The sequence below is a fragment of the Salvelinus namaycush genome, chromosome 18 (assembly GCF_016432855.1).
Source record: "Salvelinus namaycush isolate Seneca chromosome 18, SaNama_1.0, whole genome shotgun sequence".
Lineage (NCBI taxonomy): Eukaryota > Metazoa > Chordata > Actinopteri > Salmoniformes > Salmonidae > Salvelinus > Salvelinus namaycush.
The window spans coordinates 31,194,099-31,447,549 of NC_052324.1; the positions used below are offsets into that span (position 1 = coordinate 31,194,099).

At 42.8% G+C, this 253,451-nt stretch overlaps 6 protein-coding genes and 1 pseudogene across 9 annotated transcripts in view; 5 read left to right on the top strand and 2 right to left on the bottom strand.

Annotated features, from left to right (window-relative positions):
* LOC120062912 (electrogenic sodium bicarbonate cotransporter 4-like) overlaps positions 1-8,233 on the top strand; it is a 41,255-nt gene extending 33,022 nt beyond the window's left edge. The window contains exons 16-26 of the mRNA XM_039012972.1: positions 98-162; positions 668-859; positions 1,947-2,060; positions 2,562-2,723; positions 3,105-3,283; positions 3,931-4,003; positions 4,293-4,361; positions 4,808-4,981; positions 6,149-6,334; positions 6,472-6,596; positions 8,062-8,233. Of these exons, the coding sequence (XP_038868900.1) occupies positions 98-162; positions 668-859; positions 1,947-2,060; positions 2,562-2,723; positions 3,105-3,283; positions 3,931-4,003; positions 4,293-4,361; positions 4,808-4,981; positions 6,149-6,334; positions 6,472-6,596; positions 8,062-8,233 (1,511 nt within the window). The remainder of the gene's footprint in view (positions 1-97; positions 163-667; positions 860-1,946; positions 2,061-2,561; positions 2,724-3,104; positions 3,284-3,930; positions 4,004-4,292; positions 4,362-4,807; positions 4,982-6,148; positions 6,335-6,471; positions 6,597-8,061) is intronic.
* A 3,794-nt stretch (positions 8,234-12,027) lies between these two features.
* On the bottom strand, positions 12,028-13,993 carry LOC120062913 (annotated as a pseudogene).
* Positions 13,994-44,237: 30,244 nt separating this feature from the next.
* LOC120062784 (ATP-binding cassette sub-family B member 9-like) lies at positions 44,238-65,784 on the top strand. Its single transcript, XM_039012854.1, is given in 11 exon segments — positions 44,238-44,937; positions 49,304-49,418; positions 49,608-49,738; positions 50,871-51,076; positions 51,255-51,452; positions 51,728-51,856; positions 52,224-52,412; positions 63,010-63,183; positions 63,434-63,593; positions 63,817-63,953; positions 64,471-65,784. Coding segments are annotated over 11 exon segments (2,460 nt in total). The 3' UTR covers positions 64,792-65,784.
* Positions 65,785-66,664: 880 nt separating this feature from the next.
* On the top strand, positions 66,665-87,562 carry LOC120063357 (vacuolar protein sorting-associated protein 37B-like). The gene is made up of 4 exons (XM_039013695.1): positions 66,665-66,885; positions 78,859-79,030; positions 84,026-84,108; positions 84,440-87,562. Exons 1-4 carry the CDS (start codon positions 66,781-66,783, stop codon positions 84,920-84,922), a joined length of 843 nt encoding a protein of 280 aa, XP_038869623.1. The 5' UTR covers positions 66,665-66,780; the 3' UTR covers positions 84,923-87,562.
* A 2,202-nt stretch (positions 87,563-89,764) lies between these two features.
* LOC120063358 (serine/threonine-protein phosphatase 2B catalytic subunit gamma isoform-like) lies at positions 89,765-136,700 on the top strand. 4 transcript variants are annotated; one of them, XM_039013696.1, is made up of 14 exons: positions 89,765-90,432; positions 101,986-102,183; positions 105,234-105,358; positions 110,531-110,642; positions 117,272-117,417; positions 117,574-117,713; positions 119,884-119,961; positions 120,067-120,161; positions 120,365-120,490; positions 120,672-120,749; positions 123,954-124,044; positions 124,651-124,748; positions 127,394-127,420; positions 133,666-136,700. In XM_039013696.1, the coding sequence occupies exons 1-14, from the start codon at positions 90,363-90,365 to the stop codon at positions 133,806-133,808; spliced, it is 1,527 nt and encodes a 508-aa protein (XP_038869624.1). In that variant the 5' UTR covers positions 89,765-90,362; the 3' UTR covers positions 133,809-136,700. The 4 variants fall into 4 exon arrangements, with proteins under 4 accessions (XP_038869624.1, XP_038869625.1, XP_038869626.1 ...); XM_039013697.1 differs by having other exon boundaries at positions 123,957-124,044; XM_039013698.1 differs by lacking the exon at positions 127,394-127,420.
* Positions 136,701-138,985: 2,285 nt separating this feature from the next.
* LOC120062785 (zinc metalloproteinase-disintegrin-like brevilysin H2a) lies at positions 138,986-160,576 on the bottom strand. Its single transcript, XM_039012855.1, has 22 exons — positions 160,472-160,576; positions 157,740-157,825; positions 157,264-157,340; positions 156,889-156,967; positions 156,713-156,789; positions 154,867-155,050; positions 154,481-154,543; positions 152,728-152,799; positions 148,932-149,101; positions 147,890-147,971; positions 146,530-146,663; positions 146,073-146,250; positions 145,027-145,116; positions 143,609-143,804; positions 143,283-143,388; positions 143,006-143,162; positions 142,774-142,860; positions 141,892-141,985; positions 141,542-141,650; positions 141,279-141,363; positions 141,061-141,150; positions 138,986-139,226 (listed from the first exon to the last, which is right to left on the bottom strand). The coding sequence occupies exons 1-22, from the start codon at positions 160,527-160,529 to the stop codon at positions 139,197-139,199; spliced, it is 2,304 nt and encodes a 767-aa protein (XP_038868783.1). The 5' UTR covers positions 160,530-160,576; the 3' UTR covers positions 138,986-139,196.
* A 34,688-nt stretch (positions 160,577-195,264) lies between these two features.
* Positions 195,265-196,244, top strand: LOC120062786 (transcriptional and immune response regulator-like). The gene has a single exon (XM_039012856.1). The coding sequence runs from the start codon at positions 195,350-195,352 to the stop codon at positions 195,653-195,655; it is 306 nt and encodes a 101-aa protein (XP_038868784.1). The 5' UTR covers positions 195,265-195,349; the 3' UTR covers positions 195,656-196,244.
* The last annotated feature ends 57,207 nt before the right edge of the window (positions 196,245-253,451 follow it).

The following is a 253,451-nucleotide window of genomic DNA, read 5'->3' on the forward strand; positions in this document are numbered from 1 at the left end:
CCTGACTCTGCCGTCATCTTGTTTTCCCTCTCTGCATCTCAATTTCTCCTTCATTACCCTCCTCTCTCTGTCTCTTTTTCCCTTCTATCTTAAACAGTGGCTTCAATGATATTCAATGGTTTAGTGCCAGTGCCAACTGATAACACCTCTAGTCTCTTTGGAGTAAGTTGTTGTTTTTATTCTATGTGTATTTTGTCATGTCTTTTTAAGTAGATGTTAGAGCTGGTGTTATGTTGGAAACACAACACACCCTGCTGAATACCCATTAGGCCTCAAGGGCTTTTCAATATTTCATTTTTTGACTCAACAGACTTCCTAGTTGTTGTTTGTTTGAACTCAAACTTTAATGATACTACTTAAAAAACAGGAGTATGACACTAAGCCAAGTGGGAACTAATTGTTTAAAGAGTCTGTTCATTTTCTTTTTGAGTCTGTTCATTTTCTTTTTTTGTCTCCCTTTTGTTCTCCTGCACTCTCTTCCCTGTTATTCTCTTTCTTTCTTTCTTTCTTTCTTTCTTTCTTTTTTCTTCTTTCTTTCTCTCTCTCTCCCGACAAACCCTCACATCCATGCCTATCGTTTTCTCTACACGTCACCTTTTTCTTCCACCTGTAAAACTGTGTCCCCCTCCCTGCCCCCCTCCACCCCTCTCTCCCTCTCTCCTACCAGTTAAACATCACAGGCCTGGACTGGAGCCAGCTCAGTAAGAAGGAGTGTGTGAAGTACGGAGGCTCTCTGGTGGGCAACACCTGTAAGTACGTCCCTGACCTGGCCCTCATGTCCTTCATTCTGTTCTTCGGGACCTACTCCATGACCGTCTCCCTCAAGAAGTTCAAGTTCAGTCGCTACTTCCCCACCAAGGTGAGACCAGAACGAACTGAAGAGGGGCTGGATCTTTATACAGTGACATACAGGCTGCATCACAATTGGCAGCCTAATGCAGCCACAGTTTCATATTTTTCAAGACAGATAGTCTGTTCCAGGGGTCGGTAACAAGCGGCCGACGGGCCAAAACCCTCCGGCAAGTGATTTTAAAAAAGACTTTAAAAAGATCAGGAATTCAGCAAAAAATGTATTTCATTTAACAAATCTGTTCAAAAGAAAGACACGTGATTGTATTTGAAAACTACATTGAGACACAATCAATTTTTTTGTCTTAGTTGTGGTCAATTTGCAGTATACCAATTATTATAATTATGTTCCGCCCCCACGACCATCCGCTCCGACAAAAATCTGATATGTTCAAAACTCTCCAGCCAGTGGAAAATACACATTGCTGTGGTGATTTAGTATAAATGCCCATAGAGATTGGGTGTAAATAAGAGCAATGACCAAAACATGTTTATATCCAAACTTTTGTATACCATTGTCTCTCCCAACTCCCCCCTCCATGTTTTTGCTCCTGCTCTCTCTCTCTCTCTCTCTCTCTCTCTCTCTCTCTCTCTCTCTCTCTCTCTCTCTCCTCTCTCCTCTCTCCTCTCTCCTCTCTCCTCTCTTCTCTCTCTCTCTGTGTGTGTGTGTGTGTCTCCATTGTCAAATCCCAAACAGTGAACAATGTTCCCTCCCTTTTCCTCAATGTACGTACTGGATCCCCTGGTGTCCCTGGTGACCTGAAACTGCATGTTCCTCACAATATTCTATTCCACCTATGTTACAGCTGAATAGAGCTTATGATTTTCAATGCATTTGAGATGTTTTTAATGTGTTTGTGTCTCTGCATTTGTTGTTCTTTGAGAGATGATTTGTTTCACACTAGACTTGTTTTATATTTTTTGCTTTGCTTTGTTCTCTGTGTCTGTCTGTGTCTCTGTCTCTGTCACTGTGTCTGTCTCTGTCTCTGTGTCTGTCTCTGTGTCTCCGTCTGTCCTTCTCTCCGTCTGTCTGTGTCGGCGGCTGTTGCTCTGTCTGTTGCTCTGTCTGTTGCTCTGTCTTTGGCTTCTGTAAACAGCTGCGGAAGCTCATCAGTGACTTCTCCATCTTCATGGCCATTATGACCTTTGTGGGTCTGGACAGGTTAATTGGGCTCAAAACCCCCAAGCTCATCGTTCCCACAGAATTTAAGGTAAAGAAACAGGTTTAAAATATTAGTAATGTTCCTGAACATACCCTAGGCATAAACCTATAGTGAATGTAGAAAAACATTATGAACACCTGCTCATTCCATGACATAGACTGACCAGATAAATCCAGGTGAAAGCTATGATCCCTTATTGATGTCACTTGTTAAATCCACTTCAATCAGTGTAGATGAAGGGTGGGAGACAATGCCTTTGAACAGGGTATGGTAGTACGTAGGCGCCAGGCGCACCGGTTTCTATCAAGAATTGCAATGCTGCTGTGGTTTTCACGCTCAACAGTTTACCCTGTGTATCAAGAATGGTCCACCACCCAAAGGACATCCAGCTGACTTGGGAAGCACTGGAGTCAACATGAGCCAACATCACAGTGGATGCCTCGACGAATTGAGGCTGTTTTGGGGACAAAAGGGGTGTGTACATGTTTGTGTTTGTCCTTTAATCAAGGAATGGTCACTCTGACACTGCCCCTTACTGACTCCCTTTAGCCCACACGTCCCGACCGGGGTTGGATAGTGCTGCCGTTTGGGAAGAACCCATGGTGGGTGTATTTGGCCAGCTTCGTCCCTGCTCTCCTGGTCACCATCCTCATCTTCATGGACCAGCAGATCAGTGCTGTCATTGTCAACCGGAAGGAGAACAAGCTGAGGGTAGTTGGATGTTTTTATTGATTTATTTAAACTTTTATTGTCCAGAAACTCCCATTGAGGTCAGGAGACCTCTTTCACAAGGGAGACCTTGATGTGCTGTGTTAAATACACAGCCAGCCTGTTATAGTGAAGACATTGATAACTAGTTTAGCCTCAGCTTTTGGAGGACACAATGGGCATCAGACAGGTTGTTTGCAATGATGAGTCATTTATATTGGAGATAAGACATACTTGTAGTAGTAAAATCTAGTTCCTAGACCCTTAATTGGGCTCTGGTGTCACGTTAGGGCCTACAGTACATACTTAATAGGACAGTTACCTCAATGACATCCTGCAGTGTGAATTCATGTCCTACTCTACTCTGTGTGTCCCTCCCTGCAGAAAGGGTGTGGCTACCACCTGGACCTGTTCTGGGTGGGGGTGTTGATGGCTGCCTGCTCCTTCTTGGGCCTGCCCTGGTACGTGGCAGCCACTGTCATCTCCATCGCCCACATTGATTCACTAAAGATGGAGAGTGAGTCCAGCGCCCCTGGGGAGCAGCCTCAGTTCCTGGGTGTCAGGTGAGGGAGCACAGCGAAGAGAAAATAGAGTGTGACTATAGACCAGTAGTATTCAAACTTTTTCAGCTGGGACCCCATTTTTTCCGGCAGAATTTCTGGGGACCCCATTTTTTTTAAGCAATAGTTTCTCGCGACCCCAACCCACGCCAAATCTAATGGCACAACCTTAACATCGGTACATTTCAATTTTTACATCAACAAATAACCTTCAATTCATTAAATGTTTATCTCTTATCAAAATTAAAAGAAACCAATAAATACATTTACGCAAAAACATTTTATTTTTCAAGATATCTTTCTCAAAAACGTTTGTGCCCTTTGTCGCGACCCTGATTTGTAATACCACTTCTATAGAGGATATACAGTACAGTCCAGGCAGAGCTTGTCTCTTGTCTGCTGTCTGTTACAGATGGAAAGGTTTGCTTGTAGTCATTCTCTCTCTCTCTCTCTCTCTCTCTCTCTCTCTCTCTCTCTCTCTCTCTCTCTCTCTCTCTCTCTCTCTCTCTCTCTCTCTCTCTCTTTCTCTCTCTTTCTCTATATATATATATATCTCTATCTCCCTAACTCTCTCTCTCTCCCTCTCTCGATCTCTCTCTGCATCTCTCTCTCTCTGTATCTCTCTCCCTCTCTCTCGCTCTAATGTACAGGGAGCAGAGACTGACAGGGATTCTGGTGTTTGTTCTGACTGGAGTCTCCATCTTCTTGGCTCCCATTCTACAGGTCAGTAAAATATGATCATTTCCTCCAACCTAAACTAGGCTTATTGATGAACGATAACAGTGGTAGTGGCCCAAATGGCACCCTATTCCCTATACGGTGCACTACCTTTGAGCAGAGACTTATGGAACCTGGTCAAAAGTAGTGCACTGAATAAGGAATATGGTGCAATTTTGGGTGCAATCAGTGTGTTTTCTATACCAACACATGCCATTACAAGGGATCAACAGGATGATGTGTTTATATTGTCTATGTAGTTTAACTGTGTGTTCTCCCTCTGGTCCACTCACAGTTCATACCCATGCCAGTGCTCTATGGTGTGTTTCTCTATATGGGCGTGGCATCTCTCAGTGGCATTCAGGTATGTAGAGACCAGAAAACACAGTCGACAACCGGTGGTTATGTGTCAAATCAAAGTCTCATGGTATGGGCTTCTTAGTACGGCATGCATTTCAAATGTCATCACATTCTCTGTGGCACGGTTATTTTCCTTCTGAGAATGTGTGTCTGGAGGGAAGGTAACTATGTATTCTAGCAGCATCTAAGCAGCAATTGGAGATGCATTTTGATCAGGGTGTTAGCTAGGCTGCTCAGAGCACGTCTAGGGTCTCACTGAGTCTGTCTGGACCTGTGTGTGTGTGTGTGTGTGTGTGTGTGTGTGTGTGTGTGTGTGTGTGTGTGTGTGTGTGTGTGTGTGTGTGTGTGTGTGTGTGTGTGTGTGTGTGTGTGTGTGTGTGTGTGTGTGTGTGTGTGTGTGTGTGTGTGTGTGTGTGTTCTCATTATGTCTCCCCTGTCACTCCTCTGTAGTTCTGGGAGAGGATCAAGTTGTACATGATGCCTTCCAAGTACCAGCCAGACTTCCCTTTCCTGCGTCACGTGCCTCTGAGGAGGGTCCACCTCTTCACCCTGGTCCAGATCATCTGCCTGGCTGTCCTCTGGGTGCTCAAGTCCACCGTCCTGGCCATCCTCTTCCCTGTCATGGTATTATTCATGATTTGCTTTTGAATGGAATAAGTATTAATGCAGGGGTGTCAGACTCGTTCCATGGAGGGCAGAGTATCTGCTGTTTTTTTAGTATTTTTCTTTCAATTTGTGTGTAATTAAGACCTAGAAAAGCAGGTGAGGGAAGTTCTTACTAAATAAATTACCTTAACTGATCAATCAGGTACATGGGAGGAGTGAAGACTTGCATACACTTGGCCCTCCATCAAATTAGTTTGACCAATGCATTAATGCATAAAAAAGTATTACTTAGATGTATTACCAACAGTCCCAATGGTCGTGTTTCTGGATACATTCAAGCACCCATCAACATACAAATGACCTGATAGGATGTAAATGTTGGTTACTTATGAAGTAAATGTTGGTTACTTATGATGTAAATGTTGGTTACTTATGATGTAAATGTTGGTTACTTATGATGTAAATGTTGGTTACTTATGAAGTAAATGTTGGTTACTTATGATGTAAATGTTGGTTACTTATGAAGTAAATGTTGGTTACTTATGATGTAAATGTTGGTTACTTATGAAGTAAATGTTGGTTACTTATGAAGTAAATGTTGGTTACTTATGAAGTAAATGTTGGTTACTTATGATGTAAATGCTGGTTACTTATGATGTAAATGTTGGTTACTTATGAAGTAAATGTTGGTTACTTATGAAGTAAATGTTGGTTACTTATGAAGTAAATGTTGGTTACTTATGAAGTAAATGTTGGTTACTTATGATGTAAATGCTGGTTACTTATGAAGTAAATGTTGGTTACTTATGAAGTAAATGTTGGTTACTTATGAAGTAAATGTTGGTTACTTATGATGTAAATGCTGGTTACTTATGAAGTAAATGTTGGTTACTTATGAAGTAAATGTTGGTTACTTATGATGTAAATGCTGGTTACTTATGATGTAAATGTTGGTTACTTATGATGTAAATGTTGGTTACTTATGAAGTAAATGTTGGTTACTTATGAAGTAAATGTTGGTTACTTATGAAGTAAATGTTGGTTACTTATGAAGTAAATGTTGGTTACTTATGAAGTAAATGTTGGTTACTTATGAAGAGTTTTACATGCATCTTCTTTCCTGTTGATGTTATTTTCTTGTCACAGAAGTTGAGGATAGTGATAATTTGCTTGTGCGGCCATCAGATCCTGGGGTTGCTGGTGGTGCGTAAGATGCTGGACATGGTGTTCTCTCAACACGACCTGGCCTGGATAGATGATATCCTGCCTGGGAAAGACAAGAAAAAGGAGAAGAAGAAGAAGAAGGGTGATAAAGATGACACGAAGAAGAAAGACATGAAGAAAGGGAGATCAGACGACAGCGAAGACGAGGTGAGAAATGTTAGGTTTTACTCCCACCAACTGGCTGGTTTAGAGAAAAACAATTCTCGCTAAATAATTAATTTCTGATGGCTGTGTTTTGTGTGTGTCTGTTCTCTGTGTGTGTGTGTGCATGTGTTTGTATGCAGGAGAAGTACCACGCGTACTCCAACTGCTCGCCCAGCTCTGAGTCTGACGTGGACCGCAGGTACTGTGTGCTCAAACTACACGTCCCCTACAGTGACCTCCTTCAGCCCGTTGATGCCCAGTCACAGTGGGCTGCTCACTGCCAGCCAAGCAAATACTTCCCCTGATTCATAGATTACATAAACATGAAACATCAGCCTGGCAGATATAAGCAGACATACAGAAACACGCACGAACACGCACGCACGCACGCACACACACACACACACACACACACACACACACACACACAGCATCCATAATTCCACACATAACTTCTCACAGACACAGTATTCCATAGTGTTCTGCCAAGGCTGGGCTGAAGTATAAGCTATATCTCAGAGAATATGCCTTCATACCCTTCTCTCCATGCACTTTAATGCAATGCAGATGTTATTTTGGGTTTTGCTAAGCAGCCCTTGCTGCTATTTTCCCTGCACTCCTATGCGTTATGAAAACTAGTTGTGTAATTTTGTGTCAATGTGTCTCTATGTGTAGACACATCACATGCATGTGCATAATTCCAACACACTATTTCCTACATTTCAGGCACTGGCTTGGTTTATATTCTGTAGAAATGTGTGGCATATTTGAATAGATGAATAAAAGTTTGACATTCTATCTGTATGTAGCAGATAGCAGTATTTGAGAGTGAACAGTGTTTGGTGCACTGTGACCTCATACCACATGCATCAGGCCTTTCTCAGAGTTTTGGTTGTTTCTTTTTCCTCCATGTGTTGTTGTATGTACCCAATAGTCTAGTAGTCTATCGATGGGTCCCATTCACGAACACTACTGTTTTGTTCTTAGTTGTGTCTTCATCCCATATAGTTGAACATTCCTCTCCCCTCTATCCTTTTAGTCATGTTATCTGCGTGTTGTCTTTGACTCCTTATGTCAAATAGAAACTATGATCAAATTCATGTCTGCATTGCTTTTAAGGAAGCATGGTTCAGCAGTATTCAGTAGGCCTACATATTTGCTAAAAAAAATCCTGAAGACTGTGAAATTAGGAGAGGGGAAACTGCAACATAAGGATACATTTTGTTTCTTTTACTGTTAGTTTTGCATCACAAACTGTGCATTGCATTCCTCCCCACATCTCACATTCCCCATAGGCTGCGAACTACACCGCAGAAAGGCTTGGAATACTACGGCATAAAGAACAGACATCAATCACAGTTGACAGCTAGTCTAACTCTCTGTCATGTTGTTTCACATTAATTTGCCCAACCTGTCCTCTAGTCTAATTCACTCTCTGGTACTCTCTGGCACCAGCTCCAGATGACATCTCACTACTGACCCCCCCCTGTCTAGCCCAAGGTTACCTTCCCCCTCGCCTGTCTCCAGTCCGCCCTCCCTTCTGTGTTTCTTTCACTGTGTATGTCATATATGTAATTTAGCAGACTCTTTTATCCAAAGCGACTTACAATAGTGCATGTATACATTTTTGTATGGGTGGCCCCAGCGAGAATCGAACCCATCTGAACCACACAGGACATACATACAGGTATGTATGATATGTATGATAACTGGGACTTGCCGTTCCTCAGCATCACCCTGCATCTGAAGATCTCCTGCCCCTCGTCCCCGGCGGTGCCTATGGCCCACGGCCGTGGCATGGCCTTCCCCGTGCCCCAGGTGAAGATCGAGATGGAGTCGGACTACGACACAGACACTGACCACCCCCGCCACAGGGACATGAGCAGCGAAACAACGCTGTAGGCACTGACTACTGTGTGACAGAGCAGTGGCATACGTGGGTCGAACGCGGACGCTCTACAGTACATAGCTTTAGAGCGCTGACCCACTCACACACTAAGACTCTTCTAGAATGCCTGCAGAGGACAGTGCAAGGTGTCATGGACTAACAGCTGACAGCATATGACACCTAATGTAAAGAAATTAGATGCTGGGAATACATGTACATGGAATAACTTAGCGTGAATGTACAGTACATTTATACTTGATCTGATTCCTCATATAGCTGTCCATTTTGATGTGTCCAAAGTCCAAGCAACAGCTTCTGCTTTTAACCTAGGAGGCTCTTTGCTGTTGTAAACTGTCATGGATATCTCTGTTGAGAACATGTTGACTGTATAATCTTCAGGACACGCGTAGCTTTAGAAACAACGTAGAGGGATATAGGAGAAAAGCGGAGTGAAGGATCTCCTCTGTATGTGCTGTATATAAGAATATATTTTATGTCAAGATATTTATATTTATATAAATATATACAGTACCAGTCAAAAGTTTGAACACACCTACTCATTCAAGGGTTTTTCTTTATTTGTACTATTTTCTACATTGTAGAATAATACTAAAGACATCAACACTATGAAATAACACATGTGAAATCATGTAGTAACCAAAAAAGTGTTAAACAAATCTAATTTTATTTTATATTTTATATTATTCAAAGTAGCCACCCTTTGCCTTGATTACATCTTTGCATACTATTGGCATTCTCTCAACCAGCTTCATGAGGTAGTCACCTGGAATGCATTTCAATTAACAGGTGCGCCTTGTTAAATGTTAATTAGTGGAATTTAATTCCTTCTTAATGTGTTTGAGCCAATCAGTTGTGTTGTGACAAGGTAGGGGTGGTATACAGAAAATAGCCCTGTTTGATAAAACAGCTCAAACAAGCAAGGAGAAATGATAGTCCATCATTAATTTAAGACATGAAGGTCAGTCAGTCCTAAAAATGTCAAGAAATGTTAAAGATCTTCAAGTGCAGTCGCAAAAACCATCTAGCGCTATGGTGAAACTGGCTCTCATGAGAACCGCCACAGGAAAGGAAGACCCAGAGTTACCTCTGCTGCGTAGGATAAGTTCATTAGAGTTACCTGCACCTCTGATTGCAGCCCAAATAAATGCTTCACAGAGCTCAAGTAACAGACACATCTCAACATTAACTGTTCAGAGGAGACTGCGTTAAATCAGGCCTTCATGGTCGAATTGTTGCATAGAAACCACTATTAAAGGACACCAATAAGAAGAAGAGACTTGATTGGGCCAAGAAACACAATCAATGAACTTTAGACCGGTGGAAATCTGTCCTTTGGTCTGATGAGTCCAAATTTGTGTCTTTGTGAGACGCAGAGTAGGTGAACAGATGATCTCTGCATGTGTGGTTCCCACCGTGAAGCATGGAGGAGGAGATGTGATGATGTGGGGTGCTTTGCTGGTGACACTGTCTGTGATGTATTTAGAATTCAAGGCAGACTTAACCAGCATGGTTACCACAGCAATCTGCAGCGGTACGCCATCCCATCTGGTTTGTGCTTAGTGGGACTATCATTTGTTTTTCAACAGGACAATCAATGTTTAACACTTTTTTGGTTACTGCATGATTCCATATGTATTTTTTCATAGTTTTGATGTCTTCACTATTATTCTACAATGTATAAAATGAGTACGTGTTTCCAAACTTTGACTGGTACTGTATATATAGTATTTTCTTCACAGTTTGTTCATACAGAAAGTTACACTGAGTGTACAAAACATTAGGAACACTTTCCTGATATTGAGTTGCACCCCCTTTTGCCCTCAGAATAGCCTCAATACGTCAGGGCATGGACTCAATGTTCCCCCAAATTGTTTGGGGCACTGAGTAAATTTCAGGTCTGCTGAGCGCAAAGTTGAATGTTGTGAAAATTCTGTGCAACTTCCAGCGTGCATTTACTATGACCATTGAAGTTGTACCTGCTTTAACTTACAGTTGCAGACAGTGGTCAAGTAGGCTCCTGTGGCTATTTGATCATAATTTAGGCCTACCAGTGTCCTACCATCAAAAACAATGGATAAAATGCATCCCATAACATTTTAACATGGAAATAGCTGTTCTATCATTCAGCTTACAGTAGCAACCAATGTGTGGTGTTCAATGTAGGCCAACATTCCATGACTTTTGAAAAAACATGCAGGGCTTGACATTAACCTCTTTATCGACTTGTCCTTCAGACAAGGAGGTGACTGAAAATGTTGTTGTGTTGTTTGATGCAAGAAACCACTATGCTACCCTATGCCTATTGGCTACTTAGCTTATTCAAGCCTGTCTCAAAATAGGACATTGGCCCCTTTAAGACAAAAAAAAGTCCTTTACCTGACTCGCTTTTGAAAGATGTCTGGAAATGTACACATGTTGTGCTCTTGTTGGAAGCAATCACTCCCCCATTGCTGACTACAAATTAGCTTTAACTGGGCTTATAGCTCACTAACTAGCAAAGGATATAGAAAAGGATATGAACAAATGTGCCCAGGTTGCTATATGAAACTCTGGCTTTGATCTCAAAACAAGCGCATCTACTCACTACCACTCATGCTGTAAACACAGTCCTGTGTTTGTGTAGAGTACGGGCTGAGTGGTGAGAGTCAATTTAATAGAAAGCCTACAACAAAATCTCTTGCATACTTAGCTTTGCATACTTGCATAGTTCTTGCATAGTTTGTTTTGTTTTCAGTATGCTGCATTGAAAGTGACTAATATTGGGTGGATTCGATCACAATTCCCACAGTAAAGGGAAACTTGGATAATGTTAACTAAGGGGGAAAACTCTAGAAAGTTGAGTGAAGTTCAATCTCCTGCTTCTCTGCATGGGCCAATATTTCTTCTGCACACACGCGCAGCTTAGAGGGAACATTGTCTACAAGGTGTCGAAAGCGTTCCACAGGGATGCTGGCCCATGTTGACTCCGATGCTTCCCACAGTTGTGTCATGTTGGCTGGATGTCCTTTTGGTGGTGGACCATTCTTGATACACACTGGAAACTGTTGAGCATGAAAAAAACTGCATGGTTACAGTTCTTGATACAAACCGGTGCACCTGGCACCTACTACTATACTTCGTTCAAAGGCACTTAATACATATTTTCTGTTGCCAATTCACCCTCTGAATGGCACATACACACAATCCATGTCTCAAGGCTTAAAAATGGTTCTTTAACCTGTCTCCCCCCCTTCATCTACACTGGTTGAAGTGGATTTAACAAGTGACATCAATAAGGGATCATAGCTTTCACCTGTATTCACCTGGTCAGTCTGTCTTGGAAAGAGCAGGTGTTCCTAATGTTTTATACACACAGTGTATAGTAAGTATAAAGTATAAGGTCCAGGATAACTTTAAGTGCAATCCAGAATTTCAATGTACTGTAGGTGATTGTAAAACATGGCCTGCCTTTTCATGTGACAAATGAGTTTTTGAATATCCTTCTTTTGCAAAAGAAAATAAGTGTTTTGGTGTGTGTGTGTGTATGTGTGTTGAGAGGTTATATGGTGCATCTCTTCTGCTAGAAAACTAGCTTTCCTATTCCCTGTTCCCTCTTGTGTTTTCAAGCCATTGGAAAAAAGAAACAACCAAAAAAATGGAATAGCCCACTGGACTGAATATTGATTTTAGTGCTGAAAAGGATTGATTTGATAATAACATGGTTGAATACAGTGTTTTGCAATCACGTTATTATTCCCTACTGTGTGTAAATGACTGTGTGCATTTACTGTGCAGACACTGAACAACAGGGTGTAAAGGAGGACAATTAGGGAGGAGGGGTTACCATACTTGACAACAAAAGAGGCATGCACAGAGGGGCAATAAATTAATTAACAATTATGGTTTATTAAATTCAATATTATTAATATTATTAATACTATGTACAAACTGTATTCTTGAGATATTTGGTGTATAAATGTGTTGTTGATCCTTTCAATATTATTGATTTTACCAATACAAAGAAATGCCTGTGCATTATTGTTTTCTAAAAATATATTACTGATGTACTAAGATAACTACAGCTATGAATTTATTTATATTACTTTATTATTATTATCATTATGTATAAAGTTTACAGCATTTCAAATATTTCCCCATTTCTGTGAGCAAGAAGCAAGCCCACTAAAAGTAAGGTACAAAGGTGAACGCTCAGGTTTTCTTCACTAGTGTCTAATGACTTTTGGATATGTAATACCCCTACCTGGACAAAAGACCATTCAATTCACAGGCTACACATATTTTTTATGGACATGATATTTTAGAAAAGATTGGAATAAATGTGACACTGCGTAATGAAGTTTGTAGTGCAGTGTTATGTAGAAATAGTGATGAGCCTCCCTATGTTCCTAATGTCTACCACATTTCCTCTCTATAACTCTTTTTTTGGCACATGCGATAAACTCCACGATAAGCAGACATCCAGACACAAGTCATACTAACATACACAAATACATATGGACCAGCAGCATTAAGTTAACGCGGAACGCATGATACATTCTGTAGAAGAGACATCCCTGAGTCACTGGTGAAGCCATCTGTGAAGCCCTGTCCCTCGACCAAGGTAGGCTTCTTTTTGCACACGGGGCACAGTTTTTCCTCTCCTGTGAGGCCCTCATCCAGACAATGAGGTTGCAGCACTGGCCAGAGGAGATGGGCAGGGCACCGTGCATGTGTTGTCCTCTGTAGAGGAGACCCTCTGTTATTCCCTGCTCTACCTATGTAGACACTCTCACTCAGAGGCACCTGCAGGGTCAGGAAAACACTATCAACCAATGAGCCACACTAGACTAACAATGAGAATGTTTACTCATAGGGCTGTGGCGACTTCTGTTTGTGCAACTAATAGTTCTGGGAGATTTCTCAACCTGAAATATAACAGTGTGTAACCTGTATGAACTGGCATAGTTTTAAAACCACAGTGTGTGGAATCAATGATAGATAGTATGAATCTAAATCAATATCACAGCTTTATTTGTTCTTTCAATCTACATAAGGTCAATTCAAATATTTCAATATCTATAATATATTGGGTTATTACACTTCCCAATCTGGCTCTGATTAGGCACCTGTCTCATGTCACCAAAGTAGAGGTTCCCTTCAGTGAACTTTTCCCCCAGAGACACGTTGAGAGTGACCTCTGCGTTGTCGTAATGGTAGCTGAGGTCCAGGTCTTCATGAATGTCGTATTTCACCATGAAGGCCTTGTGGCTGTCTAGGCAGCGTCCGCAACAGTTAGGGTAGAGCAGAGATGTGAGAGGCTACAGATACTGCACACGGAGAGGGGTGGTAAAGCCATCGTCAAACCCTAGCTCGTTCAGGAGGATCTGTGTGGACAAAAGAACATTGCAAACAAAAGGAACATGAGTTACCACAGGTAACACTTGATACATTGAATATTTTTGCCTGAGGTCTCCATATCTAATAGCCTACAGATGTATTTTATATGAAAGAGGAAGCATACCCTGTAGTTGTTCATTCTGTTGGGTCTGTAGACTGTTCAAAGTGTTCCATCTCTTCTATCAGCTCATCACAGAAGCTTTTTTCTTTTAAACACAGGCAAGCGCAAGATCCTGGGGCTTCAATTTTTTTCTTCAAATAATGACATGCACCACCTATTTCAAATAGGAACTCTTTATGGAAAACTCACCTGCTTCTGTCTGCATTAAACTCAACAGTCCCTCTTCGCTGGTCTCATCACTTCGACAATAATCCATCATCTGCTTAAACTCTGGAGCCAGATAGGATTCCTAAAGAGATAGTGTAAGTCAAATATTACACTTTACAATCTTAGTGTGTATGGAGACTACCGTATTGTAGGCTTCCTTCCTACCTGTAGATGGTAGACATGGTCATGGAGGGGTTTATAAATCTCCCTTATGGCAGCAGCTCTCTCAGCTGACTTCACACCAAGGCTCTGACGCCATTAAACTTCTTTGGCAATCTAGAAAGTAAACATTTAACCACACATCAAAATGGAAAGATCATTCAGTAGTGTCTAGACATCCGCGTTGCCTCCCACAATTTTCAAACGCTCCGGTTTTCGAGACTAATCATTCGGTACAATTTTTATAAATACTCAAAATGCGTGGGCCTACTTGCCTTTGTCAGGATATCCTCGAACTGTGTGTCAGTGGAGCAGCCAAGCTTTCTTAACACCTGTTGGGCAAACATAAGTTTTGGTTTCCAGTTAACTAGCTAACGTTAGCTCGCAAACTAGTACATTTATCCAACAAGATGTTTTAACATGACAATTATTTGTGGATCTACTGTAATGGCTAGCTAGTAGATACCCACCGCTTGATAATACGTTCTAACTGCTGCTGATCTGACGTTTGAACTCAAGGAAAATATTCAGCGCTAAAACAACTCGTGTAAACATTTGCGTTACGATCCTTACAGGTTTGCATGATTATCCTATGAAGATAATACACATAAACGTATTAACGTTATAGTAAAATCCATAATAAAAAAGCTATTGTTAGTAGTTAAATGAGAGTGAACGAGGAGCTGTCAAAAGCAGTTATGGTATTGCTTCCGGATTTTGAGTTGTTTGTTGTGATCCAACGTTGTTATGTGTCCGATGTGAACCGATACTCTTAGCATTTAGTTTCCAAGGTATGTAATCAACAAAACGGCTTTAATAGAGTCACATTGCTAGATATAACATTTCACAATATTAAACATTACTTAATTATTTAAATGTGTTGCAATTTTTCTTGGTGTAAAATGGATTCAAGCGGAACGGTAAAAATAAAAATGTTCGAGTTGTGTTTCCGCGTGCGTCAACATAAATCGTCCGTTCTCTGAGTACCAGGGCAACATGCGAATATTTCCTCCGTTGATTCATTCTTTAGCTAGTTGTTCTTTTGTCATATTTGTTTGCACGTAAGTCGGTTTCTCCTTCCATTATATAATTTGGCTTGCATATTTTACGTAGTTTGAGGTCCATTTCGCTGCAGAGATGTTGAGTGTGGACTCGTTGCAAGTGGTGGCTGAAGAGGAGGTGGTGGAGTCGAGCTCAAACCGCTTGGGTGACATCTACACGTTTGTGGCCGAGGGCTGCTACCCCCAGACAATGAATCCCATACGAAAGAAGAATCTCAAAAGATATGCTCAGAAATTCATCATTGATGGTAAAAAAAGAAAGCGAAAATGCTTGAGACGTAGGCGATCTGAAATGTGTGCCGTTGAATGTAGCCTAGTGTCTCTTTCTAATGGCATGTTTCATTGATTGTTGTCTGTGTGGTTGTGTCGTCCTAGAGGGTCGACTGTACTATGTGGGGCCCAAGAAGGAGGAGAAGCGAGAGGTTGTGATTGAAGCTGAACGTAAGAGGCAGATATTCCTAGAGTGCCACTTTAATGACATTGGTCATCACCTGGGACAGAAGAAGACTGTTCATAGGATCCAGAGCAAGTATTACTGGCTGGGTATTGTAAAAGATGTCGTGGACTGGGTATGTTTGTCTATTTGGAGTTCAGTGTAATACAGCTTGGAGGCACACATTCATTCTTCTTACAAATTGTGCACTTGTCTGTCTCAGATAAAGGTATGTGAAACCTGTCAACACACAGAGAGGAACAAAAACATGACAAGGACTGTTCGGCCAATCAAAGTGGATGCTCCCTGGGAAATTCTAGGGATTGATATATTTGGTAATTAAACTCATATCTTATCAGAAAATGAAACTACTTGGCTAGTCTCACAACAATAGATGAACTCAGAGTACAATTGTTTGTCTGACTTTGTTGAATTTGTTCATGTTTTCACCAGGGCCTTTCCAAAAAACACAGCAAGGTAATTCCAGCGTGGTAATTGTCACAGATTACTTCAGCAAGTGGGTGGAGGCGTTTCCCATTCAAAAAAGAGATGCCCTCTCTGTTGCCAGATGTATATCTACATCCATTTACAGGTAATTCAACACACACACAATTTCATCTTGATTTGACAGTTATTTGCAAGATACAACCATCATCACCAACATGAGTGGCAATGAGATGGAGCACCATATTTCTTTTCCTACCAGGTTTGGAGCAGCAAAAACAGTTATCTCCACACAAAGCGTTGACTTTTGTGACGAGGTAAGACATTATTAGCCTGTTTCTATTTACAAGCTCTTAAAGTAACTGTCCAGTGGAATTCTCACTTTTAAAAGTTCATATTCTATTAACTCGTACCTAAATAATGTTGACTCGTCATTCTATACTCGTATCTGAGGCCAAAGCATGAATTTGAGAGAAACAAATCCAGCTCAAACTTGTATCTCAAACAGACTGTTTAAATAATGCTTGCTATTTTCTCATAGAACATGCCGTCATGTTGGCTCATTGACTGAGCTGACCAGTCAGTGGTCTACCTGCATGAATATTTTTAATGACCTGTTTACGCCCACACCATTCTGCTGTTGGGGATCGCCCACACTATTCAAACACAGAAAAGCTGCTAGAATTGTTTTAATAAAAAATGTATTATAACCACAAATAGGTGCTAAGTTTGCATGAAAAAATCCAAGTCCAGGCACTCGTGTGGGTTTGCAAGTTAAAAAGCCTTTAATGTGTGGGCTAAGTCATTATAAATACATTAATGCCTTCATCAGGGTGTCAGATACAATGTGTGACACACTTGTGTAAAGGTGATCACAGGTACAGAAAATATTGCAGGTACAGAAAACATTGCCTTTGTATAATGTGTTGCTTCTAGGTGACAAAGCACCTCTGTAACAGGTGGAACGTAGTGCAGAGAGTGTCTGCTGTAGAGTTGAACCCGCTACACGACCACAGCAGTGGACTACTGAAGGAAGCCATCACACAGGTGGTGGCAGAGAAGCAGGCAGAGTGGGACGATTTCCTGGACCCTGTCTTATGTTTGTTTAGGACGACCATCAACCCCACAACAAAGTTCACACCCTATTCACTCATGTTTAATAGGAAAACAATTTTACCTAGTGAGGTGAGATATTGTTTTGTTTTTTAAAGACATTTAATTGCGTTAATACTATGTCTTATTTGTTGTTCATATTGAATTATTCATTTAAAATGTATTTTGTCAAGACCGACCAAGAGACGGATTTGTATCACTCTAAGGAAGAGGCCTCTGTGTGTATGACAGTGATGCAGGAGCAGCAGAACTCTGTGAAGCAACTGGTGAGTTTGAATTGGAAATGGAATATCTTGCCGTTTGGGAGACGCTGTGCTACACTGCCAAAGAGAGCCTGATGAGCTTGTTTCATGGTTGCCACTTTTCATTTCTACTTCAATGCTAACTTACTTGACCTACAACCCTATTGCGCTCTGCGGAGCATAGGTGAGACCTATGACATAGGTCATGTGTGTAATTTCCATTTGAGCTTTCTCTGGATTCCACTGGAAATGGTCAATAATTGTTTGTGTTTACAGGTGATTGCCAACATGAATGCGGCGTACAAACAGGAGAAGAAGAATGCCAAGAGAAGAGCTCGGAACATGCCCTCCATTACCTTCAAAGTCACAGACCCATTGTTTGGCTCGGGTGAGTCGTCCTCCCAGAAGAAACTGAAACGGAGCATTTACCTGTCTTTCCCAGTGGAAACGGTCCTTGCCACTGAGCAATGCAGCTCTGATGACAAAAAGAATGACTTGGAATACCCCCTGCCGATTTCTGATGCGCATTGAGGCCTGCTATGCTGGGGGTTATAGTATACAAGGAACATAATTAAGAAGCATACAGTGGCTGTATTAATGGATCAACAATTCCTCTTGCTTCAGTGGTATGATGGAGACATGATGTCCTCATAAGATGCTTCATCTCAGAGAGAAGATTGGTGAACATGGAGGCACCGGAATCAAGAAGCTTGACCAAAAATATTGATAAGAAATTATATTGGGTTGGACATATGTCCAAATACATAGGTTTTCCCAGTCAATGCCTGGTGGATTTGTGGTCTAGTCATTGATATTGTGAGGCATGTAGGTGCTAAAGGCCAATTTTTTTTGCGAAGAGGTGAATGAAATGAGTACGTTGTCACTATCCTATCATGTAGGATACACCTTTCTCCAACTCTGTTAAAAATGTGATATGAAGTTGTATTGACATCATGGAGCAGGGTATGTGCACTTGGGGTCTGCATCAGTTTTTTTGTGGCCACACTTAGAATACTTTGTCTTCACAATCAGTCATTCATTCATAGTTCTTTGAATTTCGGCTCTGCTACATGCTTTAGGGAAGGACTTTAAATAACTGGTTAGGGTCCATATCAAATGATGGCATTTGGTTTATTGCTGTGCATGGATTCAATATTCCCGATAGCCCCAACATTCTATTGACCAGTGCAACCTTGAAGAAATGTGGATGGAAAAGCACAATAAAGTTCTAAAGTAAAAACAATGTATTTTAAAATAAGCTAACACAAAACAAATCAACCTTTTCATTTATAAAGGTGCAATATCCAGAAATCGCTCCACCAATTCCTGGTTGCAAAAATTCTAATAGTTCACCTAATTTTAGTTTTAGACAAAACAAGCAATGTATTGTTTAGAGCAGCATTCCCCCATTGACGGCCCCGGGGCCAAATCTGGCCACCCAAATTAATTATGAATATTTTTTTCCATAAAAAATACTTAATCTTGGACCCGAGATGCAAAAACTCTCAAATTTAATGTCCCAAGAAGGAAGTTACCCTACCTCAGTAATGCAAAAGTTACGTTTTACCTTCATTCATGAGGATAGAGAATGCAGGAGACAGTCAACTAATAAAGCAGGCAGCGGACCATTTTGTCGTGCTTAAACGTAAGCTGCAAGCGCAGCGCAATCAATAGGACGTGAACAGCGCCTGGTGCTGAAAATATAGCTAACTTGTTATGCAAGGGGTGCACAGCAACCGATGAAGAACCTACACCAGTCGATTAATTAATTTCAACAATAATCTTAATTGTAATTTGACTTTACAAACAACAAGAGGGCTTAATTGGAGTCTTTCTTCGAGACTATATAAAATACTTTAACTGGCTGAGGTAGGCTATGAGGCTTTACAGCATCGTTCTCAATTAAAAAACATATAGCCTTATAGAAGTGGGACATTTTTTTATTTGGCCTACTTAAAATTACAACTGGACAAAAATGTGTCATCCTACATAAAACAATACTTAAAAGAGAAAATGGCGATGTTTGTATCGGGATAGCCTGCTGCTTTAACGACAGAACAAACAGAAAATACTGTCAACTTGAGACCTAAATATCCCAGGATAAGCACTCACAATAATGTTAGTATTTACTAAATACAGTCATATAGGCCACTAAGTAACTTACTCAATGGAAAAAGTTGCATTTCCACTCAGACACGATCTTGGATATCGCGCGAGATGGGTGTGATTTTGATGCGCAGTCAGTCCTTGATTGACTTGTGTGAATGCTGTCGTGAGTCTATATTGCGTTCATAGAGGAAAATTAGGACTTCCAGAAGTTGTCCCTCAGCTGCTTGATGAAATATTCCATCCTCTGTGACAATGCTGCGGCCTGGTCCCTCTCTACCTGTCGTTTCTTCAGTATTCTGAAGTGCAGTAGCCTTCCAGATGTCAAGTCCAAATCGAACAACTCAAGCTTTCTAGTAAAGGCCTCAAGTTTTTCCACCATTTCCACGACTGTTTTCCCTCTTCGTTGTAACTGGATATTTAACCCGTTTCAGTGACAGAATATGTCAGCCAAAAAAGCCGGTTGTGTATCTTGCAGTTAACTCTTCAATGTATCTGCGTCGGGCATCTGTCTGGGGCGGGAAGGCCACTGAAAGTTCAATGCTTAGATTCATAATGACGTCTGAGACTGAATTATTTGTAAACAACGACATTTTCATTGCAAATAAGATACTGGCTTGGCATTGGGAATATATGGTAAGATGAACGCATATCTCTCTGTACATTCTTCCCGGAAACTTCGATTTTCATTATTCATCTTTTGATACTTTTTGATAGCGACTTTTTCTCTTGTTATCAAGCTAATTATTCTGAACGAATGATTAAGTAAAAAAAATAGTGTATGTTACAGTAGGCTACGTAGACCTGTTTTTCCCACCAATCAACAGAGAAATAGACAAAATAATATTTGAATAGAGACATGGTGATTTTATGAGCGTAATCATATCTAAATGATTATGTTATTGTCACTGAATTTGTTATGTACTAATCGGATGTGTTTAACAAATTGTACAATTTCTAGTGTAGGCCAGTTAAGTGTGATAATATGATATACTAATTATGTTATGAACCGCCGACTATTAGGTCAGATTTTTTTTAGGCCAAACCTAGTTGACGAACCCTGATGTTGAGAAACATTGTACCATCTAAATCTCTGTGAAAATATTTTCAATAACCAAAAATATTGTATTTTCAGCTGTTTGTACCTGGTGTACAAAAACCGATAGTAAAAAAACAAAAATGACACTAAAGCATAGAAATAGCTCACATAGAACATATCTACCGCTTCTTAGCATAGACTGTAAAAGATATTGGCAAAGCCAATATTTTGTATGGGAACGCTCAGTGGCACATTTTGAAGACCAGAAAGCGTCGTTGATGCGCGCGCTATCTTGTCTCATGGAAGAGTTTTTTGGAACATCGCATGCGCTGTTTGAGCTAGTCCCAGAAGTGACGTCACAGGCTCCGACAGTCTGAAAGGACAACATTCCATCAGGTGGAGTTTAGGCAAACTGCCGGTAGTTCAGATGTATGGTCATAGGCCACTGCATGCAAGAGCTGTCTATGTGCCAGAGGCAGCTTTTGTTGTTTTTTGTCAGTGAGAGCTACAGTACTCTTCGATCTGCTTCGGTCTATGGCTCAAGCCAGCTCTATGTGCACGAGTAAAAAACGTATAAATTGGGGAGAGGATATCATGCACCACCACTTCTAGCGGTACAAAAGGCGGTTGTTTAAATAAAATAAAATGTTATTGGTCACATACCCATGTTTAGCAGATGTTATTGCGGATGTAGCGAAATGTTTGTGTTTCTAGCTCCATCAGTGCAGTAATATCTAACAATACACACAAATCTAAGGAATGGAATTAAGAATATATAAATATTTGGATGAGCAATGTCAGAGCGGCACAGACAGTAGAATAGGACAGAATACAGCATATGGGTCATTCTTGGGCTTGGGTAATATTTCAGTCCCTCTGACTTTTATATTATATTTCAAGTATTGGGTCACCAAAATGAAATGTTAAGATTTTGTATATACATTTAAATGTCCAGTATTAATGCATTTAAATAAATAAAGCATTAATTTAAACTTTTTATTTAATAAATCTTATTTTTTTAACTGACACTAATATTTGTGTCATGTCCCCCTGTCACACCCTGATCTGTTTCACCTGTCCTTGTGATTGTCTCCACCCCCACCAGGTGTCACCCATCTTCCCTATAACCCTCAGTGTATTTATACCTGTATTCTGTTTGTCTGTTGCCAGTTTGTCTTGCCAAGTCAACCAGCCTTTTTCCAAGCTCCTGTTTTTTCTAGTCTCTCTTTTCTAGTTCTGACCTTTTGCCTGCCCTGATACTGAGCCCGCCTGCCTTACCATTCTGCCTGCCCCTGACCTCGAGCCTGCCTGCCGCCCTGTACCGTTTGGACTCTGACCTGGTTATGAACTCTTGCCTGCCCCTCGTTGTTCAATAAATAAACCATCTGCCTCCTGTGTTTGCATCTGGGTCTCGCCTTGTGTCGTTATACCCCCAGGCATTTCACTTCATTTTTACTTGGGAAATTAATACTACAATGTGCACATAATAACTTTTGCCATTAATGCAAACATATATTTGTGTTATTTTGTTGAGAAAGTATTTTTATCAAATAAATGCATGATTATTGATTAAAATCACACAATTTAGCTAAAATCACACAATTTAGCTCTGTCCCTCAGTCTACAGTCAACCCTGTCACGCCAACCAAACTCTGCCAATAAAAATGGTCAGCCTTATGTGCCATCATTAACAGGAAGTGACATTATGCAACAATTTTCAACTGCATGGTATAGAAACAATCACGTTCTTTTATAATTGTATTTTGTTGTTTTTTAAAGTCAGGTGGGGATTGTCGAGCTGACCAACTCAACTCTGTTACATGAAATAAAGATGGAAAACTAGTACTTATCAAAATTATACTTCAACCCATGAAAATATACAATCTATTAATTTCATGCACACCATGTAGTCTGATGATTCCACCCCTACATTGTGTGACATCCTGCCACGTAGAGGTTGAGAGAGATGTGTGGGCCAGACTCTCAGGAAGAAAAGCATGAATGAATATGGTGCTCCTGAGAAGGATAGTCATGGTGACACTAGTGCTGTAGTTACAGCTGTTCTAGCATTCTAAATGCCCTCGGAAAATGTTCCTACAGTTTAATGACACATTGAAGTTTTCTGATGAAACCTGTTGAATGTTATTAATTACCCTAATGCCTGATGTGTTTTTATTTGTTTTTAATATTTACTGCAGTTTGGTTAATAAAACCCAGATTATTCTAAATATATCTAATGTCCTTATTACATGGTTGCATACAATGAAATGATGTTTTCGGGTAAATCTTAGAGGGATTTTGATAGTAAACTAAAGTAGTTTATATGGAAACCGATGTGTCTCTTCAACCCCGTTACAGTATTCAACCCTGTCACCCTAGTCTCAACCCCGTCACATGACAATATTTGTTAAATAAAATAGCAAAGATTAATAAATATGAATTTTATGTTTTCTGAGCTCAGTCTGAAATGTTAAGGACAATCCCAGGAAGATTAGATTTATGTTAAAATTCTGAATTGAAAGCATTTTTTTTATTTAAATGATGAGCCCACTGACATATAATATGTATATTTCAGGGTTTAATGTAGCATATTTCTGAGATTTTACATACATTTTAAATGTATAATAATTTAATTGGTTTGGGGGACACATGAGCATTAGGTAAATGTTGATTTTATAACAAGTATATTTTATAATCATATTCAGACACCTGTCTATGTGGGTGGACCATTTCAGTTTGTCATTTCAGTTTTCCTACACCGAGGAACTTGAAGCTTTCCATCTTCTCCACTGCGGTCCCATCGATGTGGATAGGGGGGTGCTCCCTCTGCTGTTTCCTGTAGTCTTCGATCAGCTCCTTTGTTTTGTTGACGTTGAGTGAGAGGTTATTGTCCATGCACCACACTCCCAGGGCCTTCACCTCCTCCCTGTAGGCAGGATTACTACTGTTGTGTCGTCTGCAAACTTGATGATTGAGTTGGAGGCGTGCGTGGCCACGCAGTCATGGGTGAACAGGGAGTACAGGAGGGGCTGAGCACGCACCTTTGTGGGGCCCCAGTGTGGAGGACCAGTGAAGTGGAGGTGCTGTTTCCTACCTTCACCACCTGGGGGCGGCCCATCAGGAAGTCCAGGATCCAGTTGCAAAGGGCGGAGTTCAGACCCAGGGCCTCGAGCTTAATGATGAGCTTGGAGGGTACTATGGTGTTGAATGCTAAGGTATAGTCAATGAACAGCATTCTTACATAGGTATTCCTCTTGTCCAGATGGGATAGGGCGGTGTGCAGTGCGATGGCGATTGCATCGTTTGTGGATCTATTGGGGCAGGAAGCAAATCGAAGTGGGTCTAGGGTGTCAGGTAAGGTAGAGGTGATATGATCCTTGACTAGTCTCTCAAAGCACTTCATGATGACAGAAGTGAGTGCTACGGGGTGATAGTAATTTAATTAATTTACCTTTGCTTTCTTGGGTACAGGATCAATGGTAGCCATCTTGAAGCATGTGGGGACAGCAGACTGGGATAAGGAGAGATTGAATATGTCGATAAACACTTTTTTGATTTTGTCTGTCAACGCAATCACAACAATACATACAAAAATTAAAGTTAGTGCATGCAGCCATATATCAAAGTAAGCTATTCATGGCTTGTGTTGGACATATCTTCTGAAACCCAAAACAAATTAATAATAAGATGTCTATTAATAATTCAAGCCTTGTCCCAATAAATCAGTCAATTGCCTTGTATAACCAGACTGGTTGTTATTGTAATTATCATATACAACTTAAAATCGAAAGGCTATCATCGTGCAGAAATAAGTCAGGGCTATCATGTTTTATGTGAGGATGCATAACCCAGTGCCACGTAGTACCAACTCCATGATTTTGTAAGAAGCTCAAAACAATATGTAGCTAGCTATTTATAGAGCCACTGACATTGTGAGTGTTGTCAAACCAATATAGGATGTTAGATATACTGTTTGTTGCTATGGTTTGCTGTGACTGTAAGGTGGGGTGCGTTTCAGTATCTAACAATTAACAACAATACACACAAATCTAAAAGTAAAAGAATGGAATTAAGAAATATATAAATATTAGGACGAGCAATGTCGGAGTGGCAGTGACTAAGTAGAGTGACTAAGTAGTACTGAAGTAGAATAGAATACAGTATATACATATGAAATGAGTGACGCAGTATGTCAACATAATTAAAGTATAATAACTGTTTAAGGCTATGGTGGATGGCATCTAAAAAATAGAATTTCCCGATGGGGTGTAATGAACTCTTTCATGCAGAAATAGACCAGGGCTATCATGTTTTATGTAAGGATGGCTTACCCAGTACCCACCCAAACCCTGAACAAATGTAAATTCCCCAATAGCCATGCTTTATTCATCTTGCTCCCATTGGCAGCCCTCCACTGGTGCCTCTAGGTGATGGAAGAGAAGACAAGCTTCATTCTTGGGAACAGCCGGTGGAGGTGCAGCAGGTCCTCCTTCATCTTCCTCACAATGTCCACACTTTACCTGCCCCAGATCATTCCCCCCCACATGGACCAAGAGGATATGGGCCAGACTGGGAATCCATTTGTTTGTAGAATATGGTGAGAAGACCAGACCACCCCAAACCATGACACCCTTGCCTCTAACCCCAGACCCTACCTAACATTTCTCTGGCCCTTTTCCCCCCGCGCCACACACAGTGCATTCAGAAAGTATTCAGACCCCTTGACTTTTTCCACATGTTGTTACGTTACAGCCTTATTCTAAAATGGATTGAGAAAAAAAAACTGAATCAATCTACACACAATACCCCATAATGACAAAGCAAAATCTGGTTTATAGATTTTTTTGTAACGGTATGTGTTCATTGTACTGTACGTCCACTATATTTCGTTACTACACTTTGAGAGAAGGGTGGGAAAAGGTGGCCATAGCTTAGCTATGTAGCCTGAATCTTTAAGTTATGTTTTGGCACAACATATTTGTTTGTGCCTGTTGCATTTGAAAGTTATACACGTTTTATGGCCTTTCTGGTGTGCATTGTATTACAGGAGGATCTCTCACCAAAACACTATGTTACTTAAGCTACACTGCTAGCTCTCCTAATTGTTTTTGTCTATGCCTCAGGTGTGCATGTAGAGCTAGAGCACATGTGATTTAGTCCTCAATAACTCATTTGCATGATTTAAAACACCATCTAATTATAGCTCAGAAATCAGCAGCACCAGTCTTAAAATGCATAGTCTGTATTGAATTGTGTGTTTTGTAAGAGGTGACCTGTTAGACACTGATCTTTGATCGAGCTGTGCGCTGTTTTCTGTCTCCAGCAGTGCCATCAACTGACTGCTTCTGTAGGAGGTAGATGTTACAAGCGTTGCAATGAAGGCTTACATGCGTCTTTTTATTTAAACTACCATCAATAAATAAGAACTCAGACCAACAGGAGGCAGAACTATTCCGCAATGATACTTTATTAGAGTATATCACAAAAGCACATTTTACAACATTTGTGAATTACAAATCAACTTGGCTTACAACCGGAAGTTGCAATATGATGATGTAACAGTGTAATTTGTCCTTCGAAAGACCTCTATTATTTCCTGTTTTTATTTCATCTCATTTCAGAAATCAGTGAAATGGTACGGTGTCACCCACAGCCGCCCAAAGTGATGCAGGAGAAGGCTGTGGGCCATCCTGACATGTTTCTTCCTGGATAAGATCCGTGAGAAGCTCATTAGCCAGGCCCCTAGTCACACCATGGAGGTAGACTTGGCAGAGCAGGACCAAACCCAGTACCTCAGCACCATCGTGAATGACTGCTTAAAGTTCAGACCTTAACCCAACTTGGCCCACTTGCACAATGGCTAGGGACATGATTACAATTATGCTGGTGAGCCTAAATGACGATGTGAAAGTGAAGGTCCCTGTCGCTTACTTCCCTCTCAAGCCCTGATAGAGGCAGAGAGTGGCAACCTTCCCGGACCCGGCTAGCCCAGAGGATACAGGCCCTGCTAAATATGAGTGAGATGGTCCAGCCTGCTGCAGATCTTTCTGGTGTCCTCCAAGGTCATCATTGATAAAGGGCTGAACACAGCAATCATTGCCCAGAAATAGGAAGGGCAATTGTCTTTTATGTGAGGATGCCTAACCCAGTGGCAGTTAGTTTAATATACCAACTCCAGGATACACTAAGATGCTCACAATAACAGTATTGTAGTTACCCGTTGTGTTATATTATCTGTAAATAGTTTAAACTTTTCTGCATCGCACTGGCCACCTACTTGTTTTCTTTCTTGTTCAACACAAATCTTATCAAGACCTCCAGTGGTGTCAGGTTATATACTGATTGCTGGCCCAGTTGATGGAGTTTGACATTTACGATCAGTCTTGAGGGACTGAGAAGCTGAACGTTAACAGGCACAGATGGTAGTCTAGACTGCAAAGCGGTCACACTCAAGAATTGCTCTAATTTTCACTGTAAACATTAGATATCAATATAATTTCACACGCGAAATAAAAATGTCACATTTCACACGACTGAAAATAATTATGTTTGATGAGCTGAGCTTGGGATCCCTCTTTGCGGCAGCGCGGGCAAAGTGGGATAGAGAGCGTGAGTTTGTCAGTCTTGGATCAGCTGAGGTTTGGGAAAGTCACGTGGTGACGTCAGCTCCACTGTAGTCAGCCAGGTAGCTCTCTGCTAGAGGCAAGAAATCAGCAGCAGCAGTGTCTTTGGAGCTCTGGTGTCGGGTGGCCTGGAACACACAAGTGAAATTGGATAAATGGCATGCAATTAACAATGTTAGCTGTCACACTCAAGCTAATGAAGGAATTAGAAACGTCCATCGCTGTTTGCATGAGTAATAATAAAATAAAAATGAATTGTCACATACACCGGATAGGTGCAGTAACGTGTTTTTTTACAGGGTCAGACATACCCACTGGGCAGACACTGGTTGAATCAACATAGTTTCCACGTCACTTCAATGAAATAGAAGAAAAGTGGAATACACGTTGAATGCAAAGTGAAATAGACGTTGATTTGACGTCTGTGCCCAGTGGGTAGTAAGTAGTATGGCGCCCCTGGAGCAAATTAGGGTTAAGGGTACATCGACAGATGTTCAGCTCGGATATTGGCCCAACGCTCTAACCTTTAGCTGAGCTAAAAATGGTGCCGGAGAAGAAGGCAGACGTTTTACTTGTCCCCAACTCATTGTGTTTTTTGTTCGTTTATTTGCATTTTATTGTAACTTATTTTTTTACATAATGTTGCCTCTACTGTCTCTTATGACTGAAAATAACTTCTGGACATCAGGACTGCGATTACTCACCACGGACTGGCAGAATCCTTTTTTTCCTTTAACGAGTCTGAAGAGCCCGACACGAACGATATACTGCTTTCTTTGGGAACAGGCCCAGATCCCGGTGATTTGCGTGAAGAGGAGGCGGAGAAAAAGGGGCCAAAGGGCGGGCTGCCTTCTGAGAATTCGTAGGTGATCGAATAAACTCTCACTTCCTTCCATTCTGCTAGCAAACGTGCAATCTTTGTAGAATAAAATAGATAACCTACGCGCAAGATTAAACTACCAACTGGACATTCAAAACTGTAATATCTTATGCTTCACGGAGTCGTGGCTGAACGACGACACTATCAACATACAGCTGGCTGGTTATACGTTGTAGCGGCAGGATAGAACAGCGGCATCTGGTAAGACAAGGGGTGGCGGGCTATGTATTTTTGTAAAAAAACAGCTGGTGCACGATATCTAAGAAAGTCTCAAGCTATTACTCGCTTGGGGGTAGAGTATCTCATGATAAGCTGTATCTACCTAGAGAGTTTATCTGTATTTTTCGTAGCTGTTTACGTACCACCACAGACTGAAGCTGGCACTAAGACAGCATTGAATGAGCTGTATTCCACCTTAAGAAAACAAGAAAACGCTCACCCAGAGGCGGCGCTCCTAGTAGCCTGGGGACTTTAATGCAGGGAAACTTAAATCCGTTTTACCAAATTTCTATCAGCATGTTAAAATGTGCAACCAGAGGGGAAAAAAACTCTGGACCAACTATACTCCACACACAGAGACGCATACAAAGCTCTCCCTCGCCCTCCATTTGGCAAATTTGACCATAATTCTATCCTGATTCCTGCTTACAAGCAAAAATTAAACTAGGAAGCACCAGTGACTAGATCAATAAAAAAAGTGGTCAGATGAAGCAGATGCTAAGCTACAGGACTGTTTTGCTAGCACAGACTGGCATATGTCCCGGGATTCCGCCGATGGCATTTAGGAGTACACCAAATCAGTCATTGGCTTCATCAATAAGTGCATCGATGATGTCGTCCCCACAGTGACCGTACGTACATACCCCAACCAGAATCCAGGGATTACAGGCAACATGCGCACTGAGCTAAAGGCTAGAACTGACACTTTCAAGGAGCGAGACTAACCTGGAAGCTTATATGAAATTCCGCTATGCCCTCTGACGAACCATCAAACAGGCAAAGCATCAATACAGGACTAAGATTGAACTGTACTACCCCGGCCCTGACGCTCGTCGGATGTGGCAGGGTTTGCAAACCATTACAGACTACAAAGGGAAGCACAGCCGAGAGCTGCCCAGTGACACGAGCATAACAGACGAGCTATACTACTTCTATGCTCGCTTCGAGGCAAATGGCACTGAAACATGCATGAGAGCACCAGCTGTTCCGGAAGGCTGTGTGACTGCACTCCACACTGCCCTTTCCCATCTGGACGGAACACCTATGTGAGAATCCTATTCATTGACTACAGCTCAGCATTCAACACCATAGTGCCCTCAAAGCTCATCAATAAGCTAAGGACCCTGGGACTAAACACCTCCCTCTACAAATGGATCCTGGACTTCCTGACAGGCCGCACCCGGTGGTAAGGGTAGGTAACAACACATCCGCCACACTGATCCTCAACACAGGTGCCCCTCAGGGGTGCGTGCTCAGCCCCATCCTGTATTCCCTGTTCACTCATGACTGCACGGCCAGGCACGACTCCAACACCATCATTAAGTTTGCCGATGACACAAAAGTGGTAGGCCTGATCACCGACAACAACGAGACAGCCTCAGAGACCTGGCCGTGTGGTGACAGGACAACAACCTCTCCCTCAACGTGATCAAAACAAAGGAGATGACTGTGGACAACAGGAAAAGGAGGACCGTGCATGCCCCCATTCTCATCGACTGGGCTGCAGTGGAGCAGTTTGAGAGCCTCAAGTTCCTTGGTGTACACATCACCAAAAAACGAACACGGTCCAAGCACACCAAGACAGTCGTGAAGAGGGCACGACAAAACCTATTCCCCCTCAGGAGACTGAAAAGATGTGGCATAGGTCCTCAGATCCTCAAAAGGTTCTACAGCTGTATCATCGAGAGCATCCTGACGGGTTGCATCACTGCCAGGTACGGCAACTGCTCGGCCTCCAACCGCAAGGCACTACAGAGGGTAGTGCGTACAGCCCAGTACATCACTGGGGTCAAGCTTCCTGCCATCCAGGACCTGTATACCAGGTGGTGTCAGAGGAAGGCTATAAAAATTGTCAAAGACTCCAGCCACCCTAGTCATAGACTGTTCTCTCTGCTCCGCATGGCAAATGGTACCGGAGCGCCAAGTCTAGGTCCAAGAGGCTTCTAAACAGCTTCTACCCCCAAGCCATAAGACTCCTGAACACCTAATCAAATGGCTACCCAGACTATTTGCATTGCCCCCCTCTTTTACACCGCTGCTACTCTCTGTTATCATCTATGCATCATCTTTAATAACTCTACCTACATGTACATATTACCTCAACTAACCGGTGCCCCTACACATTGATCCTGTACCGGTACCCCCCTGTATATAGTCTTGCTATTGTTATTTTACTGCTGCTGTTTAATTACTTGTTACTTTTATTTATTATTCTTATCCATATTATTTTAAACTGCATTATTGGTTAGGGGCTCTTAAGTAAGCATTTCACTGTAAGGTGGTACCTGTTGTATTCTGCGCATGTGACTAATAAAATGTCATTTGATTTAATTTGAGTGTGACACGTTCTTTTTTGGAGGTGAAGGTGCAGCAGCGGCGGCAGGTTTGCTTCGGGCGTCAGAACACACAGGAGGACCTCAGTTAAGTTTCAGCTGAACACAAAACGGTAAATGACACGCCAATGAAGAATAAAGTATGGAAAAAATTGTCCCTCTCTGAAGGGCTTCCTCCTCGGCGGCGTTCTGCCAATGCTGCATGCTACGTTGATAGACAGAGTGTGTGTGTTTTGTGTGTGAGTGAAAAAGACAACTTAATAATAGTAGCGTGAGACAATGGATGGTGCTTTAAGAGTTTGGGGAGGATGGAACCACATTCACAACAAAAACTTTGAACACCCTGAAACACAAGATAAAACACATTCAACTATAGAGTAGCAGAGACAACAACCAGGCCTGTTTTGGTTTAAAGCCCACTCATCACTGCAAGCTACAGGCCAAAAGTGAGGTGTTAGTATGACTGAGTAAGTTAACATAGAAAATAACACAGAAAGTGCACACTTAAAGAATACAAAACGGACAATAGGTACAGTTGAAGTCGGAAGTTTACATACACCTTAGCCAAATACATTTAAACTCAGTTTTTCAAAAATTCCTGACATTTAAACCTAGTAAAATTCCCTGTTTTAGGCCAGTTAGGATCACCACTTTATTTTAAGAATGTGAAATGTCAGAATAATAGAGAGAATTATTTATTTCAAATTTTATTTCTTTCATCACATTCCCAGTGGGTCAGAAGTTTACATACACTCAATTAGTATTTGGTAGCATTGCCTTTAAATTGTTTAACTTGGGTCAAACGTTTCAGGTAGCCTTCCACAAGCTTCCCACAATAAGTTGGGTGAATTTTGGCCCATTCCTCCTGACAGAACTGGTGTAACTGAGTCAGGTTTGTAGGCCTCCTTGCTCGCACGCCTTTTCAGTTCTGCCCACAAATTTTCTATAGGATTGAGGTCAGGGATTTGTGATGGCCACTCCAATACCTTGGATTTGTTATCCTTAAGCCATTTTGCCACAACTTTGGAAGTATGCTTGGGATCATTGTCCATTTGGAAGACCCGTTTGCGACCAAGCTTTAACTTCCTGACTGATGTCTTGAGATGTTGCTTCAATATATCCACATCATTTTCCTATCTCATGATACCATCTATTTTGTGAAGTGCACCAGTCCCTCCTGCAGCAAAGCACCCCCCATGTGCAGTTGCAAACCGTAGTCTGGCTTTTTTATGGCGGTTTTGGAGCAGTGGCTTCTTCCTTGCTGAGCGGCCTTTCAGGTTATGTCGATATAGGACTCGTTTTACTCTGGATATAGATACTTTTGTACCTGTTTCCTCCAGCATCTTCACAAGGTTCTTTGCTGTTGTTCTGGGATTGATTTGCACTTTTCACACCAAAGTAAGTTAATCTCTAGGAGACAGAACATGTCTCCTTCCTGAGCGGAATGACGGCTGCGTGGTCCCATGGTGTTTATACTTGCGTACTATTGTTTGTACAGATGAACGTGGTACCTTCAGGCGTTTGGAAATTGCTCCCAATGATGAACCAGACTTGTAGAAGTCCCACATTTTTTTTTTAGGTCTTGGCTGATTTCTTTTGATTTTCCCATGATGTCAAGCAAAGAGGCACTGGGTTTGAAGGTAGGCCTTGAAATACATCCACAGGTACACCTCCAATTATGTCAATTAGCATATCAGAAGCTTCTAAAGCCATGACATCATTTCCCAGACTTTTCCAAGCTGTTTAAAAGGCACAGTCAACTTAATGCATGTAAACTTCTGACCCACTGAAATTGTGATACAGTGAATTAATTATAAGTGAAATAATCTGTCTGTAAACAATTGTTGGAAAAATTACTTGTCACGCACAAAGTAGATGTCCTAAACAACTTGCCAAAACTATAGTTTGTTCACAAGAAATTTGTGGAGTGGTTGAAAAACGAGTTTTAATGACTCCTACCTAAGTGTATGTAAACTTCCGACTTCAACTGTATTTTGCCTCCTGAAAACTCCAGTTGTTTGCGTTTAGCTTTCTCATCCACCATGAGAGCACAGAGAGTCACCTTGCATTCTTTCCTTATTATCTCCAATAAATGAAGCTTCAGTAAATCCAGGATCAGCTGAGACACTACTGTACCAGGTACGGATCATCTGGAGGTGTGATAATGCAAGATTAAAACTTTCCTGCACATACTCATACGCTTTCGCGGAGTAAACGTGGAATCAATGCAAATTCTTCTGAGAATTTTGCAGACTCTCTCTGTTGTAACCTGGACAGGACTTCCCTTGGTACATTGTTTAAGGTTCATCAGTTTTGCAATGTCTGTTGAGATCAGTAGTTTTTCTTTCAGTTGCTGTGTGACAGAGGACAAAGAGGAAACCTTTCTCTTCAATCGGCTGGTCTTCTGCCACGGCATCTTTAACTTTTATGGCATGCTTTCAGCTGACCCTGTTTTGAATCCATTTTCCGGTTCACTGTTCTTGGAGATGACACATCATTTGCCAAAATTTTGGCGATATCAGTTTCAACATAACCTTTAGAAAATGCAGCTGTGTAACTATGGTCAAGTATATCCTGCGACGCAGCAGCGGTCTAAGGCACTGCATCTCAGTGCTAGAGGTGTCACTACAGACCCTGGTTCGATCCCGGGCTGTATCACAACCGGCCGTGATCGGGAGTCCCATAGGGCGGCGCACAATTGGCCCAGCGTCATCCGGTTTAGGGGAAGGTTTGGCCGGGGTAGGCCGTCATTGTAAGATAAGAATTTGTTCTTAACTGACTTGCCTAGTTAAATAAAGGTTAAATAAAAAATATCAATTCTCATTTGGTTTGACCCCACTAACGTTGCTGTCAACTGTCACTTCGATGACAACAAAGGTCTGCTCATTGATGTTCTCAATCATGACATCATCGTTGTGATTGGCAGCAACCCCACATACTCTAACCTAGAGTATCCATGTTCTGTAAGTGTGGTGCCACTTACCTCTGCAGTTGAATTTACCCACTTCTCACAGACTGTTACCCCACTTCTCACAGACTGTTACCCCACTTCTCACAGACTGTTCCCCCACTTCTCACAGACTGTTACCACACCTCCTACCCCACTTCTCACAGACTGTTTCTGCAAACGATTGGGGGAAGGAGAAAATGGTAGGCTTAGCTGTTTTGTTAAGGCGGCGCTTTCTCTTTGGATCTCAGGAGAAACAGTCATCCTCGAAGTGGAGGGAGCACAGACGAGAAGTTGCGTTGGGTTTCCAATTCTGTCTCCTGACATTGACCATCCACTGCTGCAGCCTGGCTTCGTTACCCAAAGGGAAACTGTAAGGTAAAGATAAAGGTTTAGAAATGTAACCTATGTTCATTACTAAACAAATAACAGGGAGTAATTCCTCAATTTTTACACGTTGACCCTTTATCACTAATACATTGATTGTAGTTTGTGCATTTACCATTTTACTATATTTATTTCCATTGTTTAGAAGCTTATTTTGTTTCCATAGTCTGTAATGTATTTTAGAAAATACACCTTAAAGACTCCAAACCAAATAATATGACATAATGGGTTCAGATACAGTAAAAGTTGTTTTGGAGTGTTTGCAAGGTGTTTTAGACATATTTTTAGAATGCATGAAGATCAATACCAATATCGAAATCAAAACTTGGATGACAATTATGTCAATAACGGCAAATAATCTATTTTTAAAAATTACCTTGGAGGATCAACTAAGCGGACAGACAAGTGAAAATTGTGGTCAGTAAAGAAAACTTTAAGCTCCTCTCTCAATTAAAAGAACGTGTCAATACTTTGCCCCTTGTTAACTAGCGCACTTCTGTATGTTGTAAAATCGTTACATGGTTGCTGCCCATATCATTGCATAGTGCAGAAAATACACGAGAGTTCAGGGGTCTTGCTTTAACAAAGTTAACAATTTTCACTGTAGTGTCCAAAATGTCTTTCAAGCTGTCAGGTATTCCCTTGGCAGCAAGAGCCTCTCGGTGGATGCTGCAGTGTACCCAAGTGGCGTCGGGGGCAACTGCTTGCACGCGCGTTACCACTCCAATATGTCTCCCTGTCATGGCTTTTGCGCCATCAGTACAGACACCAACATGAGCAGCAGCTACGTTTGGCAACATACGGACCGCTAGTGGAATTCCCGCGAGAGTAACGGTTAATGTGATTGGATGTTAATTATTTGACTAGGCTACCTGTATTTGACATTGTGTTGTTATTTCTCTGAACACTAGATGGTTTAATTTTATTCTTGGCAGTGAAATGAGACTACTCAGAGGCGAGAAAAAAAACTCACCCAAATGTATAGCCCCGTTGGAGTAACCCCAGTTCAGAATACCTGTTCTAGTCCAACCATCTATCAAGTCCAATTCGCTCATTTTTCATGCCTTTGACATGCTGTAATCATAAATACTGGTGTAATAGCCTAGTTTTCTTGAAATATTGTTTTAATTATTGTGATAGGTTCATGTTTTACCAGTACAGTGTAAGTTACCCCCAACTATTTATTTTGCCTACCGCCTTACTTTCACCCCTGATTTTGATAATGAGTTTTGTTTTCACATAGTTACATATGAAATTACATCATGCATGACACAGCCTATGTATGACACACTGTACAAAACATGTATTCATGTTGAATAGGTGTAATCTTTTTTCAATGCTTAGGCATTCGCATTCACAAGTTATAAATAACAAGGCTGATTGTGCTATCTTTATGCAATAGCAACCAGAGCTCTATGAAACCGAATATATTTTCATAATTAATCAAAATATATTAGCTAGCGTTAGCTAGTTGACGTTTGCTAATTGTCATGATCCTGTTTGTGTCAGATAGAATGCCCAGTTCGTGGAATACTAAATTAGTGCCATGATGAAATAGCTAGCAGTTTCTGGGGCAAGAGAAGGCTAGTAGCTAAGTGTCTTGTCTGAGTGACACGTGTCAATCATTAACGTCAGCTAGCTAGCTAACGTCAGTTACAGTTCACAGGAACCAACATTTATCACATAAATGTAGACTATAAATTGTGGGGTTTTATAAGGTTTTTTACATGCTTAACTAACTATAAGCTAGTAGGGCTTCTTATGCATTAAAGTTTGAATTACTGACTCATGTGAACCTGCATTTTCCATTGTTCTCACTCTTACCAGTGCTCTGTCTAACCATGAGGCCACAGCCTGAAATATGTGTGTGTATGAAATATGTGTGCGTATGCAACAAATGTATCAGTAGTGTGAAATGTGTGTGTGTTAAAAAGGGCGCTGTGGGCGCTGTACTGTGTGACCGAGACTGTGCTAATCTTAGAGAGACACAGGAGGGGGGTGAATCAGGAGACTGCTGACTGTGGTGTACAATGGACAATAACAGATAAAGTATACACACGAAGAACATATGTGAGGTTCTGAGTTATGCACTATAACCCAATACTATAACACACGTGATTGAATATTAGCAAACTGTATTATATGTGATTGAATACTATAACAAACGTGATTGAATATTAGCTAACTGTTGGCCTGGGTGCCTGGGTGTCTGTGTGAGTGTGCTGGAAGTAACAGTTAGCGCCAGATAAGAGTGCTGGGGAACTGTAGTTAGCCTTGAGCGAGAACAGTGGACATTGTATACAGGTGCAAATATCTCAGACAATGTTATAAAACTGTCTGACCCCAGTCTCTGGGGTGAGGGAGCGTAATCTACACAGCAACAGCGACAGGACACCAGAGAGCGCAAAGAGGCTGGGACCAGCTTATGTGCCAACACCAACGATAGGCTGGGTGAGTCTAAACCACGCCCAGTCTCTACTCTGACAGGCCGGCTCGGAAGTGGGAACTCTCTCTGTCATGAGTATAATATACTATCTTTGTCAGGAACAAATCAGTTCTCTGTCTTATCCTGCGTGATGAAACATTGAACCCGTATATACGGAAATTGTATTTGCTATTTATTAACTTTTGAATTAAACAATTATTTTAACCAAGTTCAGGTGTGCTACTGTTCCTATCTCAGTTGAACTTTCGCAGCCTTAACAAAATGAAGTTGGGTCATGAAATGCAGGTCCATGCGGAGTTGATATTACACCCATACAAGACCCCACAAGCTGAGATTCACTGTACATTGAATGTGACAGACAATGACGTGAACACATACATTGATGACTGGGATGAGAACATGATGCACCTAACGCCATCCATCAGGTGTTGCACCATTGTGTGTGGACAAGAGGGGGTGGCAGCACCAGTCATCCTACCACCTCATTTGAAATCCTGGTACTTACTAGGGGAGGAGTCAGCTCCCCATGTTACACTAGCGGTGGGAAACGGTTTTGAAGCAAGGAGCCTGGGCCCTATGATCAGACGAGCATCCAAACTTCAGTGGGAACCCACCCAAACACCGGGAATACACAAGGCCACCACTGAAAACATGTGGAGGTTCATGACTGTTGACACTGAAGAACATTGTCTTCCAGAACGACTGACCCTGCCAAGACACCATGGTAAGCCATACACTGACCACCCGTCTACCAAAGCATTGATCTCCACCATAGATGAAAGGTTATGGACTCACACCCCTTTTGATGTGGGCCAATTACAGGTGACACCGGTCACCATCACCCTACTGAACCCAGATCAAATACCTATCTACCGAACTCAATACCGTTTGAAACCCGAACAGATCATGGGGATCGAACCGACCATTGATGGGTTACTGAAAGCACAGGTTATCTATCGAACTGTATCTCCATGGAACACGCCGATCCTACCAGTGCTGAAAGCCGGAGGAGAAACATACCGGATGGTTCAAGACTTCCGAGCAGTAAATGACGTTACTGCACCTATAGACCTACCTGTTCCTGACCCTCACATCACTCTGAGCAATCTGTCTCCAAAACACCAATACTTCACGGTGGTGGATCTGGCTAATGCTTTCTTCAGCATCCCACTTGATGAAGCCTCTCAGCCACTCTTTACTTTCACGTATGAACATCAACAGTACACTTATTTTGTTCTTCCACAGGGTTACAGGTGTTCTCCCGGAATTTTCAATCACATCCTTAAAACACACCTGGCAGAGTTGGAAATCCCAGAAGGTGTGATACTGATCCAATATGTAGATGACCTTTTGTTGGGGGCTCCCACTTCTGATCTCTGTCTACAGATGACAAAAACATTACTGGACTTCCTGGCCGTCAAAGGATACAAAGTCAAAATGAGCAAAGTCCAGTCCTGTCGCAGAACTGTCCTTTTCCTTGGCAGAGAAATCTCGGGAGAAGGAGCAGGACTCTCCAAAACCCACAGAGACTCTATACTTCATCATCCACGCCCCATCACGGTGTCGGGAATGTTGTCTTTCCTTGGTTTGACAGGGTACAGCCGAACACACATCCCAGACTACACTGCCAGAACTGAGCCACTGAGAGAAATAGTGCGAGAGGCGGGACCAAGGAACCTACACTCGTCATTGACATGGACCACTGAAGCATCAAAGGCTTTTGCACTCTTGAAAACAGATCTCTCAGTGGCAGCAGCATTGACATCACCTGACTACAAAAACAAATTCCATCTGGATGTTTCTGAAAAGGAAGGATTCACATCATCCATCCTTTTTCAGAAACAAGAGGGGGAGAGAAGAGTGTTGATGTATCACTCCTCCAAATTGGACCACATCGAAGTAGGACAAACCACATGTTCCAGGTATGTAGCTGCAGTGGCAAAAGCTATTGAAAAAACAGCCCATTTGGTAATGTGCCATCCATTGGAAATACACACCCACCATGGGGTTGCAGCATATCTGATGAGCAAAGAATTCACGTTCAGCGTTGAAAGAAAAACGAAAATCCAGAATAAATGCACACAATCACACATCATATTTGTCAACACTGACAAAAACATGGCAGACGCACTCAATGCTGAAGAAGGACTACCCCACTCCTGTGCAGAAAGAGCTGCACAAGAACTGAAACTGAGACCTGACCTGGGGAACGAACCACTCACCAACCCGGACCTATGGTTATACACAGATGGATGCTGCTATAGAGGAGAGGAAGGGAACATAGCAGCATACGCAGTGGTGCAGCAGCTCCCGGATAGATCACATGTGACTTTGGAATCTGCCATCATCACACAACCTGCATCAGCCCAGTTAGCTGAAATCATAGGGTTGACACAAGCTCTGGAAAGAGCTGAAGGAAAGACTGTAAACATCTACACCGACTCAGCGTATGCTCATGGAGCAGTCCATACTGATGGACCACAATGGGTTAGACGCAACTTCACCACCACAGGAAACATGCCAATCAAACACAAGACACAGATGGAAAAACTGATTAAATCAGTCTCACTACCTAAGAAGGTGGCCATCATGAAGTGTAAAGGACATCAACAACTGAAAAACAGAGTCAGCGAGGGAAATGATGCAGCTGACAAAGCAGCCAAGAAAGCTGGTGGATACACCCCGAGACAAATGATACTTCAGATTCAACCAGCTCGGACTGAGCTCACAGGGCAACACATAAAAGAACTCCAGTTTTCAGCAGGACCCTATGAACACTCAGTATGGGGACAGAAAGGGGCCACCAAAGGACCTGATGAACTGTGGAGATGCCATGATGGCAGACTAGTGGCCCCTGCAAACCTCTGTCCAGAACTATTACGAGAAGCTCATGGGCCCACACACGAAGGCAAACTGAAAACTTTACAGAAGGTGTCCCACATCTGGTGGCACCCCCACATGAAAGACATGACAGATTTGTTTTGTGACGAGTGTAGCATTTGTGGTAGCCACAATCCAAAGAAACCATATCAAACGCCCATGGGTTCATACCCAGTCCCAAATGCTTGTTTTCAGGACATCAGCATAGATTACACAGATATGGGGCAAGACAATGTGACAAATGGGAAAAGGTACCTGTTAGTTATGGTAGACAGGTTCTCTAAATGGGTTGAGGCAATACCAACAGCAAGGGAGGATGCAAAATCGGTCATTAAGTGGCTGCAAACCGAACTCATACCAAGGTATGGAGTTCCCAGGCAAATCAGATCCGACAATGGATCCCACTTCAGTAACAAACACCTGAGACAGGTGGAGGAAAGATTCGGCATTGTACACAAATTTGGGTCAGTGTATAAGCCCCAATCGCAGGGCCTCGTGGAACGCTCAAATCAGACCCTTAAGGCTAAGATAGCTAAGGTATGTGCAGGTTCGAAGTTGACATGGGTTGAAGCCCTGCCCCTGGCATTGATGGCCATGAGAGCCTCGCCAGGTGCAGGCACCCATCTCTCTCCTCATGAGATAATGACTGGGAGGGTCATGCCTGGTCCACCGAGGGAGGGAGGTCATATGCCCCCCCTTGATGTACAACAAATTGTAATGTCTGAATATGTGAGAAAACTGACGGAACTTTCTGCAGCTCTCTCCAAACAGATTCACAAGGTCCAGCAGGGGGAGCTGACGGGAGATCCGGCATCACTGAAGGTAAAAGTTGGTGACTGGGTAAGGGTGAAAGTCCACAAGAGAAAGTGGCTAGAACCCAGGTGGACTGGACCGTACGAAGTGAAGGAGGTTACTTCACACTCAGTCCAGGTCAAAGGTAAATCGGGCGCACCTTGGCATCACCTTACACATTGTACACCAGCCCCAACTCCTTCCAGAACTCTGACTGAAGTCAGGGCCGATTTGGCCAATCTCAATTCGACTCCAAACAAACAAACCTTAGTTGGTGAAAATGGGACGTCAGCCCCAGTTTCCACGAACTAAGGCTATTCACTTAGGACCGGGATATCTCACTCCCTGGGAAAGAATGGGAATTTCAGGTCCCTTGTTTGTTATTTTCATAATCATTACTGGAGTGTCCCTAGGAACTCTCACATGGCTCATACAACAGCTCACACATCCACCCCTCTCACATCTTACAACCACTAATTACACGTCTAACATTACCCTCGATCTCACCAGTCCTGCCATACACAAACGAAGCACTACAACCACAGACCAACCCTGCACTCCAACAGAGGTTAGAAGCACCACCTTATGTGTACCCGTTAATGTGACCACCACCATTACACTGTCTTGGGGGTTATTGGGAAAAGCTAGGAATGGCCTGGGAGGGCATGCATTGGAGTACACCAGATTTAACTGGTATATGACAAGAGGGGGGTTTCAGGAGTGGTCATGGAAGAGCCTGGTCGCTGAGACTGGTCCTGACTGGTCCAGTTATTCATCAGGGCAAGCAGTTCTTATCTGGCGGAAAAGATTGTTACTGACTAGGACTAAATTGCGTAATTGGGGTTTATCACTAATTATCCGACCAGGTACTGGGACGGGTTGTCAGGATTTTATACTAGCACCTCAGGTAGAGTCTAGCAAGGATCTACTCTATTGGCCATTAAAAATCTGCATTACACAGCAGACTCAGCCCTCTGCTATTTCTGACCGGTTTACTGTTTTAACATCTAGGGGGAAAGGTGATTGGGGTCCTATTAATATGGTCACCACTCCTACCACCCCTGATGATATCATTCTCACTGCCACCGGGATCTCAGGGTTCTCTAACAATTGGCTCCTATTGACTGAACAAGCAGCTAATATGACCCTGCAAAGCTGCGTCGTTTGTATGGGAGCTAGGCCATTGCTCCGCATAGTCCCAGCCGCAATTAGCGGAGACTGTCTAATGCCCCTTATGGGCAAAGACAACCCACCTGAAGAGTGTTCACAGTGGGACGCTGTTTATCCGGTAGTCACTACGGTGGTCAAGAAACCGTTATTCTCCTCCAGTGTGGTTAGAGCTAACTTCACATGCATAACCATGACAGGTGGAGGGACATTATTGGGTAAGCTCCCTGTTAGTTGGTGCTCGTACACTCACATGCTCACGGCAATCTTTAAACCAGTGTCTAGAGCTGATGTGTGGTGGTGGTGTGGGGGAACTAGTCTGTTGGACAGACTTCCCCACAATGCCACTGGTACCTGTGCACTTGTAACTCTTCTGTTGCCCATCTCTGTTTACCCCATAGGCGTCCAAGATCTTCTCACCCGTATACAAGCCCTGGGTCCTGAAATTTGGCCTATCAGGACCAAGCGCACGGTGGGCCCCTCCGCTGGGGACCCAACTTACCTTGATGCAATTGGTGTCCCCAGGGGGGTACCAGATGAGTATAAATTGGTTGACCAAGTAGCCGCGGGTTTTGAATCATCATTTTGTTGGTGGTGTACAGTTAATAAAAATGTGGACAGAATTAACTACATTCATTTTAATGTCCAGAAACTGGGCAATTGGACTCAACAAGGCTTCGAGGCGGTCCATGGACAATTGGCAGCCACATCCCTGATGGCATTTCAAAATAGAATCGCGGTTGATATGTTATTGGCTGAACGGGGGGGGGTCTGTGCAATGTTTGGTGAACAGTGTTGTACTTTCATTCCCAATAACACAGCTACGGATGGGAGTCTGACTGTAGCATTGGAGGGACTTCGTACCCTTAATGGTAAGATGAAACAGCATTCTGGAGTGGACACTTCTATGTGGGACTCATGGATGGATGCTTTTGGTAAATATAAGACGCTGGTTTCCTCTATCCTAGTATCTATTTCCGTATTTGCAGGCATTCTTGTACTTTGTGGATGCTGTTGCATTCCATGTGCGCGGACGCTTGCTAGCCGTGTTATCACTGCCGCCATAGACCCTATTCAGGAAAGGGCCCAAATGTTCCCATTGCTTGATGATGGGGAAGCTGGACCTGTTTATCTATTCGAGGACTAAGATACTTTTATGTCACGTCTCTTGTGAGACGTGAAGAGAGGGAATTAAAAATTTGTCTTCTGACAAATTTTATCCTTTAGTTTTGTCTTTTTATACTTTTATGTCACGTCTCTTGTGAGACGTGAAGAGAGGGAATTAAAAATTTGTCTTCTGACAAATTTTATCCTTTAGTTTTGTCTTTTTATATACTTTTATGTCACGTCTCTTGTGAGACGTGAAGAGGGGGATTTGTAAGAAATTGTATTAGATATTGGTAACTTGTTTTAACAACTTCTCAACATTAGCTATAGTTGACACAATATGCCCACACCCCCTCTTTCTCTTGGACATATGCTGGACTCATTAGACATATACACGACACCCACAACTCCCCTCCCCCATGACAACCACACAGACACACACAACTCAGGGTTGGAGCTCAAGACAAAGAACTATCTCAGGAACCAATGGAACGTGGACACCAGGCCTGTTCAGGACTACCCAAGACCCAGATCGACCAATCGGAAGGCCAGACTTCCAGATCAACCTACTTTGCTTGTTGTCTATATAAAACTGTACAACTGTTGAAACTACTCTCTTTTCCGGACGATTTCATACAAATCAGACAGAAAGAGCCGTGCCGCACGCTTTGCCTAATATTTTTACACTTGAATAAATCTGCCTTATTATACAATTATACACCTTGTCATATGTCTCCTCTTGTTCTCCTGTCTCAAGTAAAACGAATTATCAACAGTTAGCAAAAAAACTATCCTCATAACTTCGTCTGTGTGTGATTTTAAAGTAATCGGTTCAAGGACATACATCTGGTGAAATAGAAGCAAGTATTGGTACATTATTGTGTTCGGAAAATGTTTTTAAATCAAATCAAATGTATTTATATAGCCCTTCTTACGTCAGCTGATATCTCAACGTGCTGTACAGAAACCCAGCCTAAAACCCCAAACAGCAAGCAATGCGGGTGTAGAAGCACGAATAATCCACGAATATTGACTACGAAGATCGCCATACTCCCATTGACTATAATCGAAGGGTCTTGTTTTCTGGAATCAATTACCTGCAATACCGGGGTCGGCCTTGAACTTCAAATCCTCAATGCGAGGGGGGCAGTCGTTCTCCCCTGCTTCTTAGACTTGCTGTCAATGGGAATTAGAAATATCTAACTCAGATTTCTATGTGCATTTGGTCGGGTCACTCAAGAAGTTAGATATTGCAGCTTTAAGACTGTAATGATAAATATTGCTTTCACTTAATGCATATTTTAATGTTGATATTAATATTAAAATAAATATTGACTTGTCAGTTCTGTTTTTCAAAAATGCTCTCTCCTCATTCACGCGCGCGGGGGCACACACACACGCACACACACTCTCTCTATTTTGAATAAACCAAATATAAATAACAATGTACAGGTCTGGTTGTCCATTTGCCCCGCCAAACCCGTCCTTGTATTATCTTGAGGGAGGAGCCTCTCACACCACAACTATTACCGGCTTCCGTATACACTAAACAATAAGGCATGAAACAAGAACGAGAGACGGGTCTGTCGCCTAAAATATAATAAATTGCTGTAGCAAGGAAAGCTGTTAAGTAATCGAATATCAGAGAGAAGACGAGCAACGGTAGGGAAATGTGATAAATTAACGCAAGCCCTTGAAACCTGATGTCACGGGCGCATTAGTGATCACGGTCGGCATACAATTTGAGTTGAATTCAAAACTAGTCTGACAAAAAACTTTCTAATTGTAATACCCTATTCATTTCTTCTAATAGCAGCTCTATTAAAACAAATATAAAAAGCCATAGTTTGAGTTTCACTGAAACTTGTTTCTCCCAAGACTTTTTGACATTACACCACTGATAGACTGAAACAGAATGGGGGTCATAGTAGTGGTGAGCTGCATCTTGGTATTCATCCTGATGGATGTTATTGTCACCACTGTCATCTACTTACACGGATCCCAGACTGCAATATTCACAGAGGATGGGCAGAACTTTGACATTCTCCACTCCGTCCTGGACCTCTGGGGTACTGTGCTGGTCAGAGTCTGCCTTCTGCTGGGGGCCTCCATAGGCGTGTTATGGAACAGAGTGGACGGTCCACACAGGGTCTCTGCCCTGGGGACCCTGACTCTCCTCATCTGCCTGACCATCAGTACCTATGCCTCAGCCAAGCTGCTGATCCTGTCGGAGCAGGGCGATCTGGCTCACCAACCCTGGTTTCTTAGCCTGTTCTCCTGGACCTGTGTGTCAGCGCTGGGGACCGTGCTCCTCTGGAGGCTCCTGGGAAGGACTCCCAACACTGTTACTGAAGGAGAGGGAGGTGGTGGTGGAGGAGGACATGGGGGCTCTGAAGAGATTGAGAGGCTGGTGGAGACAGCTGGAGAGAATGGCACTGAAGAGGTGGAGGAGCACGGACAGGAGCATGGGGGGAAGAAGAGGAGGAGGGCTAGCAGGAAAGGAACACAGGACCAGACGGACTCAGGGGCCACAATGGGGCGTCTGCTGTCCTACTGCAGTAAAGACGCTGGGCTGCTCTCTGTTGCCATCCTCTTCCTCCTCATCTCTGCTGTGTGTGAGTAACTCTAACCTCTTATTTAAGGTCATGGCTAGAAGGGATGCCAGGGTCACCAACCAGGGTTGGTGAGCCAGATCGCCCTGCTCCGACAGCTAATGTCTTGGTGATGTCAAAAGCAGTGGCATGTATTCATGGATGCCAAGGGAAGCCAGGCTTCCCCCCAAAAATGACAAAGAAAATAACAAAAAAACATAAAAAATAATTTATCTTATTTGTATAATTGACAGAAAAAAACTTGAATTGTTGCATCTCCATTGTGTCGTTTTCCTCCGGTGACTAACTAGCTAGCTAAAATTGTCCCTTTCCTAAATTAGCCATCGATGGAGATAGGGATTTGGAGTTGATTATAACGGCCATCGATTATAACGCCAAATCTGATCCAACCAAAAATTCATACATTGATGTACCCCTGGTCTGAGAGGATAGGAGTTAGATGTATTATGCTTAACAAGCTGGCCTGGCATATCGTTGCCCATGAAAGGAAGTTAGGGTAGGAAGCATGTACAGTGCCTTCGGAAAGTATTCACACCCCTCGACTTTTTCCACATTGTGTTACATTACAGCCTTATTCTAAAATCTTTTTTTTTTTAATCCTCAGCAATCTACACACAATACTCCATAATGACGTAGCAAGAAAATGTTGGGGGAAATTTTAGCAAATGTATTAAAAATAAAAAACAGAAATACCATATTTACATAAGTATTCAGACCCTTAGCTATGAGACTCGAAATTGAGCTCAGATGCATCCTGTTTCCATTGATCATCCTTGAGATGTTTCTACAACTTAATTGGAGTCCACCTGTGGTAAATTAAATTGATTGGACATGATTTGGAAAGGCACACACCTGTCTATTTATGGTCCCACAGTTGAAAGTGCATGTCAGAGCAAAATCCAAGCCATGAGGTTGAATGAATTGTCCATAGAGCTCTGAGACAGAATTGTGTTGAGGAATAGATCTGGAGAAGGGTATGAAAAAAGGTCCCCAAGAACACAGTGGCCTCCATCATTCTTAAATGGAAGAAGTTTGGAACCACCAACACTCTTCCTAGAGCTGACTGACCGGCCAAACTGAGCAATTGGGGGAGAAAGGCCTTGGTCAGGGAGGTGACCAAGAACCCGATGGTCACTCTGACACAGCTCTAGAGTTCCTCTGAGGAGATGGGAGAAACTTCCAGAAGAACACCCATCTCTGCAGCACTCCACCAATCAGGCCTTTATGGTAGATTGGCCAGATGGAAGCCCCTCAGTAAAAGGCACATAACAGCCCACTTGGAGTTTGCCAAAAGGTACCTTAAGACTCTCAGACCATGAGAAACATGATTATCTTTGACCTGAATACCAAGCGTCATGTCTGGAGGAAACCTGGCACCATCCCTACGATGAAGCATGGTGGTGGCAGCATCAAGCTGTGGGGATGTTTTTCAGTGGCAGGGGCTGGGAGACTAGTGAGGATCGAGGCAAAGGTGAATGGGGCAAAGTACAGAGATCCTTGATGAAAATCTGCTCCAGAGCGCTCAGGACCTCAGACTGGGGCGAAGGTTCACCTTCCAACAGGACAACGACCTTAAGCACACAGCCAAGACAACGCAGGAGTGGCTTCGGGACAAGTCGCTGAATGTCCTTGAGTGGCCCAGCAAGAGCCCGGGCTTGAACCCGATTGAACATCTCTGGAGAGACCTGAAAATAGCTGTGCAGCAACACTCTCCATCCAACCTGACAGAGCTTGAGAGGATCTGCAGACAAGAATGGGAGAAACTCCCCAAATACAGGTGTGCCAAGCTTGTAGCGTCATACCCAAGAAAACTCGAGGCTGTAATCACTGCCAAAGGTGCTTCAACAAAGTACTAAGTAAAGGGTCTGAATACTTATGTAAATGTAATGTTTCAGTTTTTTATTTGTGAAAATTTATAAAAACCTATTATCGCTTTGTCATTATGGGGTATTGTGTGTAGATTGATGAGGGGGAAAAAACAGTTTAATCCATTTTAGAATAAGGCTGTAACATAACAAAATGTGGAAAAAGTCAAGGGGTCAGAATACTTTCCGAAGGCACTGTATTTTAGCCAGGTAGCCTAGGATAACAAAAACTAAATGCGTGGAGTGTATGATAGAGTCATAGATCGTTTAGGCAACATGAAAGAAGAGGATGGCATTGGCATTTCGCTACAAGTAGGGTGAGTCAACATATTTTTTCTACTTGCATGCATGCATGCACGCACGCACACACACCATGCACATGTAACAGTATAACTTTAAACCGTCCCCTCGCCCCGACACGGGCGCGAACCAGGGACCCTCTGCACACATCAACAACTGACACCCACGAAGCGTCGTTACCCATCGCTCCACAAAAGCCGCGGCCCTTGCAGAGCAAGGGGCAACACTACATCTAGGTTTCAGAGCAAGTGACGTAACTGATTGAAACGCTACTAGCGCGTACCCGCTAACTAGCTAGCCATTTCACATCCGTTACACTCACCCCCCTTTCAACCTCCTCCTTTTCCACAGCAACCAGTGATCCGGGTCAACAGCATCAATGTAACAGTATAACTTTAAACCGTCCCCTCGCCCCGACCTGGGCGCGAACCAGGGACCCTCTGCACACATCAACAACTGACACCCACGAAGCATCGTTACCCATCGCTCCACAAAGGCCACGGCCCTTGCAGAGCAAGGTGCAACACTACTTCTAGGTTTCAGAGCAAGTGACGTAACTGATTGAAACGCTACTAGCGCGTACCCGCTAACTAGCTAGCCATTTCACATCCGTTACACACACACACACACACACACACACTCAGTAATCAGTACCATGGACAGCTACATCATATTTAGCTTATGTTGTTTGGACTAAATCGTTTTTGGTGTCTTTTAGTTGTCACTGTATTAGGTGATTAGATGATGTTGAAGTTGAAATGGTGCTGGAAAAGTGGAGGCAGCTCCTGATTTCTTTGAGACTTGCGGTATCTCTCCATGGTTCTAAATCAATAGTTGTTTAGTGGTCCGAAAATAACTTGCTTAAGTATGCTGTAGGTCATGTAACTGTTTGTTACATGCAATAGGTTTTGTGGAATTCACAGAACAGATGTTGCTCTCCGGTTTTGTTGTGGTTGAATTCATTTATCCACTGTCTTCTTATTGTCTCGTCTTTAGGCCTCTATATCACGTTGTCAAGGCATATGAACTAAAAGGTTATAGAGCAAACAACGCATTTATCACAACACATGTTGTAATATGTAATTTTTTAATGGATTGGCTTCCCCAGTGATTTTACCCAAGCACCGCTACTGGTCAAAAGTTGCATGTTTGAGTTGCATCGGGGATAATTTTTTCATTTTAGCTAACCCTAACCCTTTTCCTATCTTTAACCTAATTCTCCTAACCTGCCACGCTAATTCAGTTAACCTGCTGTGTAAGTTCTCCTAACCTGCTACGAAAAGTCACTTCTGACAGCTGCAATCATCCCGTCTAGTCAAAACCCTTATTTAAACACAATCCTCAGATGACTAGGGCTTGACCCAATGTCTCACGTTACGCTCGTCCCTCAAACTAGACGGCCTTCGCGCTATCTGACGTGAGACAATGGGGCCTGACCAGGAACAACTCATGGCTCCTATAGCTTATTACTAGGGCCACAGAGTTCTTCTTGGTCAGTAACATGTCAAAAGGGGACCATCGCGCTCTCCCAGAAGCTTGGCCTGTGCGTAAAACCCGCAAATTCATACATTACAAAGATGTAATGGGTCCACACTCAAAAAGATGTCACATAAAGCTTACTTAATTTAAAAAATATTTTTATTATTTTCACTGCATCAGGAATAGCATACACGTGCAGTGAAAACCATAACAAATGAAGTAAGCTTTATGTGAATTTTTTTTGAGTGCGGACCCATCACACCTCTTGTTGGTTAGTAACATGGTCAGGAAAAACTCTGGGCCCTATAGATGACAAATCAAGTTGCTTAATGATCACCATTGTGAGGCATACACTTTACACAGTGCTGTGTGAGATAGTATTCTATCTACAGTTGGTCAAAGGTGAACATGGGTAATAAAGCAGCAATACTATCTTTGAAGTTCTGTTTTGATCCCATGCGTTTGTGTTTTACGACGGTGTTACTCATACCAGCATTGTATTGCATTTACATTTGCAATATGTTTCTCTACTACTTATTAGCCAAACTTACTGTCCAATTACAGTAGATGACTCGTGCAACATGAGTAAATAACCTAAGCATGTTGTATAACTATTGCGCTATTCTTACTAATTTCCCTTCCCTTATCATATTTCTATTTTACACTGTTGTGCTTATTGTTAGCATTTCATAACAGTTAATGATACAATGATATCCCATTCATAGGTGAGGCCTTCATCCCCTACTAAATTGGGCAGGCTATAGATGGCGTTGTTATTCACAAAAGTATGAAGTACTTTACCAAGCCCCTAATCACCCTTACGGTGTTGGCCTTAGCCAGGTAAGACACTATGAATGGTTGAAGTTGTGTGTGTGTTGTGTTAACTTTTTAGACTATGTTGTGTGCTATATCCTCTCTGATGGACTGTACCTGTGCTTGATTCTACATTTGAATAGATTATGACGTACATTCTTGTGTGTTTGTTGCGTTTATCCTTGGCAGTGTTTAATTTCTTGCATCTCTTCTCAGCTCTATTGCTGTTGGAGTACGAGGTGGTCTCTTTAGTCTAACATTTGCCAGACTGAATGTTCGCCTGCGGAACCTTCTCTTCAGATCTCTGATGCGTCAGGAGATAGGCTTCTTTGATGCTAACCACACAGGTGACATCTCAGTTGTGTACCAAATTGCATCCTATTCCTTTATAGTGCACTATGGGCCCTGGTCAAAAGTAGTAGACTAAATAGGGAATAGGGTATTATTTAGGAGGTATTGTAGACCTCAACACTTATTTCCATTCATTCCCTTTTCCTTTGTTCCTCTGATCAGAAGATACATAAAACACTTGCTAACGCTTTACGTTAAGTCTGCAGGTATAATCTTTTCTTAGATCCCCATCAGCTGACACCATGAGAAGAGCTAGTCTAGCTGTTATAGCAATTTGTAATGCTTTCTAACTTGTTGTTCATGCTTTCTAACTTGTTGTTCATTCTTTCTAACTTGTTGTTCATGCTTTCTAACTTGTTGTTCATTCTTTCTAACTTGTTGTTCATTCTTTCTAACTTGTTGTTCATGCTTTCTAACTTGTTGTTCACACTTTCTAACTTGTTGTTCATTCTTTCTAACTTGTTGTTCATGCTTTATAACTTGTTATTAATGGGTTATAACTAGTTATTAATGCTTTATAACTTGTTATAAGGATGTATAATACGTCTAAAGTGATAATGTCTTATAACAAGGCTTATTATACTATGTTACGTCTCTCTACGTCTCTCTATTAAGTAAAGCGTTAAAGTTGTGGAGGAAAAAACCCACTCTGAAGGGAATCCGATCTCAAAATACAGTAAAGCTTTATTTGAGCATGCATGAGAAAACAAATTCAACTCGCTCTTTGTTCTCACAGACATTTTATACAGACCCAGGATGGGTGTGGTGTTTCACATGCCATTTGTATGAGTCTGGTAATTCTGCTTATCAGTAGATAGCAGCCCCACAGACAGACGACAAATCATACCAAGGACACTGATTAAGAGCAGTCTTACAGAAACTAAGAGGAATCAGATGACCTGTCCCTTCTTCAGGGCATATAAGATAACAAATGAAATGTTCCTCTTCCACAAAGTGTAAAAGCTTTTCTCCTGGGCCCAGAGTTTGGTCCTTGTGACGGTGATCCCGGTTCGATCCCTGCATGAGCCCTTTTGCATTGTTTCCCTGCTTCTGTTCCTATCCTGTCATAAAGTAATGAGAATACGAAAGTTTAGAAAAAGTACAAGAAAAAAACTGTTTGTCCTCCAGGTGACATCACCTCTCGCCTGTCCTCTGACACTACACAAGTGAGTGACTTGATCTCTCTGAACATCAACATGTTCCTAAAGAGTTTGGTGAAGGGCATAGGGTTCTTCATCTTCATGTTCGGGATGTCCTGGAAGCTGACTCTGGTCACCATCATGGGATTCCCCTTCATCGCAGTCATCTCCAAAGTCTATGGGGAGTACTACAAGGTACACACACACACGCACAAGCAAGCACACACTCAAACGCACAAACACACACACACTTCACTTGTCTTTCCAAACCAATGTCCCCAGCCCATTTATTAAGTTGAAATACTTGTGTGTATTAACAGATTCATTCACACCGTATTTAGTTCGTACATTTTCTTATTAACCATCCTCTCAGAGACTGACCAAAGAGGTCCAGACTGCCCTGGCTCTGGCTAACCAGGTGGCCGAGGAGACAATTTCAGCCATGAAGACGGTACGCAGCTTTGCCAATGAGGAACAGGAGGCTGATTCCTACTACGGCAGGCTACAGGTCATGTTTCAGCTGAACAAGAAGCAAGCGTTGGCCTATGCCCTCTACATGTGGTCCAGTTGTGTAGGTATTACCCAGATGTGAGACCGTCACTGTAAATAAGAATCAAGAATTTTGTTCTTAACTGACTCGACAGGTTAAATAAGTGAAATAAATAAAGATAGACGGGGACTGAACGTTGCTCTGACATACAACAGATGGAGATTTAATGAGCTGCCTCATGTTTTATATCTGTTTTGTGTTTTTTTTATTGTATGCACTGTGTCGGTGCTATACCCTTGTCGTTGGGTACATTCACAAATTCACAAGAGTTTCAAATGTGTTTGTCATTGCTTCAGATCTCAGAGCTTGTTCTTGAAGTGGCTATCCTCTTCTACGGCGGTCACCTGGTCGTTACTGAGCAGATGAGTGGAGGGGGCCTGATATCATTCATCTTATATGAGCTGGAGCTAGGAGAGTGCCTGGAGGCAAGTCTGACTCATTCAAATCAAAGTTTATTTGTCACATGACAGAATACAACAGGTGTAAACCATACAGTGAACTGCTTACTTACAAGCTCCTTCTCAACCATGCAGAGCTCAAAATCAGAGGTCCGAAATAGAAAATAGGATCTTAAAAAAAGCAGGGAAACAACACTAGGTCTGATAAAAATAAAAGCACATATAGTGTACATCTGTAACTGTACACATGACAATCACAACCTATCCCTTTAGAAACCTTACATTACCATAGGCAAGATGATGAAGACTTTCACTATGAAAATCCAGAGGAACTGAAAAAGACCATAATAATTGTATTATCATTATCCCCTGTCTTGATTGAATTGTGTTACAGAGCATAGCATCGGTCTACACGGGTCTCATGCAGGGAGTGGGAGCAGCTGAGAAGGTATTTGAGTACATAGACAGGGAGTCCAAACACCCACATGATGGGAAAGAGGTCCCTGATACCTGCAAAGGACTGGTCGAGTTTAAAGATGTCACGTTTTCCTACCCAACACGGCCCGAAACAGAAATTCTAAAGGTATGTGTCAGCTGACCATTAAAATTGGGCTCAAAGCTAGACTGCTGAGTGGAGCTATATACAGAAAAACTTGTCAGGCAATTCTGTATCATTTCATGCCAGTAGAAAGTTTATACACCATTACCATAGAGTAAAGTTACCCGCTACACGTCTCTTGTCTATCGTCATAAAATAAAGCTATTAATCAATGTCAGTACATTTCGTCATGTCTAAACGTATATTTGTGATATACTGTATGTATGCCATGATGGCTGGGTGTGAATGAAGGGATGGTTTGTGTCAGAGCCATCTATTTAGAACACAGGTGTCAAACTCATTCCAGGGAGGGCCGAGTGTCTGCGGGTTTTCACTCCTCCCTTGTACTTGATTGATGAATTAAGGTCACTAATTAGTAAGGAATTCCCCCCACTTGGTTGTCTAGGTCTTAATTGAAAGGAAAAAACAAAAACCAGCAGACACTAGGCACTCCATGGAATGAGTTTGATACCCCTGATTTAGTAATTTGGCAATATGATTTGGCAATATGACTGTAATGAATACTGTAATGAATATAAACTATGTAGAACTGATAGCTCTGTCTGGTGCCACAGGCTTCCATCGAAATATAAATCAAATCCAAATGTATTGGTCACGTATACAGTTTTGTAGATGTTATCACAGGTGCAGCGAAATGCTTATGTTTCTAGCTCCAACAATGCAGCAATATCTAGCAGTACAATAACAATACACAGATAATCTAAAAGTAAAAAGAAAAATGAAGACATGTCAGAACGAGAAATGTCAGAACGAGCAATGTCACAGTCTGGAATATAAATAAATATATATGTATGTGAATGGTGTGCATAGAGAGCACATACAGTGCCTTCAGAAAGTATTCATACCCCTTGACTTATTCCACTTTTTGTTGCGTTACAGCCTGAATTCAAAAGTGATTCAATAATTGTTTTCTCATCCATCTACACATAATACCCCATAATGACAGAGTGAAAACATGTTTTAAGAAATTTTGCAAATGTATTAAATTAAATACAGAAATATATAATTTTCACAAGTATTCACTCCTCTGAGTCAATACATCTTAGAGTTGCCTTTGGCAACGAATACAGCTGTGAGTCTTCATGGGAAAGTCTCTAAGAGTTTGCACAACTTATTCTTTTAAAGATTCTTCAAGCTCTGATAAATTGGTTGTTGATCATTGCTAGACAACCATTTTCAAGTCTTTCCATAGATATTCAAGCAGATCCAGGTGTGCAAAGCTCTTAGAGACTTACTCAGAAAGACTCACAGCTGTAATTGCTGCCAAAGGTGGTTATTAACTCAGGGGTGTGAATACTTATGTAAATGAAATATTTCTTTATTTCATTTTCAATAACTTTGCTGTAACGGCTTTCCTCCTCCTCTTCATCCGAAGAGGAGGAGCAGGGATTGAACCAAAATGCTGTCACGTTCCTGACCTGTTTTCTGTTGTTTTGTATGTGTTTAGTTGGTCAGGACGTGAGCTGGGTGGGAATTCTATGTTGTGTGTCTAGTTTTGTCTGTTTCTATGTCCAGCCTAATATGGTTCTCAATCAGAGGCAGATGGTAATCGTTGTCCCTGATTGAGAATCATATATAGGAGGCTTGTTTTGTGTTGGGATTTTGTGGGTGTTTGTTTCCTGTCTCTGTGATTGTCTGCACCAGATAGGTCTGTGTCGGTTTTTGCACATTTGTTATTTTGTATTGTTGTTTGTAGTGTTTCACTTGTTCTTTATTAAACATGTTTAACACTAGCCGCGCTGCACTTTGGTCCTCTCCTTCACCCCTGGAAGAAAACCGTTACAGAAACACCCACCAAACCCGGTCCAAGCAGCGTGGCAACGGGCAGCAGCAGCGGTACCAGGAGGAATGGTCATGGGAGCAAATTATGAACGGAGAAGGACCCTGGGCTAAGGTTGGAAAGGATCACCTCCCATGGGAACAGCTGGAGGCAACCGGAGAGAGGAACTGGTGTTATGAAGGTACACGGCTAGCATGCAAACCCGAGAAGAAATCCCAAACATTTCTTGGGGGGGGGCTAAAGGGTAGTGTGGCAAAGGCAGGTAGGAAACCTGCGCCCACTTCCCATGCTTACCGTGGAGAGCGGGAGTACGGGCAGACACCGTGTTATGCGGAAGAGCGCACGGTGTCTCCTGTACGTGTGCATAGCCCGGTGCGGGTTATTCCACCTCCCCGCACTGGGCGGGCTAGATTGAGCATTGAGCCAAGTGCCATGAAGCCGGCTCAACATATCTGGCCTCCAGTACGTCTCCTCGGGCCGGTGTACATGGCACCAGCCTTACGAATGGTGTCCCCGGTTCGCCTACACAGCCCAGTGCGGGTTATTCCACCTCCCCGCACTGGACGGGCTACGGGGAGCATTCAACCAGGTAAGGTTGGGCAGGCTCAGTGCTCAAGGGAGCCAGTACGCCTGCACGGTCCGGTATATCCGGCGTCACCTTCCTGCCCCAGCCCAGTACCTCCAGTTCCAGCACCACGCACTCTCCCTATGGTGCGTGTCTCCAGCCCAGTACCTCCAGTTCCGGCACCACGCACCAGGCCTACTGTGCGCCTCAGCAGGTCAGAGTCGGCCGTCTGCTCAACGCCGCCTGCACTGCCTGCCTGCCCAACACCGTCTGCACTGCCTGCCTGCTCAACGCTGCCTGCACTGCTCGTCTGCCCATCGCCGTCTGAGCTGCCTGCCTGCCCAGCACCGTCTGAGCCATCCGTCTGCCCAGCGCCGTCTGAGCCATCTGTCTGCCCAGCGCCGTCTGAGCCATCCGTCTGCCCAGCGCCGTCTGAGCCATCCGTCTGCCCAGCGCCATCTGAGCCATCCGTCTGCCCAGCGCCATCTGAGCCATCCGTCTGCCCAGCGCCATCTGAGTCATCCGTCTGCCACGAGCCATTAGAGCCGCCCGTCTGTCCCGAGCCATTAGAGCCGTCCGTCAGTCAGGAGCCGCTAGAGCCGTCCGTCAGTCAGGAGCCGCCAGAGACGCCAGCCAGTCAGGAGCTGCCAGAGACGCCAGCCAGTCAGGAGCTGCCAGAGACGCCAGCCAGTCAGGAGCTGCCAGAGACGCCAGCCAGTCAGGAGCTGCCAGAGCTGCCCTACAGTCATGAGCTGCCCTACAGTCATGAGCTGCCCTACAGTCATGAGCTGCCCTACAGTCATGAGCTGCCCTATAGTCATGAGCTGCCCTATAGTCATGAGCTGCCCTATAGTCATGAGCTGCCCTCCAGTCATGAGCTGCCCTACAGTCATGAGCTGCCCTCCAGTCATGAGCTGCCCTCCAGTCCGGAGCTGCCACTCAGTCCGGAGCTGCCACTCAGTCCGGAGCTGCCACTCAGTCCGGAGCTGCCATTAGTCCGGAGTTGCCCCTCTGTCCTGAGCTACCTCTCTGTCCTGAGCTACCTCTCTGTCCTGAGCTACCTCTCTGTCCTGAGCTACCTCTCTGTCCTGAGCTACCTCCTAAATCATGTGGGGGCCTTGGGGAGGATTCTTAGGCCAAGGTCGTGGGCGAGGGTCGCCACTCAAAGGACACTGAGGGGGACAAAGACAGTGGTGGAGTGGTGTTCTCGTCCTGCGCCGGAGCTGCCACCGCGGACAGATGCCCACCCAGACCCTCCCCTTGAGTTTTAGGGGTGCGCCCGGAGTTCGCACCTTGAGGGGGGGTTCTGTCACGTTCCTGACCTGTTTTCTGTTGTTTTGTATGTGTTTAGTTGGTCAGGACGTGAGCTGGGTGGGAATTCTATGTTGTGTGTCTAGTTTGTCTGTTTCTATGTCCAGCCTAATATGGTTCTCAATCAGAGGCAGATGGTAATCGTTGTCCCTGATTGAGAATCATATATAGGAGGCTTGTTTTGTGTTGGGATTTTGTGGGTGTTTGTTTCCTGTCTCTGTGATTGTCTGCACCAGATAGGTCTGTGTCGGTTTTTGCACATTTGTTATTTTGTATTGTTGTTTGTAGTGTTTCACTTGTTCTTTATTAAACATGTTTAACACTAGCCGCGCTGCACTTTGGTCCTCTCCTTCACCCCTGGAAGAAAACCGTTACAAATGCAGCGGGTTGTGAATACATAATGATTTATTAAAGCAAACGACGAAACACGAAAACAAACACTTGGAAGGATTACAAAATAACAAAACAACGTAGACTGACCTGAACGTAAGAACTTACATGTAACACGAAGAACGCACGAACCGGGAAAACAGACTACACAAAAACCGAACGAACAAACATACCGAAACAGTCCCGTGTGGCGCAACATACACAGACACGGAAGACAACCACCCACCGACAAACAGTGTGAAAACACCTACCTTAATATGACTCTCAATCAGAGGAAATGAAAACCACCTGCCTCTAATTGAGAGCCATATCAGGTCACCCTTTAAACCAACATAGAAACAGAAAACCTAGACTGCCCACCCAAACTCACGTCCTGACCAACTAACACATACAAAACTAACAGAAAACAGGTCAGGAACGTGACATTTGCGCACATACAATGCCTATAGAAAGTCTACACCCCCTTGAACTTTATTCACATTTTGTTGTGTTACAAAGTGTGATTTAAATAGATTGAATTAAAACATTTTGTCATAGATCTACACAAAATTAACCATAATGTCAAAGTGAAAAGAAAATCCTACACATTTTTACAAATGAATAACAATTAAATAACAAAAAAATTGTTGTTGAGTAAGTATTCACCCCTTTAGTATTTATTAGGATCTCTTCCTGGGGTCCAAACAGGAAACAACACAAATCAAATCAAATCCAAATCAAATGTTATTTGTCACATACACATAGTTTAGCAGATGTTATTGCGGGTGTAGCGAAATGCTTGTTTCTAGCTCCAACAGTGCAGTAATATTTAACAAGTAATATCTAACAATACACACAGTCTAAAGTAAAAGAATGGAATTAAGAATATATAAATATTTGGACGAGCAATGTCAGAGCGGCATAGACTAATATGCAGTAAAATAGGACAGAATACAGTATATACATATGAGATGAGTAGTGCAAAATATGTAAACATTATTAAAGTGACTAGTGTTCTAATTATTAAAGTGGCCAGTGATTTCAAGTCTATGTATAGGGCAGCAGCATCTAATGTGCCAGTGATGGCAACATCACAACCAATTAAAAATATAATATACATAAATCGACATACATAGCACAACATTTACATTACAATTTAGCCATTCAGCAGACGCTAGCATCCACAGCGACCCACAGCTAGTACATTCATCTTAAGATAGCCAGGCGAGCATAGGCGAGACAACCATATCGCTGTCGTATCCCAACCACTTATCACATAACGTTATAATACAAAACAAAATGCATGAAAATGTCTGTTGCTTCACAGTCCCCGTCGTGCTGTAAGGTGTTCTTTTATCTGTTTTTTTTTGGATTTGGTGTTATTGCTAGCTTGAGTTCCCTGGGATTCAGTGGTGTCGTGCTATTTTTTTTTTAGGCGAGGGAGGCAAAAAAAAATGTAAATTACGTCATCGTTTCCTCTATCAACGTTTGTACGGACAGATGTATCCTTATAGCCTGTCATTATAGAATATGCATAATATGCATCCTCCAATTGCAACTTCTGTCTATGCCCACATATATTGTCCCAAGAACATGTTCTATTTTTAAAACCCTCAAACACCAAGTTAGGCATACATCATTTCAAAATAGGCCGTTATCACTGTCAACACTGTCATGTTTTACCCGTGAAACTGCATCTGCATGCCAATCATTTCAATGATCTCAATAAGTTTCATGGTAATAGCCAATGCATTTTGATCTTCTTGAGTTACTGTTTCGTGAGCGAATTAGAGCAGATGGTGGTAACAAACTTATTACACTTTCTTATATTTTGTTTAAATCAAAGCATGTATAATGCATATAAACTCTGTTGAGTTTTTGCGCATGATAAAACATGTTGACTATTCAGCTTCAGCTAACCATTCTAAAATCTCATTAGAAATGAGGTGCTGTTTGTGTAACAGTAACGTTATAGGCCTACTATGCTATTCTATTACAGTATATTCGGTTCTGTTATGTAAAATACTAATGATCTTGCGAGACATTGTTTCAACTTTAATCTAACTTTACTAAACAAGCACCCTTGTTGGAAGTGATAATCTTCTATTTGTAATAATAATCAGAATAATAAGTGATGAGTATAGGACTATTAGATATTGAAAGCACAGCGCCAGGATCGCGCAATGATGTTAAAGAACTTGAACCAACTTGTGGTGCCGAATGATAACTCTGCCATTCGGCCAGTTCAGGAAAAAACAATCATTTCAGTATAACCTCATAGGCTTACGGTTACGTGGTATAGTTATATGTATTTATTAGGCTATAACCTACACATATCTTAATTTCATTGCACTGTTTGCAGGAGAGCTTAAGTTGCGCGTAGGCATTTCTTTGTATTGTGTAGTTTACACTACGCTGTATTGATTGATTGATTGATTTGTTATTTTATATTTTTATTTAACCTTTATTTAACTAGTCAAGTAAGTTAAGAACGCATTCTTATTTACAATGACGGCCTATCCCGGGCAAACCTGGACAACGCTGGGCCAATTGTGCGCCGCATTATTTAATTTATTAGACAATAGTTAAAATACATAGATAAGGACCAGCCGGTGACTCCTCCATATACAATTTTCAAAAATCATCAAGGATAACACAATAAAGCTTAAAAGCGTATTTCCATTGTGGTCCCTTTGGAAGGGGGGATGCAGCAAGGTTAGGCGGCAATAGTAGTGGCAACAGACAATGACAGACAAAATTGTTGTTTGTTTCATCAAATGAGCTAATTATTACAGTTTCATTTCCTAATAAACAACTATGGACAGGTACGTCTCCCTTGTCTCACATACACTTAATATATAAAACAATCAATCCCTAATATATACAAGACAATCACAATATGATACACAACAGACACCAAAAGACAGACCATATGCTATCCCGGGCGTTTCCTTCTCAGCCACGTACTATCATTTTACGACTCACTTTTGGAACATGCTAATATTTAGCAATTTTTTCAGTGAGAACTTCAAACTACCCATTGAAGGTATACGTTTCAAATTCAATGGAAGACAATTTCAAAGAATGTCAACTGAATAGAAAAAATGTGTATTTCCCCATACCACTATTACATCTAAAAGGAACAACGTCAGTTTCACTCCTAGTGGAATAATGATGGTTATCCCGGACCAAGTTAATGTTGTTACATAGGTGCCTTTGGATCATACGGTAGACAATTGTGTACAAGACACAATGTAATCTGAGAGACTCTCTTCTCCACTTTGAGACATTTAAGGCTTTCAAAGCGGGAATGGTTAAGATGAGTACGTGCTAGAAGTTTAAGAATAATACTGACTAATTTGTTCTGCGATATCTGCAATTTATTTTTAATTATCATGGGGGCACTATTGCACCAGGAAATTCGTTTTAAAACAGCGAAAAAATCAAGCTTTTGGTGTGGTGTATTCATGCATCTCAATAAACTATAACCTAAATACATTTATTATTACCTCCAATTTGGCCCAATTCACATTTCCAATTTCCCACACTAACATACCAAGCTAGATCGGGCCACGAGTCTCAACCAATAGTCAATCAGCTACATATCCCAAGCACCGCTACAGCAACTTCTAGAGAAGGTCAGACTCCTTCGGCATTGCGGTGACTACTTTGGTTTGGGTGTGCTCGGCAGAACGGTGTTGCCGAAACCTAGTGGTCAAACATTGTTCTGGGTTCCACTGCGCAAGAGAGGGTCCGTCGAGTTTTATGAATAATCAAGGGGAACACACGGTGATTGTGATTGTTTTTTTCAACGTTCTGATTGGCCAAAGTGGTCAAGCCTCCATCGGACTTTCACAGTGCGCATACACAGCATACAGTTTTTCATCATTCTCGCCATCGCCAGAGAGAAGACAGGGAAGAAACCACCATTTACTTACCTCTAGGCTGCTATACATATTTATTTGGTTTGCCATTCTATCGTTTTTCATGGAATTTATGGTAAATAAATATAATATATTTAGAATTTAGGAGAATACATTTTCCAGAAATAGTGTTACCAACTCTTTTACCAATTCTCAAATTGAAAAAGATGATGGAGCACCGCTCCCCTGCGCTCCAGCAGCACTAACCCTGCTGGGGTGGCAGAGAGTTCCATTTAGTCATGGCTGTATTTAATACTGTGTGTTTCCCAGGCTTTTTTCTGGACCTGGGAACTGTCAAGAGACCTCTGGTTGTTTAGGCAAGCCTAAATAAGTTCAGAAGGAAAATGTGGCTTAACAAATCACATCATAATTTATATGGACTCACACTGTGTGAACTAATAGGGGTTGGCAGGATTTTTGAATGACAACCCTTTCCTCTGTCACCCATATTTACAACATGAATGTCAAGCACAGATTTAACTACAAAGACCAGGGAGCTTTTCGAAAGCCTCATAAAGACGGGCAATGATTGGTAGATGTGTAACAATAACAAATCAGACATTGAATATACACTACACTGCCAAAAATATGTGGACACCCCTTCAAATTAGTGGATTTGGCTATTTCAGCCACACTTGTTGCTGACAGATATATAAAATCAAGCACACCGCCATGCAATCTCCATAGACAAACATCAACAGTAGAATGGCTCAGTGTCTTTCAACTTGGCACCGTCATAGGATGCCACCTTTCCAAGTCATTTCGTCAAATTTCTGCCCAGCTAGAGCTACCCTGGTCAACTGTAAGTGCTGTTATTGTGAATTGGAAACATATAGGAGCAACAACGGCTCAGCCGCAATGTGGTAGGCCACACAAGCTCACCGAACGGGACCGCTGAGTACTGATGCCTGTAGCACGTAAAAATTGTCTGTCCTCGGTTGCAATGCTGTCTATTAAGTTTCAAACTGGCTCTGGAAGCAACGTCAGCACAATAACTGTTCGTCAGGAGCTTCATGAAATGGGTTTCCATGGCCGAGCAGCCGCACACAAGCCTAAGATCACCATGCGCAATGCCAAACGTCGGCTGGAGGGGTATAAAGCTCGCCGTCATTGGACTCTGGAGCATTGGAAACACGTTCTCTGGAGTGATGAATCACGCTTCACCATCTGGCAGTATCGACGGGCGAATCTGGGTTTGGCGGATGGTAGGACAACGCTACCTGCCCCAATGCATAGTCCCAACTGTAAGGTTTGGTGGAGGAGGAATAATGGTCTGGGGCTGTTTCCCTTCACTAGCCCCTTAGTTCCAGTGAAGGGAAATCTTAACGCTGCAGCATACAATGACATTGTAGACGATTCTGTGTTTCCAACTTAGTGGCAACAGTTTGGGGAAGGCCCTAACCTGTTTCAGCATGACAATGCCCCTGTGCACAAAGCGAGGTCAATACAGAAATGGTTTGTTGAGATCAGTGTGAAAGATCTTGACTGGCCTACCCCAATTCCTGACCCCATCGAACACCTTTGGGATGAATTAGAACGCCTAATCGCCCAACATCAGTGCCCGACCTCACTAATGCTTTTGTGGCTGAATGGAAGCAAGTCCCTGGAGCAATGTTCCAACATCTAGTGGAAAGCCTTCCCAAAAGAGTGGAGGCTGCTATAGCCGCAAAGGGGAACCATGATTTTGTAATGAGATGTTCGACGAGCTGCTGTCCACATACTTTTGGAATGTAGTGTATCTTTACATGTCAAGTTAATAATTATGCTGTGGATAATGTATTAAACCACCCACATATCAAAGATGCAGTCGTCCTTCTGAACTGAGCTGCAGGACAGGAAGGTAACTGCTTAGGGATGGCACCATGAGGCCATTGGTAATTTTAAAACAGCTACAGAGTGCAATGGCTGTGATGGGAGAAAACTGAGGATGGATCAACAACATTGTAGTGACTCCACAATAATGACCTAAATGACACAGTGAAAAGAAGAATACAAATATTCCAAAACATGCAACAAGGCACTAAAGTAATACTGCAAAAAACAAGGCAAAGGAATATACTTTTTGACTTAAAAGCAAAGCCTTAGGTTTGGGGCAAAGACAATACATCATTGAGTAGCTGCCTCTTTATTTTCAATCATGGTGGTGGCTGCATCATGGTATGGGTATGCTTAACATCAGCAAAGACTGGGGAGTTTTTCAGGATGAAAAGAAACGGGTTGGAGCTAAGCACATGGAAAACCTGCTTCAGTCTGCTTTACACCAGACACTGGAATTCACAATCTGCTTGATAATCTATGGCAGACTTGAAAATTGCTGTCTAGCCATGATACCCAACACCTTGACAGAACTTGAAGAATTTTGAAAAGAATAATGGGCAAATATTGCGCAATACAGGTCTGCAAAGCTCTTATGAGACTGCCAAATGGGTTTTTAACATGTATTGACTCTGAAATTTCTTCCACTTTTACATTACAGTGTTTTGTGTAAATCGTTGACAAAAAAAATACAATTAAATCTATTTTAATCCCACTTTGTAACGCAACAAAATGTGAAAAAAGTTCAAAGGGTTGTAGACTTTCTACACTGTATATGACTCTGGTTTGTGTCTCCAGAGTGTGTCCTTCACGTTGCGGCCTGGGGAGGTGACAGCCTTGGTGGGACCATCAGGCAGTGGGAAGAGCTCCTGTGTGGGGCTCCTAGAGAACTTCTACCTCCCACAACAAGGCCAGGTGCTGCTGGACGGCCGGCAGGTGCACACCTACCAGCATGACCTCCTCCACTCACAGGTCAGCACTCCACACTTGTCCTCTGGCATTTTAACTCCTTGTTTACAATGGCGTCTTTGAGAATCTGTTTTAAATCGCCATTACTACCTGAGAAGTTTGCCATGAAATCCCCATATTCTGTCTCGTGCTAGATATAGCTTATACTTTTTAAACACCAGAGGGAAGCAGTGTTCCTTTTTAGTTGAAGACTGGTAAAGAATCCTATCAGGATCCCTATCCCTATGCCTCTGTATCTGTGTTGTTTTTGCAGGTAGCACTTGTGGGCCAGGAGCCTGTCCTGTTTGCCCGTTCTGTAGAGCAGAACATAACTTATGGCCTGACTGATATCCCTATGGAGGCTGTGGTGCAGGCAGCCACCAAGGCAAATGCACACGACTTCATCACCGGTCTAACCAATGGCTATGATACAGGTGATATTAATGCTATTGCCTAAGCTGTTGGAGTGAAATATAAAAACTAACATCTTAGGAGGTAACTAAAATCTACTGAATCTTATGATGTTTACAGCAACATATGAAAATTGGTCGATCAGTATGTTGAGAAACACAGCATATCCTCACAATGTTCATATGATCTTGCATTTCTATTTTAAGATCTCTAACGCAGTGGAACTGTTCCTCATTCCTTTCTTAGGAGTGGGTGAGAAGGGGACCCAGTTGTCAGGGGGACAGAAGCAACGGGTGGCCATCGCAAGGGCACTCATCCGCAACCCACATGTTCTGATCCTGGACGAGGCCACCAGTGCACTGGACGCAGAGAGCGAACATGCTGTAGGTTAAGAGGCAGGCCAAATCAGTGTTCTGTGATCGTGTTCTGTAATTTGTGTTTAATTAGATCATGTTGTGAATTATAGATCAAGATACAGTATATCCTGAAAAATGAAAACCCCTCCCTGCCTTGGTGGCTCAAGTTTCATGACAATAACCTACTTCTTGTTTTAGTTCAATAACCTAGTTCTCTAAATGCAGTCTAATGTTATTATAAGGACTCTCAGCTGCTGGTGTCCTCTCCCTGCTCTCTGTCTTCATGCAAATCAAGTATTGAACTATACTAGATACTATTAACCCTGGAGAATCCGCTTTAGTATAAATAAACTGTCTGCAATGTAACTATGCTGCTTTCAAAAAGTAAGTATTATTGCAGAAGAATGTTTGCCAGCATTTAAACATATTCTCTTTATCTGTTGTCTCAAATTTGATGCCACTTTATCTAGTTTTCTGAATTCTATGTATTGTGTTATTTAGACTTAGTGTAGCTTAGGATCCTCTCCCTGTTCTCTCTCCTCAGGTCCAGCAGGCCCTGAACAACAAAATGCGTCAGCACACAGTGCTGGTGATCGCCCACCGCCTCAGCACAGTGGAAAAGGCAAACAACATCATAGTTATCAACCACGGCTGTGTGGTGGAGCAGGGGCCACACAACCAACTCATTGCCAAGGGGGGCCTGTACTGCAAGCTGGTGCAGAGGCAGGTCCTGGGCATCGAGATGGGGGCAGAGGTTCTCAACACCCCAGAGAAGCACTCCTGGAAGTCCGAGGGTGGTAGTCAGCAGAGTGGACCTGATAGCAGCAGTCCCAGTAAGTCTGAATGTGAAGCACCATGCTACTGAGAGAGCTTGGGCTCCATCGGTAGCTAACACTGACTGACTGGCAATCATGGACTAAGGAGTGCCCAATATCCAAGGAATTACATTACAGTACCCTAGATTCATTAAAGGCCAATAATCATTTTTAAAAATCTTGTGTTTTATATATATTTCCACACTATGCGGTTGGAATAGTACTGTGAAATTGTGAAAATTATGATAATGCCCTTTTAGTGTAAGAGCTGTTTGGAAAGACCTGTTTTGGTGGGATGGAGTTTTGGCCTGATTGGTGAAATCACCAGGCAGTAAATTAGTTACAGGTCTAACTCCACCCCTTTCTCAATTTTCTATCAAAACAGCTGCATTGGACCTTTTAAGGGATTTAACGGTGTACAAAACCTTGAATAATGCATAATTATTGATTAATCAAAAAGAGTAATGAGATTTGGTAGCCATTTGACCAGCTTTGATGGACTTGAATGAGCAACACTTTAATTAGTTTATCAATGTTATTTTTCATAGAGTCTATTATACAGTCTATGGTTATCGCAGTGGTCTTCGTGTTGAACATACATGTATTTTGAGGTGGAGACAGCTCAAGCCAAAGTTAACATTGTTGATTGTATGACGTACTGTGAGGATCTGTGTTTATTGCGCTATAACCCAATACTACATCACGTGATTGAATATTAGCAACTGTTGGCCTAGACGCCTGGGTGTCTGTGTGTGTGTGTGTGTGCTGGAAGTAACATTTTGCCCCAGATAGTGTGCTGAGAAGCTGTGGTTAACCTTGCGCGAGAACAGTATGCTTTCTATGGAGGTGCAAATAGCTCAAACAATGTTACAGAACTGTCTGACCTCAGTCTCTAGGGTGTGAGAGCGTAATCTACACAGCAACAGCGCCGGACACCAAGGAGCGCCAAGAGCGCCGGCGAAAGGCTGAGCAAGTTTAAACCACGCTCAGCCTCTACTGTGATAGGCCAACAGACGGGTTGGAACTACGTCTATCACAGTATAAGAACAGCTGTTTACTTACCTCCTGCCAGTTCCCTGTTCTACCCTGCGATGTGTTACAGTGAACCCGTATATACGAAAATTGCATTTACCATTTATCGCTTGAGTTTAATAAAAATACTTAAAGTATATTCGGTGACTCTGAATCACATTTTATCCTGATACCAGATTTGAATTGACGCAAATCCCTTATAGTACAAAACAGTAATAGTATTGTGATACTTTATTCTTATGGCAATACTAGGTGGAAATGGTAAAGGCATCTCCGCTTACATGTCAACAACTAAGCTTCTCTCTCTGTTAATGTGTAAATGTGTACTGTGTTCAGGACAGAGGTGCCTTCGCTGGAGACTATTTTTGAATTCTTTGCAAATCAATGGGAAGTGCATTATCTTCAAACTATGACACTATCATTGCTGATTTTCAATAGATTACATTTTATGTTGATGCTGTCTGATTCTTGATTTTGCACAATTAAATGTGAATTTACTGATTGAACTAAGATATGACTGTCATTCTGAACTAGGCTACTGAAAACATATTGGTTGTTGTTGCCTATTGGTTTTACTGTAGCAGAGATGGCTCTGACTGTAGTATATTTAGATCATAGCATTTCTAAACCTAACACTAATACTGTACTTTTTCTCTTATTATTTTTACAATTTCAAATTACAACACAATAACAAAAAGAAACAAGATGTCACTACACTTATATTTTCTCTGAAGAAACTTAAAATAACTATACTTTTATTTTCATATATAAAAAAAACCCAACAACTATACTTTCTGTAATGTATTGTCTTTGGTATGATGTCAAATCCCCACCAATCCTGTCCTAGAGACCCACAGCTTCCGGTGATACTCTAGCTTTTTTTTTTTGTATCTTCAGCCAGTCACCTAGCTTGATGCTGTTGTTTATTCTCCGGATCGCGTGAACTCGGTGAAGTGAAGGCCCGAAAGGATCCGCGAGGCAAAGAGAGGAACACAGCTGTGACAGAAATGTCTGGTTTTGGGAACAAGTTTAGTTCGTACTCGATGACACAGCTCAACGAATTGCTTGAAGATGATGACAAACTCAACAGCATTGTCCAAGAAATGGAAGAGGTAAGCCACTATAACACTATGACTATATCACTTGGGTTTTCTGCTGCATTGTTTCAATGTCAAGCCCTTTGTTTAGCTTTCGCCAGCTTGTAGGGTAGGCAACGAAGCCTCCAGGGAAAGTTAAGAATTTGCGGAACAATGACATACTTCCCAATATATATATATTTACCTCAGTTATGTTCGGGGAGGTAGAGTAGCCTATTTCGATGTCATGTGTGTTACGCTCTTTTACGACCTTTTTAGAACGTTGCTTTCTTACTCGAAGTAACCTTCCTGGAACTCGAGACGTTTCGTAGAATCGAAGCACTGGTGCAGTTTGCATTTTTTACAGCGTAATAAGCAAAAACACTCGCAGTGATTGACAGTACAAGAAACATGACAACAATGTTGTAGTTAAAATGGGCAGAATCCTTCCCATGTTTGTCTTGGTATTAGATTCATCATGATCAACATGTAATGAAAATAGTAAAAATACGTACTTCCTCTCTGGGGAGGGAGTCCAGTATTGTGGTTGGTGAGTGACAAAGCAAAATACTGTACCCTATGTTGCCAAGCTGCAGCAATGACATGACATGACATACAGTTCAGTTCAGCTGGTCAGAAAGGATCTGTGGGAAACGTCCATTGCAAGACCCAATAGGGCAGGCATTCACACTTATTTTTGTTTAAATTGGTGCAATGCCTCGGAAGTCATGGTCATGCGCCCGATCTAAAAATATTAAATTTTCACTTGTATAACCAGCATCCTTTTTAGCCCAGGGGAACCCTGCCCCGAACACAGTTTGTTAGTAAATAAATGCATATGACCACAACTGGCCATTTTTAAGGACACTGATGACAACAAGGATGACGTCGTCAGCTGCTAAATAACTTAGTTGCAAACTGTGCCATGGCATTCTGCTCAACAAAACATAATAACTTTCAGTACTTTGTTAGATTATATTGAATGTAGACTACTCCACTGCTTAATACTGATGATTGCTTAAGTTTTCAGTCCTCCTTGGTCAGGACTTCTAGTATCACACAAAAAACAAGAACCTAGCTGTCCCACTGTATGTGAGGGTGAACTTACTTGGTTCCTAGACATGAATTCCATAGAATCCTCCTTTCCTACAGATGGATCTAGGCCTTTATAATCTGTAAGGTCTTTAACTGACATTGTAAAATAATCAATGAAACCAGCAAGCATTGATTTGCTTGTCTCAATGTGCTATCATCAGAGATCAGCTTTTTATAGTCCCAAGTTTCTTTTTTATTACTCCCTCTATCTGATTCTAGCTGACCATGGTTTCGTTTTACTCTGTATGATGCAGCAACAGTTTGTGGCATTGGAGTTGAATGCCGATAGGGCTATATATCACAGAGCTAATGCTGTAGGTTACCAACCATGGACCTTCAGCTATGTCATTACAGGTTACAGAGGGTGGTGTATTGACCTGGCAGTGGAGGGAATTAGTCATAGTCTGTGTACCAAATGGCACCCTATTCCCTATACCCCTTTTGACCAGGGCCCTGGTCAAAAGTAGTGCTGCTCTATGTAGGGAATAGAGTGCCATTTGGTACACAGTGAGATAAGTGAGAAGTGCTCCTAATGACTGGAAAAGGCAGTTCTGACTAACTCAGGACACACCTCATTGAGTAAGTTGGGAAGTTCTGCACCTTTATCATATGATGTCTGTGTGTATATTGTAAGGGGACAAAGGCGAAGCTGCTGGCTGTCACAGCTCTGAACATGTGAATGTAATCTGAGCAGGTACAGTACAGTAAGTAAGTACACTGTGTACTGCTCCAGGATTGAGAATTCATTGAATGCATACCTGTAAGTATAGACACGTGTACACTTCCGGCTAGCTAACACATTTGGAAACGCCCTCGCTGGCGCAGTTATTGTGTGCAAATGGGGTTACATTTAAATGTGGTCTGTTCTTATTATTTGAGATGAAGAATAATCTCAGTCTGAATCTACACGAGTCTCTTCTGTTTGGTTTACCTTGGTTTCGTATCATAGGCTACATACTGACTGTTTTATGTTTGTCTGGCAGCCAGACATCAATCAACATTTACATTTTAATAATTTAGCAAACACTCTTATCCAGAGAGACTTACAGTAGTGAGTGCATACATTTTCATACGTATTGATATCAAATTATATTTGTCACATGCTTCGTAAACAACCGGTGTAGACTAAGTTGTGCCCTACCAGTAGATATAAACCTACTGTTCTAAGTTAACTCTGTGTATTATTATTTTACTGCGCTCTCTAATGGCATGTGTGGAGTGTGTGTGTGTGGTGCATGTTAGTCAGGGACAGACGGTGACTATAGCTGCCAGACTGGCCTTGGTTTGATCAGGCAGCAGAAACTGCACACTATTTTCAACTCAACACATCCAGCTAAGAATAGCATATCAAGCAAGGAAAGTTCCCTTTGAACAAATGTTACAGGGAGGATCTGGATGCCAGAGTGCTGGGTGACCTAGTTGTCTTATCACCACATGGTGTATCTTATGATTAACTTAACATGTGAAATGTACAAATTCTAAGTTAATTTGAGTTTAAGCTGATTGTCTACAGTCATTCAGCCTCTCTATGTGAATTCCTTCCATGATCAGTGTCTCAGCAGGCAAAGCCTCTTTCTCAGTGGAGCTGTAGAGAAGAGAAACATTGTCACCATTTTGATGTGATTGTAGTTAGAGACCGGAGGAAGTAAAATAACGTAACCACAGGTGTAAGCCAGTATCAGTCAGTGAATAAGAGACTGTGATATGTAACTAGACCTATACCAGGCCTGACATTGAGACATGTCCTCTTTATCTCACTCCCTGTTTGGGTTCTCTTGGACTGACAGGGCTCCAGACTAACCTTTTCCCCTACTAACTTTTTCAGTTGGTGATGACCAGGCCATGATTAGGTGGAACCCCCCCCCTCAAAAAATGTGTGCAGCGTCACACAATACATTTGAGTCATCATCTTATAAGTTATTATAAAGTCATTCACAATGTTTTATTAAGAAGTGACAGACTACTGAGATGGTATTCAATAAATAAGTTCCAACATGTCCAAACAGGAATTCATGATTCAAAATATTTAGATATGCAACCTAATCCAGTGATTTGTCATGAATTTTGGGTTAACAATTGGGCCAAAATAGGACTACAGAATTTTCAGTTTTTTTGGTTCAATAGAGATGAATTTGCCTTCATCTGTGTGTATTATTAATATTACAATATTATATATAGGCCTAATTCAATTTGTGGTTATTCACCATATGAGGAAGTGGAAACTCAAAACACATTAGCTAGATCGTAACTCTAATGATACAATTAATACCCTTGTCAAACCAAAGGCCTTTGAAAATGAATTTCCTATCAATTTTAATCTCTTTCTAGAAAAATGTGATTTGCTGGTGAAACTTTGATAATTTCACAGGTAATTTTGGTGGGTCAAAATCACATTTCAAGTTTTTTTTTTACAGGCTTTTAGGGATATGATACCACAGAGGTAGGATTAGACAGACCAATTTCAACCATTTAATCCTAAAAGTACCCACGAACGACTCAAAATCAATAATAAGTAAACATCCATGATCATAGTCTTTCACAAATTTTGATTTCCAAATATGTGTTTTATTCCTACAAATAAATCTAACAGAATTTACTTTTTTATGTTGTTAGAAAAAGGAATTGACTTGGGTAAATTATTCTAGATAAACCATCAGTCTTGCACAAAAGAACGCAACTCAATTTTGAGTCATCACGTTGCAGCCACTGATTTAAATAATCTCTCATGGAATTAATTATACTATCAATTTTGAAAGATTCTCTGAAACATTTTGTTGTGATAACAATTCTTCAATATTTAACTTTGTTTTTAACAGGTAGGGAGGCAATGTTGACTTCAGTCACAGCAATGAATTGGCATGATATCACATTTGTTAAGGTTGAGTCAACCCAGAGGCCATAGAACATTTCTTGATTCTGTCAATAGCCAAGGGAGGAAAAGGGCAATATCATCTGCAAATTGACTGATATTTATATCTTTACCAAAAATATGGATCCCTTTTAAATTCTCAGATTTGTTAGATACGGATCCCTTTTCGATTCTCAGTAAATTGTTGGCTACAATAAATAAAAGAGTGGAGATTGGACAACCCTGTCTAATTCCTCTAGCAATAGAGAAACGAGGGGATGTGCCATTACTCATAGCCACCAAACTGCTAGTATCATGTCTATCCACATTTTTGGCCTGATATTAGAAGGTTCTTGCTTTCGGTCTACAAAGAGGGTATTGCTAATCCTATTTTACCTCCATCTTTGAGACAGGGACTAATAGTTTTTATGCCCAAACCAAAGAAGAACTCTCTTTACTTGAACAATTGGAGACCTATCACATTGTTGGCAACTGACTAAGTTACTAGCCCATGTCTATGCTAATAGGCTGAAAAAGGGCCTTGATGATATCAGTGAAACTCAACCTTCATTAAAGGAAGGGGTATTCATAACCATATACTATTGATATTTTAGATTACAGTGAGTTAATAGATGGCTTTATATTGTGTTTAGATTATAATTTTTTTGACACTTTAGAGCATAACATTTTTATTTAGAACTATCTCTACTTTTGGGTTCGAGGAGAATTGTAGGATGATGTAACAACAGCCCTTATCTGTGGTATATTGGCCATATACCACACCTCCTCTGGCCTTAAATATAACACCTACTGCTAGTTGCGATGTATTAATCTAACAGTAAATGTCCTAAAAAAACAACTTTACAATGGCTTAGTGCACTTGCAATGTGACTAGATGGTCACAGTCTGGAGCCCTGACTGAGCTCCAGAGGAGGCTCCAAATGAAAGCCTCTGTTTGGGTGTGATGCTGCCTCTGGTCTTCTGAGCTCTGTGGCTGTATGTGTGTTTATCAAGCATCAGAGTAGGAGTGCTGATCTAGGATTAGGTGTTCCCTGTCCATAAAATCATATTAATTATGATCTAAAAGGCTGAACTGATCCTAGATCAGCACCCCTACCAACTCTGAGCCGCTTGATACAGATATGGCCGCTGTACTCAATCCCCACACAGCTAAAAGCCTCTGCCTTCAGCATAATAACGTCATTATGTTATATGGCATCTTAAATAGGAAGAAAAAGAATATGTTGAGCAGCACACTCAGTCTGGTGTGACAGTTTTGGTGTTCCCCTGTTAAATGTGTTCCTCATCTTCTGTCACTGTACAGAGAAAGTGGAGAGCCAGTCATTAACTATTTCCTTCCCCTGCAAAACATAGTGTTTTTTTGGGGGGGTTTGACAGAACAAGCCTGCAGTCATGGACACTATTTAAGGAAGTTATTTTTTTTCTCCAGTGCACTGCGTTGGAGTGGCTTATTGAGACACGGTTCTGAGAAGTTAGTTAGTTGGTTGTATGGTTTGGTCAGCTCAGGTCACGGCAGTACAGTGTGGGAAGCAGTGAAGCACAGTGGTTATGAAGTCACTTAGCCTCTGGCCTTGTCTGAAATGTTGTTTTCTCTCTGTCACCATTCATACCCATCCACTCGCAGCCCAAGTCCACACTGCTGGCTGGCTTCTGTCATTCCATGACAAGATCATTTGTTTTGGAAGAAGTGTTCTACTGCCTATTAGGCTAGTTAATTCATTTTCAGAGCTGGGCCACATGATGCTGTTCACGCCCAAGCTACTCGCTTTTTCTGTCCATGTAGCTTGATGAGACTGACCCGAGTCATGTGGTAAAATGACTCGAGTCATTGCAATTAGTTATGTTTGTTTTCGCTTAGCATTTAGCTAACAGCGTCTGAAATTTCGCTATCAGTTTGTGCAAATTTAGTTAGAATTATAGTAGAAGCCCCAGAGGGCGTTATTTTTTTTGAGCTACATACAGTACCAGTCAAAAGTTGGGACATACTTTCTCATTCAAGGGTTTTTCTTAATTTGTATTATTTTCTACATTGTAGAATTATAGTGAAGACCACAAAACTAGGAAATAACAAATATGGAATTGTGTAGTAGCCAAAAAAGTGTTAAACAAATCAAAATATATTTCAGATTCTTCAAAGTAGCCACGCTTTGCCTTGATGCCAGCTTTGCACACTCTTGGCATTCTCTCAACCATCTTCATGAGAAATGCTTTTCCAACAGTCTTGAAGGAGGTCCCACATATGCTGAGCACTTGTTGGCTGCGTTTCCTTCACTCCGCGGTCCAACTCATCCCAAACCATCTCAATTGGGTTGAGGTTGGGTGATTGTGGAGGCCAGGTCATCTGATGCAGCACTCCATCACTCTCCTTTGTCAAATAGCTCTTACACAGGCTGTAGGTGTGTTTTGGGTCATTGTCCTGTTGAAAAACAAATGATAGTCCCACTAAGCGCAAACCAGATGGAATGGCGTATCGCTGCAGAATGCTGTGATAGCCATGCTGCTTAAGTGTAGCTTGAATTCTAAATACCGACAGTGTCACAAGCAAAGCACCATCACACATCCTCCTCCATGCTTCATGGTGGGAACCACAGATGCGGCGATCATCCGTTCACCTATTCTGTATCTCACAAAGACACGGCGGTTGGAACCAGAAATCTCACATTTGGACTCATCAGACCAAAGGACAGATTTCCACCAGTCTAATGTCCATTGCTCGTGTTTCTTGGCCCAAGCAAGTCTCTTCTTCTTATTGGTGTCCTTTAGTAGTGGTTTCTTTGCAACAATTTGACCAAGAATGCCTGATTCACGCATTCTCCTTTCAACAGTTGATGTTGATGTCTGTTACTTGAAATCTGAAGCATTTATTTGGACTGCAATCTAAGGTGCAGTTAACTCTTATCCCCTGCAGCAGAGGTAGCTCTGGGTCTTCCTTTCCTGTGGCAGTCCTCATGAGAGCCAGTTTCCTCATAGCGCTTAATGGTTTTTGCGACTGCCCTTGAAGAAACTTTCAACGTTCTTGAAATTTTCCATGTTGACTGACCTTCATGTCTTGAAGTAATGGTGGACTGTCGTTTATCTTAGCTATTTTGAGCATTTTCTAGCAATAATATGAACTCGGTCTTTTACCAAATAGGGCTATCTTCTGTATACCACCCCTACCTTGTCACAACACAACTGATTGGCTCAAACATATTAAGAAGGTAAGCAATTCCACAAATTAACTTATAACAAGGCACACCTGTTAATTGAAATGCATTCCAGGTGACTACCTCATGAATCTGGTTGAGCGAATGCCAGGAGTGTGCAAAGCTGTCATCAAGGCAAAGGGTGGCTACTTTGAAGAATCTCAAATATAGAATATATTTTGGTTTGTTTAGCACTATTTTTACTACATGATTCCATATGTTATTTCATAGTTATGATGTGTTCACTATTATTTTACAATGTAAAAAAGATAAGTAGGTGTGTCCAAACTTTTGACTGGTACTGTACATAGACACACTGGCTTTACTCAAACCAGTGGCATGTTGTTAGTAAAGATTGAAAAAAGTAAGGGGCCTAAATAGCTGCCCTGGGGAATTCCTGATTCAACCTGGATTAGTTTGGAGAGGCTTCTATTAAAGAACACCCCCTGTTCTATTAGACAGGTAACTATTTATCCACAGTATAGCAGGAGGTGTAAAGTTTTTCCAGCAGCAAACTATGATCGATAATGTCAAAAGCTGCACTGAAGTCTAACAAAACAGCCCCACAATCTTTTTATCATCAATTTCTCTCAGCCAATCATCAGTCATTTGTTTAAGTGCTGTGCTTCTTGAATGTCCTGAAAGTCTGTTGTCAGTTATTTTACTGTAAAATAGCATTGTATTTGGACAAACACAATTTTTTTCCAAAAGTTTACTAAGGGTTGGCAACCAGGCTAATTGGTTGGCTATTTGAGCCAGTAAAGGGGGATTTATTATTCTTAGGTAGCGGAATTACTTTTGCTTCCCTCTAGGCCTGAGTGCACACACTTTCTAATAGGCTTAAATTGAAGATATGGCAAATAGGTGTGGCAATATCGTCCTCTATTATCCTCAGTAATTTTTCATCCAAGTTGTCAGACCCCGGTGGCTTGTCATTGTTTATAGACAACAACAAAAAATGTCACCCTCACTTTACGGGATTCTAAATTACAATGCTTGTCTTTCATCATTTGATCAGTTAGACTTGGATGTGTAGTGTCTGCGTTTGTTGCTGGCATGTCATGCCTATGTTTGTTAATCTTGCCAATGAAAAAAATTCATTAAAGTAATTAGCGATATCAGTGGGTTTTGTGATGAAGGAGCTGAGTTTGCCTTTTTGGCCAAAGTTTTATTTAGGTGCTCCAGATCTTTTTACTCTGATTCTTTTATATAAGTTATCGTTGTTTCATAGTATAGTTTCTTCTTCATTTTATTCAGTTTAGTCACATGATTTCTCTATTTGCATTACATTTGACAATCTGTTGGGCTGCCAGACTTATTTGCCATTCCTTTTGCCTCATCCCTTTCAACCATACAATTTTTAAATTCCTCATCAATCCGCTGTGATTTAACCATTTTTAGTCATTTTCAGAATGGATGCATGCTTATTAGTAACTGGAATTAGCAATTTCATAAATGTGTCAAGTGCTGCGTCTGGTTGCTCCTCATTACACACCACAGACCAACAAATTATTTACATCAACAATAGAGGTCGACCGATTATGATTTTTCAACGCCGATACCAATTATTGGAGGACCAAAAAAAGCCGATCCGATTAATCGGCCGAATTGTATTTATTTGTAATAATGACAATTACAACAATACTGAATGAACACTTATTTTAAGTTAATATAATACATCAATAAAATCAATTTAGCCTCAAATAAATAATGAAACATGTTCAATTTGGTTTAAATAATGCAAAAACAAAGTGTTGGAGAAGAAAGTAAAAGTGCAATATGTGCCATGTAAGAAAGCTAACGTTTAAGTTCCTTGCTCAGAACATGAGAACATATGAAAGCTGGTGGTTCCTTTTAACATGAGTCTTCAATATTCCCAGGTAGGAAGTTTTAGGTTGTAGTTATTATAGGAATTATAGGACTATTTCTCTCTATCCGATTTGTATTTCATATACCTTTGACTATTGGATGTTCTTATAGGCACTTTAATATTGCCAGTGTAACAGTATAGCTTCCAACCCTCTCCCCGCCGCTACCTGGGCTCGAACCAGGAACACATCGACAACAGCCACCCTCGAAGCAGCGTTACCCATGCAGAGCAAGGGGAACAACTACTCCAAGTCTCAGAGCGAGTGACGTTTGAAACGCTATTAGCGCGCACCCCGCTAACTAGCTAGCCATTTCACATCGGTTACACCAGCCTAATCTCGGGAGTTGATAGGCTTGAAGTCATAAACAGCGCAATGCTTGAAGCATTGCGAAGAGCTGCTGGCAAAACGCAAGAAAGTGCTGTTTGAATGAATGCTTACGAGCCTGCTGGTGCCTACCATCACTCAGTCAGACTGATCTATCAAATCATAGACTTAATTATAACATAATAACACACAGAAATACGAGCCTTAGGTCATTAATATGGTCGAATCCGGAAACTATCATCTCGAAAACAAAACGTTTATTCTTTCAGTGAAATACGGAAACGTTCTGTATTTAATCTAACGGGTGGCATCCATAAGTCTAAATATTCCTGTTACATTGCACAACCTTCAATGTTATGTCATACTTACGTAGAATTCTGGCAAATTAGTTCGCGATTAGCCAGGCGGCCCAAACTGTTGCATATACCCTGACTCTGCGTGCAATGAACGCAAGAGAATTGACACAATTTCACCTGGTTAATATTGCCTGCTAACCTGGATTTCTTTTAGCTAAATATGCAGGTTTAAAAATATATACTTCTGTGTATTGATTTTAAGAAAGGCATTGATGTTTATGGGTAGGTACACGTTGGAGCAACGACAGTCCTTTTTCGTGAATGCGCACTGCATTGATTATATGCAACGCAGGACACGCTAGATAAACTAGTAATATCATCAACCATGTGTAGTTATAACTAGTGATTATGATTGATTGTTTTTTATAAGATAAGTTTAATGCTAGCTAGCAACTTACCTTGGCTTCTTACTGCATTCGCGTAACAGGCGGGCTCCTCGTGAGGCAGGTGGTTAGAGCGTTAGACTAGTTAACTGTAAGGTTGCAAGATTGAATCCCTGAGATGACAAGGTAAAAATCTGTCGTTCTGCCCCTGAACAAGGCAGTTAACCCACTGTTCCTAGGCCGTCATTGAAAATAAGAATGTGTTCTTAACTGACTTGCCTAGTTAAATAAAGGTGTAAAAAAAAAAAAGATCGGCGTCCAAAATTACCGATTTCCGATTGTTATGAAAACTTGAAATCGGCCCTAATTAATCGGCCATTCCGATTAATCGGTCAACCTCTAATCAACAACATGGGAATAACTACAAATAGTATTTTATGACCCCTTATACACTATATTAGGCCCAGCCTTTGGAATGTTGGTTTTCCTAGATATGGCTACTATATTGTGATCACAGCATCTGATGGATCTGGATACTGCTTTCAAGCAAATTTCTGCAGCAGTCGTAAAGATGTGATCAATACACGTTAGATTTAAATCCTGTGCTGTTTGTTACTATCCTGGTAGCTTGACTGATATCCTGAACCATGTTACAGGCACTAATTACAGTTTGAAGCTTTTTCTTGAGTGGAAAGCTTGATGAAAGCCAGTCAATATTTAATTCACCCAGAAAATATACCTCTGTTGATATCGCGCATTTCACACACGTTATCCAGATACTGACTAGCTATTGGTGGTCTATAGCAGCTTCCCACAAGAATGGGCTTTAGGTGAGGCAGATGAACCTGTAGCCATATTACTTGAACAGTATTTAAAATTACATCCGCTCTAAGCTTTACAGGAATGTGGTTCTGAATATAAACATCAACACCTCCATTGGCATTTGTCTTTTCTGTAGGTTTTATAACCATGTATTGCTACCATTGTATCGTTGAAGGTATTATCTTAGTTTCAGATAGTCAGAATTTGAATGTTATCGGTTACTACCAAGTTAGTCATTTCATGAATCTTGTTTCTTAAGCTAAATATGTTAATGTGGGCTATTTTTAGCTCTTTACTGGGATGCTTGATTGTTTGCATTGCTTTACTGGGAAGCTTAGCAGAAGTTTACATGCTCATGTTATTTTTGTTATTGCAAGGTGGGCTGCACACAGTGAGCTTCCTACTAGAATACACTGCCTCAGTGCTAACAATATAACTCTGGTTCATAGGCACCTGATTACTGCAAACAATAGCTGTAGGATCAGCAGAGGCATTCAGGGCAGTTAGAGGAACATAAAATAGGTTACTTATATTGTGTCTACCAACGCCCCTGGTATAATGTACTTTTGTAGTAGGATTATGACAACTCATCGATACAATGGTAGGGACTAACTGAGCTGGGCTTGGGTCACTGATAAGTCATTGTCTCAATGCAGCCTTATAATGCTGTGAAAGGATCTAGCAACCCAAATTATGCTATTGGATCCCATCCTCCTTATAAAATGTGTTTTGTTTCCAAAAGGTATCGAAATTGTCAACAAAAGTTACACCCATTGCGCTGCAATAACATGTAAACATCTTAATCGGCGTTCCAGTGGTGTATTTGATCAGCGCATGTGCTAGCACTCCTTATGTGAGTGTAGTTCAGAAAAACAGAATATGATTACTTGCAAACTTTATACTGTATATCCGAACTCAGAATCAAGTATGCTTCCCAAAAATAACATGGTCACTGTGGTAGAATGTTTATTTTGATTGCCGATTTTCTGATTGCCATCAGGTAGCCTGATTTTCCAGATGTGTCCATGTAAACAGGATTATTAGGGAAATCTTTCTTCTTGCAAACATTTTAATCTATTGTATTTATCTGACTATCTACAATAATCGCATTATTGTATTCATATAATCATACTCAATGTCTGTGTGATCCTTTGTATGTTGTAGATGCATGAGGTGCAACAGACCAAGGAGATGATCCTGGCCAGTAACCGGAGCCTGGCAGAGCAGAACCTTCAACTGCAGCCCAGACTGAATCACCAGAAGAGCCAGCTCACCAAGTGCTACAGCTCCCTACAGGAGAGCTTCGAGGCCTACCAGGTTCACAAATCCAAACTAGGTAATATATGTTAAACTAGGTAATACACGCTACAGAAACAAGACTAAGGTTCCTGCCCTATTGTCCATTCTGGCTCAGATGAGGCTTTCTTACGGTTTGAATTTATATATTTGAATTTGAAATGCATGACTGTTGACATGAATAGGTTGATATGATAAGCTTTTATTTTGGTTGACATGGTTTGTGTGATGGCTTGACGGTTTGAAGAAGTTCAATGCTATTACCCGGATTGCCAAATTGACAACTCACTTTGAGCTTTTGAACATTGTAATTTACTGTCATGGCGCGTAGTTTGTGAGTTTGCATAATATTTTCCTCTTGTTTGTTCTTCCATTGGATTATGACACACAGACCTGACCAGTTTCTCCAGCTTTTCCCATCAGAAGGCCCATATAGTGGCCCTAACCCAGTTTAATTTCCCCTCCCGCAGTAGCTCATCTCTGCCAGTATTGAGCAGGATCCAGCATTGAATTGAAGGAGGGGGGGGGGGGGGGGGGGGGGGGGGGGGGGGGGGGGGGGGGGGGGGGGCACAATACCCTATAATGACAAAGTCAAAACATGTTTTTAGAATGTTTTGCAATTGTATTAAAAATGAAATACAGGAATATCTCATTGACATAAGTATTCACACCCCTGAGTCAGTACTTTGTAGAAGCACCTTTGGCGGCGATTACAGCTTTGAGTCGTCTGTGTATGACTGTATCAGCTTTGCACATCTGGATTTGGGGATTTTCTCCCATTCTTCCTTGTTAGATGAAGAGCAGCAGTGAACAGCAATCTTCAAGTCTTTCCTCAGATTTTCAATGGGATTCAAGTCTGGGCTTTGGCTGGGCCACATTGTTGTTCTGAAGCCATTCCAGCGTTGCTTTGACTGTATGCTTGGGGTCATTGTCCTGTTGGAATGTATATCTTCGCACCTGTCTAAGGTCATTTGCACTCTGAAACAGGTTCTCTTCAAGGATTTGCCTGTATTTGGCTCCATTCAATGTTCCCTTGATCCTTACCAGTCCCTGCCACAGAAAAGCATCCGCACAGCATGATGCTGCCACCACCATGCTTCACAGTAGGGATGGTGTTAGACCGGTGATGAGCTGTGCCTGGTTTTCTCCAAACATAGTGCGTTGCATTCAGGCCAAATAGTAACATGTTTGTCTCGTCGACTACAGATTCTTTTGCCTTATGCTCTGTCTTTCATGTGCATTTTTGCAAACCCCCATCATGCTTCCGTCTGGCTATTCTTCCATGAAGCCCAGATTGGTGACGTGCTATAGAGACTGTTGTCCTTCTGGGGGATGTGAGTACGTAGACCCATGAGCCACTGTGGCTCCCATGAGGAGTTCTGTTTTTTTGTGGCCCCCACCACCATCAAAGTTGCCCATCCCTGATCTAGGAGGTCGATGAACACTTCCTTGGACTTCATGGTATAGTTTCTGCTCTGACATGCAGTTTCAACTGTGGAACCTTTATCTAGACAGGTGTTTCTTTCTAAATCATGTCCAAACAGTTGAATTGGCCACAGGTGGACTCCAAGTTGTAGGGACATCTCAAGGATGATCAAAGGAAATTGGATGCACCTGATCTCAATTTGAAGTGTCATAGTAAAGGGGTGTGAATACTTATGCAAATGAGATATTTCTGTATTTCATTTTTAAGGTCCAGGCAAGTTTTGTAGGAATATTGTTAACTTATTGCAATTCTACACATTTTTAAATGGGTCAGAGAGAAAAATGTACAGTTCTAATAGCTAATCTCATGCTATTTGACATATTTTGCAATGAGGCTGAGAGAAAATGTTGCAGTTTTAAAGTTAATTTCCTGTAATTCTAAACATTTTGTGTTACATTTGACGTGCTCATCTGCTATCTGGGATCCCCCCTGCCTTGCGGGGCCTGTGGGGGTGCATCCTACGCCACTGAATAAATTGACTGCTGATACTTATGACCTGGTATGATGCGAAGGTTGCCAGGCAGCCCCCTCCAAACAGCATGCCAACATTTCACTTCAGTGTTTGTTGTGGATGTAGCACTCACTGATAAAGTTAGTTTGTCTTTGTATTCTCCTCTAGTCACAAGAGCAGTGATTTGGCCCTCCTCAATGCATAGGCTGCCATTTACCCTCCTGTAGCTGAACAGGCTTTCTGTCTCTCTCTGCCTCCTTTTGTACACAGTAGATGGTATTGTGCTTTTACATTGACATTTTAGTAATTTAACAGACGCTCATATCCAGAGCGACGTAGTGCATTCATCTTAAGATGGCTAGGTGGGACAACCAAATATCACAGTTCTAATATGTACATTTTTCCTCAAAGTAGCTATCAGTAAAGTCAGAGCTAGAAATTAAAGTGTGAGTGTTAGTTCACAAAATACATGTTCTTTTTTGGTGTGAGAGGGGATGCTGCGGGATTATTTAAGATACTCTTTGAAGAGGTAGGGTTTCAGATGTTTTCAGAAGATGGGCAGGGACTCTGCTGTTCTAGCTTCAGGGGGAAGCTGCTTCCACCATTGGGGTGCCAGGACAGAGAAGAGCTTGGACTGGGCTGAGTGGAAGCTGCCCCCCCCCCCATAGGGGTGGGAGGGCCAAGAGACCAGAGGTGGCAGAACGGAGTACTCAGGTTGGAGTGTAGGGTTTGAGCATAGCCTGAAAGTAGGGAGGGGCAGTTCCTCTTGCTGGTCCGTAGGCAAGTACCATGGTCTTGTAGTGGATACGAGCTTCGACTGGAAGCCAGGGGAGTGTACGGAGGAACGGGGTGACATGAGAGAACTTGGGATGGTTGCAGGGGTTTGATGGCACAAGCAGGGAGCCCAGCCAGCAGCAAGTTGCAGTAGTCCAGACGGGAGATGACAATGCCTGGACTTCTATTCCCATGCTCTACTTGTGTGACTGTTGTATCACGGAAGACCTCGCCACCTGCCATTTGTTTGTTGATGGCAAGTGTGCTTTTGTCAAATGTAGGATACCGGTTTCCCTGTGTGCTGGCTGGCGCTGGCTGTCCTAGTTGTGGATTTGCTGTAAGCAGCAGCCGTAGTGCATCTGCATGGGAAGGACAGAGCAGGGTTGTGTCCCAAATGGCACCCTATTTTTGCGCAATATAGTGGATAGGGTGCCATTTGGGAGACAGCCCACAGCGCTGGGAGCAACTGAACTCAGCCATGTGACCCAGATGAAAAGCATGGTCTTACGGCAGAATCAACCCAGTATTGTTTGGTCTGTGTGTTTCCTTTGCATACAGTGACTCCCTCCATCCTCCACCATAGCAACTGCAACAGGGGTGCTTCAGAAGATTCTCTAAGGTGGCAGTGAGTGGGGACCAGGATGGCAGGACAGACTGTGCCCCCCTGCCCCTTAGTACAACAGCGGGCTGTTGTGCTGCTGGCGTGTGAGGGCAAAAAAGCATGGGAGGGAGGGAGGGAAAGAGCGAGAGGAAGAGAGGCCAAAAACTCCCCCCTCACTGTCAGTGGAGGCTGGTCTGTATCCATTACTAAATGGCAGTCTCATGATCCCTGGGTCCAAACTGTGTGTGTGTTCCACTCTGGTCTTTCAGAGGTGGAGAATCATTCCATTGTGTGGAGGAGTGCTGATGCTCGTGTGAGTCTGTCTCATTAGAGTGGAGAGGGGATGAGAGAGTCATTTGGCTGGGCCAGAGGAAGAGCTTCTATCCTCCTAACACTTCACTCTGCAACTCACACCTAAAGTACGCTTGGATTTGGTTCTAATACACTACTTGGAACATGTCTAGTTCACAAACATATCAAACGATCTCAGTCATGTCAATTGGACCGATGACCACTTCCCCTCCCTGTCCTCTCTGTTTTAAAAGTTGTTTTCCTGTGATATTATACAGACAGTAGTTCTCTCTCTGTCAGTGTGGTCATTCACTGTGAGTGGGTGCACTCCGCTGGCTGGGGCAGCTGTGAAACGCCTTGCATCATGCCCGGGGAAGCTGGTTAAATTAAGCCAGTTTTATCTGACACTGCGCAGGGAGGTGGAGGGGGCCAGGCCTTTGTCTATGCTTTACCGTGTTTTCTCGATCGGTCTTTCTTTTTCTATCTGTCTCTCTGTCGTTCTTGCTGGAGCTCCCTGATGTATAGCTCAGATCTGTCTTATTCTGACAAGTCAAATGGGTTTACACATACATACTTATTTTGTTATTACACAAACATTGTAATAACAGATATGATTTAAAAAAATAATGCATACACATTTTTCCAACCACTCATGTTCTCGTCTTCTAGGCTACATGAGTTCTGTCTTTCTGTAAGGTATGATTTGTCCAGTGTTGGTGAGTTGGCATTGGCACCACACTAGTGGTTAGGGATCATAAACCTAGAGTTTTGCTGTGTGATCTGGTTGCTTTGGTGTCCGGTCCTGCATGTAATTCCAGCAGCTCCAGCTGGTATTGTCTTTCAGTCAGCAGACTGACTCAACACAGAAACCAGGCTGGCCTATCGTTCAGATTCCTTGGAGACTCCCTGACTGGGCCAAATAGCACCCCATACTCACAAAGGGCTCTGGTCAAAAGCAGTGCACTATTTTTGGAGTAGGGTGCATTTACAGACACAGGCCCCAATATATTTCAGTTCACCACTCATTATGAAAGACAGTCAGTCTCTTTGCTCAGAGTGGTTCTATCCTGGCAACTCGTAATGAGGCCTTGGTTTTGGTGTCAGAGGTTGTTGTAGAGAATGAGTGACGGCTGGATATGGAGCTGTGTGTGTGTTCCCTGCTCACTGGTTGAATACTCCCTCATACTTCTGTAGCAGTCATCATGTGAGTCAGTGTCTCATGTTATTGAGGCCTACTCATTATTTTCAGCAGTACAGTTTCAACAGTCGTGTGACTATGAGAGGCGACTGTTTGAGATTAATTCTAGTTGCGGTCGTAAAACAAAATGTCAACTTTTGTCTTGTCCTTTCCGTTCTCCTCTGTTCAGACCACATATTTCCAAGTGTTGTCACTGACATGATTGTTTATTTATTTTTTCTCTTCTGCTCACAGACCACAGCTCTGGGAACAGTTCATTGGACACATTTCTTGCTCTATTGCAGGCAGAGGGAGCCAAGATTGAAGAGGAGACAGAGGTAAGCAGCATTACAACACCTCTCTCTGTCAAAGGATGGCCCAATGTGTCTTGCGACATCAGTTTAAACACTGTGTGCTGCCGTTCCTGTTTTTATTTCCGCTGTGGCCATGAGGGCCTATCCATTTATGGTTTATTAATCTGGTCCCGTTAGTTACAAGTTGGGGGAACACCTCACATTTGTTCTTTAGTTTTGTTACTGTCGAATCCTCACATCTATTCATCACGTTGTTTATACTTTATTATTTATTTATTTTTCTATAAAAGGTGTGCATGGAATCTCCAGACTGCTTTCTTGGAATGTTTTTAAACCGTCCCTCTTTTCTAAACAGAACATGGCGGACTCCTTCTTGGACGGGGACGTCACCCTGGATGCCTTCATGGACTCGTACCAGAGCAACAGGAAGCTGGCCCACCTGAGGAGGGTGAAGATTGACAAGCTGCAGGAGATGGTGCTGAAGGGTGGACAGCTGCCTCGGGTCCCAGTCTCCTGCTCCCATCCTCAGGAGGTCTCAGCCAGGCCAGCCCCCCTCTACACAGAGGCCAACAACCACAACCCCTTTCCAGTGCCTCAGCCCAGGAGAGCCCCCCCTCCACCTCCAGCCCAACAACCCCCAGCTGTAGCCCCCCAGCCCCAGCCTGCTGTCTTTTCCTACCCTGCCACCCCATACCCCCCTATCCCCCCCAGGGCGGGCCACCCTTTGCTCAGTGTCAACCCTGGGTACCAGCACCCTTTTGTGTCTCAGTACCCCCCTGCCCTGCCTCAGAGGCCTCCCCCTCGCATGGCTCCGCAGTCTGGCTTCATGATTCAGTAGTGAAGGGGCCACAGTAAAGGTGCATTACAGTACACGCAGTGGACTTGCACTGCAGCCTCGCTGGAACTATCTTCTGTGTTGTCAGGCTGTGAGCCTCTATGAATATGGTGCAACGTATCGCAAAGGGGGTTGATTGACTTGCTAAGGCTGGTCTGGGCATGTCCAACTGAAGAAGAAAAAAACAATCTATACAACATCGAGATTGAATTTGCACTCTTCTCACCAGAATCAGAACTCCATTGCTACAACACTCCAGAAAGGACTTGACCTACCAGTCTGTCTATGTCTGGAAAGCTAAATCCCTCAGCGACAGGGCTTTAGATGTAGTCTAAAGTCAAATAAATGTCCATATATGGTTCACTGGCCTCAGTAGCCTGGACTGGCCATCACCCCAGTTAAATGAGCCCTAGGTTTTCGCCACTTTGTCCCAGTCAAAGTCCATGCCCCTCAGTTATGTCCTCAGTCCTCCCTTTTCTCTTGATGGTGCCTCGTCTGAGGTATCTAAAGGGAAGGGGGACTATAGCCGTTCATCGCTGTTTCTCATCTGATCTACTGTGTCATTTGAATTGGTTGTTTTTATGTTGCGTTACCAGAGACTGTTCACGGAAGATAATGGCGAACCATATGCAAAACGAACCGAGACCTTACTGTGCTGTTTTTAAAACTTATTTCCCAGGTATATCTGCACAAACCTGTATACATTATATTCTGACTTACTGACTTATTTCCATAGGGTACTTAGAAATGTTGAGACTTCTTCTTAAATTAATTAATATATATTTAGAGTACTAATGTCTTACAGGATGCTGGATGCTTATTTTTGCCAGAAAGGAGTGGACAGACATTTTACAGAAAATGTGAGGTGGGTGCATCTCTTCTCCAGCACAGGGATTTGTCAAAGGATTGTATGGATTGCATGCTCAATCCAATACGGAGGACAGTTGGTCTCTGTCGCTCAGGGCAGATATGTGCAAACATGCACTGATAAGGGTGGGTGGGGCTCTTGTCACAAACACACTGAACCCTGGGTCTCTTGCTCTGGCCTAATGAAGGATCTGTCCATGGCCATATAATACATTTTCCTTAACTATATTTTAGTCCTTTATCTAATAAGCATATTTTATGCTCGACAGTTGAGACATTTGTTTTCCTTTTACCTTTTTTTTGTCTTATCCTTCATCACTCCTTTCATCATTGAATTACCTTTTTATCTTGATTTTACTTGGGTACATGTTCTAAAGCTTATCATTCTTGATGTTTTAAGTCATTGCTGTTGAAACAAGATTTAGTCTATATATCTTAAACTGTGATATAACCATATACTCCATGTAAAATCAAGCATATAACTGAGCCAGTCATCCACAGTTGTGAGCAGTAGCACCCTCTGTATGTAGACAATGTTTGTGTTGGGCTCTAAAGATTTCATTCGGATCATATTGACTGAACACCAAAGATTCCATGTCATCTTAATGTCTCTGAAGTTGTTTATAAAGTAACCGTTGTGTAAAAGTACTATTTTCATACCTTCCTGCATATCCATTTGTTAGGTTTATACCCAAATGGCAGTAGTTTGAGGTGTGCACATTTTAACGCATGTAACCTATTGTTTCTTCACACCAGACACCATATTCAGGAAATGGAGTCTGGATCAAACATAATTCTGTACCCATCTAAAATGTCTCTTGCACCATTTTTATTACAAATACTTATCCTGAAGGAGTCACATATCCTAAAACGGTGGTTGGTTACCTTGTCCTACATGCTGCAGTTGTGCGCTGTTAAAGAGCCACTTAGTGCCTACACTGGACTGATTATGGAGAATCATACTGTTCTAGACTTGATCTGTGAACACTGACCATGCTTGACTGCTCTGCTGCTCTGGATCCCCCTAGCCTAAGAACATACATGTATAGTATGTTCCTAGCCCTTTGCTAACCATACCATCAATGTTTTACTTCCCCTTGGCTGTGGCCCAGTTCAGTTCCCCAGTTCAGTTATCCAACTAATGTGATGGTTATGCATGCCTGGGGGCAGGAAAGGCTTGAGTCTGTCTGCCTGTCAGGATTCAACTCTCCTAACTGGTGCTATGGGGCTGGTGCCACCGCTTCAGTTTGCTTCTGAATTTGTGCTTGAGAGGTATGTCTTCAGGGACTGTGCCTAATGCTTGTGTGGTACTTGTACCGCTTCTTTATACCATCAATAGAAGGTGGTTTGCCTGCCCTGAGGTGGGTGACCACTAGTTCTGTTATGCATATCTATGTTTCACCAACACAATAGGACTCCTAGAGTTTTTAAATGTGTCTGATATCGAACAAATGCATATTTTTGATAAATGGGCCACAATCGGAGCAATACGTTTGCTTGGGATTTATTATATACCCATTTTGTTTGACGAACTTGCATTTCTAACAAACTGTTAATCAATGATTAATTTCAGAGTTTTTCTCTGCTGTAGTTAGCTGTTTGTCTATAACTGGCATAGTTCAGCTGTTTGGGCTGCTTTAAAATAGACATTTGTAGTACTCATTTTCATACATTGTTTGCTATGTTATTCAATGTAATGTTGTAGGTCTTTTAGCTTTTAAGATTGTAGAGGTGGTTGGTGGAATTATAAAACTATTTTTAAGGATGGTGAATCAATCAAGTGTGTTTTTTTGTTGTTGTATTTGTTGTCTCTTGAGTTGCATCACACCAAATCACAAAGCTTGATCTGTAAGTTTAATGTAGGTTGTTCGGGAGTAGAGCTGGTACAGTTGCCCATTTCAACTTAATTTAGAATACTTAGAAAGGTTATATTCTAAAATGTGAGATTAACAATGACATCTGAGCTTGGAATGAACTTTCAATGGAGTTGATCTCCCTCTACGGCCTAGGCCTCACAGTCCTATTCCTTTTATAGGGCTCTAAATTTGACCAGGGCCCATAAGGCTCTGGTCAAAAGTAGTGCACTATGTAGGAAATAGGGTACCATTAGGAACACAACCACGCTTACCTACTGTCTCACTGTTAATATATTTTGCTGTGAAGATGTATACATTGTCACATCTTATGTTAAATGTTATAATGAACATTAGAGTTAGAGGAAGGTTTTTTTTATTTTTTTTATGAATCCTAATTACAACACAAGAGCCAGCCTTGATGGTAAAATCAAGCTGCAGGGTATATTGAAACAAGACTGCCATCTAGTGTTAATGTACTGACATTGCCATGAAGTATAATTACTGTATGATGTTCCTTGGACCACAGGGGAGAGTCTCAATTGAATCCTCTCACGTCCTCTCTCGATTCGTTCTCAAAACCCATTGGAGGAGGTCAGAGAGGCGGGACCTCTGGATGAGAAAGCCAATGGGTTTTGAGAATGAGACAAGGAAGCACAGGGTATGTAATTAAGATTCTCCCCGTGTGTGTATATGATGTCTCTGGGACAATATTTAGCTATGGTCTAAAAATGAACATATTCAGACTTTTCCTAATCTAAACAGAAATCTGAAGTGTATGGATAATGATATGACAGATTGGCTGCCTGGTAGGTGTGTCCAATAGGTGTGCATTCAATACAAAAAAATGTTATTAACAACAATCAATGTCAATGAAACCGGACACTCGACTTAGGAACTACCTACACTGCTTTGAATTCATTGTAGACTTCTCATTTATGATTAAACTAATTTAGCTTTGGCAAATTCTCTCCAGTGTTAAACCCTTTCTGATACAGCCAAAACATTGTGTATTTTGAATGCACCCCAAGTGACGTGCAGATGTATGCATTGTGTTATCATAGCTACATCATGACCGGGTCAGGGTACAGAACAGAAAACCACATTTTTGGAGGAATGGCAACAGAACCAGCAACGAAAGTCATCTCTAGTGTTCTGGAACAGAACTGTTATTTTAAAATCTTGAGAACCGGTTAATAATGTTATTTTTCGTAATGAAAATATACTCGTTTACAGTGGTGTAAAGTACTTAAGTCAAAATACTTTGAAGTACTACTTAAGTTCTCTTTTTGGGGTATCTGTATTTGACTATATTTTTGACAACTTTTACTTCACTACATTCCTAAAGAAAATGTACTTTTTACTCCATACATTTTCCCTGACACCCAAAAGTACTCGTTACATTTTGAATGCTTAGCAAGACATGAAAATGGTCCAATTCACACACTTATTAAGAGAACATCCCTGGTCTGGCGGACTCACTAAACACAAATGCTTAATTTGTAAATTATGTCTGAGCGTTGGAGTGTGCCCCTGGCTATCTGTTAATTTTACAAAAACATGAACATTTTGCCATCTGGTTTGCTTAATATAAGGAATGTGAAATGCTTCATACTTTTGATACTCAAGTATATTTTAGCAATTACATTTACTTTTGATATTTAAGTATATTTAAAGCCAAATACTTTTAGACTTAAGTAGACTTTTACTGTGTGATGTTTACTTGAATAATTTTCTATTAAGGTATCTGATACTCATGTATGACAATTTGGTACTTTTTACACCACTGCTCCCAGGATGCCAGCCTGGTTTAGGATCAGATAGGGCCAAGTAGTGGCATAGTGGTGAGGTTTTAATGGGTGTAGGGTTAGTTGGTAGGGCAATTTTCTCCCCTGTTGTCCGTCCTTTTCCCCTTCCCTTTTTGTGTCACAAAGTGTAATGAATTCATACTCCCGAACAGTAGGTAGAAACACAGCTAGACAAATTCAATTAAATAATAGGGAGGTCGTGACCGGCTTCACACGCCAGTACATTAGGTGGCGATGTATGCACTTCTCGATTGCGATCAGCCAACACAAATTTAAAGAAGAAGGCGCACCGATTTGACAAAACTGGTCTGCTCGAACGCGCCCTGTCTGTGTGGGCTGTCAGATTAGCTAGAGTTGAATCCTTTAGGTTATGGTCAGAACGCTAGTTATACCTGGAACAGGGCTCGATAACCACGAGGAAACTCAGGTTTGAAAGCGATAGATTTTATGAATGAGTAGCTAATCTAAGTAATCCAAGCCATTTGATGAGATGTCTGAATAACGTTAGCATTCAAATGGCTTGATAGCTAGTCATTTGTCAATTTGATAGACATCTAACGTAAACGTTAGTTAGCCAGCTAACAGTTAGTTAGCTAGTTTGCTCTTAAACTCTTAAAGTGGAAAATCGTATTTTCCACAAAATATTAAAGACTTTTGATACGCGGAACAAGCAGTCCCGGTGTTGATGGTCCACTTCAGTTTGTGAAATTTTGACACGGACTAGCTAGCTCGTTAGCAATCGAGCATAGCTAGCTAACTACTGTAGCTAATCAAATCAGTCTTGTCGGAAATAAAGCCAGTCTCTCTTCAGTCTCAACATAACGTCAAAACAGTGTAAGCAGCTAGCTAGTGCTAGAAGCTAGCTAGCTTGGTCATCGAGCTTGGTCCTGAGTTTTGAGGCAAGGCGAAACAATCATGTCTGGAAAAGACAAAGACAAGGAGAAAGCCGGAGAAAAACAATCTACAACTGAGCGGCTCGTAAAAGGTGAGTTGACTTTGCAGGAGCTAGCCAGTTAGACTTCAATTTAACAGTCCATGGGTTAGACAGTTGGCTAGCTAACCTTAGGTAGCTAACGTTACACCACAAGAAACTGCAAGAACAGCATGCTCGCAAGCTAGTAAACTATATTGAACGAACAAATTGTATCTGCTTGGCTGCAGTAGTTGGGTAGCTTAACTAGCTAGTTCTGTCATACATACATTTCGTTAGGACACACAGTTTGTAACTAGCTATATATATTTAGCATGGCTCACTCAACACCTATAGCTAGGTAGTCAACAGGCACGACATATACAGAATGGACAGAGAGACAATTAATGTTACTCGCAATCAAAAAAGTGAGTTTGTTATAAATTGTTGTCTAGCTAACTAGCTACTCAAATGTGTTTTCTAGTGTGTATAACCAGGGGTGTAGACGGCCTAATCCCAAAAACAAAATGCTTGTTTTTGTGACAGTCACCAATTTCTCTGTGATGGGTTTACACTTGTGGTGGTATTTTTTAGGACCGGGTTTATAGCAGCCCTGCCATGAAGCTTGGCTGTGAACAGGACTCAGGGGGCCCCTTTGACATTGGCTCTAAATCAGGGTTATTTAAACTTTTTCAGATCGAGACCCAAAATGTGAAATTGACTGTCGTCCTATGACCTAAATTGTCTTCCAACGACCCAAATTAATAATAAATGGTGTGTGATTATAAATGTATTCTCATAACTCGTGACCCACCTCTCACATTCAGGGCCCACTTTGGGTCGCAGACAGACACCTTCTCCCATGTCTGCTGACTCAGTCTGTGGTCAAGGAACGTGATGCAGGGTGACATCATTAGGCAGGTTTCAGTGGGGCACTCTAGGTCTAGATAGGCCTGTAATTTCTCATCATGAGGAATTGAGTGACTGTGTGCAGTGTGTCACACAAGCGCGACTGAGGGAGAGCGTGCCGTGAGAGGTTTGCTATTGCTGTGATTAGGCTGGCAAGGGGGATTCCTGCACTCTGCTGTTGTGGCTCCCTGGGCAGGCAGAACCTCGTTAGCACAGCGCAGCCTGGCCTGAACCGGTCTCTTCAGCCGAACCCGAGCCAGCTCCCGGGGAGACCCCCTCTATCAACCCAGCGCTACCAACCCTTTCGGGGAGAGTGCTGGGCCTGCAGCAAGAGAATGCCCTGGCAGGGGATTGCAATTTGTATGCATGTCTGCCAGTAATGAGAGGGTGAGTTAATTGCGGAAAGAATCTCCCCAGTGACGTGTACAACATGGTCTAGCTACCACAGGGTGTGAGAGAGTAGCGGGAGGGAGGAAGAGTGGAAGAAAAATTGGTTTGTTGTTTGTACAGCCAGCCAGAAGCAGTGGGGGTCCCAACCTGGCAGTTTAACTGTACCATGGCTCAGGAGAGACTTGGTGAGTAGGATGATACTGCTACTCCTCTGTTAGTGGTACTATCCACACGATTGATCTCACTCACTGCTAGATATGACTAAAAAGTTACTGAAACTGACACTTTGGATAGCCTACATTATTGAAGAGATGGAATGTTGTGCAAGTGCTCTACTTGTACCACAATTGTAGCCCAGATGGGAAAGAGGAGGTATTCATAATTCTTTCTTTATTGGTGAGTTCATATTTCGCACTCCACTTCATTTGTGTGATTTATGGGGAGCCTCAAATCAATAATTTGGTATGGGTAATTAAAAACTGTGTAGCCTTGGCAGGTGTTCCTGTCTGAACGGGAGCTGCCCAGTTGGGTGCAGTGCAGAGTATGTGATGTCACTGACCACAACTCTGTGTAATTAATTAATTGGGTAAAGTAAAGTCATTCAGTGATTAGGGCAATTTGGATGGGAGGGACCTTTCCACAGCACCCTGGGCCACATCCACTGCCCAGATTCTGTAGCCTAATCAGTCAGTGTGCCATTACCCCCTTTTGTGAGTATTTGATTATATAATAGACAGACCGACTATAATAGACAGACCAAATCTGAAACAAGTTTATCAGAATTCAGTGTTTTCACTATATGCATTTAGCAGCGCTGCCACAATAATTTTTTGTTGCTCTTGTAGATGTATTGATATTCCACAGGAAGATCCCCCACCCCCCCCCCCCCAACTGCCGCTGCGGCTGAAAAAAAATAATAGGAAAAAATCCTAGGGGAAACACTGAGAATTAAATACATATTGTTTGTTTGGGTAAGATGTAGGCCTACTTCATTAGATTCAAGACTCATTTGTTATGAAGCAGAGGCTATTGAACAACCATGCTAATTAGTAAATTAATCTGAAGGAAAGATGAATTTACGGTGTAATGTTAGGGTTTGGTGGTGTCCAGATTTTCGTACTGTCATACAGTTTCTGTACCATACCGGGGTATATGGTTTTACCGGAAGTGCACAGTAGGGCGCTATACCCCCCTTCCCCCCAAATACAAAATATGTATTTATTTTTTTACTCGCATAACAATTTGGGCAACAGGGATCTTGATCCAGGAGGAGATTGATTGTCTCTGCTGTAACCAAGAAGCTTGTTCTTGACATCTAACCACTTAGTTAGCAAACCAAATGCATAGCTGGAACCCTGACCTGGATATCATTTGACATCTTAGAATTCTTATAGTTATAAGCAGTGGCGTACCACGCAGCTCCTGCAATGTGTAATTTAACGGTATTGACAATTATATCCTGGTATAAACTGTATATTGCCCAAGCCTAGTGTATGCCTATCCTAACCTATAATTTTGTTCCCAAACTCCTGGTCCTCCTGACCAGTAGCAGTTTGACTCTCACCACTACTGCAGACTGAGATCATGCGCAGGTGACCCTAGAATACATGACTGTGTGATCCAACTGCCTTGCTCCAGTTAGTGTCACTGAGATGGTGGCGTTGATCCCTATACCTGGCCAATAGGCCTAGCCCTTGACATATGGTCGCCACTGCCTGCCTTTGCCCCTCACTGAGTCTCCATCCATATTTTCTTGGATCCTTGGGGCCAGGATCTTGCCTCCAGTGGGGCTAGCTTGCTAGGCTACCAAATACACAGACTCTGACCCTGTAATAATAGGCTAATAGAGGCTTTTCCCTAATCTCTTCTTAACGCTCGTACCCGGCTTACAGTTCCTTTCGCGGCCTGCCTCGTAGGCCCAGGAGCGCTTACGTTTATTTATACCACACTTGTGAGCATGACAGCTTGTACTGATCATAGGGTGAGTTTTTGAGTTCACTGTGTGTGCTGCTGTAGCAATCCTACTGCAGACTGGCTGTCCGATCCTATGCCAGCCCATCACATATTCAGCCTGTGCCACACCTGTTCTGTGCTGCACACCAAAACAAGGCTGCATAGTATCATAAGGTTCTGGTCAAAAGTAGTGCGTGAATAGGTTGGACTTGCGTTTGACTGATGGTTGCTCCAAAATAAGGATGCACATTTCGGTCAATTTTGCTGCCGACTAACCAACTCTCATTAACCGGTTAGCAAACTGTAAAATTAGTTCCAAACAGTAAAATGATGTGACCAACAGAGCATCATACACTGAACACAAGTTTTTCATTAAGAGCTTAATTGAAACATGCAACAATAGCAAGCCTTTTGTCTCACAGCCATGAATATGCAACTCCTGTAATGAAGCAGCCAATGTAAAACATTCTTAAAAGGGCACCTGATGCAAGCGGTTCCTTGTGTGACTGATGAAAATCTCAGGTTGAAACTTATAATGCGGGGGGGATCTAAAGATGGAGCAACTACAATGCGTTGTTATTATGACTATGATTGTGCCTTTGGCTTCTGGACAAATAATGTTGATATGAAAGCAGGGATTGACACCAAAAATGTTTTGGTCCTTTGGACAAGTAGGACATATTTTTTTGTTGTTCCAAAAGCCGAAGTCACTTGTACAAAATAAAAAAGTTTAACACAATTTTTATATTTTACGTAGGGTTGCACATTTTGGGGAATATTCCGAGGTGGAAACTTTCTGTGTGGAATATATGGGAATTAACAGAAATATATGCAAATTAATATTAATACCATTTAAATGTAGATGTTTTTTGCATTGGATATACACTGCTCAAAAAAATAAAGGGAACACTTAAACAACACAATGTAACTCCAAGTCAATCACACTTCTGTGAAATCCAACTGTCCACTTAGGAAGAGGCCGTAGGAGGGCAACAACCCAGCAGCAGGACCGCTACCTCCGCCTTTGTGCAAGGAGGAGCAGGAGGAGCACTGCCAGAGCCCTGCAAAATGACCTCCAGCAGGCCACAAATGTGCATGTGTCTGCTCAAACGGTCAGAAACAGACTCCATGAGGGTGGTATGAGGATCCGACGTCCACAGGTGGGGGTTGTGCTTACAGCCCAACACCGTGCAGGACGTTTGGCATTTGCCAGAGAACACCAAGATTGGCAAATTCGCCACTGGCGCCCTGTGCTCTTCACAGATGAAAGCAGGTTCACACTGAGCACATGTGACAGACGTGACAGAGTCTGGAGACGCCGTGGAGAACGTTCTGCTGCCTGCAACATCCTCCAGCATGACCGGTTTGGCGGTGGGTCAGTCATGGTGTGGGGTGGCATTTCTTTGGGGGGCCGCACAGCCCTCCATGTGCTCGCCAGAGGTAGCCTGACTGCCATTAGGTACCGAGATGAGATCCTCGGACCCCTTGTGAGACCATATGCTGGTGCGGTTGGCCCTGGGTTCCTCCTAATGCAAGACAATGCTAGACCTCATGTGGCTGGAGTGTGTCAGCAGTTCCTGCAAGAGGAAGGCATTGATGCTATGGACTGGCCCGCCCGTTCCCCAGACCTGAATCCATTTGAGCACATCTGGGACATCATGTCTCGCTCCATCCACCAACGCCACGTTGCACCACAGACTGTCCAGGAGTTGGCGGATGCTTTAGTCCAGGTCTGGGAGGAGATCCCTCAGGAGACCATCCGCCACCTCATCAGGAGCATGCCCAGGCGTTGTAGGGAGGTCATACAGGCACGTGGAGGCCACACACACTACTGAGCCTCATTTTGACTTGTTTTAAGGACATTACATCAAAGTTGGATCAGCCTGTAGTGTGGTTTTCCACTTTAATTTTGAGTGTGACTCCAAATCCAGACCTCCATGGGTTGATAAATTTGATTTCCATTGATAATTTTTGTGTGATTTTGTTGTCAGCACATTCAACTATGTAAAGAAAAAAGTATTTAATAAGAATATTTAATTCATTCAGATCTAGGATGTGTAATTTTAGTGTGCCCTTTATTTTTTTGAGCAGTGTATTTACCATATCATATGGAGACAGAAAAATTTATGTTTTACCTTATCATAAGTAGACATAATTGCAAATGATTAAATCCTTCCAATGGAAGAAAACAAATACAATTTAGTTATGAATTGAACTTTAATTAAATGAGTTGACTCTTCACATGGGATGATTGACTGAACAACAAAAGGGAATATTGAATGATCCATCACATCTCCCAAAAACGTTTTCAACATACATCTGTAAAATGATAGTGTAGAAACTAAAGCTTTGGTTGTCTTCCTCTCAGGCTTCCATGTCTTCTCCCTGGACCTCCTCGATGTCCACCTCTTGATCATCAGACTCTGAGGCTTCATCTTCACTGTCACTTTCCAACCTTGTTGAGGATGGCTCGTTGTCAGGCTCAAATTTGCCCGGATGGCAACCAATTTCTCAACCCTTGTATTGGTCAGGCTGTTGCGTGCTTTGGTGTGTGTGTCTGTGTTCCCAAACAAGGACCAGTTGCGCTCTGAGGTGGCTGATGTTGGTGGGATTTGGAGGATGTTGGAGGCAACAGGGGAAAGAGCCTCAGATCCACAAAGTCCCTTCCACCAGGTGGCTGATGATCTCATGTTGGCCCGACTGCCATATTGCATCTCCATCCCAAAGCCCTTGCTTGGAAGTGTACTTCGCCAGACTGCCAAGAACCTTTCCCTCATCCAGACCAAGGTGGCGAGACACGGTAGTGATGACACCATATTCCTTGTTGATCTCTGCACCAGACAGGATGCTTTTGCCAGCATACTTGGGGTCCAACAGGTACGCTGCGGTGTGTATGGGCTTCAGGCAGAAGTCTTCACACCTTTTGCAGTATTTCAGAACTGCAGTTTCCTCTGCTTGGAGCAACAGTGACGTGGGCAGGGCAGTACAGATTTCTTCTCTTACATCTGCAAGCAGAGTCTGAACATCAGACAGTATGGTATTGTCTCCCTCAATCTGTGCAATGGCTGCTACAATAGGTTTTAGGAGTTTCAGGCTGCTTACCACTCTCTCCCAAAATACATCATCCAGGAGGACCCTCTTGATGGGGCTGTCCATATCGGCAGACTGTGATATGGCCATGTCTTGGAGAGACTCCTTCCCCTCCAGGAGACTGTCAAACATGATGACAACACCACCCCAACGTGTGTTGCTGGGTGGTGCTCTTAATGTGGTGCTCTTATTCTTCTCACTTTGCTTGGTGAGGTAGATTGCTGCTATAACTTGATGACCCTTCACATACCTAACCATTTCCTTGGCTCTCTTGTAAGTGTATCCATTGTTTTCAGTGCCTTGATGTCCTTGAGCAGATTCAATGCATGAGCAGCACAGCCAATGGGTGTGATGTGAGGGTAGGACTCCTCCACTTTAGACCAAGCAGCCTTCATGTTCGCAGCTTTGTCTTTCACCAGTGCAAATACCTTCTGTGGTCCAAGGTCATTGATGACTGCCTTCAGCTCATCTGCAATGTAGAGACCGGTGTGTCTGTTGTCCCTTGTGTCTGTGCTCTTGTAGAATACTGGTTGAGGGGTGGAGATGATGTAGTTAATTATTCCACGATCATTCAACCACCCATCAGAGATGATTGCAATACAGTCTGCTTTCTCTATGATTTCCTTGACCTTCACTTGAACTCTGCATCCAGAAAATGAGTAGATAAAGCATGTCTGGTTGGAGGGGTGTATTTTGGGCGAAGAACATTCAGAAATCTCTTCCAATACACATTGCCTGTAAGCATCAGAGGTGAACCAGTTGCATACACAGCTCGAGCAAGACATTCATCAGCATTTCTCTGACTACGTTCCTCCATTGACTCAAAAAAACTTCTGATTCCAGGAGGACCATAGGCTGTTGCTGTTGATAAGGTGTCTGATTCATCATTTTCACCTCGAATAGAAGTAGAGGGACTTTTGTCAGGTTGCTTGTTGTGAGCACTGAGGGAACTTTATGCACTTGGCCAGATGATTCTGCATCTTTGTTGCATTCTTCACATATGATTTGGCACAGTATTTGCAAATGTAAACCGCTTTTCCTTCTACATTAGCTGCAGTAAAATGTCTCCACACATCAGATAGTACCCGTGGCATTTTCCTGTAAAGATTAGTAAAAAAAATTCCAAATACAATTCCATGTATAGATAAATTGTTAAGCAGTTAGATCAAATCAAATTTTATTTGTCACATACACATGGTTAGCAGATGTTAATGCGAGTGTAGAGAAATGCTTGTGCTTCTAGTTCTGACAATGCAGTAATAACCAACGAGTAATCTAACCTAACAATTCCACAACTACTACCTTATACACACAAGTGTAAAGGGATAAAGAATATGTACATAAAGATATATGAATAAGTGATGGTACAGAACGGCATAGGCAAGATGCAGTAGATGGTATCGAGTACAGTATATACATATGAGATGAGTAATGTAGGGTATGTAAACATAAAAGTGGCATAGTTTTAAAGTGGCTAGTGATACGTGTATTACATAAAGATGGCAAGATGCAGTAGATGATATAGAGTACAGTATATACATTATATTAAGTGGCATTGTTTCAAGTGACTAGATTGAACAACTCCTTTGTAAGATGCATGTTTTAAAATGAAACATGTATGGAAACAGGTGAATTAACACTCAGTTAGCAGGCTCAAGCAAGTTTAAATCCGTATGGTAGCAAACACTAACTAGCAGAAATGGTTAACAAGTTAGAATTGATTTAAACACACTTTGCTGTAGGCTACTGTTTACTAGTTAACAAAAAATCGTGTATGTCATAAAATATTTTCATCCCACCCAGTATTGTAATCAAAACTTACCAGAAAGCATGTAGTCCTTGGCTCAGACTGTAGTAGTATGGGCTCAATAGCAGCTCATTAGTGTACAAGGTCTTGAGAATCATCTGCACATGTGAAGTAAGTGCACTGTGCATGCAGAGGGTTGCAATTCCATTGAATTGGGGATATTTTAACCAAAATATGCCACAAGACCTAGAATTGCCTTATGTGTATCCGATAAAAAATGGTTCACTTTTGCGGTGGCAGGTAGCCTTGTGATTAGAGCGTTGGGCCAGTAACCAAAAGCTTGCTAGATCGAATCCCCGAGCTGACAAGGTAAAAATCTGTCGTTCTGCCCCTGAACAAGGCAGTTAACCCACAGTTCTTAGGCCGTCGTTGTAAATAAGAATTTGTTCTTAACTGACTTGCCTAGTTAAATAAAAAATAAGCTAACTTTTTTGGTGATTTTAAGTAAAATATCCCAAATTCAGACCTTTAGCAATTCTGATTGTACGATGCAAGGAACATTTGTTTTATTTATTGTATTTTTTTTAGCCTTTATTTATTTAACCTTTTTTTTAACTAGTTAAAGGTAAGAAAAAAAGGGGGGAACCACTTTACAAAATAGTTTTTTTACCATAGAGAATCAGAAAAGAATGTAGACTACACTCTGCCTATTGTCTTTCATATTCAAACCTGTCCCGAATTACAACATTTACATTTACATTTTAGTCATTTAGCAGACGCTCTTATCCAGAGCGACTTACAGTAGAGTGCATACATTTTATTACATACATTTTATTACATTTTACATACTGAGACAAGGATATCCCTACCGGCCAAACCCTCCCTAACCCGGACGACGCTATGCCAATTGTGCGTCGCCCCACGGACCTCCCGGTTGCGGCCGGCTGCGACAGAGCCTGGGCGCGAACCCAGAGACTCTGGTGGCGCAGCTAGCACTGCGATGCAGTGCCCTAGACCACTGCGCCACCCGGGAGGTCAACAATGTCCCTTTATGGCTCTCCTGGAGGATGGTTGGCCACCCTTGGTAGCCTATACAATATTACAATTGCAACCGAATACTTTGTCTTTAAAATAATTCCCTCCAGGGCTTGATATTAAGGTTGTTTTTTATGGTTGGATTTTGGCTAGGCTACTTTGAAGCAAGGTAAGACATGCCTCATAATATGAACTAAGACATTCAGGTTTCAAACAATTAAGGAGGCTATGTGTTTTCAAATTGCATACTGCCTCCAGTTTAGATTACAAGGTGCTGACACACTTATAGTCCTATCGTTTTGCCTATGCACTCTAATGGATGACACCTTTCAATTAGTTGTTGAGAAATAAAAATGTTGTCATAGAAAGCTGGAATCCTCTTTTTAATCGTGGCCATAAACTCTCGATTACATTTAGAATTGTTGCACAATGATTTGGCTTATAAGAACACTTCACTCCAGGAGCTGAAGCTTTTGCGCTGTCCGACAGGTAATATTCTGCTCCTCACACACTTTATATGCTGTGCGCATGTGATTTAAATAAGATACATAGCGGCTACCTAAAAATGCATGTGTCAATTTAATTCCTCTAAATTATGCAAATGAACCTTTAGACTGATAAGCATGACCTGTCAAATGTATTTCCGGCAGCTAACCGATTTAACTGTTAACGTTAACATCCCTACTCAATGATGCTAGTGAAGAAAAGAAGCATGGACATTTGTTTCAGCATGACAAAGTGTTTGTCTCAGACAGATAATGTTATCAATTGATTCTGCTGCTGACACATTACACAAGTCAACCTCCCCTCTCATCTCTCCAGACCAGCGTCAACCTCCTGGTAACCTGAGATGAATGGTAGTAGGTTATAATGCATTAGGCTACCTCTGTTCCTCTGCAGAGTCAGGTGCCATCGCGCTGATTAAACACACCCACACAAAAGCTAATTAGAGCTCACTCATATTCCAGCCTTTGGTTTATGTCGCTTTCATGATCGTCCTTGATGATCTATACAGTGTTATAAGCAGAGCCATGGTGGAGACTGAGTACCTTCTTCTCAGGCATCGAACTCTTTCCATTGAGGTCCTATTGTCTGGGGGTTTTGGGTTCTTCCTTTCAATTAAGCTCTAGACAACCAGATGAGGGATGTTCTTTACTAAGTAGTGCCTTATATTCATCAATCAAGTACAAGAGAGGAGCGAAAGCCCGCAGACTCTTGGCCCACCGTGGAATGAGTTTGACACCTGTGATCTGAAGTGACCATGATATGGATGTTTTTTTAATGACAGTTTGATTAGTTTGTCATTGCTGGGCTTCTTTAGAAAACAAAGACAAGTGTTCTTGTAGTAGAAGACACTTACTGTGTGGCTCTGTGAAAGGTTATAGGTCAATTTACCTAATCTTTCAAACCAGGACAGAGGGAATGCTAGGCCCTACCTGCCAAACTGGATATGGCCTGCTTCATTATTCCGATAGTAAATGCCTCATCCTATCGGTCTGTCTGCTGATTTGCATTGGAACAGTCCTTTCCTGTTTAACGATTGGAGGTTGTTGCCCCATGTAATCCAACTGCCAACACATCCATTCCACACCAAGTCTATATTATAACCTACAACTAAAAACAACAATTGTCATATTTTCTAATTGCTTGCCTGCATAGCTACTTGCTACACAATTTAGCCTAGTTTCTGAACAAAAAGAGGAACATTTATTTTTCATTTGACAACAGAGTCCAGTAGCTAAAACATTATCAAGTTTCTTATGCCATGGAAACCTTTTGCACTCTGTAAGGGATTGTGAGACTGTAGAACAGATTAGTGACCAGGCTAGGCGGTTCATGTGAGGTGAGCCGGGATGGATTGGTGCTCGGCGTCTGAGACCTTGCATGGCTGCATTATTATAGCGTAGCCTCTACATCAATAAGAGTCCTCTTGTGACCATAACTTCATCACTCTCTCTCTAAATGTCTACCTCTCCTGATAACACCTCAGTGGGATTGACATTTCATACAGTGATTGACTAGCCTACCAGGGATGCTGCCGTCTGCTTCACTAGTATATTAATGACTGGGTGGACACTGTAGGCAGATGGGGAAACACTTCCCATCAGTTTGTTTCAAATTATTACTGGATGGCTTAATATTGTTTCATTGCCTAAGATCTGGGTTCTCATTCTATTTCTCTAGGCTAACTTAAAGCCTAGATTGTATGTGGTTTGCCAGCACAAATGAACAATCTGTAGTACACTAATGGTGGACATAATGCATTGTAGATTGCTGCACTCATTTAGGTATTGAATATAAATGTAACCCCTTGCATCTAGGTTTGCATCCCAAATGGCACACTATTCCCTATAGTGCACTACTTTTGACCAGGTTCGCATCCCAAATAGCATTCTTTAGCCTATTTAGTACACTACTTATGACCAAAGCCCTGGTCAAAAGTAGTGTACTAAAGTAGTGTACTCATCCATAATACCTGTTTGGCCCTCTGTTCCCCTGTCTAGCTGTGCCATACCCTCCACAGCAGCGTCTGTCTATGAAGGAGCTGTTTGAGGATGGCAAGCCCAACCCAGAGACCCTCCGAACCCACCTGGTGAAGGAGGGCCGGCTGGAGGAGGAAGTGGCCCTCCGGATCATCAATGACGGAGCCAACATTCTGCGACAGGAAAAATGCATGCTGGAGGTAGAGGCACCCATCACAGGTAAGAGAAGTAGAGTACTTTATTGATCTGTTTGAGACAGAAATGTTTCTACTGCACAACACCTTCGACATAAACAGACGCACATTAGGTTGGAGAGAAGGAACTTGGTCACCTTTTTTGTTACTGTACACTGAGTGTATAAAACATTAGGAACACCTTCCTAATATTGAGTTTAACCCCCTTTTGCCCTCAGAACAGCCTCAATTCATTGGGGCATGGGCTACAAGGTGTCAAGAGTTCAACAAGGATGCTGGCCCATGTTGACTCCAATGCTTCCCACAGTTGTCAAGTTGGCTGGATGTCCTTTAGGGGGTGGACCGTTCTTGATACACATGGGGAAACTGTTGCGTGTGAAAAACCCAGCAGCTTTGCAGTTCTTGACACACTCAAACCTTTGCGTCTGGCACCTACTACCATACCCAGTTCAAAGGCACTTAAATCTTTTGTCTTGCCCATTCATCCTCTGAGGCGTGTCTAGACTTTACTGTTCATGAAGCCTTAAGATTCTGATCATATAGTTCTGAACATGGAATTCCAAACTCGTAATGCATCTACAACTACATTTAAATGTGTCCACATTGTATCCGGATTCCCTTTTCCCGTGCAATAGGCATTCTACAAACAGTGGAATAGGCAAAATATGAAAACACCACAACTGATGGCAGTAGCTAACCTCTGTAGCTACCTAGCAATCAATGCTAAAGGGATTGAAAACGGGTTAGCATAACTTTATTTTTAAAATTTTATTTTAGCTACCTGGCTAGCATTTGAGGCCAGCAAACACATTCCTCACACACTTAGAACGTATTTCCGCCAACGTTATAATGCCTCTCGGTCCCAAAACACAAGTCTTCTGGAGTCTTGTGGGAGGAGTGCTGATGCGCTTTCGGTAGCCTTATTGCATCCAGACTGAGGAGAAATCCGCACACAATGCCTCCCTTTTTATTTTTTTGTACTTTTACCACTTTTTCGTGCTATCCAATTGGTAGTTATTCTTGTCTCATCGCTGCAACTCCCGTACGGAATCAGGAGAGGCAACGGTTTAGAGCCGTGTGTCCTCCAAAACACAACCCAGCCAAGCCGCAATGCTTCTTGACACGATGCCCGCTTAACCCAGAAGCCAGCCCCACCAATGTGTCGGAGGAAACACCGTACACCTGGCAACCGTGTCAGCGTGCATTTCGCCAGGCCCGCCACAGGAGTCGCAAGAGTGCAAATGGGACAAGCACATCCCTGCCGGCCAAACCTTCCCCTAACCCGGACGACGCTGGGCCAATTGTGCGCCGCCCCATGCCTCTCTCGGTTGCGGCCGGATGCGACAGAGCCTGGATTTGAACCAGAATCTCTAGTGGCACAGCTAGCACTGCCTTAGACCACTGCGCCACTCGGGAGGCCCCTACACAATGCCTCCCTGACCACCTGAAATGGTCAGCCAGATCTGAACACAATCAGACCACGAAGTGACTTTTGTGCGTCTAGACCTGTCTTTTCAATGCAATCTTCGTATTCTGATAACAGAAGTCGGATGCTAGTGTCAAGTGTAGACGCGACCTGAATTGCACACATACACAATCCATGTCTCAAGGCTTAAAAATATTTTTTTAACCCGTCTCCTCCCCTTCATCTACACTGAGTGAAGTCGATTTAACAGGTGACATCAATAAGGGATCATAGATTTCATCTGGATTCACCTGGTCAGTCTATGTCATGGAAAGAGCATGGAAAGTTCCTAATGTTTTGTACACTGTGTATGTGCCTGGCTGTTGACTTGAAGCACCCTTTCAATGTTTTACGCAAAAAGATAGTTGAGTACATTCCCTCCCTTTATCTGAGGAGGAACTTACCTGCTGCTTCTATGGCTGTCAGTCACCCGGCCTCCACTAACTTTACTTCAAACGGATCTTATGCAAATAGTCACGTTTAGCCTGTCATTAGGTCTAGTTGTGTTTAGCTTGTGAAGCCTGACCTTTTGGAATTTGTCTAAAACAACATCCGGGTTTAGCAAGTTAGTTTTAAACCCCAGGTCTTATGGATTTAGATTACATCATATACGTGCTATGGATTTGAATAGTACACATATTAGTGCCTTCTCGTAGCCTGGTGGAACCAGTCTGATTCCTCCATTTACCATTCTGTTTTACTGCACGTATCAAGTGAAGTAGAATGGTGAGAACACAGGGATCAGGTTGGTTCCACCAGGCTAGACTACTTCCTCTGGCCTAGACATGCTGAGTGAGGATGATGCATGCACCTCTCTCTTTTAGACAGACAGACAGACAGACAGACAGACAGTTAGTGCCATGGAATAGTGCCCAACCAGGCCCAGAGTAAACACAGCACTGGGCTGGGCAGTATGCCATGGTGCCACACCACTGTTTAATGCATCTGTTAGCAAAAGGTGTATTGGAGTGGAGTAGACCCATTTTATTGGCCAGAGTTCTGAACTCCGTTTCACACAGCTGTCCTTACCGTCCTGATCCAGCTTCAGCCCATATCAGAGTCCAAAACGTGTACGTGTACACTCAGCAGTGTTCTAGGTTAGAGTATTGGACCGTTAACTTTCATACCTTTCAAATTCTCAGCACGGCTCAGGCAATTTTCCAAATGTTAACACATCCAGATGAATAGAGGAAGAGTATGTGGAGCAGCGTTGGTTGGGAATTGTGGAGAGGTGCGCGTTTGACCTGTGCTTCCCCCTCGGATGGTGGTCTCAGAACCATGTACCTATGTCACAATGGGACACCGGACTCTGAATTACACTTTAATCTTTCTATTAGAGGCTTTTTCTTCTGACTCCCTTCAGGGTTATTCAATATGTTTTTGTATTACAGAGAAATAATGGAGGAAAACATATTGATTTAATATAGACCTACATTTATTCCCTGTAATTCACATTTTTACATCAATAGATTACTTCTTCATAGACTGAATGAGGCTACTCTCTCAAATTACTGTCAAACTATTGTCATATAGCACCGTGCCTCTCCTGTATTAGAGGATAATAACCTATTCTGTTTCCTTCCATAACAGTGTTGTTTGTTTGTCCTCAGTGTGTGGAGATGTCCACGGACAGTTCTTTGACCTAATGAAGCTGTTTGAAGTTGGTGGCTTGCCCAGCAACACACGTTATCTCTTCCTCGGAGACTACGTAGACCGAGGCTACTTCAGTATCGAAGTGAGTTTACCCTACTGCCCCAATTCCCTCTATCCTTAAGTCTACCAATGAAAAAGGAGAATCTAAATTTGGTTGGAGGGGGAAGAGTGAATAAATACTGGGAGTCATTGGGGGATCAGGGTTGGAGACTGCCTGGTGAGTATTAGAGACCACTCAAAATGAGGGCAAAAGCGATTGGCCCTATTTTAAATTCTGCAGCAGGAGGAAATTCCCTGTCTTGAGTTTGAAGGCGAGCAGTGTGGCGGAGGCATTTAACATTGTAATGGTTGTCTGGCCCTGCTGGACTGGTGTGCCATGTTTAATTAAAAGGTTGACTCAGTGAAATGTTGCCACGAGCAGTATTGCAGATATTGAGATGAGCGTAATGCACGAGATGCTCTCTCTCAGGCCCAGGGAGGGACGGACAACCGCTCTGCTCTCACTAAGCATTATGTCATGTCTGAAGTTGCTTAGAGCCAAGTTGGCTAAGTCTTTTGTTACATCACATAGTCAAAACCTTAATTTTAGCTGCCATCTCGGTTTATGGTCATAAGTCTGTGGCTTCCCACAAGGCAGAGCATGTGAATTGGGGTCAGTGTCCCCTACTTCAGCTCGATTAATCTGGGTGAACGTGTGTAGACCACAGAAACAGCCTGGGTTCTATTTCTATGGTGTAGCCTAAGTTGTTTTCTTCCAAGTAGGGATGATTATGTGTCTGTCTTTCTGTGCGAGGAGACTGGCTGTCTCATGCTAACTAAGTCTAAGGCCCTTTGCTGCCTTCATGCCAGCCTCTCACTCAGCCATCTGTCTCTGTATAATGTCTGCTAGACACACAGAGATGGCCCTGCCAAGCCCTCTTCAGACCATACTGCCTTAAACACAGCCGAGAGAGATTTCTTTAACAGTCATTGTTGTCATCATGCACATCTCAAATGGGTTCTCTGTCTGCTGCTTTCCTGTGCTTTCTGAATGGTCATCATGGTTACTGCATGATTTAGTTTGAAATGTGAGTGAGAAGTGAACATTTCAGTCTAGGAGCCAGTGTCATGTAAAGTGGATGGAAGCATTTTCACTTTTGCGTAGATGGAGAGCATTTAAATAATGAATTTTACAGCCAGTAATGAGAAGAGCAGCGTGTGGATGATTTTAGCCCTAAATTGGTACCAGACAGAGTGGAAACCTGGATCCACTCAGCAGAGTGGATTGGTCCACTGGCTACAGAGCTGGGCTGGCTGGGTTTTGAACTAGGGCTGTAAGTGGGTTAAATGGAATAGCCAACAGGGCCATAGGGCCTGGTCGGCTAACTGGGCCAAGCATTGATCAGCTCCGTCTGTGGCTGTGGAGGTCTTTTGATGGGAGGCGGTGGGTGAAATGTCATAGATGAAAAGGTGTCGGTGAAAGAGAATAGGGAATGACAGGTAGAGTCAAACACTGAGGGAGCTTTCCGGACAGGTGACTCCTGGGGCATTGAACTATTCTGGCTGAAATGTTGTCCTCCCCCTCATAACCCAGGCAGGTGACACCTCTGGAAGCACAATGGAGGGATGTGCTTGTACAAATCAAGGTTCATTCCACTTCCAAAATGTCAGAAACACTTAGCTAGTGTGTAGTCAAGCATACAGTGTTTATTGTTCACTTGATTCTCACTTTACAACCTGGAAACCAGTGGCAAGGGTTACTCAATGGACTATCCTGGTTAATAAATACTAATGAAATGACTCCATGTGCTCTCTGTTACACATCATATATAGGTTAGTAATGATGATCTACTGTGCCTTAGTGTAGGGGTAAGGAGGAGGGTACTGTCAGTGCCTTGCTCTCCTAGAAGGACTGGTAGAGAGAAGCTGTGTTTGCTGTGCTGCATAGATGAAACCAGTGTGTTAACTAGGCCAGTAATGAGATCTACCATTGGTCGAAGGCCAAGGGTGGACGAAAGGGGACTAACGCACAGCTCAATTAATGTATAGGTGGTACCGTCCAAAATGTCACGCTATTTCCTAATGTAGTACGCTACTTTTGACCAGGGCTCATAGGGCTCTGGTCAATATTTGTGCACTACATGGGGAAAGTGGCGCAGTGGTCTAAGACTGCATCTCAGTGCTAGAGGCGTCACTACAGACAACCTGGTTCGAATCCAGGCTGTATCACAACCGGCCGTGATTGGGAGTCCCATAGGGCGGCGCACAATTGGCCCAGGGTCGTCCGAGTTTGGCCGGTGTAGGCCGTCATTGTAAATAAGAATTTGTTCTTAACGGACTTGCCTAGTTAAATAAAAGTACATTTTTTTCAATTGGGTGCCATTTGGGATGTACAATGTGAGATCTATCTACCCCACTGAATTCATCTCCATCCACCTCAGTATAATCCTCCCAATGGAACTCTGAATGGAAGCTGCCAGGAACTTAGGCCCTATCCCCCACATCCCCCAGCCAATGCCTCCTCTGTACACCTAGATTGATTTGATTCAACGGAGCTGGGCTCAGAAACCTGTGTATTCCAGTTCCTTATGATGGCCAAGCACACAGAGCCACTCTGGAATCACACATAAAGGAGGATAGGCTATACAAGGAAAGGGGATCTCAATGGAGTTACCTTGGTAACGGAAAGATTGACTTTATCCTCTCACAGAAAGTAGGTAGCATTACCATTTCAGGCTGGCGATTTGCTCGGGGGTCTAAATTGAGCGTGTGTGAGCAATCCATTTTATTCTTGCCTCTAGGTCTCCTTTCTTCCTCTTTGATACAGGAAAGTGCTCTCACCTATGGACCTCCCCTCCCCTCAGGCAGCACACGTCTAGCTGAGGTGAAGTGTGTGTCGACTGTTGAGGCGAGGGAGGTAGCAGCCACTCATGTCTGACACACAATGTGCTGTTCTGCTGCCTTTGTCTGCCTCCCCCGCTCAGCTCAAGGCTCCAACAGACAGTCTGGCTGAAAGAGGGAGCAAGAGAGTGAGAACACAGGAGGAGCGCTGTCCTCATTTAAACGCCTGGTCCCTTCAGCCTCCACCATCCACCCCCTCACTCACACTAGAGGTCCTTTCACCGACTACTGCCCCCCTCTTCACCCTGGCTCCCTCCCTGGCCTGAACATCTCCCCATGGTCAGCCAGTCCCCTAGCCTGGTCCCAGATTGGTTTGTGCTCTTGCCAACTCTTTGCTTTCATTGTCAAGCCATGTTTGGCATGATGGCACAAAGACTGACACTCAGGTTACCATCTCAGCTCTGTAACACTTTGTCCGTCCTAGAAATTAGGATTCAAGGGTAGCGTAATGCTCCCTCCCCACACCTCTCGCTTCCATTGTTTGTTATTGGTGTATCATATGAATGCACACCTGCTGGCCTTGGTTACCTCGGCACCCTGTTCTCAGGACTTAATGTAGGGCTCTGGTTGTGTTCCTGGCTGTATGTTTATTCTGAAGAGGAGGACTGGGGGCTGAGAGAGAGACTGAAAGTGGCAAGCCAAGTGGAGACAGTGCTGCTACCTTGTCTGTCTGTCTGGGGGTGGAAGGGGAAGCAGTCTCATTTGGATTGTAAATGCTGCCAGCTTTTCATATTGTCGTTGCACATTAAATGCGTACTAGACTCTATTTGGGTCCAGCATCAAAGAGTGTCTGGGGATAAATTAATTTTGATTGAATCTGGAGGGCGGTGTTTCTCCCCCAATGAGTGCCCTAAATGGGGAGAGAAAAAATGGTCTATTGTTGCTTTTCGGAGGAGGTCAGTTTCAATGCGCTGTTTTTTTTCTTCTCTGTGTACTGTAGACACAGGCCATCTGGTTAGTTGAAGAGGTGGCTTTGGCTGCATCTTATTTGGCTGGATCATATGTTTTAACTAGGGTTGCAAAGGGAAGTTACTTTCAAGGTTTACCAGTAAACTACCAGAGTTTGGTAACTTTCAAGGAATTTATGGAATTTATCAAATGCCATCTAGTGGCCTTTTGGGGTACTTCGGATTATCACAGGTGTCTATCTCTGGCCCTTTGTGTGGCCTTATCACATGTTAAATATATAAAACAAGATTTTACAATATAATAAAAGCTGTAAAACATTATTCTGAATATAACCCATCAACTTAGTGAATATCATTGGTGTTTAATAGGAGTGTTTCAACATGAAATACCCTTTATATTTTACACCAGGGGTTGCGTTAATGCAGAATTCTGTTTTTCACACAGGAAAAAAAAGAACCCATAAGAAATATCTTGCTGCGTTTTGGAAATGCGGATCTAAAATGCTCCTTTTTGTAATTTCTGTTCGGTATCACTCATTTTGAGCTTCCATTACATGTGTAACTGTTTGAAATGTAGCTGGCTACATTCTTTCTTTGATCAACTTTAGAAATATCATTTTTGCAAAAAAATACCTTGCTTTTTCATTGTAAGCTCATTTACTTGTGTAGCTGCCAGCCAAATAGCATTCCACTTCTGTTGTCATCTGATGAAAATGAATAGATTTTCAGCCATATATGTTGCACTAATGTATTTTCTGTGAAGGAAAACTATAGTTGCACGCCCCTGATCACTCTATTGAAGCAAGTAAACACTTGATTTTCAATGTAAAACGCAGGTGAGGTCTGCTTTTTGAAAATTGAGATTTCTGAAGTGTAACGCGACCCCTTACGTACTTGTGTATTTTACTAGCTATGTCAATATGTCTTGTAATTGTTTTGGTGTCAAACTGGTGGCAGTTGTGAAAAAAGTCCAAAGTTGGAAGCGTTGCAGAGTAAATAAAAAATAATGCCATTGTTTATTAATGCTTTTTTCATTAAGGCTATTTTCTCTTTAACCATATGATTTATCCACTAAACTCAATAACATTGCTATGGGGGCTGTGTTAAGTTAATTATAGCTATATAGAAATTTAAGATGTGTCAAATAAATGATATCTAGCTCAGGGCTCCAGCTATGTATTTGGTTTGCTAACTTCTTGGTTACATCAGAGACATTCAATCCCCTCCTGGATCAAGATCCCTGTTGCCTAAATTGTTTTGTGCTTCAAAGAAATAGCGCCCCGTTTGGTAATACCGTATACCCCCGGTATGGTACAGAAATGGTATGACTGCATGGATACCACCCAACCCCACTGTATAGTGATTTGTAATTAATTTAGGGCATTCAGGATCTATGCGGGCTTTGTGTTATTGAATTACATGCCTTGTCCCTCTCTCTCGCTGTCTTTCCTTCCTTCCCTCTGCAGTGTGTGCTGTACCTCTGGTCACTCAAGATCAATCACCCGACCACACTCTTCCTCCTGCGAGGGAACCACGAGTGCCGGCACCTCACAGAGTACTTCACCTTCAAACAGGAATGTAAGTACTGTCACTGCAGCATGGCAGGTCACACCAATGAGGACAAGCCTAATGTGATGCAACACTGTAGGGTACTACTTAGGGATCAAAGGACCTATCCAACCTAGAGTAGCAGACCTGGCTCTGCTCTGCAAACAGATGGAGCCTAAAGTACATGCTTAAAGTGGACCTTCTTCCCCCTAGCTTTGATGCCTATTGCTGCTCTTAGTGCAGTTGTATTTGTGGCTGATGATCTTGGCAACCATTCAGTGATAGACAGACACCAGGATCAGGAAGCCTGTCACTCAGTCACCAGATGTAACGTCTGATTATTCAGATGTCTTTATCCATGCATAGAGAACATTTCTCCTATTCAATGTACAGACAGAAAGTGAGCTACAGAGGCATGAAGAGCAGCCAGCCATGTTCTTATTCAGACAGTTAAACACAGAGCTGACACACCCACAATGTGTTTATAGAGGAGGTAGGTAGGTAGGTAGGTAGGTGTGTGTGTGGGTGACGTTGCATTCAAGTGGCAGCACAGGTGTGAGGCAATAGTATGCAAATATCGGCAAAGAAACAAACCCCATTTTGGCAAACAGGACAGGAAAGACAGCCACAACATTGGAAAATAGCATTTAATTGGCAAACACCCATTGGAAAGAAAGATGCTTGTCTAATTTGTTTATAATGAAGCACTCCTAAGCATGCATTTAAACTAGCTGAGCAGCGCCAGGCAGGCGGAGGCAGTTTGCATGACTGATCCGTGTTGCCCTTCTCTTCAGGATGAAAGTAAAACAAGCGGTCTGAAAATGTCTAGTAATATGGTTCCTGGGTCGTTAAAACATTTCTCCAGGTGTTGTGAGATCTTATCCTCTGAAAAAGATGACCTGGAATGCCACGTGAGTGTGTACCTGTATGTTTCTCAGGCATTTTGAGAAGCGATGGGTGACCGGTCTAAGACAGTGTGCGTCCCAAATTGCATCATATTACCTATAGTGGAATAGGGCAGGGTTTCCCAAACTCAGTCCCAGTGTTTTTGTTTCTGAAGCCCGGTCTGGTTGCTACGGCAACACTGATCCACCCTGGACCATCACACTGGGAACACAACATGATTTCAACGTGGATAATTGGGTAATATTTGGTTGAAGTTGATCAATGAGAGAACCTATGTTCACACACTCAAAAAGACAGCCAAAAGTGTGTTGAATTTCTGATGTGTTATCAATTTTTTTTGTTGCAACCATCTAAAAGCACAACCAAATTCCAATGTCTGATTTTTGGTTTAGTTGTCACCCCTATGTGTATACCATTGCACTTTCAACTATTTAAAAGCACAGGAAAATAGAATACAATGTCAGATATTTTGTTTATTTATACTACAGATTAATGTTATCACTGTGATTCATCGAATAGCAGAACCAAATTACCTTGATTGCAGTTAACATTACATTAAAAGTACATGGTGCAAGTGTACTTAATAGGCAATTTATTGTACTTCAAAAATGATATTGAATTGTTTGGTTATCAATGCAACTAGGGTTGGGCTGTATCCAGATTTTCATATCGTCATACCGTCCTTCTCACGTTAGATTTACGGTATTACTAGTTTATTACAGAAGGTGGCACCAAGAAAAGCAATAAAAGCCCATTTGGTGTCTACCAGAATGCTAACAAAATTAGCGAATTTCCATGGAGGCTGCTGGCTAAATATGCTAAACAAGTGCAAACGAAGATAATGTAATTGCAAAGACCAGCAATCCAGCTCATAAAGAAAGAGTACCAGTCAAACATTTGGACACATCTACTCATTCAAGGGTTTTTCTTTATTTTTACTATTTTCTACGTAGTAGAATAATAGTGAAGATATCAAAAGTATGAAATAACACACATGGAATCATAACACACCAAAAAAGTGTTAAACAAATCTAAATGTTTTTAATATTTCAGATTCTTCAAATAGCCACCCTTTGCCTTGATGACAGCTTTGCACATGCTTGGCAGTCTCTTAACCAGCTTCACCTGGAATGCTTTTCCAATATTGAAGGAGTTCCCACATATGCTGAGCACTTTTTGGTTGCTTTTCCTTCACTCTGTGGTCCAACTCATCCCAAACCATCTCAATTGGGTTGAGGTTGGGTGATTGTGGAGGCCAGGTCATCTGATGCAGCACTCCATCACTCTCTTCCTTGGTCAAATAGCCCTTACACAGCCTGGAGGTCCTGTTGAAAAATAAATTATAGTCCCATTAAGCTCAAACCAGATGCTGGTTAAGTGTGCCTTGAATTCTAAATAAATCACAGACAGTGTCACCAGAAAAGCACCATCACACCACATCCTCCATGCTTCACGGTGGGAACTACACTTACAGAGATCATCCGTTCACCTACTCTGCATCTCACAAAGACACGCCGATTGGAACCAAAAATCTCCCATTTGGACTCCAGACCAAAGGACAAATTTCCACCGGTCTAATGACCATTGCTCGTGTTTCTTGGCCCAAGCAAGTCTCTTCTTATTGGTGTCCTTTAGTGGTTTCTTTGCAGCAATTTGACCATGAAGGCCTGATTCACGCAGTCTCCTCTGAACAGTTTATGTTGAGATGTCTGTTACTTGAAGTCTGAAGCATTTATTTGGGCTGCAATTTCTGAGGCTGTCAACTTTAATGAACCTATCCTCTGCAGCAGAGGTAACTCTGGATCTTCCTTTCCTGTGGCAGTCCTCATGAGAGCCAGTTTCATCATAGAGCTTGATGGTTTTTGTGACTGCATTTGAAAAAACGTTCAAGTTCTTGACATTTTCCGTATTGACTAACCTTCATGTCTTAAAGTAATGATGGACTGTCGTTTTTCTTTGCTTATTTGAGCTGGTCTTGCCATAATATGGACTTGGTCTTTTACCAAATAGGGCTATCTTCTGTATACCACCCTTATCACAACACAATTGATTGGCTCAAACGCATTAAGAAGGAATTAAATTCCACAAATGAACTTAACAAAGCACACCTGTTAATTGAAATGTATTCCAGGTGACTACCTCATGAAGCTGGTTGAGAGAATGCCTAGTGTGCAAAGCTGTCATCAAGGCAAAGGGTGGATACTTTGAAGAATCTCAAATGTAAAATATATTTTGATTTACCACTGTTTTTGGTTACTAAATGATTCCATGTGTTATTTCGTAGTTTTGATATCTTCACTATTATTCTACAATGTAAAACAATTAAGAAAAATCCTTGAATGTGTAGGTGTGAGTGTGAGAGCCACCCATGCCTAAACACAACCAAATATCAGCATTTTGAAGGAGATTTATCTTCTACTTGAATAGTTCCGTCTGTGCCGCTGACTTAGTCTGGCTTTAATTAAAGTTTGTCTACAAATTAACAATTGATATGTTGGATTCATCTTAACCAAAAATAAAAATAAAAAAATAGGACTAAATCAAACTTTAAATGCACTTTAAATAAAACATGTAATATGATTTAGTCCTATTATTGAACATAGATTTTTGGTTGAGATGGAGATGTGACTCCAACACATCCATTATTAATTTATAGACCAACTGAAATTTAAGCCAGACTTAAGTCAGTGGCACAGATGGAACTATCCAAGCAGAAGATGCATCTCCTTCAAATGTTTTTATTTGGTTGACAACCAAACACAATTCAATATCATTACATTTTAAATCATCCAGTGCGTAATACCCAAGTCCTATTGTATTGTCTATTTTTAGTTGAATTCTGAGTTAATTTAAATAATGGCTGTTGATGACTTTGCAAATGCTATATAGTCCTAAATATGATCATTTATGCTATGTGAGTGAAAATTATGGTCACGTTTTAATTTGCTCTGTTAAATTTACCCATTGGAATGACATTGGTAGCAACCATGAATCTATTTTGGTTTTTAAGTGGTAATCTCTCAACATTCTCATTCTCACGATAGCACATTGGTAATAGTTGGTAATAGACAAATACTATAGCTAAGCAGGGCTTGGTTAAAACCCTGGATGGTAGACCAAAGGGTAGCTATAGATAGATCAATTCTCCAGTAGGAGGTGCTGCCCATCCTATAGTTATTTTTTTCTGATTGGAGATATAATGTTGAAGGTCTTGTTTTTAAAGGTACAAATTCAACATTTTATACAACGTATGTCAACGTTGAAATTTGGTTACCATGATATAATCTTGTGGTTGAAATTTCAACAAGTTTGACTTTTTTCAAATGTAATGTTTTTTTCGATGTAGATTCCACGTCACAATACGTGGACAAATTACATTGAAGCAACGTTGCGTCAACCAGTTTTTGACCAGTTGGTTATTAGCTCTCCTCTCTGGAAGTCAGCCAGAAGCTCATGTGACTGACAACAGTTTAGCTATGGGATCCTTCGGCATAGAGCTAGGCAAAATGGCCTGAAAATTATATCTAGATTTGTTTTCAAACTTATGGCCGATTTTCACAATTTAAGTGTTGTACAATTTAAAGGTCAATTACACTGCATTTCAAACAGTCAGCAATCATCAAGTTAATTCAGGGCTTGAAGTTTTACCTAGGCTAAATAAGCCTTCCACAACCATACGACCCACTAATAATTGAATTTTATCAAAGTAGTTGAACCTGTTTTTTTTTTTCTGCAATCACTCATCTAGCTTTCAAGTATCTCTGTGAAAAATGCAAATTTAAGTAGAACCATGCATAATGCACATTCACTAATAATGACTCACTTCTTGAAGCAGGAATTAGGCTGTAGAAAATGAACTCAGGCCTCATCAACAATCTCGCAAGCCCAAGTGCTAGTGATTAGCCAGCTAATCTTTGTATTTCAAGTGTAGCCAACTTGGATCTATTTGCTAGCTAACAAGGTTGAATTGTTACGAACACACCCTTCTGTCTCCAACTGGTTGAAAAGCATGTTAGACTGTCCACTTTGTTCAGATGTTGAAATCAAGTGGCTTAACTTATTTCTCAGAATGAACAAGTTGCTAATTTCTTATATAATTGTTTTATGCTTATTGCACATTTATAAAACACAAACTAGACAGGTAGCATGACAGTCTTTGCCTAAAATGCTGCTAGCGGGACGTGGTACCCCAGTAGCGCACACGACAAACTGAGCATTAATTTTCCAGAGTCAATATGCATTGATACTCTTGTTTTAGTAGTGTCTGCTCTACACACAATTTGAGTAGTTGAGACAACTTTTCTAACGATAGCCTTTTTTAATATCTCTCTTACAGTAAAATAATGTCTCAATGTGTTTTGGTGTCCATATGACCGACTCTGTTGGACCAAACCTCAGATGCAAATAGCAAGTTGAAACCGCTTGTCAAAGAGGAAGATGGAACCTCAACTTTGTTGCTGTGAGAGGCAGGGGGAGGGGGCTCTTGATGTGTGTGTAAACTGTAGAGTAAGTGGTGAAGCGAGAGGTTTCACTCTTGCTAAAACTGAGACTTGCATCTTGTCATTCTATACAAAACTCTGGTGTAAATGAGAAGACTCTCAGAAGAGCGAAGGAGACGAGACCAAAAATACAACATGAGAACAAGCGGACAAACGCTCATAAAAATAACAAACCTCGATTCTTGCGATAGGCGTTTTGGCGTTTTGAAATATCGCATAAAAACATACGTTCTAATTAATTCAATATTTCGCCCAGCCCTACTTGGGCAGCCCTACTTGGCCCTACTTGGGCAGATGAATGGCTTTCACTTGATCGCCAAAATCTTTAACAGTAGATTCAATTAGATGGGCTATAGCCAAAGGCCTTAGTATTTCAAAGACTTGTTCTGGTTTGTCATTCAGCCTTTGGGTTAGTGTAAGGCTAGTGCAAGACTGATGAATTCCCTTATGTGCGCCTGTACAGGCCTCTGAACATTTTAACCATATCAGGAAACATGAGTTCCATATAAACTGATTTCAAACACTGAAGGTCAAATGGAGTGCGGTGTGGTTCTCTCTCCCTTCGCTACTTTAGAATAGTTTGAATGCTTCTCTCTCTCAATCATGGTACTCACTGATTATCTTGCTTTCCTTGGACTCTCAATGATAGTGGCCCCTGTCCAGTACTAAGCATTTTCATTTAGGGTATTTTTTGGACTAGTTAATGAGAGAGGAAGGGACGTTTGTTGTTAGGCCGAACTAACTGCTCCTAATTTACTGGCCTAATAAGAAACACTGCCGTTCTCTCGCCTTATATGGACTTCACTTCCTCAACAGTCAGTCAGTTAATCTGACCTGTGGTAAGTGTTGTGCAAGACAAGTTACACTGATGAAAGTTCACCAGCATCTGAAGTAAAGAAGCTTAAGCAATTATCCAGGAAGACACAACATCCGCTGCGGTGTAGCCAGTAACTGTTAAGATAGTGGTTGAACATATGTAGGTTACTCGTCCCAAATGGCCAGTGTGAAGTATGTGCCGCCACTACATGTATGCTGTTGCTACTAAAGGCTGACAAACAAAACAATGAAACCCTCTGAAATACTAGGCTGTAGCTAATTGATTCTACTTCCTACTAAGTTATTTTGGCATGTAAACACGGTTAGTTTGACCTCAGTGACAATTGAATGTGGTACTGTCTTATCAAGTGTTTAACTAGCGCTAGTAGTTTCTCTCTGAAAGCAATTGTGAAGTTGTCTCACCTGTTCCATATTTAGGTAAGATTAAGTACTCTGAGCGCGTGTATGATGCCTGCATGGAGGCCTTTGACTGCCTGCCCCTAGCTGCTCTTCTCAACCAACAGTTCCTGTGTGTACACGGCGGTCTCTCCCCAGAAATCAACTGCCTAGACGACATTAGGAAAGTAAGTTCACCTGGCACCTGATGAGAAAGTGGTGTTTGAGTCCACGTTTGACTACAAAACCAAGTGTGGATACATTTGGTTGATTTTAATCTGTGATCGATCAACTTTCTGTGACTCACGGTGCTGTGTGTGTGTGTGCGCGCACGCGCTCCACAGTTAGACAGGTTTAAGGAGCCTCCAGCTTTCGGCCCTATGTGTGACCTGATCTGGGCTGACCCAGGAGAGGACTACGGCAGTGAAAAGACAGCAGAACACTTCAACCACAACTCAGTGCGAGGCTGCTCCTACTTTTTCAGGTACGGTACTAGTAGAGCACAATATGTGTCCAGTTTCAGATGGATAAAATAAATATTATATTCAATAATACTGGCCAATGAAATCAAATAATACTGTTTGCCACTTGAATAGTTTCCATATCCTCTGAGTATCCAGGGATAGGTCTACATGATACAACAAATGCTGACACTACACATCCAAGTATAACTGATTTGAAATGGTTAAATTCCAGGCTGTATCACAACCGGCCATGATTGGGAGTCCCATAGGGCGGTGCACAATTGGCCCAGTGTCGTCTGGGTTTGGCCCGTGTAGGCTGTCATTGTAAATAAGAATTTGTTCTTAACTGACTTGCCTAGTTAAATAAAGGTTTAATTTAAAAATATATATATATTTTTTTGAATTCTGTAAAGTGTGGAAGAGGTGAGAAAATTGTCTATCAACAATGACAACCCACCGACGTCTAACAACAGATTAAAAATTACTGAGGATAATAGCGGACAATATTGCCACTCCTATTTGCCATATCTTCAATTTAAGCCTACTAGAAAGTGTTCCCTTAGGCCTGGAGGGAAGCAAAAGTAATTATACTACCCAATAGTAAAGCCCCCTTTACTGGTTCGAATAGCCGACCAATCAGCCTGTTACCAACCCTTAGTAAACTTTAGGAAAAAATGATTTGACCAGATACAATGCTATTTTATTGTAAAAATAATTCAGACTTTCAGCATGCTTATAGGGAAGGACATTCAACAAGCATGGCACTTACACAAATGACTGATTGGCTGTCAGAAATTGATAAAAATATTGTGGGAGCTGTTTTGCCTGACTTCAGTACGGCTTTTGACATTATCGATCATAATCTCCTTCTGTAAATGCATATGTGTTATGGCTTTACACCCCCTGCTATATTGTGGATAAAGAGTTACCTGTCTAACAGAACACAGAGGGTGTTCTTTAATGGACGCCTCTCAAGCATAATCCAGGTAGAATCAGGAATTCCCCAGGGCAGCTCTCTAGGCCCCTTACTTTTTTCAATCTTTATTAATGACATGCTTGAGTAAAGCCAGTGTTGTCTGTATGCGGAGGCCTCAACACTATACACATCAGCTACTACAGCGAGCGAAATCACTGCAACACTTAACAAAGAGCTGCAATTAGTTTCAGAATGGGTGGCAAGGAATAAGTTAGTCCTAAATATAACCCAAAAAAACTAAGCATTGTATTTTGGACAAATCATTCACTAATCCCTAAACCTCAACAAAATGTTATATTAAATAATGTGGAAATTGAGCAGGTTGAGGTGACCTAAACTGCTTGGAGTAACCCTGGATTGTAAACTGTCATGGTCAAAAACATGATAATACAACAGTAGCTAAGATGGGGAGAAGTCTGTCCATAATAAAGCGCTGCTCTGACTTTTTAACAACACTATCAACAAGGCAGGTCCTACAGGCCCTAGTTTTGTCGCACCTGGACTACTGTTCAGTTGTGGTCAGGTGCCACAAAGAGGGACTTCTGAAAATTACAATTGGCTCAGAACAGGGCAGCACTGCTGACCCTTAAATGTTCAGAGAGCTAACATGAATAATATGCATGTCAATCTCTCATGGCTCAAAGTGGAGGAGATTGACTTCATCGCTACTTGTTTTTGTAAGAAATGTTGACCAACTGAATGTACTGAGCTGTCTGTTTAAACTACTAGCACACAGCTCGGACACCATGCATACCCCACAATAATATATTGTGTGTAAAAGCCAGTCCAGCAGCCACATCGAGATCTGTCTCTAATGGCACCCTATTCCCTATAGGGCCCTGGTCAAAAGTAGTGCACTATATAAGGAATAGGGTGCCATTTAAGACTCACACCAAGTCTCCTTGCTGGCCGTAGCTGTGAACTCCTGTTCTCTTGACTGCATTTGGATCAGCTATCAGAGCTCATAAATACCACTGCCTTGCCTCTGCTCTACTTTGGCCTCACTAGTTAATTAAACCCTGCCTACCTCCCAGGCCAGAGGGCAATACACAAAATGTATTTCCAAAAGTAAAGAACCGCTAGAGAATGCTTCGAATGGTTTTACTCAAAGAATCTGTCACGTTGCATGGTTGTCAGACTGACTCTGTGAGGTCCAGATTTAATTCCACTCGCTGTTCTAATAGTTTTTTTTTTCTCTCTGTCTTGCCTTGCAGTTACCCGGCTGTATGTGACTTTTTGATAAATAATAACTTGTTGTCGGTAATAAGAGCACACGAAGCACAGGATGCAGGGTAAGTTTCACTGTTTTTGATCACTTAATGTTACCAAAAATAGCAATATTTATTTTTGGCTCTTCACTATTGTGCTGTCAAACTAAAATAATTGTCTCATCCCAGGTATCGGATGTACAGAAAAAGCCAGACTACAGGCTTTCCTTCATTAATTACAATCTTCTCAGCACCAAATTACCTAGATGTGTACAACAACAAAGGTTTGTGTACTCCTTATATCAAGACAGTGTGTGGGTGTTTTATGCATAGTCTTTATATGGCTGTTATGTTTACTAGCTGGGATTGGCATTTCCCTCTTCTGTCTCCAAAATATGACAATTTGCCAATGTGTTACAAGTGCTACATTTTCTGTATGTCAGAATGGCTAAGTGTATCATTATTTTGTTCTTGCTCCGACTTCCAGCTGCTGTATTAAAGTATGAGAACAATGTGATGAACATTCGGCAGTTCAACTGCTCCCCCCACCCCTACTGGCTGCCCAACTTTATGGACGTCTTCACGTGGTCTCTGCCCTTTGTTGGAGAGAAAGGTATGCATGTGGTCCCCGTCCAAACTGTGTTTCAGAGTTAAGAATGCGGAGTAGAATGCCCAAAAAGGAGCATTGGCACATTCTAGTGTAATAGGTCTGCACCCAAAAAGATGCAGCAAAGAGTGTTTTGGTGGTGGTGCTAACCTGAGCTGTGGTGCTGCCGTCTCTCCCCTCCCAACAGTGACAGAGATGCTGGTGAACGTGCTGAACATCTGCTCTGATGATGAACTCATGTCGGAAGGAGACGACCTGTGTGAAGGTAAGAGGCACAGCCAGGATTTCACCCTCGCTGGTCCACAGGTTGCAAAACGCACACCTTGGATATCACATTTTATTAGTCACATGTGCTGAATACAACAGATGTAGACCTTAGAGTGAAATGCTTACTTAAGAGCCCCGAACCAACAATGCAGTTTTAAAAAATAGATAAGAATAAGAAATAAAAGTAACAAGTAATTAAGGAGCAGCAGTAAAATAACAATAGCGAGACTAAATACAGATACAGGGGGGTACCGGTACAATGTGTGGGGGCACCGGTTAGTTGAGGTAATATGTACAGTTGAAGTCAGAAGTTTACATACACTTAGGTGGGAGTCATAAACTCGTTTTTCAACCACTCCACAAATTTCTTGTTAACAAACTATAGTTTTGGCAAGTCGGTTAGGACAATTCCAGTGGGTCAGAAGTTTACATGCACTAAGTTGACTGTGCCTTTAAACAGCTTGGGAAATTCCAGATAATTATGTCACGGCTTTAGAAGCTTCTGATATGCTAATTGACATCATTTGAGTCATTTGGAGGTGTACCTGTAGATGTATTTCAAGGCATACCTTCAACCTCAGTGCCTCTTTGCTTGACATCATGGGAAAATCAAAAGAAATCAGCCAAGACTTCAGAAAAAAAATTGTAGACCTCCACAAGTCTGATTCATCCTTGGGAGCAATTGCCAAACGCCTGAAGGTACCACGTTCATCTGTACAAACAATAGTACGCAAGTATAAACACCATGGGACCACGCAGCCGTCATACCGCTCAGGAAGGAGACGCGTTCTGTCTCCTAGAGATATACGTACTTTGGTGCGAAGAGTGCAAATCAATCCCAGAACAACAGCAAAGGACCCTGTGAAGATGCTGGAGGAAACGGGTACAAAAGTATCTATATCCACAGTAAAACGAGTTCTTTATTGACATAACCTGAAAGGCCGCTCAGCAAGGAAGAAGCCACTGCTCCAAAACCGCCATAGAAAAGCCAGACTACGGTTTGCAACTGCACATGGGGACAAAGATTGTACTTTTTGGAGAAATGTCCTCTAGTCTGATGAAACAAAAATAGAACTGTTTGGCCATAATGATCATCTTTATGTTTGGAGGAAAAAGGGGGAGGCTTGCAAGCCGAAGAACACCATCCCAACCGTGAAGCACGGTGGTGGCAGCATCATGTTGTGGGGCTGCTTTCCTGCAGGAGGGACTGGTGCACTTCACAAAATAGATTGCATCATAAGGATGGAAAATTATGTGGATATATTGAAGCAACATCTCAAGACATCAGTCAGGAAGTTAAAGCTTGGTCGCAAATGGACAATGACCCCAGCATACTTCCAAAGTTGTGGCAAAATGGCATAAGGACAACAAGGTCATGGTATTGGAGTGGCCATCACAAAGCCCTGACCTCAATCCTATAGAAAATGTGTGGGCAGAACTGAAAAAGCGCGTGTGAGCAAGGAGGCCTACAAACCTGACTCAGTTACACCAGCTCTGTCAGGAGAAATGGGCCAAAATTCACCCAACTCATTGTGGGAAGCTTGTGGAAGGCTGCCTGAAACGTTTGACCCAAGTTAAACAATTTAAAGGCAATGCTACCAAATACTTATTGAGTGTATGTAAACTTCCTACCCACTGGGAATGTGATGAAAGAAATAAAAGCTGAACTAAATCATTCTCTCTACTATTATTCTGACATTTCACATTCTTAAAATAAGGTGGTGATCCTAACTGACCTAGACGGAATTTTTACTAGGTTTAAATGACAGGAATTGTGAAACTGAGTTTAATGTATTTGGCTAAGGTGTATGTAAACTTCTGACTTCAGCTGTAGGTAGCGTTATTAAAGTAACTATGCATAGATGATCACAACAGAGAGTAGCAGTGGTGTAAAGGGGGAGGGGGGGGCAGGCAATGCAAATAGTTTGGGTAGCCATTTGATTCGGTGTTCAGGAGTCCTATGGCTTGGGGGTAGAAGCTGTTTAGAAGCCTCTTGGACCTAGACTTGGCACTCTGGTACAGCTTGCCGTTCGGTAGCAGAGAGAACAGTCTGACTAGGGTGGCTGGAGTCTTTTTCAATTTAGGGCCTTCCTCTGACACCATCTGGTACAGAGGTCCTGGATGGCAGGAAGCTTGGCCCCTACCCTCTGTAGTGCCTTGCAGTCTGAGCAGTTGCCATACCAGGCAGTGATGCAACCAGTCAGGATGTCCTCGATGGTGCAGCTGTAGAACCTTTTTGAGGATCTGAGGACCCATGCCAAATCTCTTCAGTCTCCTGAAGGGGAATAGGTTTTGTCATGCCCTCTTCATGACTTTTGGTGTGCTTTGACCATGTTGGTGATGTGGACACCAAGGAACTTGAAGTTCTCAACCTGCTCCACTGCATCCCCTTCGATGAGAATGGGGGCGTGCTTGGTCCTCTTATTACTGTAGTCCACAATCGTCTCCTTTATCTTGATCACGTTGAGGGAGAGGTTGTTGTTGTCCTGGCACCACACGGCCAGGTCTCTGACCTCCTCCCTATAGGCTGTCTCGTCGTTGTCGGTGATCAGACCTATCATACAATTAAAAGCAAAGCTGCCCTTCTGTTTTTAAAGAGGCACTTCAACGCCAACTCTATGACAGAGGCACATACACACACACACACACCTCCACGTTATCGCTGGAGTGCTAAGTAAAGCTGGTAGCTGGTTTTATCAATCAAATGTATTCATAAAGCCCTTTTTACATCAGTCAATGTCAAAGTGCTATACAGAAACCAAGCCTAAAACAGCAAGCAATGCAGATGTAGAAGCACATCATCATAGCTCAGTCAGAAACAGTCTCTCATGCGTGGAGTTCAGCTCGGAGATCTCAGGACTCGCTGGAGATCTGACAGAGCTCTACTTCTCTCCCCTCCCCATTTTGTCCTCTCCACTCTGCTTCTTCCTTTGGCTCCCTTAATTTTCCCCACTGTCCTTTCCTCTTCCCTATGATAATGTCAGACTACACTGAGTGTACAGAACATTAGGAACACCTTCCTAATATTTAGTTGCACCCCCTTTTGCCCTCAGAACAGCCTCAATTCGTTGGGGCATGGACTAATGTGTTGTTTTGTAGACTCGGCGTATGTCAAATGGTAGAAACCATTACAATGCAATATGAAATCTCCAAAATCTCCTATCTCCAGTTTAGGATTTTTTTTTTTCTTGTATTTTATGAGAAGACGGTGGAATCCCAGCGGTACGCAAAGAGGTGATCCGGAATAAGATCCGAGCCATTGGGAAGATGGCCAGAGTCTTCTCTGTTCTCAGGTGAGAAGTTCTCTCTCTTTCTCAGAATCACACCAGACAGCATATATTGTGTCCCAAATTGCACCTTCTTCCCTGTATAGTGCACTAGTTTTGACCAGGGCCCTAGGGCTTTGGCTATAAGTAGTACACTTTAGGGAATAGGTTGCCATTTCAGACGCACCCAAAGTCTCAAGACCTTGAGGTTGGGAGTAGACTGAAGTCTATTTTTAGTTTAGACTTGAGTGTAGTTCATGACATGACTGAAGTCAGTTAAGTGCCTAATGAAGTAATGTTTGAAAACACAGTGCTGCTTCTCAGAGGTTTAATGAGCAGGCAATAGTGAGTCACGACACAGCACCGTGGTGAGGCTGTGTAATGACATTAGCCTGCCACACAAATGCAATGGGGAAAGGGAGATGCAGATCAGCACAGAGATCCTAGAATTCACACATGTTCTATATGGAGGTCTATTACTGTTTCTGTATGTAGGACCATTAGTGGCCCATATACAGGGATGTCATTGGATGCTACAGAGGAGTGTTTTAACATATGTAGTTATTGAAAACTTTGTTAGATATCTAAGGTGTCTCTTCTCCTTTCTCTCCCCTTTTGTCTCTCGCTCTTCAGGGAGGAGAGTGAGAGTGTGCTGACACTCAAAGGACTCACCCCGACTGGGTCGCTGCCTCTAGGAGTGTTATCAGGCGGCAAACAGACCTTGCAGACTGGTAAGTGTTCCTTTCACCCTCCCCTGTCTACCCTCACCTTGCTGTCTCTGTCCTCCTCTCTCTCTTGTACCCCCAGCTCCACCCGTTCCCCATGCCCTACCCTCAGAGGGCCCTGGGGTGCCATGTTGTTTTTAACCTGCACTAACGACACAGCCTTGCCACAGTAAACCGAAGGATGTACGCTTCACTCAATGTTTTGCATTTTGACATAAATAAGTTCACTTTGGGAAAAAACCATAATAGACCCGGCTCTTCTGCTTTCCTTTTTCCATGATGCAGTGGAGATGTGGAAACCATCACTGTCGCTGAAGCCTACACCTGGCCTTTGTTAATGTACATTAGATGAACATCATGTTAGATTGCTGCCCTCACTCCCCTAGCTCACTGGGCTACTATGGGCCACACTGGTCACTATAAAGGGAAGATGTTGTGATTTGGGACACAACCTTCGTCTGTCTGGGGCTCTGTATCAAGCCAGCCGTCCCCGTGGGGTAGAGGGGGGACTGTGGGCGGGTGTCCGGGGGGTCGGCTCAGAGCCGCCTGTCACTGAAGTGGCCGTAGCCCTGATCTAAAGGTCAACCAGCCCAGCCAGCGGGGGAAATACACACACCAGGCCTGTCAGCAGGAAGGAGAGAAGGGCATGTTGGGAGCTGGTCTCCCAAGCGAGGCGGAGGTGTACTGAACGTCGCCACAAAGCTGTGAGCACTCAGAGAGAAACCACATGACGTGACCTTTACCAGAATGCCATTGTCTGTCTCAGGCTGCGCCCCAAAAAGCCATCCTATTCACAATCGAGTGCACTATTTATGACCAGACCCCTATTAGTAATTGGGACACACCCTGTGTCTTTCGCCCCTCCAGCCTGACCAAGGCTTTAACATCGAGGAGGCTAGGCTGACTGGCCAAGTTAAAACCCTGGATTGGTTGTGTGTCCTGGGTCATTACATCCCTGTTTGTCTTCACTGCTACCTGACAGTGCTCTGGTGACGTTTAGGGAAATGCTGAGCCGTTTTGACTGCAGTGCCAGTGCTCTTTGAAAACTAAAGGGGGAAATGCCTTACTTTAGCTACTGTATTCAGCGCTCTGTTATGGTCTCAGAGCTAGATTCACCATGTGTTATTCAGAGTGACACCAGTAACAGAGCACCTCATTAAGAACAAGTTGAATAGAAAGATTAAAGCTGTCATCTCGCCACAGTTGTCATCTGTCATCACACGTGTTCCTTTGAGAACTGAGCCATAACACACTTCATTAAGAGAGATGTAGCAAGGAGATCTGTTCCCTTCTCCTCCCAGCAGACTTCGTCATTGGATTGTTCCCATAACAAGATCCAGAAAAGCCCAATAAAAGACGCTTGTGTGTGCGTGCTCACTGCTCAGAACCCCCCCCCCCCCCCCCCCCCCCCATCTCTGTCCATCCACATTTTAAGCCCTCATGACCCTTTAACAGCAGCTAGCATCCTAGATCTCCTGCAGGCCGCTCTCACTCTGGTACTGTCCTAAATGACACTGTTCCCTATAGTGGCCCGCTGTTGACCAGAGCCTAAATGACACTGTTCCCTATAGTGGCCTACTGTTGACCAGAGCCTAAATGACACTGTTCCCTATAGTGGCCTGCTGTTGACCAGAGCCTAAATGACACTGTTCCCTATAGTGGCCTACTGTTGACCAGATCCTAAATGACACTGTTCCCTATAGTGGCCTACTGTTGACCAGAGCCTAAATGACACTTCCCTATAGTGGCCTGCTGTTGACCAGAGCCTAAATGACACTGTTCCCTATAGTGGCCTGCTGTTGACCAGAGCCTAAATGACACTGTTCCCTATAGTGGCCTGCTGTTGACCAGAGCCTAAATGACACTGTTCCCTATAGTGGCCTGCTGTTGACCAGAGCCTAAATGACACTGTTCCCTATAGTGGCCTACTGTTGACCAGATCCTAAATGACACTGTTCCCTATAGTGGCCTGCTGTTGACCAGATCCTAAATGACACTGTTCCCTATAGTGGCCTGCTGTTGACCAGAGCCTAAATGACACTGTTCCCTATAGTGGCCTGCTGTTGACCAGAGCCTAAATGACACTGTTCCCTATAGTGGCCTGCTGTTGACCAGAGCCTAAATGACACTGTTCCCTATAGTGGGCTGCTGTTGACCAGAGCCTAAATGACACTGTTCCCTATAGTGGCCTGCTGTTGACCAGAGCCTAAATGACACTGTTCCCTATAGTGGCCTGCTGTTGACCAGAGCCTAAATGACACTGTTCCCTATAGTGGCCTGCTGTTGACTAGATCCTAAATGACACTGTTCCCTATAGTGGCCTGCTGTTGACCAGAGCCTAAATGACACTGTTCCCTATAGTGGCCTGCTGTTGACCAGAGCCTAAATGACACTGTTCCCTATAGTGGCCTACTGTTGACCAGAGCCTTGTGGGTGCTCCTAATCCTAATATAATACATTGTCATTAGGGAGGCAGACTCTCTCTCATCACACTAAAAACGGTTTGAGGTGTATTTGAATGGTGCTGTTGCTCTGGAAGTATAACCTGTTTTCCTGGTTGGTTCTCTCTGTCTGTTCTGTTATTGATGTTATTTGGTCTCTGCATTGATGACTCACTTTTCTCCTTCTCACCACTACTCACATTGACATAGCTGCCGCTGAGGCCGCGGAGGCCAAAGGTACGCAAGTGGTCCCCGGATCCCTCCCTCAGTGTCTTGTCCTTGTGTAACTTTTAACCTTTTCAAATGCCTTAAATGTTCTATGCACTCCTGTTTTTGTGTCACTTTTGAAATGTTTGTTTTGTTATTCTTGTTGTACGTTCACTGTGTGTGGTTCATGAAATGCTTTGTCATGGATTGATGTTCTTCACTTTGCAAAATGGCTGCTCTTGCATTACCAGTGCCTGCAACTACTCTGTGTGTGTCTGTGTGTGTACAGTTGAAAGTTTACATACGTCTTAGCCAAATACATTTAAACTAAGTTTTTCACAATTCCTGACATTTAATCCTAGTAAACATTCCCTGTCTTAGGTCAGTTAGGATCACCACTTTATTTTAAGAATGCAATGTCAGAATAATAGTAGAGTTATTTTTCAGCTTTTATTTCTTTCACCACATTCCCATTGGGTCAGAAGTTTACATACACTCAATTAGTATTTGGCAGCATTGCCTTTAAATTGTTTAACTTGGGTCAAACGTTTCAGGTAGCCTTCCACAAGCTTCCCACAATAAGTTGGGTGAATTTGGCCCAGTCCTCCTGAAAGAGCTGGTGTAACTGAGTCAGGTTTGTAGGCCTCCTTGCTCGCACATACTTTTTCAGTTCTGCCCACACATTTTCTATAGGATTGAGGTCAGGGCTTTGTGATGGCCACTCCAATACCTTGACATTGTTGTCCTTATGCCATTTTGCCACAACTTTGGAAGTATGCTTGGGGTCATTGTCCATTTGGAAGATCCATTTGCGACCAAGCTTTAACTTCCTGACTGATGTCTTGAGATGTTGCTTCAATATATCCACACAATTTTCCTCCCTCATGATGCCATCTATTTTGTGAAGTGCACCAGTCCCTCCTGCAGCAAAGCACCCCGACAACATGATGCTGCCACCCTCGTGCTTCACGGTTGGGATGGTGTTCTTCGGCTTGCAAGCCTCCCCCTTTTTCCTCCAAACACAACGATGGTCATTATGGCCAAACAGTTCTATTTTTGTTTCATCAGACCAGAGGACTTTTCTCCAAAAAGTATGATTTTTGTCCCCATGTGCAGTTGCAAACCGTAGTCTGGCTTATGGCGGTTTTGGAGCAGTGGCTTCTTCCTTGCTGAGCGGCTTTTCAGGTTATGTCAATATAGAACTCGTTTTACTGTGGATATAGATACTTTTGTACCTGTTTCCTCCAGCATCTTCACAAGGTCCTTTGCTGTTGTTCTGGAATTGATTTGCACTCTTCGCACCAAAATACGTTCATCTCTAGGAGACAGAACCCATGGTGTTTATACTTGTGTACTATTGTTTGTACAGATGAACGTGGTACCTTCAGGTGTTTGGAAATTGCTCCCAAGGATGAACCAGACTTGTGGAGGTCTCCAAAAAAAAAAAAACTGAGGTCTTGGCTGATTTCTTTTGATTTTCCCATGATGTCAAGCAAAGAGGCACTGAGTTTGAAGGTAGGCCTTGAAGTACATCCACAGGTACACCTCCAATTGACTCAAATGATGTCAATTAGCCTATCAGAAGCTTCTAAAGCCATGACATAATTTTCTGGAATTTTCCAAGCTGTTTAAAGGCACAGTCAACTTAGTGTATGTAAACTTCTGACCCACTGGAATTGTGATACAGTGAAGTATAAATGTAATCTGTCTGTAAACAGTTGTTGGAAAAATTACTTCTCATGCATGAAGTAGATTTCCGAACCGACTTGCCAAAACTATAGTTTGTTAACAAGAAATGTGTGGAGTGGTTTAAAAATGAGTTTTAATGACTCCAACCTAAGTGTATGTATGTATATTTTTATATTTTAGTGGCAAGAAAAAGTATGTGAACCCTTTGGAAATACCTGAATTGCTGGATAAATTGTTCATAAAATTTGATCTGATCTTCATCTAGGTCACAACAATAGACAAACACATTTTGCTTAAACTAATAACAAACAATTATAAGTTTTCATGTCTTTATTGAACACACGTGTAAACATTCACAGTGCAGGGTGGAAAAAGTATGTGAACCATTGGATTTAATAACTGGTTGACCCTCCTTTGGCAGCAATAACCTCAACATTTTCTGTAGTTGTGGATCACTGCACAAGTGATCTGACTGCACAACAGTCAGAAGGAATTTTGGACCATTCCTCTTTACGAAACTGTTTGTTCAATATATGGGATGTCTGGTGTGAACTGCTCTCTTGAGGTCATGCCACAGCATCTCAATTGGGTTGAGGTCAGGACTATGACTGGGCCACTCCAGAAGGCTTATTTTCTTCTGTTGAAGCTATTCTGTTGATTTACTTCTGTGTTTTGGGTCGTTGTCCTGTTGCATCACCTCTGTTGAGCTTCAATTGGTGGACAGATACCCTTACATTCTCCTGCAAAATGTCTTGATAAACTTGGGAATTCATTTTTCTGTCGATGATAGCAAGCTGGCCATGATGCTCCCTCCAATTTACTTTACAGTTGGGATGAAGTTTTGATGTTGGTGTTCTGTGCCTTTTTTTTCTCCACACATAGTGTTGTGTGTTCTTTCCAAACAACTCAACTGTAATTTAATCTGTCCACAGAATACTGGAACATCCAGGTGCACTTTGCAAACTTCAGACTTGCAGCAATGTTTTTTGGGACAGCAGTGGCTTCTTCCGTGGCCACTCCTAGGGAAAGTAGCAACAATGCTCAACTTTCTCAATTTATAGACAATTTGTCTTACCGTGGACTGATGAACATCAAGGCTTTTAGAGATACTGTTTTGTAACCCTTTCCAGCTTTATGCAAGTCAACAATTCTTAATCTTAGGTCTTCTGAGATCTCTTTTGTTCGAGGCATGGTTCACGTCAGGCAATGCTTCTTGTGAATAGCAAACTCAAATTTTGTGAGTTTCTTTTTTTTTTATAGGGCAAGACGGCTCTAACCAACATCTCCAATCTTGTCTCATTGATTGGACTCTTGAATCCAATTAGCTTTCGGAGAAGTCATTAGCCGAGGGGTTCACATACTTTTTCCAACCTACACTGAATGTTTAAATGATGTATTCAATATAGACGACAAGAAAAATACAATAATTTCAGTGTTCTTAGTTTAAGGACACTATGTTTGTCTATTGTTGTGACTTAGATGAAGATCAGATCAAATTTGATGACCAATTTATGCAGAAATCCAGGTAATTCCAAAGGGTTCACATACATACATGCATGCATACATAGGCAAGACAAAGTATGTGGACACCCCTTCAAACTGGTGGATTCGGCTATTTCAGCCACACCCGTTGCTGACGGGTGTATAAAATCACGGACACAGCCATGTAATCTCCAAAGACAAACATTGGCAGTAGAATGGCACGTACTGAAGAGCTCAGTGACTTGCAACGTCATTGGATGCCGCCTTTCCAACAAGTCAGTTTGTAAAATTTCTGCCCTGCTAGAGCTGCCCGGTCAACTGTATGTGCTGTTATTGTGAAGTGGAAAAGTCTAGGCGCAACAACGGCTCAGCCGTGAAGTGGTAGGCGACACATGCTCACAGAACGAGACCACAGAGTGCTGAAGCGCATAGCATGTACAAATCACCTGTCTTCTGTTGCTACACTCACTACAGAGTTCAAAACTGCCTCTGGAAGCAACATCAGCACAATAAATGTACGTTGAGAGCTTCCTGAAATGGGTTTCCGTAGCTGAGCAGCTGCACACAAGCTTAAGATCCCCATGCGTAATGCCAAGCTTCGGCTGGAGTGGTGTAAAGCTCGCCACCATTGGACTCTGGAGCAGTGGAAACTCGTTCTCTGGCGTGATGAATCACGCTTCACCATCTGGCAGTCCGACGGAAGAATCCTGTGCCAATGCATAGTGCTAACTGTAAAGTTTGGCGAAGGAGGAATAATGGTCTGGGGTTGTTTTTCATGGTTCGGGCTAGGCCTCTTAGTTCCAGTGAAGGGAAATATTAAAGCTACAGCATATGACTATCTAGACGATTCTGTGCTTCCAACTTTGTGGCAACAGTTTGGGGAAGCCTCTTTCCTGTTTCAGCATAATGCCCCCATGCACAAAGCAATTTCCATACAGAAATAGTTTGTCGATAAGTGTGGAATAACTTGTTCGACGAGCAGGTGTCCACATACTCATGGTAATGTAGTGTACATAATAGGACTCAAATGCCCAAGCAGTGGGCTCTTCATTTGGCAGGAGAGACTTTAGCTTGAACCTCAACATGCACCAGACAGTTACATTATTCCTAAGTCCTAGGGGCATTGCAAGATCTGGACCATGATAACTTAAAGGCAAAGCCTAAACCGTCTTCACAGATAGATATACTGGAGTCACAGATACAGAGAGTCAGACATTAGGCCTAGCAGTGATTTGTAGACAAACTGTAGGCAGAGGCCACATGGGTGAAAGCCGAGGTTGCTGGTTTCCTTTCCATTGGTCCAGGCAGCTGTTCCCTGAGCAAAGCCAGCGAAGACTTCTAGCCTCCCCATCATCACTAATGGAGATAGAACATACCTCCTCCTGGCTATCCAGGGATATTTTCAGTCTAATCCTGTTATGCTGCTTGGCTGTTGCTACTCTGTCACTGTCTGCTCCTGTTGACATGTTACTATCTTAGCACTCATACTCTCCTTGACCGCATGCACATTTTGAAGTAGTATAGGTAGTTTGGTTTCTGTCCAATGATATTGATATGTTTATCAGAGCATGTTTTATAGGGTTTTATGTACCACTCACCTATTAAGTACCACTGTTTGCCTTTCCTTGCAATGATTCATTTCTCACTGATGTTAAGAGGTATTAAGGTGTTTGTGGCACTTCAGCTGTTATAACTGCAGATCTCTGGTTGTGCAAGAGTGCCCATTTCTGAGTGCAGTTTTGTAGATAACATTATCATAAAATCAACTCAAACTACCATTTTAGGGTGTTATTTTCCTGTTATTCTAAATGTTCACATTCTTTGAAACGTTATGGAAAAAAGTGGAATAGTTACTTACTGTATATCTCTGGTTTGCCCATGTTTTCTGTGTGGTTTCTCCTTGGCACTTGGAATGTTACAGTAAGTCCCACATTCACTGTGAGGTGTTGTAGCTTGTTCAGTGGTTTTGCCAATCGTACAGTTTTTCTGTCCATACGACTTGCTGTGTTTCTGTGTATTCAATGTATGTCTGCACTGTTTTCAGTCTGTCAGCTATTACCTGCATTTGGTAACAAAAAGTTCACGAAGGGCATACAATTTGACCGAATCAAGGCAAAACTGAGAATCTGCACAAAAAAGCTGTAAATGGCTTCATTTTGCAGGTTTTGCCTACAATTTATTATAGCAGATCCTTCAAGTACACTGAACAAAAATATAAACGCAACATGTAAAGTGTTGGTCCCATGTTTCATGAGCTGAATAAAAGATCCCCAAAAATGTTCCATACGCACAAAAAGCTTATTTCTCATGTTATGCACACATTAGTTTACATCCCTGTTAGTGAGCATTTCTCCTTTACTAAGATAATCCAGCCACCTGACAGGTGTGGCATATCAAGAAGCTGATTAAACAGTGTGATCATTACATAGGTTCACCTTGTGCTGGGAACAAAAGTTCACACAACACAATGCCAGAGATGTCAAGTTTTGAGGGCGTGTGCAATTGGCATGCTAACTGTAGGAATGTCCACCAGAGCTGTTGCCAGAGAACTGGATGCTAATTTCTCTACCATAAGCCACCTCAAATGTCATTTTGGAGAATTTGGCAGTATGTCCAACCGGCCTCACAACCCCAGACCACATGTATGGCGTCGAGTGTGTGAACGGTTTGCTGATGTCAACGTTGTGAACAGAGTGCTGTGTATGTGGTGAGGTTATGGTATGGGCAGGTGTAAGCTATGGACAACGGGCACAATTGCATTTTATCGATGGCAATTTGAATGCACAAAAATACCATGACAAGTTCCTTAGGCCTATTTTTTTTATATATATTAATAAAATAATTATAATTAAAAGGTATCTGTGACCAACAGATGAATATCTGTATTCCCAGTCATGTGAAATCCATAGATTAGGGCCTAATGTATTTATTTAAATTGACTGGTTTGCTCATATGAACTGTGACTCAGTAAAATCAATTGTTGCGTTTTTATATTTTTGTTCAGTATAATGGCTAACTATTTTTCACTAACTAAATGTTTAAGTATTCAAAGCATTATTTCCTTTGATTTCTAATTGTCCCTCTCTTTCATTTCTTCCTTCCAGCCATTCAAGGCTTCTCTCCCACAAGGAAGATCAAGGACTTTGCAGAGGCACAGAGCCTGGACAAAGTCAACGAGAGAATGCCCCCACGCAAGGATGGCCAGCAGCCAGTCAACCCAAATGCCCCCAAGAATGGCACAGACTAAACCTGGAGAGAGACCCCCTCTCATCCCCACCAGCCCCAGGCCATGGCAATGTCTCATACACCCAAACTATCTTTGTCTCTTTAACTCTGTCTTCTATCTCGCTCGCTCCCTCCTTCTCACGTTCTCTCATCTTTCTTTCTCTCTCTGTCTCATTGAGAATTTGCCCCCAGCTGGCCTATAACAGTTGAACAGGCACAGAACGTGGGTAGAGAAGACGGCACAGAACGTGGGTAGAGAAGACGGCACAGAACGTGGGTAGAGAAGACGGCACAGAACGTGGGTAGAGAAGACGTCACAGCACTGGGAGAATGGTTTCAGCCACCACGCAGTAAAACCATATGAATAAATCAAACACTTATTTTATTTATTCAATTAGTTATATTAGGTATATGTCATAGCTACAGTTTCATAAAATCATACATTTCTAAGATGTTTAAATGTATAAGCATACTGACATTCTTATAACAATGGTAAATGTCAGAGTGAAAACCATGAAGACTATTTTGTAAATTTGAGTTGAATGAGGTAGCTATTGAAGGAGACCTTATTATCCGTTCTTAGTCAATTCAAGTTTTTCTATTTTATGTGTTTCACAAGGGAAAAGTTGAGTGTGTCTGCTCTTATACGTTTATTTAAATGATATTATGATGTGTATTAACTGGAGAGAAAATAATTATGGGAACTAGATTTGAGACGCCATTGCAGAAGATTATTTTATACCTCCAGCAGAAGTTCAGTAAAAACACCAACAGTTTTTTGTCCAATTTCTTTGAAACCACTGAATGCTGTTTAATGTGGGTCAATGTGTTCCTCCTGTATTTTAAAGTTAGGGTAAACAGGGTTTAATCTTACAACCTTTAGTCAACCTTGAGAAACTGCCCTGGGGCAGCAGGTAGCCTAGAGATTTAAGATCATTGGCCCAGTCACTGGAAGGTCGCTGGTTCAAATCCCCAAGCCGACTAGGTGAAAAATCTGTCTGTGCCATTGAGCAAGGCACTTAACCCTAGTTGCTCCTGTAAGTTGCTCAGGATAAGAGCATCTGCTAAATGACAAATGTGAATGTACATTTTCCAAATGATATGGAAAAAATTGTATATGGAAGAATTGATTCTAGTTTGCTACGATTATTGATGTGACGTGTCAATGGATGGTGGTTAGTTTCTCTGGTTTTATGTGTTCTGTATAGTGTTTTGACAGTTGGTGTTGCTTGCAGGCTGTCACCAACCAACATTTTTACCAGTGTGCTTAACTGTAAGCAGCTTGGGGATTATATATATTTAGATCATCTTCTGCAAAACCAAAGTCTGATTGAAAGGGGTTATAGGCATACAGTATGTATTGGTACATCTCCAAGTGGACTTGGTGGTGGTGGTCAGCTATTTGGTTAGCTTTCCTGGGACATTGAGCTGAGAGTGGCCAACTGTTCTGCAGAGTGATTTTCTGGATGGGGAAAGAAGTCTTCATGGTAACGAAACATACATACCAACCTAATATCAAGGAAGAACAACCAGTGTCCTCTTCTCAAGATGGAGGGGTAATATTTCCCATGGAGCAGATGGTGAAAAACGCTCATATATTGTCCCAAAATGAACTGAAACTCCATGTTCATTTTATGTTTTAGATAAGATTTCTGTGTTATAATACTACTAATAATAATGACACTTCGTTTGATTTCATATTGCTCTCTACAATACAGAAAGGATGTTTTTGGGGTTTCTTGACTCCATCTACTGTTGATTTGATGCATATGTGTTAGATGAACGGAAGGGAAAGCTTGTCTCCAATCAAATGCTTTAGTTGCTAGCAGTTTGAGGAATGCTGTAGCCCGAAGAGTAGTAGATTGAGTCATTCTCAGTGATGCTGTGAGGATTGTTTTGGGTATTTCCTTCTCTTTATCAGCTCTCTTTATCATGTATCCCACGGACTGACACAATTCTCAGTATCGGTGGTAGTGCAAAGTTGGGGACCAACTACAGACTCTACATTGATCATGCAGTAAAAAAGATAAGTAATTCCTGATGTTTCTTCTATGTTCATTTGATTGAGTGTCTTGAGTTATGGTCTTGACACCTTTTTGTCTTTATCACCTCCATGGCAGGAATGAGGACTGGACACTTTTGTAACACCTGCTCTGAACCCTTTAATGATTGACTTCTTTAGGACTTGTGACTCGATGAACCGGTGCTTAGAGTTTTAGCCCTAGATTTTTTGGGGGGCTAGAACTGCTTCTCTGACACTCCTCCTGTCACATGTAGTTATTCTATTGTCTTCAATCATTCAAGAAAAGCATTGAGATTTTGTTATCCTTATGTGAATTTTCCCTTTTATAATATATTATACAGCTTTAAACAAGTTGCTTTTAATGTGCCATGCCACTTCCTAAACAAACACCAACACCTGTGTGTGACTGGTGGGGGAGAATGGCCATCAGAATGTCCTGTTCTTATGTTCAGTGGTCATGGAGAGATCCTGGAGCCTGTTTCCACTCAACGTGGGTCAGGTTCATTGAGTTGTCACTGCCTAGATGCTTATTTACAGCCCCTTTTTGTTAGTAAAATAAAAAATCATCTCTACTGTATTGTGGGTTCAGAAAATGGTCAAAAGATGCTCTTTAAAAATGTTTTTTCCCACATTCAAGACCGCTTAAAATGTTGGTTTGGTGTGAAGTTAGCTAGGACTTAGAGGCCCCAGAGTAGGCCTGTATTCCTGACCTCTTGTCAGTTTCTAAATATTTCTCAGAATGTACAGAAATATTTGTCATTCAAAAGTCTTTAGCTGTAAAAAGGATGAAAATAATCCTTTCGTCAAGTACAGTACTTGTCATGCGAGGCCATGAAATCTTAATCTATGTAGATGAATCGCTTGAAAAATAAAATGTAAATACTAAGCGTTTCCCTGTCCTGGCTGTCTGAGTTTTTAGCTCTGCAGATTTTACGATGGTATGCCAGATGCTTTCTCACTTCAATGCTCTTGTTAAATTCTAGTCTCCCTTGATCTAAGTTATTCTACATGTTGCTAATACTTTCTCTACATGTCAGGTTGAATGGGTGGATGAATGTCATTGGGTTCTTCAGTGTTTAAATGTTGAGCCCTAAAAGTTGTTTTATAAATATCACAATTCTACATAAGCAGGACTGTCATGTCCAAAAAAATAACATTTATTTTTTTCCCGCTTGAAATGTTAATCAGGTCGTACTTCTTGTACAATCAGAGAGAAGAAAATAGTGGCAACAGAATTGTTAAAGAAAATGCTGTTCCTCAAGTAATGGTATATGGTCATTTCTCAGTCAGTTGGTTATGCAAAATTTAGAATGTTCTATGCTGTGAAAAGATACATAAGATAAAAGGTCTAGCTCACTGAATTGAATATTTGTTTACTTTAGTCAGCAATGTCTGTCTCCCTCAGTAATATTTACTATTGATAAAAACTATTTACTGTTGGCTTACAGTATTCATCCAAAGTCAGGCATATACAGTCACCCTAGAGCAAATGTAGTATTATAAAATAAATTGCATATCACATACTGTGCACTCACCCCCTCAAATGGCAATGACAAATCACAGGTATAAAATTATATGGCTAATAAATAGTAAAAAGTGCAATTTTTAAGACGTCTGTTCCTTGTAAAGAGGACTCCTCAGTCCATGGCTCATTTGTAGCTACAGCTAAAGTCTGAAGTTTACATACACTTAGGTTGGAGTCATTAAAACTCATTTTTCAACCACTCCACAAATTTCTTGTTAACAAACTATAGTTTTGTGAAGTCTGTTAGGACATCTACTTTGTGCATGACACGTAATTTTTCCAACAATTGTTTACAGACAGATTATTGAACTTATAATTCACTGCATCACAATTCCAGTGGGTCAGAAGTTTACATGCACTAAGTTGACTGTACCTTTAAACAGCTTGTAAAAATTCTGGGAAATGATGTCATGGCTTTAGAAGCTTCATTTGAGTCAATTGAAGGTGTACCTGTGGATGTACTTCAAGGCCTACCTTCAAACTCAGTGCCTCTTTGCTTGACATCATGGGAAATTAAAAGGAAATCAGCCATGACCTCAGAAATTTTTTTGTAGACCGCTCAAGTCTGGTTCATCCTTGGGAGCAATTTCCAAACGCCTGAAGGTACCACGTTCATCTGTACAAAATAGTACACAAGTATAAACACCATGGGACCACGCAGCCGTCATACCGCTGAGGAAGGAGACGCGTTCTGTCTCCTAGAGATGAACGTACTTTGGTGCTAAGAGTGCAAATCAATCCCAGAACAACAGCAAAGGACCCTGTGAAGATGCTGGAGGAAACAGGTACAACAGTATCTATATCCACAGTAAAACAAGTCCTATATCGACATAACCTGAAAGGCCGCTCAGCAAGGAAGAAGCCACTGCTCCAAAACCGCTATAAAAAAGCCAGACTACGGTTTGCAACTGCACATTGACACAAAGATCAAACTTTTTGGAGAAATGTCCTCTGTTCTGATGAAACAAAAATGGAACTGTTTGGCCATAATGACCATCGTTATATTTGGAGGTAAAAGGGGGAGGTTTGCAAGCCGAAGAACACCATCCCAACCGTGAAGCATGGGGGTTGCAGCATCATGTTGTGGGGGTGCTTTGCTGCAGGAGGGACTAGTACACTTCACAAAATAGATGGCATCGTGAAGTAGGAAAATTGTGGATATATTGAAGCAACATTCAAGAAATCAGTCAGGAAGTCAAATCTTGGTCGCAAATGGATCTTCCAAATGGACAATGACCCCAAACATACTTCCAAAGTTGTGGCAAAATGGCTTAAGGACAACAAAGTAAAGGTATTGGAGTGGCTATCACAAAGCCCTGACCTCAATCCTGTAGAAAATGTGTGGGCAGAACTGAAAAAGCGTGTGTGAGCAAGGAGGCCTACAAACCTGACCCAGTTACACCATCTCTGTCAGGAGGAATGGGCTAAAATTCACCCAACTTATTGTGGGAAGCTTGTGGAAGGCTACCTGAAACGTTTGACCCAAGTTGAACAATTTAAAGCAAATACTAATTGAGTGTATGTAAACTTCTGACCCACTGGGAATGTGATGAAAGAAATAAAAGCTGAAATAAATCATTCTCTACTATTATTCTGACTTTTCACACTCTTAAAATATAGTGGTGATCCTAACTGACCTAAGACAGGGATTTTTTACTAGGATTAAAGGTCAGGAATTGTGAAAAACGGAGTTTAAATGTATTTGGCTAAGGTGTATGTAAACTTCCGACTTCAACTGTATCTGTAAAATTATCCCAAAGACGTGAGGTCTCAGTGCATTGACTGCACTCAGCTCTGGCGGCCCTGCATTTGAGGTCTTGGTAAGGTCTGTGTGATCCTCCTGTTTCCTCTCGATGGCGACATCAGACCCGTGGGGGTGGGGGCCTCAAAGCCTGGAAGATAAATTACATTGTTTAACTTAAGCCAGAAATTTTGTCTGAACATTAACATTTAATTAACCATCCCTTTAACTATTGTTGTCTATATATTAGTCTTGGAAATCCCAGACCTAGGGAAACAGCACTATGTGGGAGGTAACCCATTTGTCTAGGGAGACTACAGTGCCTTCAGAAAGTATTCAGATCCCTTCACTTTTTCCACATTTATTTATGTTACAGCCTTGTTCTAAAATTGATTAAATAGTTTTCCCCCCTCATCAATCTACACACAATACCCCATAATGACAAAACAATAAAATGCTTTTTTAGACATTTTTTACATAAAAAATGGAAATATCACATTTACATAACTATTTTGACCGTTTACGCTGTACTTTGTTGAAGCAGCTTTGGTGGCGATTACAGCCTTGAGTCTTCTTGGGTATGACACTACAAGCTTGGCACACCTGCATTTGGGGAGTTTCTCCTATTCTTATCTAAAGACCCTCTCAAGCTCTGTCAGGTTGGATGGGGAATGTTGCTGCACAGCTATTTTCAGGTCTCTTCAAAGATGTTTGATCGGGTTCAGGTCCGGGCTCTTGCTGGGCCAATCAAGGACATTCAGAGACTTGTCCTGAAACCATTCCTGCATTGTCTTGGCTGTGTGCTTGGGGTCGTTGTCCTGTTGGAAGGTGAACATTTGCCCCAGTCTGAGGTCCTGAGCGCGCTGGAGCACGTTTCCATCAAGGATCTATCTGTACTTTGCTCCGTTCATCTTTGCCTCTCCTCGCTGCTCTCCAACTTCCTGCCCCTGAAAAACATACCCACAGCACGATGCTGCCACCACCATGCTTCACTGTAGGGATGGTCCCAGGTTTCCTCCAGACATGACGCTTGGCATTCAGGCCAAAGAGTTCAATCTTGGTTTCATCAGAACAGAGAATATTGTTCCTCATGGTCTGAGAGTCTTTAGGTGCCTTTTGGCAAACTCCAAGTGGGCTGTCATGTGCCTTTTACTGAGGAGTGGCTTCCATCTGGCCACTCTACCTTAAATGCCTGATTGGTGGAGTGCTGCAGAGATGGTTGTCCTTCTGGAAGGTTCTCCCATCTCCACAGAGGAACTCTAGAGCTATCTCAGTGACCATCGGGTTCTTGGTCACCTCCCTGCCCAAGGCCCTCCCTGTCCCCTGACTGCTCAGTTTGGCCGGGCGGCCAGCTCTAGGACGAGTCTTGGTGGTTCCAAACTTCTTCCATTTAAGAATGATGGAGGCCACTGAGTTCTTGGGGACCTTCAATGCTGCAGACTTTTTTTTGGTACCCTTCCCCAGATCTGTGCCTCGACACAATCCTGTCTCGGAGCTCTACAGACAATTCCTTCGACCTCATGGCTTGGTTTTTGCGCTGACATGCACTGGCAACTGAGGGACTTTATATCGACAGGTGTGGGCCTTTCCAAATCATGTCTAATCAATTTAATTTACCACAGATGGACTCCAATCAAGTTGTAGAAACATCAAGGATGATCAATGGAAACAGGATGCATATGAGCTCAATTTCGAGTCTCATAGAAAAGGGTCTGAATACTTATGTAAATAAGCTATTTCTGTTTATTTTTAATACATTTGTCATTATGGGGTATTGTGTATAGATTGCTGAGTAAATGTTTGTATTCAATCCATTTTAGAATAAGGCTGTAACATAACAAAATGTGGAAAAAGTCAAGTGGTCTGAATACTGAAGGGACTATATATTGAAATCTAATGGATTTCTTTTTTTAAGCCCATTGCATTTGTTTAGGATGTATCCATCATAATAACTAGATGCTGATATTCTCAACCATCACCATTACCTGTCGTATGGCCCTGAAGTCATGGGCTGGGGCTCGTGATAGGTTAGCAGCAGGAGGGGGTGGGGGCGGAGCACCCTTTGGTCGCTTGGGCTGGAAATTGTAAAGAGATGCATTAGCTAATAGGCACAAGTCCAGTTCATGAACACAATAATGATATCAACCAAACCCTACATTAAGATGATACTCTATAAATTAAAAAGGTATTTCACTGTTATTACCTGTGGTGGCAGAGCGTTACTGGGGATTGGCAGTTTGTTATTGTGGTCGTTGTACACTTTATTGGTTTTCTGCTGGGTATGGTAGCTGGTGGATGAGTAGACAGTGACATTTTGTATTAATTTAACCTTTATTTATTCTGGAAGTCCCATTAAGTTCAGAAGACCTCAATTGCCAGGTCTCCCTTGTAAGAGAGTATATTTACATTCATCAAAAGGGTCATCTTGTTGCAAGTCTTTATATATGGTCCACCTAGTGTACTCACCTAGGGAGAGTGGGGGACTGTTGTCTCTTCTTAAGGAACACAGCCACTACCCCAGCAATAGCAGCCAGGAGCAGCAGAGTGACTGTCACTGCAATGGCAATCAGTCCTTCTACAATCACACAGAGAGGGAGACCGTTATGGCAAGGTCTATGAGCTGAATACATGAAAGCACAGACCAAATCTTTTGGCAACACTTTACATGAAGATGTTCAAATACCTGTGTAGTAAAACACTAACACTCTAGTAACATTGTATTGACATGGAAAGTATTATCCCTTTCAACCACTGAAACCATGTTATAAAAAAACAAAGATTTTATGGATGTCTTTAGCAAGGTCTGAAGGGCCTACCTCTGGAGAGACCTGTGAAGCTTTCATCCTTTGTATCGCAGCCGGGAAGTAACCATCCTGGCTCACACTGGCACTCCATTTTGTGATTACACACCTGTAGTGGCACAACACAAACACACACATTATTATAATGGGTTTTCTACATTTCTATTTTATTGTTTGTGGTGTGACCTGGAAAGATCTGCCCCAAACCGAGTGAAACGGAGGACATTTGTCAATGGCCTATGTTCCTTATGTAACAGTTTAACTTTAGTACGTCCCCTCGCCCCGACCCGGGCGCGAACCAGGGACCCTCTGCACACATCAACAACAGTCACCCACGAAGCATCGTTACCCATCGCTCCACAAAAGCCGCGGCCCTTGCAGAGGGGAACCACTACTTCAAGGTCTCAAAGCGAGTGACGTCACCGATTGAAACGCTATTAGCGCGCACCACCGCTAACTAGCTAGCCATTTCACATTGGTTACATTCACCCCCCTTTCGACCTCCTCCTTTTCCGCAGCAACCCCGGTTCGAATCCGGGTCACAGCACCAATGTAAGTGATCCGGGTCAACAGCATCAATGTAACAGTTTAACTTTAGACCGTCCCCTCGCCCCGACACGGGCGCGAACCAGGCACCCTCTGCACACATCAACAACAGTCACCCACGAAGCATCGTTACCCATCGCTCCACAAAAGCCGCGGCCCTTGCAGAGCAAGGGGAACCACTACTACAAGGTCTCAAAGCGAGTGACGTCACCGATTGAAACGCTATTAGCGCGCACCACCACTAACTAGCTAGCCATTTCACATCGGTTACACTTATAAGAGCCAAGGACCAAGTAAGTCCCCAAGCTCAAAAATACCAGAGACAGGGGCCGCTTGAAGCACTGTACTCACAGCATGTCCTTTACATAGTGCTGAGCAGTTGGTGACTCTAGGTCCGTAGGCTGTCTCAAAATCCACACATTCATTCTGGCTGCACACCTTGGAATAGAAGACGGGGAAATGGGAACAAGGGTTAAGAGTAAATAACACTCACCACATTAAATCTGACGTCTCATTTAATTTCCCCAAAACACAGCTAGAGGTACAGAAGCCTCATTGGGAAAAGCCCAAAAAATCACTACACCTTTCCATCATTACACTTGGTCCCAGTGTCCACCTGTCCAAAATCACTGGTGTGATCATCGTAGAATGAGGCTTTGCAGTCAGAGAATTTCACCATGCGACCGTAGTTGGGGTTGTCGTTACCGTTCTTGCAGAAGAGTTTCCCACACTGCACATCTCTACAGAGGAGAACAACAGGGAAATCATATCAGTGATACACTGCTTCAGTAACGAACACTATAATCTGAGTAGGAAAAACGGTCTATTAAAATAGCATGGTATTGCTTGTCGGGACTCACTGTCTCTGGCAGGGGATGTACTGGTCCTTTGAAGGCCGTCTACAGTAGGCGTAGTACAGTCCTCTGGTGTTCTGCTCATAGCAGTATGTTCTGGCGTTTTCAGCAGCTAAGGAGGGGATAACGCCCAATGTTACACAATGCGTTAGAGTAGTAGTGAAGCTACCATGTGTGTCCTCTGTCTCCACACTAATACACTACAGATGGAAGATGACAGGTATCAGTAAGGTTGCTGTGTGAGAATAGGATCCAGAAGAGCTACCTACATCACCTAAACAGATGAAAGGTGCATCGGTGTTGTTGAGACGGAAGGAAATGCTTTCACTTACATGGTCCATACATTTTCACACACTGGTCGTGGTGCTGTGGACACTGGCCGTTGTTGCAGTACCCACGTCCTCCATCACAGGGAATCCCGTTGACAGTGAAGACGTCCTCGGGACAGTCGGCTGATTTCCCAGTGCAGTATTCTGGCAAGTCACAGTCATCATGCATCATTCTGCACTCTCTGGACGAGGACAATATCTGTGGAGAGAGTTGTTGTTGCCATGTTTCGTATCACTAGCGTGATAGTCTTCCCGCAGCCGACTGCCATGACTATGGCAAGATAGTCTATAAGCTTGGTGAAAGACGTGTCAGGCTGCAACTGCACTCTGAATCTACTCTGTTTGCTGAAATAGAAGTTCAAAACTAGCCTGGCTGACCCGCAGACCCACTTGGGACACAGCAAGCTGCTTTTGCCAGACAAGTTCTAAACAATACGTATCCAAGACTACGGCATTTTTTTTTTTGTGATGCTATGGAAAATATTCTCCTTACAGTAATTCCTTTACTTTTTAAGTTTCATAAAATGAGAGAGTGAAAGTCAAATGTCTTTAATTTACTTATACATTTGAGTCAAACAATCTTTGACATAGTTATGCGTGTCTGCTGCTGTCCACAAGAGGGCTTTTGTATCAAAGGAACACAGAAGGAAGTAAAGAGTGGACAGAGGGAAGATCTCAAATGCAAACTCCTTGTCTCTTTCTCTAAACCCATTGGAGGAGAAGGTCAGAGGGGAGGGACCTCTGGCTTACTCATCCAATGGGTTTAAGAAGGAGATGAGGAGAGAGGAGTATGTAATTGAGATTTTCCCAGAGCAGAGGCATGGTTGAATTGTGGTCTGCTCTCACCCAGTGGTGGAAAAAGTACTCAATTGTCCTATTTGTGTAAAAGTAAAGATACCTTAACAGAAAATGACTCAAGTGAAAGTCACCCAGTAAAATTCTTCTTGAGCAAAAGTCTAAACGTATTTAGTTTTAAATATACTTAAGTATCAAAAGTATATGTAATTGCTAAAATATACTTAAGTATCAAACTACAAGTACAAATCATTTAAAATTCCTTATATTAAGCAATCCAGACCAGATAGACAAACTTAAACATAATTTACAAACGAAGCATGTGTTTAGTGAGTCCGTCAGATCTGAGGAAGTATGGATGACCAGGGATGTTCTCTTGATAAGTGGGAATTATACAATTTTCCTGAGCTGGTAAGCATACAAAATGTAACGAGTACTTTTGGGTGTCAGGGAAAATGTATTGAGTAAAAAGTACATCATTTTCTTTAGTAATATAGTGAAGTAAAAGTAAAAGTTGTAAAAAAATATATATATAAATAGTCAATTAAAGTACGGATAGCCCAAAAAACGACTTAGGTAATACTTTTAAGTATTTTTACTTAAATACTTTACACTATTGCTCTCACCTTACAGTTGTCACAGCACGCTCCTGCAGCACACTCTGAGCCCTTAGTCAGTGTGCAGCTGGTGGCATTACAGCATGGGTTTGTACACGCCTATAACAACATCAAACCATACAGTACATGTCATTTTGATAACGATTTAAATATTGTATCTCAAAATAGGCAAGCCTCTGTGTATGTGTATACTTGGACTAGATACTAAGCGGTTTCCCACTACATATTTACCCCTTAGTGTATTACACCACACTAAGACATACACTAACTAAGTAAAACAAACATTGTACTGTAGTAGGCTATCAAGAGAAACTGGAATTACAGGCCTCTGAAGCAAACAAGACTTGGCAAGAGAGGAGTGGTTCAGCAAGACAGGGACATAATAAGATAGTGTCTTATCAGCCTGACTAACAGGTCTGGACAGATTGACTTGACTAAACCACTCTGTGGATAAATATAATCAAAGTTTCTTATGCCTGCTTACCATATAGGTATGGCTATCATACTGTGCATGGACATGTACAGAATAGCCTGCTGTACTATGCACAAACATGTGAAGCTTGTTGAATTTTATCAATTTGAATCACATCATTGCATTACTGCCATGTCAGTACACTCATTCGAAAGGAAATGTCCCAAACTTAGTAAACACAGGTTTTTCTGAGGTGGGCGGTGGAGGAGATACATCAGTTATCGGGAAAGGTCTGTGCTTGTCATATACATTCCTTTTGTTTACCCCTAGCCAAGGAAAACAGGTAAGATCAGACAAAGCGTAAATCTTATTCCCAGAAGTGTTTGTCTTTATCTGTCTTGTTGAAAAATAAATGTACTCTACATTTGATCAGATACGGTCAAAGATTAAAGTTAACATTTTAGTAAAAGATAGCTTTGAATAATATATATATATATATTTTGTAATCACTTGAAAACCTTGTATTAACTTCATGAGAACCAAAATACTTTTGTATGATTTGAATGGTGCATTGCTGATCTAGGATAATGAGAGAAAATATACAAAAGGTGGTGTAAGGAATGTAAATGAAAGGTTCATTCACCTCCAGGGAGCCACAATCACACTGCTCTCCTATCTCCAGGAAGCCATTGCCACACACTGGGGTTGATTCCACATTCCGGTAGTCTGGCTTGTCCAGCAGACACTCAGGGTTACGATTATTCAGAAACCGGTCGTAGTTTACACTACTGCAGCTACTGAATGACTTTGGGATATCCCAGCTGAAAGAAACACTTTAGTTACCCAAATAGGCTATGTTTTCATTTAATAAAACCACTGACACACACCACTGTGCTATTGCTACACAGTCTCATGAGCTATGTTCCATGTAAATGTTTTTGCAATATGGCTGCTCTGTGTGTGTTATGGGCGGAGAACAATGCCTGTAAGTGTTCTTTAATAGAGGTTCCCTCTTCCTTGTACAACACAATCAATCAGATGGTTAATCATTGACACCATTCCAATCTAGTCACAAAATCATATCTCAAAACAGTCCTTACCTGAGGGCCCCAGCCATTATACAACTATTCCCAGAACAAGCACAGGCACTGGAGTCATCGTGGTTCATGCCCAGGTTGTGGCCCATCTCGTGGGCCAATGTGGCCCCTACAGCAATGGCCCTGGGGTTGTGATCCTGTAGTAAAACACATAGTTAACATTCACTAAACCTGAATGTATTGGACCATATTTCTCTTGTAAAATAGATTTTATATCAGTGAAACTGATATGGATGCATTGGTTAGTATTTACATTGCTATAGAGTATGAGTTACTGTTCCACTGTATTAAAGTGCACTACAATTGATCTTCCTTTTTGAGATTATCTACATGTTGGTTCATTGGCTAATTTACCATTTGAAATAATTACTTCCTCCATTCACATTATTTTTTTTGCATTTCTCGTGCGCATTTATAAAACGAGTTAATCTTGCAATTCAACACACAATTTCTTCTTTGGAAACGTCACTTCTTGGAAACTTGGTAAAATCTCTCCGTTGTCCCCTTATTGCAATACCACATGAAGCAACATATAGTTGAAATACCTCAAGCAAATACAGTACTATTACCACATTCAAATAATGGCAGCTCATCGTGTATGCAAATGTAGGGAGACGGTCCAAACACTTAAAAGACACACCCTATACCCTCAGCCCTCAAATGAAATGGACACTTCTGATGACGTATCATGATGTCTGACGAGTATACACTTGCAGGCCAAGGGGCGAGGGAGAAAGGAATTATTTTTAAATGGACCACCCTTGGCCTGAAATTTGTCACTTGTGTTTTCAGCCACCGGTAGCTTGTGGATGCTTTATATGCGGTACAGTCAATTATGATTGCATGTCTACTTATATTAAATATATAATTACTAATATACGCATACTGTATGATAGCTAGCAAATTAATTAACTAACTAATGTTAGCCTGCCTAGCTGGAACTTCAAAAGGAAAATGTTTTATTTCTACAATTTCTAAAAGAGACGTGTTTGTGCCATCATGTGCATTAGTAGCACAATTTCTAACTTATTTGCATTCGTTTTTACTTATACTTGTATGTTGACTTCTCCATTGATGTTTTTAAGTTTTCGTGGACTTTTCTTAGCGGATGTACAATCGTCGCAAATTGAATTATGGGGAGTTTCAGGCCCCGGAGTGAACATAATTGTACACTTGTAAACTTGACTAAAAACAAGGGCTGAGAGGCTTACGTTGCAAACATCCCTTGCTTGGCTAATCATTTGGACCGTCCTCCAAGATGGCGATGGGAATTCCCCTAAGGGCATAAGGCGAGGGTAAGTGGATGAGGGTGTGACTTTTCTGAGTTTGAACCACAGCCTAGATCTAATGAAATGTACTTTACCTGCACAATCCCAACTGAATGATCTGAACATAGAGTCCCAATGAAGGCCAGACCCACCGTCGATCCCTCAAAGTCAATGCCACTGAAACACAGGGAACAAGAAACATATGAACCCCACATATGTATATTTATATCAAGTACCCATACATGTCACATACTCTTGTTATGAATTCTTAAATGTGGGTCTATCAATAATAACAACGTTCCAAACCAAGATGACCTCCTTATCAGGTGACCCATCAGCTGATTGTCCCCCGACCCTATTTAGCTGTCTGACAAGCACACCAATAGAGAATGATAGAGGCCTCTAGTGTCCAAAAGCCTTCCACCATTTTAATGTAGTCAACTGGGTGGGACATCCAACTTCAATGGCTAATCTCTCCCGGTGATCTTGTTGGAGTCATGTCATTGGAGGACGTCTGGTATGCGCTCTTGTGTTATCTGCCTCTTTGATGTGTTATATTTAAGCAATAAGGCACGAGGGGGTGTGGTATATGGCCAATATACCACGGCTAAGGGCTGTTCTTAAGCACGACGCAACGCAGAGTGCCTGGATACAGCCCTTAGCCGTGGTATATCGGCCTTATACTACAAACCCCCAAGGTGCGTTATAGCTATTATAAACTGGTTACCAATGTAATTAGAGCAGTAAAAATACAGGTTTTGTAATACCCGTGGTATACGGTCTGATATACCATGGCTGTCAGCCAATCAGCATTCAGGGCTCGAACCACCCAGTTTATAATCCTGTTTATCTTGTACTCAACTCAAACCTTGAGAGCCTCACAGATATGTGTTTAATCAGAGAGTCAGAGATAGAGGTGAGGCACTTTAGATGAACAATTCCATTTATTTGAGTTAGCTGATTAAGTGTGCGTTGTGGGGTATCTGATGAAGTGTGCATTGTAGCCTCCTTGAAGGTGTGTCCAGGCCTACCTGATGAAGTGTGCATTGTGGCCCACTTGAAGGTGTGTTTGTCCAGGCCTACCTGATGAAGTGTGCGCTGGGGCCTTCCTAATAAGTTGTGTACATCGTGACCTACCTGATGAGGTGTGCGTTGTCATGACGCTTGGTGTTGACCAGGTCGCTGTTCCTCCACTTGGTAAAGGCGTCCAGGGTGGCACCAGCAGGGGCGGTCACTGATATCTTATCATTGTCTGTCCACACCTCCAGACCAACCAAGGCAATGAAGGTGTTGAGGGGCTTGTATACCTGCAGGCAGATTAATTGCATGGTGAGGTGAGACTCTCCCCATTAAAACAAGTAGTATTTTACCCGGACACAGATTAAGAATAGTCATGGACTAAAACAAATGTAGATAGGTTCTCCGTTGAGTTTACTTTTTTGTCCTTTTTTGTCTAGGCTTAATCTGTGTCCTGGAAACCGGCCTTAACAGTTCATTGGATAACAATTAACTCCTACAGTCCGACCATGACGCCTGCATGTTTTGGACTTCTAACCCTATAAAAACGCTATGTTTGAGCTACAGACTTATGGGTTGTACAATTGGATTTGCCTATTTCTGCAATCAATTTCTGCAGTCTGTGCGATTAACGGGGGCTGAGCTAGAGCGGTGTTTGTGAGATAAGGTGGTGTGGCTCAGCACTTTTTACAAAACAATGTTTAGCTTTAGTTTGAGCTACAAACTATTAAAGGATATCTAGGAAAATCGGAGACTCTCATGAACATGTTTTGCTCTATGACACTCACAAGCCACACAAAGAAAGGGGTTGCTCTACATAGAAAATCATACTGTAATATACTCACATAACTGTTTGGAGTTTGTGACAGCAACTGTCACTGACTAGTTGGTTATTAATTTCCCACTGAGCAAACAATTTATTTTCAATGACTTACAGCATTCATGTAAATTCATTTTTAATCAGGTTTTTGCTTTGGCTGACCGTTTTATTTATTTTTGACATGTCAATAAAACTAGTGCGTACGGCCAAGTACATCACTGGCCCTAAAAATTGCCAAAGACTCCAGCCACCCTAGTCAGACTGTTCTCTCTGCTACCGCACGGCAAGCGGTACTGGAGCGCCAGGTCTAGGACCAAAAGGCTCCTTAACAGCTTCTACCCCCAAGCCATAAGACTGCTGAACAGTCGCTGTTTATTATCTACAGTTGAAGTCGGAAGTTTACATACACCTTAGCCAAATACATTTAAACTCAGTTTTTCACAATTCCTGACATTTAATCCTTGTAAAAATTCCCTGTTTTAGGTCAGTTAGGATCACCACTTTATTTTAAGAATGTGAAATGTCAGAATAATAGCGGAGAGAATGATTTATTTCAGTTTTTATTTATTTTATCACATTCCCAGTGGGTCAGAAGTTTATATACACTCAATTAGTATTTGGTAGCATTGCCTTTAAATAGTTTAACTTGGGTCAAACGTTTTGGGTAGCCTTCCACAAGCTTCCCACAATAAGTTGGGTGAATTTTGGCCCATTCCTCCTGACAGAGCTGGTGTAACTGAGTCAGGTTTGTAGGCCTCCTTGCTCACACACGCTTTTTCAGTTCTGCCCACAAATTTTCTATAGGATGAGGTCAGGGCTTTGTGATGGCCACTCCAATACCTTTACTTTGTTGTCCTTAAGCCATTTTTCACAACTTTGGAAGTATGCTTGGGGTCATCGTCCATTTGGAAGACCCATTTGCGACTAAGCTTTAACTACCTGACTGATGTCTTGAGATGCTGCTTCAATATATCCACAATTCCCCTACCTCATGATGCCATCTATTTTGTGAAGTGCACCAGTCCCTCATGCAGCAAAGCCACCCCTGTGCTTCACATTTGGGATGGTGTTCTTCGGCTTGCAAGCCTCCTCCTTTTTCCTCCAAACATAATGATGGTCATTATGGCCAAACAGTTCTATTTTTGCTTCATCAGACCAGAGGACATTTCTCCAAAAAGTTTGATCTTTGTCCCCATGTGCAGTTGCAAACCGTAGTCTGGCTTTTTTATAGCGGTTTTGGAGCAGTGGCTTCTTCCTTGCTGAGCGGCTTTTCAGGTTATGTCAATATAGAACTCGTTTTACTGTGGATATAGAAATGTTTGTACCTGTTTCCTCCAGCATCTTCACAAGGACCTTTGCTGTTGTTCTGGGATTGATTTGCACTTTTCGCACCAAAGTACATTCATCTCTAGGAGACAGAACGCCTCTCCTTCCTCAGCGGTATGACGGGTGCGTGGTCCCATGGTGTTTATACTTGCATACTATTGTTTGTACAGATGAATATGGTACCTTCAGGCGTTTGGAAATTGCTCCCAAGGATGAACCAGAGTTGTGGAGGTCTACAATTTTTTTTTATGAGGTCTTGGCTGATTTCTTTTGATTTTCCCATGATGTCAAGCAAAGAGGCACTGAGTTTGAAGGTAGGCCTTGAAATACATCTACAGGTACACCTCCAATTGACTCAAATTATGTCAATTAGCCTATCAGAAGCTTCTAAAGCCATGACATAATTTTCTGGAATTTTCCAAGCTGTTTAGGCAATCAACTTAGTGTATGTAAACTTCTGACCCACTGGAATTGTGATACAGTGAATTATAAGTGAAATAATCTATCTGTTAACAATTGTTGGAAAGATTACTTGTGTCATGCACAAAGTAGATGTCCTAACCGACTTGCCAAAACTATAGTTTATTAACAAGAAATTTGTGGAGTGGTTGAAAAACGAGTTTAATGACTCCAACCTAAGTGTATGTACACTTCTGACTTCAGCTATATGCATAGTCACTATACAAATTACCTCGACTAACCTGTACCCCCGCACACTGACTCGGTACCGGTTCCCCCTGTATATAGCCTCATTATTGTTATGTAATTTTCTTCTGTTACTTTTTTTTTAATCACTTTAGTTTATTTAGTAAATATTTTCTTAAGTCTATTTCTTGAACTGCATTGTTGGTTAAAGGCTTGTAAGTAAGCATTTCACGGAATGTGACAAATTAAATACTATTTGATTTGATATGATATGATTTAAAAATAAGGGCTGGACATGCAGATAAATGAAGGTCAGATAAATAAATAGGCGTTTTTGCTGGAGTCTCACGACTGATAGGGTTCAAATATAGTGAGGTTTCAGTTGAATGACCTTCACAAGGCAGAGAAAAAAACTAGTACTGCACAAGCAGAGGCAGAAGACAAAAAGGTGAGGAATTTTTTTTAACATGGAGGTGTTGGTTGACCAGACAGCAGGGACATGCTCCTGTCTAGGTTCTTTTAGCGACGCAGGTCTATTTACATGCAATAGTGTTGCTTTGAATTGTATTGGGTTGCACAAAAACAGTCCGTGGGAAGCCAGAAGATAAATACAATTCCATTTCAACATCATGTGCCGGTGGGCAGGACGGTTGGTCTAAAAAATAATATTATTAAACAGACTTTCCAAACGTGGATCTGTTGTAGACCCATTTTCTCTGTGCTTACCTCATGTCAAAATAAAAGTCCTGCACATGTGCCATATGTGGAATAAAATGTTAAACTTATGGGGAACTTTTATTTTGAGGTAAGCGGAGAGAAAGTGGGTGTACAACAGAAAGCCTGTTTAATAATATGGTCCTTTAGATATTTTGTCTCAAATTCCCCCCATCATAATGACCAACTTACTGTGCTGTTCCCACCGGCACAGTAAGTTGGAATGGAATTACATTTCACTTCTGGCTTCCCATGGACTGTTTTTGTGGAACCCAATACAATTGAAAGCAACTCTAGTGTATGTAAATAGACCTATGTTGCTAAAAGCACCCACTGTAGGTCCTGTTGGGGATCTTATACGGGATTTACTGGCAGTTTGCTAATACTGCCACCTTGCAGGGACTGACTCACCATGTTGACAAAGTTGACCACTTCAAATATCCTCTTACGCAGCTCTCTGAGGTTACTCTTCATGTTCTTGTACTGAAATAGCATCATGTTTTAGTACACTCACAAGAGAACAGTGGAGATCCTGTTTCACAATACATTACTCACTACTGACTCATTAGATACTGTATACTGAACAAAAATATAAACGCAATATGCAACAATTTCTAAGATTTTACTGAGTTAATTTAAAGAAATCAGTCAATTGAAATAAATCCATTAGGCCCCAATCTATGGATTTAACATGACTGGGAATACACATATGCATCTGCTGGTCACAGATACCTTAATAAAAATAGGTAGGGGCTAGGATCAGAAAACCAGTCAGTATCTGGTGTGACCACCATTTGGCTCATGTAGCGCGACACATCTCCTTCACATAGAGTTGACTGTGGCACGTGGAATGTTGTCCCACTCCTCTTCAATGGCTGTGCGAAGTTGCTGGATACTGGCGGGAACTGGAACACATCCCAAACATGCTTAATGGGTGACATGTCTGGTGAATGTGCAGGCCATGGAAGAATTGTGTACAGATCCTTGCAACATGGGGCCAGGCATTATCATGCTGAAACATGAAGTGATCGCGTTGGATGAATGGAATGACAATGGGCCTCAGGATCTCTTCATGGTATCTCTGTGCATTCAAATTGCCATCGATAAAATGCAATTGTGTTCATTGTCCGTAGCTTATACCTGCCTATGCCATAACCCCACCGCCACAATCAGGCACTCTGTTCACAACATTGACATCAGCATACCACTCACTCACACAATGCCATACACACTGTCTGCCATCTGCCTGGTACAGTTGAAACCGGGATTCGTCTGTGAAGAGCATAATTCTCCAGTGTGGCAGTGGCCATCGAATGTGAGTATTTGCCCGCTGAAGTCGGTTACAACGGCAGTCAGGTCAAGGCCCTGGTGAGGACGACGAGCACGCAGATGAGCTTCCCTGAGATGGTTTTTGACAGTTTGTGCAGAACTTCTTCGGTTGTGCAAACCCCCAGTTTCATCAGCTGTCTGGGTGGCTCATCCCAGACCATTCTGCAGGTGAAGAAGCCAAATGTGGAGGTCCTGGGCTGGCATGGTTACACATCGTCTGCGGTCACGAGGCCGGTAGGCCATACTAACAAATTTTCTAAAATGACGTTGGAGGTTGCTATGGTAGAGAAAGGAACATTCAATTCTCTGGCAACAGCTCTGGTGGCCATTCCTGCAGTCAGCATGCCAATTGCATGCTCCCTCAAAACTTGAGACATGTGTGGCATTGTGTTGTGTAACAAAACTGCACATTTTAGAGTGGCATTTTATTGCCCCCAGCACAAGGTGCACCTGTGTAATGATCATGCTGTTTAATCAGCTTCTCGACATGCCACACCTGTCAGGATTATCTTGGCAAAGTAGAAATGCTCATGAACAGGGATGTAAACAAATTTGTGCACCACATTTTAGAGAAATAAGGTTTTTGTGCCTATTGGAACATTTCTGGGATCTTTTACTTCAGCTCATGAAACATGGGACTAACACATTACATGTTGTGTTTATATTTTTGTTTATTATAGATATAGGTTGGTTTGATCTAAATATAATTAGGTCAAGTAATGGCCAATTAAATAATGTTAACGAAATATTGAAGTATGAAATGTTCAAGTGTATTGTGTTGATTCTGGTAAAGGTGGGACTTGTATTTCTGATGTATTTGTCTGCAAGTTCTTACCTCACGGTTGTCTGCAACGAGGATGAGCTCAACATACTTTTGCTGTTGAAGTAGAGATGGACCCTAATAAACAGGAAACCATTGTTGTAATATATATGGTTAATTTCTTTTTAGGAAGGAAGTGGAGTGTGCTCATCCAACTTGAGTCGAGGTGCAACCCCAAAAATGTGATCATCATTGAAAATAAAAAGGCACAACCCACGCTTACCATTAAAAACTCAATGTTTTTTCAAGCAAAGTTAAAAAGGTTGACGTTTCAGCTATCAATGGCCTTCATTAGAACACATCATTTCCTGTTCTGCTATTTCTGTTTTGATGTGAGATACCACATCAGACTATATTTAAATTGGGAAATTTCAAATATATTAATAGATTGTATGTCTTACTGAGGCTCGAGAGCGGCTCTTGCTAGTTATGGGAGGGTAGTCTGCATTCCAGCTAGTGTTGGTGACTCCACACACCACAGGCTTGGAGCTCTGGTCCTCGTATTTCAGCACTGCGTGATCGCCATCATCCCCCCCTGACAGAGGCTCAATCAGGTACCTTTGGGCGGCTGTTCTGAAATATCCCCTAAAATAAAAACATATAATAGACATGACACAACTGATTTGGGGTATAAAATAGTGTTTCACTGTGGACTTACACTACTGGTCAAAAGTTTTAGAACACCTACTTATTCAAGGGTTTTCTTTATTTTTACTATTTTCTACATTATAGAAATACATCAAAACTATGAAATAAAACATGGAATCATGTGGTAACCAAAAAAGTGTCAAACAAATCAAAATATATTTTAAATTTGAGATTCTTCAAATAGCCACCTTTGCCTTGATGACAGCTTTGCACACTCTTGGCATTCTCTAAACCAGCTTCACCTGGAATGCTTTTCCAACAGTCTTGAAGGAGTTCCCACATGTGCTGAGCACTTGTTGGCTGCTTTTCCTTCACTCTGTGGTCCGACTCATCCCAAACCATCTCAATTTGGTTGAGGTCGGGGGATTGTGGAGGCCAGGTCATCTGATGCAGCACTCCATCACTCTCTTTCTTGGTAAAATAGCCCCTACAAAGCCTAGAGGTGTGTTGGGTCATTTTCCTGTTGAAAAACATATGATAGTCTCACTAAGCCCATACCAGATGGGATGGCATATCGCTGCAGAATGCTGTGGTAGCTATGCTGGTTAAGTGTGCCAATTCTGAATACTTTACAGACAGTGTCACCAGCAAAGCACCCCCACACCAGAACACCTCCTCCTCCATTCTTTACGGTGGGAAATACACATGCGGAGATCATCCGTTCACCCACACCGCATCTCACAAAGACACGGCGGTTTGAACCAAAAATCTCCCATTTGGACTCCAGACCAAAGGACGAATTTCCACCGGTCTCATGTCCATTGTTTGTGTTTCTTGGCCCAAGCAAGTCTCTTCCTCTTATTGGTGTCCTTTAGTAGTGGTTTCTTTGCAGCAATTTGACCATGAAGGCCTGACTCACACAGTCTCCTCTGAACAGTTGATGATGAGATGTGTCTGTTACTTGAACTCTGTGAAAAATGTATTTGGCCTACAATTTCTGAGGCTGGTAACTCTAATGAACCTATCCTCTGCAGCAGAGGTAACTCTGGGTCTTCCTTTTCTGTGGCGGTACTCATGAGAGCCAGAGCCAGTTTCATCATAGCGCTTGATAGTTTTTGCAACTGCACTTGAAGAAACTTTCAAAGTTCTTGAAATTTTCCGTATTGACTGACCTTCATGTCTTAAAGTAATGATGGACTGCGTTTCTCTTTGTTTTTTTGAGCTGTTCTTGCCATAATATGGATTTGGTCTTTTACCAAATAGGGTTGTCTTCAGTAATCCCCCCTACCTTGTCACAACACAACTGATTGGCTCAAACGCATTAAGAAGTAAATAAATTCCACAAATTATCTTTTAAGAATGCACATCTGTTAATGAAGCCTCATGAAGCTGTTTGAGAGAATGCCAAGAGTGTGCAAAGCTGTCATCAAGGCAAAGGGTGGATATTTGAAGAATCTCAAATATAAAATATATTTTGATTTGTTTAACACTTTTTTGGTTACTACATGATTCCATATGTGTTATTTCATAGTTTTGATGCCTTCACTATAATTCTACAACATAGAAAATAGTAAAAATAAAGAAAAACCCTTGAATGAGTAGGTGTTCTAAAACTTTTGACCTGTAGTGTATATGCTGTAGAAATGTGGGGCTGCCTACCTGAGTCCATCGCAGGTGCTCATGCTAACCGTTGACTCACTGTCATTCACAATAGTGCCGTGGTAGTAGCAGTGGTCCTGGAGAAGAGAATTAATTAAAATGTTTAAGGGCCTTCTAATCAAGACACTTCTACACAGCCTCATGCTACCTATCAAGGGTTTGTTATAATCACTTACCACATCCTGAGGCGTAGAGGTGACTGGTGTACCATCCTCAGTGTAGTAAGTCTCACTATAGTTGTTGGTGAGTAATTCACTGAGGGAACCAAAATAAAGTTATTCATTACATTATTTCATCAGGCACCTACATGTTCAAAGGAATTCATGCTGTGGTAAAACAAAATTGTGTCATTCCATTAATGACGCTTGACAATGATGCAGTGTGTGATTATAAAGGAGAACTGAAAATTACACTGTGGTAAGACAGTTCTCTACATACTGACCGTTCTTGTTAAGGAGAATGAAGAAGCATGTGATCATTCTACTGATGTTGTGTGAGAGGTTAACATTTTGGAGAAAAAGATTGAAGGAGGCTTTTGCTAGAGTACATACCCATTCTTCTCCAGATGCATCTCAATGTCTTTCCCACCCACTCTCATTGCATACTTCATAGTTTCCAGTCTGGATGACTGGTGGAGAGAATTAGGTCACACTTTATATGGATAGTTTACTATCAACAAACTATCTGTTGAAAAGCAACTGCTTGCTACGTTTAGAGATAGGGTTAGGGTAAGGGTTAAGTTTAAGGTGAGGGTTAGTAGATAGTTAGTTGAAATGTTACTGATAGACTGTAGATACTTTGTAGAGCATCTATAGATGGACTATCCAAATAAAGTGTTACAGAGAATTAGGATTAGTTGATACCCTAGATGCAGTATAATATCTCCTCACTACATTAACATGGTTGATCTTCCACCACTTTATTACAAGCATTAAACACAGTTGTTAACAAATAATATTTTGGTATTGGTGTGTATTTCACATCAAAACAGCTCCTGTGCAGGTAGGAAGAACAGGAGAAGACTTACTTGTGTTTCTCTTTTCTGCAGAGAATGTAGCCTGATGGGTCGGACCACCTCATAGTCGCTCACTCCTTCAAGAGGACCATGACTCACTGTGGGGCGATAGAGAGAGAGATGGAGTGGTAGAGAGATGAGAGAGAATTCAAGAATGGACCCACTTTGTCTATCCCCACACTGATCCTATCTATTCTAAACATAATAACCTGGATAGGATGATGTTAACATGCTTGTCTCCAGGCATTGACTGGTCCAATGGTAAGGAACAGTCAGGTGGCAGTATAGCAGTGTTTTGCCCTTGAACTGCAGTAGCACAATCCCGGCTTTCCATATATAAGTTACTCTATTGAAATTCCTGGTCTCCTGAACATTGCATTTTGATCGTCTGGTTGTTCATCAACTTCCAGACACTTCATCCCCTCAGTCCCTTGTGCAGCCAACCCTGTAATTATGGGTATGGGTTATTCCATTGTGTGTGTCTACCAAACCATGACAAATTAATGTGTGGTGCGTACACTAACAACATAGTTGGACCTTTGGTTGAGCTACGGCAACTATCTTGTAATGAAAGCTTCTGCTGACTTGGCCCTATCTTTTAATAAGCGAGGGCTTTGGGCGGAACTTTAATGCATTTCATTATTGTTTACACATTGTTTCTTCAAACTACAGTATGAATACCGCAGATACACAATGAACACAGGCTGTTTGACCCTTGCATACGATAATAGACTGTGATAGACTTGCGTCCTGTCCAGGGGGTGTACTTGTACATCAGGCTGCCTTACTCTACAGAAACAGGGCATACTGTAGGCTCCTGCTCCTATGAGCATTCCAGCAATAATTATATTATATGTATGTTATGTTTTGTTATATGTTATGTTTTGTTCGTGTATGAAACAAATGGATACAGATGCTTCGTTATTTTGATGCCCTTTCTTGTTCTCTGTCAGGCCTGTTTTGATTTGTACTTGACCATGGCCATTGAATTGCAGTACATATCCACTGCTTTGTGATTGGGCCACAGAGGAACATTGGGAATTATGTAATTATATTGGTCATTTCGTTTTCCAGTCACTTCCACCTTTGCGCAATAGCTGTGAAATGAGGTTATTATATTGGTAAACGTATGTCACACGCTGACCGTAGAGAGCTTTTTATGTCTCTATTTTGGTTTGGTCAGGGTGTGATTTGGGTGGGCATTCTATGTTAATTTCTATGTTTTGTATTTCTTTGTGTTTGGCCGGGTGTGGTTCTCAATCAGAGGCAGCTGTCTATCGTTGTCTCTGATTGAGAACCATACTTAGGTAGCTTTTTCCCACATGGTTTTTGTGGGTAGTTATTTTCTGTTTAGTGTTTTGCACCTGACAGGACTGTTTCGGTTATTCTCTTTGTTATTTTGTTCTTAGAGTTCAGTTTCAATAAAAAGCATGGACACTTGCTGCGCTTTGGTCGACACCTTCTTCAACAGATGACCATTACAACGTATGGGTATTTTCAAGTGAATTTGCATGATTTGTTGGCTTTTTAATTGTATGTTTTACAACGAACTGTTCACATTAAAACAAACAATACTGAGCAAATGAGGCAATCTCATTCCATGTCTCTACTTATTGGAAGAGCTAAGGTTTTGAAATACTGGCCATGCCCAAGACAATCAGGGGGAATTTACCAGATAATGCAATTATCTCTGTTTTCATTCTATCCATTCCTTGGATTTATTTATTACGGAAACTGTGTACCGTTTAAGAACCAAACGGAAGCAAACAGAGCAATATGATAGTTTCTATTGGACAAATTCAGGAAGCTCCCCCCTCGTTTGATTCGGGTTGCTTCCATTTAAGAAATGTTTTTCAACAGATGTGCGTAACGAATGCACCCTACGTGTGCCAATACTTACTAACACTACTACAATGATGTTTCCCAACAGTTGTTGTGAAAATGAGTCTAAGTTAAGGTTTCATCACTAAGTGTATTTACAGGGGCTTACAGGTAGTACCTGCCCGACTCACCTCACCTGATCAGGTAAGGAGAAAGTGAGAGAACTGAGAAATGTGGCATTGTTGTGGTACAAAGTCCAGTTTCTGTCACACAATTTCACAAAAAGTACTCTTTATGTCTGTTTTCTGTCCATATTCATTGACCGTAATTACTACTGTAACTATTATACTATGTAGCACGGATAGCATGATAGCACTGTCTAGTGCTCTGTCGGTGCCACAGGTTTTCATCATGACTTTCTGTATTTCCAGAAGCCATGAAAGAAACAAATGGAGGAAAAGTAGTTTCGACTGAAATATACACCGATTAAAGTGGATTTAACAAGTGACATCAATAAGGGATCATAGCTTTCAGCTGGATTCACCTGGTCAGTCGATGTCATCCTAATGTTTTGTACACGCATTGTACTTTGGCTGCTATTTCGGATTCTGTTAACAAATCCATGGGGAAATCTGAAAGCTCACATAGACTTCCAATTTAAACAAAAAATTTCACTCCCTCAGAAAAACATATACAGTAGAGATATTCTTTGCCCCTCTTCATCTAAATATTTTTGCTTCAGTATTAAACAACTCATATTATATTTATTCCTCACTTTAGAAATCCTTGTTTTACTTTCTCCCATGAAAATATCTTTACAGTCACTGTAGTAGTCTGAATAAAGTGCACTGAGAAGATGGCTGACTGGGGTTAAGTTAACCTGTCATTGTATTGTGTGGAGATGAGTGTATCCAATGACTTACCTGAGAGATTGAGTGAAGCAGTTAGGGTAAAGATCCACAATATATGTTTCTGTGCCATTGTCGAAGTGCAGACAGCTGCTGAAACAGAAGAGAGTGACTGAGGGGCTTTATAGGTTACATGGCTGCATGCTCATGTCATGTTATCTACCGTCCACAGGCCACACCCTATTAGTATCACAGCCACTTCCTGATTGTAATAGCTAGTGTACACACAACTTGCTACAGTGTGTGTGTCCCAAATGGCACCCTGTTCCCTATAAAGTGTACTGCTTTTGACGAGAGCCCTATGGGCCCTGGTCAAATGTAGTACTCTACAGAGGGAATGGAGTGCCATTTGGGATGCACACAGTGACTTGTATAAACACACTCCAGGTTAATTGAAAGAATGCAGGGGAAAATACCAGGTAACAATGGTGTTGAAGGTGTTTACACAACATTGTTTTTGCATAACTTTGGCTTTTTTCCTGTAACATTCCGTCCTACCAACATACACACGCATGCAAACACACACACACAATGGTAACAGTTAGAAAATATGTATTTGTCAATTCACTTTTAGAAAGAAGTGCATCTTCATAGAGATAAAAATAAATGAGTTTAAACCAGTTTCTGGAGAAGCTATGTTCCCACTGTTCCCTTTATCATTACAATACAGAGATTAGTAGCAGTAAGTTAATACATTTTTATTTGTACCGTTTTATTTGGAAGACTTAGTTCTCCTTCAGCTTGCCTGAAACCCATGAGTCAGCTTGAAACAGCTTGTGGTCTGTATGATGATGATGATGATGATGACGATGATCACTGTCATTTTCCTATTTAGGAGTTTCATAAAGCATTTCACTTCTGTTTTCTCTGTTACGATTTACTTTTCAAATATAGCCAAGACAATTCATTGTCCATGTCAAATAAAGACTCAAACCCTATCAGTAGCAGTTTTGATGCCCAGCGGCTCTCACCCACTAAACGCATGCTTAGATCACACCCAAAATACTGACACGTCTGAGAAGACAATAAGGTTGTCTCTCACACTAGAGAGGGATGGCCAGGCCATTCCAGAACACTGGGGAGAAATGTATGCTGTGTCCCTGGGGATCTAATAATAGCAAACATACGTAAGTCATACTTTCTTCTCAGATGAGACCATCTCTCTACTTTAATGGTATAAACTACCCCATGGGTACACTAGATGTAGGCCTACTACCTATTTTAAAATGTGTGTTTTTTCAATGATCTGGTGGCACTGTGATACATGGTTGACAATGAAAGAATGAGGTGCCCTGAGGCCGGTTGGCTGGGAATGACCCATCCCAAGAATCTCATGGTTGAGAATAGGGTCACTCTGGGTTATGTCACTGTTCACTGCATTGACAAAGATGTTGGTTGCTCAATCAGTAAGAAATGCACTGTGATTAGGGATGTGACGGTGACCATATTACCGCTACTCCGGTGATCACGAGTCATGAAGGCAGTCAAATTCCACATGACCGTTTAGTCATGGTAACTAGGCTTCTGCAAGCTCTGATGCTGCTGATGGTCATTAGTAGCCTACCTAACTTGCTAACTGCCTGGTACTCAGCACTCTATTGTCCCTCTAATCACTCTTGACATCAATGCAAATGTGATCTAAAATCTAATCAAACACTTCATGAGACCCCATGAGCTCATGTTGTGCAACATTTCTATAGGCTATGCAATTGTGTGAGAAAACAGAGTGATGGCCTCTGTTAAAATGAGGAGTATCCCATCAGCTTTATATAGGCTAGGCCAACTATATTTATTTCTCAACCTTCCTAATATTAAGTACATTGCTTCTCTTTACAACAGGAGTATAGCCTACCTGGCTGGCATTAAAATGAACCACGGGAAAAGCATCCTCCTTCTGCTATTTAAGTGCATAGAGGACATGCATTTTTCCCCGTTGCTCCTGTTTTGAGACAGGTGCATGATAATGGTCCATTCAAAATAAAAACAAATTTCACACATATTATTTAGTATATGTAGAGACAAGATTAAATCAAGAATAGTGTGATGGGTGACATTATTAGCTTGTCAGTTGTGAATGATAGATTTTCACTTTTGAATGATGTCCAGCTTAATGCAAGAAACAGCCATTCCTTTTTTTTTGTGCAACTTTTTCAAATCATAGTCGCACACCTTATGTAGCCTAGCCCATAGGTATATAAGGTTTGTATCACAACTAAAGTGGCCAAATAAATTCTCAAAATGAAGCACATTAGTCCGCTTTACAATGGGTGTAGAGCCTGACTGGCATACATACATACATACATACATACATACATACATACATACATACATACATACATACATACATACATACATACATGCATGCATGAGTTTCAAGTTTGGGGAAGATAATTTTCACCATAAAAATGCACCTTCCTTATAAAAGCATTACATGCATAATGGCATTTATGGTCACTTTTGAGAATGGTGTTTTCCTGCTAATGGCACATTCGCGCTTATAGACTACTGCCGTGTGCACATTGCTGAGCTTATAATGTGAAGAAATAGCCTAATAGTTTAGCAACATTTTAAGCTAAAGGTTCTCATCTGTTGTGTCAAGCTCATTGCTTAAAACAGTTTTTTTTAATGCTAGTGGTTGTATTCATTTGGGATCTATCGCATCCCACAACATTCCCAGACTGTTTGGAGTATTTATTTCTCGCCCAGAATAGGTCAACTTTTGTACTATGGGGGATAGTAGATTGACATAGGCTAGTGCTTTTGCTGTTCGTTAGGCCTACTCATCTTGTTGGCTGATGAAAAGTAAATGTAGACAGTTCTTCCAATATCTTCAAAATTGATGTGTCTGTCTTCACTTCTAGCCTATGAGAAAGACCCGATCACATGACATGGAGAGCCATGTGAGTGAGAGGTGCTTCAGCAAGCAACCGGGAGAAGGGAATTATAATTATATTCAGCCCAAGGGCACAACGGCCACTGGCCGAAAAATGCCAGGAAATTCAAAGTATTATCAATTGCTAGTCAAATTGTGAATGAGAGACTGATGAAGTGTGTAGAGCCTGCACAAAAAACAAAGCAGAGCTCATGCCTTTCATGCAACTTTAAAGAAATCATTATTAGATTAGCAGCATACTGTAACGCTCGTCATTGGAATGAGAAGAGGAGGACCAATGCGCAGCGTGGAAAGTATCCATTTTAATAGGAATACTTGAACAATGAACAAAAAGAATAACGTGAATGGAACAAAACGACAGTCCCGTATGGTGAAAAACACAGACACAGGAAACAATCACCCACCACACACAATGACAAACAGGCGACCTAAATATGGCTCCCAATCAGAGACAACGACTGACACCTGCCTCTGATTGAGAACCATATTAGGCCAAACACATAGAAACAGACAACCTAGACATACAACATAGAATGCCCACCTACATCACACCCTGACCAAACAAAACATAGAAACATACAAAGCAAACTATGGTCAGGGCGTGACAGTACCCCCCCCCCCCCCCCCCCCCCAAAGGTGCGGACTCCGGCCGCAAAACCTGAACCTATAGGGGAGGGTCTGGGTGGGCATCTGTCCGCGGTGGCGGCTCTGGCGCGGGACGTGGACCCCACTCCACCATAGTCTTAGCCCGCTTAAGTGGCGTCTTTGGAGCGGCGACCCTCGCCACCGACCTTGGACTTGGGACCCTAATAAAGGACCCCACTGGACTGAGGAGCGCCTCTGGACTGAGGGGCGCCTCTGGACTGAGGGGCAGCTCCGGACTGGAGGGAGACTCTGGCAGCTCCGGACTGGAGGGAGACTCTGGCAGCTCCGGACTGGAGGGAGACTCTGGCAGCTCCGGACTGGAGGGAGACTCTGGCAGCTCCGGACTGGAGGGAGACTCTGGCAGATCCGGACTGGAGGGAGACTCTGGCAGATCCGGACTGGAGGGAGACTCTGGACTGACGGGCGGCTCAGGCGGCTCCTGACTGACGGGCGGCTCAGGCGGCTCCCGACTGACGGGCGGCTCAGGCGGCTCCTGACTGATGGGCGGCTCAGGCGGCTCAGGACAGACGGGCGGCTCAGGCGGCTCAGGACAGACGGGCGGCTCAGGCGGCTCAGGACAGACGGGCGGCTCAGGCGGCTCAGGACAGACGGGCGGCTCAGGCGGCTCAGGACAGACGGGCGGCTCAGGCGGCTCAGGACAGACGGGCGGCTCAGGTGGCTCAGGACAGACGGGCGGCTCAGGCGGCTCAGGACAGACGGGCGGCTCAGGCGGCTCAGGACAGACGGGCGGCTCAGGCGGCGCTGGACAGGAGGGCGGCTCAGGCGGCGCTGGACAGGAGGGCGGCTCAGGCGGCGCTGGACAGGAGGGCGGCTCAGGCGGCGCTGGACAGGAGGGCGGCTCAGGCTGCGCTGGACAGGAGGGAGACTCCCTGGTGCGTGGGGCTGCCACCGGAGGTATGGTATGTGGAGGAGGCACCGGATAGACTGGACCGTGGAGGCTCACTGGAGGTCTCGAGCACCGAGCCTGCACAACCCTACCTGGCTGGATACTCCCCGTAGCCAGGCCAGTGCGGCGAGGTGGAATAGACCGCACTTGGCTGTGCTGGCAAACCGGGGACCCCATGCGTAGGGCTGGCGCCATGTACCCCGGCCCGAGGAGACGCACTGGAGACCAGATGCGCTGAGCCGGCTTCATGGCACCTGCCTCGATGCCCACTCTAGCCCACTCTTGCCATCCAAGATCTCCTCCCAAGTCCAGGAGTCCTGAACCCGCTGCTTCTGGGTACCACGCTGCTTGGTCCGGTTGTGGTGGGTGATTCTGTAATGCTCGTCTTCCTCCTCTTCTGAGGAGGAGGAGTAGTAGGAAGGATCGGAGGACCAATGCGCAGCATGGTAAGTTTCCATATTTTAATAAAGCAAATAGAACACTGAACAAAAACAACAAAGTGAACGAACGAAAACGAAACAGTCCCGTATGGTAACAACACAGACACAGGAACAATCACCCACAACCCACAATGACAAACAGGCTACCTAAATTTGGCTCCAAATCAGAGACAACGACTGACACCTGCCTCTAATTGAGAACCATATTAGGCCAAACACATAGAAACAGATAAACTAGACAAACAACATAGAATGCCCATCCACATCACACCCTGACCAAACAAAACATAAAACATACGAAGCAAACTATGGTCAGGGCGTGACACATACAGCCTTAGAATGTCTTAAAAAGCAAAACATATACCCCGACATTTGTATCACAACTAAAGTTGCATAAATAACTCTAAATTAGAATATAGGAGTTTCTTTGTTAACTGCTCAACACAGAATAGCCTCATGTGCGCACTCCCTAAAATCGTTTGGAGAAAATATCCTTTCTATTTTATTCAGCTATGGTCAATTGTATTCTTCATACTATAAAATAATATAAAATAATTAAACGGAATTCTAAGCAAATCTTGTCTGCTAAATTAACTAGTGTAGCCTAAAGCCATATAGCATAGCCAGATCAGGGCCTAACATAAGGACAACTCAGAGTATGCTATTCTGGTCTTTTGAAATACACTACATACACTACTTTTCTTCATATCATGTTTCTTTAGAACTGTCTAAAATAAATAATGGATTCATTGTGATGATGTAGGCTATATTACATGGATTTATTCAACTTTTTTTAAATGTAGATGTTCCAAAGGTCTGCATCAGTGGCTTGTAGGCTATGTGTGGAAGCCAGGAGATACTAAATGTGTTTATATTAATTAACGGTCAATTACCGTGAGACCGACAGTTATTTGCTTGACATTCTTTAGCTTACAAATGTCATGACTGCCACAGCCCTAACTGTGATTTGATTTATTTTGGGGTAAAACAATTTGTACAGTTTAAAAACAATTTAAAAGTACAAAGAAGTCCAACAAGATACCACAATTATGGTGGTAATCCTCTGTGTAGCTTGGTCAATGTGAGCCATCACGAGGTCAGACTGGTTCCACCAGACTATTGGACTCTGGCTAGGTGAGGTCAAATTATAGACTTAGATCAGACTGGTTCCACCAGGCTATGGGGCTCTGGCTAGGTGAGGTGAAATTATAGACTTAGATCAGACTGGTTCCACCAGACTATTGGGCTCTGGCTAGGTGAGGTCAAATGATAGACTTAGATCAGACTGGTTCCACCAGGCTATGGGGCTCTGGCTAGGTGGGTGAAATTATAGATTTTGATCAGACTGGTTCCACCAGGCTATGGGGCTCTGGCTAGGTGAGGTGAAATCATCGACTTAGATCAGACTGGTTCCACCAGGCTATGGGGCTCTGGCTAGGTGAGGTGAAATCATTGACTTAGATCAGACTGGTTCCACCAGGCTATGGGGCTCTGGCTAGGTGAGGTGAAATCATTGACTTAGATCAGACTGGTTCCACCAGGCTATGGGGCTCTGGCTAGGTGAGGTGAAATCATTGACTTAGATCAGGGCTGTTCAATGTCGGTCCTGGAGGGCCGAAACACTTCTGGTTTTCATCCTCTCCTTCTAATAAGGGACTAAGTCAGACTTGGGACACCAGTTGAGTGCAATTAACTACCAGGTAGAAACAAATACCAGAAGTGTTTCGGCCCTCCAGGACTGACATTGAACAGCCCTGACTTACTGTAGATAGACATCGCATCTTTGTATGTCCCATTATGGCATCTGTAACAGTACGGGCAGCACCATTGAGGCAATCTCCATTGTGAAGCAGACAATTTTCTTCTACTACTAATTGTATTTGTATTTATTATGGATTCCCATTAGCTGCTGCCAAGGCAGCAAAATTAAGGCATTTACACAATTTTAAAAACATTACAATACATTCATAACAGATTTCACAACACACTAAGTGTGTGCCCTCAGGCCCCTACTCCAATACCACTTATCTACAACAAAAAATTCATGTGTACGTGTGTGTATAGTGCGTATGTTATCATGTGTGTGTATGCATGTCTGTCCCTGTCCCTGTCCCTGTCCCTCTGTCTGTCCCATGTCTGTCCCTGTTTGTGTTTCTTCACGTGTATTTTTATCTGTTTTTTTTATCTGATTCTACTGCTTGCATCAGTTACCTATTGTGGAATAGCGTTCCATCTAGTCATGGCTCTATGTAGTACTGTAGTTCCCATAGTCTGTTCTGGACTTGGGGACTATGAAGAGACCTCTGTTGGCATGTATTGTGGGGTATGCATGGGTGTTCGAGCTGTGTGCTAGTAGTTTAAACAGACAGCTCAGTACATTCAGTTTGTCAACACTTCTTACAAAAAACAAGTAGTAATGAAGTCATTCTCTCTGAGCCATGAATATCATTAATGTTTTCCTAAGTCCCTCTTTATGGCACCTGACCACACGATTGAACAGTAGCGCTTTATTATGGTCAGACTTCCCCCCCCCATTTTAGCTACTGTTTTATCAACATGTTTCGACTATGATAGTTTACAATCCAGGCTTACTCCAAGCAGTGTAGTCACCTCAACATGCTCAATTTCCACATTATTCAATACGATATTCAGTTGAGGATTAGGGTTTAGTGAATGATTTGTCCCAAATACAGTGCTTTTAGTTTTTGAAATATTTAGGACTAACTTATTCCTTGCTACCCATTCTGAAACTAACTGTAGTGCTTTATTAAGTGTTGCAGTCATTTCAATCGCTGTAGTAGCTGATGTGTATAGTGTTGAGTCATCCGCATACATAGACACACTGGCTTTACTCAAAGCACACTGGCTATGTATGCGGATGACTCAACACTATTCACATCAGCTACCACAGCATGTCGTTAGTAAAGATTGAAAAAAGTAAGGGGCCTACACAGCTGCCCTGGGGAATTCCTGAATCTACCTGGATTTTGTTGGAGCGGCTTCCATTAAAGAACACCCTCTGTGTTCTATCAGACAGGTAACTCTTTATCCACAATATAGCAGGAGGTGTAAAGCCATAACAAATAGGTTTTTCCAGCAGCAGACTATGATCAATAATGTCAAAAGCCTCACTGAAGTCTATCAAAATATCCCCTCATCAATTTCTCTCCGCCAATCATCAGTCATTTGTGTAAGTGCTGCGCTTGTTGAATGTCCTTCCCTATAAGCGTTCTGAAAGTCTGTTGTTCATTTGTATACTCTAAAAACTTTCCCAAAAGTTTACTATGAGTTGGTAACAGGCAGATTGGTTGGCAATTTGAGCCAGTAAAGGGGGCTTTCCTATTTTTAAGTAGCAGAAGGAAAAGTGCTTCCCTCCAGGCCTGAAGGCACACACTTACTAGTAGGCTTAAATTAAAGATATGGCAAATAGGAGTGGCAATATCGTCCGCTATTATCCTCAGTAATTTTGTCATCCAAGTTGTCAGACCCTGGTTGCTTGTCATTGTTGATAGACAACAATAATTGTTTCACCTCTTCCACACTCACTTTACAGAATTCAAAATGATGCTTGTCTTCTATCATTTGATCAGTTAGACTTGGATGTGTAGTGTCAGCATCTGTTGCTGACATGTCATGCCTAAATGTGCTAATCTTGCCAATTAAAAAATCATTAAAGTAATTGGCAATATAAGTTGGTTTTGTGATGAATGAGCAATCTGATTCAATGAATGATGGAGCTGAGTTTGCCTTTTTGCCCAACATTTTATTTAAGGTGCTCCAGAGATTTTTACTATCATTAGTCATATAATTTATATATATAATATAGTTTCATATTATAGTTTCTTCTTCTTTTTATTCAGTTTAGTCACATGATTTCTCAATTTGCAGTACGTTTGCCAATCTGTTGGGCTGCCAGACTTATTTGCCATTCCTTATACCTCATCCATCTCAACCATACAATTTTCCAATTCCTCATCAATCCACAGGGATTTAATAGTTTTTACAGTAATTTTCTTAATGGGTGCATGCTTATTAGTAACTGGAATAAGCATTTTCATGAATGTGTCAAGTGCTGCGTCTGGTTGCTCCTCATTACACACCACAGACCAATAAATGATTTACATCAACAACATAGGAATCACAACAAAACGTATTGTATGACCTCTTATACACTTTATTAGGCCAAGCCTTTGGAACTTTGATTCTCCAAGATATGGCTACTATATTGTGATCACTACATCCGATGGATCTGGATACTGCTTTCAAGCAAATTTCTGCAGCATCTTGCAGCATATTGATGATTTCATTTTTGTGCTGTTTGTAACTAACCTGGTGGTTGACTGATAACCTGAACCAGGTTGCAGGCACTGGTTACAGCTTTTTCTTGAGTGGGCAGCTTGATGAAAGCCAGTCAATATTTAAATCACCCAGAAAATATACCTCTCTGTTGATACCACATACATTATCAAGCATTTCACACACGTTATCCAGATACTGACTGTTAGCACTTGGTGGTCTATAGCAGCTTCCCACAATAATGGGCTTTAGGTGAGGCAGATGAACCTGTAGCCATATTACTTGAACTGTATTTAAAATTAGATCCTCTCTAAGCTTTACACAAATGTGCTTCTGAATATTAACAGCAACACCTCCACCATTGGTATTTCTGTATTTTCTGTAGATGTTATAACCATGTATTGCTACCACTTTATTGTCAAAGGCATTATCTAAGTGAGTTTCAGAGATGTGAGTTGACAAACAAACTGAAAGGGTACATACCGAGACCTGGAGTGTGTTGTTTGAACAGGTAGGAGGCAAGTTTGGTGATTTACTCTTAACCTATAGGAAGTCCCACCCAGTTGACTACTTGAAAATGGTGAGTCCTCAATGGTACTGCATATGCTAAAACAGGGTTTTGGGCACTAGTGTTGTCTATCTAAGTCTACGTTTTCAGATGTTATAGCCTCCCCTAGTGGGTAAGGTATGTATGTATGTATGTTGGGTTCCTGTAGCTCCTCTCCCAATCCGTTAAAGCACTTCCATCTGAAAATATAGTGACTTCAGAGCAACCAAACATATTTTTGTCTTCTTTCAAATACCTTTGTGTAACTGCTTTCACGTCTACAGAACATTTGTTATTCCTTGTACCTGAATTTCAGATGATGAAACTATCATTATTCCACATTGACAGACGAAGCCATGTGACAGACAATGATTTCAGACATAGACAGTGATGAAATGTGTCAAAGGGCAGCTGGGATGTTTAATTGATCTCTCTTTATTTGTTTTTCTGCAGGGGACAGCAGAGAGACAGAGCAGGGAGACGCACCAGGAGATGTAACGGGACAGGGGAAAAACTGAGGAGTGGTGGTCACAGGCTGATGACCCTATAGCTGGTCCAAGGGCACTTTTTTGGAGGTGTGACATGCAGAGATGGCCAGCAGGTTACCATATATATATCAGTGTAAAGAAAAACATATAGATTTTTCAAAAATACAGGTAAGCAATACTCACCACTGACCACTGAGAAATCTTCATTTTAGAGCAATGTTATGTCATTATTAATTCGGGTACACAGTGAGTTTACACCACTGTCTAGGCCAGAATCAAAATCTCATGTGAACACTGGCCTCTGGTGAGCTGTTTTCATCTCTGTTAGGACAGACTAACCTTTGACAGTAAAATTATGTGATGAAAGAATACCACCACAAGAGGGAGATCTCTCCTCATTAATACCTCAGGCTCTCCTTCCCTGTTTGCCTGCTCTCCTTCCCTGCCTGCCTGCTCTCCTTCCCTGCCTGCCTGCTCTCCTTCCCTGCCTGCCTGCTCTCCTTCCCTGCCTGCCTACCCTGCTCATCTGCCTGCATGTCTACCTTGCCTGTCTGCTTCCCTGCCCTGCCTACTCTGCTTCCCTGCCTGCCTGCTCTCCTTCCCTGCCTGCCTGCCCGGGGCCGATATGAGCACAAGGGCAGGGCAAAGGGAGAACCACTGGCTGGGGGTTGCTTCATCTCTCTGTGGAACAATGTGACTTTATTGATTGCAGACAGACAGACATTCCAGCCTAGCGGCATTGGGATGCTTTAGGGTAGAGCCTTGTTGCCAGGGACACGATAATCTGTTATATGGCTGGTTTGCCCTTGATGACAAAGGGAAAGCGTGTTGCATAATGGTGCACCACCCTTTTACAATTGGATTTCTATGCACTATTTACAATGCATGTCACCAATGAAGAAAGACAAAGCATACCATCCCTGACAGTAAGAAAAACTATTTTGGGAGACAGAAGGGAGATTAGGCTAGAATTTGGGATGGGATCTTCTTATGCAGAACACTTTCTCTAATAGGCACCATGTTGCATGATTCCTGATTCCCTGGCTCTGCAGAAGGAGATGAATCTGCACCTTGAAACTGTAGCTTGTCTCTAGAACTGATAACCATGTTATGTTATTGCTATCATGACTACAGTGATGCAGTTATTTTATTGCTGGTTGCAGACAGTCAGGCTTCACTTGGTTTAACACGTGTTGATGCAGACTGCAGGACTGTGAAAATGACTGTACAACCATACAAATGAGGGACTGCAGCTGCAGAAAGCATTTGCCTGTGTGGCCCAGTTCTAATTCTTAATTGCGTACAGCTTAATTATAAGTTACTTACTGTAAGTTAAACATCCTTTAAATCTATGAAATATGGTGATTTATAATAAAGCCTACATATTTTGCATGATTATGAATGGGACGGAAGCTGCCTCCCTGCCTACCAGGGTCTGTAACTGAAAGATTGCTGGATCGAATCCCTGAGCTGACAAGGTACAAATCTGTCGTTCTGCCCCTGAACAAGGCAGTTAACCCACTGTTCCCCGGTAGGCCGTCATTGTAAATAAGAATTTGTTCTTAACTGAATAATAATAATGATATACCTACCTGCCTGCCCTGCCTGCTCTGCTTCCCTGCCTCCCTGCCTGCCTGCTCTTCTACCCTGTCTGCCTGCCTGCCTGCTCTCTTTCCCTGCCTGCCTGCCCGGGGCAGATATGAGCACAAGGACAGGGCAAAGGGAGGACAGCTGACTGGGGTTGCGTGCTCATCTTTCTGTGGGACAATGTGACTTTATTGAAGTTACTTAAGTTAAACATCCTTTAAATCTATAAAATTGGGGGATTTATAAGAAAAGCCTACATATTTTGCACGATTATGAATGGGACTGAAGCTCCTTGAGCCTAATTTGTATTCACTATCTTTTTCTTATTGTATAACAGGCATACATGTAGCTGTTGGCTGAGCAGTAGAAAGTTATGTAAAATTGTTAAGACTCTGTGGTGCATTGTCTTACATCAGATAGCACAACCTTTTTCATAATTTAGTTATTTAGAATACAAGGTGATTAGTAGATGTTATTTAGAATGCACGGTGATTAATAGATGTTATTTAGAATGCAAGGTGATTAGTAGATGTTATTTAGAATGCAAGGTGATTAATAGATGTTATTTAGAATGCAAGGTGATTAGTAGATGTTATTTAGAATGCAAGGTGATTAGTAGATGTTATTTAGAATGCAAGGTGATTAGTAGATGTTATTTAGAATGCAAGGCGATTAATAGATGTTATTTAGAATGCAAGGTGATCAATAGATGTTATTTAGAATGCAAGGTGATTAATAGATGTTATTTAGAATGCAAGGTGATTAGTAGATGTTATTTAGAATGCAAGGTGATTAGTAGATGTTCTTTAGTTATTTAGAATACAAGGTGATTAGTATATGTTCTTTAGAATGCAAGGTGATTAGTAGGTGTTCTTTAGTTATTTAGAATACAAGGTGTTTAGTAGATGTTCTTTAGAATGCAAGGTGATTAGTAGGTGTTCTTTAGTTATTTAGAATACAAGGTGATTAGTAGATGTTATTTAGAATGCAAGGTGATTAGTAGATGTTCTTTAGAATGCAAGGTGATTAGTAGGTGTTCTTTAGTTATTTAGAATACAAGGTGATTAGTAGATGTTCTTTAGAATGCAAGGTGATTAGTAGGTGTTCTTTAGTTATTTAGAATACAAGGTGATTAGTAGATGTTCTTTAGAATGCAAGGTGATTAGTAGGTGTTCTTTAGTTATTTAGAATACAAGGTGTTTAGTAGATGTTCTTTAGAATGCAAGGTGATTAGTAGGTGTTCTTTAGTTATTTAGAATACAAGGTGTTTAGTAGATGTTCTTTAGAATGCAAGGTGATTAGTAGGTGTTCTTTAGTTATTTAGAATACAAGGTGATTAGTAGATGTTATTTAGAATGCAAGGTGATTAGTAGATGTTCTTTAGAATGCAAGGTGATTAGTAGGTGTTCTTTAGTTATTTAGAATACAAGGTGATTAATAGATGTTATTTAGAATACAAGGTGATTAGTAGATGTTCTTTAGAATGCAAGGTGATTAGTAGGTGTTCTTTAGTTATTTAGAATACAAGGTGATTAGTAGATGTTCTTTAGAATGCAAGGTGATTAGTAGGTGTTCTTTAGTTATTTAGAATACAAGGTGTTTAGTAGATGTTCTTTAGAATGCAAGGTGATTAGTAGGTGTTCTTTAGTTATTTAGAATACAAGGTGATTAGTAGATGTTCTTTAGAATGCAAGGTGATTAGTAGGTGTTCTTTAGTTATTTAGAATGCAAGGTGTTTAGTAGATGTTCTTTAGAATGCAAGGTGATTAGTAGGTGTTCTTTAGTTATTTAGAATACAAGGTGATTAGTAGATGTTCTTTAGAATGCAAGGTGATTAGTAGGTGTTCTTTAGTTATTTAGTATACAAGGTGATTAGAAGATGTTCTTTAGTTATTTAGCATAACATGTGATTAGTAGATGTTCTGTAGTTATTTAGATTAAAAGGTGATTAGTAGGTGTTCTTTAGATATTTAGGATAAAATGTGATTTGTAGATGTTCTTTAGTTATTTAGAATGCAAGGTGATTAGTAGATGTTGTTGAGTTATTTAGGATAAAATGTGATTAGTAGATGTTCTTGAGTTATTTAGGATAAAATGTGGTTTGTAAAACAGTGACTTCTACATTTGATGCTCTCAAACACAGCCAATGTTTGTCTGTGGTACTAATCTGCAGATGGGGTTACTTTGGGGTCTTACTGCAAGTTTGGGACTTGAAATAAGAGCAGGTATTATGTTGCCTGCTACCCATGTTCTATTCTGCTCTCTTAAAATAACCCTCTTGTCTTCTCTGCTATATTTAGAAACCATTAAACAAACAGGACCAAGCCTGACCTGCTGAGGAGTGACGGACTCCATCCTAGCTGGAGGGGTGCTCTCATCTTATCTACCAACATAGACAGGGCTCTAACTCCTCTAGCTCCACAATGAAATAGGGTGCAGGCCAGGCAGCAGGCTGTAAGCCAACCTGCCAGCTTAGTGGAGTCTGCCACTAGCATAGTCAGTGTAGTCAGCTCAGCCATCCCCATTGAGACTGTGTCTGTGCCTCGACCTAGGTTGGGCAAAACTAAACATGGCGGTGTTCGCCTTAGCAATCTCATTAGGATAAAGACCTCCTCCATTCCTGCCATTATTGAAAGAGATCATGATACCTCACATCTCAAAATAGGGTTACTTAATGTTAGATCCCTCACTTCAAAGGCAGTTATAGTCAATGAACTAATCACTGATCATAATCTTGATGTGATTGGCCTGACTGAAACATGGCTTAAGCCTGATGAATTTACTGTGTTAAATGAGGCCTCTCCTCCTGGTTACACTAGTGACCATATCCCCCGTGCATCCCGCAAAGGCGGAGGTGTTGCTAACATTTACGATAGCAAATTTCAATTTACAAAAAAAAAAAAGACGTTTTCGTCTTTTGAGCTTCTAGTCATGAAATCTATGCAGCCTACTCAATCACTTTTTATAGCTACTGTTTACAGGCCTCCTGGGCCATATACAGCGTTCCTCTCTGAGTTCCCTGAATTCCTATCGGACCTTGTAGTCATAGCAGATCATATTCTAATTTTTGGTGATTTTAATATTCATATGGAGAAGTCCACAGACCCACTCCAAAAGGCTTTCGGAGCCATCATCGACTCAGTGGGTTTTGTCCAACATGTCTCTGGACCTACTCACTGCCACAGTCATACTCTGGACCTAGTTTTGTCCCATGGAATAAATGTTGTAGATCTTAATGTTTTTCCTCATAATCCTGGACTATCGGACCACCATTTTATTACGTTTGCAATCGCAACAAATAATCTGCTCAGACCCCAACCAAGGAGCATCAAAAGTCGTGCTATAAATTCTCAGACAACACAAAAATTCCTTGATGCCCTTCCAGACTCCTTCTGCCTACCCAAGGACGTCAGAGGACAAAAATCAGTTAACCACCTAACTGAGGAACTCAATTTAACCTTGCGCAATACCCTAGATGCAGTTGCACCCCTAAAAACGAAAAACATTTGTCATAAGAAACTAGCTCCCTGGTATACAGAAAATACCCGAGCTCTGAAGCAAGCTTCCAGAAAATTGGAACGGAAATGGCGCCACACCAAACTGGAAGTCTTCCGACTAGCTTGGAAAGACAGTACCGTGCAGTATCGAAGAGCCCTCACTGCTGCTCGATCATCCTACTTTTCCAACTTAATTGAGGAAAATAAGAACAATCCAAAATTTATTTTTGATACTGTTGCAAAGCTAACTAAAAAGCAGCATTCCCCAAGAGAGGATGGCTTTCACTTCAGCAGTAATAAATTCATGAACTTCTTTGAGGAAAAGATCATGATCATTAGAAAGCAAATTACGGACTCCTCTTTAAATCTGCGTATTCCTCCAGGGCTTAGCTGTCCTGGATCTGCACAGCTCTGCCAGGGCCTGGGATCGGGAGAGACACTTAAGTGTTTTAGTACTATATCTCTTGACACAATGATGAAAATAATCATGGCCTCTAAACCTTCAAGCTGCATACTGGATCCTATTCCAACTAAACTACTGAAAGAGCTGCTTCATGTGCTTGGGCCTCCTATGTTGAACATAATAAACGGCTCTCTATCCACCGGATGTGTACCAAACTCACTAAAAGTGGCAGTAATAAAGCCTCTCTTGAAAAAGCCAAACCTTGACCCGGAAAATATAAAAAACTATCGGCCTATATCGAATCTTCCATTCCTCTCAAAAATTTTAGAAAAAGCTGTTGCGCAGCAACTCACTGCCTTCCTGAAGACAAACAATGTATACGAAATGCTTCAGTCTGGTTTTAGACCCCATCATAGCACTGAGACTGCACTTGTGAAGGTGGTAAATGACCTTTTAATGGCGTCAGACCGAGGCTCTGCATCTGTCCTCGTGCTCCTAGACCTTAGTGCTGCCTTTGACACCATCGATCACCACATTCTTTTGGAGAGACTGGAAACCCAAATTGGCCTACACGGACAAGTTCTGGCCTGGTTTAGATCTTATCTGTCGGAAAGATATCAGTTTGTCTCTGTGAATGGTTTATCCTCTGACAAATCAACTGTACATTCGGTGTTCCTCAAGGTTCCGTTTTAGGACCACTATTTTTTTCACTATATATTTTACCCCTTGGGGACATAATGTTAACTTTCACTGCTATGCGGATGACACACAGCTGTACATTTCAATGAAACATGGTGAAGCCCCAAAATTGCCCTCGCTAGAAGCCTGTGTTTCAGACATAAGGAAGTGGATGGCTGAAAACGTTCTACTTTTAAACTCGGACAAAACAGAGATGCTTGTTCTAGGTCCCAAGAAACAAAGCGATCTTCTGTTAAATCTGACAATTAATCTTGATGGTTGTAAAGTCGTCTCAAATAAAACTGTGAAGGACCTCGGCGTTACTCTTGACCCTGATCTCTCTTTTGACGAACATATCAAGACTGTTTCAAGGACAGCTTTTTTCCATCTACGTAACATTGCAAAAATCAGAAATTTTCTGTCCAAAAATGATGCAGAAAAATTAATCCATGCATTTGTTACTTCTAGGTTAGACTACTGCAATGCTCTACTTTCCGGCTACCCGGATAAAGCACTAAATAAACTTCAGTTAGTGCTAAATACGGCTGCTAGAATCCTGACTAGAACCAAGAAATTTGATCATATTACCCCAGTGCTAGCTTCCCTACACTGGCTTCCTGTTAAGGCAAGGGCTGATTTCAAGGTTTTACTGTTAACCTATAAAGCGTTACATGGGCTTGCTCCTACCTATCTTTCCGAGTTGGTCCTGCCGTACATACCTACACGTACGCTACGGTCACAAGACGCAGGCCTCCTAATTGTCCCTAGAATTTCTAAGCAAACAGCTGGAGGCAGGGCTTTCTCATATAGATCTCCATTTTTATGGAACGGTCTGCCTACCCATGTGAGAGACGCAGACTCGGTCTCAACTTTTAAGTCTTTACTGAAGACTTATCTCTTCAGTAGGTCATATGATTGAGTGTAGTCTGGCCCAGGAGTGTGAAGGTGAACGGAAAGGCTCTGGAGCAACGAACCGCCCTTGCTGTCTCTGCCTGGCCGGTTCCCCTCTCTCCACTGGGATTCTCTGCCTCTAACCCTATTACAGGGGCTGAGTCACTGGCTTACTGGTGCTATTTCATGCCGTCCCTAGGAGGGGTGCGTCACTTGAGTGGGTTGAGTTACTGACGTGATCTTCCTGTCTGGGTTGGCGCCCCCCCTTGGTTTGTGCTGTGGTGGAGATCTTTGTGGGCTATACTCGGCCTTGTCTCAGGATTGTAAGTTGGTGGTTGAAGATATCCCTCTAGTGGTGCGGGGGCTGTGCTTTGGCAAAGTGGGTGGGGTTATATCCTTCCTGTTTGGCCCTGTCCGGGGGTATCATCGGATGGGGCCACAGTGTCTCCTGACCCCTCCTGTCTCAGCCTCCAGTATTTATGCTGCAGTAGTTTATGTGTCGGGGGGCTAGGGTCAGTTGGTTATATCTGGAGTACTTCTCCTGTCTTATCCAGTGTCCTGTGTGAATTTAAGTATGCTCTCTCTAATTCTCTCCTTCTCTCTTTCTTTCTCTCTCTCGGAGAACCTGAGCCCTAGGACCATACGTCAGGACTACCGGGCATGATGACTCCTTGCTGTCCCCAGTCCACCTGGCCTTGCTGCTGTTCCAGTTTCAATTGTTCTGCCTGCGGTTATGGAACCCCTACCTGTCCCAGACCTGCTGCTTTCAACTCTTAATGATCGGCTATGAAAAGCCAACTGACATTTATTCCTGATTATTATTTGACCATGCTTGTCACTTATGAACATTTTGAACATCTTGGCCATGTTCTGTTATAATCTCCACCCGGCACAGCCAGAAGAGGACTGGCCACCCCTCATAGCCTGGTTCCTCTCTAGGTTTCTTCCTAGGTTTTGGCCTTTCTAGGGAGTTTTTCCTAGCCACCGTGCTTCTACACCTGCATTGCTTGCTGTTTGGGGTTTTAGGCTGGGTTTCTGTACAGCACTTCGAGATATTAGCTGATGTACGAAGGGCTATATAAAATAAACTTGATTTGATTTGATTTGATTTGATTAAACACACGTGAATAGTTTTATAGAATTAGTGTCATTGTGGAGTTGGAGAGTCATGTCTTTTTGACCTAATTATGTTCCTCTTTCTTTCCTTCATTCCATGATCAAGGTTCAGGTGAGGCTATGTACCTTCTAATCAACCTGAGATGCTGGTTAAGGAATTATTGGCTAGGTTGAATGTTATTCCCTGCCTGTCTCTCTCTGTATGGTGAGCTGCTGATACTGATTTTAGCTCTCTCCTCTCTGATCTGCTTTCTTCAGGCAGGTAACCTAGCGGTTAGAGCATTGGGCCAGTAACAGAAAAGTTGCTTTTTCTAATCCCCAAACCGACTATGTGAAAGATCTGTCAATCTGCCCTTGGGGAAAGCACTTAACCCTAATTGCTCCAGGGTCTCCATCAATAATGTCTGATCCATGGCCGTGACCCCACTATCTGAGGGTGTCTCAGGAGGAGTGGGATATGCAAGAAACACATTTCCATTTCACACACACACTACAGGTTACACACTTGTACATGTGTAAAACAGGACAAATATAAGCACCCTCTATTTTACTTTTCTCCATTGTCTGGCCCTAGTGCTGCTGCTGTGCTGATGGGTATCCAAGGCATTGCCTTGTGGTGAGTTAAGTCATCCACAAGATTGATTGATTTCTCCGGGTGACCGGTTTGAACCAGCTTAAAACAGACCGCATTAGGCCCTGGCGGGGCGGCGGTGCTCAGTTCCTCATCCAAGCAGCCATGCTAAGCACAATTAAACCTCTGAGCTCACACTGTTTCCTGCGGGGCCAGGCTCGAGACGGCTCTGTTGTGGTCAATCCTTCTGTTTTTATTATTAGAGTATTATTATGTATTACTATGTGCAAATCGCATTGGGATTTGTAGGGTATGAATTTGAATAAATACACCCCACTGCAGGTTGTATAATATGAGGTACCGTACTGACTGTTTGGATGATCAACTTCTGTGATTCTTATTTTTTTGTGTGGAGAAGGGTAATAAATGTGTGCCATATTCGTGTCTTTATGGAAACGATACAGACTAACATTTGAAACACTTTTCATTGTGCTATAAAACAGCTGTAGAATGGATCACTTCCAGTCTGACATGGATTTGCTACACTTTGATCCTTACCAGATGAATCACACATTAGTTTTGTTTTGGTATTGTTTTGTAGTACAGGGCAGCCCTACTATTTATAGTTCAGTAACACTAGCTTTTCCATTGAAGGTGCTGTTGCGGATATCCCAAGCTTTAGCCAGGGTTTCCAATCCATCTAAGTCTGCAGTTAGTTACTGTAAATAAGTGCTGCTTTCCTATGTATAAGTAGTATTCTCCCTTATCCACTGTGGTGTAATCCGTTGGCTCTAGGGTTCTTGGCACAGTGCTCTGAGTCCCAATGTGTCCTCTGGCGCACAGCCTGCTCTGCTTTCAGTGAGTAAGGGAGGGAGTGAGCTGTTTCTACGACAGACACAAGCAAATGACTTAGTCACCGGCTCCAGTCCCAGCCGTGGGTGTGGGGAATCGTGAGTGGGGATGCTCCAGGCATGGGGAGAGGAATGGAGTGGGGAGTCGGCAGGCCTCAGCTGTAGGGAGTGAGGAAGGAGCTAGTCGCAGGCCCCAGCCATAGGAAGCAGGGAGAGGGGAGTGGGGAGACGAGTGAGGGGAATTAACAGTGTAGAGAGTGGGGTGGGCCCAGCCTTGGGGAGAGGGGAGTCAGGAAGACACACAGGAGAGGGAGCTCCAGCCTCAAGCCTGTCTGTCTGCTCTGACCTTGTCCTCCAGTCAGGATGGACAATAGGCTTGTCCCTCCCAGAGACTCTCCCGCTTTCCTCTGGTACTTTCCTTTCCTTCAACAGGCGCCAGTTCAAACGACTCCCTTCTGTACTGTAGGCAAAATATCAAGTCGGCAGGGCCAATAGGATAGACCTTCTTACATAGATCCCAGATAAAATTGTTCTTGGCAGTAGTACTTAAGAGACTGTCAGTTTGATTGTTGCTCAAGTAAATGTTGCCATTGTTGTAACTGGTAGTGGTGCACGGATCAGCCGTTTGTTCACCCGCATCTGCACGCAATTGCTAATAACCCATCCGCAACCACCCGACTATAGGTGATGAAGTGAAATCTGAGGCCCGTACCTGATCCTAACCCACTAATATAGAAACTATGCTGTAGGCTACAGTCAGAGACGGCAGAAAAACAATTTGGACAGGGGGTGCAGGATTTTTGGGGCCTCATTTAGATATGCTTCTGCTTATAATCTCAGACATTTTGGTAGGCTATTTGTTAGTCAACTTGTCTATAATTAGATACATGCAGCTTCTCTTCTGTCATTGGACTACTTGTTGCCCTAGAAGACTAAATAAACCCTTGCTCATCCAGAATTATTTCTTAAATCGATAAAATGAATGCTTCAATCTAGTTGACATCAGTATGAAAGAAAAAACAAAACGTGAAAGATTTTCTGCGCATTCACATTCTTTCAAGATGCTGAAATAAATAAATCATATTTCTCCATTCCTGTTTCCGAGTCCAAATTTACTTGCTGATTCATTTTACTGAAAGAAATGCTTAATTAATTCTGCAGGAGTTCATGTTAAGGATATGTGCGAGGACCTACAGTCAGTGTCCAGTGTGAATAGTTATGCATGCCTAGTTATGCAAGTTTTCAGTTTTTTTGTCTTATTTCTTGTTTGTTTCACAAGAATAAATATTTTGCATCTTCAAAGTGGTAGGCATGGTGTGTGATATGATACAACCCCCACAAAAAAATCTATTTTAATTCCAGTTTGTAAGACAACAAAATAGGAAAAATGCCAAGGGGGTGAATACTTTCGCAAGCCACTGTAACTCGCACTGCCATCAGTCTCTTTTACCACTTCACCAAATCTTTACCAAACATTACTTTTTTGGCCCTCACTTCTCTTTATTTTCAAGACTCCATTTTGCAGTTATTGAATTTACTCTGACATTGATCTTTTCACCTCAGTGGATCGATGTTAACTTTTTCTGCCCTTCCCAAAAGCATTTGGAAATTGGCGTGTAGTCTATTTGGCGTATGTAGAGTTAGGCCCTGAAGCTTAGGCTTACGCACTAATGCCAAATAATGAAAGAAAAACCTTAATGTAGCCTATAGATATAAATTGCTCAAGAATTATACAATCATGTTTTTTTTGTCTTTATTCAACCCGCCCGCCCGACACCCACCCATTCAATATTTCATGACCCTAAACCTGCCCGCCCCACGTGGGTTATGAGTTAACCTGGGCATCATTAGTGTCACTGGGCTTGCTTAACAACCAGTACAGCTTCCTTCCTCACAAGTCCTTACTGGTACTCTGTCTCGGCTCCTCTGCCTCGCAAACACAGATGACCGCCCACTTGACGTCTTATTCAATTACGCTATAGAAAAGGTACCAATTCAGACACAGTACAATCTAAGGATGTGAGTTACACTATCAAATCCGCATATAGCACAGTTCTGAAATGAAAGTGTTGTCGGTCTGAACCATTGTTCGCCTTATTGTTCAGCATGGGATTTTTGGTGGTGATGAGTGAGTATTCCATCCTAATAATTACATAATAAATGGACATAACTTTTTGCCCATATCCCTCTGAGTTCCTTGCTCTCCTTTCATCCTTGGGATGTCAAACAATTTTTTAAAATAGTTTTTACTTTTACCCCTTTTTTTCGCCAAATGGTAGTTACAGTCTTGTCCCATCGCTGCAACTCCCCTATGGACTCGGGAGAGGCGAAAGTCGAGAGCCATGCGTCCTCCGAAACGCGACCCTGCCAAGCTGCACTGCTTCTTGACACAATCAATCAATCAACCAATCAAATGTATTTATAAAGGCCTTCTTACATCAGCTGATGTCACAAAGTTCTGTACAGAAACTCAGCCTAAAACCCCAAACAGCAAGCAATGCAGGTGTAGAAGCACGGTGGCTAGGAAAAACTCCCTAGAAAGGCCAGAACCTAGGAAGAAACCTAGAGAGGAATGAGTCCTCTTCTGGCTGTGCCGGGTGGAGATTTATAACAGAACATGGCCAAGATGGCCAAGATGTTCAAATGTTCATAGATGAACAGCAGGGTCAAATAATAATATTCACAGTGGTTGTCGAGGGTGCAACAGGTCAGCACCTCAGGAGTAAATGTCAGTTGGCTTTTCATAGCCGATCATTCAGAGTATCTCTACCGCTCCTGCTGTCTCTAGAGAGTTGAAAACAGCAGGTCTGGGACAGGTAGCACGTCCAGTGAACAGGTCAGGGTTCCATAGCCGCAGGCAGAACAGTTGAAACTGGAGCAGCAGCATGGCCAGGTGGACTGGGGACAGCAAGGAGTCATCAGGCCAGGTAGTCATGAGGCATGGTCCTAGGGCTCAGGTCCTCCGAGAGAAAGAGAGAAAGAAAGAGAGAAAAATAGAGAAAGAGAGAGATAATTATAGAGAGCATACTTAAATTCACACAGGACACTGGATAAGACAGGAGAAATACTCCAGATATAATAGACTGACCCTAGCCCCCCGACACATAAACTACTGCAGCATAAATACTGGAGGCTGAGACAGGAGGGGTCGGGAGACACTGTGGCCCCGTCCGACGATATCCCCGGACAGGGCCAAACAGGCAGGATATAACCCAACCCACTTTGCCAAGCACAGCCCCCACACCACTGCTCACTTAACCCGGTAGCCAGCCGCGCCAATGTGTCGGAGGAAACACCGTCCAGCTGGCGACCTAAGTCAGCTTGCAGGAGCCCCGCCCGCCACAAGGAGTCGCTAGAGCGCAATGGGACAAGGAAATCCCCGCCGGCCAAACCCTCCCCTAACCCGGATGACACTAGGCCAATTGTGTGTCGCCTCATGGGTCTCCCGTTCACGGCCGGCTGTGACACAGCCTGGGATCAAACCTGGGTCTGTAGTTATGCCTCAAGCACTGCGGTGCAGTGCCTTAGATTGCTGCGCCACTCGGGAGGCCAGGGATGTCCAACTCTGACATCACCCCAGTGAAGTTGGGAAAAAAAATGGTTACGGTAAGGGTTAAGATTGCACTAACCATCCCTCTGACGTGGTCACCCAGCCCACTATCACACCCTAGCTCCATGGAAAACCATTAGCCACTGTGACAGGAAGCCACAATCTAGTTGTAGATTCCAGTGAACCAACCCTTCTGAGTAACACTTTGTTGTTTGTGAGTGGGAATGCAGTACTATGGTGATTAGTGACACAGTCCACCCCGCTGATGTCCTTTACCATCCCCTCCTTCATCCCCTCTCACCCCTCCCCCCACTCACCTGATCTTGTTGTCACCACGGAATTGGGGTAGTGTTGGAAATCCCTTCCCCTTTCCCTGTCCTGCTCGTGTCTTGGCCCACAGGTGATCTCAGAGACAATGCAACAGCGTCATCACCGGTAACCTGACGCTGGGCCTAGGCCAGTGTTTACTATGCTAAATCTCTCTCTCACTCTCTCTCTGTCCTGCTCTCTGTCAGCTAATGATACACAGAGACAGCAACAAAGTGTCAACACTGTTTTTTTCTGCTTTTAGTGTTTATTATTTTGGACATTTATCAAATGACATTTAGTTAGACTGATACCTGGTTATGTTTTTGTGTGCTCCATGCAAGACAAAGGAACATATTCCTGATCTGTAGTCAATAATTCCTGATCTATAGTCGTAATTCATGATAATTCGATAAGCCTATTTTTCGGATTTGAGTGGTTATGCGGTAACAATGTCAAAGGTCATGTTTATGTTTTATGTAAGACAAAGGAACCGGCACATGTATGTCGTCCTCCTCACCTGACTACAGCCTTATGTTCCTGATCTGATATTTCATATCAATTCTTCCCTTTTCCTCCATCTAATCGAAAGTGTGAATGATAAAGAACATTGAGGTGAAAGGTGACCCAAAGGAGAAATAGAACATCCCTAGCAGAGTGTTGATGCTGAGTGGGGAAGGTACAGAGTACAGTACACTACAGTAGGCAGCAGCAACATCTAAGGTTGCCACAATCTGGTCAAAAGTAGTGCACTACATAAGTAAAAGGGTGACATTTTGGACCCATACCTCATCTGGAGTGGTGAAAAAAGTACTAAAATCAAATAAAATTGTATTTTTCACAAGGTGTAGACCTTACAGTGAAATGCTTACTTATAAGCCCTTAACCAACAATGCAGTTTTAAGAAAAATAAGTGTTCAGTAAAAAATAGATAAGTAAAAAATAAATAATTAAAGAGCAGCAGTAAAATAAGAGTATACACAGAGGGTTCCGGTACAAAGTCAATGTGCGAGGCACAGGTTAGTCGAGGTAATTGAGGTAATATGTACATGTAGGTAGAGTTAAAGCGACTATGCATAGATAATAAACAGACAGTAGCAGCAGCGTAAAAAGTGTGTGAGGGGGGCAATGCAAATAGTCTGGGTAGCCATTTGATTAGCTGTTCAGGAGTCTTATGGCTTGGGGGTAGAAGCTGTTAAGAAGCTTTTTGGACCTAGACTTGGCGCTCCGGTACAGATTGCCGTACGGTAGCAGAGAGAACAGTCTATGACTAGGGTGGCTGGATTCTTCAACAGTTTTTAGGACCTTCCTCTGACACCTCCTGGTATAGAGTGATGTACTGGGCCGTACGCACCTCCCTCTGTAGTGCATTACGGTTGGAGGCTGAGCAATTGCCATACCAGGCAGCGATGCAACCGGTCAGGATGCTCTCGATGGTGTAGCTGTAGAATTTTTGAGGATCTGAGGACCCATGCCAAATCTTTTCAGTTTCCTGAGGGGGAATAGTCTTTGTTGTGCCCTCTTCATGACTGTCTTGGTGTGTTTGGTCCATGATAGTTTGTTGGTGATGTGGACACCAAGGAACTTGAAGCTCTCAACCTGCTCCACTACAGCCCCGTCGATGAGAATGGGGGCGTGCTCAGTCCTCCTTTTCCTGTAGTCCACAATAATCTCCTTTATCTTGATCACGTTGAGGGAGAGGTTGTTATCCTGGCACCGCATGACCAGGTCTCTGACCTCCTCCCTATAGGCTGTCTCATTGCTGTCGGTTATCAGGCCTTCCACTGTTGTGTTATCGGCAAACTTAATGATTGTGTTTGAGTCGTGCCTAGCCATGCAGTCATGAGTGAACAGGGAGTACAGGAGGGGACTGAGCCCACACCCCTGAGGGGCCCCCGTATTGAGGATCAGCGCCGCAGATGTGTTGTTACCTACCCTCACCACCTGGGGGCGGCCCGTCAGGAAGTCCAGGATCAAAGTGCAGAGGGAGGTGTTAAGTCCCAGGGTCCCTTAGCTTAGTGATGAGCTTTGAAGGCACTATGGTTTTTAACGCTGAGCTGTACGCAATTAATAGCATTCTCACATAGGTGTTCCTTTTGTCCAGGTGGGAAAGGGCAGTGTGGAGTGCAATAGAGATTGCATCATCTGTGGATCTGTTGGGATGGTATGCAAATTGCAGTGGGTCTAGAGTTTCTGGAGTAATGGCGTTGATGTGAGCCATGACCAGCCTTTCAAAGCACTTCATGGCTACAGACGTGAGTGTTACGGGTCGGTAGTCATTTAGGCAGGCTACCTTAGTGTTCTTGGGCACAGGCACTATGGTGGTCTGCTTGAAACATGTTGGTATTACAGACTTAGTCAGGGACAGGTTGAAAATGTCAGGGAAGACACCATCTGGCCCTGTGGTCTTGTGAATGTTGACCAGTTTAAAGGTCCCAATTCTCATGCTTGAGTAAAAGTAAAGATACATTACTTGAAAATGACTCAAGTAAAAGTCACACAGTAAAATGCTACTTGAGTAAAAGTCTAAAAGTATCTGGTTTAGAATATACTTAGTGGTGTAAAAAGTACTCAATTGTCATACTTTTGTAAAAGTAAAAAGTAAAAGTAAATGCTATACATCAAATTCTTATATTAAGCAAACCAGACGGCACAATTTTCGTGTTTTTATTTATTTACGGACAGCCAGAGGCACACTCATTTACAGTCCACCAGATCAGAGGCAGTAGGTATGACAACACGTTATATTGATAGGTTCGTGAATTTTGATATTGATAGGTTTGTGAATGTGCCTGAGCAATCAAAATGCAACGAGTACTTTTGGGTGTCAGGGAAAATGTATGGGAGTTATTTTCTTTAGGAATGTAAAACTAATAAAGGAAAGTACAGACACCCCCAAAAACGTCATACTTTAAAGTATTTTACACCACTGCTAATCTGGAATGTCATCCTGACACCCCAGGTCCAGCCCTGCAGTGACCTAATATGATGTTCCTGATCGTGTGTTGCCTTGATGTGTCTGGCTTTCAGACTCTCTGATTGGAGAGTGATGTGAAGACGGATGTGCCGCGGACCTCGTGGAGGTCTTAGTGCAGCCAGCCATGATCAGGGGGAGAGGCGATTGGGCAGCGACCGATTTTGTGTAGTGGTGCCTGGGCTTCGTGTGTGGTAGAGATGCACAGTCATTTAATCTATATGCTCAGGTCTGTCCCTGGAGTAGAGAAGGGAGGGAGAGGAGGTGGGAGGAAGAAAGAGGAAACACAAGCTCTATATACGTAGCTCCGCCTGCTCTCTGCGTGCCAGTGCTGCCTCCAGAATCTCTGACCTATGACTGATCTCGCCCATCATCTATACCAGGCTCCCTGAGGGTTATGAAACTTATCCCAGAAAAAAGGAAAAAGCTGATTTTGTTTTTGTTTTTCCGCTCATAGATTTGTCATTGTAAACACTAAACATTTTCTGGTAAACCTTCCACCGCTAGATGATTTACTAAGCCAATTTCCCATAACTGTAGGCAGATAGATTGGACCCCCAACTGAGGAGCTCCTCGCTGTAATAGGCTTTAAAAGTCAATCAAGCGTTGCTGTGTGGTTTTCGTGTTACCGTCAGGAGAGAAAACACACACACACCAGTTTAATATCCCTCTGCAGTGCTGGTGTTTACCATCCCAGAGCAGTTCAGCTGCAGTGCTTCCATGTTCCAGTGCCCTGTTCCATTCTGGGTTCCAGGGCCCTTTTCCATTCTGGGTTCCAGGGCCCTGTTCCATTCTGGGTTCCAGTGCCCTGTTCCATTCTGGGTTCCAGGGCCCTGTTCCATTCTGGGTTCCAGGGCCCTGTTCCATTCTGGGTTCCAGGGCCCTGTTCCATTCTGGGTTCCAGGGCCCTGTTCCATTCTGGGTTCCAGGGCCCTGTTCCATTCTGGGTTCCAGGGCCCTGTTCCATTCTGGGTTCCAGGGCCCTGTTCCATTCTGGGTTCCAGTGCCCTATTCCATTCTGGGTTCCAGGGCCCTGTTCCGTGTTCCATCCCTCTGAGACCCTGCCAGACTGTCAGTCAGAAGCAGGAATGTAGCTGGTATGCCGGCCTTGTCCGGTTCATACTATGAGAAGCTAGCTGTCTGTTGCCATTGGAGAGGTGCCATGGGTAAAGTCTGTTCAAAACACAGCCAGGGCCCATGGAGAGACACTTCCCATTAACTCTCATAAATGCTCTTTGTAATAAGGGGGTAATGGGTCCAGTAATCAACCTGTCATAGTTATGGGATGATTGCTGCCAGCACTACAGATTCCTGAAAGGGAATCAGACTTCCAAACAAGGGTGCAATGAAGGTCATGAGTACACATAAACACGCAGCTATGGGCTCTATGGTCGCCTGCTTGATCTGCTGTGCTCTATTTCCTGTTACATTCCATGAGTCACTATTTACTGGTCAGTGGTACTGTGCCCCAGGATATTTCATTTGGCTGTCAACAGATTTGCTTCCTTTGGAATTTTTGGCATAGTATAGTTTTGTACCACAAAATAAATTGTTCTTTGATACTTTGTACTTTGATTTGTTCTTATAGGAATCAGTGGATTTATAATCCTTTTTTATTGTGGGTTATGAATAGCATTATATATTAGTTCCATTAGTGTCCAGCTGCAGGTCATTGGTATCAGATGTCAGAGTTGACAGAGCAGTCAATACAGCATTAGTGAAACACAAGCATTTCGCTACACCCGAAATAACATCTGCTAAATATGTGTATGTGACCAAAACTATTTTATTTTATTTGAAATCATCATGCCCTATATGATAAGAGAACTGTGCCGATCAGCAACAGAACAGAAGGGCAGAACTATAGCAGCAATAGAAAGAGAATGACATGTCAATGCAGTATCTCATATTATAAACTGGGTGGTTGAAGCCCTGAATGGTGATTGGCTGACAGCTGTGGTATATAAGACCCTATACCACGGTATGGCAAAACATTTATTTTTACTTTTCTAATTACATTGGTAACCAGTTTATAATAGCAATAAGGCACCTTGGGGGTTTGTGATATGTTGCCAAAAAGGCTAAGAGCTGTGTCCAGGCACTCCTTGTTGCCTCGTGCAGAGAACAGCCCATAGCCATGGTATACTGGACATATACCACACCCCCCCCTCGGGCCTTATTGCTTGAATAACTGTGCCCTTCTGAACGTCAGTAGCCTAGTAAACAACACAGAGCTTGACATACGTATTGGACACATTTGTCAGCAGAGTAATACCCAATAACCCTGCTCTTTCCTGTTTTCTCTATCCGATACGGCCGGCTTCCCATTAGAAGGCTAATACTGAGTATTGGTTTTATGATCAATGCTTTCCTCCGTATCAAACAACCCAGGCTGAAAACACATTCAAATCTGCAGCCCGGCGGACATGTTATGTAACAGTACAGTTGGATCTCAAATGGCACCCCATTCCCTATATAGTGCACTACTTTTGATCAGATCCCTATGGGCTCTTGTCAAAAGTGATGCACTAAATAGGGATTTGGGTGCCATTTGGGACACAGGCAGCGTCCCAGATTGCTCTGTGTGATAAAGGAGCACTAAGATAATACTGGAGAGTTTCAACGTCCCATTGCCTATATTGTTAATGAGTATCGGACATGGCCAAGTTAGCTGGCTGGTTGACATCATGTGCCAAACTACAATGCATGAAATCATCCAATCCAGACACAGGGGAGTTGCAAGAATATCCTACAATGGTACAAGTAAAAGTCCAGCTGTGTTAGAGTTAGGTAAGACAAGCATGCACAGGCAGGATGGAGAAGACGTCAAATAAAAACAGTTTAGCTCAATGAAACCACTAAAAAGCTAACTCATAACACTGACCGTAACATCAATATTATTGAATTTCTACTGATATTAGAGGAGATTGTGGTTATCGATGGCACCATATGGTGTAATATGATATAGCTCACATATCTTCATAAAACAAGATGTAGACAAGTTCAAGACATGGGGACATGGGGACATGGGATAGAGGTAGCTATATAAAGACATGGGGACATGGGATAGAGGTAGCTATATAAAGACATGGAGACATGGGATAGAGGTAGCTACATAAAGACCTGGGGACATGGGATAGAGGTAGCTACAGAAAGACACGGGGACATGGGGACAGAGGTAGCTACAGAAAGACATGGGGACATGGGATAGAGGTAGCTACAGAAAGACATGGGGACATGGGATAGAGGTAGCTATATAAAGACATGGGGACAGGGTATAGAGGTAGCTACAGAAAGACATGGGGACATGGGATAGAGGTAGCTACAGAAAGACATGGGGACAGGGTATAGAGGTAGCTACAGAAAGACATGGGGACATAGGTAGCTACAGAAAGACATGGGGACATGGGATAGAGGTAGCTACAGAAAGACATGGGGACATGGGATAGAGGTAGCTACAGAAAGACATGGGGACATGGGATAGAGGTAGCTACAAAAAGACATGGGGACATGGGATAGAGGTAGCTACAGAAAGACATGGGGACATGGGATAGAGGTAGCTACAGAAAGACATGGGGACAGAGGTAGCTACAGAAAGACATGGGGACATGGGATAGAGGTAGCTACAGAAAGACATGGGGACAGGGGATGGATGTAGCTAGAGAAAGACATGGGGACAGGGGATAGAGGTAGCTACAGAAAGACATGGGGACATGGGATAGAGGTAGCTACAGAAAGACATGGGGACAGGGGATAGAGGTAGCTACAGAAAGACATGGGGACAGAGGTAGCTACAGAAAGACATGGGGACATGGGATAGAGGTAGCTACAGAAAGACATGGGGACAGGGGATAGAGGTAGCTACAGAAAGACTTGGGGACAGGGGATAGAGGTAGCTACAGAAAGACATGGGGACAAGGGATAGAGGTAGCTACAGAAAGACATGTGGACAGGGGATAGAGGTAGCTACAGAAAGACATGGGGACAGGGGATATAGGTAGCTACAGAAAGACATGGGGACATGGGATAGAGGTAGCTACAGAAAGACATGGGGACAGGGGATAGAGGTAGCTACAGAAAGACATGGGGACAGGGGATATAGGTAGCTACAGAAAGACTTGGGGACAGGGGATATAGGTAGCTACAGAAAGACATTGGGACAGAGGATAGAGGTAGCTACAGAAAGACATGGGGATAGAGGTAGCTACTGAAAGACATGGGGACAGGGGATAGAGGTAGCTACAGAAAGACATGGGGATAGAGGTAGCTACTGAAAGACATGGGGACAGGGGATAGAGGTAGCTACAGAAACACATGGGGACAGAGGATAGAGGTAGCTACAGAAAGACATGGGGACAGGGGTAGCTACAGAAAGACATGGGGACAGGGGATAGAGGTAGCTACAGAAAGACATGGGGACAGGGGATAGAGGTAGCTACAGAAAGACATGGGGATAGAGGTAGCTACAGAAAGACATGGGGACAGGGGATAGAGGTAGCTACCTAAAGACATGAAGACAGGGGATAGAGGTAGCTACAGAAAGACATGGGGACAGGGGATAGAGGTAGCTACAGAAAGACATGGGGACATGGGATAGAGGTAGCTACAGAAAGACATGGGGACAGGGGATAGGGGTAGCTACAGAAAGACATGGGGACAGGGGATAGAGGTAGCTACAGAAAGACATGGGGACATGGGATAGAGGTAGCTACAGAAAGACATGGGGACATGGGATAGAGGTAGCTACAGAAAGACATGGGGATAGAGGTAGCTACAGAAAGACATGGGGACAGGGAATAGAGGTAGCTACAGAAAGACATGGGGACATGGGATAGAGGTAGCTACAGAAAGACATGGGGACATGGGATAGAGGTAGCTACAGAAAGACATGGGGATAGAGGTAGCTACAGAAAGATATGGGGACATGGGATAGAGGTAGCTACAGAAAGACATGGGGACATGGGATAGAGGTAGCTACAGAAAGATATGGGGACATGGGATAGAGGTAGCTACAGAAAGACATGGGGACATGGGATAGAGATAGCTACAGAAAGACATGGGGACAGGGGATAGAGGTAGCTACAGAAAGACATGGGGACAGGGGATAGAGGTAGCTACAGAAAGACATGGGGACATAGGTAGCTACAGAAAGATATGGGGACATGGGATAGAGGTAGCTACAGAAAGACATGGGGACAGGGGATAGAGGTAGCTACAGAAAGATATGGGGACATGGGATAGAGGTAGCTACAGAAAGACATGGGGAGAGGGGATATAGGTAGCTACAGAAAGACATGGGGACAGAGGATAGAGGTAGCTACAGAAAGACATGGGGACATGGGATAGAGGTAGCTACAGAAAGACATGGGGACAGAGGATAGAGGTAGCTACAGAAAGACATGGGGACAGGGGTAGCTACAGAAAGACATGGGGACAGGGGATAGAGGTAGCTACAGAAAGACATGGGGATAGAGGTAGCTACAGAAAGACATGGGGACAGGGGATAGAGGTAGCTACAGAAAGACATGGGGACAGGGGATAGAGGTAGCTACAGAAAGACATGGGGACAGAGGTAGCTACAGAAAGACATGGGGACAGGGAATAGAGTTAGCTACAGAAGGACATTGACCCTGTTGGTCTAGATCGCTACGTCAATTTTAAAATGACTCCCTCAAATGTACATGATTTAGAAATCAAGAAACACGTAGGCTAAGCATGTTCTCCCCTATGTGTTCTCATATCAGCGATTATGTGGACCCCAGGAAGAGTAGCTGCTGCTTTCGCAACAGCTAATGGGGATCCTAATAAAATACCAAAATACCAGATGTCACTGTTTTGAGGACACATTGATGATTTAGACATTGAGATATGGCTAACTATAATAAAGTGTTCTGCCAAACCAGCGGAGACGGTTTATGACTGTAGAAGGAGACTCTCCCCAGAGTGTCTCCACAGAGTTGACCCCAAGGGGAAGAATGATGATAAGACCTTTGACCCTCGGTACATTTAGCACTCTTTTGTTATTAATGTGGTTAATATGGAGACACTCTGTGTGTATGGGAGAACGGCCAAAACCGCTGCACATCCGTTTCCCCTCTGGCTGAGCTGAGAGATCTCATTGTGTAGCGCTGGTCTGACTGTCTCTGCTCTGAACTACTTTTATGTCATAAACATTCCATTTTTGCTGACTCCGACAATCCGGAACCTGGCTAATATTCTGTGTCCTCTGTCATAACTGCCATGACAGCTCGAGACAGCCAGGTATCCTGTGGTGAGACAGTATACAGACAGCCCTGTACAAAAGCAGAGTGAATGAGGGGTTGTGTAGGTTGAGGAATGAGTGTAGCTTGAGGGTTGAAGCTCTATGAACATTCACAGTGAGTATTTCCAGGATATGTGCCCTAGAGGTTTATATATTAAGTGAAGTTTATATATTCCAACGTCTCTTAAGGGGAACGCCTTTCTCTGGCTCTGTCCCACATGGCACCCTATTCCCTATATAGCACACTACTTCTGACCAGTGCCCATTGGGAATAGGCTGCCATTTGGGACGTACGCTCTGTTATCAACAGCCATCAATCAGTATGGGGCTGGGTTTCAGTTCACTCCCCTCCAGCCCAGACAGACCTGCCAGTAAACAAACCTTCCCCGTGGTTTGGAAAACATAACGAAGGGTATTTATAGTGCTACTAGCTGGAATTATTGAATGTCACCTATATTTATCTTACAGTAAATAAAGTCAGAGTCATTTCAAGAAATTAGTGCCTTTTTCTAAGTTACAATACTCAAAAAACACCTAATTAGTGGATTGACCCAGTAACAGTTTAATACAATACAACACTGTAGTGGGGATTATTTGTTTCACTATTTCCTGTGTTTGATTAACTGTTGATATGGACTGATATGTAACTTGATGGTATGGGAGACGCAGACAGATGTATCCCATGGGGGAAGGGAAACAGAACTCAACCAAGTATGTGTCAATACCTAATTTTCTACAATTATCTGTTGTAACTATAATACTGATGTAGCTACCTTGGACCTGCTTAACTGCCAGTATCAAATGTCTGCCATCGTTGAATGTTATGGTTAAAGTTTGACACCATTCTGGGCCTGGGACACACTGATAATGTACTGCATATGTGAGACGGTGTGATTCTGTAGCAGCTGATGTTGTGACTTCCTACAAGCCTCTGGAGCTGATGTTTACAGAACATGTTGTACTGTCTGATTCATTTATAAATGCCTTCTCAGAGAAGGCCTGTTAGATTTCTCTGGAGGTGTCTCCCTGTTGCAACTTGTAATTAAACCAACATTATTTTGATTGATTTGATCTATGTCTGTTCTCCTTTCTCTTCATCTAGGAATTGCCATTATGAACATTGATATTTATTTCATGCTCAACTGAAGGAACATTTTGAGTCAAGTTCAGGATGCCTTTATTAAAGCTGATCGAGGTTTAATTTGGATATCTCCAGGAATGGATAGTGAATTGTAAGAGGAGTATTACTCATTGTTGAAACAATTTGCCAACTGCCATAGCAAGTATCTTCAGAAAGACTGCATAGACTTTTTCTCTTCATTTAAAGTGAGACAGATATGAGAAGTGTGGGTTGAAAATGAAAAGACAATGGTTTGAAGAAACATGTGGGCCTAAACTATGGTCCTACGCAACCAAAACACACTATCTCATCTAAACAGTGACTCTTGAACTAATAACAACAGGATATGATGCTTTTCCAGACAGACGGAAATAACAATTTAAGTTATTCTGTACTATAATGACTCAACTAGCTACAGTGTGTGGCAATTGAGATCGAAATTCCTTTACATGTCCTATGTGGGAACAGATATATGTTTACATGATATGTTAACATGTATTTACTGAACTTGTGACAACTGCCTTCTCAATACACAGTAGATATGGGCTACAGAACATTTGCTCACATCATGCACCTCAGTAGGCTCTGCCTCTGCTGGATCATACATAATTACTGTTTCAGTCGGTTTGATGTGCGCACAGCAACAGTACAGAGGCGTTCCCTGCTGGAGGGTAGCACGACCAGTGATGTCACTTCTGTAACTGGGGCTTGACAGCATGAGCGTCCCTAGCAGCCCTTTAAATAACGCAGGCGGCGCTCCCAGTCCTCACTCACTCCAATCCCTAGCGCACGAGCGAGTAGTGTTCCCTCTCCCTCATACAATCCCAGTCAAAGAAGTTGCTGGACCAGCTAAAAAGAGAGCGTCAACAAGATGTCTAACTACGTTGTATCCTCCGACTCCTGCCGTGTCAGTCCATCGGTCCACGGGAACAAATTCGACACAGCACACCGCAAGAAGGCCGTTCCCAACATATTCGAGAATGTCAACCAGGACGCACTGATGAGGCTGTTCCAGAAAACGGGGGACATGAAAGCGGAGGAGAGGGTGAGGAGCATCTTCTCCTTCACCCAAGATCCAGCGGAGACGGCCAAAGCCCTGATGGCGCTCAAGCAGCGAAAGAAGGACAAGTTCCTCCAGATTGTAGGCATGGTTCGCCACATGCTGAAACTGCGTTGAACATTCTCTTCTCGGATCTACTGAACGAGTTGAATTGAAGTGCACTAGAATGACGCTGTGGTGGTTGGGCAGGTGACGCCGACCTGTCACCTGGCAAGGAGAAGGAGAAGCAGCGTCCTGGAATGGAGGAAGCCTAAATTCAAAGCACTGTCTTCGAAGGCAACAAAGTGTGACTATTCCATGAAGATGCGCTCCATGCGTAATAGCAGCATACACTGGTTGGTATGGATACAACGTGCTGGAAGAAGAAAGGAGAGAATGGGAATAATGGGGGCTGTTGTCCCGAACAAAGAAACAGGGAGACATGACGCTCTCCCTGACTGACTATGCATTCTGTTGAATGCTCGGCTGTCAATGTGCACCTCATAGGTTCCTATTTGCTGGTGAATAATAACTGTAATAAGATAAAGTGCCTGAAAATGCCTGTTCCTGTGAAAACACATGCCTTGTCTCTGTATCATTTTAACTTTGTGATACCTGCTAGTAACACTGTTTAATGGTAGCCACCAATTTATTCGTCAAAACATTTTATAGGAACATGATGACATGCATTTATGAAATGTTCTTTTGCAATTTCTTTAATAAATTATTATTGAAATATAACTTCTATTATCTTTGCTTTCTTTTCGAATGACTGCATCATATTATTGTTTGATACAAACTCTGAATGATCTCTGATAGGTATCTTTTCAGGTTAGATTGTAAATACACTGTCTTTTTGAGTATTATTAGTTTAAAATGGTCTTCATCCCTAATTCCATCAAGTTACACCCTTATACACTATTATAGATCCATTTTAGTTGTTTGAAGGGAGACATTCATAGAGAGGGGTGCTTAGCATTTTAAAACTTATAATACTGCACACATTTGTCTTGAAATGGTTTAACACACAGTGTAGTGTAAACCTTAACGTGGCCCCTCTTCACCTGCAACCAGCCTTACATAATTTATGGCCTCTCCAATGGACTCTTTTTTTATTTAACCTTTATATAATTAGGCAAGTCAGTTAAGAACACATTCTTATTTACAATGATGGCCTACACCAGCCAAACCCAGATGACGCTGGGCCAATTGTGCGCTGCCCTATGGGACTCCCAATCACAGCCGGTTGTGATACAGACTGGATTTGAACCAGGATGTCTGTAGCACTGAGATAGCACTGAGTGCCTTCGACTGAGGCACCACTCAGGAGCCCATAGATCCCTATGCAAACAGAACAAGAAGGAGTCTATCTTTTTATTGCCATAAAATGATAATTATGATATCATTATTCGTTATCATATCAAATTCTAAGTATTCATATTCATCATAAGAATATGAAATAATAGCAAATGACAATTAATAAATGTCAAGTCATGTATTCTAGGAACTATAGCTAATTTCTCAGAAATTCTCTCATGATTTCACTTTCTCTCTGTCAATGTTGAAATAAAGGTGTTTCGGGGGGAGGGGGGGGGGGGGGGCGGTAAAGTTACACATGGCTTGATGTGGTTAACCTTTATCAGGTTTCCCTCATGGGGCTTCCTCCAGACCAGTGCAAACCAGTTCTGCTGGGGAGGTTTTCTGCAGTGCACAGCAGTGTTTGTGTAAGGTGTATCTCAACATCCCCACTCTGCAGATAAGAGCTTGTTTAAGTAGTATTACAGGGTTTAGGCCTGCTGCATTAGAGGTTATACAACACAATGCCTTTAACTGTCTCTCATCAGACAGTACAGGAGACATAGTGTCAATATCACCTATTAAAATGTCTAATAACAGTTTCCATATTTTCACACACTGTTTGGGTTTTTCAGGTCTGTAATTTTGGTCAGGGTTTTGCTATCGGTTGGCTTAGCTGGAGCCAAGGGGATCAGCGAGTGGATGTCTGCTAATCTCATTGCTTTGATAGTCTCTCTGCCGGCTCAAACCAGTTCTGAGGCTAAGGGATGCATCACCTGACATCTGACTGTACCTGGCCTCTGCATGTGCCGCTCTCCCGCCGCAGTGGGAACCGTAGACACAGGAAACCCTAGCCTGCGGTTGGGGATTTCTCAGGTGAATATCCACGTTTTTCAGGCATGCTGGCGCTAAGTCGTCGTAAAACACCTCTCTCTCTCAGTCTCTCACTCATTTTCTGTCACCCACACACAAATGCACAGACGTAGCTGCTGTTAAAAACTGTGAAGATCAAACACAACTTTTTGTTTCATAAACACAATAAAAAGGAAACTGTCCACCTCTGTTTCAAACAAAGTGTCTGACATTATTGGTATAGATTTAGATTTAGAGTTAATTTTTAGGGTTTTTGCATAACCAGTTGCTCCAGTTCGGTTGCTCTGTGTATCATCTCACAGAGGACAGCATTGATTTCCCTCTTTTCCTTTTAAGGCTACCCAATTGTTTCGGAAAACAAAGCTAAAAGAAAGCTAAATATTTAAACCAATTGTCTAGGCGGCTGGGTGATATGTTTAACTCAGGGCTGTCCTCCTCTCCCGCCCTCTTCCTCCCTTTCATACAGCGATCAGTGCTGCGACACTTTGATGTTAACAGACACTGTGGCACACAATCTTTTAGCCTTTATGTTCGGGCCATTGCCATGGTGAAAGGTAGAGACGGAGCAAGAGAAAGAGAAGGAGAGGGAGACAGGATTTTATGATCAGAGGGACTAGCCTCTGATTCCGGTGTAGACCGGGTTTAACCATGCGCTTTAAAAAGAGGAACTAAAGCCCCGTTCATACCTGATTCTAACATTCGTCCTTTGTCCTGATCATGTCCTGATCTGGTCTCTTTGCATTTATAAGATCTGATCACAATCAGATCACAATGCTTCTTTTAATCGTCTACACTTGTCTAAAAATCCGGGCACAATCAGAATGTGGACAAATTTCAGGACAAAGCCCACATGTTAGAACCAAGTTTAAACAACCACAAGTTATCCTCATGACTCACATTTACTTTCTTGATAAAGGAGGGAAAAGCTGCCCCTTCTCAACATTTTCTCTGTTATAATTCCTGGCATAATACTAGGCTTATATTAACCAAATCTTTAATACAAACTCGCTCCTAAAACCTGGCTCTCTTGTTCCTTAATCTCTCAATTGAGTTGCATTTCTTGAAAAAGACACTAGTGACAAATCATAGAGCTATATTTTAATGTTAACTGAAGAAATTTCTATAGGAGTTTAAAACCAAGAAGTACCATAAAAAATGAATCGTCTGGGCGTTTATTTGCTTTAATCACTGAACACAACCAACGTTTATTAGAGACAGTTTTCTATTGGAGCCAGGTGTCTGTTTCCTTAATGCACACATCTTTAGCTGAATAGAATGTCGAAAAGACTACCACACCGTTTATTGTGACCATTAGAAACATTATAATAACACATCCATTGCAGATCAGACTTGCAAAGACTAGGCTGCCTATCATACACCCCCGGATTCACGCTTCAGCACCATGGAGTTGATGTTCTGTTTTCATTTTGCTGGCGCCATGGCTAGCTATGACGAGATACTTTTTTACATATATTTTTCATGCCCATCACAATGGGAATATCAGAACTGTGTTCATGGCAACCTCGTAAACAATTAATTTAGACCCGGCGTTTATTTTAAAACAGCCGTTTATTTGTTGAAATGTGTGCCGATGCCCAGCTATTAAAAGGGACAGGTGGCTATTTGAGACACGTCTTTAATTGAAGTTTTATGGTTCTAAACTCTTAAATTCATCTCCTAAAACAGACATTGGTTTCCCTCAATTCCCTGGGTCAGATTGCCACACAGATAGATCCCAGAATTTGTAAATTTGTAAATGATATATCAGTAAACAGATTATAATGCATCAGTCCAGGTTTGTTCTGGTAAGAACTCTGTGAACCATGCATCCCATCTGCTGAGCAACTCCTTTGGTTTCAAGTGTTCCCCACAACAAAGCAATTACATCTTTACTGGCATCTTCTGTTAAGGAGGGTTATAAAACACAATTGAAAACAGACTGACTGTGAATGACCATTCAGCATATCACACTCAGCGCTAAAACTCAATAGCCCTTTTTTTCTGTTAAGCATAAGGATTATGGCTCTAGAATGCAGGAAAAAGCTGTTTTTGAAAAATGCAACAAAAAAAAAACATACAGATGTGGGGCCTTGCCCCTCTCCGGAACACCCCCAAGCCATCCTCACGTACTTTGTGCCCCCTCAGATTGTTGGGGTGCATGACACCCTTGGTCTCACACCTCCTGCTGTTTGATGATTCTGACCTAAGCATTTAAGCTCTATTTATACCTGGTTCTAATGTGCAGTCTTCGTCCTGATTTTGTCCACATTTTGTGTAGACGGTTAAAAGACACATTGTGATATGATTGTGATCAGATCTTCTAAGTGTAAACAGACAAAATCAGGTCAAGATCAGGACATGATCAGGACAAAGGACGCATATTAACAGCAGGTATAAACAGGGCTTCTGTTGCTACGGCCGACTTTTCTCCTTTCTCCTTCAATCTCTCAGCCATGTGTCAAAAGCAGCTGGCTGGCTTAGAGAGTGACCACCCAACAGTCAAAGGGAATGAAAACGTAATCTCCATACAGGAAAGACTGGAACGTGTGAGAGGTAATGATGGAGATGAACAAGCACTGATCGAGACTTTTCCTTTAAAGGGAACACAAAATAATCGAGCATTTGGCACATTCAAGCATTTGGCACATTCTTGTGGGTGTTAATCACTGGCGTTATGTCGTAGACAGCGACACACAACTGACTTTAGTCTAAGGGCCTCTGTTGTTTTTGGATGAATCAGTGTATTGTGTGTTAGGCGCCATTTGTGTAGGATTGGTGCTGCTGGACGGTACATTCAGGCCAGGGTGTGTGTGTGTTGCGTCAGTCCACTGTGTTGGAGCTGACCCTTGCTTCCCCGTCATGTGCCCAGAGTGGGACCATGGAGACACACTGTTGATTCTTTCACATCCCAAGCAAAACATTTGGTCTGTTTCAGCTGTGCATCTCTCCACTGTCTCTTCCTGTTGCCGTGGCTTTATTTCACGTGTTGATTTAACAAGTGGGTTATCCATCAGTGAGGCACACTCTCAGTGACCACACACACACACACACACACACTATGAGATGGAAAATGTGATCGTTGATGAGGTCAATGTTAAAAACAATCACATAGTTCTTAGACAGAGGAAAAAGCAATTGGATTGTGCCCATAAGTTACCCCAGAGGTCAAAAACAGCAGTTGCATGCAGACACACGTTTCAATTCCGTTTCTGACTCTTGAAGACAAGACGAAAATATATTTTTGTTGTTGAATTGTATGTCTTTTATTTATTTAACCTTTATCTACATAACCAGGTTGTCCCATTTAGTTCAGCTTGTCCCATTCAGGTCAGGCTGTCCCATCGAGCTAGGCCCTAAACCTAACACAATGGTTGAATAAAACATTTCTCAACCCATACTGTATTACTGATGTGAGCAGTAATCTTGTACACCTCAGCACTACATCAATGTGCAACAGGGCATAGTGGTGGATCTCTACATGCAGAACAGTTCTTCTAACCTTTTGTATACCTCCCTCCCTCCCTCTCTGACAGGACAGCCTGTTCCTTCGGTTGTGTGCGTTAAGTCCCTGGAGCTGGAGTCATGTTCGGGGCAGGGCTTGCCGGACCGGGGATGGCTGGGGGTCTCTATTGTTCTGTGTGTGTATGTGTGTGTATCTGTATGTCTGTCGTGTGTGTGTGTGTATGTGTGTGTATCTGTATGTCTGTCATGTGTGTGTGGTTGTGGGCGCGTGCGGGGAGCGCTCCAGAGAAGCCTTTTCCTTTGTGATGCTGAGGTTTCTCCTGGGGCTGGGCGGCCGGCAGACTGGCTGTCTCGCTCTAGTTCCACCATGTGGCCTTGCTATTGTTCTTCCCTTCACTCCCTTGTCCTGTCCCCTCCGCCCCTCACACTAACCTCCCCAGCCCCCCAGCGCCCTCTCCCCACCCTGTTCTGCTCCTGGCCGTGCAGGTGCAGCTAGACTATAGGCCTGAGGAGGAAGCCAAGGCAAGACACAGCACAATGGCCGACCCCAGCTGCTATTTATGTATCACTTTTAGGTTTTGGTTTATTTATTTGCATGTATTTTTAGGTCGTCAGCGATGCAAATTTTGTAACGGTGGATTATGAAAAGGTTCAAAGAAGGGAAAGATAAAAGTATTTTTTGCCGCACTGCACTGTGGATGAAACAGGCCAACAGTGTCATGGAATTTCCCAATGTCATTTTTCAGGGGTTGTAGCATATATACTGTACAAGATCACAGTAGAATTGTCTGTGATCTTGCAGTAGCATTGTCTGTGATATTGCAGTAGCATTGTCTGTGATTTTGCAGTAGAATTGTCTGTAATATTGCAGTAGCATTGTCTTTGATCTTGCAGTAGCATTGTCTTTGATTTTGCAGTAGAATTGTCTTTGAACTTGCAGTAGAAATGTCTTTGAACGTGCAGTAGAATTGTCTGTGATATTGCATTAGAATTGTCTTTGATATTGCAGTAGAATTGTCTTTGAACTTGCAGTAGCATTGTTTTTGATATTGCTGTAGAATTGTCTTTGAACTTGCAGTAGAATTGTCTTTGAACTTGCAGTAGCATTGTTTTTGATATTGCAGTAGAATTGTCTTTGATTTTGCAGTAGAATTGTCTTTGAACTTGCAGTAGCATTGACTTTGAACTTGCAGTAGCATTGTCTTTGAACTTGCAGTAGCATTGTCTTTGAACTTGCAGTAGCATTGTCTTTGAACTTGCAGTAGCATTGTCTTTGAACGTGCAGTAGCATTGTCTTTGAACTTGCAGTAGCATTGTCTTTGAACTTGCAGTAGCATTGACTTTGAACTTGCAGTAGCATTGTCTTTGAACTTGCAGTAGCATTGTCTTTGAACTTGCAGTAGCATTGTCTTTGAACTTGCAGTAGCATTGTCTTTGAACTTGCAGTGGCATTGTCTTTGAACTTGCAGTAGCATTGTCTTTGAACTTGCAGTAGCATTGTCTTTGAACTTGCAGTAGCATTGTCTTTGAACTTGCAGTAGCATTGACTTTGAACTTGCAGTAGCATTGTCTTTGAACTTGCAGTAGCATTGTCTTTGAACTTGCAGTAGCATTGTCTTTGAACTTGCAGTAGCATTGTCTTTGAACTTGCAGTAGCATTGTCTTTGAACTTGCAGTAGAATTGTCTTTGAACTTGCAGTAGCATTGTCTTTGAACTTGCAGTAGCATTGTCTTTGAACTTGCAGTAGCATTGTCTTTGAACTTGCAGTAGAATTGTCTTTGAACTTGCAGTAGCATTGTCTTTGAACTTGAAATGGGGGAGAAAAAAAAACACAATTTCCGGCATGTTGGAGCATTCTCTCTGTGTCACGGAACCCTCTGGAACTTTCATTACGCACACCTGGCCCCTATTCCCCCTGATTGTATTTGTATATATGTGTCCTTTGGTTTCCATTGGGGGGTCGATTATTGTTACTATGTCCGTTGGTGCGTGTGAGTACCTGTGCTGTGTGTTTTGGCTTTCGTGACATTGTGGATTGCGCAGATGATTACAGGTCTCGTCCCGTGTGTTAATCATTGTGCACTTGTGTTATTTATTCAAGGTACTCCTCACTCTTTTGTTTGGGTTTCAACCCTGTGTTTTTGTATAGTGTTTGTTTGGTCTTCGTCCCCGTGCCCTTCCACGGCACGCCGTAATTTGGGTGTCATTAAAACCCATATTACGCATTCCTGCATCTGTCTCCCGATCCTTTATGCCAACGTGACACTCTGGGAAGTGAACATAAGGTAATGGCTGAATGTAATGGCTGACGTAATGGCTGAATGTAATGGCTGACGTAATGGCTGAATGTAGGTGCAATTCCAAGGGTCAACTGTTATCAGTGGTGGTCGGGTGCAATCTTGAGCACAGATAACACAACATAAATTCTTTGAGAGTACGGCGAGGACATATGCAGGCAGATCCCATCACTGACACCTAGTCTAATGCAGGTGAAAGTGCTTGGCTGGTAATACCCACACAGAGACTGATGAAGAGTAATAGGCCAGTGGGTGCTTGAACCAGGCGTTGTGGGGTTTTAAGAGTGCACTTTGCACTGTAAACGGATCATAATGGGTGTCGTCTCACTCTCAACATGCTGATATTGTGCTCAAGATTCTTACACTTACAGGTAACTTTGTGTTTGCATAATGTGCAGCAGTGCAGCACAATCAAGTCAATGTTCAAGTTCAAGATTTGTAATCTTGAAATAGATATTAAACCTCTTTTACAAGACGGGCACTGCCAACCCCACCCCCACATCTAAATCTAACACTAAGGTGTCCCGATGGGCATTGCCAACCCCACCCCCACATCTAAAGCTAACACTATGGTGTCCCTTCTCCTTATTGATACATAAATAGGGATGGTGTAGTTTTCTGATTTTGGGGAGTTGTCCAGTCTCTGTTAATAACCTATAACACCTCTTTTGTTTAGATAAGATGCCTTGTTAGACCTACAAGTGTTAGTAGTTTCACAGTTCTCCAGAAACATGGACCTAACAATGGCTCTTTCCCTGTGCAGACTCGCCCCCCATCCATCAGTTAAGACAGGAACTTGATAAAGGGAAGGGAAACTGATAAGCCTCTATTGCTTCGCGGCTTGATCCGTATCAGGCTTGGCAAACGTCAGGCGGTAGGCCGATGAAAGAGCGGATATTTAGCGGATATTTAGTCAGGCTTTGTCACCTCTCTCTGTTCTCTGGTGTAGTCAGATATTTCACTCTGCTTCCTGATGTGTTGGGCAGTTATGGAGGGTCATTCTTTTGTATGTTTACTATTAATTGTATACATGCAAAGGTATTTCAGTGGAAAACACAGTTCCGTGTGTCTATAGGATTGATTGCAGTCTTTAATGCAGCCTTTCATCCTATGCTGTCTGGGTCTCCATATTGATCATCCAATGTCTCTTTGTCTGAACATGAACCAGTCAGTATGTACTGAACAGTATGTACTATAGGGTCTCTCTATTCAGGGCATGAACTTCCTCTTCTGTCTATATCCTCCAGTGATCCAGTAATACAGGAAGCAGAGGAGGACACAGTCTCTCACAGTCTCTCTCTTTCCCTGTCGTTCTCTCACTTACCAACACTACGACCAGGAATACGACTTTCCTGAAGCAGATCCTCTATTTGGTCCACCACCCAGTACAATGGATCGGATCCCAGCCGGCGACCCAAAACAACGGCGCCGCAGGAGGGGCAGAAGAAGCGGTCTTCTAGTCAGGCTCCGTAGACGGGCACATCGCGCACAGCTCCCGAGTTTACTACTCGCCAACGTCCAGTCTCTTGACAACAAGGTAGACAAAATCCGAGCAAGGGTTGCCTTCCAGAGAGACATCAGAGATTGTAACGTTCTTTGTTTCACAGAAACGTGGCTCACTCGAGACATGCTATCGGAGTCGGTACAGCCACCTGGTCTCTTCACACATCGCGCCGACAGAAACAAACATCTCTCTGCTAAGAAGAAAGGCGAGGGGGTATGTATGCCTTATGATTAATGAGACGTGGTGTGATCATAACAACATACAGGAACTCAAGTCCTTTTGCTCACCTGACCTAGAATTCCTTACAATCAAATGTCGACCGCATTATCTACCAAGAGAATGCTCTTCGATTATAATCACAGCCGTATATATCCCCCTCAAGCAGACACATCGATGGCCCTGAATGAACTTCATTGGACTCTATGTAAACTGGAAACCACATATCCTGAGGCTGCATTCATTGTAGTTGGGGATTTTAACAAGGCTAATCTGAAAACAAGACTCCCTAAATTTTATCAGCATATCGAATGCACTACCCGGGCGGAAAAAATCCATGACCATTGTTACTCTAACTTCCGTGACGCATACAAAGCCCTGCCCCGCCCTCCTTTCGGAAAAACTGACCACAACTCAATTTTGTTGCTCCCAGCCTATAGACAGAAACTAAAACAGGAAATGCCCGTGCTCAGGTCTGTTCAACGCTGGTCCGACCAATCTGATTCCACGCTTCAAGATTGCTTCGATCACGTGGACTGGGATATGTTCCGCATAGCGTCGGACAATAACATTGATGAATACGCTTATTTGGTGAGCGAGTTTATTAGCAAGTGCATCGGTGATGTTGTATCCACAGCAACTATTAAAACCTTCCCCAACCAGAAACCGTGGATTGATGGCAGCATTCGTGCAAAACTGAAAGCGCGAACCACTGCTTTTAATCATGGCAAGGCGACCGTAAACATGACCGAATACAAACAGTGTAGCTATTCCCTCCGCATGGTAAACAAACAAGCTAAGCGTCAGTATAGAGACAAAGTAGAGTTGAAATTCAACGGCTCAGACACGAGAGGTATGTGGCAGGGTCTACAGTCAACCACGGACTACAAAAAGAAAACCACGATGTCCTGCTCCCAGACAAACTAAACAACTTCTTTGCTCGCTTTGAGGACAATACAGTGCCAACGACACGGCCCGCTACCAAAACCTGCGGGCTCTCCTTCACCGCAGCCAACGTGAGTAAAGCATTTAAACGTGTTCACCCTCGCAAGGCTGCCAGCCCAGACGACATCCCTAGCCGCTTCCTCAGAGCATGCGCAGACCAGCTGGCTGGTGTGTTTACGGACATATTCAATCTATCCTTATCCCAATCTGCTGTTCCCACATGCTTCAAGAGGGCCACCATTGTTCCAGTTCCCAAGAAAGCTAAGGTAACTGAGCTAAATGACTATCGCCCCGTAGCACTCACTTCCGTCATCATGAAAAGCTTTGAGAGACTAGTCAAGGATCCTATCACCCCCACCCTACCTGACACCCTAGATCCACTCCAATTTGCTTACCGCCCCAATAGGTCCACAGACGACGCAATTGCAATCACACTGCACACTGCCCTAACCCATCTGGACAAGAGGAATACCTATGTAAGAATGCTTTTCATCGACTACAGCTCAGCATTTAACAACATAGTACCCTCCAAACTCGTCATTAAGCTCGAGACCCTGAGTCTCGACCCTTCCCTGTGCAACTGGGTCCTGGACTTCCTGACAGGCCGCACCCAGGTGGTGAGGGTAGGAAACAACATCTCCACCCCGCTGATCCTCAACACTGGGGCCCCACAAGTGTGCGTTCTCAGCCCTCTCTTGTACTCCCTGTTCACCCATGACTGCGTGGCCATGCACGCCTCCAACTCAATCATCAAGTTTGCAGATGACACTACAGTGGTAGGCTTGATTACCAACAACGACGAGACGGCCTACAGGGAGGAGGTGAGACCCTCGGAGTGTGGTGTCAGGAAAATAACCTCACACTCAACGTCAACAAAACAAAGGAGATGATCGTGGACTTCAGGAAACAGCAGAGGGCACACCCCCCTATCCACATCGACGGAACAGTAGTGGAGAAGGTGGAAGGTTTTAAGTTCCTCGGCGTAAACATCACGGACAAACAGAAATGGTCCATCCACACAGACAGCGTGGTGAAGAAGACGCAACAGGGGGTCCATACAGGGGGTCCATAATAATGAGGCTATATACAGGGGGTCCATAGTAATAATGAGGCTATATGCAGGGAGTACATAATAATAATGAGGCTATATGCAGGGAGTACATAATAATAATGAGGCTATATGCAGGGAGTACATAATAATAATGAGGCTATATACAGGGGGTTCATAGTAATAATGAGGCTATATACAGGGGGTTCATAGTAATAATGAGGCTATATGCAGGGAGTACATAATAATAATGAGGCTATATGCAGGGAGTACATAATAATAATGAGGCTACATGCAGGGAGTACATAATAATAATGAGGCTATATACAGGGGGTTCATAGTAATAATGAGGCTATATACAGGGGGTTCATAGTAATAATGAGGCTATATGCAGGGAGTACATAATAATAATGAGGCTACATGCAGGGAGTACATAATAATAATGAGGCTACATGCAGGGAGTACATAATAATAATGAGGCTATATGCAGGGAGTACATAATAATAATGAGGCTACATGCAGGGAGTACATAATAATAATGAGGCTATATGCAGGGAGTACATAATAATAATAATGAGGCTATATGCAGGGAGTACATAATAATAATGAGGCTATATGCAGGGAGTACATAATAATAATAATGAGGCTATATGCAGGGAGTACATAATAATAATGAGGCTATATGCAGGGAGTACATAATAATAATAATGAGGCTATATGCAGGGAGTACATAATAATAATAATGAGGCTATATGCAGGGAGTACATAATAATAATAATGAGGCTATATGCAGGGAGTACATAATAATAATAATGAGGCTATATGCAGGGAGTACCGGTGCTGCTACTTCTGTACTTTTGATCAGCGCCTAGAGTGCCATTTGGGACGCACTCATCGGGTAACATACAGTACTGTGAGGAAAGGGGTCTGTGCTCAGTATGTTCAATTAACATTAAGATAACACAAGGTGCAAGTGAAATTTGACTTCCCCTTTTAACCCAACCTTTCTGAAAGGAACTCAGAGGTTATGGAGAGGTGCTAACTCTGGACTAACCTCTGAACTCCAGCCAAGGGGGACAATAGAATGCAATATATTTATATATCTGCATGCTGTGTGTAGGGACTTCAAATCTAGAAATGAGAGGATAATGATGTCCTTGGAGATGTGATTTCTTCTGCATCCCTGCTCTTTGATTCACCACTCCTATTCTATGTTTTAGCTGCTCCTGCTGTGTTGCAATGACAAATACATATTGGTTTCAGCACATTTATTGAAGAAACAATTGAGCTGTTTTCTACCAACAACACACTGTCAATACTAGAGTAGAGGTCATCATCATATCAACGTGCAACAAAGCAAAACAACTCCCAAAGTTTGGAAAGAGTTATTTGAACAAGTTCAAAATAACAAAAACATTAGAAATGATGACATTTTGAAAAGATCGAGACGATGGCTAAAATAACAAGCCCCAGAATAACTTCTGGGTTTGACAGACAATAACATCAGAGAGCTTCTGGGAAAAGGCCCAGCAGATGTCCAAACCACATCTAAGACACTCAGAGCTGAGTAGACAGTAAGTATGCATCTGGCTGTGCAGAGAGAGAGAGCGAGAGACCACACTAGTACTAGCAGCAGTCGGTAAACTGCCGGTACACCCCAGCCAGATCTGCATGAGCTCGGGCACCACGGCTTCAGATCCAGTTTGAAACCTGCTCAGATTAACCCAGCAGGTCAAGTCAGAGTAAGTTAGAGAGGGCACCGCGTCAGAGAGTATGCCAGGCAGGCCAGGCCAGGTCACCTTATCACGTGCAGCAGCCTGGCACCTAAAGCCCATAAGTAGCTCAGATGTCAGCCCGCCAGTGTGGCTGACCATGACGTAACCACCTCTGTAATTTTAACTGTCTTAAAATGGAAGGTATTTAGTCAGGATCATTATAAGATGATTATAAGACATGACAACAGGGTCATACATGCTTAGGAAAAGTATTATTAGGTAACCCATCCCATTCACGAAAATGGTTCTCTCCTACAGATAGTGAGTCACATGGCCATTGGTTGCTTTGCAGTATAAAGCAGGCAGCAGGCATCGAGGCATTCAGTTACTGTTTGATTGAATGTTAGAATGGGCAAAATGAGTGACTTTGAGAGTGGTATGATCGTTGGTGCCAGGCGCACCTGTTCCAGTATCTCAGAAATGTCCAGCCTCCTGGGCTTTTCACACCAGACAGTGTCTATGGTGTACAGAGAATGGTGAAACAAACAAAAAACATCCAGTCAGTGGCAGTCCTGTGGGCGACAACAGCTCGTTGATGAGAGAAGTCGAAGGAGAATGGCAAGATTCGTGCAAGCTATCAGGCGGGCCACAAACAGGCAAATAACAGCGCAGTACAACAGTGGTGTGCAGAAGGGCATCTCGGAACGCACAACTTGTCGGTTCTTGTCACAGATGGGCTATTGCAGCAGATGACCACACCGGGTTACACTCCTATCAGCTAAAAACAAGAAGATCACCAACACTGGACAATTGAGGAGTGGAAAAACGTTGCCTGGTCGGACGAATCCTGGTTCCTGTTGTGTCATGCTGATGGTAGAGTCAGGATTTGGCGTAAGCAGCATGAGTCCATGGCCTCATCCTGCCTGGTGTCAACGGTACAGGCTGGTGGCGGTGGTGTAATGGTGTGGGGAATGTTTTCATGGAAATGCATTAGGTCCCTTGAAACCAATTGAGCAATGTTTACGTGCCCCGAAGAATTCAGTCTGTTCTGGTGGCAAAGGGGATCCAACCCAGTACTAGATAGGTGTACCTAATAAACATTTAAATTGTATGACATTTAAATATTATAAAGGCATCATACTACATTATTGCAGGCTTTAAGAAAAGCCTTACCCTATTTCCTTTCACGTTCTGGCCTTTTTTCTATGTAGAGCCATATCTCGTCGTATCTTTGTATTACATGTGCTTAGGGAGGCTGTTCTGTTCCACTCTGGTGAGCAGATCCATCTTAGTGTCTCTGGTAATAATGCCTTAAGCATCTTGTGACTGACAGTCAGACACAGATCAAACCCCCAATTCCCTATCAGCTTTTTCTTTCAATACCAAAGATCAAATGCATACAGGTGTGACTGTGGATCAAGAAAGTTAATGCTGTCACCATTTATCTTACACATGACTCTAAAATGTGTTAAATAACCATGTAAACACGGATTCTAACAGGCAGTAGGAGCAGGCATGGAAACGCTGTCAGGCAGGCAGGGGGTATGTCAGATTGCTTGCCTGGCTGGGTGTTAAAGTCCTCTCTGCATAACACATACTATGGAATAGCGGTCTTGGTAGCAAGCAACACATTACTGAGACTGTCAGCCCACCAGCTACCGTCTACTACCTTTAATGTTGTTTTGCAAACAAAGTTTGTTTTCAACAAGCAGAATGATGGAGAACAGCCAGGAGCCTAAATTATACCTCTTTTCACTGCTTATCTTTAAAAAAAATTGTTGAGGTGCAAGCTGTCTCACGAGATAGGGGCATTTGTTTACAGAGTGTTTAATTACCTTCATATGTTTGTGTGTCTTTGTGAGTTTGTGTGAGTGTTTGTGAGTTTGTGTGTGTGTGAGTTTGTGTGTTTGTGAGTTTGTGTGTGTCTTTGTGAGTTTGTGTGTGTCTTTGTGAGTTTGTGTGTGTCTTTGTGAGTTTGTGTGTTTGTGAGTTTGTGTGTGTCTTTGTGAGTTTGCTTGTGTGTTTGTGAGTTTGTGTGTGTGTTTGCAGCAGATAAAGAGATGGCTAGAGAGAGAGAGATCATTATGCTGTTATTGTTGATGTCATTATCTCAGCTTGCTTTAGCATCAGTGGCCTTGTCATTTATGCTAATAAAGCTTATCAGAGGGAGAGAGAGAGATAGAGAGCAAGAGAAAGAGAGAGAGATGACAGCTGCTTTGTCTTGTTTCTTTGTTTACTGCCCTTCATGCCCACACATGTTCCACCAACGTCTCGTACAGTACCACCTAGAGCTTGTCACACTATCTAACACACTAAGAAATGCCTATTGACTCTTTGATAACGTTACTCACAGTGTCTGCGTCCCAAATGGCACCTTCTTAACTATACAGTAGCCCTGGTCAAAAGAAGCACACTATATAGAGAATAGGGTGCCATTCCCCACAAAGCCACTGTACCTGTGCTCTGCTGAATGTGTGTTCAGGTTCGTCATAGCAGTGCATTACACTGTGAAAACCCCACCAGACCATTCTAAAGTAGGCTCTCACGTACAGAGAGATATCTAATGACTGAATGATGCATTTCCTCCACACTGAAGGGCTATAAATATATACAATGGGTGTACAAAACATTAGGAACACCTTCCTAATATTGAGTTGCAACCCCTTTTGTCCTCAGAACAGCCTCAATTCATCGGGACATGGACTCTACAAGGTGGCGGAAGCGTTCTACAGGGATGTTGACCCATGTTGACTCTAATGCTTCCCACAGTTGTGTCAAGTTGGCTGGATGTCCTTTGGGTGGTGGACCATTCTTGATACACACGGGAAACTGTTGAGCATGAAAAACCCAGCACCTGGCACCTACTACCATACCCCGTTCAAAGGCACTTAAATGTTTTGTTTTTCCCATTCACCCTCTGAATGGCACACATACACAATCCATGTCTCAGTTGTCTACAGGCTTCAAAATCCTTCTTTAACCTGTCTCCTCCCCTTCATCTACAGGGACATCAATAAGGGATCACAGCGTTCACCTGGATTCACCTGGATTCACCTGGATTCACCTGGATTCACCTGGATTCACCTGGTCAGTCTGTCATGGAAAGAGCAGATGTTCTTAATGTTCTGTACACTCAGGGTAGCACAAACACACAACTCCAGCTCATGCCATCTTTACTCTAATATCAATGAGCTAATTCATGTTGTCTGTGTACTTTTGGACTCCTTGTGCTGCTCTGGGACTTACTGGAGAATTTAGCACAATCTGTTTATTACAGTATCCTGCTGTGCTAGCACTTTAAATTACAATAAAATTGTATAAACAAGCCTTTTGCCCTCTTCTGTAGTTGAAACAAGTAAACAAACTATTATTTGTCTGTATTTAATGGTTCCACCTGGCCCTGGGGGAGGTTGTGCTCCTGCCAGTTCAGGTCACCTGGGCATGCTCCAATGAACTCTGAACCCCAGGCACTGCCCTCCCTCCCAGTGTGTGTGTCCTGTATGACCTCTTTATTCTTTACCTCTACTCTACCTCCTGTCACTAATATCCTCCTGTATATAGGACGTATACTGCATCTTCATATACTTAAGGGCTCTATTCAATCAGCACCGAAGGAGATCAGCTTTACAGCGTGATTGAAATTTAAAGGCAATGTTCCCTCTTTACCGCAGACTGCATTCACAGTAAACACTGCACACGTCGGCTCAATCTGAAATGACCTTTACATTACCATCGCAGAATCTGTAACGCTTCAACTTTACAGATTGAAAAGAGCCATTAGTCTGTTCTTTTAATGAATGAAGGTTTTTGCCATATGTTCCTGATTACTTAATGTGTCCCATCTTCCCGTGCAAGACAACAATTCCTGATAACACATTCTTCAACATGCAGCCTTCTTTGCCGTCATAATAGAAGGCCAGCATCCCGGAGTCGCCTCTTCACTGTTGACTTCGAGACTGGTGTTTTGTATGTACTATTTAATGAAGCTGCCAGTTGAGGACTTGTGAGGCATCTGTTTCTCAAACTAGATACTCTAATGTACTTGTCCTCTTGCTCAGTTGTGCATCGGGGCCTCCCACTCCTCTTTCTATTCTGGTTAGAGACAGTTTGTTCTGTGAAGGGAGTAGTACACAGCGTTGTGCGAGATATTTCGTTTCTTGGCAATTTCTCGCATGGAATAGCCTTCATTTCTCAGTACAAGAATAGACTGACGAGTTTCAGAAGAAAGTCATTTGTTTCTGGCCATTTTGAGCCTGTAATTGAACCCACAAGTGCTGATGCTCCAGATACTCAACCAGTCTAAAGAAGGCCGGTTTTCTTTAATCAGCACAACAGTTTTCAGCTGTGCTAACATAATTGCAAAAGGGTTTTCTAATGATCAATTAGCCTTTTAAAATGATAAATATGGATTAGCTAACCCAACGTGCCATTGGAACACAGGAGTGATGGTTGCTGATAATGGACCTCTGTATGCCTATGGAGATACAGTATTCCATAAAAAAAAAAAAAAATGTTTCCAGCTACAATAGTCATTTACAACATTAACAATGTATACACTGTATTTCTGATCAATTTGATGCTACTTTAATGGACAAAAACGTGCTTTTCTTTCAAAAACCAGGACATTTTTAAGTGATCCCAAACCTTTGAACGGTAGTGTAGGTCAATGTATTACTTATTCACAGAGTATTTATACAATTCTAGTTGAAGTCGGAAGTTTACACACACCTTAACCTTAGCCAAATACATTTAAGCTCAGTTTTTCCCAATTCCTGACATTTAATCCTAGTAAAAATTCCCTGTCTTAGGTCAGTTAGATCACCACTTTATTTTAAGAATGTGAAATGTTAGAATAATAGTAGAGAGAACGATTTATTTCAGCTTTTATTTAATTCATCACATTCCCAGTGGGTCAGAAGTTTACATACACTCAATTATTATTTGGTAGTATTGTCTTTAAATTGTTTAACTTGGGTCAAATGTTTTGGGTAGCCTTCCACAAGCTTCCCACAATAAGTTGGGTGAATTTTGGCCGATTCCTCCTGAGAGAGCTGGTGTAACTGAGTCAGGTTTGTAGGCCTCCTTGCTCGCACACTCTTTTTCAGATCTGCCCACAAATTTTATTTCGGGTTGAACTCAGGGCTTTGTGATGGCCACTCCAATACCTTGACTTTGTTGTCCTTAAGCCATTTTGCCACAACTTTGGAAGTATGCTTGGGGTCATTGTCCATTTGGAAGACCCATTTGCGACCAAGCTTTAACTTCCTGACTGATGTCTTGAGATGTTGCTTCAATATATCCACACAATTTTCCTACCTCATGATGCCATCTATTTTGTGAAGTGCACCAGTCCCTCCTGCAGCAAAGCACCTCCACAACATGATGCTGCCACCCCCGTGCTTCACGGTTGGTATGGCGTTCTTCGGCTTGCAAGCGTCCCCCTTTTTCCTCCAAACATAACGATGGTCATTATGGCCAAACAGTTCTAATTTTGTTTCATCAGACCAAAGGACATTTCTCCAAAAAGTTTGATCTTTGTCCCCATGTGCAGTTGCATACCGTAGTCTGGCTTTTTTATGACGGTTTTGGAGCAGTGGCTTCTTCCTTGCTGAGCGGCCTCTCAGGTCGATTTAGGACTGTGGATATAGATACTTTTGTACCTGTTTCCTCCAGCATCTTCACAAGGTCCTTTGCTGTTGTTCTGGGATTTATTTGCACTTTTCACACCAAAGTACATTCATCTCTAGGAGACAGAACGTGTCTCCTTCCTGAGCGGTATGACGGCTGCATACTATTATTTGTACAGATTAACGTGGTACCTTCAGGCGTTTGGAAATTGCTCCCAAGGAAGAACCAGGCTGATTTATTTGGATTTTCCCATGATGTCACGCAAAGAGGCACTGAGTTTGGAGGTAGGCCTTGAAATACATCCACAGGTACACCTCCAATTGACTCAAATTATGTCAATTAGCCTATCAGGATCTTCTAAAGCCATGACATCATTTTCTGGAATTTTCCAAGCTGTTTAAAGGCACAGTCAACTTAGTGAATGTAAACTTCTGACCCACTGGAATTGTGATACAGTGAATTATAAGTGAAATAATCTGTCTGTAATCAATTGTTGGGAAAATGACTTGTGTCATGCATGAAGTAGATGTACTAACCGACTTGCCAAAACTATAGTTTGTTAACAAGAAATTTGTGGAGTGGTTGAAAAACGAGTTTTAATGACTCCAACCTAAGTGTTGTAAACTTCTGACTTCAACTCAATGAACAGTTTTTGTATGTTTCACTACTGTATTTTACAGATCACTTCAAATCATTAAAGTCATCACTTCAAGTCACTCGGGCTCTGGAGTGGCGCAGCTGTCCAAGGCACTGCACCTCAGTGCAAGATGCATCACCACAAACACCCTGGTTTGATCCTGGGCTGTATCACAACCAGCCGTGATTGGGAGTACAATAGGGCGGTGCACAATTGGACCAGTGTCGTCCAGGTTAGGGCTTGGCCGGGGTAGGCCGTCATTGTAAATAAGAATTTGTTCTTAACTGACTTGCCTAGTTAAATATATATTACAGATATATTTTGAATCTCAAGTGATTTTTAGACCAATTTTAATGAACTATTAATAATTTACATACTAACATTTTAAAGGGCAATCTTTAAAAACCATGGGATTTGTATCATTAGTTCTGATTGTGTATTGTACATTCCCTCACAAATACTATTTTCTCCATTGAGTCACCACTATTTCTTTGGACCATTACTCCACCTTGTGGTCAAACTGAACACTGTGTCTTTAGTTGCAAAGTACAGGACTTTAGCAGACATGTGCAGAAGTAGCATACCGTACACATTGACATCATATGAGCACAATGATTATGAAACAAGAGTTGAAGTTCTAACATTTAATAAAAACATGGAAGCATGAAGCAAGGCAATAATATCCTATCACTTACGTTTCTACGCACTTAGTATAGTTTGGCCAAGACAATAAACAAAGAAGTCAGAGGAGCTGGGAAGGGGACTAGTATTTCCTATATTGTGATGTACAGAGGTCTGTTTTCTGTCTGACTGTTTCTGACACGTGCTGCACATTCTTTACACTTGAGTAAAGATGTTGTTGTGCTGTTTTTCAAAGGTCATTGTTATAAGGTCACTGTGGTTAGAATGTGATAATGACATACCAAGCATATGGAGGCAAGGAGCATGAAAACATCAACATTGCGACTCACTGTTTCACAGGAGAGAATATAGAGAATATCACTGTTTCACAGGAGAGAATATAGAGAATATCACTGTTTCACAGGAGAGAATATAGAGAATATCACTGTTTCACAGGAGAGAATATAGAGAATATCACTGTTTCACAGGAGAGAATATAGAGAATATCACTGTTTCACAGGAGAGAATATAGAGAATATCACTGTTTCACAGGAGAGAATATAGAGAATATCACTGTTTCACAGGAGAGAATATAGAGAATATCACTGTTTCACAGGAGAGAATATAGAGAATATCACTGTTTCACAGGAGAGAATATAGAGAATATCACTGTTTCACAGGAGAGACTTTTTCAAAAGGGGAAAAAGTCATGATGACTTTACGTGCATTGTCCATTCAATCCATTATTTGGTCCCAAGACATGAACTTCAGATCATGTTTAACACAACTGGTTTAACAGTCAGTGCCAATATGTTGACATTTGGAAAAATAGACACATGAAATAGTGAAAGGTCAGAGTCGACAGACAGAAAAAAATACTTTTGTATCGTGAAACAGAACCAGAGGGTGTCAGGCAGGCAGCGGGCTGGGGCAGGGGAACTGGACTAGGGCAATGGGCTGTGGACTGGGACATTGGGCTGGGGCTGCGGAAGCAGGCTGGGGCTGGGGAACCGGGCTGGGGCTTGGAAAGTGGGCTAGGGCAGGTGACTGGGCTGGGGCTGGGGAACCAGGAAGGGTAACTGTGCTGGTGAACCAGGCTGGGGCTTGGGTCTGGGCTGGGGCAGGGAAGGAGAATGATTAGGTTATTGTGCTGCTGCCTGTACCCTAGACCTAGGGCACTGTGCATTCAAGGCCCCAGCTAAAGGCCAGCTGTTCACAATGATTAATGCTGGCAAGTGCCCTCTGCTGGTAAGTGCCCTCTTTAAAAAGTGAAGGTACCTTTATAACAGAACTGAGCAGCAAAGGGCCTAGGGAAGGAACCACTCGGTACAGATGCATTATGGAACTAAACAATACAGTTGTGTTTGAGGAACATAGGCTAAGGAGGTTAGGGAATTGTGCTTTCAAATGATAAACTATTGACTATTTAGTGCGCTACTTTGGATCAGGGCCCATACAACTCTGCTCAAAAGTAGTGCACTATATAAGGAATAGGATACCATCTGGGACGCAGACAATGTTCACCGGTGGTTTTAAAGTGTTGGCCCACCGCCTAAGGCTAGCTATAATAATGCTATGATCCCCACATAGGTGGATAGATATTGTTGTCTTATGTATTGTTGGTAATTTAATGACAGTCTTTGGCCTCCTCTTTCTCACCCTGTTCTCCTCTCGGAGTACTTCTCTTTCTGAAACCACATTGATGCTGTACTGAGCAGGCAGGATTGTGGGATTTTCCAACAACCAGAAAAATGGTCATTGAATTTGAAATGGCTATTTTCCCTTAATTGCTGTATTGTTGCCAGAGGTGGCGCCTAACTAGTGGTGGAGTTCAGTCACCGTGGGAGAGTCCCAAATGGTACCTTATTCCCTACAAAAAACAATCCCAAGTATTGCCACAAATATAAAAAAGAGACATGTGATGGTGTCTCAATGTAATCAAGTTATGAATTGATTGTTATTTTTCAAACACAATCTCTTTTTGGGATTAGTTGTGGTGAATTTGCAGGTCACAAATTATTATCATTTATTTAACCAGCCAAGTAAGTTAAGAACAAATTCTTATTTACAATGACAGCCTACCCAGGAACAGCAGGTTAACTGCCTTGTTCAGGGGCAGAACGACAGATTTTTACCTTGTCAGCTCAGGGATTCGATCTAGCAACCTTTCGGTTACTGGCCCAACACTCTAACCACTAGCCTACCAAGTCTAGCGGCTAAATCTAGATGCCTACCCCGGCTTTACATAATGCACTTACTAATGGGCTCTGGTGCAACTATGGGCCCTGGTCCCACTATGGGTCCTGGTCCCACTATGGGCCCTGGTCCCACTATGGGCCCTGGTCCCACTATGGGCTCTGGTGCCACTATGGGCCCTGGTGCCACTATGGTCCAAGGTCCCACTATGGGCCCTGATGCCACTAACGGGCTCTGGTCCCACTATTGGCTCTGGTCCCACTATGGGCCCTGGTCCCACTATGGGTTCTGGTCCCACTATGGGTTCTGGTCCCACTGTGGGCCCTGGTGCAACTATGGGCTCTGGTCCCAATATGGGCCCTGGTCCCAATATGGGCTCTTGTGCCAGTAATGTGCCCTGGTGCCAGTAATGTGCCCTGGTCCCACTATGGGCCCTGGTCCCACTATGGGCCCTGGTCCCACTATGGGCTCTTGTGCCAGTAATGGGCCCTGGAGCCACGAATGGTCCCTGATCCCACTATGGGCCCTGGTCCCACTATGGGCTCTGGTCCCACTATGGGCTCTGGTCCCACTAATGGTCCCTGGTCCCACTAATGGTCCCTGGTCCCACTAATGGGCTCTGGTGCCACTAATGGGCTCTGGTGCCACTAATGGGCTCTGGTGCCACTAATTGGCCCTGGTCCCAATATGGGCCCTGGTGCCACTAATGGTCCCTGGTCCCACTATGGGCTCTGGTCCCACTATGGGCCCTGGTCCCACTATGGGCCCTGGTTCCACTATGGGCTCAGGTGCCAATACTGGGCCCTGGTACCACTAATGGGCCCTGGTACCACTAATGGGCTCTGGTGCCACTAATGGGCACTGGTCCCACTATGGGCTCTGGTCCCACTATGGGCTCTGGTGCCACTATGGGCTCTGGTGCCACTATGGGCTCTGGTCCCACTATGGGCTCTTGTGCCAGTAATGGGCCGTGGTGCCACTATGGGCCCTGGTCCCACTATGGGCTCTGGTCCCAATAATGGTCCCTGGTCCCACTATGGGCTCTGGTCCCACTAATGGGCTCTGGTCCCAATAATGGTCCCTGGTCCCACTATGGGCTCTGGTCCCACTAATGGGCTCTGGTCCCACTAATGGGCTCTGGTCCCACTAATGGGCTCTGGTCCCACTATGGGCTCTTGTGCCAGTAATGGGCCCTGGTGCCACTATGGGCCCTGGTGCTACTATGGGCCCTGGTCCCACTATGGGCTCTTGTGCCAGTAATGGGCCCTGGTGCCACTATGGGCCCTGGTGCCACTATGGTCTCTGGTCCCACTATGGTCTCTGGTCCCACTATGGTCTCTGGTCCCACTAATGGGCCCTGGTCCCACTAATGGGCCCTGGTCCCACTAATGGGCCCTGGTCCCACTAATGGGCCCTGGTCCCACTATGGGCCTTGGCCCCACTATGGTCTCTGGTCCCGCTATGGGTCCTGGTGCCACTAATGGGCTCTGGTCCCACTATGGGCTCTGGTCCCACTATGGGCTCTGGTGCCACTAATGGGCCCTGGTCCCACTACTGGGCTCTGGTGCCACTACTGGGCTCTGGTGCCACTACTGGGCTCTGGTGCCACTACTGGGCTCTGGTGCCACTATGGGCCCTGGTACCACTAATGGGCCGTGGTCCCACTATGGGCCCTGGTCCCACGATGGGCTCTGGTCCCACTATGGGCCCTGGTCCCACTATGGGTTCTGGTCCCACTATGGGTTCTGGTGCCACTATGGGCTCTGGTGCCACTATGGGCTCTGGTGCCACTATGGGCTCTGATGCCACTATGGGCTCTGGTGCCACTATGGTCTCTGGTGCCACTATGGTCTCTGGTGCCACTATGGTCTCTGGTCCCACCATGGGCTCCGGTCCCGCTATGGGTCCTGGTGCCAGTATGGGCTCTGGTGCCACTAATGGTCCCTGGTCCCACTACGGGCCCTGGTCCCACTACGGGCCCTGGTCCCACTACGGGCCCTGGTCCCACTAATGGGCCCTGGTCCCACTATGGGCTCTGGTGCCACTACTGGGCTCTGGTGCCACTACTGGGCTCTGGTGCCACTACTGGGCTCTGGTGCCACTAATGGTCCCTGGTGCCACTAATGGTCCCTGGTCCCACGATGGGGCCTGGTCCCACGATGGGCCCTGGTCCCACTATGGGTCCTGGTACCACTAATGGGCTCTGGTGCCACTAATGGTCAATGGTCCCACTATGGGCTCTGGTCCCACTACTGGCCGTGGTCCCACTATGGGCTCTGGTGCCACTAATGGGCCCTGGTCCCACTATGGTCTCTGGTCCCACGATGGGCTCCGGTCCCGCTATGGGCTCTGATGCCACTATGGGCTCTGGTGCCACTATGGTCTCTGGTGCCACTATGGTCTCTGGTGCCACTATGGTCTCTGGTCCCACCATGGGCTCCGGTCCCGCTATGGGTCCTGGTGCCACTATGGGCTCTGGTGCCACTAATGGTCCCTGGTCCCACTACGGGCCCTGGTCCCACTACGGGCCCTGGTCCCACTAATGGGCCCTGGTCCCACTATGGGCTCTGGTGCCACTACTGGGCTCTGGTGCCACTACTGGGCTCTGGTGCCACTAATGGTCCCTGGTGCCACTAATGGTCCCTGGTCCCACGATGGGGCCTGGTCCCACGATGGGCCCTGGTCCCACTATGGGTCCTGGTGCCACTAATGGGCTCTGGTGCCACTAATGGTCAATGGTCCCACTATGGGCTCTGGTCCCACTACTGGCCCTGGTGCCACTACTGGGCTCTGGTGCCACTATGGGCCCTGGTACCACTAATGGGCCGTGGTCCCACTATGGGCTCTGGTGCCACGATGGGCTCCGGTCCCGCTATGGGTCCTGGTGCCACTACTGGGCCCTGGTCCCACTATCGGCCCTGGTGCCACTACTGGGCCCTGGTCCCACTATGGGCTCTTGTCCCACTACTGGCCCTGGTGCTACTATGGGCCCTGGTCCCACTATGGAACCTGGTCCCACTATGGAACCTGGTCCCACTATGGAACCTGGTGCCACTAATGGGCTCTGGTCCCACTATGGGCCCTGGTCCCACTATGGGCCCTGGTGCCAGTAATGGGCCCTGGTCCCACTATGGGCTCCTGTCCCACGATTGGCTCTGGTCCCACTATGGGCTCTGGTCCCCCTATGGGCTCTGGTCCCGCTATGGGTCCTGGTCCCACTATGGGTTCTGGTCGCACTATGGGCCCTGGTGCCACTAATGGGCCGTGGTCCCACTATGGGCTCTGGTGCCACTAATGGGCTCTGGTGCCACTAATTGGCCCTGGTCCCACTACGGGCCCTGGTGCCACTAATGGGCCCTGGTCCCACTATGGGCTCTTGTGCCAGTAATGGGCCCTGGTGCCACTATGGGCCCTGGTGCCACTATGGGCCCTGGTGCCACTATGGGCCCTGGTCCCACTATGGTCTCTGGTCCCAGTAATGGGCCCTGTTCCCACTATGGGCTCCTGTCCCACGATGGGCTCTGGTGCCACTAATGGGCTCTGGTCCCACTATGGGCCCTGGTGCCACTATGGGCCCTGGTCCCACTATGGGCTCTGGTGCCACTATGGGCTCTGGTGCCACTAATGGGCCCTGGTGCCACTAATGGGCCCTGTTCACACTATGGGCTCCTGTCCCACTATGGGCCCTGGTGCCACTAATGGGCCCTGTTCCCACTATGGGCTCTGGTGCCACTATGGGCCCTGGTGCCACTATGGGTTCTGGTCGCACTCTGGGCCCTGGTGCCACTAATGGGCCGTGGTCCCACTATGGGCTCTGGTGCTACTAATGGGCTCTGGTTCCACTAATTGGCCCTGGTGCCACTAATGGGCCCTGGTCCCACTATGGGCTCTGGTGCCACTACTTTGCTCTGGTGCCACTACCCTGGTCCCACTATGGGCTCTGGTCCCACTATGGGCCCTGGTGCCACTAACGAGCCGTTGTCCCACTATGGGCTCTGGTGCCACTACTTTGCTCTGGTGCCACTACCCTGGTCCCACTATGGGCTCTGGTCCCACTATGGGCCCTGGTGCCACTAACGAGCCGTGGTCCCACTACGGGCCCTGGTGCCACTAATGGGCCCTGGTCCCACTATGGGCTCTGGTCCCACTATGGGCCCTGGTGCCACTAATGCACCGTGGTCCCACTAATGGGCTCTGGTGCCACTACTGGGCTCTGGTGCCACTAATGGGCCCTGGTCCCACTATGGGCCCTGATCAGAAGTAGTGCACTACTGTATGTAGGGAATAGTGTTCGATTTGTGACGCGGCCTGCCTCCAGCCATCTGTATGGAGATGAGGCGTAGTGACTGACAGATCGCCGACGTAAACACAGATATTCACTCAGAAAAGGTTATAGTTTGCTGTCTGTATAGTGAAGGCTTGAGCCATTTAAAGATTCAGGGGAATTGTTAAGAAGGGTGCAAAGTGTTTTCCTCTGCGTGAGTGAGTACTCAGCTGAAACAATGGCTGTCATTGGAATAATATTATGTATTCCAGACAGGCAGAGACATCTTGGGTGTCCTTGTCTTCTTTGTGGAGATAGCCTGTGAGAGCTGTCAAGGTTTGGACAATTTAAATACCAGACTGACAACACCACATCAAATAATTATTTTCTGTATTATTATGTCTCTTTTGGCTTCCAATTAAAAAATATTAGAATAGATTGATGGCCTGTACTATGATTGCCTACAGAAGATAACAGTGTCTCAAAACTCTCTCTGAGTGGTCCACAATGTGGTTTTTAAATCTGTAATTATGTGTAGCCAATTGTTGTAATATTATGGTGTTACTTAGAATAGGACTGGCATGGAAATGACTGCTAATGTTTACACTTCCACGGCATGCTGGGAAAGTGCCACAGGTCTAAACAAGTCAAAGATTGGTGTTATGAATGTTGTGTTTTCTTCAAAACGGCGACTATATTTGTATTGAATAAATGACTCCATCAATGTGTGAAAATAGAAGCAGCATCTTAGATTTGAATCTAACAGGAGATTTTCATAATAGAGAAAGACATGATTGATTCTCTCTCAGTAGTAGAAGTACAGTTAGTTCAGATGTCACGCAGTGAGGGAAGATCATTTCAAGTCATGACCTCCACCCATTACCACAGTAACATCCCAAACAATCTTTAATTTGTCTTCTAGTTTGACCTCAGTTCACATTTGACTCAGAAGAGGTTGCCTGCATGCCCCTCCCCCTACAGTGCTTCTGTCTAAGTCCCTTATGCTGAGCCTCAGCCTCAGCCACAGGAAGCAGAAACACAAACGTCTGCAGGCTCAGGTCATCTTGCAAGGGCACTACGGACTCAACCGCTTATGCTTGATCTCATGCTACTACCTTCAATCACACCAGGCTTTTAGCTTCACTAACACACGCAACAGCGCACGTAACAGCGCACGCAACACACGCAACAACACACTAACTCAGCCGAGCTGACAGAATTGTCATGGAATGTGTACAGTGTGCAACCATCCAGATAAAACACGTCTAAAGCCTGGTCATATTGCACCGTGATGTACTAGTGCTGTACCGAGGCCATGAGTAGACTGCTGCCTGCACATCAGAGGTTTACACTAACTCTACATCAACATCCATGTGCATTCAGATTGCTGTCATACGTAAAGAAGACATCCTCATATAAAAGGCCATCAACACATAGCAGCAGAGAGAGAGAGAGCAGAGACAATGAAGGGTGTTGAAATTCTCCCGTGTGTTGGATGCCTGGGGCCTGTTCCTTTGATCGGTTTGAGTGAGAGGGAACTCGACGGAGGAGAGAGAGCAAAAGAGAGGGAGAGAGAGTGAGAGAGATGGAGAGAGAGAGAGCATGCAGTCAAGTGTGGCACAGTGGTGGCGGATGAATTGCATGCAGCTTTAATGACCTGCTCTACAAGGAGAACACGCATGGAGGAGGTGTGACTCCATTAGGCAGGGGGAGGAGATGGAGCATGTCACGTCCCCGATCCTGTCTTTGGATAATGAACAGAGCAACACATACTGTCATACCTCGATGTCCTCTGTTGTTCGAGTTGTTGTTATTTCAGGGTTGACCAAAGTGACTGGTGCAGTATTAATATAACAGGTGGTACCGTATGGTACTGCATAGGCTTGATTGTGCAACAGACAAATGAGACCAAATGAGGTGCATAATTATATAACCATAGAACAACACCGGTCACAGCTGAACCATCAGTTACTGTGCCGTAGAAGATTGGACCCATATGGTCTCCATACATGTACACTTAAGCAATTTAAGAGAAACATCTGCAGAGAGTCCTGGTGGGCATGAAGACAATTGTGCTATTCATCTTAATATACACACAGCGTTCTGAATTTGTTATCTGAATCTAATATATTTTTTCTTCTGAATCTTATTTTCATTTTCCTCCTGTAAAAAGATTGCTTCTGTTGTAATCCAATAAACACTTTTATGATTAATAACTCAGTGGGTTGCATACTTAGTGTCATTTAATAACTCAACATTTTATTTGACAGCCCTGGGTCTTGGCACGAAAAGTAACTTAATGTGCTGGAAAGAGATGTGTCATATGAAACATGTTTCTTTAATTCCTTCACGTGTTTAACTTCTCTGAGGGTGGGTGCTGCTATGAAGCTAACACTACACAGCCCTAGTGGAAGAAGGCTTGCTGCTAAATTAATGTGACGTTTTGCTGAAGATTACAATTAAGTCCCCCGGTGATTAATTATAAAGGTAAGTTAATTCTGTTTCAGGCATAAAAGGGGGAGATAAGATCAAATGGATGTCTGAAAAACAGTTTTATAAAACTGTAAGCACGGGTTGGATGGAAACGAACGGTGTTCTAAAAGAAAAAAGAAAGCGATATCTCCCAGTTAAGACTGTGTAGTCTGTGAATGAGTCCCAAATGGCACCCTATTCCCTATATAGTGCACTACTCTTGACCAGGACCCATAGGTCCCTGAGTCTGAGTTATCCTGGTTAGATCTGCTTAGCACCGTGACAATTACCATACGCCTGTGCAGAATGGTGATAAGGGAATGTTGGAGTTGAGCCTCTGCAATAGTCATCACTGATCTGCCACTGATAATCTCCAGCACCTCAAAATGCAAAAAACTCACTGAGATTTAAACAAAGTCATGCTGGAGGAGACATGAATGATTTGAAAGAAAATCAAGACAATTTTCGTCTTCTTCTTTTCATATTCCACTCGGTTTACACAGTACCCTGCCCCTTAGAAAAAAGGTGCTATCTATAACCTAAAAGGGTTCTTTGGCTGTTCCCATAGGAGAACCCTTTAAAAAACCCTTGTTGATTCCAGGTAGAGCACTTCTGTTTCCAAGTAAAACAATTTTTGGTCCCATGAATAATCCTTTCCACAGAGGTTTCTACATGGAACCCAAAATGGTTCTACCTGGAACCAAAAGGGTTCTCCTATGGGGACAGCCGAAGAACCCTTTTGGAACCCTTTTTTCTAAGAGTGTGTTAATAACATGATGGAATTCATGTATTACAAATAGCTGAAGGAATTGTATATCGTCAGGCAGTTAATGTAGCTGCATGATAAGAAATGCAACAATGAGGCCAATGACAGTGACAGTGACATTTCTCAGCGGCTGAGAGAATCATTCACTTGACAGCTGTGTGATTTATCAGCTTGATCTCTAACACTGACATTGTCATATAGTGAGGGACTGCCGCCTTCAGGGCACTCAATGTTTTAAAAATGTTCATCACTCATTCTCTCATTCGGCATTCACAGGAGAAGAACAGAAACTAAGCAGGACACTTTCCTGCAAAAAAGGACTGCATCACATTTTACATGGTGTAGTTATTTGTTTTTCCTTTGCCACAATATGGGTAAGAGAGACAAATCAGGATGAAGTCATCTACAGTAGGGGAGTGTGGTTGAGCCAAAGAGGTAAGTTGAGCCACCTTTGTTTCTAGGAAATCATACAAAAATTCAGAATTTGACGAAATATTTAAGAAGAGGCCATATTTTCATGGCGTCTGTGAAGGAAGAAACCACATAGAAAAAGTGGTAAGCAAGTTTGGTAAAATAACTGATTTTCACCCTGTTAAATGAATGTATTGTGTTATAGAAGGTTTCATGATGCTTGTATTGAAACCAAAGTAGATCATTTAAAGATGGTTCTATGTGTCAGTTGGGGTCTTTATAAGCTTCAATATGAGGTCCTAAACCTAGCATGAAAGTGCATCCTGGTAGCTGTGTGGGCTAGTATAGTCAAAATGTTTGCCTTAGGGTAAGTTGGGCCAATGACCATGGGTTAACTAGAGCCAATGGTTGAGCCAATGGCAAGTTGAGCAAGTTGAAGGGTTTTCTTCCCAGGTGTAATAGAAGGCATTATCGCTGGGAAATGAGGTAACAACAGGGCCTATGTTAAAAGTGTAAACAATAATCTATTGTGATTGTGTTGAATTGTGTTTGGGAAATAAAGATAGACATGTTTAAAAAAAAGTTAGTGGTAATATTTCATTTAGTATAGAAATATGCGGCTTAACGTACCCTGTCCCTCTGCTCAATTTACCACATACCCGGGCTAAGTTGTGCCATGAGACCACTTTTTTTTGGACAAGCTATGTTTTCAAAACTGTAATGTTTACATTAATTCTGATTATTTCCAGGGATACACAAGATCCTGAAATATATGAAGATATATACACATGCATTGCTTGCTGTTTGGGGTTTTAGGCTGGGTTTCTGTACAGCACTTCGAGATATTAGCTGATGTACGAAGGGCTATATAAAAAAATTAACTTGATGATTTCCCTTAACGAAGTGATGGTAAATGTAAAACATTGCTCAACTTACCCCACTCTCCGCTACTGTATATGATATATGATAAACGTGATTATTTCCAGTTCATATCTAAAACTAGGAAATCGGGCATGGATAAGAAAGAGAATCAGGTTTTCAGAAAACATTGTTTTCCCTGTAGACTGATGTATAGATTTTTGACATTTTAGTAGACACATCTTCAGAGCAACTTATAGGAGCGGTTAGGGTTAAGTGCCTTGCTCTAGGGCACCATTGTTTACCTAGTCGATTCAGGGATTCAAACCAGCAACGTTTCAGTTACTGGCCCAACGCTCTTAAACGCTAGGCCACCTGCCGTCCGATCATTTCTAAAGATGTGCACAGTACAATAATATGATTATTTTAGCTAAAACAATAAGTCATATTGTTTCCAGCTCATCTTCAAAAAATCTGTTAAATCAGGCATGGGTAAGAATAGGGCATTTTCTAAGAGTTTTTTGTTGTTTAGGCTTATGGTGGGATAATTGTGCAAGTCCTGCCTAAGCTGATAAGACAGGTTTCTAGTCACAAAGGTTCTACTTGCTTTATCAGTAAAGTTATTTATATATCTCAGTCCACAGGATGCCTGCAAATAAAGGCTTCAAATATTCAACAGGTGTTTGTTTGTTCCTTTGATATCCCCCATGCAGTATTATTATTATTTATTTATTATTTGTTTTCGCTAAGGGGTGGATCAGCTTTAATATTACGGATAGGTTGTTGCTTCCATCAATGTAATTGTCTGCATCATTTCCAATCCCCCATATATTTTTGGAGTAAATATATTTTACCTTATACATACACACATACAAACATTCATACATATACATACATACTGTATATACTTTATTTTTTTGAATATATCTTTATTATTCCCCGCAAACCCTACCACCCCTCCTCCAATTGGAGTAAACGCATAAACAATAACACTTAGGCTTCTACCTTCAGTTTATACATCTTATACACATTTTACAGACAATCTCTTTTACAACAGTTACATTTTGTTTGTTTATTAACTGTCAGGGGGTTATGGAAACAAATATACTTTACAGCAGAGATATTAACTTGGTGACAGGCTCTCATCAATTAGCTCATATACAGGCTCTCATCAATTAGCTCATATACAGGCTCTCATCAATTAGCTCATAATCAGGCTCTCATCAATTAGCTCATAATCAGGCTCTCATCAATTAGCTCATATACAGGCTCTCATCAATTAGCTCATAATCAGGCTCTCATCAATTAGCTCATAATCAGGCTCTCATCAATTAGCTCATAATCAGGCTCTCATCAATTAGCTCAAATACAGGCTCTCATCAATTAGCTCATATACAGGCTCTCATCAATTAGCTCATATACAGGCTCTCATCAATTAGCTCATATACAGGCTCTCATCAATTAGCTCATATACAGGCTCTCATCAATTAGCTCATATACAGGCTCTCATCAATTAGCTCATATACAGGCTCTCATCAATTAGCTCATATACAGGCTCTCATCAATTAGCTCATATACAGGCTCTCATCAATTAGCTCATATACAGGCTCTCATCAATTAGCTCAAATACAGGCTCTCATCAATTAGCTCATATACAGGCTCTCATCAATTAGCTCATATACAGGCTCTCATCAATTAGCTCATATACAGGCTCTCATCAATTAGCTCATATACAGGCTCTCATCAATTAGCTCATATACAGGCTCTCATCAATTAGCTCATATACAGGCTCTCATCAATTAGCTCAAATACAGGCTCTCATCAATTAGCTCATATACAGGCTCTCATCAATTAGCTCAAATACAGGCTCTCATCAATTAGCTCATATACAGGCTCTCATCAATTAGCTCATATACAGGCTCTCATCAATTAGCTCATATACAGGCTCTCATCAATTAGCTCATATACAGGCTCTCATCAATTAGCTCATATACAGGCTCTCATCAATTAGCTCAAATACAGGCTCTCATCAATTAGCTCATATACAGGCTCTCATCAATTAGCTCAAATACAGGCTCTCATCAATTAGCTCATATACAGGCTCTCATCAATTAGCTCATATACAGGCTCTCATCAATTAGCTCATATACAGGCTCTCATCAATTAGCTCATATACAGGCTCTCATCAATTAGCTCATATACAGGCTCTCATCAATTAGCTCATATACAGGCTCTCATCAATTAGCTCATATACAGGCTCTCATCAATTAGCTCATATACAGGCTCTCATCAATTAGCTCATATACAGGCTCTCATCAATTAGCTCATATACAGGCTCTCATCAATTAGCTCATATACAGGCTCTCATCAATTAGCTCATATACAGGCTCTGTAGATGTCTAGCAAAACAAAAGCATTGTTCCTGTGCCCTCAAGTGTCCGGCACCACATTGAAAATAGTTTAACATTGCCATTTCTCTGGGATCTGGTTGCGATGTACGAGATTGTGTTTCATAATAACGTTCATGTCAATCAGATTTAGCAACACAATACATGTTCTCTCTCTGGATGACATTTAGTGGTTTGTTGTGGGGTTCATTGGGAATGACAGGATCCAGGATGTTTTCAGTGACTAAGTCTTGGTAAAATTGGGCCCACTTAGAGAAGTGAAACTGAGTAGCTTCCCATGCAAACAGATGAAACCTCATAGCACACATGAGAATGAGCTTTCCTCTGTAATGCCCCTTGTCTTCCTCCATAGCAGGCTTCACTATAGAGCTACGGTACCACACCTGTAACCACGTTTGAGTGATGAACAAATTCCAGTCCTGGCACTGTATCCACCACTATAGTAAGACTATATTGGGCTGGTAAAAACATAATGCCTGACAAAGAGGTGGTGAGAATACAAATCTCATTCAGAGCACGGGGAGCCTTCCACAAATCAAATCATGCCAGGCAGTCAGTTATGATGAGAGGAGAATATCCATGCTCACATGGTATGATTTACATTGGTATGATTTACCGCCAGAGAGGAGTCTATAAAATGTGGGTGCTTTTAAAGGGAAGTTCAACCTCATCAATCGGAAAGAGAAAGTGTACCAATCCCCATTACTCTCACACTGAGTTGATGCTTTAGGAGTCCATGACGGTGTCCCAAATGGCACCCTATTCCCTGGTCAAAAGAAGTGTGCTATGGGGATAGGGTGCCATTTTGGGTTGCAAGTCTATGTCTAACACTGTGTTCATTGGATTCCTCTTGAAGTAATCTGTCAACTAGCTACATGTTTGACTCCAACACAAATCAACATGAAAAGAGTCACATTATTGACTGTCCGCTCTGTTCATTATTCAAATTTAGAGAAGCCACAAATCAATGACCTCAGCATGTGAGAGGGAGAAAGCCTGTACTAATCAAAGCGAACAGTTCTGTCAGGCAAACAAAACAGCTAAACAGAAAATAACTACCCACAAAAACCATGTGGGAAAAAGCTACCTAAGTATGGTTCTCAATCAGAGACAATGATAGACAGCTGCCTCTGATTGAGAACCACACCCGGCCAAACACACAGAAATACTGTCACGAATCCCGCTTCCTGAGTCTGGGTTTGCCTGTGTGTCTGTCCTGGAGTGTGTTTCAGGTGTCCTGGAACGCACCCTGTCTGGTTGCCGGGCGAATTAGCTCATTGGGAGATTGATTTCACCCGCACCTGTTTCCCGTCAGTAATCTGCACACCTGTCCTGATCATCATCTCTACCCTTCAAAAGCTCTGACCTGACTTCCATTCCCTGCCGGATCGTTAGCCATGAACAGTATGTTGTGCCTGAGTACCAGACTCCAGTTGGATAGAATTTGTTTTGTTGTTTTCATTTACGTATTGCTTGCCTTGAACTTACCTCCGTTTGTTTTGTCTTCAGTTACTCACCTGGATCATTCACTCCATTCCCGCCTGGTTGACAGAGGATTCTGCTACTACATTGGATTCACCTATTTCCTCTCATCTACTCACCACCGCTGCCCGCTACGCCATCTGGATATATCTACCTTTTCACATTTCACTGTAAATAAATACTCACCTTCTTCCTACGCTCCTTGTCCTGGTCTGCTTCTGGGTTCGATCTTGAAAGATCGTGACAGAACGATCCGGCCAGTAATGAACCCAGCGGACCTGGACTCCGTTTGCCATGCCATTACCCTGCAGGAGAAGAAATTGGGACAACACAATACGGCGCTACAGGAGATAGCGAGTTCGATCCAGAATTTATCTGCTAGCTTGACACAAGTCCAGGATCAGCTCAGTTTGCAGGTGATTCATTCACCACCGGTTTCACCCATCTCACCTGCCGTGTCTGAAGCGGTTCCATTTCGTGAACCCAAGGTACCGACGCCTGATAAATATGAAGGGGATTTGGGAAAATGCAGTTCGTTTCTTATGCAGTGTGGGTTAGTGTTTGATCTACAGCCCCATTCTTACGCCACTGACAAGGCTAGGATAGCCTTGGTTATTGAACTGTTGCGTGGAAGAGCTCTGGAATGGGCTTCAGCCGTTTGGGAACGACAGGGAACCTGCACGGCTTCATATCAGGAGTTCACGGGAGAGATGAGGAAGCTTTTTGATCATCCAGTCCGAGGTAAGGACGCAGCTAAACGTTTGGTCTCTCTTCGCCAAGGAGATCGCAGTGTGGCAGATTTTATGATTGAGTTCAGGACATTGGCTGTGGAGAGTGGTTGGAATGAGGAGTCACTACAAGCGGTTTTTTACAAGGGGTTGTCAGATGAACTTAAGGATGAGCTGATTTCTTATCCAGAGCCTAGTGACTTAGACAGCTTGGTCGCTTTATCTATTCGGGTTGATAATAGAGTCCGAGAGAGAAGGAGGGAGAAGCAGTGGGGTCTATCCAATCAATCTGTAACTCGGTTACCATTCGGTTCAGGAGGTGAACCAGGACGTATTGATCGTTATTCTCCACACGGGATTAGTGGAGGAGTCTTGCCACCAGATTCTGAACCAATGCAAGTGGGGCGACACGGGCTAACTAAGGAGGAGCGCCAACGTAGACGTGAGACCAATAGCTCTTTCTACTGTGGTAGATCGGGACATTACAACTCCGCTTGTCCACAGCGCCCGTTAAACTGCCCGGCTCGCTAAATTTGGGAGGAATTTTAGCGAGCCAGTTTCAATCTCTCAAGGATCTTGTCAGACCCCGTTTTCCTGCGACCCTTATGAATAAGGATCAGAGTTTTGACCTGAACGCTTTTATCGATTCAGGTGCCGATGGCAACTTTATGGATGCCGACTTGGTGGAACAGCTGGGGCTTTCCAAGGAGCAATTGCCGGAAGCCATTGAAGCAACCACTCTGAACGGCAGTAGTCTGGCACGGATCACTATGAGGACTGAACCGGTTAAGATGTTGGTGTCGGGAAATCATTCAGAGTTTATCTCTTTCTTCATTTTGTCCTCGCCCCATGTTCCTCTGGTTCTTGGTTACCCCTGGCTGAAGGAACACAATCCCTCGTTTGATTGGGTGACAGGGAAGGTAACTAGTTGGAACATTGAGTGTCATGCTAACTGCCTTAGGACTGCCTGTTCTCCTGCTGTTTCCAGTCAGGTCAGTGACTCTGCTCCTCCTGATTTGTCCCTGGTTCCAGAAACATATCACGAGTTGGGTGAGGTATTCAGTAAACAGAAGGCTCTGTCTCTTCCTCCCCACCGACCTTATGATTGTGCGATTAATCTGTTTCCTGGATCTGCCTTTCCCAAGGGACGGTTATACAGTATCTCTCGACCGGAACGTGAGGCCTTGGAGACCTACATCAAGGAGTCTCTAGCTACAGGTCTCATTCGGCCATCGTCATCACCTTTGGGAGCAGGATTTTTTTTTGTGAGCAAGAAGGATGGTTCTCTTCGACCGTGTATTGATTATCGGGGTTTGAATGAGATTACGGTTAAGAACAAGTATCCCCTGCCCTTGATGAGCTCGGCTTTCGATTCCTTACAGGGTGCTACGGTTTTTACGAAGCTTGATTTACGTAATGCTTATCATTTGGTTCGGATCAAGGAGGGGGACGAGTGGTTGACTGGGTTCAATACTCCGATGGGACATTTTGAGTACCAGGTGATGCCGTTTGGACTGACCAACGCTCCGGCGGTGTTCCAAAGTATGGTGAATGACGTTTTGAGAGATATGATTGGTATTTTTGTGTTCGTTTACCTGGATGATATCCTCATCTTCTCAAAGGAGCTTTCTAGCCACGTTCTGCATGTCAAGCAGGTCCTGCAGCGGTTATTGGAGAACCGTCTGTTCGTGAAGGCGGAGAAGTGTGATTTTCACGCCCATACAACGTCCTTCCTCGGGTACATCATATCCAGGGGAGAGATCAAGATGGACCAAGAGAAGGTTCGGGCGGTTCGGGATTGGGTCCAGCCCGGTACAAGATTGCAGCTCCAGAGATTCCTGGGGTTTGCGAATTTTTATCGGAGGTTTATCCGTGACTACAGCCGGGTGGCTGCACCTTTAACTGCCCTGACGTCTTGCACCAGAAAGTTCTGTTGGACTCCTGAGGCAGACCGAGCATTTCTGGACTTGAAGAGCCGATTCACCAACGCCCCGATTCTCTCTCAACCTGACACTTCCCGTCAGTTCGTTGTGGAAGTGGATGCTTCTGATGTGGGTGTGGGCGCCATCCTGTCCCAGCGTAGCTCCACTGACGGTAAACTCCATCCCTGCGCTTTCTACTCTGGTCGTCTTTCTCCAGCTGAAAGAAACTACGATGTGGGTAACCGGGAGCTTCTCGCTGTGAAGCTTGCCTTGGAGGAGTGGCGGCACTGGTTGGAGGGAGCGGAGCAACCGTTTGTGGTCTGGACTGACCACAAGAATCTGGCTTACGTACAATCGGCTAAACGTCTCAACGCCCGTCAGGCTAGGTGGGCCTTGTTTTTTGGACGTTTCAATTTTTCCCTGACGTTCCGACCTGGGTCTAAGAACGGGAAGGCGGACGCCCTGTCCCGGATGTTCTCTAAGACGGAGGAGAGTGGGGTCAAGACTGAGACGATTCTTCCCCAGAATGTTGTCGTGGGAGCCGTTACATGGAGGATAGAGGAGGATGTGATGGCGGCCCTTCGGACGCAGCCCGGCCCCGGTAACGGTCCACCCGGTCGGTTGTTCGTACCCGAGTCGGTCCGTTCTGCTGTCCTTCAGTGGTCCCACGCCAGCAAGATAGCTTGTCACCCTGGCGTTGCTCGGACTATGGCACTACTGCGCAGACGTTTTTGGTGGCCTGCCATGGGAGAAGATACCCGGAGGTTTGTTGCCGCATGTCCTGTTTGTGCCCAGAACAAGAGTACCAATCGGCCCAGCTCTGGGCTTCTTCACCCCCTACCTATTCCTCGGCGACCTTGGTCGCATCTGGCCCTGGATTTTGTCACGGGATTGCCCCCTTCTGTTGGGAACACGGTCATTCTGACCATTGTGGACAGATTCAGCAAGTTTGCTCATTTTGTTCCTCTCTCCAAGCTTCCATCGGCTACGGAGACGTCCGAGATCCTGGTCAGGGAGGTTTTCAGGGTTCACGGATTGCCCAGTGACATTGTGTCTGACCGTGGTCCTCAGTTTACCTCTGCTGTCTGGAAATCCTTCTGTTTGGCCATTGGAGCTACAGTCAGTCTCACTTCTGGATTTCACCCACAATCTAATGGTCAAGCGGAGAGAGCCAACCAGAAGATGGAGTCCACGCTGCGTTGTCTTGTCTCCTCTGATCCCACCTCTTGGTCATCTCAATTACCCTGGGTTGAGTATGCCCATAATACCCTTCCTTCATCTGCCACTGGGATGTCCCCCTTCCAATGCCTTTACGGATACCAACCTCCTTTGTTTCCTTCTCAGGAGAGGGATCTCTCGGTTCCCTCTGTCCAGACCCATATTCGTCGTTGCCACCGGACCTGGCATCGGGCCAGGAAGGCTCTCCTTAGAGTTTCTGACCGGTATCAGATACAGGCGAACCGTCGCCGTATTCCTGCCCCAGCTTATACGGTTGGAGATAAGGTTTGGTTGGCTACACGGGATCTTCCTCTACGGACGGAGTCAAGGAAGTTGTCACCTAAGTTCATTGGTCCGTTTGTAGTGGAGAGAATCATAAATCCTGTGGTGGTTCGACTCAAGTTGCCTGCAACACTTAGAGTGCATCCCACTTTTCATGTCTCCTGTCTCAAGCCGGTTCACCTCAGTCCTCTGTTGCCTCCTCCTCCTCGTCCTCCTCCTCCTCGGATGATCGGAGGTGGTCCTGTCTACACGGTGCGCCGCATCATGGACTCCAGACGGCGGGGTCGAGGGTACCAGTTTCTAGTGGACTGGGAAGGATATGGTCCAGAGGAGAGGAGTTGGATTCCTCGGCGACAGATTCTGGATGACGACCTGATTCGTGACTTCTACCGCCTCCATCCTGGCGCTCCAGGTAGTCCGCCCGGTGGCGTTCGTCGGAGGGGGGGTACTGTCACGAATCCCGCTTCCTGAGTCTGGGTTTGCCTGTGTGTCTGTCCTGGAGTGTGTTTCAGGTGTCCTGGAACGCACCCTGTCTGGTTGCCGGGCGAATTAGCTCATTGGGAGATTGATTTCACCCGCACCTGTTTCCCGTCAGTAATCTGCACACCTGTCCTGATCATCATCTCTACCCTTCAAAAGCTCTGACCTGACTTCCATTCCCTGCCGGATCGTTAGCCATGAACAGTATGTTGTGCCTGAGTACCAGACTCCAGTTGGATAGAATTTGTTTTGTTGTTTTCATTTACGTATTGCTTGCCTTGAACTTACCTCCGTTTGTTTTGTCTTCAGTTACTCACCTGGATCATTCACTCCATTCCCGCCTGGTTGACAGAGGATTCTGCTACTACATTGGATTCACCTATTTCCTCTCATCTACTCACCACCGCTGCCCGCTACGCCATCTGGATATATCTACCTTTTCACATTTCACTGTAAATAAATACTCACCTTCTTCCTACGCTCCTTGTCCTGGTCTGCTTCTGGGTTCGATCTTGAAAGATCGTGACAAATACAAATCATAGAAAAAGGAACATAGAATGCCCACCCAAATCACACCCTGACCAAACCAAAATAGAGACATAAAAAGCTCTCTATGGTCAGGGCGTGACACCAAGGCCCATTTGCAACCAAACATTAATGTCCTGACTGATGTCTTGAGATGTTGCTTCAATATATCCACATAATTGTCCATCCTCATGATGCCATCTATTTTGTGAAGTGCACCAGTCCCTCCTGCAGCAAAGCACCCCCACAACATGATGCTGCCACCCCCGTGCTTCACGGTTGGGATGGTGTTCTTCGGCTTGCAAGTGTCCCCCTTTTTCTTCCAAACATAATGATGGTCAATATGGCCAAGCAGTTCTATTTTTGTTTCATCATACCGGGAGGACATTTCTCCAAAAAGTGCGATCTTTGTCCCCATGTGCAGTTGCAAACCGTAGTCTGGCTTTTTTATGGCGGTTTTGGAGCAGTGGCTTCTTCCTTGCTGAGCGGACTTTCAGGTTATGTCGATATAGTACTCGTTTTACTGTGGATATAGATACTTTTGCACCTGTTTCCTCCAGCATATTCACAAGGTCCTTTGCTGTTGTTCTTTGATTGATTTGCACTTTTCACACCAAAGTACGTTCATCTCTAGGAGACAGAATGCGTCTCCTTCCTGAGCGGTATGACGGCTGTGTGGTCCCATGGTGTTTATACTTTGCTTACTATTGTTTCTACAGATGAACGTGGTACCTTCAGTTACACCACCAATTGACTGAAATTATGTCAATTAGCCTATCAGAAGCTTCTAAAGCCATGACATCATTTTCTGGAATTTTCCAAGCTGTTTAAAGGCACAGTCAACTTAGTGTATGTAAACTTCTGACCCATTGGAATTGTGATATAGTGAATTATAAGTGAAATAATTTGTCTGTAAACAACTGTTGGAAAAATGACTTGTGTCATGCACAAAGTAGATGTCCTAACTGACTTGCCAAAACTATAGTTTGTTAACAAGAAATTTGTGGAGTGGTTGAAAAACGGGTTTTAATGACTCTAATGTAAGTGTATGTAAACTTCTGACTTCAACTGTATATCCACTGAACCTTGTTAAATTCCAATAAACGTAAAAAACAATTTTTTACACAAAAACAATATACCGGAACTACTTTTAAAAGTTGAATTAAGTATGAGTCCTATAGAATCCATGTATGGTGATTAATACAAAATTAAACATCCCCACAAAGAAAGTAACCCATTAGACATGGTTCTCTATCAAGAAAGCAGCAGCGCTCATCACTAATGGAGCTATAACAGGATTACATCCTCTGTGACTTCCATGAAGGTCACATAGAACTATGGTGTGACATTGAAAGAGGCTGTGGTGCTTGTTGCCAGTAATGAGACAATGGCACAGTGCAGTAATGTGTAATTATAGGATGTTCATTTTCCAAGACTGAGGGCTGGATATAATCCATATCGCGGAAGTATCGTGGAAGATCCGCATAAAATATTTAAGGTAATATCCGATTGAGCCGACATATGCAAAGTTCACCGTGAATGCAGTCTCTTCGAACACGGGAACATTGCCTTTAAATTTAAATCAAGCTAAAACGCATATCTTCCGTAATAGCCTACTTCTGCAATATGGATTGAATCCAGCCCTGAGTCTCAAAAAGTGAGTTTGAAAACAACTACCTCTGAAAAAATGCTTATTGGAGCTTAATCTTGACAACCGTGGTGCTGTTGAATGCAACCTTAGCAATTTTTAAATGATATTATGAGCAATGTCTATTTTCTATAGGGAATTTGTTTTGCTTCATTCCATCAGAGTGTACAGATATGCTTGGTCTACACTTTCTCTGGGTCATTGTGGGAGCGATAGCATTTTAAAATTACATCTATTGGAAAGAGTACAGAAGAATTTCCATATGAGGCAGGCAGCTATCTCCGTTTATAATGAAATGCTATATCTCTTCACTCTTTTTCATTACTTTTCTTGAAACCCCATTCAAAATATGGGCATTAATGCAAAATTGTTCATGTTGGCAATCTTATTTTATGGCAGGACAAAATCAGTGAAACGTTCTCACGAGCAGGCAGACAAAAAGTCAGATATCAGAAACAATGTTCTAATCTAAAACATTTTATATTCTATTAATTGGCAGGAAAACCTTGGGAGTGGGGATTTGACTCTATTACAAAGTCTGATTGCTCTCTCATTGCTCTCTGATACATGCGTTCATTCGACTCTGGAATCCTTTCTGTCACTCTCTTTATATCTCTGTATGATAGACAGAACCTGTCATGGTGGTGAAGGTGAGGGAGGCTATATGAGGTCATATCACATAGTCTGCAGCCAATGGAGACAAATGCAGGATCTTAATTTGACCTATATTGTCACAGCAAAATAATCAAAAAAGTAGTGCACTATAAAAGGAATAGGATGCCATTTGGGACGTAGTCATAGTCTGCAGCTGATGGATAGGTCCTACCTGTCAGATCTGTGTCTGATGAGCATACAGTAGATTGGGAGGAGGAGAGAAAAGCCAGACGCAGCGGCTTGAAGTTCAGATGTTATTATATCCTTTCAAGACAGATGAGTTGGAGATGTAGCGGTCCACTCTGCTTTTCTCCCAGTACAGGGAGGGAGGACAACAGGCATAGGATTTAGTGCTGGTTTCCAATCCTCATATCCAGTCTGTGTAAATCTTCCACTTTGACATTAGAGCATTTTGTGTAGACTGTTAACAAAAATGGAATGAAATCCATTTGAATCTCACTTTTTAACACAATAAAATGTGAAGAAATCCAAGGGGTATGAATGCTTTGCAAGGCACTGTATTACATTCTTAACCTGAGTAATCTCAGTCCAACAGAGATTCAGATAAACGGAAATCAGTCTTGTATTCTCATAAGGCTGAATAAAGCAATCAGAGGTTATTGCCTGCCTTGTTTCAGAAACAGCCAAGTTGCATGGAGTAGATTAAATCCTAGTGACCAGCTGCAGTATCTCACCCTGACTGTGGAACAACCTAGAACAATACAATTCCCTCATCAGGATGTAGAAAAGCCATGTGAATCTTCTGTAGTGCATCATTTGGCACATTACAGCAAGTGGTGCTTTTATCAGATAAGGCTCTAACCAACATTGTTTGTCCTTTTATCTAATACATTTAATGAACGTATTACAGCCTCACCCTCATCTATCTTTGACAGAGAATCCGGACTGGCAGATAAAGCACATTATTTTCCTTTCTGGAGCAATTACTTACAGTATGTGAAATTGACAGAGGAGTTCAGTAAGATGTAACATGCACAGACACAATCTATAGACCTTAAATTCCCCTTGATAAAACCCTGAAAGGTCTCCAATATCTCTCAATGATTTGTTTTTAGCTCGGAAAGGAAATGTCCTTGTGCCCTTAAAAGGGAAGTAGGAGAAAGGAAAAAAATTCTCGAAACTCCACCATACCCTGCTTCGATAATTTAACCCCCTTGAATTTTACATTTTGCTGCCTTAAAATAAAATCTAAAAAGGGATTAAATGATATTGTTTCCCCTAGAGATCTTAACAACCTAGTCCACATTTTCAAAGTGAAAAAAAGTTATAGAACATTTTTTAAAAACTGAAATATCATATATTATAATTGGATAAGTCTCCACACCCTGGGTCAATACTAGTTGGAGGCACCTTTGGCAGTCATTACAGCTGTGAATCATTTTCATAACAATTCTACCAAATTTGCACAACTCTTACAGTATATCCAGTTCCAAGAGATGTTGAATGTTCCTGATTTAAGAGGTGTTCCAGTTCTGACTTAAATTTGCTTGAAAATTAGAGACAAGGTTTGAATATTGCTGTCCATCAATGATTCCAAACCAAATTTAAAGAGCTTGAGCAATTTTGACAAAAACAATGGACACGTTGCCCTAAGAGTTGTGCAAAGTTGGTATTAATGAAAAGGATTCAAAGCTGTAATGTGCTTCCACCAAGTGTTATGTCCGGGGGGTTGTGTAACGACTTTCCTCTTCTTCTGACGAGGAGTAAGAGATATCGGACCAATGTGCAGCGTGGTAAGTGTCCATTTTAATATATAAAACTTAACACTACAAAAATACAAAATAACAAAGTGAATGAACAAACAAAAATCAAAACAGTCCCGTATGGTGCAAACACAGACACAGGAAACAACCACCCACAAAACACAAAGGAAAACAGGTGTAACAGTATAACTTTAGTACGTCCCCTCGCCCCGAAACGGGCGCGAACCAGGGACCCTCTGCACACATCAACAACTGACACCCACGAAGCGTCGTTACCCATCGCTCCACAAAAGCCGCGCCCTTGCAGAGCAAGGGGCAACACTACTTCTAGGTTTCAGAGCAAGTGACGTAACTGATTGAAACGCTATTAGCGCGTACCCGCTAACTAGCCATTTCACATCCGTTACACAGGCTACCTAAATATGGCTCCCAATCAGAGACAACGACTGACACCTGCCTCTGATTGAGAACCATACTAGGCCAAACACATAGAAATAGAACAGAACAAAACATAGAAAAACAACATAGAATGCCCACCCCAGCTCACGCTCTGACCAAACTAAAATAAAGACATAAAAAAGGAACTAAGGTCAGAACGTGACAGGTTGAGACTTATCCAATTATGATATGTCATTATTATTTGTTTTTTATTCTTAATTTAGAAAATGTTCTATAACTTTCTTTCACCTTGAAAATGTGGAGTAGGTCATGTAAATCTGTAGGAAAAAACATCTAATTGAATCCCCTTTTAGATAAAATTTTAAGGCAGCAGAATGTGAAAAATGTTCAAGGGGGTGTAGACTTTCTATATGCACTGTAGTGCACTACTTTTTACCAGGGTCCATATGGGTCTGGTCAAAAGTAGTGCACTATATAGGGAATAGGGTGCCATTCGGGACGGACACCTTTGGTTTGATTGTAGATAATGTCCTTGATAAAGTCATTGAAAGGGAAGGTACCATTAAATAGGTTTCCATAACATGCAGCTAGGTTTCTATCTGTCACACAGATCCCCTGAAGCTCTTTTTGACCTTTGATGTCATTGGTCAGACATTATGAGTGACTTGTCCAGCCTTCAGCAGCCTAGCCTATATGGTGAGTAAGAATGACAATCTTTATATGGTGAGCAAGAATGACCTTCCCTCTGTAACTTCTTAATCTGTGGAACTCATGATGTGCATTACATCTACGGTAGTCTCTGGTGACTTCCTTAGCTGATAAGGTTCTGGTAGTTTATCTACAATCTTCAATCATTCTTACCCATAGAAGATAGACAATATGTGGAACATTGTGATACTACGAATGTAAATAAGTCAAAGGAAAACACATATTACAGCCAACAAACCAAAAACAAAGAATCATAATTTACAAAATAGATAAGGGAAAGGTACTGCAGTTAAGGAGAGAACATTATCACATTCTAATTGCAGAACCCTTGATCACAAGTAGCTGACACCAGCGGTGTTGCTGATGTTGGTGGGAACTTAAGCAACATCCAATTTGTTTGCCTTATGTGCTTAAAGGGTAATTTATCCAGGCCTAATCGTTAAATGATTCAGCTGGATGTTTGAAATGGGTCTGTGCCCGGGCTGGCACACTGATTGATTTCAGATTTGAATAATGGAATTCTCTGCCTACAGATAAAGTGCCTCTTCAGCCGGTCTCATTCAATATCCACAGTGTTGTGGGTCTGATCTATGCAGCCGTGCGTCACTGCAAAACATCTGAACGTTTTTACTACAAACCAGTAAAAAATTATCATCCGATTACAGGAGAATCAACGGAACCTGCCCTGTGGCAGCTATAAATGGAACATTCACTAACCTGCAAAATTCTATAAGAAGATGGAATGGGTTTGGGGTGAAAAAACCCAGGAGCCATTTGAGAACCACTATAACATCTGACCTCTATATAAGGACAGCGCCTCACTAAGATATAATAAACTATCCCATAAATTTGGGACCAAGAGTAATGAACATATGAAAGTATGCAATGGCATATATATTTTGTTCACAATTTGTATTTGTATTTATTAGGAATCCCCATTAGCTGCTGTCAAACATATTAAAGCACTTACATTATATATAAAACGAAATTTAAAACAATACATCATATAACATTATTACACCAATACATATCTACAATACAACATGGTTGATACCACCATACAACAATGTGGACGTGTCTGTACCTTTGTGTGTGTCTCTTCACAGTCCCCATTGTTCCATAAGGTGTATTTAAAAATTGCATCAGTTACCTGATGTAAAATAGAGTTCCATGTAGTCATGGCTCTATGTAGTACTGTGCATCTCCCATAGTCTGTTCTGAATATGAGGATTGTGAAGAGACCTCTGGTGCCATGTCTTGAGGGGTATGCATGGCTGTCTGAGCTGTGTGCAGGTATTTTAAACAGACAGCTCGATACATTCATGTCCCGTTCGTTGTAATGAGGATCGGACCAAAGCGCAGCGTTGTAAGTGTTCATGATTTTATTAGATCACAAAACACTCAAACAAAATAAACAAGAGGGAAAACCGAAACAGTTCTGTAAGGTGCATAAACTATACAGAAGACAACTACCCACAACGAAAGGAGGGAAAAAGGACTACCTAAGTATGGTTCCCAATCAGAGACAACGATAGACAGCTGTCCCTGATTGAGAACCATACCAGGCCAAAACATAGAAACACAAAATCATCGAAAACAAAACATAGAATGGCCACCCCAAATCACACCTTGACCAAACCAAATAGAGACATAAAAAGGTTCTCTAAGGTCAGGGCGTGACATGTTGCCAGTTCGTCATGTTTGTCAAGCTTACCAGCATTTGTCTTGTCAGCTCCTGTTTTTCCCAGCCTCTCTTTTTCTCGCCCTCCTGGTTTTGACCCTCGTCTGTCCCGTCTGTGTACCCACCTGCCTTACCACTCTGCCAGCCCCTGACCCTGAGCCTGCCTGCCGACCGGTACCCTTGCCCCATCTCTGGATTATTGAACCCTGCCTGCCTTGACCTGTCTCTTGCCTGCCCCTTGGACTGATAAACCATTGTTTATTCAACTTGTCTGCATCTGTGCTTACCTTGATTCCCGATATACAGAATTGTAAGTAATATTCTAATAATTCACGTGAATGTGAAAATACGATGATCTGTGTGCTCCATTGATGTCTGTTTGTGTGGAACTTGATTACTAATGCCTAGGAATACAAATGTGAACGCTATGTAATTTGAAAAGAGATATCTATGTAAAGAGTTGATGATTTTATGCAATTCATCATTACAACTGCTTGTACAGTCGCTAATGATAATAATAATAATAATAATAAAAAGTAACAATAAAATAACTATAACGAGACTATATACAGGGTGTACTGGTACCGAGTCAATGTGCGGGGGTACAGGTTAGTCGAGGTAATTTTGTACATGTAGGTAGGGGTAAAGTGACTATGCATAGATAATAAACAGTGAGTAGCAGCAGTGTAAAAGCAAATGTGTGTGTGTGGGGGGGGGGGGGGGGGGGGGGGGGGGCAATGTAAATGGTCCGGGTGGCCATTTGATTAATAATAATTCACATTTCCTGTTGCTGCGGAATTATTTACCTGCTATGAGAAACTGGTCAAATTAAGATCTGTATAGAGAGCAGTTGTCAATAAGCGGACATGTCACATTTTCTAATGAGACCATGTTGCAATAGAAATCCCTGGTGAATTCATTAGCAGCCACTCAACATGAAGAACTAGGCAGACTTCTCACACCGTTTTTTTTGTAGGCCTACGGGCATAGTATCTCCAAGATGTCATCATCTTGTCATAGAGCCACATAACCTTCTGAGAACAGAATGTTTCAGACCCTTTTTGGTCAAGCTCAGATTCAGACAATAAGGCTACGATGAGAGCAAATCTATACCAACAATGGTGAACACATTGTTTCCCATCCCACACTGCTGGTTCAGATGTGTTGTGGAACATGATAATCCATTACCCAGTGTAGCAAGAACATCTGTTGCACAAGATGATGGATGCGTGGTTCAGAGGCTAAGTATAGCAAAGACACGTCAAATATTCATGAGGAGATGTATTAAATCTTCCCAAAAGGATTTAAGTTCATTCAGTCTCCTTCTCCTTGGTGCCAGTGCATCAGTGAGGGGCTGAAGCAGTCTGGAACCATATGCGTCACACACAGAAACACTCATCATCTCCATATCCCATTAGTTTCACTCTTGTGGAGGAGGAGACGTGTTCATTCCTAGCCTGCAGTGATTGGGGATTAGATGATTTGTTACTACCCCGTGAGTGACACTTCTATTTCCACCACCGTAGCATCAGAGATACCAAAAAGATGTTACTGTTACAGGTCTGTTGTAGAGAATGTTCCTGCACAGCACGAAATAACAATTGTAACGTGTGTACAAGGTTTAAAAAATACTTTTATAGTTTATCATTTTCACATTCAATTTCAGACTTGATTTGCCCGACAAATCAACCGCTACAAAAATGTCCATAAATTTAAATCCACATAATAATTCAAATTTCCTGTTGTTGCAGGACTATTTTCCTGCTGTTAGAAGCAGACTCAAATTATTGTATAAAGCTGTGGGTGTTTGTAAAGCTTTCTCTGCAGAATTCAACAGTGTGGTGCTCCTTCTGACTTATAACTATCCCTCTGTCAGACTACAGATCAGATGCCATATCATCTGCTTCCTGAAATAATGGCCTGGAAAATGCCATAATGATTTCACATACTGTAAGGAAGTTATAACTTTACAAAGCAGGTTCAACTGAATGCCTGCTGCATTATTGAACAGGCTTCTGTCTCTGGGATAGAGGAAGATATACAGGTATTACAGTATATGGGTAGAAATGTTTTCAGAGATTATTCGTCAAGGTTTTTCTCACTCAGGAGCAATTTGTCGATTCAAACAGGTGGCATTTTCAGAATGATAATACTGCATCATGTTATTCCCAGAAGAAATGCAACTCAAACTGTGTGTGTGTGTACGCAAGTGTGCGTGTGTGTGTGCCTGTATATGTGTGAAATCCCTTAGAAAAACATGTCTGAATTATTGCAAGGATTTACTGGAGAAGCATAATTCATCAAAACAAATCTGTTCCCTCTGGCTTCACGCTGTCGGCTATGGTTTCATTTGCCAAAATGCATTTCAGACAATCAATATCACTCATGTGAGTTGAATTAATGCAAATTCCACTGAAATAGTTTCCAAAGGGAAGACTATGCCACAAAGAACAGCTAGATATGATTATTGACAATAAACATGTATTCATTGATTTTCCCAGAGCAATTAAGTGTTTTATGAACTGTAATTTGCACAATTTTGATGTCACAAATTATTTATGGAAATATAATCAGCAACTACTGTCCCTCCATTTCTAACAGTGCTTAAAGTCTCAGTGTACGGTAGATTATTTAAAATTTATAAATGTATCATTAGGGGAAATCAAAATGAAGTCTTTACATATGTCACTGTGTTATATCAGTACACCTGGATTCAAATCAATCAATCAAATTTTATTTGTCACATGCTTCGTAGACAACAGGTAGTGAAAAGGAGTAAAAAGGAGGAGTAAAAAATAACATGGCTATAGGGAGTAGAACATAATACATTGCATTCGGAAAGTATTCAGATCCCTTGACTTTTTCCACATTTTGTTACGGTACAGAAAACAAATGTTTTCCTCATCAATCTACACACAATACCCCGTAATGGCTAAGCAAAAACAATTTTTTCAATCTTTTTGCAAATGCATAAAAAAAAAAATATATACCTTATTTACATAAGTACAGTATTAAGACCCTTTGATATGAGAGTCAAAATTTTGTGTAACCGATGTGAAATGGCTAGCTAGTTAGTGGGGTGCGCGCTAATAGCGTTTCAATCGGTGACGTCACTCACTCTGAGACCTTGAAGTAGTTGTTCCCTTGCTCTGCAAGGGCCGCGGCTTTTGTGGAGCAATTGGTAACGATGCTTCGAGGGTGGCTGTTGTCTATGTGTGCAGAGGGTCCCTGGTTTGAGCCCAGGTAGGGGTGAGGAGAGGGACGGAAGCTACACCGTTACATTAGCTCAGGTGCATCCTGTTTCCATTGATTGGAGTCCACATGTGGTAAACTCAATTGATTGGAAATTATTTGGAAAGGCACACACCTGTCTATATAAGGTCCCACAGTTGACAGTGCATGTCAAAAAAAAACCTAGCCATGAGTTTAAAGGAATTGTCCGTACAGCTACGAGACAGGATTTTGTCGAGGCACAGATCTGGGGAAGGGTGCCCCAAAATTTCTGCAGCATTGTAGGTCCACAAGAACATAGTGACCTCCATCATTATTAAATGGAAGAAGATTGGAACCACCAAGACTCTTCCTAGAGCTGGCCGTCTGGCCAAACTGAGCAATCGGGGGAGAAGGGCCTTGGTCAGGGAGGTGACCAAGAACCCGATGGTCACTCTGACAGAGCTCCAGAGTTCCTGTGTGGAGATGTTAGAACCTTCCAGAAGGACAACCATCTCTGCAGCACTCCACCAATCAAGCCTTTATGGTAGAGTGGCCAGACGGAAACCACTCCTCAATAAAAGGCATATGAAAGCCTGCTTGGAGTTTTCCAAAAGGCACCCAAAGGACTCTCAGACCATGAGAAACAAGATTCTCTGGTCTGATGAAACCAAGCCTGAATGCCAAGTGTCACGTCTGGAGGAAACCGGGCACCATCCCCACGGTGAAGCATGGTGGTGGCAGCATCATGCTCTGGGGATGTTTTTCAGCGGCAGGGACTGGGAGATTAGTCAGGATCGAGGGAAAGATGAATGGAGTAAAGTAGAGATAGATCCTTGATGAAAACCTGCTCCAGGGCGCTCAAGACGTCAGACTGAGGCGAAGGTTCATCTTCCAAAAGGACAACGACCCTAGGCACACATCCAAGACAATGCAGGAGTGGCTTCCGGACAAGTCTCTGAATGTCCTTGAGTGGCCAAGCCAGAGCCCGGACTTGAACCCGATCAAACATCTCTAGAGAGATCTGTAAATGGCTGTGCAGCGACGCTCCCCAATCAACCTGACAGAGCTCGAGAGGATCTGCAGAGAAGAATGGGAGAAACTCCCCAAATACAGGTTTGGCAAGTTTGTAGCATCATACCCAAGAAGACTCAAGGCTGTATTCGCTGCCAAAGGTGCTTCAACAAAGTACTGAGTAAAGGGTCTGAATGTGATATTTCAGTTTTAGATTTTTTTTTATACATTTGCAACATTTCTGAACCTGTTTTTGCTTTGTCATTATGGGGTATTGTGTGTAGATTGAGGAGGGAAAAAACAATTTTAGAATTTTAGAATAAGACTGTAACGTAACAAAATGTGTAAAAAGTCAAGGGGTCTGAATACTTTCCGAATGCACCGTATATAGGGAGTCGAAATTAACATCGCTATATATAGGGAGTACCAGTACCGAGTGAATGTGCATGGGTACGAGGTAGTTGAGGTAGATATGTACTGCACATATAGGTAGAGGTCCACTCAGAGGCCTCATATTAAGTGATGTGTAGTAGCCAATCGTTTACACTTTCCATCTATCTACCTCATTTGCTCTCAGACTTGTAATGAAAGGGATATGAAATGAAAGTGTCCCCTCGTCTACACTACCATGCAATATTATTTTAATTTGTTGTCTGACATTTTCCAAAAGATTCCCCCCAAGAGGAAGGGGGGGTACATGGCGGAGAATTTAATAAAAGAGATTGGATTAAAATGATATGATTTGACATGAGTCAGGATGTAATGTGAGTGGTCAGAGTTGGCCAACAAACAAGGCTGACTTTCTATTGAACTGTCACCTGATCTGAGTAGATATTGTGTGTGTGTGTGTCTGTGTGTGGTCTTTGGGGCCCCAGAGGGCTTAGCAGAGAGAGGTGAGTGCAGGACAGGAATTTACTCTTTTAGAACACGTGTACCCACACAGACAAACGCACACACACACACACACACACACACACACACACACACACACACACACACACACACACACACACACACACACACACACACACACACACACACACACACACACACACACACACACACACACACACACACACACACACACACACACACACACACACAGTCTCACTTTTACTGATGAGGACAACCCGATATGGTTCAGAGGGGAGTGTAACATGGCACTGGGGAGCGTAACAAGGCACCCTCTTCACGGCACATTCACTGGTCATTGCACTGGGCCCTTTGTCTCATACAGAACAATGTGGCCAGTCTTTTTGTTAGGGGAAAGTTGAGGACATCCCTGACTTGATATTAACATGTGTTTGGGGTTCCATTTCATTCCATAGAGACTTGTGTGATGGTAATAGCAGTGCTCACATTCTCAGAAACAGTGTACTGCTAGAATGATTAGAGGATGGCTGGTGCAGGGTGCAGTCAGAGGGAAGTTTATTCTAAAGGACCAGGCCATTTTTTCGATCCTCTGGAGGTGTCTGGGTGAAGCAGGTTCTTTTCACTTATCCATTAGTGAAATAGAACAATCAAGGGCTTAGGAGTAATGAAAATCCACTTGGTGGAGTCTAATGCTCAATTTGTATCAAATCTGTCTGCATTATCTGACGTTTTGTATTCTGATATACCGCTTGTGTGTTGGCCGACACCACCTCCCTTTGGTGTACAATTAATTTGGGAACAACTAAAAGAGGCGGATAAATATAAGATGCTGCAGTGCACTACAGCCCCTAAACTCAACTCACTGAACAAGGCGTGTACTGTAGACTAACACTGAAGCCCAGGAGCAACATACCGGTTAGAGGTCGACCAATTATGATTTTTCAACGCCGATACCGATACCGATTATTGGAGGACCAAAAAAGCTGATACCGATTATAATCGGCCGATTTTTTTAATGTATTTGTAATAATGACAATTACAACAATACTGAATGAACACTTATTTTAACTTAATATAATACATCAATTAAATCAATTTAGCCTCAAATAAATAATGAAACATGTTCAATTTGGTTTAAATAATGCAAAAACTAAGTGTTGGAGAAGAAAGTAAAAGTGCAATATGTGCCATGTAAGAAAGCTAACGTTTAAGTTCCTTGCTCAGAACATGAGAACATATGAAAGCTGGTGGTTCCTTTTAACATGAGTCTTCAATATTCCCAGGTAAGAAGTTTTAGGTTGTAGTTATTATAGGAATTATAGGACTATTTATCTCTATACCATTTGTATTTCATATACCTTTGACTATTGGATGTTCTTATAGGCACTTTAGTATTGCCAGTGTAAGTGTATAGCTTCCGTCCCTCTCCTCGCTCCTACCTGGGCTCGAACGAGGAACACATCGACAACAGCCACCCTCGAAGCAGCGTTACCCATGCAGAGCAAGGGGAACAACTACTCCAAGTCTCAGAGCGAGTGATGTTTGAAACGCTATTAGCGCGCACCCAGCTAACTAGCTAGCCATTTCACATAGGTTACACCAGCCTAATCTCGGGAGTTGATAGGCTTGAAGTCATAAACAGCAGAGCTGCTGGCAAAACGCACGAACGTGCTGTTTGAATGAATGCTTACGAGCCTGCTGGTGCCTACCATCGCTCAGTCAGACTGCTCTATCAAATCATAGACTTAATTATAACATAATAACACACAGAAATACGAGCCTTGGGTCATTAATATGGTCGAATCCGGAAACTATCATCTCAAAAACAAAACATGTATTCTTTCAGTGAAATACGGAACCGTTCCGTATTTTATCTAACGGGTGGCATCCATAAGTCTAAATATTCCTGTTACATTGCACAACCTTCAATGTTATGTCATAATTAGGTAAAATTCTGGCAAATTAGTTCACAACGAGCCAGGCGGCCCAAACTGTTGCATATACCCTGACTGTGCGTGCAATGAACGCAAGAGAAGTGACACAATTTCACCTGGTTAATATTGCCTGCTAACCTGGATTTCTTTTAGCTAAATATGCAGGTTTAAAAATATATACTTCTGTGTATTGCTTTTAAGAAAGGCATTGATGTTTATGGTTAGGTACAGTCGTGCAACGATTGTGCTTTTTTCGCAAATGCGCTTTTGTTAAATCATCCGCCGTCTTTGTTAGGAAGAAATAGTCTTCACACAGTTCGCAACGAGCCAGGCGGCCCAAACTGCTGAATATACCCTGACTCTGTTGCAAGAGAAGTGACACAAAGAAATTCATGTTAGCAGGCAATATTAACTAAATATGCAGGTTTAAAAATATATACTTGTGTATTGATTTTAAGAAAGGCATTGATGTTTATGGTTAGGTACCTTTTTCGCGAATGCGCACCGCATCGATTATATGCAATGCAGGACACGCTAGATAAACTAGTAATATCATCAACCATGTGTAGTTAACTAGTGATTATGATTGATTGATTGTTTTTTATAAGATAAGTTTAATGCTAGCTAGCAACTTACCTTTTCTTCTTACTGCATTCGCGTAACAGGCAGGCTCCTCGTGGAGTGCAATGAGAGGCAGGTGGTTAGAGCGTTGGACTAGTTAACCGTAAGGTTGCAAGATTGAATCCCCGAGTTGACAAGGTAAAAATCTGTTGTTCTGCCCCTGAACAAGGCAGTTAACCCACCGTTCCTAGGCTGTCATTGAAAATAATAATGTGTTCTTAACTGACTTGCCTAGTTAAATAAAGGTGTACATTTTTTTTTTTTATCGGCAAAATCGGTGTCCAAAAATACTGATTTCCGATTGTTATGAAAACTTGAAATCGGCCCTAATTAATTAACCATTTCAATTAATCGGTCGACCTCTAATACCGGTATCACAATTTTGAAGTAAATCCCCAACCAGAAAAGTTGGTGGTGAAGACATGATAAGCTACACGATGATAAGCTACATGGGATGAACCTCCAGTCATTGAACTCCAAGCTCAACAGAAGTAGAATCTGGGATACCAAGTATGCAGATAGGAGTCCTTCTCTGTTAATTGTCACCTAAAGGGTCGGGTGGCATCAACAGCTACTCTGCCATTTATTAATGGCCATTTAATTCTATTCAGAACATTGTCTGGTGCCCTGGATGCAATGGACTGCTGGTAGCAGTAGGCATTTTCAATTGGCAGCTGGTTTCATTGACCTTAAAGATGAAGTCCCCATAAATGGCCATCAATCAGAGGAGATGAGCAAACTAGAACTGTTAATGATGGCTAGGGGTCCTTTCCCTAATTCTAGTCTTGGCAGCATGCTACCATAATGATGATAGGATTGACCCTGCCAATGCAACAGGACTAGATTAGCAATTAAGAGCCATCAGAGCCCAACTGTACTGTGATTAGAAACCATTTACAAACACACGTGTCAGACGCGATGCATGTGTAGCACTAACTTTGACATATAACACCTCCGTCTACCTTTTTATACCCAACTTGGGCTACTTGGGCTCCCGAGTGGCGCAGTGGTCTAAGGCACTGCATCTCAGTGCTAGAGGTGTCACTACAAACACCCTGGTTCGAATCCAGGCTGTATCACAATTGGCCGTGATTGGGTGTACCATAGGGCGGCACACAATTGGCCCAGCGTCGTCCAGGTTAACCGTAGGCCGTCATTGTAAATAAGAATTGTTTATTGTTAAATAAATAAAAAATCCTATTGGCCCCCTTGGGAGCTTCAGTGCTCTTCACAAGGGCGTTTGCCTCTTACCTTTTTATGGTGCCATATATTGTAATTTAGGCTTAGTATTAGCATATGGTGAAGGTAGCATGGAGACGTGATGGATGTGAATCATAATGTTGTACCCATTACTCGCTTTTTCGCCTGCACCTCTAAAAGGATAGTATACGACTGCTAGTTATGGAATGAAAAATCAATCATTTATCGGTTTAATATCGAAATTAGAGTCTTGACATGGAATTTAAGCAGCATTTTTGTGGTGATAAAATTATTCTATGTGGAGTTGAAATTCTTTATTTGATGGAATTACATTACATTGCATGGATTGGAGTGAACGCCTAACTGCCATTAATTCATGGCATGTACGGTATTCCCCTTGGCTATAGGATTTGCCATCTTTGCATAAAACTTAATAATACGTTGCTCTCGTCAATTTAAAATTCATTATCCCACTGCAACGCCTTCACTGACAGTTTAATAAATTATTGCTGGCTTCACCCTATATATTTACTGTGTATTTGCTAAATATTTTGATAATAAAAGCTGAGACTTCAGGCATGAATAATGTATTGGGATGATGGGAATAGGATCTTCTGACTTAATAAGAGGGAGGCAGCTGCTGCCGCCACTGTGCTGTAAATGTAGAGGTATGCCGATGTTAAACCATTAAGTATTATATTATAAAACTCAGTGTTGAGAGGAATACATTATTAAGATATGAATTAGGTATATTATATGGTGCAAGCCTCTAATAAGACGTACAGATGCAGGATCTTCATTTCAGACACTTTGCTAGAGCAAGAAAATAATCCTGCAATAACAGGACAGTTTTGCAGGGGTTGATACATTTTGATGCAAGGGAAAATCCTTCAAAGTGGTAATGACAAAGTTCAGATGCCTTTTAAAACCTCAAATACACGACAATAAACTTCAAATACACTACAATACACTATGAGAGCAGGTTCTGGTGGCATGCATTGAAACGCGTGGTTTTCTCGTGGTTTTCTTTTGCTAAATAAACTAACAGCCTTATTTTCCAATAATTGTCAACATATAACATCACATGTGGTGTGGGACGTTCACTGTTTTACAAGGAACAGTAGCAGGTATATTTCGCTCCAGCAGCTGGCATATTCTGTCCGTTCACAATTCAACTGTTGGAACATGGCGGATCTCAACACATGACAACAGAAAGAGTTGGCAACTACTTTCCAAGAGAATGTTCGTGAGGAAATTATCTCTGCCCCTGCAATTAAAACCGATTAATGAATCTCCTGCACTTCTCACTCAACTAAAGTGGAAAGTTTGGAGACAGTGGCCAATGTGACAGAGGGGCGATTCCATGACCTGGAAATAGAGCAAAATAAATTAGAAGGGGAAATCCATCTCCTAAAAAAGAAAACAGAATCACTCAGAAATCATTCCTGTAAATTCAATGTGCGGGTCAGAGGACTTGTGTGGAAGCGGTGTGGAAGCAGGCAACCCAACTTCCTTCATGTGCTTCTTCTTTCCTATGAGCTTTTGGGCAGGAGAAGCTAGGTCTGATGCTGCTGATAACCACTGCGCACCGCAAACGGAACGGATCTCAGTGTATGAATGTAAGAATCCACAGTTTTGAAGTCAAAGTGCAAATTGTTCTCCTTGAAGTGGAATTTGGGGCTCTGATCTATGCAGGGAAGAGGATCAGCATCTACCCAGATCTGGGTGCCAAACTGCTGAAATAGTGGGCAACCTACAATGAGGTGAGATCACAGCTACGCGAACTAAACCTGAGATGCGGCTTCATCCACCCAGCACAACTCATCTTGACCTCCCACGTCTTCCACTACCAAGGAGGTGCAAGACTTCTTGGAGAAGCACATCAAGCCCAACACACAAGGGGAAGAGCCGACAGATCTAGGCTAACCCCAATTTGACTGACTCAATATTCGGCTATGCTATCCACGCACAATCACACAGCCTATAGCTGTGATGCAACCCTCAACATGATGA

What these genes read in the sequence shown, in the direction of transcription:
- LOC120063357 (XM_039013695.1), top strand. Translation starts at nt 66,781, where the DNA reads ATGTCTGGTTTTGGGAACAAGTTTAGTTCGTACTCGATGACACAGCTC. An exon ending in TTGTCCAAGAAATGGAAGAG is followed by an intron (nt 66,886 to 78,858) that starts GTAAGCCACTAT and finishes TGTATGTTGTAG; the next exon opens with ATGCATGAGGTGCAACAGAC. An exon ending in AGATTGAAGAGGAGACAGAG is followed by an intron (nt 84,109 to 84,439) that starts GTAAGCAGCATT and finishes TTTTCTAAACAG; the next exon opens with AACATGGCGGACTCCTTCTT.
- LOC120063358 (XM_039013696.1), top strand. Translation starts at nt 90,363, where the DNA reads ATGTCTGGAAAAGACAAAGACAAGGAGAAAGCCGGAGAAAAACAATCT. An exon ending in GGTAGAGGCACCCATCACAG is followed by an intron (nt 102,184 to 105,233) that starts GTAAGAGAAGTA and finishes GTTTGTCCTCAG; the next exon opens with TGTGTGGAGATGTCCACGGA. An exon ending in GGCTGCTCCTACTTTTTCAG is followed by an intron (nt 117,714 to 119,883) that starts GTACGGTACTAG and finishes CTTGCCTTGCAG; the next exon opens with TTACCCGGCTGTATGTGACT.
- LOC120062785 (XM_039012855.1), bottom strand. Translation starts at nt 160,529, where the DNA reads ATGGCACAGAAACATATATTGTGGATCTTTACCCTAACTGCTTCACTC. An exon ending in AGCACCTGCGATGGACTCAG is followed by an intron (nt 155,051 to 156,712) that starts GTAGGCAGCCCC and finishes TTTTTATTTTAG; the next exon opens with GGGATATTTCAGAACAGCCG. An exon ending in TGGTCAACTTTGTCAACATG is followed by an intron (nt 149,102 to 152,727) that starts GTGAGTCAGTCC and finishes ATCTGCCTGCAG; the next exon opens with GTATACAAGCCCCTCAACAC.
- LOC120062786 (XM_039012856.1), top strand. Translation starts at nt 195,350, where the DNA reads ATGTCTAACTACGTTGTATCCTCCGACTCCTGCCGTGTCAGTCCATCG.